Here is a 229,642-nt window from a genome sequence, read left to right as displayed (position 1 = left end):
ACCCAGGACGCTGGAAGCGCAGGGAAGGGGTGGGGTGGAGTCAGTTCACAACTTCTTTTTCTAAGAACTGGCAGTGCAGAGCCAGCTCCTTTGAAAGACATAGGTGTTGCCCTAGCAGGTTTGGCCTGTGGACCAAAGGGTCCTGGGTTCAATTCCGGTCAAGGGCATGTACCTGGGTTGCAGGATCTTCCCTGGCCCTGGTCAGGGTGTGCTTGTGCAGGAGGCAACCAACCGATGTGTTTCTCTCACATTGATGTTTCTCTCTGTCTTTTTCTCTCTCTTCCTCTCTCTCTAAAATCCGTGGGAAAATATTCTCGGGTGAGGATTTAAAAAAAAGAAGAGACATCTGTATGGGTACAGCCATATTCAAAGCAGCACTATTCACAAAAGCGCACAATTTTCACAAAGCAGCACTAGTTACAACAGACAGAAGGCGGAAACAACCCCAGTATCCATCAACATAGAAAGGACAAGAGTCTCGAGGTGCGGACAGTGCTGTCATTTCTTGCTGAATGTTAAAATATGGCACAATATTTTGCAGATGCAGCACTGAACAGGCTGAGCTGACAGGACCTAACTGGGATGAATGCGGAAGAGAAGAAATCAACATGTAATTGACCAAATAGTGTTTATAAAATTACCTTTTGACAACCACCTCTCCTTTTTTAGTAGAGCACCCCCAGTGGAGAACCCCTGGAGCTCAGTAACAAAAAGATGAATGGATAAACAAAACGTGGCACATTATTTTTTTTAAATATATTTTATTGATTTCTTACAGAGAGGAAGAGAGGGGGACAGAGAGCCAGAAACGTCAATGAGAGAGAAACATCAACCAGCTGCCTCCTGCACACCCCCCACCAGGGATGTGCCCACAACCAAGGTACATGCCCTTGACCGGAATCGAACCTGGGACTTTTCAGTCCGCAGCCTGACACTCTATCCACTGAGCCAAACCGGTTTCAGCCGTGGCACATTATTATGCTCCGTGAAATAAGCCAGTCACCAAAAGACAAACATTGCATGATCCCACTCATATGATGTGTCTAGCGTAGCCAAGGTCAGAGAAACAGAAAGTAGAACGGGGGTTACCAGGAACTGAGGGGAGAGGAAATGTGAATTGTTTGATGGGTAGCGCTTCAGTTTTGCAAGATGAAATAGTCCTGGGAATTGGGGTGTAAATGTGTGTAACCCTCACACAGGGCGAAGATGGGTGCTGGCTGGGAAGTCACGAGATTGCTGCAAGAGCCCAGGGAGACAGCGAGGACATTTGTAAACACGGAAAGTGATATTGGGGCAATTGATGTTCACACAAGAGACAGCAGACCCATCTAAACTCCCTAGCTCCGTGGTCGGCAAACTGCGGCTCGAGAGCCACCCGCGGCTCTTTGGCCCCTTGAGTGTGGCTCTTCCACAAAATGCCAGGGCCTGGTGAGTCTATTTTGAAGAAGTGGCGTTAGAAGAAGTTTACGTTCAAAAAAATGTGGCTCTCAAAAGAGATTTCAATCGTTGTCCTGTGGATATTTGGCTCTGTTGACAAATGAGTTTGCCCACCACGGCCCTAGGTGATCAGGGAAGGTACTCACAGCCCAGAGAGTGAAAAGTGAGAGGACTGAAGAATAGGGCAGCCCTCCTGGGATCTTGTCACCCACCTGCCTGTCCTCTGTCTAAGTTTTCCCAAAACCTCACAGCTCAAAGACCAGGGCTTCTGGTCTGAGTGGATTGATGTTTGTAGACTGGTCATCTCTCCTGAGTTCAGCAAGCGGGGTCACACTTGGGTTTGCTATCTTTGTCCCAGACTAAGAGGCCTCTGGTTGTCTCAGCTGTTCCTTCCTCATGCTGGCAGGGCCCACCTGCCACTGTTCCTCTGCGGGGGCTGGCTCTCCGGGTGACCCTGCCAAAAGCTGGCCCTGGGCCCCCTGCTCAGGGCCCTCAGTTCCCGCTCCCTTTTCCAGGCGGCAGTGTTCTGTATGCGGTTGCGGGGAGGGAGAAAGGGCAGTCCCGCTTTTCCTTCGTGCTTCTCCATAAATTATTTTCTCACTCCCACAAACCGCCCCAAACCGGCCCCAACTCTAATGGAAAGCAAACCCATTCCGTCTCAGAGGCTGCTTCTGTTCCTAACACGCCTTCTCCTGAAACAATGCAGCACAGAGCCGCTGCCCCTGGGACTCATTCACTCACATAACGAATGTGTATGGACAGTCAGCTTTGCGACATGAATTATTTGGGGGACCAGCGGGTGCCTTCCTGAACAGAAACACAGAATCCTCTGTCTCCCTTGCGCTTCCATTGGAATGGCAAGGAAGGACCAATGAATAACCAGATGGAACAGTGTGACTCCCGGTGACCAGTACTATGGAAAAACAATACACGGGGCCTGTGGTTTTAAACAGGTGGTCAGGAGAGAGAGGTTTCACCAATCAAAGGGAAAAGGGGAAGTGCAGAGAGAAAAACATGCTTAAGAAATGCTCTTAGTCCCCAAAATAACTTCCTGACTTTGAACATTGCCTGTGGGCCAGGTGTCAGAATGGCTGCATGGCTAAGGAGTTGCACTTAAGGTCCAATGGATTGATATCCTCGTTGGGTCTAAACCCCAGTGCGGTGGAGGGTACCTGCCCATGGCCTTGGGCTCGTTCACGGCCTAGTCCTGCTCTCGCCAGCCTCACCAGCACAAAGCCCACCGCACACTCTCTGCTCTGCCTCCACACCGACCAACCTCAATGTGCACACATCCTGTGACACACACACTCAGCAGGTGCACAATGCTCTCACAGCGTTACTGTCAAGCCAGAGGTGTGTGGGAAAACTGGGCGGTCGGCTGAATGGAGCTGCATGGAAAACATGCAGAAGTCTTAGCCATGAGCGTTCGACTCCAACCTCAAGCTCACTTATAACTGCAGATCTACGGCATGGAAAGGGGCAGGTAGGAGTCATCCAGCCCTGGCTGGTTTGGCTCAGTGGATAAAGTGTTGGCCTGCAGACTGAAGGGTCTCGGGTTGGATTCCAGTCAAGGTCAAGGGCATATGCCTGGTTGAGGGCTCAATCCCCAGAAGGGGGCGTGCAGGAGGCAGCCAACCAATGATTCTCTCTCATTGTTGATGTTTCTCTCTCTCCCTCTCTCCCCCCTCCCTCTCCCTCTCCCTCTCTCCCTTCCTCTCGTGTGTGTGTGTGTGTGTGTGTGTGTGTGTGTGTGTGTGTATGAAGTCATCCATTCCGGAAACCCTTCACAGTGGCCCAGAGAAGGATAGTGGGGTCACACGGCCTTATTGGTACATGGAGGCCAGATATTCTGCAGGAGTAGCGTTTCATGCATGTGGTCTTTTCACGAGACTTCAAGTTCCTCTACCGTGTGCCTGAGAAGGAGAAATGACTGCTTGGATTTCCTGTCCACCAGCTGACCACGAGTGAGCTGAGTGCCCCAGTTAAAGGGCCCCTTGCCCGTTTCTGCCACACTCAGTGCAGCACCCTCTCTCCTGCCTGTGGTCTCGGGGCAGGAGGTGGGGGTTCCGGGTGTGTGCCGGAGGGACAAGCGCTGACTCTCCATTGCTCCTGGGAGAAGCGCTGTCCAAATACAAAACCCTGGACCGGGCGTGGCTGGTGACAGGGAGCCAGGCCAGGGGCGTCTCCGGTGGCTCGGGAAGAACAGGGGCCCTTTCGCACGTTAGGGCTAATTATTAAAACCGCCACACGCCTGAGGAAGTCAGAACTGAGTGTGAAGGTCATCAGATTGTGACCAAGCCAACAAAAACAATCGAATGAATAAAGCTGTGATGCAAATCCTTCCGCCAGAGATGGGGGTTTGGTGAGTGTATGGGAACCTGCGTGTGTGAGGGTCAAATCTTCTTACTCCTACTTCCCAGGAGAGGCGTGACAATTTACACCCAAATCACCAAGTCCCTCCCAGCTCTTGGGGCCCAGATGCCTCAAGAAACCCAGAACCCTCTCCCCGTTGCCTCCGCCCTGCTGAGCATGTCCCGGCAGCGGCAGGCCTCCCTTCCAGACCTCTGTCGCCTTCCCCTGGGACTTCCCCAGGCCGTGACTTCCCTCCAAGCCACACAGCTTTCAGCCTGAGGCTCTCAGACTGTGTGGGAACAGAGCAAGCGGCCCCTCTCCTCTCACAGAATGAACATATTTGCCACTAAATGGCTCCCACTGCCAGGTACGCTGCTGGGAAATTTTATTTATTTATTTATTTATTTATTTATTTATTTATTTATTTATTTATTTATTTATTTAATTTTCAACGAAGTTCTTTTTTTCCCCCCACTGGAAATTTATTACTTCACTGATTAAATCATCAGAGGTTTGCAGCACAAGATTTAACATTTTCTTGACCACTGACGCCTGGGCTCTGGAGCTTGCTCTGCTTCTCCCGTAAAGGGTGTAAGGGAGACGTGGGTAATAGGGACCAAGTCAGATGGTTTCAGGTCGCCCTTTGCCGGCCACAGAGCAGCTGTTCAGAGCAGGAAAGAGACAGCATTTAAGAAAGATCTAACAGAGAACTTGACATCGCATTTTAATACGTTTCTTAGCCATTTGCATTTTATCAGCAGTATTGGTCCAAACTTATTTGCTTCTGATCTAATTTTCTTTTGCAATTTACTTTTTTTTTGTATGTATGTAATTTTTTGTTTTGTTTTGTTAATCCTCACCCTAGAATATTTTTTCTATTGCTTTTTGGAGGGAGTGGAAGAGAAGGATAGAGGGGGAAAGGGGGGGGGAAGAGAGAGAGAGAGAGAGAGACAGAGAGAGAGAGAGAGAGAGAGAGAGAGAGAGAGAGAGAGAGAGAGAAGACACATTGATTGGTTGCCTCCCACACATGCACAACCTATCAACCTGTGCGGGGCATCAAACCTGCAACTTAGGTACATGTTCCTCTTGACCCAGGATCAAACCTGCAACCCTTTGGTGCATGGGTTGACCCTCTAACCTCTGAGCAACACTAGCCAGGACTTTGGTATATAATTGTAAAAAATATATTTTATTGATTTTTTACAGAGAGGAAGGGAGAGGGATAGAGAGCCAGAAACATTGATGAGAAACATCAATCAGCTGCCTCCTGCACACCTCCCACTGGGGATGTGCCCGCAGTCAAGGTACATGCCCCAAACTGGAATCGAACCTGGGACCTTTCAGTCTGCAGGCCGATGCTCTATCCACTGAGCAAAAAACGGTTAGGGCTGTTACGTACGTAATTTTAACAAATAATCCCACTCCCTGTGCAGAAATGAATCAACTCAATGCCAAGGAGAAACCCCTCAAACCGAAATGGCCTCATCTTGCTCTTGGACAGAGCAAGCAGGCTTTTCTGCTCCTCTTCTATGCAAGCATGGAGCAAACTTCCCCCTGAAGTCCGAAGCGTTATTTTTGGCCTTGAAATGCGAAGCTTTTGATGGGCTGATTCAAATCACCTAGAAAAGGGAAACCGTGGAACTACTATGCCGGCAGCCTTCTGAGGGCATTTATTCTTAAAATCAGCTCTTCAGAGTCGTCCATGATTGTGCCCAAAGGCTCTAAGGTCCAAACAACGTCTGCTCATCTATCTCATGAGCCAGACTCAGAGGCGGCATTGGAACTGCCTGGAGCAAGAGCAGCAGCGGTGGCCCCAGAGGTGGGAACTCAGTAACTCCAGGCTGGTCAGTGATCAGGCTGTCCAGCCTGCCTTTTCCTCCACCGACAGTCCATGCTTGGTGCCCCTCTCCATGCTTGAAAGATTTTATTTCAGAACAAAAGCAAGCAGCCTGTTCCCTTGGAAGACAAATGGGTAAATGCCCAGAAGTTTCTGTTGAGGTTCCTTGAAGGAGTCCAAAGTGCCCACTGGCCTTGCTGATGGCAGCCATCTTGGCGATGACTGGCAGATTGTGTATAATAAAGGCGTTCCATTGTTTTGCCAAGTTGTGTGTGTGTGTGTGTTTTTTGTTATTGTTGTTCTTATTAATCCTCACCTGAGGATATTTTCCCACTGATTTTTAGAGTGGAAGGGAGGAGGAGAGACACAGAGAGAGAAACATGGATGTGTCTGAGAGAAAAACACCGATTGGCTGCCTCCTGCAGGGTGCAACAAGGACCTGGGATCAAGGGGAGGAGAAGTCCGTGTCTGTAGAGAGCCAGGCCTCTGTGCCTCCTGTGTCATCCCGACCCTAGCCCTGGCCATGGCAGTGATGCAAGAGTCCATCCCAATGCCCAGACTGGACCGGTTGGGCTGGATTCCACCCTGACCCGCAGGCCAGCCAAGGCGCAGGCCAAAGGGGGGCTGCAGGTCAGTCTCTCCCAGAGTCTGGGGGCCTTCCAGCTTCAGCAGCTTCCTGTCCCAGAAGCCCGCCAGTGGGTCGGCAGCTCCAGAAGGTCAGACCCAGAGACCAGCCACAGAGCCTTCCCGTCTGGCACGGACGGAGGTCCTCTTTATTCTCTGCTCCAGCTAATACCGAGGAATGGTCAGGTTCTTGCCCCAGAAATCGTCCCCAAGCACCGAGGGGATTCAGGGCACCCCATGCGGACCTGGCCTTCCTGGGCGCCGAGAATTTAACACAGAGTCTTCATTTGAGCCTTACAACCCCTACGACATAGATTCTGTTGTGTCCATTTTACTGACCAGGAAACTGAGGCTCAGGTGCCAACATCTGCTGGCTCAGGATTTGAAGCGAGAGAGCTCACACTCTGGGCTCCAGGTGGGCCAGGACTGTTTCTGCTGAGATTTCCCCGAAGAGTCCCCTGCCTCACAGGACGACTGGCAAAGGGTTACTGAACACAGGTATTTTAAAATGAAATACTGTGACAAGCTCCTCATTCCCCAGAAACACTCCCCCCAATGGAAAGATGAAATGGACAGACAACCCACAAACATGAAAATAACAAAACAAAACAAAATAGTGTACTCTCCTAGCAATCAAAGAAATACAAATTAAAATGACCACTGTGCATTGCTTTTGACTAGTCAGATTTATTTTATTTTTTTTAATGGCCACATTCAAAGCCTGGGGAACAATTTCTTTAATTTACTTCTCCTGTGTTGCTACTATGTCCATAGGGTTGACTTTTCCGGTTTTCAACTCAAGTTAAGCTTCACCTGATTGATTACAAGGAGCAATGACCCTTTTACAGTAAAAGAGGACAAATGCGGGAGGCGGCCCGCGGCGCTGGGTACTCCGGCCGCGGCGCCGCTAGGGCTTGGGGGTGAGGGGGGGGGGCGGGCAGGAGGCCTGGGGCTGGGCGGTGATGGGTGCGGGCAGGCAGGTGCGCCCCGGGCCGCGCAGAGCTGGGTGCGCCGTGGGGACTACAACTCCCAGGCGCCCGCGCGCCCGGCTCGCTCCCACCACGTGACCGCCGGGCCCTAGCGGCGATCGCGGCAGCTGCCGGAGGGACTCGGGACGGGGAGTCCGGAGCGGGCGGGTCCGTGCCCGGCGCACAGGCAGCGCGCTCACCATGGAGGTGAGTCCGGGCGCCTCCGGGAGAAGCGGGCGCGGGGGAGGCGGCTGGGGCCGGGCCCCTGGAGCCGTGGTGCCCGGCACCCCGAGGCGCCCGCCGCCCTGGCCGCGGGCTGATGAAGGGGGTGTGTTGGAAGCGCTGTCAACAGCGAGGACCCGGTTGGGGAGGCGCGAGAGGCAGGGCTGGAGGTGGCTTTGGGCGTTTGTGTGCTCCTCCTGCGGGGTGTCAGTCCCACCGAATGGGAGATTGTTGAGCGCTGGCTGCGGGGCAGCTGAGGGTGGGGGCGCAGCGGGTGAGGACCGGCGAGTCCGGGGAGCCCCTGCCCGGGGCGCAGCGCGTGGGGTGACCCAGGGAAGGCTCGCAGGAGGCGGGCAGCCCGGTGCGTTACAGCCTGTGATCGGGGCGCACATTTGGGTCAGGTTCCTGTCTTGGCAAGTTCGTGGTCTGATTTTTGTGAATGTGTGTGTGTGTGTGTGTTGTCGGGGGGGAGGGACACACACACAACAACCAGAACCAGCTCCTTGCCAACCTCCCGACACTTGCAGAAATAGCGTTTCAGACAAACTTTCTCGGTAGAGTTCACCTGGGCTGTAGAGGATGACAGCTTGCAAGACCCTTTGGTCTTTGCGGGGTGGGGTGGGGGAGGGGAACAACACAACAAACAAACAACATCTAGTTTTCTTCCTCCCTGAAGAAGGTCGTAGAATTTAAGATCCAGGAAGGCAACACAGATCATTTAGTCAGAGGCCCTCCCCCACCTCCTGCCGGTTCACTAAAAGGGGAAATAGGTGGGAAGGGCCAGTGGAAAGTTCCCCAGCCAGCCCCAGGCAGGACAGGGACCTCAACGTCCCCCTTAAACTCTTTGGTTTACAAATGAGGGACCTTTTCTCAAAGTGTAGCTAACTCTGGAGTGAGAAAACACAGACCAAAACAACGTCCTCTGATTGCTGTCTTCACCACAGCCTCTCCCTACCCAGGGTGGGGCGCTCAATACGACGCAGATAAAAAAAGTTAAAGCCAGCTGCAGGAGGTTGAGATTCATCCTAAATGGGCAAGGAGATTAGGGCCCTGCCCCTGTGCGTCTGACCGCAGTGCTCTTGAGGGCCCGCGTCATGCTGCTTTGAAACACTTTCTGCAGCGAAAAGGCCACGGTGGGTGAGGCTTTGTCCCTCCTGAGCTCCTCACTCCCAGGTGAGGGAGAACCAGACCCTTGGGTGGGCACTTCCAGGTTGTCTGTCTTCCCCTGACTGCCTCCTGCTCTTCCTGCTTCACAAGATGTCCTAGCCCAGCAGTCGGCAAACTCATTAGTCAGCAGAGCCAAATATCAATAGTACAAAGATTGAAGTTTCTTTTGAGAGCCAATTTTTTTAAACTTAAACTTTTTCTAACGCTACTTCTTCAAAATAGACTCGCCCAGGCCGTGGTATTTTGTGGCAGAGCCACACTCAAGGGGCCAAAGAGCTGCATGTGGCTCTCGAGCCGCAGTTTGCCGACCACGGGTCTAACCACCTGCTTCCCTAGCTGGGTTCGATGTCTCCGGGGTGGGGGTGGGGATGGGGTTTGTCCCCAGCACTCCCCAGAAGGCCTCCCTGATGCCTCTCTCTCGCTGACTCCAGACACCATTGTAACCACCTGTTCACGTCCCTCTGTCCCAATAGACCAATAGCTTCATGAGGGCCAAGGACTTGTCTCACCCATCCCTCTCTCTCCAGTATCTGCACCGCTAGCACTACAAGAGTAAACGTTGGTTGGTTGAATTAATTTCACTGTTTTGTGGGTGTTCCGGTCTAGCCATCTGGGGCACCTGAGAGAGCTGGCCCAGGCCCAAGGATGATAGAAGGAACCCAGATAGGGAACTTCACTGGTTAGCCACTGGGGACATTCCAGTCATGCCAACTCCTAGATCAAGGGAACTCAGAGGGAGGGCCACCTTCTCCCCTCTCTCTCACCCCCCTCTGCAGGGACTATGCCTGGGGCTAGATTGAATGAGTGCATAAATGGAGTTTCACAGGATTATTTGTACCTGTGCGTGTTTGCTTATCTTTTATGAACAGTTTGCCATGTCAACAAATATGCTTTTTGAATTCTTAACAAGGGATATCTCTGCATAGGGCTCAAAATGATTTTTACTTTCGTTTGGCTACTGTTTCAGCTTTTTACATTGAACAAGTACCACTTTCAAATCAGGGGGATAAAAAGCTAGTTTTATTCTTAAGTTCTTCAACCTAATTTTTAAAAACCCGCCTAGGCTTCCATTTCCTTCTGATGAGGTCCTGAATAAGTCCCTCCCCCGCCTGGGACTCACTTTCCCAACTGGAAATGAGATGGGCGTAGCGAGGAGCCAGAGTTGCACCAGATCAGTGTTTTTCAGCAAAGCCCTCTCTCCTCTACATTCTGTGTTTTATATAGTGGAGTTATAAGGAAGATTTTTAAAAATAAATTTTTAGCCGAAACCGGTTTGGCTCAGTGGATAGAGCATCGGCCTGCAGACTGAAGGGTCCCAGGTTCGATTCTGGTCAGGGGCATGACATTAGTTGCGGGCACATCCCCAGTGGGGGTTGTGCAGGAGGTATTTTCTCTCTCATTAGTGTTTCTGACTCTCTGACCTTCTCTCTTCCTCTCTGTAAACAATCAATAAAATATATTTTTTTAAAAAGAAAAAAATACAATACCAACCATTTAAAAAAATAAATAAATAAATAAAGTTTTAAAATGTCTTTGTTGATTTTTAGAGAGGGATAGATAGAACATGGATGAAAAAAATATCATTCATCAGCTGCCTTTTGCAAGCCCCCTTGCTGGGGATTGAGCCCAAAATCTGGGTATGTACTTTGATTGGAAATGGAACTGAGCCAAACCATAAAGAAGATTTTATTTGCCAATGTTCCCTGGGGAGGGGCGGGGTGAAGACAACATTGAAAACCACAGGACTGAAAAAAAAAAAAAAAATCTCTGAAAAAATAAATAAAATAGATTTAAAAGTTCTCATCACAAGGAAAAAAAAATTAACTATGTTGGTGATGAATGTTAACTCTTATATTGTGTTATTTTGTAACACATACATACATTGAATCATTATGTATACCTGAAAATAATATATGTCAGTTACATCTCAGTTTAAAAAAACCTCTCTGTGAACACTTCCTGCTCTGACATTTGAGGGTTCTAATATTTGGCCCTTGTCTTAGAAGGCAAAGGCCCAACTCAGCCAGGATCTCCTTAGCAGGATGAACACTGAATGTGTTTGCGGAGCTTCTGCTTCTGGCTGTGGTCTCACCTGGGGGCTAGACTAGAGGGGAACTTCCCTTCCCTGAGAGGATGAACCTAATTGACCCATCTGGCTTTCATCTTGCCAAACACAGTCATTAAGCCTGGTGTGGCCACGTGGAATCACCATCCAGCTCCCAGCCCATAGCGCAGGCAGCATGGTCACTGGAATCCACCCCGGCTTGGCATCCAACTAGATCGGGCTGGAATCCCAGCTCGGCCAACTTAGTGGGTCTAACTGTGTCTGTCACACAGAAACTGCTGTGAATGAGATAATGTATGAAAAGCCCTATAGATGCCACCCGGAACCGAGGGAGGACTGGGTGCTCTTTGAGAAGAGCATTGAGACAGGCACCTCTGCATGTTCATTGCTGCTACTGTCATTGTTTCTGCACGACTGTGAGCTCCTGGAGGGCAGACCCACTAACCTTTGTCCGTATGCTGGTCATGGAATTGGGCTCAGCACATGTTCAAGGAGCTAGTGAAGAGATGTGGAGTACAGATTGAAGACAGCTGCCTGTTGGCCCCTCCACCACGCACACCAGCGGAGCAGAATGGCGTGGCCCTGGCAGTAAGCAGCAGCAGCTGTTCCTCAGACTAGAGATTCCCATTGGGTTTGGAGGGCCCTGAAGGGACATCTCAGCCTGATCCGAGAGCACTGTGGCCTGGCTGGCCCAGTGAGGATGGACACCCTGTACCTCACTTCTACCTGGTGCAGGGCCAGCTCAGTTATGGCCGTGCTGCTGACCCACTGCAGGACCGTGGGCAAGTCCTTGCCCTGTCTGGCCACAGTTGGCCCTGATGACAAATGGCCCTCCTAGCACTTACATGCAGTGACACCATTTTTTCTGGGTGTTTAGAAGAGAGTGCTGGGGAGTATGAGGGACCACAGTTTCCGTTGCCCTAAGCCCCCTGTGATGCAGACTCCCTTCTCTTTCAGACGCATTTCTTCTTCTCGGATAAGGTGGTGCTTCTGTTTGATTTCTGGGATGTCCAAAGCCCTGCAGGTAAGAGTTGGGAAGCCTTCCAGAGTCAGGCAGTGGAGAACTGGGTTCTCTACTGGTATAAGCCTGACTCCTCTTGCATAACCACTGAGTGGGAACTTTGCATTTCTGATTCTGTTTGCAACCACTGCCTTTCAGATTGCAAAGGGCTCCATTTTCTCACCAATCCTCACAAAGGCCGAGAGAGAGGCCAGGGATGCAGTTTCCCCCTCTATTACAGGGAAGGACTGAAGGTAGATTTAGAGCACACAGAACACAGAATTTATTCTTTTTATTATTTGTTAGTTATTGTACTACTAGAGGCCCGATGCACAAAATTCATGCAAAGGGCTCGGCTCTCACAGTCCCTCGAATCCTCAGCCAGCCCTCTCAGCCTTGGCTTTGTCTGGAAGGTCATCCTGCTGTTCGGTCTAATTAGCATATTAGCTCTTTATTATATAGGATTTTCCATACGAACAACTGAAAACTGACTTTTGCTCCACGCTGTATTTTGTATCCCTAGAAGGCTATTCAGGGTATTGCTAACAGGCTGCTCTGGGGAGAGGAATTGGAGTTTGGGAGCATGAGGGGGGAAGAAGACTTACTTTTCACTGCAAACCCTTTTTGCACCGTTTGAATTTATTACCATGTGTGTAATTACTTGTAATTTTATATTTTAAAAACCTGCCTCTTTTGGAGATGATTTCCTCCTGGGAGCCCAATAAAGTCCTATGGCTGGCCCACTTAGTATCCCTCCTCTGGTACAACAGAAATAGCAATTAGCAATTAATGTTACACAGCAGCTCTAATAAGCACTTAACGTTTTGGTAAAATAATTTATTGGGGTTTTCCCATTACTGTGAAAGGAATACACACAAGTAGAAACTTTGGGAAATTTACTTGAGAATAAGAACCTGCTATACCTGAATTTGCTGAGATAATTATGCTCCTTTGTTGTAAATCTTTCCTTCCGGGCTTCTCTGTGTGCTGCACTTAAACAGGACCTTGCTAAACTGCTCTTCCCTCAACGGGAAGTCCTGAGAGATTTGTGCCGCCTGCTGGGGGAGCAGCTGGGGCAGCGGTGGTATACGGCTTCTTCCCTCTCGGCCCTGGCTTTTTCAGGCCGATACTCTTCCTGATCTCAGAGCCACAGTCCCGTGGGCCAGCCCTGCCAAGAAAGGACTGGAAGGGGAAAGACAGTGCAGAAGCTCTGAGCCTAACGGGGGTGGGGAAGAAGCTGCAAGAAGGGAGATGGAACGGATTGAGAGGGAACGGGTGGAGGAGGTGCTTTCTGCCACCTGACAGGTGCTGGGAAGCAGCGGGAAGGGGAGCAGAGCTTGCCTGGCCAGGTCTCTGTAACTCCGCCTCCTTTGACAGGCATGGCCCTTTCGGTGTTGGTGATCCTGCTCCTGTCTGTGCTGTACGAAAGCATCAAGTTTGGCAAAGCCAAGCTACTCCACCAGAACCTGGTGAGCATGTCCACCTGCACCAGCCAGCAGAACGAAGAGACGGACCAGAGTTCTTCTTCAAGCTCAGAGTTACCCCCGGCCAGCACACCCCGCCTCAGGTAAGGGGCACAGGTGTGGGAAATGGGCAGAATACCCACATTCACCTGATAGGGTGGGCCCGGAAGATATTAACCCCAAGGAGCAGAAAGGAAATGGAGGCCTCAGGAAGGACCAGGACTTGTCAGAGTGCTTATTAATAAGTAGTGAGGTGAACTAGAGCCCAGATCTCCAGCTGCTCAAGCCAGAACTCACTGTATGAACAGCCACTTGGGAGGCTCCGAACTCTGGTATAACAGGGTTGTCCGCCCAGCCGTCCCCTCAATCTCATCAGGCTCCCTCAGGCCACTCAGGCTCACAAACCCAGGATGGGATCGCAGCTGTCCCCATAAATGATAAGAACTGCTGTCAGCAATGTACCCACGTTGGTGGGGGAACAGGCAGCCTCTCTGTACTGTCCTTCCCATCCTAATAGGGCAACCATTTGGGATCCCAATTCTTACCATTGTAATACTGCTCCCTTTTTCAGAGGAGGGAAAAGCCATATTGGTGAAAATGATCTTGTATTATCTCTATCATATAATACATGGTAGATTACATATCTCATTTTCCCTTTTTGCCTGGGATTCCAGAAAGCTCAGAACTAAGTAGAGAAGTGATTGTCCCAAACTCCTTGTACAAATCCCTCTCCAGCAGTGGTTTCTGATATGTCTCTTTAAAAAAACAAAACAAAAAATCTCTCCTGGGTTACGCATACAAATTACAAATAAGCTCCCTACTTCCTGATACTAGCCCCTGGTTTTCAGCTCGTTTACTGACATTAACTTGCTTCTCCTTTCTATCTAGGTGGTTCTTGTGTCACTTTGGCCAGTCTCTAATCCACATCGCTCAGGTGGTCATTGGCTACTTCATAATGCTGGCTGTGATGTCCTACAACACCTGGATTTTCCTTGGCGTGGTCCTGGGCTCGGCTGTGGGCTACTACCTAGCCTACCCGTTACTCAGCATAGGTTAGCTGGCGAGGGCTGCGCAGGCACCGAGGCCTGGAGAAAGCTGGCGTTGTACTTCCAGGCTTAAGCCTCCTTCTGCTTTTGATGGATGGTCCTCACTGCTCCTAGAAACTTCCAGCTGAAGTCAAGACTCGCTCCCTGGAGTTCAGATGCCAGTGCAGCCGCCTCTCCTCAGAGAGCCCAGGCCTGGTCTTTGTGCCTTAGGAGGCTGCTGTGACCAGCGGGGAGATGGAGACAACAGAACCCAGGGGCTTATCTGTGATTCAAAACTTAACAATTTCCAAAGATCTTCAAGACAAGGAGGTAGGTTCTGGGTGAAGGACGTGGAACCCAGGTATCCTTTGCTCTCCTGATTTGTGCCTTACCCAGAGGGGCATCTTCCATCGGACTTCCTGGCCCCCTCTGTCTTTGGGGGACAGAGACCAAGCTGGCTCCTTTTCTCACCCTTCTGCCTTTGGAGCCCGAGAAGATTGTCTCTTCTACGGGCCATGCTGATAGACTAAGATTTCTCACTTTTCCCCACTGAACTCTTGGTTAGCAATTTTGCACAATAATACAATACAAAAAAATTTTAATGAAATGGTTTCATTTTATTCTTGATGGATGGCAGCATCTGCTGGGACCTGCTTCCTGCTGGGGGAGAGTGGCAGTAGATAAAAGTAGAGAGGCAGGACTGCGTTCCAGGCTCCTGTGGATAGAGGGAGCCCCTCCCACCAGGCTGCACTGCCAGCAGCAGGAAGACCGTCAATGGCTTTAAGTGCCTGGGGGCTCCTCATGGTCTTGATGCCCCCTTTTATCCGATCCTTCTTTTATGCAGAACGGATAACTGCTCTGAACAATACTTAATGTTTTTATTTATTATGTATTGATCACCCATAACAAGCACGATTCATTCACTTAAAATACTGAGTAAGCATGGGGGGAAGGGAGATTGACTGAAGATGCAATAAGCAGTCAAACCAAAGCATTGGACTTGTAAAGTGAGATGGGACTCTCCAGATACTGGAACCTGGTACAGAGAAGGAAACAAGACCCTGAGGGAGAGAGAGAGAAGCACTGCTGTGTACTGGAACGTTTATGCTCAGGTGCCCTGTGGGCTAGATGAAAGATGGTCTTAAGCTTTGGGAATTAAAAAAATGCATTTTAATAAATATATATATTTTAAGTAGTGTGTGACTCTTCTTGTTTCTCCCTGTTCAAACAGCACCCGTAATGCTTACAACAGCTGCAGGAGCGGAGTGAGCCAATGGAGCAGGTAGGGCTAAGGACTGAGTGTCCATCTGCTGTGGAGACAACTCTGAGCTCAGGGAAGCCCAGCCCTGAAACACTGGCCCACAGGCAGGCACTCCACAATACCAGCCTGGTCACAGTCATTCTTCTTTTCAGTCCTCACCCAAGGATATGTTTATTGATTTTAGAGAGGAAGGGAAAAAGAGACTTCGATCAGTTGCCTCCAATATGTGCCCCAACCGGGGATCAAATCGGCAACCCAGGTATGTGCCCTGACCAGGAACCAAACCTGCAACCTTTTGGTGTACAGGATGATGCTCCAAACAACTGAGCCACCTGGCCAGGGCAACAGTCATGCTTTTTTGTTTGTGTAACAAATAGAGATCGGGCGCCATGAGAAAAACAGGATGACGTCAGGCCAGGTAAAGTGGAATTCATGTTCCTGTCTTACCAACATTTAAAATCAGGCATTTTTAGTAAAATTATTCTACTTTTTTGAAGACTAGTTACATGGTCTTGGAAAGATCTTTGAAGCAGTAAAGTTATTTTCTCCCGTCTTCTTCATTGCTCTGGGCCCCGAGCTCAGAGGGAATGAATGGAAGCTGCTCTCAAAGTGAAGTCTCTCAGGGGCCTTAAGGGATGGAATGTAGGTCCTCCCATCTTCTCTGCATGACTTCCCGGGTGGGACCAAACACGCAGGAGCGAGTGGATGACAGGACTGGTGCTCAGATAGCCACCAGACCCCGAGCCTTAATGCAGCTGGGATGAGCAGGGACCATGGAGGGTGACATTGTTCTGAAAGCCTCAAGTCCCAGGGTTAGGTACCAAAGGGAATATGTCAGAATGGTTTTATGCACATTAACTGACCCAGATCTGTTACAACTCCTACCCTCAGAGTCCCAGAGAGGAGCACAGACAGCCCTTAGAACCAAATTCAATTTCTCCCCAAGAGCTTGAGTCAAGTTTGATTATACATATTTATTTTTGTTTGGTAAATTTCAAAGATTTAAGGCAGAGAAAGGTAATGTGCCAGGAGTGCAGGCAAGGTTGTTAACTGGGGTTTAGAAGGTGTAACCCACCCTTGGTTCCACCAGGGAGACCGCACCGCGGGTGCCAGGTCTTATTGCTGGGGCACAGCTGAGCGTTGGGAGGCAGATGGGGGCCTCCCCCCAGCAGTCCGAGTTAGTGAAGAGAACAAAAGGCGTGGACGAGGACAGGACTCTTTTAGGTAACTGACTAGAGGGGAGCCAACCAGCCCTTCCTTCAAACGGGACCCCGAGGCAGGACCAGGCCGGCTGCTGACACCCCAGCATTCTGAAGACGGGCTCGCGCTCTCTTCGCCCAGCCAGGGGGGGGCTCAGAACTTGGCTAACTCAGATGATCTGAGGCACTGTCCTCAGAATGCTCGCCTCCACCTCACCCCGTGGCTCACCGAGACCCAGGGCTGGCTGTGCAAAATCGTGCTTAGGGAAGGGTCAGTAGAGAAGCCTTTGTATCAGTGTCCTGGGTCTTCATCCCAGCCAGTCAATGTCATCGTCATCATCATCATCTCCAAAAAGGGGTGTTGGGGGCGGGCGTCCCTTCATGCTCTGACAAAACAGAAAAAAGGAGTCAGTGCTCACGTGTTCCTGCACCGGCCGGGCTTCCTGCCTGTGTGAGGTGAAGTGAGTCAAGAGCTTGTTAGAGGTTTTACTAAAAGGCCCAACCCTGAGGCCAGCAAACCTAGGCTTCCAGGTAAAGCTGAGACAGGCAGGCAGAGAAGGGAGAAAAATCTTTCAACAGAAACGAGAAGACCAACTTTGTTTGGCTAATTTTGTCATTTATTTGTGAAACACAGGTATTGATTTGACAGGTTTCCGCTCATGCAGTAACAATGTATTTCGTGTGGAGAGAGAAGGGTTGAAGGGGAGAGAAGGGAGCAGGAGGAAAAACAGAGCAGAGCAGCCTGAAGGCAGGAGAGGCTGCAGGAGGATGAAGGAAGGTTGGCAAGAATGCAATCACACTTGAAAAAATGACGCTGTGGCCTCAGGTGGCCTGTCTGGCTCTGAACATGGCCCGTCATTCGAGAGTTGAATTTAGAGTTCGGCCATATTACTAAGTGGGGAATCCCAAGTGAGGAAGCAAGCCTAGAACACAGGGCCATGGCCTCCCACTCCCCTGGTCTCACTGGCCCCTCTTTCACGCTCTCTACCAGGTAGGGGGCAAGGAGAAACTCCCCCCACTTTTCATGACTTGAGCTCCAGGCCTTTTCCTTCTGCATTGGCAAGAAACAGGTCGTGCGGGGGTAGCAGGGATTTGATACTGGATTCAGACACACAGTATTCTCTACCAAGGTACTTTCTGCTCCAGTGAGCTACTCTGACCCAGAATCTGTCTTCACTGGGCCAGCCAAAGGGTCAGAGGTCCATCCCCACCACCGACTAATGGACCTTGTCCACCTCTCTGGGAATCAAGTGATCTACAAGCCCTGACAGTACAGAGTTTTAAAATGTGGCTCACTCACGAAAACAAACAAACAAACAAATATTCAATAAATAAAAATGTGGCTCACTGTTTCGGTTTTGTTCCAGCTAAAATTCTGGCTCTATATTTACCAGATATATATCACCCGGAGCCAGCTATATAACCTGGGACATGTTTCTTAATCTCCCTGAACCTCAGTCCTCTTTTCTATAAATGGGATAAAAGTGCAGACCTCATTGGATTAGAAGATTAAATGAGAATGTCTGTGAAGTAGTTTTCAGAATACCCAGAAAAATCAAAGTTAACTTGCCACTAATAGAAGTATTGGTATCAATAATATACTGCTAATAATATAGTTGGGATAATAAAATATTCCAACTATATTTAAGGCAGTCACTTGGAATATTCAATTGGTATTTTGTTTCCTTTTTTTTTTTAAAGGACAGAATTTGTATTCAGGATTCTCAAATGAAAGCTTAATTCTTGGAAAGAAGGGCTAATGGGAGGAACTGGGGCACATTTCCCAAAGGAGCGCAGGCAGGAGGAAAGGGCTGTGGTACGCGGGAGCTGGACCCCAGCTCTGTCACTGCCATTTTCCCAAGGTTCTGGCAAAAGGGAAAACCACCCTTTCTGATACACGAGGGGAGAGAATCTGCCCCCATTTACTGTTCCCGGGACAGACTGAGGCTAAAGCTGACCTGTGCTCCGCACCCACATTTCATTCTAGTAAGTTCCCTCGCAGCAGTCCCAGTGTCCCAGGGACAGGCACGGTGGCCTTAGCAACACAGTGGGGACAGCAGATGCAGGGACCGGGGGCTCTGACCAGGCTCCATCAGCAACTCACCCTCCTGGCCTCTATTCGGGAGCTTTGTAGCTCGAGGCTTCTATGCCTCAGTATTTCAGCCATTTTCTGCTTGGGAATATTGTGAGGACACAACAAGGCAGCGGGCTGAGGAAGCAGAAAATGCTCAAAGTGGTGGTCATAGGAGGGGCTTGAGGGTTTAGTCCTAGCTCTGCCATTAAGTCATAATGTGGCTTTAGGTAAGTAAATCATCTGTCTGAGCCTCAGTCTCTTTGCCTATGAACAAGGATGCCAGACATGACAATCTTCAAAGTCCTCTTCAATTCTTAAATATAAATAATATCCTAGCAGATGTGAGAAAACTTGAGGCGTAGCATTCTAATGCAGGACTAATCAGCCCAACCTTCCTCGCTTACAGTGCAAACCATTCCTGCATGGAGACAGACTGTGGTCCTTGTTCAAGAATAAAGTGGTACCTGACCATCCCCACTATGCTTACAGAGCTGCCCCCTCCCGGCCCCCAGCCCGCTCCCACAGGGCCCTGCACACAGAGCCCAGGGAGCGGGCCACCAACAGACTCCGTTCCTCTTCTCAGGGCCAGTGGGGAAGAGCCCCCGGGTAGTGGTGTGAGGACGCGGCAGTGTGTGGGATCTCCTTACCACCTCATCTTCATCCTCCTCCTCAGACTGTGCTTTGGACTTTGGAACTTTCAGAGTTGCCCCTTTAAATAGTTCATCCTCTTCATCCCCGGAGAGACTGAAAGAAAAATCAGAATCAAGTCACAGAAACTGTCCCTGCGCTAGACCAGTGCCCACGGGCTCTGGGGTAAGAACCCAGCAGCTGCGGTCACCACCCGGGAATTCCGCCCACACGAGCCTCCTAGCACTCTTGACTCCCTCCATAACCTCCAGGCTGAGAGAGCTTTTAAAGCTAATAAGTCAGACCAAGTCATTCTTCTGCTTAAATTCCTTTAACAACTTTACACCGTACTTAAAGTCCAAACTTCTAACAGTGACAAAATCTCCTATGATTTGGCCCCTACCTAGTTTTACAGCATTAGCTTACCAGCCCTCTCCTACTACTGGGCCTTCTTTTAGTTCCTGTGTCACGTCCCCTCCGACTGCAGAGCCTTCGCATGTGCTGTTCTTGCCTTCTGCAATCTCTTCCTCACACTCTTGCATGGAAGTCCCCTTCCCATCCTTCAGATCTGTTTAACTGTTACCTTCTCAAAATCCATCCCTAACCATCCCATCTACAGTAGAATAATTCCCCCTTTATTTCCTATTATACACCCAGTCTCTCTCTCTTTTTTTTTAGTACTTATCATACTTTCATAAACAGTCCCCACTAGACCGCAAGTTCCTCACCTGAGGAACCAAATCTGCTTTGCCTACCACACAATCACAGGGCTTACAGAGACTTTTATGGTAGGCATCACTGAAAACATACATGAATGCATGGATGAATGAAAAAGTGAATCAGTCCATCAGTGAGTCTGAGGGACGAACTGCCAGCTCTGGAAAAACCAGAGAGAACCATGCAGCCACCTGTCCCTCAACCTCTGCTCACAAGGACGTACCTGGAATGCTGAGAGGAGTGTTTGGGTCCAAGCGCTGCCCCTGCAGCTACAGAGCCTGCTTCTGTGCTTGACAGCTCCTTGGAGGGACCAGCAGAGCTAGTGGCATCTTCCTCTTTCTTGAACTCTGGAGGCTGAGGCTCTCCTCCTGGACTTTCAGGCTCCAAGGACAGTGGGTCCACCTTCTTAGGGTCTAGAGTCAGGGACAGTCTTGTGGGGATTTCTTGCTCCCCAACACAGGCATTTTCCAGTGGGCTGGCAGCAAGCGTCTCCTGACACTCAGAGTCCACAGTTACAGGACCCGGAGGCTCAGGGGGAACTGAAGTTGGGGGCTCCAGAGATCTTAGAGGGGGGATGTAAGCCAGTTCAGGTGGGAGCGAATCATCTTGTATCTCTGTGAGCACCTCTGCTTCTGTGGACTTCCCTTGCCTTCTCTGTGCATCCTCCTGGGGGGTGGGGAGGGCCTGAGGAGGCAGTGGGTCAGCTTCCTTGACTACCGGCTCCGTCTGCACCACTGGGGACTCCTGCCTCTCCCTACTCAGGGGTGCTTGAGATGGCTCAGAACTGGCTGAGACCCACTGCTCCTGAGAAAGGCTCCGAGGTTGTTGTTGTTGTTCTTCCTCATCTTCATTGCTGCTCTCTCCCGTCTCTGGCTCATGTTGGTTTAACAGCTGAAGAGTCACCATCTGTTCAAAAGCCAAGGAGATTATCAGTGAGAGGAATGAACACTCCTTGTTCTTCAGACCTTATAGACACAACTGGTCATCTAGTTCAAATGGCTTTGCTTCTTCCTCTCACAGGAGGCAGCCCCTATCTGTCCAGACAAAAGTCATTCCAGGCATCCAAATTGTTGGAGAACCGTCTTGAATCATTGTTTATTCACGACCCCTTAGAAGGTACTTAAGCAACGAGATCCCCATGTCAATGCAACTATCTAAAGCTGGCTGTACCTTGATGGTATTCATGATGGTCCCCAGGATGGTCCTGCCATCGTACGATTCTTCCAGCTCAAACTCTCCCCGCAGTGACTGGAACACCTGGTTCATGATCTTCTTGACCTGAGTGAAGATGTGAGAGGAGGAAACAATACCAAATGTATGCTGCACAAATCTAGGGATGAGGAATGTATATAAATTCCAGAGGGTTTGGAAGGCTAAAATGAAGCTTTCATAAAACTCTACAGCAGGACTCAACTGGTCATGAACTCAGAGACTAAGGCAGTCACTATGCAGAGGGAAATGCCAAACAATGAGCAGCACTGGACAAGAGTTATCAAGGATGGGGAAGCTATGCCAAGACAGCTCACAGACCATCTATTATTTCCTCCCACTGTGACGCCCACTACAGCTCTGTGGGCTCCAGGATTAGTGGCTAGTGGGTGCTGCAATACTCCCTACTCCTCTCCTGTGATTTAGGGGCACTTCCCTATTTGTCAAAAATTCAGGATAGGGCCCTTAGGGTTTACCACAAAAGTGACAGGTTCCAAAGGGTTAACCTGTACTTAAGTCAGATATTAGTAAAGGTGTACCACTAAAGCTAAAATAAAAAAATAAAAAATAAAAAAGTTAACACAGCAAATGGGCCACATTCTTTCTGAATGCTTGGTATGACATAGCAAATTACCAGCTCACCTTCTCTGATGAGTCAGTAGCACCTTCAACCCCAGACATCTGGGACTTATTTTTCTCCATTTCCTTGATGTGCTGTTCATTTTGCTCCGTCAGGGTTGTGACTTGGGCCTGGAGGGCTAAACACTGCAAAAGGAACAGACTGTGCTTGTGGGCTAGGGAACCTGGACTACCAAGATGGGAAAGTCAGGAAACCCAGTAGGAGGACCGTCCTAAGTATCAATAGTCAACCTCAGGTAGATCTGCTGGTGTCCACACCCTCCACCCCCACCCCTTGCCTGCTGACTCAAGCATCTTCTTCCTTATCACTTAATTTCATCTCACAACTTCACCTCCTCTTTCCCAACAAGGTCACTTGCCTTGTTCCTAATCAGGTCAAAAATAAAATTAAAAAAGGAGCTTATAAATTTAGTAACAGACATCAGAAGCAACCTATTCACCTATAAGATTGCCTTCATCATCTTTGAGTCAAAGATTTTCAACTGGATACTTTAAAGAAAGAAAATAATCTCTAGACATGGGGACTTGCATACCATGACCCCTAAGCCACCTCCTATCTTTCTCTCTCTAGCTCTCTCTCCCTCTCATTTTTATGCCAAGATGATTCCACACACCCATGCTCCGTCCTATCTCAGTGCTTTTTCCCAGAATGTTATGCTGCCTCTTCACTTTGCAAAAACTACTTGGCCTTGTTGGCTCTTCTCCCCTGAGCACTTCCTCTGGGCCTCATAGAGCTTAATGCCCACCTTTGTTACTCTATTGTGCCTCTTTCTTTTCTGAGATTCTAGAGGGCAGAGTTCTTGGTAAATCCTTTCCCTACCACAGTGTCTGGAGCACAACTGGTACTCAATAAATACTCGCAAAAGGGTCAAATAATAATGGAAAACATGCTTAGAACACTAAGTGCTGCTTTTTCTTTTAAGTAGGTCACTCATCTGCCATCCCAAATAAATGTGAAATATTACTGTGGAGAGTTGAACAAGTGTGATTTTGTTTTTAAGCTATTAGCATCTCTAGGATCAAAAGAAACAACAAGACTCAGACAACCTGCTTGTCTCATATAACTGGGCTAAGCTGTTTGGCCCCGGGGGAAACGCCTACCTTTTCCTGCAGCTGGAGCAGCTTCTGCTGGCTGGCATCCCTCTGTGCACACACCTCCTGATATTGCTGCAGGTGTTCATCCTTAGCGGAGGCCAAGAGGTGTTCACATTTGGCTTCCCACTGGGTCTGCAGCTCAGCCTGTACTAGAGACAGCTGCCAAGAAAACGTAGTCACTGTATCCTGGGGGTCCAGTTGCATCCAGAGAAGCCCATCTTTTGTAAGGCAAAAGAATAAGCTAATAACCCAGCTTCCTCAGGAAACAACTGTTTGGAAGACCTTGGTTACTTTGAAAGTAAATGTACTTAAAAAAATTTTTTTTTATTGATTTCAGAGAAGGGGAGAGAGAGAAGAGAAAGAGAAACATCAATGATGAGAATCATCAATTGGCTGCCTCCTGCACATGCCCTACAGGGCATGTACCCTGACCAGGACTTGAACAGTGACCTCCTAGTTCATGGGTCAAAGCTTAAACACTGAGCCACGCCAACAGGGCAGTAAATGAACTTTTTATATATAGATAAAGGTGTGATTGTCTAGACAGGTTCCTAGAAGGCAGGACTGGAATGTGCTCATCTTCTCAGGGTCCAGGCCCTAGACTTTATAGGGTCAGAAGAAACTTAATTTTGTCAAAATTCCCAGAGGTATCAATTCACTCTAATTAAATGGGCAAAATAATATAAATTTATGAACTTACAGGGAGAAAGGTCACTGTCAGATGGACTGGAGATCCAGCTGTGGCCTGCCACTATCCCCAGTTTTCCTGGCTGATTACCTAAATAAACCCCCTTGTTTTGAAGGATAATAATGTGTCCGAAAGATGGTATCTGGTGATTGAGGACTTTAACCTTAAATTGTTTGGAATTGTTTATAAAGGCTTTTTTTCATGTTTTACTTATATAATTAAATTTCCACTTAGCTTTAAAACCAGAATGATTGCCTATTCGATTCCTGTCTCTTCTTTATATCCAGGGGTGGGCAAAAGTTTATTCTTGTATTGCTTATTATTATTTGTCTTATTATTATTATTTCATATTCTTACTTATGATTTATCTTTTAGATGATGGCTGGTAATTTAACCTACTTTTGCCCACCCCTATATCTAAATTGCATTCGCCCATCTTTCTCCAAAGTGAGAGCACTGACTATGAGAAACGACATCATAAAGGATAAATAAACTAGAAATTTTTCTGAGCCCTTCATGCCTTCCTTTTATTTCCAACGTGCCGTTTCCTATTACCTGCTCTGAAGCTGCTTGGTCTGTGGACACACGAGTCTTTTTCAAGAGCTGTCGAAGTTTGTCCAATTCCTCTTGGTATGACTTGCGAATTTCATCCATCTCCTCCTCAGCCTGGCAGCGCTCTTGAGCTGACTTCTTTTTCCTTTCTGAGAGGTTCTTAGGAACAAGAGAACCATAATCAGCTCGAGGGTAAATGGAGATGGTGGTGGTGGTGACTGACCTCAATGAGTCCTTACTTCATTTCTGAAAACACTGCATTTTTTAGTTAATTTTCCCTATGTATTTAACATTCTTGGCTATTTGGGGGTTAAGAAAATTGTAACAGGAGGAAAACAAAAGGTTTAACTATAATTCTATTAAGAAGTGGGGAATATCTCAACAGTGGACACTTTCATGCCCAGTTGGGAAAAAAATAAATGGGGATACTCTCTTTAGGTGGTGATTTGGCAGTCTTGTGAAAAGATTTCAAAATATGCACACCCAGGAGTTCCACAAACTGTAATTTATCTTAAGGAAACAATAAATCATGTTCATGAAGACTATGTGTTACAAGGATCTATAACAATGAATACTTTCTGACTTATTTGAATACTATTGTAATCTTTAAAAGGAAAGTAAAAATGTGTATATTAAACATCTAATTCTGGACACTGGGGTTCAACAGAGACAGTTCAGTTGTAAAACTTACCTTTTCCAGAGATTCCTTCTCAGCTCGAAGGTCAGCCAGCTCTTCCTCCAGCGCTGTCACCTTGAGTTCCAGTTGCTTCCGGCTTTGCTTTTCACTTTTGAATCTGGACTGTGCTTGCTCAGAGGATTCTTGGAGCTCTGGGATGTAACAGCAGAGAGACTCAGCTGCAGAACCAGAGCCACAGCATGCTCTACAGCATCTCAGAAGCTTCTTCAAAGCTGCAATCTGTGATCTCCCAATCCTACCACACAGGCATCTTCCCTCGGTCCTTTCAGTTACCCCCTCACTGACCAGCCATAGATTCAACAAGCCATATAGTGACTTCCCCACTAACCCGTACAGTTAGAGGCCACCTTAAAAATATAGCACTCCCACAATTCCATTGCAGTCACTGTCTTAGCACGTTAGACAGATCTGTCTGGTATTGGTCCAGCCCTTTCTCACTGGCTGGGAGAGGTATTTTCAAGTTTCTTGGTAGCTGGGATATTCTACCAAAAGTTTGCTTTCAAAATATGCCTTCTCAAATAAAGCTATTTGAAATATCTCCTTATGATGTAATACATCATTTATTTTGTTTAGAAAATTTTTGAGACCCTATGGAACTCTTGAGGTAATCTGTATGCATTTAAGTCTAAGCCTATCTCTCATGTGCACCCAGGTTATGCTCTAAAAGAAAAGGGATTTATCTTTAAGATGTCTCTGTACCAACTGACATCACTATTTTTATTTTTTTATTTTTTTTAGCTATCAGGCAGTGAAGTTTGCTTCTTGCCCACTCTGCTGCTGCTCCAGCTCTACCCACTGGTCCCATCTGAGTCTTCCACATTTGTTTCCATGCACTGAGGTGGATGCATCAACATGCTGGTCTTCCCAAATCTTCTAAGTCACCACGGCTTCAGCACCACCTTTGTGCCACCTCTGAGCACTGATTAACACTAATTTTTAAGAAAGGCCTGTACAATTATGAGCAGGACACCACCCTTGCCCTCTAGGGGCTTGCATTCTAGAGGGGAAAACATGCATATAAATAGGGCTGATCAAAGGCAACATGTGAGAATGGCTGTAATGATGCATGAGGAAAAAAATTTAAAGAAGATCAAATATTGTAGGGGAAAAACAAGGAAATCTTCTGAAAGAGGCAAATTTGGGGGAAGTGGAGAATGGGAATATTGGCGAGGGTGGGCACACCAAGTCCTGAGAACAACATGGATATAAAGCAAGACAAGAACTACAGATGTGCTGAGGAGTAGAGCCAGGATGAACTGAGCAGCAAAACGGGAAATAAGCCAAGATGGAGGGGCCCTGAGTGCTGGCTAAAGAGCTGCAATCTATTCTCCAGGAAACAGGCAACCAGTACAGGAAGCACCTCTTTCAAAAACTCCCTCTGTCAAGAGTTAGAGCAACTCTAACATCCCAGCCTACGAGGCCAACTGTAAGTCCAAAGATATTGAAGGCCAACACTTGCTCAAACAAAGCGAAACTGTGGCCACTGATCAATTCTACACGCATAGTCATTCTTTTGTTGTCCTTTCATCAAACCATCATGTAGGTTTATACTGGCCCGCCTTAATTTTTGGCTCAGTCTTCACAAACTTCATGAGCATTTTGCCAAAGGTATTGAGAGGAAGGAAATGGTCAGAGTCCCGCCCTCTCTACACAGGGCTTACCTGAGAGCTCGGCCTGCAGTTTGGTGAGCTGGCCCCTGAAGAGGTCTGTCTCCTTCAAGCTTTCGGTCAGCTGCATCTGCAGCTCGGTTTCTTTCTTTTGGTGAGCAGTCATTTTCAGCTGCAGGTGAGAGACCTGTGCAGTGGCTGCTGCTAACTCTTCCGTCACCTTGGCCTAAAGAGTAACAAAGCATGACGTCACTTTAAAAAGGGTGTTCTTTGTCCCTAAGTGACGACCCAGCCTCACATACTCTATGCTGACTGAACTGGTAGAAAGGGAGCTAAGCTAAACCCACCTTTAATCTGGATTGAACTAAAATCAGACCTTCAAACGTACAAAGTGGCTGACTCAGGAATTCCCTTGAAGAAATTTGTCCTTAGGAAATTCTTGAGAAGATTACAAAAATGTTGCTACAATGATGTTTGACGTAGCATTGTATTTAGTTGAAAAAGAATGAAAAAATAAAATGCTCACAAATGGGCTTAAGCAAATTATGATACAACTACTCTGAATGGTGTCCAAGAATATTAATGGCATTGGATACAGTTACAACCTATTGGTAAACATCACCAATCTGATACATGAAAAAAAAAAAAAAAAAAAAAGGTATTCCTACCATTTCCTAACTTTTCTGTTTTTTTTTTACTAAAAAAGGAAATTTAAAAATTTAAACTGAATGTCTTCAATGGCAATCAACTATAATTTCTTCCCTGTAATACTGCACTAACATTAGTCCTACAATGTAAAGATCAGCCCCATGAGAGTTACTGTTTGGGGGGTTCTTAGAAAAACAGAGCTAATAAAAGAAGGGAATGCTTCAACTTTTGACTGCTTGATGTATATTAAATGGTGCTCTGCCCTAGACAAATGGAAGTAAAATAATGGTTGCAAAACCTAATCTGATGATATTCTGTTTATTATAACAGGAAAGGTATTAAGTGATTGCTCTTCTCATGACTAGTCTTGCTTTCTGGACAGCAACGTAGTCATGGGGTCGAACCATCTCTCCTGCACTATTACACTGCTACTACCATTATTGCTCTTATAATTTACATGCATTTTTACAATTGTCTACTTTCTTATCAACAGAATAAATTTAGTTTGCAATAAGCTGTATAATTCATAAATTACTAAGATCAGTGATTGTTTCTGAGTCAACTTATTGCAAAGTATACTACATAACAGATATCTGGATGATGGACATATTAAAATCTACTGGAAGATTTTTTTTAATTTTTTTTAATATATATTTTTTTATTGATTTTGTACAGAGAGGAAGGGAGAGAGATAGAGAGTTAGAAACATTGATGAGAGAGAGTCATCGATCAGTTGCCTCTTGCACACCCCCTACTGGGGATGTGCCCGCAACCAAGGTACATGCCCTTGACCGGAATCGAACCCGGGACCCTTCAGTCCCCAAGCCGACGCTCTATCCATTGAGCCAAACCGGTCCTGGCTACTGGAAGATTTCTAGTTCTCTTCCCAATGATGGCAAAAATTTGTTGAAAAGCAGATTGGTAATTACGTACACGGGACGACTCCTGAGCTCTACACATCCTGCCCTGGCTTTTCTCTCCCCAGTTACTTTACCTTCTCTTGTTCAGCATGCAATACTCTTGCCTGTGTGTTTTCTGTGGCTGATTGAAGTGAGTTGTTCCTCTTCTCCATCATCAGGTTATTCTGCTCAACATACCTATGACATATATAGGGGGGGGGAAAACAACACACATTTATCAAGCATCAAATGTATTCCAGGTGTAACACATTCAGGCCTCACAACATTGCTCTCTACCTTCATAAACAATATAAAAGATTTTTCTTTCCCTTAGAGCTGCAATCAAGTTTGGTGTCAGGAACCTGGGATGGAGGTGAACTGTTTTGAATTTGCATAATGGAGAGAAGAGAAATTAGAAGGGTGTGTGTCGTGGTGAAAGGGGATGAGAAGGCAAAAGAGACTGGAGTAAGAAGGTTGCAAGAGGGAAGAAAAGAAAGCCCCTCCCTGCCCCCCTTCCATGTGAGAGATAAGAGACATGAAGAAAAACATGGGAGAATGATTTTTTAAGTGAAACACTATAGGCTATGACAAATATCCCTGACCCACACTTAAATCTTCAAAAGGATGTAGAAAAGTTACAAAATGCTTGGGAATCTCATTGATTGAAGAGATTCAACCTACACAGAAGAGGAAGAGTTTATACCAGTTTTCTGAGTATTAGCATCACTTTTATGGGAACTAGACCAGTAGGAATAAACACAATACCCAAAGCCAGGTTACAAATGAAGAGAGAGCTGGGTTCAAACACAGGTCTGCCTAACATCACAGCCTACTGAGCACTCTCTACTGAAATGCCTCTCAGAAAACAAGCAATAATTCACATGATAGGCAGGAAACAGAAGTAGAAGAAAGATAAATTGCCTTAAACAAATATGTTTATTTAACTTGGGCATTTACAAATTAAACCCTTTTGTCCATCCTAGCTAGTGCCCCGTATCTGTCATTACCTCTGATTTCGTTCAATTAGTTCACTAATCTTGTCATTCTGTTCTTCTATCCGACTGCTCTTTTCAAGGATCTCTTGCTTCAATCTTTCATTTTCCTGGATTCAAAATGTATGATGTATATCTTAAGTTTTTAAGAGAAAAGTGCCAGATAAAAGGGAATCAACTTGAACAGCGATGTTACATATTTTGAGATAAAAAACATATAATATTTAAGACAACTTATTCCTGAGGGATACAAATCACTATGCCCAATAGATTAAACATATAAATGGCTATAAAGTAAAGCAAAATTCTGAAATATTCTCAAAGAGAAATGTTTCCTCCTGACTATATAGTGATGTCACTTGGAATTAAGCCATCATGGATTTTCCAGAATTTCCCACCTCAATGTGGCATTTATCACATTTTCCAGAATTTCCCACCTCAGTGTGGCATTTATTTGTTTCTGGAGTGGAGGTTTTAAAGGGTAGTAAGTCTTGGGAGAGAACAGGGGCAAGACTCCAGGCTATGCTCTATTTCTGATCACCTTACCTGAATAATTCGCTGGATGTTGCTCATGATCATTTTTGTTTCCATTGTAACTGACATGCTAGGAATGAGCAAGGGATTGCCAGCACTATGCTTCTGTAATTCTTCAACCTACAAAAGGGGTGCCAGAACGACTTAGTGAGAAAGTTTTAAGTGGAGAAATATAACATACCCAAGATAGAATCACTTTTTTGAGGGGGCTGAGTTTCTGAGACAATCTCTAATACAAACTAGAGCTTTCTTCTGCAAACTGGATACCAATAACTATTCTTTAGGGAAATAACTACTATGAATACAGGAAACCAAGAAAGAGTTTACCTACAGCCCTGGTAGAGTTTACCTACAGCCCTGGCTGTTCCCTATTTGTACCCCCTGCTTGTATCCATTTCCAACACAGTCCCCAACCTGACAGGCACCTTGGTCATGAGGTGATCCACTTTATCAGCCACTTTGCTGACTGCCATCCGAATTTCAGTGTTATGCTGTCGGGCTTCAGTCATGAGAAATGAAGCCATGTCACCAGATCCTAAACAGAAATAAGTAAAAGAGAAACTTACAAAACTGGAGGATATTGTATGAGGAAAAGCCAACAGCTCTCTCAGCAGAGGAAAGAAAGAAACATTTCTAAATACCGGAAAATGCTGTACTGACACTTCAGGAGAAGACGTAGAGCAGACAGACCCAAAAGGCTGCTAACAATAACCAGGTTATGCTCCTGCAAAATGCACCAGGGATACAGCCTGGTCCAAGGGCACAAGCATGCTCACTGTGCCTGTAATAGCACTAGCAGCTCAAATTGTTTCTCCATTCATTCAACTGTGTGCCAGGTACCAGGGATACAACCATTAATAAAACATGGTTCCTACCCCAGGCAAGCTCACAGTCTGGTGGACAAAGACTCACATGTAAACAGATAATTACAACAGAATGCATAAAAGGAGCACAAAGAAAAGCAAGATTAACTATTTGGTGACACACAGTCACAATCATGTCTCTTGAAGGAGAGGAGGGAGGGAAGGTAACTATACAGAGGAGATGACAGATTTCATGGTTTCCTGGCCAGAGAAGGGACAGGGCTTCCAGACAAAGGTTGCATCCAGGAAACCATAAATTATGTTGTAGGATATACTTGTCCTTCTAACCAATATCCTAACAGCAAAGATGATTATTACGTAAAAGACAAGCTTCAGAACAAGAAGGTAGTATACCACCCCAGTTCTTTACATTTTATTTTGTTTTGTTTTATACACTAGACAACCATAGTTGTACATGTATACAAGATACCTGAAAAGTTACCTAAGTAACTGTTAATAACAGTTTCCTATGGTCAGGGGGTTTAATGATGGAGGACAGTAATTTTCACTTTTGGGTTATTTGGCCTTTTAATAAAAGTGTATTATTTTCATAATTTAAAAATTTTAATAGATCATCTTTCACCTGAGATATTGTACATCCACAAACAGCTATCATGCTTTCTCCCAATTTCCTCCAATGTTTTGCTATTTTTAATAAATTCTACAGAGCCACACTGACAGAGGAATTAAAAAAGGGCTGGGGGGAAAAATGCAAGAAACAAAACTCAGAAAGTGGGGTGAGGGGTTTTTTTTTTTTGAGAGGGAGAATGATGGAAATGTTCTATAATAAAATTGGATTGTGGTGATGGTTGTACAACTCTATATATTTAGTACTTTAAAAATCATATAATTATACACTTAAAATGAGTGAATTGCATGGTCTGTAAATGATACCTGGAGAAAGCTACTTTCAAAAAGATAAGAAAAAAGGGCAGAGATCTATTGGAGTAAATCTGAAAACCAGATGGGAGGGAGAAAAGCACAGCAAAAAATGACTGGAAACTACCTACCTTGAAAATGGGGAGACTGAGAGAGCGGTGCTGGGTACAAGGGCCGAACGGTCTGCAGTTGGGAGGTGACAGTTGATGCCTGGGGATAAACATAGGCTGGCAAACCTGCATAGGGCTGAGAAAAATGCCAAGTTACAGCTGGTTTAAAAACATTTGTGCCGCTCCTTTTTGTTTAATTTATCTTTGATAGAATCATGTGGACAGCTGGAAGGAGACTCAAACTTATAAAAGCTGGAGATGGATGAGATTGGGGTTTGTTATTAAGAATTGCAGCAGGAGCATTAGCTTTGTAACCCAGTCACTGAAGTCCTACTTAGAAAGGGAGGGAAGGGTGTCAGGTCGCTCCTCAGTCCTCTGGTGATATGATTCGATTAAGTAGGAATTTGTTCCTCAGCCATCAGGCCTATTGGTGGTTTAAGAAATGTTAAAACTAAAGACAACTCTGCTTAGTTTCGATCGAGGTAAAAGGAGAGTTGTCCACTGAGATATCAAACTAACCCCACCAGGTTCCAAAGGATGCCTCTCTCCTGCTACCGTCTGCTTATCTGTGTAACCAAGAGCTCTATTTTCCCTCTGAGTCAACTCAAATATAAAAGGAAAACAGTCACACCACTTCTTAGGGTCTCTGTGTGGACGAAATGTAGTGATACATAGGTAATGTTCCTAACAACTAATAAGTTAAGTGGTTGGCAGATAGTAAATGCTCAACAAACAGAAGCTGTTATTTTAATGATGGTAGTTATTATTCTTTGAATTGAAGAAATGAAGCTCATATAACTTCAGGTATATAATTACATATTAATTATATGTTAAAAAATATTAGTCTATGGGATGACAATTCTCCTTCAGGGAGTGGAGAGAAAGCAAGTGGGACTTTTTCAATTCTGATACACCTTGTCCACCACCACTCCACCCCTCCATTAAGAATCACCAAGGAAGTGAGCCCGTTATCATTGGGAGTATGTCTTATTCATCAAAGGTACAGCAGCAGCAGAAATTGTTCACTATCCTGGCAGTCAGCAGAGGCAGACAGGCTGCTGCCTCTGCCTTCTGTAAAAATAGAAAAAACCTACTTTAAGGAGTCTCTTTTAGAGGACAGAGTCCAGCTGTACTTTCTATGCAGCCTCCACCCTCAACCTACAATTACTGTCCTGAGTACAGCGCAGAATCTTAGCCTATCAGCTGTCTGAAAGAAAAGAACTCAGAAGACGTGTAGCCCTCCGCGAGGCATGTGTGAAAAGGAAACAAACAATGGATCGGGCCTTGACTGTGTGCCAGGCTTTGAACCAGATGCTTTGTCTGTTCTTGCACTTAATCTTTAAAACAACCCATAAGGCATGTAATCCTTGGACTGGTTTAGGGATGAAAAAGTGGTGGTACAGGAAGGGGAAAAACTATAATCTCTGACTGTAGAGAGCTGCTATTGTATGAACGGTACAGGAAGAAGAAAAGAGACTGACTGGGACCATTATAAATTACAGATTATAAATGGCATGGTTCTTAAATGTTATTACCTGAAAGGACTGGGAATTTCCAGATACAGCTGAAGAGTGGGAATCGAGAGATGCAACTTGCATTAAGGCAGCAGAGGGGGCTTGGAGTCCAGAAACAGACGGCTGAGGTACTAAGATAAAGCAAGAAGTTTTCACCATTATCTACCCTTGCTTGTATGAGTCCAAAGGAGCATCTTACAAACCTTTGGGCTTCAGCCTTGACCACTTTCCTCACTGAATCTTTTAAAATCAATTCTACTGGAGTCTCAGCTATGGGCTAGTGGAACGAAAGTGGGTGTTCTCGGGGGCATTTGACTCAAACGGACAATCCCATCAGCTGACAGGAAGTGCAGACTTATACGGAGGGAGATACCTCACTAGCTGAGTGCATAATTCCAAAACTGTCAATGCGACACAGCAAACAGACTCAATACACCACCAGGTCTGAAAATGCCCTACCCAGGGAGGAACTGACAAGTTTTACATTCTAGTCCAGTTCTCAGAACTAAAACGATACAGCCAAACAATATGAAGAATAGCGATGATAACTTTGGTGCTGACCCCATTCAAGGCCAGAGTCACAGAGGGCTTCCTTACCGTGTGTGGTAACCTGTGGTAGCACTGGCTGGGCAGGCTGAAGAGAGGGCTGAATGGATGGAGTCGGCATGGGCTGCCCAGCTCCTCGCAGAGCGTTGACTTCCTGAAACAGGCACCAGCATTTTCGTTATTATGTATGAGTCTTACCAGAGGACTAAGGCTGGCTATCCACCCTAACCTTGCTTACAACACAGAAGAGGAAGGGAAAGCAAGCAGGAAGCAAGAGTTCGAGGTGTGGATTGTGGGGAGAAAGCACTATGTTACATAATAGAGTAAAATCCCTTCTCCCTGTAAATCTTACCAAATAATTGAATATAATTTCCTCAAACATTCTAAGTTGTTCAAGTTTTATTATTGGAGGCAGCTAAACTGACTGATCTCCAGAATGTATTATTTACCAAAATGGCAGTAACCTTAAGGCTGACCTATCTGTTCCCACAGAAGAGGGGTCTCTTGCAAGAAAACCCAGGGAATAATCCAGCCTCTTCATTCCTGCTAAATAATCTCCACAGACCTGAAGGTACTCAGTGAAAACAGATAGACCAGGATTCCCCGCATCTCATTACCATAATGTTTTGGGGATAATATATTTTAGAATGTTTGCCCCCATTCTTTCTGTTCATAAAAATCAAAGCGCTTTGTTCTCTACTGTAACTCTAAACAAAATTATCTTACAAACATCTTCCTTATTTAGAGAAGGCAAAGAAAAGCCTGAGGCACAATGTATAATGACTGACCTGCTTTGCTACACGAGGTCTGAAATCTCATTCTCTTACTTTGATGCTTCCTCTTGTTCTCAACAAACTCAGAAATGTATTATGCATTTCTGGAAAAGTATCCCACTTTTACATCACTATGGCTCTAAATTAACCTAAATGTCTAACAAGAGAGTGAACGGAATTATGACAAATCAATATAATAGAGCACTGGGTTCCCTTTAAAGATAATAATGCTTTGCTTTATTTACCTTATTTATATTATTGATATTAACATAAATGTTTATGACATGACACTAAGTTAAAAAATCAGGTTACACAGAATATATATAGAAGAATGCCCTTTTTATCAAATATGTTTCTTCTTTCTTTATAATTCAAATTATTCTATAATGAATAAGTAACACTAAAATTTTAGTAAGAATATGATCTTGTCCAAATTTCATTTCCAGAGACCAGATAAAAATTAATCCTATAACAATAGAAATCTCTCCTTTAAGTGTTAAATCTATTTATCACTTTTCCAAAAAGAGATTATACAAAGTTATAAAAAATAAAGCTAATTTGGAAAATTTTTCTTAGGAATATGACCTTTTCTATGTTTTACATTAAAAAATAAAAATAGCCAAAACCAGTTTGGCTCAGTGGATAGAGCGTCAACCTACGAACTGAAAGGTCCCGGGTTTGATTCCGGTCAAGGGCACGTATCTTGGTTGTGGGCACATCCCCAGTGGGGCGTGTGCAAGAGGCAGCTGATTGATGATTCTCTCATCAATGTTTCTAACTCTCTATCCCTCTCTCTCCTCTCTGTAAAAAAATCAATAAAATATATTTTTTTTAAATCAATCTCCATTAAGCATTTCAATTGAAAAAGGATGGTCTTGTGTGAAATGTATCATTGGGCATGTGGTGGTATTATTGATATGAGAAAATGCTAAGTAACAGATTTACTATCTGAAAAGGGATTTACTATCGGGGAAAGGGAGGGAGGAAGAGACTGAACATAAACTGTGCACCTATAAATGAGGACAATGGGGGATGGGGAGGGGGCGGAGGGTGGGGTGGGAACCTGGTGGAGGGGGGAAGAAATGAGAAACCTTTGTAACAATATGAACAATAAAGATTGATTAAAAAAAAAAAAAAGAAAAAAGAAAAAAAAGAAAAAGAAAAAGGATGGTCTCATCAATAAAGAACCAACCAATGAGAAAAGAATTAAAATTAGGATATTTCATATTATACAATTTTAAGGTGGGTTAAAATTTTAGATCTAAATGTAAAACAGTAAGTATTTCTTTAAAGCACATATGATTGGGATATCTTTCTAATCATAAAGGGAAAAAGCTGATTTGATTGCAACAAAATTCTTGAACTTCAAAAAATAAAATAAAAAAGCACACCACATACAATGCAAAAGACACAGCAGTGTTATCTTTAGTATAGTTAATATCAGTGGGAAGACCAACATTTCCCAAGAGGACCTGAACATTCAATCAACAAATACAAGTTGAACATCTTCCATGAGTTGGGCATCATGATGCTTACAGAGTGATTTTTACTGGCAATAGTTTCTAGTGGAAGGCTAAATTACCTACTTAAAATGCCCAGTTCTTGTGGCAGATGTATGAAATTGCTTCCATTTCTCAGAGGAACTGCTATCATAATAGAAAACACACGTACCAATAACAACATATATCATTTTGAATACAAACTCTCTAAATAATGATTCTGGGTTAGAGGCAGAAAAAGCAATAATTTCAACCAAAGGAACAGATGATAGCAACTTCTGCACTAATCATTCTAATACAGTCAGGGGAACATACTTCAACTTCTGAATCATTGGAATCCAGCTGTGGTGGAAAGATGGGCAGCATGGGCTGGCCCATTTTAGCCATCCGAGATATCAACTTGGCCTTGACTGTATCAGGATTCTAAAAAGACAGGAAAGTAATAAAAATTCTGTTATCAAGGTTCATTATTTCATGTAAACCTCATAAAAATATCTTGAGAGATTATTGAAGTCATGCTATAAGTAGGCTCTGAGCTTAGTGTTTTACAAACATATCTCTAATCATTAAAAGAACTCTATAAGGAAGCTGTGAGAATTATTTGCATTTTAATAATAAAGAAGCTGAGGATCAGAGAAGCTAGTTAACTTTCTGGAGGCCACATGATTATAAGAATAAAGATTTGAACACAGGTCTGTCTATGCAGAAGGGGAAATGAATAAACTAACCATAGACTTTCAGCTATATTTACAGTTCTTAACATTTTCTTATCTTTATCCATACATGAAAATGTTTTGGGCAAACTGGGGGTGAGGAAAGACAGATTCATATACTCACTGTATTGACTGTAAGCTGTTCACTGAGGGAATTAGATTTGATACGAAGAGCCGGCTCCCTGAAAGCAAGTAGAATATACCCTGAGATGAAAACAAAATCCATAACAACGAGTCCAGATTATATTGATAAACATATTATTTTTTAAAATGTTTGCCAATAGCTTTAAAACAAAAATTTAACTGCTTAATCTCTAAAAGCTAGTGAAGATGAATAATTTTCTATCCAAATGCTTACTTACATTTTTTCCCTTCAATATGTAGTTTGTGATTATGCCTTTTAACCAATTGTATTCCAGGGTTTAGCAGGCATTCTTAAATATCTGAGTTAGTGCTTTTATAGATGATGAGTATTAATCCTTTATCAGAAAAATCTGATACAAGTTATCTTCCCATTTTCCTCATCATATTTTAAAATTATTTAAATGTTTTTGTTTTTTTTAGTTTTCAACTCTACCCCTATTTCTAAACCTCTCTAAGAATGATTTTTATGGACAAACAGAGCTTGATACAAATCCAGTGTCTGACCCTGGCTTGAAAGGCACCGCTGTGGGTGGTGACACAACAGGATCAGCAGGCAGGCTGTCAGCACCAGGTATGGGGGAAGGGCCGGCAGAATCCCGGGAACTAACACTGTGTCCGTCAGAGCCGGAATCTCTTGCAAACTTCACCTAGGAAAGAACCCACATGTGAAACAGGTCACCAAAAAGGCACCCTTTCCCCTCCATCCTCCTTGCATGTTACTTATTCTTCATTACACAAGTCATAATCTATTCATTGTAGACAAATCAGAAAATACAGATAAGCCAAAAAAGGGAGGGGAGTAAGAATAATCTATAACCCAACCACTAAGCAATAACATTGTTAGAATTTTGGATGTAGTATTTCACATTTATTTATCAATGTGCATGTGTGTGGGGGGGAGAGCACGCACGTATGTGTGTTTTACAAACATGGGGCCATACTGTTTTGCAATCTGCTTTGCTCACTTACTGATATATTAACCTACTTCCATGTTACTAAATTAATGATCTACAACATCACTTTTAATTACTGAAGAGTATGTCTAACTTCAAGGGTCATGCCCTTAACTATTATTATGTACAAAAAAAAAATCTCTAAAGAATTTTAGGAAATCATAAATATCTATGGTATTACAAAATATTTTTCACCAATTCCTAGCTGTTGGACATTCAAGTTATTTCCAATTCTTTCTATCACAAACAATACTTCTTTGAATAGCTTTATATCTTTATATTTGCATATATATTAAATATAGGATGTATCACCCAAAAATATACACTTTAAATAATTATAAAGGTAGTGTTTATTAAAATACATTTCATTTTCAAAATTAAGCTATCAGTTGTTAAAGTGTACATACATTTTTGGGGACACCCTGTACTTCCAAAGCATAAATTCCCATAAAATTAAACTGTTGTCTAAAAGGTATGCTAAATTTTTGTTTTTATTGTTAATCCTCACCTGAAGATATTTTTTCCATTGATTTTTAGAGAGTGAAAGGGAGGGAGGGAAGAGGTGGAGGAAGAGGACGAAGAGAAGAAAGAAACAAGAAGGGAGAGAAACATCAATGTGAGAGACATTGATTGGTTACCTCCCCCATGCACCCTGACTGGGACTGGGAATCAAACCTGCAACCAGGTCTTTGCCTTTGACCAAGAATTGAACCTCCGATCTTTTGGTGAGTAGGTGATGCCCCACCACAAGCCACACTAACCAGGGCAAAGTATGCTAATTTAAAATATATATATATTTTATTGATTTTTTACAGAGAGGAAGAGAGAGGGATAGAGTCAGAAACATTGATGAGAGAGAATCATCGATCAGCTGCCTCTTGCACACCCCTTACTGGGGATGCGCCCGCAACTAACGTACATGCTCTTGACCTGAATTGAACCTGGGACCTTTCAGTCTGCAGGTTGACGCTCTATCCACTGAGCCAAACCGGTTTTGGCGAGTATGCTAATTTTTAAGACTTCTGATATATACCATTAAATTTCACATCAGCAAGGGTGAACAACTACTGTATACTCTACACAGAGTGTATAAATTCTTTTCAACACTCTTGTCACACAGGGCATAATCATTCTGTATCAGCCTTGACAATTTAATAAGTATGCCAATTTGAAATTATTAGATTACTGGTAAAAAAAAATTATTTTTATATTTACAAAATGCCAGTCTTTGATGGATACAAATTGGTTTTTTATCTATTATCAGCCATGATTTCCTCAAACTCAAAGGAAAACTGAGAGACTATTAGCAGATGTGGAAAAGGCAGCGGGTAGCCTGTCAGGGAAAGAGGGTTGAAATGACCCCCAGAGATAACAGTGTCCAGTGAGGAAAAAGTCCTTGAGAAGGAAAGCATATCCTTTCTCGGTGGAAGCAGGAATAATGGCTACAATAAAGATGATCATAGTATTTATTTGTTGTTATTTCATAGTTTATGATCACAAACATAATCACATTTGGACCTAACAATCACAGTGTAAAACAAAGATCTATACCCCCTTCCCCCGCCCCGGCGCTTGGGAGGAAGAGAGTAGTGCTAATTTAGTTAACCACAATTTGTTACAAAATTCGTAACAAAAATTAAACAAATTCATGACAAAATTTTTAAATGGTACAAAAGGGTAGAATGTAAAAAAGTAAGACTTTCTGAACTCCATTTCCATTCTCCAGAGAAAATCATGTAGAGTCACTCCTTTAAAAAAAAAATAAAAAATCATCCTACTATTTATTAGTAGGATGTTCTAGAAAACTGTTTTCCAGAGAGAAAAATCATTAAGAGTTAAGTTGTTAACAAAGTCGATGGATACACACACACACACACACACACACACACACACACACGACCATACTATCCATACTGTTTTATAACTTCTTTCTTTCAATTAACAATAGGTTTTGGATATTCTTTAAGAGCTATATAAAAGTCCACTCTGTGAAAGAAAAACATAACTTAACCAGTCTCTTAATAATGGACACTTTGTTGTTTCCAGTTTTTCAGTATTATAAGCAATGTGGCAGAGGGAGGAAACTATGTATCTATTTTTATGTATCTCTCAAAATATAGAGACCTTTACATACTGATGAGAATAAATTGATAGGATAAATTTTTAGCCATGGAATTACTACATGTCTACAAAAAGTATGCACTTTAGGTAGAAATCACTATTTTAAGGACAAAATAAAAAGGTTAGTATACAGAAGTAATTTGCTCAATCACAACTTCTCCTAGACTCTGAATATAAACCTTGGTCTTAAAAAAAAAAAAAGTCTTGAGAATCCGGTTTTCCAAAACATATTTACTCATTTTACTTAACCAGCAAAGATTACCCATCAGCACAGCATAGCACAAATTCACTCACCCGCCTAATCTCCACCTCAAATACCAGGATTGAATCCGTTGACTGAGTCCATCCTATTACCCCTTCAGAGCCTACAGCACAGGTTGGAGGGATAATAAGCAACCGCTTTCCTCCTTTTTTCATGCCCAGCATTCCATCTTCCCAGCCCTTTAAGAAACAGAAAAGGGAAAAGCTCATCAGATACAAAGAAAAAATAAAGTATAGGATCATCAGGTTTCACTCATCCACACATTCAGGTTTGGACCTCTGGACAGCTCAAGTTTAACTAATGTCCCACCTCCCCATTGGTTATAAGAATATCTAGAATAGTGCTTCTAAATTTACTTGTAAAAAGCTGGCATATCCAGAGATGGATGAAATACACTTATCTCAGATGATGAGAGAAATTGGAATAGGATGGCATTAAAAGATAAAAAAGCAATAATTTATTAAATACATTTTTCCATATACTCTGGCAAGTGACTCATTTGCATTATGTTGTTTAATCTTCAAAATAACCTCATAAGGTTAGCAGCATTATCCCCATTTTACAGATGAGAAAATTGAGGCTTACAAAGGTTAAATAATCAGTTCGATATTAGAGTTAGTAATTTGTTAAGCCAAGATTCAATACCAGATCTGTCTAATTTCAAGGGTCAGGCTTTAATTGCTCTGATCTACATGAAAAAGTCTCCAAAAGACTCTGAGAAAAGGAATCATAAACAATGCTGTGGAGACTTTTGCCCGCGGATGAATGAGTCCTTTTCAATGCATTAATATCCTGACACAACAATTCCCCATGTGTGTAAAATGCCCTTTTATGTTATAACACATGAAGAAAAAATTCACAATGTGAACCCAGGTTCTTGGACTCCGACCTCAGTGCTCCTGCTGTGGTACAGTTGCCTCCCACAATAATTGAAAAGTGCTGATTCAAAACATCTCAGACAGATAAGAATCAACCCATATGATAGATACATTTCTAGAAGAAACAGTTCCACTTCATTTCCTATTAGGCTGTAGGAAGGATTTAAAAATCTCCAGAGTTACAGGATGAAAGAGAAAGGGTACGAAATAAAGAAATGTACCCATCTTCAATGCCTGAAACCACAGATAGTACCAAACCCTATATATACTCTACGTTTTGTTCCTATATATACATACCTATGCTAAAGTTTAATTTATATATTAGACACAGTAAGAGATTAACAATAACTAATAAAACATAATGATAGCAATACATTATAATAAAAGTTATGTGAATGGCTTTAGGGCCATTATTAAGTAAAATAAAGTTTACTTGAAAACAAGCACTGCAATACTATGACAGGTAACCAAGAGGGCTACTAAGCAACTACAGGGCAGGCAGTGCTGACCATGTGAATATGCTAGGGCAGGGATGACTTGCACCCAGGCAGGACGGAATGAACTTTCATCACAATTTAAAACATGAATTTTTTATTTCTGGAATTTCCCATTTAATATTTTCAGACTGTGGTTAAACCACAGGAAACTGAAACCATGGAAAGCAAAACCCAGGATAAGGCAGGATTACCAGATATTGTGTCGTAGAAAAATCTCCCAAATATAGACGTTAACACGTTCCCTCCCCCCTTTTAAAAAATATATTTTTACTGATTTAAGAGAGGAAAAGACTGAGAGATAGAAACATCAATGATGAGAATCACTGATCAGATGCCTCCTGCATGCCCTACACTGAGAAATGAGCCTGCAACCCAGGCATGTGTCCTGACTGAGAATCGAACCATGACCTTCTGTGGTTCATAGGTCTACTGTCAACCACTGAGCCACACCAATCGGGCCCTCCCTCTTTTTAACCAAGCTTTCCGAGGCTCTCAGAAGATATCCAGGTTAGAAATTTCCAAAATTAAACCTATTGCAACTGATAAAACCATATAAGAACACAAGCCTTTACCTTGATGACCTTCCCTGATCCTAATCTCAGGCGAAGCAGCTTATCTTTGTTAGCAGTGGAGTCAAAAACCTGCAATTTGATCAAAGTAAATGGTAATTTAAAAAATAATAATAATCATTATGATATGCAACTGACTAAACATACCAGGCACAGTATTTCTAGAATAGGGAATGTCAAATATACTGGAAAATTAATTCCTAAGAGAGCTGAAAAGATTGGACCACTTCATGGCTAAAGAATATTATCACCCAGAATATCTCTAGGCACTGACTTTCCAGATTTAGAAGGGAAAAAAAAGTAACTTCATCTATTAAAAGCATTTTTCATCTATAAAGAACTTTTAAATAAATTATCTCATCTGATGCTGATACCAATCCTGTCATTAACCTCTAACCTCCATCTACCAATGGGGAGAAATAGTTTGAGTTTAAATGACTTAACAAGGTTACATTAGGGTAAAATTGAGACTTGAATCCACTTTTTTTCTCACATACCATACCGTAAGCTTTTGATGGCTTAAAAATAGTAAAAGACAACAAGTCCAACCTATTTATACCGTGTTTCCCCAAAAATAAGACATCCTCCGAAAATAAGACCTAGCGCATGGGAAGATAAGACATCCCCTGAAAATAAGACCTAGCGCAACTTTGGGAGAAAAAATTAATATAAGACACTGTCTTATTTTTGGGGAAACAGGGTAGTATCTACTATCAAAAAGACAGAAACAACTGGAAGGTCTAAAAGTAAGTTTTAAAACCTAATCCCTTAAGAATATAAAGTTTAACACAGCTATAGGAGGATGAGACATACACTTGAACAACTACCAAAAATAATACCTGGGAAGCGGGTTTCCATTTTCTCTAAGTAGAAGTAATGAGTGGCACTGAGCAGATTTTATACATTAGCATTTCATGCCGTGCCCCAAAAGTAGAATTAAAGCAGGGCTCCTAAACCATTTCTATTTACCAACAGCAGCGATTCACCATTATAATACCTTACACCTGAATAGCCCTCATGTTGTTTAAATGACAAAACGACTCCCAGGGGACTTGTTCTTACCTGGCCCAGAGCATGATTCTGAAAGAGCCAGCTGGTATAGGCCACTTCCAAAGAATCTCCAACTTCCACTGCAGGACCCTCTGTTACAATGAGGTCCTGTGACAGCACTGCATCCAAGGAAGGGGTGCTGTTGCACTTGGCAATGCACACCTGGGAGACAAAAATTGTAACAGCATAAGTTTAGTTTAAGCTCAGTTAAGTACTCCATTTTTCCAATGCTCTTTTCCAAATGGTAACGTCCACTAACAAATCAGATTACGTGTTTAGAAGTAAACCACTCCAAGGTCAGTAATGTTGCCGGAATTAAAGTGTCTAAGAATATGGCTTTGCAGTCAGTCTGAGTACAGATCTGGTTAATAGACTACTTATTAACTTGTGATCTTGGCCAAATAACTTAACCTCTGTGAACCTTATTTCATAGGGATTTTGTAAAATGGAGACAAAAATTTTGTATATCTCCTAGGGTAGTTAAGAAGATTGAACTAACACCAGTACTAGGCACAGAGCCTGGAAAGTAACAGTGAATACACATAAATGTTAGCTATCGTTATCATACTGATTTTCAGCTTCAATGTTTGGGAATGTAGGCAAGAAAGGGACCTTCTAAAAAAATACACTGAAAGCATTTTTAAAGACAAAGTAACCATGCAGAAATGCCATTTCTTTAATATGGCCTATTTCCTTTCTTTCCTTTCAATTCACATTGGCCTCATCCAGCACCTTAAATCACCTCTTTCTCCCTTACACATCCACTTCCTTAATCATTAAGCCCTCAAGACAATGAGGCTCTGGTCAGCAGCAAACAATCTTAGGAACAAAGCCTCGGGTCTATTGACCATAGAGTTTTAATGAAACTAAAGATAACATCTAGGCACAGTAGTGTTTCAGCTCCAGAAAAGCAGCAAAGCAAAATGAAGCAATGCCTTGTCTGACACCAGGACCAGATACAATGATCAACAACTACCCTAACACCAATCAGTAGAGACCATAACCCTGACCAGGATCTTAACTCCTTTAGTCCCCTATATAACGGAGGTACATACCCTCAATCAGAACCAAATCTGAGACCTTTTAGTCCACAGGCCAATGCCCTATCCACTGAGCCAAACTGGCTAGGGTACAGAACTGTTTTTAAAGAACTAAGATTACAACATTTAATCTTTTTCCTCTTAAAGTCTCATTTTTAAGCAATTTGAAAATTCCTATTATTTTCCTGAAATACAATAAGCTCATGTGACAAATTCAGTGGTTTTTTTTAATGCTTGTCCACTAACAGCGTATTAGCAGGTTATTATCCTTAAATCAAATCAAATTCATATTTAGTGTTTGGCTTTTCACAGAAAAAATAAGATGGTATTACCTGTTTATTAAACTCTACAGCAGCCTTTTCCGACTCAAACATGATGGACCAGTTTTGTCTCTGGTCATCATAAAAGGTGCTATAGTTATTGGGCCGAACCTGGGGAAAGGAGAAATGTTGGCATAATTCAACCAGACAGCACAGAAGATAAATCTGATTGCCTAAACTCAGACAGAACGGCTGTGACTAAAGTGGACCCAAAGAGAGATACAGGGAACTCTTCTCCCTCCCACCTTCCATATATCATCCCCCAGTCCACATTCCCAGAAGGAAGCCAGGAGTCCTTCCCAAGATGCTCTGGTAAGATATCCAGTCTTATACTCTGGGCTAAAGGAGCAGATCTAATTTCTACCAGGTGTGCACAGACCAATTTCTCTTATAAACCTACTAGAGGCACAGTGCACAACATTCGTGCACTGGGGGAGGGAGATTCCTCAGCCTGGCCTGTGCCCTCTTGCAATCCAGGACCCCTGGGGATGTCCAATTGCCAGCTTAGGCTCACTCTGTGGGGAGTGAGCCTAACCCGGCAGTCGGACATCCCCCAAGGGGTCCTTAGCACTGCCATGGAGGCGGGAGAGGCTCCTGCCACTGCCACTGCACTCGCCAGCTGCCAGCTATGAGCCCAGCTTCTGCCTGAGCGATGCTCCCCATGTGGGAGCACATTGACCACCAGGGGGAAGCAACTACCTTGATCGCCTGCCCCCTGGTAGTCAGTGTGCATCTAAGGACCAGTTGTTCTGCCACTTGGTCAATTTGCATATTAGGTTTTTATTATATAGGATCCCAAGGGAGTTAATGATTCTAATATGGGAAGTCTTACCATTAGTTCAAAGCTCAGATGAATCTTGGCAACAGTAACTGGCTGTTGTTGACTGATATAAAGAAGAATCCTATACTGTATTCAAGCAAAGATGAGCAGAAAAAAAGACAGAAAATAGAAGTTAAAAGACAACATAAAAATTAGCAGTAAGATGTCAGGGGTTGTGTTTCATGGGTACAAAACTCAGTTAATCCCTTAATGCTTGGATTTTAAATTGTATCTTCTCACTACCCATTTTAATCTCTTTTTATTTGGCCTTACTATTTAACTATAATTGCAATGTCTTTATTTTGTTGATGTTTTCATTTCTAGATGGGTGACTAAGAGATAAACAAATGGCCAACCAGTTCATGAAAGGATAATTAATAGTCATTAGGGAAATGCAAATTAAACCACTTCACACCTACTAAGGTATACATAAAAAAAAGGAAACATAATGAGGCGTTGGTAAGGTAATGAAGAAATTGGAACCCATATATTGCTTAGCTATAATACAATAATAAAAGTGCTAATTAGACCAGACATCCTTCCAGACGACTTTCTAGATGAAGCCAGGACTGCGAGGGAAGCCCTGGTCTCAGGTACCTGCTGGCAGCCGGAGGGAAGAGGGGCCTGAGGGAAGCCAGTGCTGGCATCTGGGGGAAGGAAGGCCTATTCTTGCACAAATTTCATGCACTGGGCCTCTAGTAGGAATATAAAATGGTACAGTTGCTGTGGAAACAGTGGGGCAGTTCCTCAAAAAGCTAAATACAGAATTACCTTATGACACAGTAATTTCATTCCTATTATATATATAAAAAAACTGAAAACAGACTTAAACATATACTTGTACACCAATGTTCACTGCACCATTATTTATAATAGCCAAAAGGTGGAACAACCGATTGTCCATCAACTGATGAATGGATAAACAAAATATGTTATATACAGATAATGGAATATTATTCAGCCACAAAAAAAGAATGAAGTTCTGGTACATGCTACAACATGGAAGAAGCTTGAAAACATTATGCTAAGTGAAATAAGCCAGACACAAAGGACAGATATTGTATGATTCCATTTATGTGAAATGTCTAGAAGAGGCAAATTCATAAACACAGATGAAGGTCACCAGGGAATAAGGGAAGGAGGAATGGAGAGTTATTGCTTAATGATTACAGATTTTCTGTTTGGGGTGATGAAAAAGTAGAAATGGATAGTGGTGATAGCTGCTCAATATTTGAATGTAATTAATGCCACTGAATTATACACTTAAATGGTAAAATGGCCAATTTTATATATATTTACTATTCATACACATATAAATCACATAGAGACTCTTTCCCCCTCTCCATGTGGGAGTCTGCTTGTTTCTCAATACATTTCCACCTTTGCTATAAAACACACACACACACACACACACACACACACACACACACACACACAAAACCACAGTTAAACAAATGATAAAATTCAACCCCAGAGGGGAGGATGAGACTCTGAAGGTTCATATACAGTGCATGAGAAAGGTCTTTCCTTTTCCTATGTTAGGCAGATAGGGAAGAGCTGATCACCTCAGTGCAAACCAATGACAGATTAAGCTGGTCAGGGAAGGATCATAGATCAGTTAGTCATTCCATGGGGATGCACCTATTCTCCAGCACTATCTTCCTAGGCTTTTAACTGAAAGTTTAAAAGGTCTCTGACCTCTCAGTCCTGGACATTCTGCCCATCAGCAATTCTGAGCTGAGTTCTTTAGCCTCCTCCCCACAAAATTAAAAATCTAGCAAATGTATTGTCAGGAAGGTTGTCAGATGCTTGTTACAGGTTCCCATCTTGTAATAAGACTTTATCTCCTATGCACCATAAGATTGCAGAAGTTTCCCGCAGCCTTTCTGGCACAGCCCCTGGACTTCCACACCATCCCAGAACTCATATATGTCCTAAGGGGAAAAACAAATCTTGTGTTTATTTATTCCAACGTCTTTTGCCCCCAGCAATCTCAGTGCTTGAGCCATACCTAATGTTCATTCTACTCTGAGGCATCAGCCAAAATTTCAAGAGAAGGAAACAATTGGCTCTTCCCTCTGAAATTTTAGTTCATCTAGTCCTCACCATTTCCACCGCTCTCTAATGAATTTTAAGTGTAGTTTTTGCAACTTATCTCCTTTTTTATAATTGTTACAGTAGGACTGTTATCTGCCACAGTACTGTATCCTATCTAGTAATGAAGGGTGATAAAACCCCAATACCAGATTTTCATGATCCAAATGACAACCACTAACAAATTAATAGGTATAAATAATAACCATTGTGGCTCTAACATAACAAAATAAGGAACAACCAGAATTTATTTATCTCCAGCTGGGAAAATGAAACAGATTTAAGGGATACAGTAACCAAATGCAATATATGAACCTCATTAGATCCTAATTAAAACAAACTATAAAAAGAAAAAGAAAAGAGACAATCAGGGAAACCTGAATACTAGTTTCTAGTGAATGAACATCAAAAAATTACTGTGGGTTTTTTTATTAGGTGTGACAGTAGCATAATAGTTACATTTTTCAAAATCCCTTTCTTTCAGAGATACATACTAAAAAAATTTACAGCTAAAATTGTATGCTGGAAATTTACTCAAAATAATATGAGGGGGGAAGAAGGAAGACTGGCTGGGTTTAAAGTAAAATAAGATTAATAACAGTTAGGGCCTAATAATGAGTTATCTCGGGGTTCATTATTCTAGTTCCACTATTATGTTTCCAAATATCCATAAATTTTTTGTTTGTCTGTTTTTAACAGAAACAAGTGTTGTCTATTATATAAGTTACCCTGGACAGATCATCTTATCTCTCTGTGTCTCAGAGTCTCTGAGGAGTATGGAATCCACATTCTCTGGACCTCTGAAATTCTGTAATTTCTTATGCTTATTTCAACAATATTCAAAACCTTCTGGAGCAGAATTTGAAGCTAGACATAACCCACAAAAGTAAAACAGTGTAAGGGCTTCTAGCCACATCCTCCTCTTCTTCTTTTTTAAAATTAATTTCAGAAAGAGGAAAGGAAAGGGAAAGAGAGGAAGAAACATCAATAATGAGAAAGAATCATCGATCAGCTGCCTTCTGCTCGCCCCCTACTGGAAATCAAGCCCACAACCTGGGCATGTGCCATTTTACTGGGAGTTGAAATGTAACTTCCTGGTTCATAGGTCAATGCTCAATCACTGAGGCACACCGACTGGGCCACATCTTTTGACCCAAACCAATATTTTACTCTGTGACTGATGGTCCATCTCATTAAATTTTGAAAGGATAAATACTAGTCATTAATGCAGGTACAAGGACATACTGTACCCTAAGTGTTGCTCATTGTCTAACAAAGGGATGTCCTTGGTAAATGTTTTCTCTAAAACTCCGAATTCTTAAGCCAGGTCTATATCATAAAAATTAAACTTGAAAATAGTGAGTGGCTGGATTTGTTTAAGCAAAATGTGACTATAAATGTTACTATATACCTAATGTTAAAAATGTACATTCAACACAAACAATCATTTTAATCCTCTAACACATGAGACCCTGGGCAAGCAAGCCCAGAGGGAAACCAGCTCATGAGTAGGATTTGGAACACTTAAATATACATGAGATGTGGGGCAATCTCACCTCTCTGGCTGTGTGATTTCCCAGGACTGCAGCACCAAATTTGCCCTGCTTTACATATTGACCGTTTGTGCTACAGAAGCAAAACAAAAACAATAGGTATTAATACTTCCTTAAACTAAGCAGAACCAGCTTTCTTTTCTGCTATGTAAAAGTGGGAAATCTAGTCATTGAATCTCTAGAAAGGAATAGAGGTGAGCAGTTTATAATTAAAAGCTCTTATCCAATTTCTTTATTCTTTAAATATCTACTATTTATATCTCAATAAAGTATCTTTCTTTGAGCACTTGGAAAGGCAGTTGTTGAGGTATATGTAGTTGAGAGAGGGAAAAGGAGTGGGAAGAGAGAAAGAGAGAGAAGATAATGGCTCCTCAAAGTTTTATGAGATGTTGGAAAACTGAAAAGTTAAAAAGCATTATTGATACTTTTCCTATGGAATGAACAGAGGCTTATTGAGAAGAGAGAGGAGGCTAGCCCACCCCCAACTTCAGAAAGCATTCCTTCTCAGCTACTTACTATCTGTACGCATGGACTGCTGTTGCAACCAATACTGTGGAAGTGCCCGTTGAGGTGGGTGCTGCTTTTGGTGCCGCCTGATTTCCTAAAGATGAGGAAGAAAACAAAGCTGTCATTCATTTCTTACTTGAAACTGATTTTTTTAACCATTAAAACTGCTTAAAATTCTTCTTTAAGCCTTATGGTTAATGTTAAAATGCTTTTATGACCATTATCCTCATTTGATCCATAAAACATGACCTCATCTGGGGATGAGGAAATAGAGGCTTTAAGCACCTGAGGGCCTTACACAATGACAGCAGCAAGCCCAGGCCCACGGCTTCATTTCCATTTTAAACAAGTCTTTGGGCTGGACAAGAAAACAAGGTCATATTCCATCTACTTTCTTTTCCCCTTCCAATATTTTGAGAGCTATAATAAATACAAATAAAGTTATTTCCCCTTCCCTTAGTTTAAAAGCAGAAAATTTACGATACTCAAATTACAGCCATTACTTATCTTGCACAGTGAAAGAAAGTAACTCTAGTGTTTTAAAACAGTATATTTAGAGTAAGTCACATATTTACACTCACAACATGAATGTGCTGGTGGAGGAGTAGTGAGAACATCAGAGTGGACATAACAATTAAGGACTTATTTTCAAAAACATCCTTGTTTGATTTATTTTTATTCTGTATTGATAAAAACAAGGCCACAGGTCCAAAATAAAGTCACTGCTAAGCTCCATGTCAACAAACTGAGTCTTAATTACAGTTTTGGATGTCCCTGAAATGGAAGCTTTAACCAGACAATCAGGAACGGCCTGATCTGCACTAGTTAGGTAATCTGCCTGAAAGACCCACTGTCATTCCCTAAAAGGAAAGTAATCTCGAGACATCAATCTGCATTTTGTCTATTATAACTTCTGTGTTCCTGTTCTTTTCTGCTTATAAAATTCTATCATTCTATACAGCTCCTTGGAGCTCTTTTCAATCTGCTAGATTGGATATTGCCTGATTCAGGAACTACTGAATAAAACCAGTAAGATCTTTTGAGATTTATGGTCAAATTTTGCTCTTTAATTTCATATTGACACAATTTTTTTGTCTGTAGAGTACATGTATACTGCAGAAAACTTAGTAAATATAGAAATATACAAAGAAAAACGAACCTGTAATCTCACCACTCAAAAGTAAGCGTTAATAATTTGATGTATTTATTCCTAGTCCTTTTGGTACACAAACTCGCAGTTTTACCTTTTCCAAACAAAATTAATAGTGTCATTTGACAACCTCCTTTTCTCACTTAATATAGGCATTTCCTTTTATTCTTCAAAATAGTGTCCAAAACAAAGACAAAATAACCCTAAAAATGTTTTTTCATGGCTACATAAAATAATCAAAATGTATCCAATTTCCTATAGTTTGATATTTCTTTGGGCTGCCTACAATTTTTCTCTATTATAAATAATGCTATGGTGAACATCCTTAAAATGCACATGTTTGTGTGTATCTCTAATTACTTTCTTAGGAGAAATTTCTAAAAATGAAAATGTGGAGTGAAAGTGTGTAAACAATTTTAAGATTTTGTTACATCCTGCCCAAATGCCCTTGAGAAATGCCCTATCAGCTTACACTCCCACTAGCAGTTTGAGCCCACCAGCTTTTCGGCCTGCCAATAAGAAGAAATTATCTTTTAAAATCTTAACCAATGGGCCGAAACCGGTTTGGCTCAGTGGAAAGAGCGACGGCCTCCGGAGTGAAAGGTCCCGGGTTTGATTCCGGTTTGATTCCGGTTAGGGGCATGTGCCTTGGTGGCGGGCACATCCCCAGAGGGGATGTGCAGGAGGCGGCTGATCGATGTACCTCTCTCTCACCGATGTTTCTTACTATCTCTCTCTCTTCCTCTTTAAAAAATCAATAAAATATATATTTTTAATAATCTTTACCAATGGGAGGGTAAGGAAAATGTGTTCTCAGTGTTGCTTTCATTTGCATTTATTGATTACAGGGAGGCCAAAATTTAACATTTTCTATAGATGTATACTGACCATTTGCTTTGTTTTGATGAATTGTCTATTTATCCTGGTTGGTTATTTTCCAAGTCTGATGTTCATGTTTTCCTTATTATTTAGTAAAAACCTATACCTAGTTTTTAATTCAATCAGCACTTTCCAGCTATATGTAATACTATAATCTTTCTCCTGATAAGCAGTGTATGACAGACTAAGGCCAGAGTTAGGTTATGAGGATAAGTTGGAAACACTGAGAAAAATTACTGTCTCTCTAAGGTCATCCTAGCATCGCCCTCCAGGATGGTGTAACTTGTCCCAGTACACTCTGATCCCCCTATCTCATGTCCTGGAAATGGAAGGTTGTTTGTGGATTGCTGGAGGAATGAGTCAGATTCTCAGAATCATATGATCTTCTCACTGGCTTTGCATATTTTCCTCTCTGAAATCAGCATTGCACAGATTTTTGAACTGCCAACTCACGAGGACTTTTTTTTAATAGTAGGTGGTTTCAAATCACTTTTTTTTTTTTTCTTGAACAAAGTTTTCTTGTTTTTCTTCCTCTCCCTCCCCATTTGGTAGATCTTTGCTATCGTTAATATTTGTCACTTTCTTTTGAAATCTCAATTTTTTTAAATTAAATTTCCTCCTGTTAACCTTCTATTTCTCTTAAGGCATAATCTGTTAATTCGCATTTATGTTCTCATCTCATGTCTTACATTATTAATGTCAATAAGTGGTCGTAATTTTGATCTGTTCAGGGAGAAACATTCTCACAGAGGAGATCTCACTGCCTGCAGGGATATTACTCTGTTCCTTGCTCTGTTTGTTCTTATAATAACTTTGTATGGAGTTTGAGTTGGAGACTTTTCTATTGCTCATTTTTCTGAACTCTTGGGAGTAGAGCTCCCTCTTCTGTTCTTTTTGTATAAAGTTAAAAAATAGGGTGGCTTGTTCCTGAGACTTTAGTATTCTACTTCTATCTTTACGCTTACCTGAATCTTCTCTCCTTCACTCTAATATCTCTATCCTCCTCAATCTGAATTCCACTCCCAGCAGATTCTTCTCAGTGTGGAGACCTGTCCTGGAAGGTCAGTGGGTGAGTTTCACAAGCTCATAGGAGCAAAAGTACTCCCATTCTTTAGTCCCAATCAACAACCCCTTGTGGGCAAAACAAGAAGAGTGGGTAAAACACTTCCCAGTTTCAGCTTGACCTACCATATTTTCCATGAACACCTACTGGCTATTTTGGGGTTCTCCATTCTCAGACTCGGATATTCTCCCACTGCATCCGTTTGCTCCCACAAATGTTGATACCATGAAAGCCTTGTGGCTGGCAGTGGTTTGTCCATATTTGGGGGGTTCATGAGGATACCACTTCAATTGGTTTTGTTGTAAATATTATCCACAGATTTGTATTTATATCTAGTTGCTATGCTTTTATATTGAAATCTGAAGAGAGTCAAGAGCTATGCTTCAGCCATCTTCCCCACAAAGACTTCTTACATATAAATATCCCTTGAACAGAAGGATCCCCTATATTGCTACTTTGCTTTTTATTTGTAAATGCCTACATAAGATTCTATAAGTAATGTTTAAGTTCAAGTGCCTCTATAATTCTTCTTTGGAAGTATAATTACCTTATAGTTGTTGCCTGATTTCTAAAATCAAGTTACTTCACTGGGTGGGGCCTTAGGTTGTTTCTTTTTATCTACACCCATTAGCTCCACCACTTTAAATTGAGTCAGAAGCACACAGCTGATGAAATGTATAGGCACAGCCTACTAGAAATCTGGCCAGGTTAGGGCTTAGAGAACAGGACCAGAAATCCACAGCACAGCTGCCAAAAGTGACAGGTAAGATTTAGAGCAGGGGTCAGCAAGCATTTTCTGTAAAGGGACACACAGGTAAACATCTTAGACCTTTGGGGCCACATGGCAACTACTACAACTATTCAATTCTAAATATCCTCACAACCTCAGTGCCAGCATTGTGCCTAGCATTAAAAGGAATACAATACTTTCATCTTCACTCAACAAATATTTAATATCTCTCACCAGCCCAGTGCTGGTAGCTCAGGGCTGTTTCTATCAGTCCCTCCTTCCTCTTCAGGTTCTTACACAAAGACAGCAAAGTGTAGGAGGGAAGAAAACCTTTGGAGTGAAATCAGATCAAGGTTCAAATTTCAACTCTGTCATTTATTGCTGTATAACTGAGACCAAATCCCTAAACCTCTTTGAGAATCTAAAATGGTGGTAGTCTCATCTATTTCACAGAATTATGAGAATTAAATAAGAAAATCTACCCAAAGTGGAGTACACTGAAAGGTCAAAGGTTCGATTCCAGGTCAGGGCACATACCCAAGTTGCAGGTTAACTGCCCAGTCGGGTGCATATGGAAAGCAATGTTTTTTTCTCTCAAATCAATAAAAACCTATCACTGAGTGAGGATAAAAAAATCGACGTAAATCACCTGAGGCATAACAGGCATTTTAGAAATATTAGTCTCCCTTCTTTCCTTTCATTCAACAAATGTCACTCAATTTTCTTTTGTGTCCATCACGATGAAAGGTACAGAGGATTCAGCACTGAGCATCACTGTTTAGTTGGGAAAAATTCACTGTCACCATACATCTAACCCAACAAGGAAAAAAGAAGCCCTTCCTTCTCATCCAAACACTGGACAATACCTACCTGGAGTACGGACAGGGTTTCAGAGAGTGATGCCTACATGGAGCAGAAGAGCTTACCTGCGACCTTCCTCCATCGGTTTCAAACAAAGGCACACTATCTACCTGCCAGGCTTCATATCTCAGAGCAGGAGAGGCATGCACCACTAGTAGTGAGGTTGGCCAGACTGACCAAGGATGAACAACCTGGCATATCACTTTCGGAAGGCTGTTTATACTTTCAACTAATGTTATAGAGGCCACTCCTAACCTCTTCACTTACCTGCTGCTGCTGCTGCTCCCTGGCCTTTCTTAGGCTGCTTTGGGGCTGTGTACTGGAAGAATTCATTCCCATGGTCAGCAGCCGCCTGATCCCGTCCAAAAAGAGAGGCCAATCTGGCACTGTGGAAAATGAAAATGACATTTCATCTGGCACATCTCAAACCTGGCATCGTTAGAAATGCTGCTCACCTCCAACCTTGAATAAATACCTCCTTTAACTGTATATCCCACCATTCAATACGGAAGTGGGAGTGAAGAGTATTTGCAAGATTGTATTTCTAATCTGAACAATATCAGCTGACCCTACCCATCAAGGCATTTCTTCTTTCTGGACCTGTTTCTGTAAATTGAGGTGGTTCATCTAGATGCTCTCTATGGTCTGTTCAAACTGTAAATTCTTGCCTTTAGCAAGTCACAGTTTCTCACTTTTTGTTAGTTTTAAAATAAATTGAAATAAAGTAAATTGAACTGTACTATAAAGTTAGTCCATCAAACATGGTCCCATCTGCCATTTTATCTAACAGGCAGAACTATTTTTTCATTATTCCTTGCAATCTAATCTGCCCTAACCATTCCACTAAAACTACTCTTGCTAAGGTCACCAACATCTTTGTTATTAAACATAATTTACCAGTCTTTGTCTAATTTGGCCTTCATGTCGCCTTTTTACACTGTCAACTATTATGTTCTTCAAACAAAATCTTCCCTTCACTTCTGTGGGGAAACCTGTGGGTTGGGAAGAGGGATTAGCCCAAATAAGACCTCAATAAAACTAAAGGGATCCCTTTCTCACCTTCCCCTCTCTCTGGATCCTCACCTAACTTCTCGGACTCTTTCTCCTCTGCGCAACCTTTAAATGACCATGTCCCAAGATTTTATACTCTTCCCCTTGCCAATCTAATTTATTTACCTTGGTATCAAGTGCTATCCAAATGCTGATGATGCTCAAACCTATGTCCTCAGCCCAGAATTTGCTGAGTATCAGACAACACGGTATCCCACAGGCAACACGAATGCAACATAACATGTCCAAACCAGAAGTCATATCTTCCAATCCGCACTGCCCTCGCAAATCCTGTTTTTACTTTTGTGCTTCCTCTCTAGGTCAATGATATTTTGTGTCAGGGTTCCCAACACCACCACCAGGTTCTAGACCAGCATATAGTTTTACTCGTGGCTAAGATCTTTTACGACAAAAGGATACACAGCAACATCAGCAAAAGGAGAAAGAGCACTGGAGCAAAGTTCAGAGGACACCAGGAGCAAGCTTCCATGAGTCCTCTCCGGATGGAGTAACACAGGATGCGTTGAATTATTCCAGCAATGAGTTGTAACAATATGTGTGAATGTGGTCTACCAGGAAACTTACGAGGCTTAATTCCCCGGGCTTCGAGTCTCTAGGGATTGATAAATGGAAACCCTCTGGCATGTGCCAAAATTCTAGAATCCCAGAAGGAAGACAAGGTTCATGAATCATACTGTTCGTGCAAACAGTTTACGCAAGCAGACACGCTTATCATTTATGGGAAACTTTATATCAGGGTGAAGAACTGTTTACCAATAAAATTCCTAGAAGTCAGCCAAGTGCCAACCTTGTAAGCAGGACTTTCTAAGGATAACAATTTCACGCCTACTATTTTGTCTGGCTGGGGAAAAAATCACTGGCTCCATACATGTAACCCAGCAAGGCGAAAGAAGTACAAAGCAGCTCTTCCTTCTCGCCAGACACTTGGGCAGTGCCTACTTAGAGTGCGGGTAGAGTTTTAGAGTGGGGTCCACATGGGACAGAAGTTTACCTGCGACCTTCCTTCATCAGTTTCCAGAAAAGGGCGCCATTACTTACTATTTACTTCTGCAAACGCCCACAACCAAACTGAAAGCTGGGGATCATCCTTGATTCTTTTCCCCCTGGTGTTCATAACCAATTCCAGAGTCCATTTAATTTTACTTGCTAACCTTTCTTGAACCCAGTCACTTCTGCCCATCCTCACCGCCACTTCCCTATTTCAGGTTGTGAAATAAATCACATCTACCCAGCTAGAATTATTACAACTTTCTGACTTATCTCTCAGCCTAGGGCTTACCTGCTTCTTATCCATTCTTTCCTGTGCACCCACAGTAATCTTTCAAATACACAAATTTGACTCTCTTTCCTCGTTAAAATCCTCAAGGACACCTCATTAATACAAAAAATTCAAACTCCACAGGCAACTTTACAAGGCACTTCAAGACCTTACCTTTCCTTATTCCCCCACCTTCCTATCTGGCCATTTCTTCAATCCAACTGTGTGCTACAGCCACATTTTACAATAGTTTCTTAAGTGAGGCAAGATCTTTCTATTGTCCAGCCTTTGGACATGTTGTTCCTTTGGCCTGAAACATTCTTCCCATTGCTCCTTTCTGTAGAGAGCCGCCTGAGAAGGCAACATGGGCATTCTTTTAATTCTTACCAGCTGAGCCCGAGGGCACTGGCAGAATCCTGTTATCAGTACTGATTTCTTAAACCACGTGCTTGGAATGAGGAACAAATAGGACCTTGACTCACCCAGGTCTTGATATGCTAAATCTTGTACCAAAAAATAAGGAGCTTACCCAGATTTTGATGAATAGGGTCTGGGCACACCCGAAACTCTTTCTGACCTTAAACTCCCCTTTGGAAGCCAATAAATATGCTGTGTTTTCTGTGGTGAGTGTGACTGTCTCTCCATCAGAGAGATGGCACCCACCTAGCTCCCAGCTTTATGAATCTATTTCTGCCTCTTGTCTCTTTCTTTTTCTAATTTCTTAATCCCCAGCTCCTCCCTTCAGGAACCTTTTGGAAAAAGGAGAAACACCACACCCTTCCTCCTGGAAGCTGCCCTAATCTCAAAGTCTAGGTTAGGTGGTCTTCCTAAGAGCTCCTATAGAATTCATTCAAGAAATCTGTGCCAGACACTGTACTGAGAGCTGGGTATACACTGGTGAGCAAAACTGGGTTCTGTTTTCAAGGAGCTTATACATTCTTATACAGGGAATATATATATATATATATATAGGGGAATTATTGTACATAATATATAATTGCAAACTACCTATAATAATAAAAGTGTAAAATGCTAATTAGTCTGGACTACCTTCCATATGAACCCGGGGCTGTGAGGGAAGCCTGGGTCCCGGGTGCCAGAGAGAAGCTGGTACGGGCAGCCAAGGGAAGGAAGGCCTACTCTTGCACGAATTTCGTGCACTGGGCCTCTAGTAAAATATATAACAGGTAGCTATTGTATGGAGTTATACTTCACAGAGATTAATGAAAGTTACTTAATCATTTATCATATAACAGGATAACTGATTATTTATTTTAACCACTACTTGACCGTATATTTTCTTTAGCGTCTTGTATGTAACAGGCTCAATAAATGAACTCATAGTCTAGTCTATCTCTGAGCTCCTTTCCTCCAAAATCATCCTTAGTTTAGGTAAAGTAAATATTAAAACTTGTGAAGTAAATATTAAAACTTCCCAACAATTTTAATATATTAAAATATACCAGCAATTTGCAAAGTAAGTGTAATATGATTTGAAACTATTACCTTGTTTTCTCAAGGTAGTATACTATTAGCTTCCTTTCAGTTTCCTATAAATGGGGCCAACAACGCTTACTTAAAAGGACTGAGGTTTAAATGTGATTGTAAGTGTGGTGAGCAGTGCCAGCCTAAATAAGTAACAACAAATGCTAATAAAATTTAGAAGAAACCAAGATTTCTCCTTTTAGCCAGGGCAATCTGGGCAGATTCCCTAAAAGAATAAGGCTCTGAAGGAGCTGGGCAATGCCTTTAACATAGTGAACAATTTACAAAGTTTAGATCCTAGTTAAGATGTAATAGCTTATACATGGGTAGTTAGTTAATAAGAATGCCCTGGTTATCTTCAGTAAACTGTGTATTGGATTTGCTATTTTTATTTTGCAGGAATATTTTTTTCATGAGAAAAAACAAGTGTCATAGGCAAACAATATTTCCACAGAGGTTCTAAAGGCCAGCTAATTAATGATTGCAAAATCAATCCTAGGGCCAGGTCAACCCATTATTTCCCAGGTTAATTCCATTTTCTATTAATATTTTAAAATAAATAATACATAAGTGTCTTATAAATCATTGCATTTTCCTACTTCTAAAGTATTCTCACATGTACATATTTAACTATGTTAGCAAGAATGGGCTTGCTGCCCTAGACAGTTTTGCTCAGCGATTAGAGCATTGGGCCCTGGACTGAAGGGTTGCAGGTTCAATTCCTGGTCAAGGACATGGGCCTTGGTTGCAAGTTCAATCCTGGCCACAGTCCAGGTGTATTTGGGAGGCAACCAGTCGATGTGTGTCTCTCTCTCTCTTTTTTTTAATATATATTTTATTGATTTTTCACAGAGAGGAAGAGAGAGGGATAGAGAGTTAGAAACATCGATGAGAGAGAATCATCGATCAGCTGCCTCTTGCACAACCCCTACTGGGGATGTGCCCACAACCCAGGTACATGCCCTTGACCGGAATAGAACCCGGGACCTTTCAGTCCTCAGGCCGACGCTCTATCCACTAAGCCAAACCAGTCCCGGCGATGTGTCTTTGTTACATCAATGTTTCTCTTCCTCCGTCTCACTCTCTCTAAAAATCAATGGAGCCCTGGCCAGTATGGCTCAGTGATTGAGTGTCAACCCATGAACCAGGAGGTAGGGGGTTTGCTTTCTGGTCAGGGCACATGCCCAGGTTTCAGACTCGATCCCCAATAGGGGGTTTGCTAACTTTGGACTTGAGTCTCTTTGTTTACAATTCATGGGAAAAATCATTACAGTATTAATTACATTTTAAAAAATGTTACCCAGTGCACTTAGTTGTCAAAGTCTTTATCTAACCTTGGTTTTATATTCCTTTTCTTTTCTTATCAAAATAAGTAACACAGGCATTTATGTTACATCTATCGTTTTAATAAATAGGGTTCTTTTTGTTGTTAAAGCACTTCTTTGCTCTTTTACTTTTTAGCTGTGTGGCGTTGGGCAACTTACCTCTCTGATACTTATATGTCCATTTGTAAAATGGTTATAATAGTAAAAACTACCCCATAGAATAGTAGAGAGAAGTAAATATGATAATATAAATGTATTACTTAGAAGGATGTACAGCGTCTGGCATTAAGTACACCATATGTTATTTTATATACATGTGCATACATCCTATTACCTTAAAATGTGGATTCAACTCAGATACTCCTACAGTATCTGAGTTGAATCCACATTTTAAGGTAATAGGCAGTTTATAGTTTCTTCTCCTATAGAGAAGAAACCATGCTCAATCTATGCATAAACTGCCTGCAACTATAAACTGATATTAATAAGAATACAAAACTTTAGAATTGAGAAAGGTCTCAAAGATCATCTGGGGAAAACCCCATTACTTAACAGGTTAGGGTCTGGAGAGCAAGGATGAGAAACGACCTAAGGTCACACTCCTAATTAGGGCAGAATCAGCATTAGAATCTAGGCTTTTCTGTGTCTTTTAAGTTAAAAATACTTCTTGATGATCAGTTCCAAACTTACCTTTTTCTACCTTTATATTGGTGATCATTACTATAATAATCAAATTTCCTTCACATATCTATACTAATAAAAGGGTAATATGCTAATTAGATGGGGAGACCTTCCAGATGTCCTTCTGGACAAAAGCCATTGTGGCAGGGCAGAGGCAATTAGGAGCGATCAGGCCGGCAGGGGGGCAGCTGGGGCCACGAGGGGGGGGGCAGCTGGGGAGGAACAGGCCCTCGGGGGTGGGAGCCATTGAGGATGATCAGTCTCGCAGGGGTGGGCAGTTAGAGGTGATCTTGTCAGAAGGGGGTCAGTTGGGGTTGATTAGGCTGGCAGGCAGAGTGATTAGGGGCAATCAGGCAGGCAGGCAGGTGAGCGGTTAGAAGCCAGCTATTCCAGATTGGAGGAGGGATGTCCCAGGTTGGAAAGGATGCAGGCCGAGCTAAGGGATATCACCCCTCGCATGAATTTCATACACCGGGCCACTAGTCTTTTATATAATCTAAAACATATTTATATACATAAGTAGCCCCTTAGAGTGCTTTGTGATTGCTATTACTGGATTGATTTTACTACTAAACTAGCAGTTTCTTAAAGGGCAAGAACTTTGCCTTATTCCTATCTGCTGTGGAGGCCAAGTACAATATAATTAGCAGGCATTGACATATTTCTTCATTTCAAAGTCACAATGGTGAGGAAAGAGCTAAGCCCTCCAAAAACACAAACTTCCTGATTACTACTTCTAAGTTAACCATGGACTTGAAGAGGCCTGGAAACTTGGAACACATCAATCATCTAGATAGCCATCTTAGACACTAATACTCCCTTTTCTATCAGGCTTGCATATTCTCAATGGAATCAAGTAAGTCATATACTTAAGTCAAGATACTTAAAAATTAATAAGCAAGTATATTCAAGGCATATTCTCAATGGAATCAAGTAAGTCATATACTTAAGTCAAGATACTTAAAAATTAATAAGCAAGTATATTCAAGTTATAAAACAGGAAGTGCTGCTGTCATATGCCCTACTTCCTTAGAGAAACCAAAGATGGAAATAGCTGAATCAGAGAATATTGTTGAAACTTCCTATATCCTCAATCTTAAATCTGATTTGGTTTTTCTGGTTATTACTGGGAACAAAAATAATGTATCTGTATATCTTTGTTTACTAAGCCTTTTACCATTCAATTAGCCGTTGTCTATGTTTAAGAGCACAGCCACATGCCTCGAACTAAAGCGCTCCAGGTCGAATGAGCCTGCTCAGGAAAGCAGCCTCACTGAGCCACTGAGAACTGATCTCAGGGCAGGAATTTGGAAAAGAGCACATGACTGTCGTTTTCAGCCTGCAATTTTCAGACAGCAGTGGACTGCTTGTTGCATGAAAATCAAAAGTTCTAACACTCACTTACAGACATCCCCAAATACTTTCGCCTAGAGAAGAATGTGAATTTAAAATATATTTTGTAAACTTTCACATGGCACAGCCATGTACAAAACAGGTTTGTATGAAAAAAACCACATTAATTCAAAAGGCTTACTGCATAGTCAACAGCAGCTCCCTGGATTGTGTGGACATTTTCATGAATGCTCCAGGTTAAATAGGAAGGGGGGGGGGAGGGGAATGAATCAAAGCACAGCTTGACTCTAAAACAACTGAGAAATGAAAGAACCCAAAGTGGAACTAGAGGACCAAGGCCACCTAAAATGGGGGTAAAGGACTAAGGATAGGTAGTATAGCTAGCTAGTCATCATGTAAGTCAAAAGAAAGGCAGTGTCATTTTGTGTATTGAGTCTCAACCAAGAGTGGAAGCAGCTTGAGGACAGGCTTGATCATCTTTGCAACCTCTTAGCATTCAGTGGAATAAGGGGTATAAGTTGTTGTATTCATCATTCTTCAAATGTTCAAAGAAAAGTTCTGCAAGTATCAGAACTTGTTAGCTCACAACTTTAAAGGAAGCCAAGCTGTCTACTGACACAACACAAGGGAAATGGCTACACTGATTACTGGAGGAGACATTAAGAGCTGCCGCTTGAAAAACTGTACCCCAGACCAGTATGTACAATAATTGGAGACAGGAGCCAAAACCGGTTTGGCTCAATGGATAGAGCGTCGGCCTGTGGACTGAAAGGTCCCGGGTTCGATTCAGGTCAAGGGCATGTACCTTGTTTGCGGGCACATCCCCAGTGGGGGGTGTGCAGGAGGCGGCTGGTCGATGTTTCTCTCTCATCGATGTTTCTAACTCTCCATCCCTCTCTCTTCCTCTCTGTGAAAAATCAATAAAATATATATATTTTAAAATAATTGGAGACAGGGAATAGCGACAGCAGTCGCTCAGGTTGGCTTTAAGCTTTAGAGTGCAATTTCGTAACTATTATTCATTCAACAGGCACTTCCTGAGCACTCACTATGTCCTGTTCTGAGCACAGGGCTCCCTACAGATCTCTGTCCTGTCAGGACTCATAATCCAGTAGGTTCGGTGTGCAAGAACAGAGATAATAATCACGCCTAGCTGTGGGAATAAGGAAGAGAAAGCAATTTTTTTCTTTCTGACTGGGGTGGTAGGAAAAGAGCAAGTACCCAAAAAGGGGACATCCTTGAAGGATGCTGAAGCTGACTCACCAAGGCTAATTCTTAAGTATCACCACCTTGTCTCCCCGCCCCAGAAGAGAAAGTCTCATATTGGCCCCAAGTGACTCCTATAAAAACTCTCGAGGCAGGCAGTCTCATCAGCAATCGCCCGCGTTTCACAGGAGAAGCTGTGACCCAGAAAGCAAAAGGCGAACCCCAGAGTCACACTGCGTGTCGTGGGGAGACGGCAGGCCCAGAATGCAGGGGGACAGACTCAGCGGTTTCGAGCTCTGCCGGAATTCTAAGACCTGTCAGCCGAGCACCGGCATGGGGCACCGGTCTGGACCCGGAAGTTAGGAAGAGGTCTGAAAAGAGAGCGACCCCTCCAACCATGGGCCCGGCTTCCTCAGCCACGCCTTCGGCTCCACGCTTCACTAGTCACTCACACTCACCCGCCGCTAGGCGAGAGGAAGTCGGTGTCGTCTTCGTCGCCCGCACCGAACATCGCGCTGGCTTTCGCCCGACGGCAGGGAGGAAACCGGAGCGTTTCCAAGGCCCTTAGCCGCCGACGTCGTGAAAGGCCGCGGAGGCGTGCTGCTTTACGGCCTGACGGAGGAGGCGGGGCAAAGGACTCGTGGGAGGACCCGGGAGGCACGCGCGCTGCGTGACGTCAGGTTTCTCCATCTTCCGGAGGCTACGAAATCCGCGCGCGTGCCGACGTCCTGCGCAGGGATTGGCCAATGAGGCAGGGGGCGGGGCGGGGGCGGGGATTGGCGGCCTCGGTGGCGATCGGGGACACGTCGAGACGGTCACTAGTGGCGGGGGTTGATGAGGAGTTGTGAGGGGACGACTGGTTAAGGTTCTGAAAGGGAGGCGCCGGTGGCGGGACTCGATCTGGGAAGGTAAGGCCTGCTTCGCCCCTCTCTCCGCCTTGGCACGAGCACAGCCCTTTCCCCTCGGGGACCTGGACTCTCCGCGCCAGTTTGCTCTGCTCGGGCGAAAGAAAAAGGGCCCGGGATCGGCAGTCTGGAGGTCTCCGCTTTCGGCCGGGCACCAGCAGTGACTTTAGCTGGAGTGACCTTGAGGCAAGATGTTCGGTGCCTCAGTTTCCCCTTCTACAAAACGGGCCTGGCGCCCCTACCTTTTGTACCCCGTGGCCGACCTCGCTATTTATTCGACGGACCATTTGTCCAGTGCTTCTGTGTGCCGGCTGGCAAGAAGCTTTTAGACCTCAGAGGTCACCGAATTCCGTCCCATTCTCATCAACCCAGAATGTACAGGTAGGGAAAAGAAGGAACTAAGTACTCGACTAGTCCGAGGTCACCCAGAGTAAAGGGCAGGCTGGGGCTGGATCCCTGGCCTCTGGATGCAGGAGCTAAGGAGCTGATGCAAGTACCTTATCAGCCCTTCAGCACTGTGCGCCCTCCCGGAGTGCTTATTGCTGGCTGTGCTTACCTCTTGGGAAAGATCCCCTCTCTAGAGTCCGCCTGTGCAGGTGAGTGGACAGGAGGGAACGTTAGAAGCTCAAAATCTGCTCCGGCCGCCTGGGTTCTTGCTCAGTCTTCCTGTCCCAGACTTAAGGCTGCATCAGTCCATGCCGACTTCTCTGCCCCCAGTTCCCACCCTCTCTGTTTCTTATATTTCTTTGGTTAATATTTCTTTGGAACAACTTGTAGATAGGCCTTCCTTAGCCAAGGGGTGGAGAAAGCAAGTAATGTCCCACTGAAGCGTCCATTTCCATAGATCTCGCTGGAATTGCACTCCAGCTTCTCTCAATCAGATGAGTACAACAGGTGTCCCCTACCTGGATGTTTTAATCTGTTAGCATGAAATTGAAGTGAAGTGATTGGCATTTCCCTCCCTGAGAACCGAGAACCTCTTGGCACTTCCCTTGTTATGCTTTTTGTTATAATCCGTGTACTTCTAAATTGTAAGCTTCTCAAGGACAGGGATCGTTTTTTATTCATCTTGATGTCTCCTTGTGTCAACAGAGCACTAATGCTTTCTTGCCCATACTGAATTCTTATTAATTCTTTGTTAGGTTAAGTAATGGAATTTATCCTTGTTCCCTTATTCCTTAATTTACTCTCTTAGGGTCTTTTTTCCCCATGGGACCCAGAGAGCCCAGCCATGGCTCTTGCCTTTCATAGGTAGCTTCCAGAGAAAAATAAAAATGCTGTACTATCTGTGAACTGTCAGGGTTGCTTGGTCTTTTGTTAGTTAAAGATGATTTGACTATTGTTTAAAGTTGGGGGGAGGGGAATACGGTAGCTAGAAATATTATATGTAACTAATTTTTGTTGGTAAAGTATTAATTACTCTGTTGAACTAAGGATAGGGCTGTTGTCTACTTCCTGTGTTTACTTTACAGCTGAAGATGGTTAAAGCAGTGATGCAACTGGTATCTAAGCACTAGAACAGGAACCCTTTGCAGTAGCTCTGTTTAGAATGTGAAGTTGCTTACTTCTCAGAAAATGAGAGAATGAACTGCCTAAGTAACATAGCTCTTTTTAACCCCTCTCCTCAGTGCTGGTCATTGTCATTTTAACACTAAAACATCTGCATGATGCTTTTAAAAAACACTGAGGGATCATCTGACTGTTTATCGAGCATTCTTGAGTGGGGTGTTTTTAGATTGGTAGGAATCCTAAAATCTGGACCAGCCTTTTTTGGTGATTGGAACACCACACAAATGCCTGTCCCAGGTCACTGGGAAAACAATAGCTGGCTCTGATGGGCAGTATAAGGAAATGGAAGATAGTGGTGAGGCTTCCGTAGTCTGAACTTCAGGGTTGGGTGCACATAAACATATTTTGCCATTCTTTTAACATTCTAATTTACATATTTTAATATTCTGAATTAGAATATTAAACTAGGAATCGGGAAACTTGCATTCCTACCCCAAGCCTTTCTAACTCACTCTGCGCTTGGGCCAGGCTCCCTAAGCACTTTGTAAGTAAAAGGAGTGGTTTAGATCCAGACATCCATTAAGTACTGCAAAGGTGAGCTAAGGCACACTCTTGGTCTCAAGTTTGAATTAAGAATTTTGTTTGCATACAGCTTTTACATGTTTTGTAAAATATATCGACCCCTTAAAGATTAGCCAGGAAGCAGCAGTTTTAACAATTACTTTCAAAACCAGAAATTTTGCTACGGAGATGACAATTTTTATATACGGCTACACCCATACTAATATGTACTGGTGAATGCATTTTTAAATCAATAGTTTAAAGTTACAACAAAGTTAAGTCATAGGTGTGGTAATAGGTATATGAATTGAATATAGGTTTGAGGGTTTGGTATTGTGCATGTTCTTTCTGTCCAGTCACTAAAAACAAAAGAATGTTAGAACACAATTCAGGAAATATTATCTGAAAACCTGCTATGTGCTGGATATTGCCTAAGATAGGAAAATGAGTTAGTCACTAATAGTTGAGTAGTGGGGATAATGGAAGTATACAAATAGCCATAATAGAAGACATAAAGTAAGTCCCATAGGTAGAAATTAATCATTGAATCTCAAAAGAAGAAATGATCATGTCTAGTTTGGAGGAGGGTGTAGGTTTAGATAATGGGCTTGAAGTTGAGTGGGATTCCAAGTGGAAGTGAGAAAATAATACTTCCAAGATTGAAGGGGTGGCTTTGGCAAAAGCAAGAAGGCAGGAAAGTAGGCAAAAATGTCTTATAAGTTAAGAATTGCCTTTTTATCTGATACAATTAGGGTCAGTAGTTAGTTAACTGAAAAAGTAAGTAAAAGCAGGGAATCATACAGATATTAGTTACACACAGACTTTAAACATTTTACTTAACTTAAAACATAAACATATTTTGCCATTCTTTTAACATAAGCCTTTTCTTGGAATGTAGGTTCAGGGATCTGCAAATTACAGTGTGAGGGCCAAATCTTATCCTAGCCTGCTGCCTGTTTCTGTAAATAAAGTTTTATTGGAACACAGCCAGGCTCATTTCTTTACGTATTATCTATGGCTACTTTCACATACAAGTAAAGTTGAGTGGTTGTGTGTATCATCTTCACCTAGTCTTCCAAAGCTTTCAACTTGGTTTTCATAGAAACAACTACTACTAGATTCTTAAGCTCTGGAGCCAAATTATTTGCTATTTATTAGTTGTATAGGTCTTGGGAAAGTTGCTCAGTTTCCTCCTTTCAAAACAGGAACAATAATAGTATCTAGTTCTTAGGGTTCCTTTGAAGATTATCTGAGTTAATACATAAGCACTTATTGGCAGGTAGTAACTACTCAATTAATTTTAGCTGTTGTTTTTCTCTTCTCATCTATACTTCATTGCTTTACACAATACTTCATTAAATTATATATTTACAATAATTAGCAGACTGGCATAAATTGTTTTTGAACAAACACAACTGATCCCTTTTATTAGCACACAATTCCACTGAGAGGGAGAACTGAAGTGTTGCTCCCATGATATTGGAGAATAGCTTTGCTAGTGTGTGATCAGTTAAGTGGTTAGAGAGTTCTGTGGGATAGTTTGCTAAGAGTATATAAGACAACAGTACCAACAGTACCAACAGTACCAGTAACAATACTTAGGGAAGTAAGGGATTAAAATTGAAAAGGAGCCGAAACCAGTTTGGCTCAGTGGATAGAGCGTCGGCCTGCGGAATGAAAGGTCCCAGGTTCGATTCTGGTCAGGGGCATGTACCTTGGTTGCGGACACATCCCCAGTAGGGGGTGTGCAAGAGGCAGCTGATCGATGATTCTCTCACATTGATGTTTCTAACTCTGTATCCCTCTCTCTTCCTCTCTGTAAAAAAAAATCAATAAATTAAAAAAATAAATAAATAAAATAAAATAAAATTGAAAAGGAGACCAGGACCATATTTGTCAATACCTTGAGGGCCAAGGTGACAAGTTTATACTTAGCTCAGTAGGAAATGGAATTTTTTATTCTAAATGACATAGTGATGTAAAAAAAATTCAAATGGCTTGGGAGTTTATGAAGTAAAAAGTAAAAGTTTTCCCACTCCATGTGAGTAACTACTTCGTTTTTCTAATAATCCTTAGAATGTGGAATTGAATGAGATAAGACATGGTAAACACTATTTGGGACACTGGTATTGATCTGTTAAAAACCTCAATCCAGTTTTGGGGGGTGGGTTGGATTATAGATCAGTTTTTAATTGAGAAAAATAAAGGTTCTAGGCTGACTGTGAATAAAATTCAATGACTGCTCTAAAAGTAACAATTTATACCATACTCTTAAGAGTCCTCTAATCCTTAAGTGTGTTCCTCTCTTGTTCCACTTTGGTTCTGCTGTTGATTCCTCTTTGTACCTTCCTCACCGGAACTGCTACACAAGAGAAAAGGATGATATGATTATCACTGGAAAAGCCAGTGTTTACAGTGACAAAATGACTTCAAGTAGTGGGAGATGGCAAAAAAGTCAGTGGCCAGGTGGCATCAAGATAGCTGCCATCAAAGTTGGCAAGCCAGGCATAACTGGGGAAATAGAAGGGCGGAAAGAGGGCAGGTTGCTGATGCCTCCATTCCCACAAGCAGCTTTTAGCATAAGAAACCCATTTAAAAATCAAAAGTTTTCTGTACTTTGTGACTAAGTGTGAGAACTCGTCAAGAGTGATACTTAATACATTAAAATTAGCAGTGTATGCCAAGAGAAATCTTATAGAAGAGACAGGGCAGGAAATGCTTTTGAAGTTCCACCGCTTTGAGTAATAGTTTATAATTTAGGTAACATCCCCACACAGAGGAGGGGCCCATCCTTAGGAATGCAAAGCCCTGCAGAGAAGGAAAAGGTTGAGAAGGGTCCACCCTACCTCTTTTCCTTTACACAAAGGCCTTAGGCTTTTGTATACAACCTGCTTTTGTAGGCTGAGGACATTATGCAATACAGCATAATGAGATGGAAGCATGCATTGCAAAAGGAAACATGAGGAATGATTTCATAAAGAGAAATCATTTCATAAAGGGAACTCATAAAGAGAGCAAAACTCTAGTAGCCAGTGAAATATTAGAGGAGCTTTTTTAGCCAGGTTGAGTCTTTCCCTAAATAAATAATGGAATTGTTCACCTAGAACATAGTGGTTCAATTATGAAATGAAGGGCAGAGGAATGCTGCTAACTGTGTACCTTCAGTTATGTACCCCATTCCTTTCTCTTCCCTTTCCAGATGGTTTTTTTTTTTTTATCAGCTCCCATGCAACCCTGTGCAGAATTTGTACCTTAGTACATCTTATATTGTCTTTTATTTGTATGTATCTCTCCTCCACCAGACTTTATTTTTTTTTTAAATATACTTTTTACTGATTTCAGAGTGGAAGGAAGAGGGAGAGAGAGATAGAAACATCCTGCATGCCCCACACTGGGAATCAAAATCGCAACCCAGGCATATTCCCTGAACCAGGAACCGAACCGTGATCTCCTGGTTCATAGGTCAGCGCTCAACTACTGAGTTATGCCGGCCAGGCAAGACTGAGTTTATTAAGGATTGGGGTTGATCATAATACATTTATTCAATAGGTACACATAAATTTGAATGAATGAAGAAACTCAGTTCCTTAGGGTCATGCAAATAATAAGCCCCAAGAGCCAGATCTAGAGCTCAGATCATCTATTCCTAGCCCTGTGCTTTTCAGTTTCTGCCTCACACAGTTAATTCCCAGTATTCTTCACAGGCAAACCAACAACATGTGATCTAAGTAGTTGAAATTCTATATAACTAAAGAAAAGTTTGCCTAGTTAGTGTTGCTCAGTGGGTTGAGCATCATCCTGTGCACAGAAAGGTTGCCAGTGTTATTTCCAGTCATGGCACTTACCCACATTGTGGCTCGATCCGGGCATGCAAGAGGAGGCCAGTCCATGTTTCACTCTCACATCAAAGTTTCTCTCTCCCTCTTCCTCTCTCTCTAAAAATCAGTTATAAAATCTTAAAAAAAGAGAAATGTTTAAGGAAGGGTACCTTTGCCTGCCTTTGATTAGAACGAGAAAGCAGTTAAAGCAGTGCTTTGCCAAAATGGTTGCCCCTTGAACAGCATGGCTTGGAACTGCATGGGTCCCCTTACATGTGGATTCCCCCCCCCCCCCCCCCCCATTAAATATATGGTCAGTCCTCTGTATCCTCCAGGTTTAGCATTCCTGAATTCAACCAACTGGTCAAAAACAGTATTTTCCCAGATGCGAAGGGCTGACTCTATGTGTTATTTTACATCATCCGTAATAATGAAAGTGTAATATGCTTCGACCTTCTGGACAAAGCCGGAGCAGCAGCTGTGGGATCAGAGCTGTGGCTGTGGCTGTGAGGGCCTACTCTTGCATGAATTTCGTGCATCAGACCTCTAGTTTTATATAAGAGTCTTGAATGTCCATGGATTTTGGTATCCCAGGGGTTCTTGAAATCAATTCCTTGCAGATATTGAGGAACACTAAAATTTGGGGGGAAACAAAAGTTATAAGTGGATTTTGACTGCACAGGGATTGGTGCTCCTAACCCCTGTGTTGTTCAAGAGTCAAGCTGTATATATGAATCTGACAGCTGGTATTTTTTAAATCAAACTATACAAGGCTGTATACTTTAAGTGACATGAAAGTGAGCCCTCTTTGTGATTTGAGCATTTTTCGGAAATTAATTTTATCAACTAATGAGTAAGTAAGCTAGTATTTATATTTCATACTTATTATACCTTAAGATTAGGAACTATTTTGACATTTTATTTGATCCTTGCAAACCCATGAGGTTGGCAGGGTAGGTATTATTATTTTTTTATTTTATTTTTTATTTAATATTTTATAGATTTTTTACAGAGAGAAAGGGAAAAGGATAGAGAGCTAGAAACATCGATGAGAGAGAAACATCAATCAGCTGCCTCCTGTACACCCCGCACTGGGGACGTGCCGGCAACCAAGGTAGGTGCCCTTGACCGGAATCGAACCGGGGACCTTCCAGTCCACAAGCCAATGCTCTATCCACTGAGCCAAACCGGTTTCGGCAGGGTAGGTATTTTTATATCCATTTTGCAATAAAGGAACTACATAGTACTTGTTGGATTTAGGTAATTGGTTTAATGTCACATGGCTAATAACGGTAAACTTGTGTCTATTGCTCAGTGCCTCTGATACCTAATCCAGTGTTTTCTCCCCTCTATCACACCATTTATAAAACTCTGAAAACTTTACCTAAATCATACTAAAACACTCGTGGTTAATACATTGGAAATGTGTCAAGATTACTGAAGGATCCAGTAAGAGGAGTGTAAAAGGGTACATCTCATGACTGCTTTATTCCAGTATGTGGCTTAGTCAACAACAAAAGAGAAATGGAGTATAGTAGCGGGAAGATATACTCCCCATTGGACTTAGGCCCTTCTATCATTGCATAACTAAAAGACCTTTTCAGTTTGTTTGTTTGACGTATCAAATTTGAGTTGTCCTATTCGGACAAGGCAAATAAAGCTTTTCTAAAGCTTTTGTGAAAATGTAGTTGTACATTTGATCTTCTTTGTACAGAAAGGTGAGAGTAGGCAAGAGAAACAGGAACTTCTATGTTATTTGCTGCTAAAACAGGATATGTAAAGCTCAGAAACCCCTCCTGCTTAGCTGCTTCTTGGTAAAACCTCTGGAGAAATGGGAGATTTGGGGACAGTGTTTAGCGTAGTGTTACAGAGGCCTTATGTGAGAAGCAAATGTTACAGTTCAGTTGACTAAAGAATATAATATAATTATTCAATAACATGCACCCCAGTTTCCCCATCTGTGAAATAAAGGAGTTGGACTTAAAGTGTAATTTTTAAAAATAGTAATTACATTCACGTGGCTCAGAATTCAAAAGCTACACAAGGATGTTTAGTGAAATAAACTACATCTGACCAGTCACTTTATTTTTATTTTTATTAAAGTGTTTTTATTTATTTCAGAAAGAGGAAGGGAGAGGGAGAGAGAGATAGAAGCATCAGTGATGAGAGAAAATCATTGATGGGCTGCCTGCTGCGCTCCCCCTCCTGGAAATCGAGCCTGCAACCCTGGCATGTGCCCGGACCCGGAATCAAATCGTGATTTTCATGCTCATGAGTCAACTCTCAACCACTGAGCCACACTGGCTGGGCTGTTGCCACTTTTCTTGTGCCCCTACCCCCAAAGATAGTGTAGGTGTTTACAAATAACATGCGTATAATTTTTTTCCTTTTTTCTTTTTTACAAACGATAGCATACAGTGCACCTGCTTTGTTCATCTCATAATATACCTTGGAGATCATTCTATAGCAGTATATAAAGAGCTTCCTCATTCTTGTTTATGACAGCAAGGTGTCCTATTTTATAGACATACTAGAGGCCCGATACACGAAATTCATGCAAGAGTAGGCTTTCCTTCTCCTGGCTGCTGGCACCAGCTTCACGCAGCCCTGGCTTCGTCCGGAAGGTCCTCCAGTCTAATTAGCATATTACGCTTTTATTATTATAGATGATCACAGTGCCCTAGCAATGAACATTTAAGTTGTATTTTCATTAGTTTGCTTTTACAGATAGTCCTGAAACAAATAACTTTGTTCCCATAACATTTCACATATGTGTCAATAGATACTTAGAAGTGGAATTGCTGGTTCAAAGGGCATGTGCATCAGACTGGGAATTAATGACTTCTGATGTTCTATGAAATTTTAATTGCAAGTGAACAGTGAAAGAGTTGATAAGGTATATTTTTCTTGAAAATATCTTAATTTTTATTTCTTGTTATTCAGAGACTATAATACATCTTAAATAAAGGCCAAGTATAGGCAGCCTCACCAAAATGATATTGAATTGCAAACTTGACAAAGTCATCTCCATCATGATCCTATATAGATTTTTCTAGTGCTGTTCAGTGTGATATTATTCAGGAGCTAGTTTGCTAACTCAGGACAAAAAAAGAACTGTCTCGCCTGGCTGGTGTGGTTCAGTGGTTGAGCATCTACCTGTAAACCAGGAGATCATGGTTTGAATTTCCATCATGGCACATGCAGGAGGCAGCCAATCAATGATTCACCTTATTGATATTTCTATCTCTCTCCCTCTCCCTTCCTCTCTGAAGTCAATAAAAATATATTTTTAAAAAATAAAAAAGGACTATCTCCCATCTACTTTTACCAGTACTCACACCACATAGAGGATTCAGAAGATTAGCTGATTATTAGAGTCCGTGTAGGGACTAAAAATAGAAAGATAAATAAACCAGAGAGCTAACTAATACCTATCTGTTTACATGAGTATCTTACTGGCTTCTAGTTTTTTTGTGTTTTGTTTTTATTTTGGGGGATGTGATAATTGTGAAATGGGTCATAATAATCACTTACCTTTTGGGGACCTAGGGGCCATAAGCAGATCAGAATTAATATTATCTCCTCTACCCTTTTGACCATACCTGCTAACCTCCTTCCTTCCCTTTCTCACCTCCATCATTTTCTCTCTCTGTGCTTTATGCCATTTATGAAATTGGTTTTACAAATAGCAGGTTTCAGGCAGTACTTCCATCCTCTTCCATTCCAAATTCCCCACTTTGGGATACAAGGTACTTAATAAGTACTTGATGAATTGAGTTTGGGTTGATGTTAGAGTAATATAGCCTCTACTTTGCCACTCTCTCAGGTGACATATTCTTTTCCCTGCCAGCATGCATGGCACACCTTGCACCTACCCCTGTGCACACCTAATTTGATTCAGGAAGGGGCAAAAGGCCAAGTAAATTATCTTGGAGAGGAATGTGTGTTTGTGTATGTTTAAGTAATGGTTAACACATAACTTCCCTTTGCCATTCCTTGTGCTGCAGTTAAAAATTTGGAACCTTGTTTATTTAGCTACACACTCGTGGTAGCTATAGAGCTAGGCATACTTGGTAGGAATTACCTAAGAATATGCAACTAAAATAAACAAATATCCTTTTCCCCCCACAAATCTCATTTTATGTGTATGAAGTCATAAAGATCACAGTGTATCTTAGGTTAATACAAACTCTAGGTTATAAATTAATGAAGTTATACATGTAGAAGAGAAAACTTAGTGTTGACTTTTTTATCTATACTAATAAAAGAGTAGTATGCTGGAGACCTTCCAGACAAAGCCATGGTGGCAGAGCCAAGGCAGAGGCCGTTAGGGGCAACAGACCAGGAGGAGAGGGCAGTTGGGGGTGATCAGGCTGATGGGGGGTGGGGGCAATTGGGATCAAGCAGGCCAGCAAGGGGGAGGGGGCGCGCAGTTGGGGGCAAGCAGGCCAGCAGGCAGAGTGGTTAGGGACGATGAGACAGGTAGACAGGTGAGTGGTTAGGAGCCAGTGGTCCGGATTGCGAGAGGGATGTCCCAGATTGGAAAGGGTGCAGGCTGGGCTGAGGGACACCTCTCACCCCTTTCTCACTACCCTCCCTCCCCCTGCACAAATTTGTGCAACAGGTCACTAGTTTTAGAATAAAGAAACTTGTCTATGGGCCATGCTTTACGCACTCATATACTTTCTGTGTGATAGCTCTGACAAACTGTGGTATATGAAACAGCCAGACCCATTGGTGGACTATAACTTCTATAGTTACAGATGACAGGGTTATAAGACTTAATTAGCATTCAGCTCAGCCAGGGAGGTCCCACCTTTCCAAATATTGGGTCGGCAGGTAAGTAATTGCGGATTTTTTAAAGAAAATCAAAGACAATTTTTTCATGGAACTAAATAACTTTATTCTGTAATGTATTGCCCATTTTGATCAATGACCTTTTGCCATCTTTCAGGCAGCATCATAATCCCACGTTCAAAAAACTTCTGTTTTTTATTAGCAAAAAACTGAATCAGGTACGATTTGACATCATCATCATTATTGAAATTTTTACCATTCAAGGAGTTTTGTAAAGATCGAAACAAAAAGTAATCAGATGGTGCAAGGTCAGGACTATATGGTGGATGTGGCAAAACATCCCAACCAAGCTCCATTAATTTTTGCCGAGTGACCAAAGATGTGTGTGGCCTTGCATTGTCATGATGGAATACAACACCTTTTCGATTTGTCAATTCGGGCCGCTTTCCTTCAACTGCATTGTTTAATTTCATTAGTTGTTCAATGTAGACATCAGAATTGATCGTTCGGTTGGGTGGTAAGAGTTCAAAGTAGACAATTCCTTTGTAATCCCACCAAACTGATAACAAAACCTTCTTTTGATGAATATCAGCTTTTGATGTTGTTTGAGTTGGTTCACCTGGCCTGCTCCACGATCTTTTCCGCTTGATATTGTTGTAAACAACCCATTTTTCATCGCCAGTTATCAGTCGTTTTAAAAATGGATCATTTTCATTACGTTTCTTTAGCAAATCGCAGCTGCTAATGCGTTGCGTTAACTGTGATTCTTTCAGTTCGTGAGGAACCCATGTATCGAGTTTTTGAACATAGCCAAGTTGTTTTAAGTGATTTTCAATGCATGTATGTGATACATGAAGTTTCTCTGCAATCTCACGTGTTGTACTGTGACAGTCCGAATTGATTATTGCTTTGATTAGGGCGTCATCAACTTCAACTGGACAACCAGAGCGTTTTTCATCTTTGAGTGAAAAATCACCAGAACGAAATTTGGCAAACCAATTTTGACACTGCCGTTCTTTTAAGGCTTCGTCACCATAAACAGCACATAACTTTTTATGAGCTTGCGATGCGTTTTTCCCTTTGTGGAAATAAAAAATCAAAATATGACGAAAATGTTCCTTTTTTTTTTTTTTTTTTTTTTTTTTTTTTTTTTTTTTTTTTTTTTTTTTTTTTTTTTTTTTTTTTTTTTTTTTTTTTTGAGGTAAGTCCGCTTTTTATTAACTACTTGAGAGGGATGAAGCGGGAGGAGTGGGTGGCTCCAATGCCAGGCCTGCCGTGCTTCACGGGCTTGTAGGTGATGGAGAACTCACCCAGGTAGTGGCCAATCATCTCAGGCTTGATTTCCACCTGATTGAAGGTCTTGCCATTGTAGACGCCCACCATGCTGCCCACCATCTCTGGCAGGATGATCATGTCCCGCAGGTGTGTCTTCACCACCTCTGGCTTCTCCATGGGCGGGGCCTCCTTTTTGGCCTTGCGCAGGCGCTTCAGAAGCGAATGCTGCTTCCTCCGCAGGCCCCGGTTTAGCCGCCGCCGCTGCCGGGCACTGTACAGCTGCATCAACTGCTCATATGACATGTCAAGCAGTTGATCCAGATCCACGCCGCGGTAGGTGAACTTGCGGAAGGTCCGCTTCTTCTTCTGCTCCACTTCCGCCATCTTGTCTGTTCCCCGGAAAGCGAAAATGTTCCTTTTGATTTTCCATTTTTCAACGAACACCAAACGAAAACTACAAAACAGATCAAAAAACTTTTTTTACTGATTAACAGCTGAATAGCCAACTATCAAATAACAAAATGTGTTTTACATTTTTACTACGTCTGCAAACCTAAAAATTCAACTGAAGCCATATATGTGTGAAACCCGCAATTACTTACTTGCCGACCCAATATAAGCTTATTTAGATGTAAGATTCCCAGAGAAAATACTGCTGAGTAGCTTAAGCTAGATGTGTCACTAGGCTTTTTCTACCTGTTATTTAGGCACCTTATAAAAGGCCCATAAACTTTCTAGAAACTAACCATGAAAAGAATTTCATTTATTATGATTTCAGAAATACCACCAGATGCATGATGCCATGTTATGGCTTAGAACTAAGGAGTAGAATTTTAAGCCGTAGCATTCCAATTCTAAATCCACCTCTTACCTACTCTTAAGAAGCTAAAATATAGACACTATAAGATGGGCAAAAACAATATAATATATTTCCTTTTCATGATGGCATTTTGAGCACATCTCTTTTCCTCTCCAAAATCCTAATGAAATGACTACAGAAATATAAAAATAAAGAGCAGTGTGTTATTTTGAATTATCATTATATATTAATATATATAATTAGTCTTTATCCCATTTCTGTCACAGGGGTTCAAAAACACTTGATATTTCCTAAGTGAAGAGAACAGAAAAGGTGTGTTTTGTTATGTCTTTTTGGGGACCTTACCCTATATATCTCCTCTTTCATCTGTTGATTTGTATACTTTAATATCCATTTTAATAAATTGGCAATCTCGTGAGTAAATGGGTTTTCTGAGTTCTGTGAGCCTCTCTAGCAAATATAACCCAAGGAGAGGGGATTATGGGAACCCCTGATTTATAGTCAGTTAGTCAGAAGCAAGGGTAACAGCTTGGAGTTATGATTGGCATCTGAAGTGGAGGGCAAGCAGTCTTGTATGTCTGAGCCCTCAACCTCTAGAATCTGATTCTATCTACAGGTAGATAAAGTCAGAATTGTATTGAATTGTAGATACCCTGTTGGTGTTGGAGAATTGCTTCATGGTAGGAAAACACCCTCCCCCCATAAAAAGCATCTTTTATCATTAGAAAAGAGGGAGAGAGAAGCCTGAAATTTTGAGACGCTGCAAAGAAAATAGATGCAGATCACCCTAGCCCGTTTGGTTCAGTGGATAGAGCATCAGCCTGCAGACTGAAGGGTCCCAGGTTCGATTCTGGTCAAGGGCACATGCTTGGGTTGTAGGCTTAGTCTCCAGTAGGGGGCATGCAAGAGGCAGCCAATCAATGATTCTTTCTCATCATTGATGTTTCTATCTCTCCCTTCCTCTCTGAAATCAATAAAGATAAAAGAAACTTTTTTTTTTTTTTAAAGAAAATAGATTCAGATTGGAAGCAAATTGCTGACCGCCTGATACAACATAGGTGAAGGGTGTCCTGCCAGTGAAGTTAAGTGGGTAGGATTCACTGGCACACCCTCAAAACTCCCAAATTGGGAACAGCAGAGGTTAGAAAGAAAGGTTAGCTGTGGAGTGATGGCTGAAGGACAAATCAAAGAACTTGGGGAACTATAGTTATGCCAAGTTTAGAAAGAGCAATAGATTACTTAAAAGTAACAAAAATATTATCGAGGGCTTACTGTGCCTAGGCCAGGGGTCTGCAACCTTTAAGACATAAAGAGCCACTTGGACCCGTTTTTGAAGGAAAAAAAAACCTGGGAGCCGCAAAACCATTGTGACATTTAAAACAAATATATGTTTTAAGTTTCTTACCTTAATGCTATGTACCGGATCATGCAGTTAGCTGTCAATCTGAAGAAAAGACTTTTTCACTTAACAATGTAAAATATATTTTTGCAAATTAATAGCTAATTAAAATATTTAATTTACCTGGTTAATGGGATTTTTGCTCCTGAACCTCAGAGCACAGTGTCAGCACATCAGGGCTGTAAGACGTTACCTTCATTTTCACACAGGCTTGCAAGTTGTCGGAGCCGCGGTAAAGCTTCAAGAGAGCCGCATGCGGCTCTGGAGCTGTAGGTTGCCGACACCTGGCCTAGGATGTGTGCTGTGTGTTGAGGTGCACACTGTCATGAGTTAGGTGCTATTTTTATCCCTATTTTAAAGGAAACTAACTTAACCACTATGCCATTACCGAAGTGAACTCCTGGTAATAATCCTTAAAGCAATTCTTTTATTATCCTGATTTTATAACTAAGGCACAGAGATATTAAATAATTTGCCCAAGGGCACACAACCAGTAGGTACAGTTTTACCAGTTAGAGAATGAGTATAGCTCCCTCTATACTGGGAAAGTTGCCATAAAAAAGAAATGGGAAATACCATTTCTGCCCACAGCTTCCTTCTCATGTTTTTCTTTATTTTTGGTGACCTATTTCGGATCTCAAAGTGAACTCCCAATCTCAGAAAGGCAGGAGTTGTTAGGACAGACCCTACAGTGCTAAACTGGGAATAAGTCTTAATTTTATTAATCATGTTAAGAATTAATATCCAACAGTTTCTTCACACAAAGCACTGCATTTCCTACTTGAGGGTTATCTTTTCTGTAGTTCAGCTCCTGTATTTTACAACTAATTTAGAAAAATAAAATTACAGAAAATATATAATTTCCCCTTCATCTGAAACTCAAGAGATTTTACTCACACAGTGAGTGTAAAAACCTCTGCCAAATCCCATAGATGAGCCATTGTCAATTCAGTGTTTCTCCAGAAAGTTCTTTGGTTATTAGGTGTGGTGTGTGTAAACTTTCAAGTGAGACTATGCTAGCTCTGTGTCCGTTTAGAATATCAAAATAAATGTTTAATTTTAGATACTAGTTGAATCTTTACTTTTTTTTTAAGTTCTCACTTATTAAACATTCAATTCTTAAATTCCTAATACTATATACCTATGTTGTATATCTCTATAATTCAGATCTGGGGTTCTCAAATTTTTGAGTGATTTAAGAGTTGCCTAGCCACAGCCGGTTTGGCTCAGTGAATAGAGCATTGGCCTGGGGCTGAGTCTCCCAGGTTCAATCCCGGCCAAGGGCACCCTCCCGGGTTGTGGACTTGATCCCCTGTGTGGTGTATGCAGAAGACAGCCGATCAATTATTCTCTCCCATCATTTATGTTTCTCTCTCTCCCTCTACCTTCCTCTCTCAAGTCAATAAAAATATTTTTAAAAGAACTATTTGAATGTCTACAGCAAATCAACTAATATTCAGATGCATTTAGAAAAGATAAGTATGCAGCCGAAGCCGGTTTGGCTCAGTGGTAGAGCGTCGGTCTGTGGACTGAAAGGTCCCAGATTCAATTCCGGGCAAGGGCATGTACCTTGGTTTCGGGCACATCCCCAGTAGGGGGTATGCAAGAGGCAGCTGGTCGATGTTTCTCTCTCATCTATGTTTCTAGCTCTCTATCTCTTTCCCTTCCTCTCTGTAAAAAATCAATAAAATATATTTTAAAAAAAGAAAAGAAAAAAGATAAGTATGCATTTGTTTCTCACTGAAATATACACACCTAAACTTTTCTCATTGAAATTGGTCCCAAAGATGAATTATTCCATCTCTCTACTGAGGAAACTGTGACCATAAAGATTAAGTTACATAATGTTTTGGGAAAAGTAGGCTAGAATCAAAATTTCCTAATTTCTAGTCTTATGTTCTTTGAAACTATAGTAATAATAAAGGTAAAGGTGGGCTCCCACTCATGTTTCCTTAGAATTATGGAAGACTGTTGAATTCAATGGTTGGGAGTGATGACTCTCTGTGACAACATTCAGCCTTTGAAAGTCCGTTCATATGGAGGCATAATAATCTGGGGGAGATAAGAGATCAACCGAAGGACTTGTATGCATGCATATAAGTACAACCAATGGACACAAAACTCTGGGGAAGGAGGGCATGTATGGGAAGTGGGGGGGAGGGGGCAATAGTAAGATATGTACACAGGTAATAATGTAATAAAATAAAAATCAGAGGTGGTCTGGTAGTTTAAAGGAGTAAAATAAATTATTACATTTTTTATGAGTTATTCTTTAAAAGTTCTGTTTCTGACACTGGAAATATGAAGCAGAATGGCAGTTGAAGCTTTTGTGAATTTTTTTTTCCCTCTGGGACTGTAAGCACCTTATCTCCTTATCTCCTCTATCTCTAGGAAGAATAATGCGGGCAGTTTAAAAAGAGCGGCTAGAGGCCTGGCTAACTTGGAAACAGCTGAGGAGCCTGCTCCCTCCCCTGACATATGGCCTGCCCCTCTAGCTACTAGTATATGGAAGTACATTCTCACTACTTAGAGGCACATTGAGGGGGAGCAGCCAATACTGCAGGGCACAGTTTTAGCACAAATTGTATGCCTTAACATAGTTAAGTTGCAAGACACAACTACTCTGGAGGTAAATAACAACTAGAGTTAGCTCTTCCTGGACAACTTAATGGCAAGGACCTCATACCTGGTAGACTTGATAGGGTGCTTGGATAACATGATATTGATCTAACCCAAAAGTAGGGAATATCCTCTTGTGCTTCCCAATAGAAATAGGTCTAGTATATTTCTTTCTAAGCTTCTCTCAAAACTACAACTCTGTTCCCTTATCTCAGTTTTTGTTGTTGTTGTTGCCCTAGAAGGCAAATAGCTATCTTTGTATTAAGAGACAGGAATGCAAGATGGTTGGATGAAAGTACCATACAAGTAATGGAGCATTGGACTCAAGGATAGAATCTGGATTCTGATTGCACAGTGCTGCTAGACTGACTGCTACATGATTTTAGCTAGTCAATTAATCTTCCATACCTCAGTTTTCCATCTGTGAAATGAATAGTCATTCTTGTTTAATCCAGGCCTGTCTGTCAAGTAAAGGTAGGTGTGGAAACATATTACATTGTTGTAGCTCAGTAGCAAAACATGAAAACATGCCACAAAAGTAAATGAAGTTACTGCTGGACCCAGATTTAGAATCACTCAGCCACCAATATCTATTGAATACCCACCTAAAAAGGCATATTAGACTGCACATAGCCTTAAGCCTTAAAATGCATTCTGTAAACAAGATGTATTTTTCTTCAATCTCATTATTGGGTACTCACAGAAAATAATGATTACAGAGTATTAATAATGCTTTTACATATATCATATGTTCTTTTTTCTCTCTCTCAGTATTTCTTCCCATTCATTATATTATTTGATAATATAATAACTATGAAGGAAAACAAGACAGATATTATCTTCATGTTTCCCTGAGTTTCGGATGAGACTTGGAGATCAAAAGTCGTTCTCAGTGAGGTGAGGTGACTTTTGGCTATGTCCACAGTCATTTTGTATTGTAGTTACAGCTGATATAGTGCTACTGGCATTTAGTGAGTAATAGTCAGGGATACTGTTAGACATCCTATAATGCAGCAAAGAATTATTCAGCCCCAAATGTCAATAATGCCAGAACTGAGAAACCATGACATAACTGTTATATCCAAAAGAATACAAAGTTATGGAGTAGGATAGACCGGAATTTAGATCTTGGATTCAGTTTAGCTTTCTACACTATCCCTAAAACAGGGCATTAAAAAAAGAGTCACATAAAGTCTGGATTTATTACTTATATATGGAGAGGTATGAATGAAAAGTAGGGTTTGTTTATCACGATATACAATCTGTACCATATCACTAATCTGTATATTACAGATTGTATAATCCAATAAAAATCTATTGAGCATTTGCTGTGTATCTTAGTTTGCTGTACATGTTCTGAGGAAGCTTAGTCTACTTTCATCATATTTTTTATTTATTGAGCAACTACCAAAATTGAGTCATTTACCCAAGTGCTATTGAAATCTGGGCACAGCCCTTTTAACAGCCTTTATAATAGTTCTGCCAATCTAAAGTTCCATGGGTCTTTGTAGGAAATGTCACTAGGATATCCAGCTAGAAATTAGCAGAGCCAGGACTTAATACCATCTGACTCCGTACTCTTGTTCTTAACAGTATTCTGTAAGCTTAACTCTCTCCTACAAAGGGTAGTATGTCATTTTAGGAGCCCTTATAAAACTGGATAATTCTTGTAGAATATTCCTCAGTTTTGCCCTTCAAACCATTTTATAACCCAGAAGTTAGGAGGTTCTCCTAATCTCTCTAAAGTTTTAACAGATGTCTTTCTGGATTCTGGCAAAATAAAGTATTACAGCCCATGGTTGTGTAATCCCCCCCCCTCCACACACCCCCCACCCCCCCCCACCCCCCACCCCCGCTTCTGTGAATGCCTCATAGAAAAACTCGAGCAGGAAATATTATTAGGGACAAACAGATAAAGCCAGTTATGCTACACAGCAGCCAAAATACTCTGTTAAAATATAAGCTAATCATATCACTTCCCTGCTTATTACCTGTAAATAGCTTCCAGTTGCCCTTGGAATAAAATTTAATTTCCTGAAGATAATCTTTGAAGCCTTCTTAATTGATACTCGTTCTGCCTCTTCAATCTCATTGGCCTCTCTTCCTTACATGCCCTTGATTCTATTTTTGCCTTAGGATGCTGCTCCCTGCCCTTCTTCGCAACTCCAATAATTTATCTTTCTGTTTAAATGTTACCTCATTAGGACTTCTCTCTTTCTCTCTTTACCTGCCCCACTCCATACAAATTAGTTGTTTTACTGTTATTCTTTACCACTGTACTGCGTTTACTTCGTATCGCTTACCACAATTTAAGTACAGTGTATATATACCTACACATATTTACTTCTCTATATATTTCATGAGTTTCCTCCTCTAGATTAAGCTCCACAAAGGCAAGAATCTTGCATTTTTGCACCTGGCTCCTTTTAAGTAGATATTAAAACCTTGGTGGATTTTATAGGAATTAAATACTTTTTTGAATGAATGAATATTTGTTGAGTGTTCCTCCAGATGTAGTAAGGAGGTAGAAATTAGTTACTTATCCTCCAGGAACTTTATATATATAATTCTTTATCTTGTATTTTAAGAACTAATTCAAAATTTCTATAAGAGAAGATTGCTACAGAAATTCAGAAAAGAGAAATTTCTTCTGTTAAAAATTCAAAGCCCGGCTGGTGTGGCTTAGTGGTTGAGGGTCCACCTATGAAGGAAGAAGTCATGGTTTATTTACTGGTCAGGGCACATGCCCAGGTTTCAGGCTTTATCCCCAGTTGGGAGTGTGCAGGAAGCAGCCAATCAATGATGTTTCTCTAATCATTGACAATTCTGTCTCTCCCTCTCCCTTCTTCTCTGAAATATATATATATTTTTAAGAATTTAAGGAAAACTCATGGAAAAGATAGTATTTTAACCAAGCCTTAAGGAATGATTCAAACTGTAAACTCAAAAGAGCAAGGGCCATGTTTTAACTTTATCTTATTCTGACACATTTTAAGTGCATGATCCATGTTGAGTAATGACAGGATTTGCACATATACACAAAGTAGTGTGGGAGGAGAGGGAAGGAATTACAGGAATGACAAGCCAAAGAGTGTCAAAGTACTAAATTTATTGAGGAAGATCTGTTTCAGTGAAATATTTGAATGTGAAGAGAATTAGATTGAGATAAAGTTGGAAAAGTAAGTCTGTAATGGATAGAAACATAAATGCCAGATAGTAGTATATCAGTATCAGAAGTTAGATGTGAAGGTGATTAGGTTTCTCTTTGCAGACAAATTAGTTTCTGGGAGTATAGCCTAAGAAAATTACAGCTTGAGAAATACATGCAAATGGTATCTGGAGTACAAATACCAGAATAGCTTGGAATACTGGTTCTATTGTCAACATCATCACCATCAAATAGCAAGATTCAGATTCCTATAGTTGGCTTGGCTGGAAAGAGAATGTTTGTTTCCTTATATTTCTGGAAGGGAGCAACATACTAGCCTGACAAATCCCTAGGGGTGTTTGAACAGTTATTATAGAATTTGTATATTACTGAGGAGCTCCATGCAATGACTTTCCAATTCTTAGTGAGATTTGTATGTCCCGCAATAAGAGACAGGGCACTCGGGTTTCCATTTCAAGAGGCTTGCATGTAGATGAAGAAATGGCTCATCCATCTCTTTCGGGCCTAATTATTAGAGCCAGACTTTCTCTCCTTAGCTGGCTCATTAAATGTCTGCAGTTGATGACACTGAGGAGGCATTTTGGAGAAATAACTCCATTCAACTGTTTTTCCAGCTATTTCTCAATACTGTTCTATCAGCATGATGACAGAAATAGGCACAGATTGAAAAGATCATAAAGACATTTCAGGGTATTTTGTGAGACTGGTCCCAGAAGGAGTTTTAGGAAAGGCAAACAGCAATATGAATTTTCAGAGGTCTTAGAACTAGACCTTGGAAGATGGGGAGGGTTTGTTGTATTAGAGATTGAGATTGTAAGGATGGGCATTCCGGAATAAGGAAACAATGTGAGCAAAGATACCAGACAGAGAAGTGTGGAGTATGTCCTAGGAACAGTAGAAACTTTGGCAATTGGACTTATTTGGCTGGAATATAAAGTATATGTAGCCAGAAAGGTAGGTTCAGAACAAGGAGATTAGAAGACAATGGGAAGCTTAGTGGGTATTGGAATTGTTTGAGTAGATAAGTAGAGCCATGCGTTAGGTAGATTAATTTGTTATTGATGTATCATATAGGATGAACAGGACAGGGCCACTGTTAGGCAAATCTATGTTTGTAATAGAGCTGCTGATGGTGAAAACCAAAGGCAGGCTGCTGGGTGAATCTTGTAATTTGGGATTAGGAAAAGTGACCAACATTGTTGCATTTATGGATACAAATTGTCACAGTGGGTTAACAGTAAAGCAGGTTTAATAAAGAATAGGCCCTGGCCGAAACTGGTTTGGCTCAGTGGATAGAGCATTGGCTTGCGGACTGAAGGGTTCCTGGTTCAATTCCGGTAAGGGGCATGTACCTTGATTGCGGGCACATCCCCAGTAGGAGGTGTGCAGGAGGCAGCTGATTGATGTAGCTCTCTCATCGATGTTTCTATTGTAACTCTCTATCCTTCTCCCTTTCTCTCTGTAAAAAATCAGTAAAATATATATATTTTTTAAAAAGAATAGGCCATGGGCCAGGAATGACGATACCTAGGTTCTAGCCAGGATACCTCCACAGCTTTCCAGTATAACATTCAATAGTTTATACTAAGCTTTCTGTGCTAAGAAGGGACACTGTGAGGAAAACATAAGATGATAGAGTTGGATTTATAGGAAGAAAGTGCCATTGTTTCATACTATGTCATTTGTTCAGATTCCGTGTGATTATTCATTTGGTAAATATACAGAATAAAAACATTTTTAGGTTGATCTTAGTTTGCTCTGTTTTCTCCTTTTATGTGGCACGTGTCAAGGTGTAGTGCCCTAGAGACTTAATTTATATAAAGGAGCTCGTTTTGGCATTTCAGACCACTTTAAGGTCAAGACCTGTGTATTCTTTTCCTTTCTCCCAATTTAAAAATATGTATGAGTTTTGTTTACAGTTTCCTCACATTGTCACAAAACAGTTATTTGACAAAAGTATTTATAAAGGCAAATTAGGCCAAAAAGTGTAAATATTAGGTTCTTCCAAGAGCTCTGTGGTTTCATACTCTAGGCTTTTGTGAAGTGAATAGTTAGAACTAGATGAATTTGAATATCCTTACAACATTTTTTTTTTAAGTTCAATGTGTCTATGTTGCTTCTCTAAAACTACATTTTTCTACTTTTTTATATAGAGCTATTGAATAATTTCTAAGCAACTCAATGAAATATTATAAAGCATTTCAGACTTACTAAAGTTTGCCCAATGTGTCATTAGCAGATTGAGGAATTAAATTCTATTTTTATGGCAAACTAGTTCTCTGTCCTTTACATTTTGTTGCTTGTATAGGTAATAGGATGGTCCATTCATGTTTTCCCAGGAGGCATAAGTGATCTAGAAATTGGGCAGTGCACATTTGAAAAATTAAGTGTGTCTTTAGCATGTTTCCTCTTGAAAATGATAGCCCTCAATGGCTGTATAATTCTAGTAATCAGTTCCTCCAGGATCTGTCTTGCCCCAACAGGTTTCTCATATTCTTTGCTCAGCCTGAGCAGCTTAATAAGATGGAAGGGAGAGATGTGCGGAGATGAAATTTATGATAGAATGGGGTGACCTTGAACCAGTATCTGGAAACACAGTGTTGATTAGAATTAAATCACAGGTTTGCTTTCTATCTTCCATAGATAGAAAAATAATATTTTCTGGGCAGCTCCTGAGTATCATCCTTTTTACTAAAGGCATTCTTAACCAAGAATTTCTGAGTAAAAGAGCCACTCCCACTAATTCATAGCTGCTCTTTTATTCTTTTAAAAACGTGTCAGTCCATGCAGCATTTCTTGTTTGCCTAGATCACTGACCTCTCATAAAGGAAGGTTCTCTAAGTTTTGGTGCAAATTGTTTGAAGTAGTTTCTCCCTCTATGTCTCTGATAGTTGGTTACTTTTGATGCAGCCCATTAGTCTGATGATTGAGCAGTTCATCCACTTAGATTCTGCTGAGTCAGCAGACTGTGTATAGTTTGAGTTAATCCATGAAAAGTGCTTTTAGGGAATCCTGTACAGATGACCTGAAGTAGTGGAGCTCATTCTGGTTATGGTGAAGAAAGAGAAAATAATATTGAGATCTGCAAATAATCACTAAATTAATTCCTTACCAGTTCTATCAATGTATTTCTTATCTTAGCCCAACCGTTGCCATGAAGAATTGCAGTGAGAATTTATTGTAGATGATCCCTTGGAGTTATTTTTAATATCAACAAAGGCAAAAAGTTAGAAGGGAAAACAGAAGCCTTTGTTTACTGAAGAATTTTTAAAAGGATAAAATGTAAGCTGTTTGTTGTTGTTGTTGTTGTTGTTGTTGTTGGTTTGCAATTATACTCCTGAGTTCTGACTGTCTTTATAAACCTACAGTTGTAGCAAGTGCCCTAACAGCTTCCATTCCTGCCAGGCTTAACCTGGGAGGAAGTGTGAGAGTGTATGTGTGTGTGTGTACAATTTTAAGGTCTTTTTCCCCCTTTTTTCTTATTGACCTGACCTGTTTTCTCTGTACTTCCACTGCATCATCTCACTTGCTGTTTTAGCCCATTGATGTGGTAGAACTTTCAGAATCCTAAGTTTCTGCCAGTCTGGCAGAGAGCCTGTGTAAATTTTGATTACTAATACCCTTTATGAATGGAATTGGTAAAATTAGTATCCTTATGATCCCTGTACCTCAAGAAGGACCCAGGCCATGGAAAGGCAGCTAAACTAGCCAAAAGGTTACATAATAATACTATATCCACAGAATTTCTACCAGTCACGTTTCTACCAGTCAGTTAATAGGAATGTGAGGCCAGGGTTTAGGGGATACAATTTATCAGATTGTATTTCCTGCTCCCATATACTAGGAGCTACTATGATTTTTCTCAATAGTTCCAGTATATTAGCCTACAATCTCAAGTTATGGAGAGATACCTAAGCCCTTTTTATTGTACTAGAGGCCCGTACACGACATTTGTGCACTAGGGAGGAGGTTCTCCTCAGCCCTGCCTGCATTCTTTAGCAGTCCAGAGCCCTCGGGGAAAGGCAGGAGAGGCTCCTGCCACCATTTACCACCTTCAGCCCAGCTTGTGGCTGAGCGGCACTCCTCCTGTGGGAGCACACTGACCACCAGGGTGCAGCTCCTGTGTTGAGTGTCTGCCCCCTGGCGGTTAGTGTGCATCATAGCGACAGGTTGTTCTGCCATTTGGTCAATTTTCATATAACCATTTTATTATATAGGATTATATAAAGTTTTCCCCTTTAGTCTTACATTTCCTTTACCTCCTCCCTCCCCAAAAGGACAACATAAGTGTGGAATGAAGAAGGCTGTCAAGAGAATTGTAAAGGGCACTTGAAACAAAGCCAGAACCATTTCTCAGAAATCTACTGGTCCCACACAGGTCATCAAAAGGCAGGATTAGTCCATTTAAAGTGATTGCTTGATCATGTGAACATAGTCCATAAGCATGAATCCTTGTTTATGGTAGTTTACTATCTTTGACCTTGAATTTCCCATATCTGAGCTAAAAGTTTATGTCGCCAATCATAAATAATGACTGCACAAAGCAGAAGCCCAACTAGATAGATTTCTTTGTATAATGTTTCTACAAATCTAAAAAGGGATATGACCCTAATCGTTTTAAGAATAAAAACTTTCTTTATCTTCCTTATCGTGGGCATCAGGAAAGACTAGGCAGTCTCCAAAGGAACTGTCTGAAGCTCCAGATTACATCTGTCTGAGGTGGAGAAGAGGGACCATGTGGCAAATATATGACGACATCTGTGTAATCTTTCTGTGCAGTCTAATCTCCATAGTCCCTATGGATTATTGTTTCTTATCCAGCATTGTGCAATACCAGGAAAATAAAAGAGAATTTGAAGTTTAAACTAAACCTATTAGAAGTAAGGTGAGTGATAAGATTCAGAATAAGCATTAGAATTTAGCCTTCTTGCTCATTTCCTAACTTCTGTCCATAAATTCATGTTTATCTTGCTAGAGGAGCTAGGTTTTACAAAGAATCTGGCCCTCCAGTTAAGCTTTCCAATGTGCCTGTGTTGGGGGAGGAGTAGGCAGGAATAAAGGAAACTTCTTTTTTGATGATCCTCAGAAGTAGACTGAGAAAGAATTAGACCCTTGAATACAAGGATGTTTTGAAAACTATTTATATAAATACTACCATACTTATTAAATGGGGGAAAGGGGAAAGCAGAAAGAAATGCAAAGGTGTGTGACATTCAGAGTCAAATGTGCCACTCCATTTCCCATATCTAATAGTATTAAAGGCCATAGAAACAAGCTGGCATATAGCCAAGTTCAAGTACCCAACTGAAAATAAAGTAAATGCCGCCCTTTGATTTTGCTAGAGAAAACTAGGTTGCCTGAATGAGCAGAAATGGAAATGGAAATGCAGCATTCCTACTCTTTCCACCTAGTTATAAAAACTTGGTAAATAAAATATTGTAGATGGATTTTATCATGGATTGAAAGTAAGGAATCTAAAATTTTGTTTTTTAGTTCTATTCTTGAGTTATATATTCAGGATTTCTTTTGTTAGTATTCTATAAAAAAAAATTTTAATTTGATGAAGTAGTAGAATAAGGATAAGAAGAAAAATGAACAGTAGAGGTTTTAAATAAGAACAGGAGCGTTGCCCTGGCACTCAGTTGGTGGTAGTGTTGTCCTGTACACCAATAGGTTCCAGGTTGATTCCTAGTCAGGGCACATACCTACGTTGCAGGTTTGATCCCTGGTCAGGGCATGTATGAGAGGCAACTGATCAATGTTTCTCTTCTCTCTCTCTTTCTCTCTCTCTCTTTCTCTCTCTGACTCTCTCTTCCTTCCCCTCCCTCTCTCTCTTTCTCTTCCTTCTCTCTCTCTAAAATCAAGAAAACATATCCTCTAGTGAAGATTAAACAAAAAGAACAAGAGTGTAAGCCAGGAATTGAGATATACACATAGGTTGACCTAAAACCAGAAATCCAGTGAATCTGTAAAGAAACTTTGCTAAGATTCCACTCATCATTTCTCTTCCACAAGTTCCATTCATTATGATGCTTTACAAATCAAAACATTTGATTGCATGACAATACAGTAGAGCTACTTTGTGGACCTTGACCCCAGTTCTTAGAGACAGTGGGGTGGAGCTAAATTAGAGAATATATAGTTCTTGAGGAGCAAATAGTTAAAGATGGCTGTGGAGTTTAAAAAACTAGACAAAACAGCACAGCTCGTGATTAAACCGTTTTCTTTAGATGAATTTTTTTTCAGGTTACAAATTGAGACAATAAATGATATTGCTGTATTGCTACTCTTTGATTTATTCTTTAGTACCTACCCATTCTTATTCTGGAAAAAAGCTAAGCTTGGATCTTCTTAGAGCTATGGAAGGAAAACAAACACTAACCATCTGCCAGTTTACCTCCTCTAAGTAGAATTTTTCTTCTAAAGAGAATGGTTAGGTATGTTTGATTGCTTTAGGAGATGAGTAACCCAACACCCTGGTCTCCATGAGAAATCTGCAGGCTGAGGGAGGTGGAGACGTGTCATGCCATGCAGACAGAGCAGCTCAATGGGATCAGAGCTGTCCCCGACCGGGCAGAGAGCAGCACCAGGCCCAGGAGTCTGAGATCCTGCTGAACATCAAGGTCAGAGAGGCTGAGATTGCTACCACTGCCTGCTGGAAGAACGGAGGACTTTAATCTTGGTGATGCCCTGAGTAACAGCAATACTAGGCAATCCGTCCAAAAGACCAACATCCCCACGATTGTGAATGGCAAAGTGGTGTCTGAGGTCAATGACACCAAAGTTCTGAGACATTAAGGCAGCAGAAGTGGGGCACCCCTTGGAGGACAGGGGGCCAATAAAAACTTCAGAGATTTTTTTTTTTAAGTGTGCCTTTTCTCTACCTCTTAGTAATGCTGTCGTATTATCCTGTTTATTTCCTTCATAGCACTAATCACACCATGAAATTGTTCTGTTTACTTATTTCTCTCTCAAACAGGTACCTTGTCTGTCTTAGTCACTGTTAAATTACTAGCACTTAGTTTAAAATTTGGCACATAGTAGGAGTTTTATAAATATTTCTTGATTGAATAAATACTGAGAGGCATATTCAGACTCATGAGCGAGACTGCCTATTTGGAATTTCTAATGCACTCTTTCCTCCACCAGCTGGAGTTGCAAACAATTAAAAAGAATCCATCAACACCCTCAAGTTCCAGCTTCCCACTCCCCACCCCCACCTCAGTGGCAGGAGATTTTGCTCCTTGGTTTTTCTCCCAGATGAACTTTTGCAGTAAAGCAGTGATGTGTTAGTAAGATGCAAGGTTGAATATGCCTTTGTCTAGACTTAATTTAATATAGATAGCCAATTTATACCTTGTTTTCAGTGTTCTTAATTCTAATGCCTGGCTAGGGTTGCAATTGTATCTAAATTCTGAGCACACTGCTCGCCTGAGGCAGCAGTAGACCTTTTCTTCAAATTTAAATTAGCTGAAGGCTGGCTGTCCTACATGTAAAATGTGTTCTTAATATCCTGACTGAGCACAGGCTATCCAGTTAAATGAATTATCTGAAGTGCTTGCTTTTTATCTACCAACATGATTAGAAAGCCCAAGAGCAGTGAAATTTCATTAATGGCATCCATTTGTGCATTATTACTTTATTGCATTATTACAAAAATTGTCTGTTTCCTGCAACCCAAAGACACTACATTTCTTCTTATCTCATATTTAAATTTGAACACACATTAAACATATCTATTCAAGGAATGATTCTGCAAAATAAGGGTTAGGTTTCTGAAACTCAAGGGGCAAATTCCTTCTGCCACAATTTCCAAAGATGATCTCTATGAGCACAGTTAGTTCTCTTTATCTCTAGAATTGTGTTTCTCCTTTTTTCCGCATCCCGCACGGAATAAACGACAGGTTCCTGAGGGGAGGAGCTGGGGATTAAGAAATTAGAGAAAGAAAGAGACAAGAGGCAGAAATAGATTCATAAAACTGGGAGCTAGGTGGGTGCCATCTCTCTGATGGAGAGACAGTCACACTCACCACAGACAACACAGCATATTTATTGGCTCCAAAGAGGAGTTTAAGGTCAAAAGGAGTTTCGGGTGTGCCCAGACCCTATTCATCAAAATCTGGGTAAGCTCCTTATTTTTTTATTTTTTAAATATATATTTTATTGATTTTACAGAGAGGAAGGGAGGGAGGGAGGGAGGGAGGGAGAGAGAGAGAGAGAGAGAGAGAGAGAGAGAGAGAGAGAGAGAGAGAGAGAGTTAAGAAACATCGATGAGAGAGATACATTGATCAGCTGCCTCCTGCACACCCCCTACTGGGGTTGTGTGACCGGAATCGAACCCGTGACCTTTCAGTCCACAGGCCAACGCTCTATCCACTGACCCAAACTGGTTTCGGCTCCTTATTTTTTGGTACAAGATTTAGCATATCAAGACCTGGGTGAGTCAAGATCCTATTTGTTCCTCATTCCAAGCACTGGTTTAAGAAATCAGTACTGATAACAGGATTCGGCCAGTGCCCTCGGGCTCAGCTGATAAGAATTAAAAGAATGTCCATGTGCCTTCTCAGGTGGCTCTCTACGAGAACACACACAAAAAAAAATAATTCTGAGTAAAGACGCTAGAAGAGCATTAATTCAATGGATGAAATTCCACATAGACCTAAGTATTTATCAAGAATCAAGATTTTTATATCCTTAAGGTATTATATATTATCCTTTTCCTTAGAATCTTCTGCTGATTCTCAACTTTTCCTGGAAAAATGAGTCATTCCCACCATATGATGACCAACTCTGTGGACCACACCAGTACCATGCCACCTTCTCACCATCACCCGGCCACTGCGGCCTCCCACCTCCACGGAGGGGGAGACGGCAACATGATGATGATGGTGAGTGCCATTGGGAGAGGCAGCCTGGGCCCTTTCCCACACACTTGGGTAGTAGAAATAATTTTATTTCAGGACTGGAAGATTATTATTTAATAATAATTATTATTCTTTAAAGGCCAATTTACCTATCAGGAAAAACGAAGGCAGATCCAGATGAGGCAGGTGATTTGCCCAAGATCATGTGGCAGGTTAATCACAGAGCCACACCAGAAACAATATTTCCAGGTCCTTTCTTTTATATTCCTTTCTTTCAAAATTAGCTCTTTTCTAAATTAAGTTCTGGTCTTTATGTTTAGTGTAGAAAAGAGAAAAAGACAAAAGTCAGTGATGGAGACAAAGGAGTACTTGTGGAGAGTGCTTGTGTAGTAACGCTAAAATGAAGGAGAAAACTTCCTACTGCAGTGAATATTATCTAGATCTACAATTTTTAACTATTCTAAGGTTCTTTACTTGACATTCTCATTCAGAATCTCTAATTTGACTTGTTTTGGTTTTCTGACAGCACATGACCTTCTACTTTGGCTATACGAATGTGGAACTATTGTTTTATGGCTTGGTGATCAATACAGCTGGAGGTGAGTAAGCCACCAGGTGTTGTTTGAAGGAGACAAGGGCTTGAGAAACAGTGATAAGGAATCTGGAAACCCAGCATCTCTTTCTATTGTTTGCTGAATCATTAACTGTTATGAACCTTAACCATCTTGCTTCCTAGGTAAGGGTACACACTCCTTATTTTAGAGTTTCTGAAAAAATAATCTAGATACCAGATAGGAGTCTTTTGTACTCCATTCCCTCTCATCCTTTTCCAGTGTTTCCTGATTGATAAGTTATTGGTCATGGTCTTAAAACTATACAGGCAGTCCTCGGGTTACATTGGACTCGATGTACATCGTTTCGTGGTTATGTTGCCATCTCCCATTTATTTATTAAAAATAAAAAAATCCCATCATTTTGACATATGTACATGTGCTTTTTGTTTTTTATTATTTATTTACCACAAGTAAAGGTCAGAAATTATTACCTTTCTTTTAAATTTTTTTTCACTTCATTACTGTTGTGTATGTGCTCCATGTGAGTGACCTAGGTGCTTATATATTATAGGTGGGTTCTGACTTACAGCGAAAATCGCTTTTCATCATGCCATAGGAATGGATCTCCGACATAACCGGAGAATCTTCTGTAGTCAAGTTAAAATTATGTAAGAAGCACACACACACACACACACACTGAGTAGCCAGATTATTATGCGTTCAGAGATCATAATAACCTGGCCACTCTGTGTATACTGTGTGTGTGTGTTTGTATACACACAAAGTTACTCTAGGTTAAAAGCTATTGACCTACTACATTGCTGCTATTTTACATAAAAGTCAAGCTTCAGATAGTAAAATGCTTAGCCCTAAATCACAGACTTAGTATGTCAGAGCTATAACAGGGACCCAGATTTTCTAGCCCTGCCTAGTCCAGTGTTCTTTCTAGTGTACAAACTGCTCTACGTCATTTCTGATTCTTGACATGGTCCATTTTAGTGTCAGTCCTAGATTTGGGATAACTAATCACCACTTCTTTGTGTCTATAATGTTGAGTTGGTGTGCCTTAAGTTCAAATTGCACAAGCTGACTAGTTAGTTGAACTGCTTTAGTTGAACTAGTTATATCTTTGGAGCTACAAAATCAATTTGTTCTGGGAAAAAGGGGATTATTTAATTCAGGTAGTATGTAAAATCAGAAGTTTGAATACATTCTTAGTATTACCAATGCTTCCCAGTATGAAAGATTTAGAATTGAAATGCCTATTCAAGAAATAGTCAGCACTTACAAATAAGTTATTATATTCCCTTTTGCATAATGTATTCAGAATTAAGAGTAGCATCTTTTCTATGTTGTCTTTCTAGCTTGTGTAGCATGCCAGCTAATGATTTTGCAATGTTTGACAGTACCACCATCTTTTCTTTCCCTGCTTAGAAATGGCTGGAGCTTTTGTGGGAGTGTTTTTATTAGCAATGTTCTATGAAGGACTCAAGATAGCCCGGGAGGGCCTGCTACGCAAGTCACAAGTCAGCATTCGCTACAATTCCATGCCTGTTCCAGGACCAAATGGTACCATTCTTATGGAAACACACAAAACTGTTGGGTAAGATGACTGAACAGATCCAGATAGAAGTTCTGGAGAGCTGGGTTAGCTAAGTAGCAAAGCAACTATTTTATTTGCAACAGCCCCTTCTTGAGTTAGTGATTCTGTATGACCTTGATCAAAACTGTCTTTGGAGGCTTTGGCTGTGGGTCATAAGCAGGCCAAAGGAGAAATGATAGGAACCCTTCTGCAAACATGAACATTTGCTCTAAATTTTAAGTATTGGTCACTTTGGAAAAAGATAAGGAATCCATATTATAAAATATTTGCGTAAATAATAATAAACAAGAAATTCAGGTCAGGGTATAGAAGAATGACAGAATCTATCTGATTCCTTTCTGTAAAAAATTGTAACTACCCAGCTTTAGTCTCAGTTTGTTTATGACTATACAAATGTCTGTATTCCATCTAAGAAAGTATTTGGGATAACTATTGGTTTTCCCCACAGATTGACAAATAATTTTTGAGCTTCAGTCTTAATAGAAATGTAGATCTGAAAACTAAAAATTGGAGTTCAAGCAGTCCTGCAGACCAATATTCTGCTCTCAAATAAACACAGTATTATTAATATCCACTGTACTGGTGAGCTTATTGAGACCAAACAGGTTGTGACTTATATAAGGTGCAGAAATAGTAAATGACAGAGGGGATAAATAGACGGGTCTCTTGTTCCCTAATTAATACTTTCTGTACCTCCCGCACCTCAATTCTATTTCCACTTTTTTAGAATGTGAACTTTGCAAAGGTGGAAGGCCTGAAAATATTCAGGCAAATAAGCATGGAAGGATTTAGGCTTCTACTGTAGGATCCAAGGTGGAGGTAAATCAGGAGTATTAGGCCTCCATCCTCTCCTGAACTTTCACAGAGAGTTCCTCCGACTGACATGTCATCCTAACTAGCTAGTGCTTATAAACCTGACAACCCTATTATGTTTCATTTCCAGGGATTAGTAAACAACAAAAATACACAAAGTATCCATGAGCCCCCAGGGTGGCTATGAGGGAGGCCAGTTCCAGCTTTCATGACAAATGCTCCCCCTTCTCCTGAGGGGCAGAGCTGCCCCGCACTCCCAGCGGTCTTTGACTACTGTTTCTTTTACTCTCCAGGCAGCAGATGCTGAGCTTTCCTCACCTCCTGCAAACAGTGCTGCATATCATCCAGGTGGTCATCAGCTACTTCCTCATGCTCATCTTCATGACCTACAACGGGTACCTCTGCATTGCTGTAGCAGCAGGGGCCGGCACAGGATACTTTCTCTTCAGCTGGAAGAAGGCGGTAGTAGTGGACATCACAGAGCATTGCCATTAACGTCAAACTCCATGGTGCGGCCTTATCGATTACAGTGGGAAGCAGTTCAAGACTGGAAGACATTATTCCTACTCGAATCTCCCCTTCCTGCTCCTTAACTCCTTACACACACACCTTCTCAACAGAGGGTTAGCTTACAGTCTCTGAGTAACCCCCGACTGTTCTTCCTGCGCTGAGATTCCCGTTTCTCTTGAGGTGAAACCACCCCTGAGATGTCTTCTCCTCCGTCATTATCTTAGATCCAAGATACATGTTCTTGTCTAATCCAGGTAGCTGTCTCTTCAGTGTCTTGATCTCCTGCTTTCTTTTTTAGTTTTTAGTTTTAGCAGACAATCTGAATTTGATGGGGTTTTCCTGGGTCAGTGGTGGAAAAGGATTGACTTCAGCTAGGATTCATGGCAGCTGAGGGAAATTCTTGCCCAATAAAACCCAGAATCCAAACTTAACACTAAAAAATAAGTTCTAGTCTTTGGACTCAATGAGAGGGAAATACGTTGTGCCTTTCCCTGGGTGTGATGTGTTGCACCAAAACCTTAGTAGTGCACAGAAGGTGGTTTGAGACTATAAATCTAGAGCTTACAGAAGTGTGCATTTTGGGGTGGCTGACTCATCTGTGGTGTTTCCACTTAACATTTTGATTAGAATGAACTTGCCAATCAAAAAAAAAAAAAAAGATATGACAATCAAGTTGAGAAAATAGACATATTTTAAAATAAAACCATTGACATTTTACTTTGACTTGGTACCTTGGTTTGTCACAACTGAAGCAAAAAGTTTGAATCATTATCTCCCATTATTTTTTATGTGTCTGCCTTAAACCAGTGGTTTTCAAACTTTAGCAGGCATTAAAATCACCTCAAGGGCTTGCTAAAAATACTAGTTGCTGGGCCTCAATCTAGAGCCAAAACAAGTTCCCAGATGATGCTCCTGCAGATGGTCAGGGGACCATACTTTGAGAATCTCTGCTTTAAACCTGGAGGAATGAGCATGGTTATTTGAATTACTGATTGGTATATCTGGTGGTATATCTGGGCTTCACTCATGTATTAAATGCTGCTGGTCGATACTTAATCATTCCACAAACATTTATTCAGCTCTGTGTGTACGTGTGCCCAAGTACACATGCAGGAAGTGCTATAGCCAGAGTAACTTTATCAGCATTATGAAATCACTAGTCCTTATGTGTAAAGATCTTGGAAATAGCTTGAAGGTTGAGAAAGACCTTTGATCTGAAATGCAAGTTAGCCAGTCATGGGCCAGATGGACAAAAATCTAGCCCAAAAGTCTAGTGTTTGGAAAGGCTTAGGGTGTGGTCTGCTGATAGCCAGATATTCCTTACCCCCCAACATCCATGCCCACACCAGGCAGATCCTCATCCTCTACATGACCATCTTTGTTACTCTTGGGGGCTTAATTAGATGACAGGAGGCCAAAATCTCTTCTCATGAAGAACCACATTGGGTTTTTAGTTGTTAATCTATGCTGCAGCTTTGTTCCTAGTCCAAACTACCTCTATAAAGTGGCTCTTCTATGCTGGTCTGTTAAATCCTGCCCTCCTTGGTGCTAGACTCCACTTGTGCCTCAGGGCAAGAGAGAGGACACAGCTATCCAGTTGTGGTTGTAAAGTCTGTACTTTTCTCTGTGGGTACAGTTAAATAGTGGAGCGAGGAATGTGTACTTCTATGGCTTTGAACCAAGAGAGGGGTATGAGCCTACTGGATCGAGATTAAAACCTAAGAACCAACGCTTAGAGTTTTGTGCTTTTCTCTTATTCCAACCCCTTATAGTGCTGATACTTAGCATGAGCAGAGTGAATGGTACTGACAGAGTCCAACATTAAGGTTTAAATAGCCTGTTATTGTCACAGAAGCCAAGGAATAACAAATTTTTAAAAAATAAAATAAGAATGTTTAGTAGTGACCCTGGTGCTCCCTAGAAATCTTGGCACAAGCTGCTATAAAGTAACCTTTTAGGAACAGGACCTTATAATTAAGGTAAAAAAGAAATCAAGGCCAGTTAAGACAAAGTGCTATGAATTTGAAACTGGGATAGGTCTTAAGATAGTCAAGATAGAGACTCCTGAAAAAACCTGAATTCCAGCAATTCTTGGACTAGGTTGCCAAAGCAAGAAGCTAATGAAGAAGAAATATAATAATAAAGTTTAAATTCCTTCTTGAGCTCTTGATTGTGATAATGATCTTGACTTTCATTTCTATATCCCTGTTCATTTGAAATTTTAGTGCCTGACTTCTTTGTTCCTTTTGGATCTAGATTACTCTTTTCCACCTTCCCTGTTCAAATCTTTTAGAAGCCTGTAATCCCTATTTCTTTGGCACCTATGTTGCTCTCCATTTCCTTTTTCTGTCTTTCATAACTAGAAGATAACATCTTTCATCCCATATTTCTAATTTATCAAATCTCCCTTGCCTTCCTGATGTAGAACATTGCCTATGCAATAGATATAGATACCAGCCAGAAGTTGTAAAACTTGGTAGAGACCTGAAGCATGTTTTGAGCAGTTATCCAACTTTATAAAGTTAGGTAAAGGACCATCTGCAATTATAGAATCTTAGTTGTGCTCTCCAGTCTTTGCTGGACACACAGCTCCTCAATGCCCACAAACTCCCTCTGTGTCCATCGGGGAAGTAGAGATTGAGGTTTCTTCACTACTTCTATGGTAGGATAGTCTGGAATTCCCTTTCAGGATGTGGGGCACTGGTCTTGAGTTCTAGCCATAAAGGGTTAGGAACTAGAAGGGGAGGGAGCAGGAGGTACACTTTCATGTCATTTAATTTTGATCCTGCCCTTTCCAGCTGTTGCTTTCAGAAGATACATCTAAAGATACAAAGTCTGCATTTGATGTAATGCCTTAATCACTGGGTCCACAGTTAATGTTGACTGTTTTAGATTGTAAGCTCCTGTAGAGCAGTATTGCTACAGTAGGAATGTTTTAACAGTGTCGTGTACAAAAGAAAATAAATATTTTGATTTTGTGATCCTATGCATGTTTTTTTTACCCAAAGTGATATCAAATATGTGGTCTCGTCATTGTACACACAGTGTCTTGGCCATTACCGCCAGTTTTTAAGATGTCAATTTTAGGTGGCGTGGTCCTTTTTTGTGTGTGTGTGGTTTTTTTTTTGTGTGTGTGTGTGTTTAAATATATCTTATTGATTTTTTTACAGAGAGGAAGAGAGAGGGACAGAGAGTTAGAAACATCGATGAGAGAGAATCATCGATCAGCTGCCTCTTGCATACCCCCTACTGGGAATGTACCCGCAACCAAGGTACATACCTTGACCGGAATCGAACTTGGGACTTTTCAGTCCACAGGCCGACACTCTATCCACTGAGCCAAAATGGTTTTGGTGGTCCCTTTGTTTTCTTATCATTCTCCTCCTACTCTACTCAAAATGACAAGCTAGTCCATTACGCAGCTACATGAACTTTTGCACAGGAGACGAGCTTCCTGAAGCTGCAAATATCTCAGTATACCAAGAATTCTTAAATTTAAAAGCTAACTTGTCCTATCAGAATCTCCTCCCTATATTTATGGTGTCAGGCAAGAGGCTCTGAATTGGGCCTCTAGGAACTTCACTGCTGAGCCTTGAGATGAGCATTGCCCATGCCTACCCTTTGGTAACGTGAGAATTTTGGTGTTATATGCCCTTCCTACTGAAACGCGGATGGCCACTCTGCCATTCAGCACCACTTCCAGTCTTTTCCATGGTACAATATGAGCAGCATGGACTTTGTGGAGTCAAGTGTACCTGGGTTTGGATCCACCACTTTCTAGAAATATAATCTTCAGCAAGTTATTTTAATAATCCCTAAGCCTTGGTTTTCTCAGTTATAAAAAGGCAGTAATAATATTTGTTTGAATTAGGAGCAATATTTATAAAGCCCCAACACATTATACATATATTATTTATATATATATACACACACACACTGTTTATTTTCTGTCAAATCCCATCCAAATATAATCTCCATAAGAGCAGGGATTTTCTTTTTTGTCTATTTTGTTTCTAGAAAATGCCTGGCACCTTGGAGGAGCTCAGTCATATGAGCTTGAAATTGAACTAGATAGAATGAATATACTGCTCAATAAGTTACAGTATCTGCTGTAAGGAACTCACAAAACTAAAAAGATAAAACAGTAATAATAGCAACAATGATAGTTGTTATTTATCCAGCACTAGTTATGATCCAGTCATGATGCTAAACTCATTTCACTGTTTCATTCCATTCCACAGTTGTCCTTTTAGATATAATCCCCATCATATTGGTAAGACAAAGGGTCACAAAATTTAAATCATTGGCTCCAGATAACACAGCAAGAAAGTGATTGTGTTAGAATTTCAGCTCAAGACACTTCACAATCCATGATTTTCAATCTTTTAAATTGGAGAATTTTCCAAACATATACAAAAATAGAAAAAAAAAATGTTATGAATCCCTCTGCACCCATCATTCAGCTTCAATCAACAATAAGTCCACGGCCAACTTGGTTCTCTGAATACCTTGCTATATGATCAAATAAGTGCAACCAAATTTACTCCTTATGAGCAGAAAAGCAGAACTCTACAGACAGGAGTAGTTTGGAAAGCCCTCATGAGGTCTGCTTTGGTTAAACTCTCCTTTCCCTCCTCCCCACCAGCTGACCACCCAGGCTTCATGTGAAACCGCAGGGGATGGGATACTCAATGCCTGCTCTGTCCCTATGCTCAGGATGTGTGAGGCCTGATTCAAAGGAAAACTGCATGCAGGGAACTCAACTTACTAAGTGTGCTTTAATTACAGAAAAGGAAAAGTTTCCACTAAGCCTCCACGAAGTTTGGGGGTCCAGAGGAAAAAGTTCAGAACAGGAGAGCAAATGTACACATAATCACTAAAATCTAATCACAAGGGTAGGGATCTTTGTTGATTTTGTTTACTGATGTTATTAAGAGCCTAGAATGGTACCTAGCACATAGTGGGCACTCAATAAATACTTGCTGAATAAATGAGTTAAATGAAAGCCAGTTAAAAGGATGAAATGGAAGTGTTCTGTGCACAGTGTCTTTATCACAAAGATGGGAAGAATGGCATCACCTCTATAGCTATTACCTTTTAAAGTCTGGGTGTTAATAGTACTATTATACTCATTAAAGATGTCTCATACTTTCCCAAAAATATATTTATTTTTAAAATTGAAAACCAGACAAGTTTTATCGAGTCAAATTCTCCAGAGACAAACCAGAGTTTGGATTTCAGCTTTGAGTGAAAATTAAGCATCAATAATCTCATGTAAAAATATTTCCCTCTGCAGGAGGTAAAACATTCTGCTTGACTACAAACACTCAATTCCCTGAACTGTGTCTGTACTTCTGCCATCATTTTACACCATTCCAAGGCTCTGGCAAGCAAAAAAATCCACCTCTAAAATTCAAAACTTCCAAACTGAGATGAGCGATTGTTGGGCTTGGCTTGGGGTTTATAACCAATTCGATCATTAATCATCTGTTCCCGGTTCTTGGGGTCACTGTTGAGCCCTATGGCACCTTCTCCATCACTGCCTCCTACAACATCCACATCTTCCTTTTGTTTCTTACGAGTCTGAAAGTATAGAAGTTTTAGGATTAAGGCAACATACTTCCCAAGAGCAAATATTTAGCACCCCCATTGTAGGGTAAAGGAGAGGGTTAGGATCTATAGAACAATAAACTGAAATCCTAGGTTTGGATGGTTAGGAACATAAGGGGTATAGCAGTCCCCCCTTACCTACGGTTTTGCTTTCAGAGGTTTCAGTTACCCATGATCGACCAAGGTTGCAAAAAACATTAAATGGGAAATTCCAGAAATCAGTAATTCATAAGTTTTAAACTGCATGCCGATCTGGAACATGAATTATCCCTTTGTCTAGCATCTCCAACCTGTATATGCTACCCACATTTAGTCACTTAGAAGCAGCCTCAATTATCAGAATGACTGTTATAGCATCTCTGTGCATGTGTTCAAATCACCATTACAGTGGTCTAATGCTATGTCACAGTACCTGTCAGTCACCTCACTTCATTTCATCACATAGTCATTGTATCATCTCACATTATCATCATTAAGTACAATAAGATATTTTGAGAGACTACACATAATTCTTACTATAGTATGTTGTTAATCTCTAAATGTGCCTAATTTGTAAATTAAACTTTATCATTAGTCTTTATGTATTGGTTCAGTACTATCCCCAGTTTCAGGCATCCGGGGAGGGAAGGGGGAGTCTTGGAACATATTCCCCTGCAGAGAAGCGAGGACTACCACATGACGATAAAAGACATAACCCATACCCAGAAGGTCACATTCTAAGGAAACAGACAATTACAACATAGGATGATCTAGCCGAGACCGGTTTGGTTCAATGGATAGAGCGTCGGCTTGGGGACTGAAAGATCCCGGGTTCGATTCCGGTCAAGGGAATGTACCTTGGTTGTGGGCATATCCCCAGTAGAGGGTGTGCAAGAGGCAGCTGATCGAAGACTCTCTCTCATCGATGTTTCTGACTCTCTCTCTCCCTTCCTCTCTGTGAAAAATCAAAAAACAAACAAAACAAAAAAAACAACATAGGATGATCTAAGCTATCACAGAGGAAAGCCACATTGCCAAAGACATAAAAAAGAGGTGAGATGTGAGGAGTGAAGGGTCAGACCAGGAAGCTGCAATTAGATAAACAAGAGTTGTCAGAAAAGGGGGAGAAAGAGGTGTTTTAATAAGTGTATTATTCAAGACTAGAGGCCCAGTGCATGAAATTGATGCATGGGTAAGGTCTCTAGTGGCTGCTAACCTGGGCCTCCCTTCCCTCATCCTTCCTTCATTCCACATCGCCCTTTGGTGGTCAGCACATGTCATAGCAAGCAGTCAAACTCCCAGTCAAACTGCCAGTCGGTTGAACTCCAGAGGGGACACTTTGCATATTAGGCTTTTACTGTATATAGATAGAAAAATAATTGACTGAAAAATAAAGTGATTATTAAAACAATAACCACCAGAAATTAACAGCTTGACTGACATAATGAGATTAAATGTAACACAAAACCTGGCCAGCATGGCTCAGTGGTTGAGCATCAACCTATGAACCAGGAGGTCACCAATCAATTCTTGGTCAGGGCACATGCCCAGGTTGCAAGCTCCCCAGTGTGGGGTGTGCAGGAGTCAGCCAATCAATGATTCACTCTCATCATTGATGTTTCTCTCTCTCTCTCCCTTCCTCTCTGAAATCAATATTTTTTTTAAATATATAACACAGAAATAGGTTTTGTGCTATCTTATCAGAAGGCTTGGAGTTTCATTTTGTTTTCAGAGAAAAGGTTTAGCTTTTAAATCGCAAAATTCACAAAATCAATGTCTCAGTTTGACTATTTTAAAAAAGAGATCCCATAAGTACCACTATGTAACTAAATATAATAGATGATGATGCCCTAACCATTTGACTCAGGGGATAGAGCATCCGCCTGTGAACTCAAGGGTCCCAGGTTCGATTCTGATCACAGGCATGTTCCTTGGTTGCGGGCACATCCCCAGCATGTATACAGGAGGCAATTGATCATGTTTCTCTCTCATCAGTTTCTCTCTCTCTTTCTTCCTTCCTCTCTGTAAAAAATCAATAAAATATATATATTTTTAAATAAATGATGATGACTTTGAGAGAATGAACATGTTTTATCTAGAGTTCCTTACTAGAAGAATGGCTCAACTAGTTTAATCACTGGAATTACTTCCATATCTCATCACTTACTGATGAACATTTAAATAATCAAATAAGGTACCACACACACACACACACACACAGAGGGTAAAGCAAAAGTGGGTTTAGAGTTGTATGTGATACACAGTTTATTCTTATATTATTTATTAATTATTGTATTATTTTCCATATGAACAACTGTAAACCTACTTTTGCTCCACCCTGTATAGATAAATATAATGATTTCTCTGAGTTACTCTCTAGTTAGTCTGTCCTATCAATAAGAAACATTAGAAAGTTCTCCCCAAATAACTTTTTGATCACAGTTCTAAAAGGCAAAGGATGTTTTCATTTTAAGCCTGAGACTATCCAAATGGAATGAAATAATTTAAAGGGCTTCCCGGCGTGAACAACTGCTGACTGTTTTGAATCCAGAGTCATCAAATGTAATCAAACTGATTTCAACAACAAATGAAATACTAATTTTCTTCTGGTTTCATTTAGTTAAGAGCAAAACTATCCTTCACACCTAAGTTGCTATAGAACATTTAAAACCCCTTTACTAAAAATAGTGAGCTGACTCTGCAGGGTCAAAGTTCAGTATGCTAGCACTTTATGGCTTAGAGAAACTAAAGTCTCTGGGATGAGGAAAAGGGAAAAGAAATCCAAGTTATCTGTCGTAACAACAGATACAGGCTGGGAGCTGAGCCCCTTGTGATACAGATCAAAGAAGGGCAAAGTCGGAGGAAGCATCTAAGAACAGGCCAATGATCAGCATAACTACCATACCACTGCATGAAATCATCAGAGGCAGTCGATCGATGATTCTCTCTCATCATTGATGTTTCTATCTCTCTCTTCCTCTCCCTTTCTCTATGAATTAAATAAAAGTATATAAACTTTTTTTTAAAAGTAAAGTTTTCTTTTTCTTTTTTTTTTAATGAGTTAGCTCTGCAAAGAAAGGTAAAGGGCACTTCAGAGTGTACATAGGCACTAAGAGTAAAGTTAAAGATAACTCAGCAGTGAAAGATAAAGTAGAGGGATGAGCAAGGGCACTGTATGCCATCCTAAGGAGTCTGGCCTTTATTCTGAAGGCTACTGAAGAATTTACCTTATTAATGCACATCTAATACTATGGGGTAAGGCTACACTTAAAAATACAAACTGAGCCCAAATGGTGTGGGTTCAATTCCCAGGCAGGGCACATGCCCAAAGTTGCTGCTTGATCCCAGTAGTGGACATGCAGGAGACAGGCTATAAATGTTTCTCTCTCACCGATGTTTCTCACTCTCTATCCCACTCCCTTCTTCTATCTCTAAAAATCAAGAAAAACATATTTAAAATATATATATTGAGCTCCAATTATGTACTAGATCCAGAGAACACAACAGTGAAAAAGATAGACATGATTTCTATAATCAAGGTTCCTAATGCAAATAGTCTTACAACAAACAAACAAATCACTGTAAATTATAATAAATGCTACAAAATCAAAGAATAACGTGCTTTGAGAGACCCTAATGAGATGGAGCCAGCATAGCCAGGAAGGACACACCTAAGTTGGACAAGGTCAGAAGAGGCCTCACAGACTGAGGAAGCGTCACTTAAAGAGACATGAAGAAAGGGGGTACACTGGGGCAGAGGGAAATAACATGTGCAAAGGCCATAACTGATAAACAGTTTTGCATGTTCAAGGAAACGTAAGAAAGCCAGTGATTGGGGTACAGAGGGCAAAGGAACAAGTGGCAGGAAGCAAAACCTAAGAGAGGCTAGAACAAATAAAATCTTATAGGCTATAAAGAATTGAGATTTTATTTTCAGTGTAGCAAACTACTGAAGAGTTTTAAGCAGGGGAATGACATGATCTTAACATTTTTAAAAATCATTCTATCTACCTGATGGAGAATAGATTAAAGAGACAAAAATAAAAGTAGAAAAATCACTTAGGATGCTACTGAAACTGTACACAGAGGTGGTTACTTGGAATAGGGTTATAACAGTGGAGATAAAAAGGTATAGGTAGGTTCTAGAAATATTCTGGAGGTAGAATCAAAGGTTTTACCGACAAACTGTATATAAAGGATGGGGAAAAGGGAGAAATCAAAAGTGACTCCTAGGGTTCTGGCTTGAGCAAATACATAGGTACTGAGATTCGGAACACTGAAACTAGCTTGATAAAGATTAGAGGTTTTTTGTTTTGTTTTGTTTTAACATGTTAAGTATAATGGGCTAATAAACCCTAAAGCTATCAGGTCCTAATCCCAGGAATCTATAAATGTTGTCCTACATGGAAAAAGGATCTCTGTAGGTATAATTAAAATTAAGATCTTGAGATGCAGGCATTATCCTGGATTATCTGAGTAGGCCCTAAATGCTATCACAAGTGTCCGTATAAGAGGGCACAGGAAGATTTCACAGACAGGAGAAGGCAGTGTGATCACAGAATCAAGAGATCTGAATGATGCAGCCACAAGTCAAGCAATGCCAATGAGACTAGAAACTGGAAGAGCCAGGAACAGATTCTCCCCTAGAGCCTCTGGAGAGATCACCGTCTTGCTGAAACATTGATTTTGGTAGAGACGGATTTCAGATTTCTGGCCTACAGAACTGTGACAAAGTAAGTTTCTGTTGTCTTAAACCACCAAGTTTATGGCAATTTGTTACAGCGGCCACAGGAAACTATTACACTGGATTGGAGATGTCTGAAAAAGCATACAAATAAGCTGTTGATATGAGAGTCTGGAGTTCAAAAGTCAGAGTTATTGTTTCAAATAATATTCCTAAGGGTTTGAAAGTTGTACACTTACCTCCAAGTCCTTCCGAATGCTTTCAAACTCTTCAATGTCGTCAAGCTTCAGCTCTAGACGGGTTGGTTTTCGTCGCAACATCCTGAAGTCTGCACTAAGGGCCAGACCCAGTTAACTATTAGCTGTTAAAAATGGCAGAAAAGAGGAAAATGTAGGCGATAAATCTCAGCTGGGAATATAAGATCAATTTGTAAGCATGCACACTAAACTGAATGGCAATGCAAAAGACTCATTTGGATTCACACATTTCTAAGTCTCTAGGTGTCTGAACATACATTTTTCTGTTTGTTTGTTTTTAAAAAATCTTTATTGTTGAAAGTATCACATGTCTCCTTATTCCCCACATTGACTCCTTCTAGCCCACCCGCACCTCCTACCCCAGACCTCATCATCCTATTGGCTGTGTCCATGGGTTATGCATATTTGCAAAGAAGTTCTTTGGTTGCTCTCTTCCTACCCACCCCAGCCTTCTGAGATTCGACAGTCTGTTCCATGCTTTTATGCTTTTATGTCTCTGGATCTATTTTATTCATCAGTTTATTTTGTTCATTAGATTCCACATAGGAGTGAAATCAGTGATACTTGTCTTTCTCTAACTGGCTTATTTCGCTTAGTATAATATTCTCCAGCTCCCTCTATTCTGTCTCAACACAGGTTTTTATTATAAGATCGAGACCCACAACTCTGTAATTCCAAAACAATCTTCAGGAACTTAAAATAGCAAGCTGCCTATATAAGAATTCTAGGCAACAGCCACTTTAATCTCATGCTCCAGTTACATTCAAAGGCATTTTCTAGTTAACAGAATAACATTCAAATACCACATCTTAATTCAGCAGTGTTAGTGGGAGAATACACAAGTCATTAAATTTGATCAATTCTACATGAGAATTGTGAGAGGCCTGTGACCACTCCTGAATACTAAAATCAGTTTACTAAATCTCCCTCTAACTCACCAATTCTCAGAGTTATCCTCAGGGTCCAAACAGATCCTAAATAGATAGGTCATTCATTAAACAAACACTTCTAGCTGCAGTTGAAAGGCACAGTCACAGTCTGTGGAGAAAACAAACACGTAAATGGAGGACTTCCTGGAGGAGATGATGTCTTAGTTAACTTGGGAAGGGCAGGCAAAGAACGAGGATTAAGGGCATTCTAAGCAGAGAGAACAAGGACCCTAAAGGCTCAAGAGAACACTCCAGTCTGAAACCCAAGGTAGTGCTTATGCTAACAAAAAAACACTTTTGGAGAAAAAAAATAAAACTCCCCACTGAGTTTAAAATCTATTGATAGCATCACCTTTCTATTTTCCACAGCATCCAATAGGGTGTATCTATAATAATCAGGCAGTAATGTTCTGTTGAATAAACAAGAGATCCAAATAAAGTGAAATGATTTTTCCTTGAGCATTGTGCTTTACTTTTCCATTCTCATTCCTAACATTTTTTGTTTAACACAAAATCCCTGTGATGCTAGCAAAATTATCGCTATTTTACAGATGAAGTTAATGCTGTTAAGTTTGGTAAGCCTCCCATAAAAATCACAGAGGCTACATGGTGAGGATTAAATAAGAATGAGTACATGAAAGCTCCTTTATTTATAAATTGTTATTGCATGTATCTAGTATGTAGCTAATGGCTGTGAAGTATACAAAAAAAAAAATGTTTCCTTCTCCCTCATGAAAACTGGGATACAGGTGATAATCTATAATAATAAAAGCGTAATATGCAAGTCGACTGAATGACTGTACAGCAGAACAACCTTCCGGACAACCATGCTATGACACGCACTGGTGCCAAGGCAGGTGCAATGTGATTGGTCAGGGAGCCCCGCCATTGCCCCACGATTGCCCTGCAGGAGGCCCAGGCCACCAGCCAGTGGGGCAATCAATCCAGGGGGAAGTGGGAGGTGGCAGCGGACCCAGGCCAAGGCAGATGGGGGCAGCCAGAGGGAAGGCCCACCCTTGCACGAATTTCCAGCATCGGACCTCTGGTACCAACATAAAATACTACCACGTCTGATACTAAGTCTAATACTATCTTGATTCCAATGTAGGTAAGTGGTGGAGGGAGCCTAAGCACTGGAGAGAAATGCTTAAAAGGAAAACAATGGCCCCACCAGCGTGGCTCAGAGGTTGAGGTCTCGGTTTGATTCCCAATCAGGGCACATGCCCAGGTTGCTGGCTCAATCCCAGTGTGGGTTGTGCAGGAGGCAGCTGATCAATAATTTCCTCTCATCACTGATGTTTCTATTTCTGTCTCCCTCTCCCTTCCTCTCTGAAATCAATAAAAATATGTGTGTGTTTTTAATTTTAAAAAAAAATTCTTTGCCCTCTTCTCTCTTCTGCAAATTAAAAAGCTTGCCACTAGGGAGCAGTATAGAGTAATGGGTAAGTGTAAGGTAAAAGGGCAGAATGCAGGGTGTTCTAATACCATCCACTGCTTATCTTCAACAATTAGCTTCATCTTTCACTAGGTCTTAATTTCCATATCGGCACTCTGTTATTGTATGGACTGAGTGACGTAATGCAGACTACGTTCCTGGAATATAACTTGTCATTCAGTCAACACTCAATAAATAACAGCCATTGTTGCAGTAACTGTCCTTGTGGAGAGGGGCAGGATACACCCAACGTTTTGAGCATCTCCACCCTCGACAAGAGGCAAAACAAAAGACAAAATAAAACAAAACAACCCTTGTCTTTTTCATCTCCGATGCCCCAGCACGCAGCCGGACACGGGACCATGCGGAGTTGTTTGCATGTACCTGACGCCTCACGCCCATCATCTCACTCTGACCCTGAGGACCAAGACAGGGCTGAAGACAAGGAAAGTAGACCGTGGCTCCTCAACCGGGTTTTCAGTATTTTATTTTAGCGCTAGAGGGCTTTTCGAGTTTAAATCTCTCGCCGCGGCCCAAATTCACCAGCTCAAAGGGAGCCCCTGGGAGAGAACTGCGGACACCAAGAAAGGCTCGCCTGAGGCAGGTCCGGGGCAACTCTCACCCGTCGGGGCAAGGGTTTCCACGGCAACCTGGTCCCCGATCCAGGACCACGTAAAGCCGCTGGCAGAGCCAAGAGGAACGGCCCCCCGGAAGCCCTCGATTCGCTCCGGAGTTCAGCCCGAAGCCCCGCGACTAGACGCGCCTACCTCCTCTCAGGCCTGCTCGGCCCCTTCCCGGAGCCTAGGCGCCCGCCAAGCCTTCCGCTAAGCCGCCCGGGCTGCACGCCCCACACCGCCCTGAGCCAGAGCCTGTCCTCGCAGAACCTCGGCCTCCGCGCACATTTCTCGGACGCTCCACGGCTCCCACCTCGGGACGCGCCCGCAATCCCTCCTCCTTCCCCACTACGACTCCCATCGTGCTCCACGCCGGCCCCGACGCTGCGTCGCTCTCGGCCCACTTCCGGTCTGTGACGCAGTTCCGCTCCGCCGGGCGCGCGGTGGATTGTCTGGAAAGCAGAGCCCGGCTTTCGCTGGGGTTTGGCGTCCCCGGAGCCCGGCATGGCTTCTGCACGAGCTTCCTCCACGGTACAGGTCTCAGCTCACCCTGGCAGGGAGCCCCGAGGGGTTTGGGGGTCCCCGCGGGATGGGGCCTGTAGGGATCGGGCTCAGTCAGTGGCGGGCTGAGGAGGAAGGCTGCGAGGCTCCGTCTGGTCTCAGATCGGGGCTTGGTTTCCCTGATGCCTAAGCGTTTTCATGTGCTTTTAAGCTCATGTGCACCTCTTGTTCCGCCGCGAACGGTAAATACGTCTTCCGACCGGTCCACAGACGGAGCTCTGGGAGGGAGAGCGTCCTGGCCAAGACTTCCTTCTGTGTCAGACTTCTTCACTGTAATGAGGCCTCCTAACTGTGCTGCCTCTGTGCTGCCTCTCGTCTGAGAACATGCCCCCTTGACATCGGGTTGGTTATTTCAGTCTCCCTTTATATTGCCCCTGCGATGAGCAGTAGCCCTGGGAGGTTCCTAAAACCCAAGAAGAGATTGCACTCCAACCAGATGAATTAAACATGTCCCAAAGCAAACCTTGGATAGGAAAATCGCCAAGAGACACTTGGTAGTTTTATCCACCTCTTCCTGCCTGAGATGCTGAACAGCTCCTCCTCCCTCCCCATCAGTGGACACTTTTTTTTTTTTTTTAACTCACCCAAGGACGTTTTTCCCCATTCATTTTTAGAAAGAGTGTACGGGAGGGAGCGAGAGAGAGAAACATCAGTGTGAGAGAGACATCTGGTTGTCTCCCGCACTTGCCTGACTAGGGCCAGAATTTAATCTGCCACCCAGGAATGGGCCCTTGGCGGGGAATCGAAACCCAGACCCTTTGGCAGGCAGACGTCTACCGAAGTGCCCTCCGTGTTCTTTCCTTTAGGGAGGAAATATAACTCAGGATGAGCTTTATTCTTTAGGGAAGCCTAATAAGTGGCTAAGATTAAGCCTTAAATTAACCCGGGCCTTTGATTTAGCAGGCAACCAAAACTAAGGCACCCGATGACTTAGTCGCGCCTGTCGTGAAGAAACCACACATCTATTATGGAAGTTTGGAAGAGAAGGAGAGGGAGCGTCTGGCCAAAGGAGAATCTGGGATTCTAGGAAAAGAAGGACTTAAAGCAGGAATTGAAGCGGGAAATATTAACATAACTTCTGGTAAGATGCGAATTGTGGGTCTCTCTCTATCTTTTAGTGCTCCAATTTTCTTCAATGAATGCCTTCTTAAACTTAGATACCACTTGTTTTTTAGTGTCAACATTTTTCTGTTTTTAAACTGATGCCTTTCTATGTCAGTAACTAGTGGTCCATTATATTTTTAAAATTAATTTGTAATGTTAAATTGTGGAAATGTGTGAAGTGGAAAAATCTTTAATCCTTATTAATTGAGTCTATATCTTTCTAAGAATGTAAAACTACAGCCCAGTGCTGTCTAATATAATACAATGCACCCTCTCTAATCTGGGACATTTTCCCTATTTGAAGAAAATCTGATGATTATGCTGATGTTGCCTGTTCTTTTTATAGGGGAAGTGTTTGAAATTGAAGAGCACATAAGTGAGCGACAGGCCGAAGTGTTAGCCGAGTTTGAGAGAAGGAAGCGAGCCCGGCAAATCAACGTTTCCACAGACGACTCAGAGGTCAAGGCTTGCCTGAGAGCCTTGGGGGAGCCTATCACGCTTTTTGGAGAGGGTCCTGCTGAAAGAAGAGAAAGGTGCCCTTTCTAATTATTTTTTTCTCTTTCAACCACAGGGTTCTACGGTAGTTCCAAATTTCAGTTGTTATTTATAGCAAAAACTTGAATAGAATGTCTCAGTTATTGTTGGTTTTTTTAAACTATATTTTATTGGTTTTTTACAGAGAGGAAGGGAGAGGGATAGAGAGCTAGAAACATCGATGAGAAACATCGACCAGCTGCCTCCTGCACACCCCCTACTGGGGATGTACCTGCAACCAAGGTGCATGCCCTTGACCAGAATCGAACTTGGGACCCTTCAGTCCGCAGAGTGAGGCTCTATCAACTGAGCCAAGCCGGTTTCGGCTCAGTTATTATTAATATTTTAAGTTGTGTTTGCCGAAACCGGTTTGGCTCAATGGATAGAGCGTTGGTCTGCGGACTGAAAGGTCCCAGGTTCGATTCCGGTCAAGGGCATGTACATTGGTTGTGGGCACATCCCCAGTGGGGGGTGTGCAGGAGGCAGCTGGTCGATGTTTCTCTCTCGTCAACGTTTCTAGCTCTCTATCCCTCTGTCTTCCTCTCTGTAAAAAATCAATAAAGTATATATTAAAAAAAAAAAAGAATATTTTAAGTTGTGTTTAGGTAGTTTAACCCATAACCCAAGTCTAAGGCCAATTTTTACTCCACTACTAATTTTTCTTTATAAACTGTGAAGAGAGTGTTAACATGCTGTCTTTTACTCTCCTCTCCTTTCCCCAATGTGGAATTTTGAGTTGGATAAACATTTGTAGTGAAACTTTGAAAATTTAGACAACAAATGCATTCCTTGTCAGTGACATAAAAACAGCAATTTTCAATTTATCTCACAGTGCACAGGTATAGACATAAACTAATTACTAAAATTTAATGGCACATCAAAAAATGTATTTTTTGTCAATCTGACAAAGGAAAGATAGGTATAATTTTGATTCATTCATATTAGACAGCTATTGTTGTGTTGGCTGTTATCATTTTTTTTAAAATACATTTTATTGATATTTTACAGAGAGGAAGGGAGAGAGATAGAGAGCTAGAAATGTCAATGAGAGAGAAACATCAACCAGCTGCCTCTTGCACATCCCCTACCGGGAATGTGCCAGCAACCAAGGTACATGCCCTTGACCGGAATCGAACCTGAGACCTTTCAGTCCGCAGACCGACGCTCTACCACTGAGCCAAACCAGTTTCAGCTATCATTTTTTTATTTGACAATTTAAGAGAAAAGAGGTTAGTGCCCCTGACGAAATATTGAATAGTCAGGTATTGCGTGTTTTAAAAATTCTTGTGGCGCACTGGTTGAAAATTGCTGATATAAAACATAGTAAGTGGGTTTGGGATATTATTGAAAAGGAGCACTGTCCTTAGATAATTCTCTTGTGATTTTCAAGTTGCAAAGTCTCTCAGTGACAGGCTAGCTATGTGGTTAGGGAGTCCTCTTTTTGTCTTTCTATTCACTGTCCTATCTCCCTATCTTTTTTTTTTTCTTGGTTTGCATAGTTTGTGTTTTTAATCACTTTAAAACCTATAACTTTATCTGGGATTCATTAAATATAACAAACAATGCTGGGCCTGTTTGAACTCCAAGGGAATAAAACCACTTTTCTTATAGCCATGCCGAACTGTTTGTGATTGCAAGCTCAGCATGCTTTCCTTACCTCCAGATCTTTACTTTTGTTGAACCCTCTGCTTCAGCAATCCTCTTGCATTCTTGACCAATTGACCTGAATAAATGAAGACTCAGATTAGGTAAATACTTCCTCTATTAAGCCTTCCCTGATCCTTCCTCCAAAGCCTAGGTTAGGTGCCCCTTTGTATATATTGATTTCAGAGAGGAAGTAAGAGAGAGAAGGAAGAGAGAGAAACATCAGTGATGAGAAAGAATCCCTGATCAGCTGCCTCCAGCACGTTCCCCACTGGGGATCAAGCCTGCAACCTAGACAAGCGCCCCCAAACAGAATTGAACCTGGGATCCTCCAGTCTGCAGTCCAACGCCCTATATACCGAGCCAAACCAGCTAGGGTGGTACTTATGTTCCCCCTTAGCATCCTGTAATTACCACTGTATTAATAATTAATACTGTGGCCGTAGCTGGTTTGGCTCAGTGGTAGAGCCAAAAGTCTGGACTGAAAGGTCCCAGGTTCGATTCCCGTCAAGGGCATGTACATTGGTTGCAGGTACATCCCCGGTAGGGGGTGTGCAAGAGGCAGCTGGTCAATGTTTCTCTCTCATTGATGGTTCTAGCTCTCTATCTCCCTTCCTCCTCTCTGTAAAAAATCAATAAAATATATTTTTTTTTAAAAAAGAAATAAATCACGATTTGAAACAAACATAAAAATAATTAATACAGTGTTCTATAGTTCCTGTTACTTTGTCCCCCTCCCACTTCACCCCCAAGACTATGCTACTTGAAATAACAAACTTTTCTTTGTCTTTGTTATATATTTAGCACCTTAGTATCTGGCACATGTGACATTGAATGAGGGTTGGCTGTTTGCACAGACCAGGTGGTAACTGTGGTGGAACTATATAGTTAACTCCAAATTGACTAGGGTAATTACTTATGGTTCATCTTAGGGTATTTTGAAGATTGAGTGAAGGAAACCACACTAGAAATGTAGGCATGACCTCTTGAATCTCAAAGCAGGTTGCTTGAGTTTGAATGGTGAAAGAATGGAAGAAGCTTACTCCCTTCTTAGATATACTTTTTCAAATTTTTATCTCAGTTCTGTTTAAATTTCAATCTCTTGTTACAGGTTAAGAAATATCCTCTCAGTGGTCGGTACCGATGCCTTAAAAAAAACTAAAAAAGATGATGAGAAATCTAAGAAGTCCAAAGAAGAGGTAAAATATGTCTTTCCCTTCGTAATGTAAACATGAAGGAGATGAGGGGAGAGTTTTCTCATGTTAAGTTTTCAGTAGTTTGCTTTGCTAAAATTGGGGGTAGGAGGGTTGAAGACTCCACTTTTCAGGGATAGTTGTTGGCAATAATTTATGGTTTCTGTGTAGATAAAATGGAAATGAGTGAGTTTCTCATTCAGGAAAGAACTATAGCATTCCTGGTGTAACTTTTAACAGGGAACCAGAAGCCATCTAACAAGACCTCACAGAAAGAAACAGTAGAAAGCACATGTCTGATTTCATCCTATTACTGAACTAAGTCACCTTTATTCTGGACAGTTAAAATAGGGAATTGACAGCTACAGTGGGGCAGGAATGCTCAGACTTAATATTTCTTTTCTTAATTTAATTTCCAGTATCACCAAACCTGGTACCATGAAGGACCACACACTCTGAAGGTTGCTAGACTATGGATTGCTAATTATTCACTGCCCAGGTGAGGAGAGCCTCCAAAACAGTGGTTCTCAACCTTCCTAATGCCTCGACCCTTTAATACAGTTCCTCATGTTGTGGTGACTTCCAACCATAAAATTATTTTTGTTGCTACTTCATAACTGTAATTTTGCTACTGTTAATGAATCATAATGTAAATATCTGATATGCAGAATGTCTTAGGTGACCCCTGAAAGGGTCGTTCAAACCCCAAAGGGGTCGTGACCCACAGGTTGAAAACTACTGCTCTAAAAGGAGGAAGATGATGATTCTTGTTTCCTCTCAGGGACGGAGTACCTGCTTTAGAATGACTGGTTGTTAAATGAAATTGAGTGTAAGATACTTGTGTAAACCCCTTGTGTGAAACGCATTTACTCTCTTGATGGTAATGTTTATATCACAGGGCAATGAAACGCTTGGAAGAGGCCCGTCTCCATAAAGAGATTCCTGAAACAACGAGGACCTCCCAGATGCAAGAGCTGCACAAATCTCTCCGGGTACGATGCTGTCAGCAGTTGTTCAATATCTTAAAGCTTCTTAAATTTTTATTAGATTTTCCCTTTTGACCCACCTCTAAGAGGGTAAAGGCAGCTGGATTTATTCCTCCCTGCTAACACTGTTGCCATCTGTTTAGATGGCAGGAACCTACTGTACTTTGTACTTAGCAGAGGCCTGTGATTCTGCTCTTGAATTCTTCCCTATAGGGTGTCAAAATTGTACTGTAGATCTTTCCATGGTTTTCTTCTTTTTATTTAGCTGACAGTAGGGCTAGTGATATTAAGATATAGAAGACCGCCGGAACCGGTTTGGCTCACAGGTGGAGCGTCGGTCTGCGGACTGGGGGGTCCCGGGTTCGATTCCGGTCGGGGGCATGTGCATTGGTTGCAGGCACATCCCCAGTAGGGGGTGTGCAGGAGGCGGCTGGTCGGTGTTTCTCATCGACGTTTCTGGCTCTCTGCCTCTCTCCCTTCCTCTCTGTGAAAAATCAATAAAATATATTTTTTTAAAAAAAAGACAAGTGAGTAAAATTAAATAAATAAAAGATATAGAAGACGATGTGCTGCAGTTTGAGATATGCATTGACGCATTCATTCATCCATATAAGTATCTCCTAACCAAAAATAAAAGTAGTATAAAAGAGTCTTGGGTTATATTAAAACTGTGAAGTTGCTTTGTTATAGTGGAAAAACCAACTCCTGGGTTAGTCTATTAATTAATGATCATTGTATTTTTTTTTTTTTAAGTCTTTGAATAATTTCTGCAGTCAGATTGGGGATGATCGGCCTATCTCCTACTGTCACTTTAGTCCCAATTCCAAAATGCTGGCTACAGCTTGTTGGTAAGTTAAGTTTTACAGTGACTTTTTTTTTTTTTTCCTAAATAAGGAATAGGTTTAGGGAAAAAGTTAGCATGTCTTAGATGTCTATTTCTGTGTTACCCTCTTGCTCTGCTTCTCGTGATCACACCAGACTAGAGATGCTACTGCTCTACCCGTTTGTTACACAGTAAAGACTTTGTGAACAGTTCTTAGTGTTCACAAGGGACCCAGAGATCATGACATGTAGCAGTATGTTCTTGACACTAGTATTTTGGAGCATGTCATGGGGTGAGCTATCTTTATTTTTATTTTCTACTTACTACCATATTTGCATAAAATCTTTAGGATGTGATAACTTGTTTTGTTCTATTTAGTTATTTTTTGTGGGACATGGCCCACTAGATATAAGAGGGGAAACTTCCTTACATTGTATGCACAGGAACTACTTGACTAGGCAGCAGTTAGTTCAGGAGAAAGCCGAGGACCTACACAGATACCTCCAACTCTCCAAGCCTCAGTTACCTTCATTATAAAGCAGAAGTTATCATTCCTATTTTACATACCTCACAGGTCTGTTAATAAGGATCATTTGAGATGATAGAAATAAAAGTAACGGTGGGAAATTTCCTGAAAAGTCTTTTCAAAAAATTTTTTTAAAAGAGGTCTGAAAAAAGTTACGTATTTTATAAGCAGCAAAATGCCATTCATATTTAAGGAGATAGTATCATTATTAATGCTATTATTATTATTGGATAATTTAATTTGTCCTACCTTCCCTCACAAATTGACCCAAAAGTTCAGGAGAATCACAACTTGTATGTATTAATTATAGTCCAGTAGAGGCTTCTAGTTGCATGAGAGCTAAATGAAGCTTTCTTCTATAACACTTCAAATAAAAAGACTTTCATTCTTTTTCTGTCTGCCACTGTAAAGTATATTGGGGGTGAAAAGAGACTGTGATGTTACCAAGGTACCTTTTCTTCCCAGACCAACCCTGGCTGAGATGCTTTCCTTTGTATTTGATAGGAGTGGGCTTTGCAAGCTCTGGTCTGTTCCTGATTGCAACCTCCTTCACACTCTTCGAGGTGAGTTAGAATGTGTTTTTCACATTCTTAAGTCTTTTTTGTGTTTTACTCCTATTAATGTGCTTTAAATATTAGTTTAAATTGAAATAATTTATTTTTAAAATAATTGAATGCTTTAATACTTTATATGTCTTTATTTCCCTTATACCTACATTTTTCATCATAGTCTGTATTTGCACATAATGGGGAAGGAACCCTTTAACTTTCATCTCTTACCCTCCTTCAGGCCATAACACAAATGTAGGAGCAGTTGTGTTCCATCCAAAATCCACTGTTTCCTTGGACCAAAAAGATGTCAATTTGGCCTCTTGTGCTGCTGATGGTTCTGTGAAACTTTGGAGCCTTGACAGGTGACTATTACTGTTTTCTCTATATTGAAATCACTGAAATAAATAGTTGATTGGTTGGCTCTTAGGACCCAAAAATCTGACATTTAACCCCAGAGTACTCTAAGAGTCAAGGAAACTTGTTATGAAAATAGAATAGAGCCCAGCTAGTGTGGCTTAATGGTTGAGCATTGACATATGAACCAGGAAGTCACGGTTCAATTCTCGGTCAGGGCACATGCCTGGGCTGCATGCTCAGTCCTCAGTGTGAGGCATGCAGGAGGCAGCTTATCAGTGATTCTCTCTCGTCATTGACGTTTCTATCTTTTCCTCTCCCTTCTTCTCTGAAATAAAAAATACATTTTTTTAAAAAATAGAGTATTTTTCTTACTCCTTTTCTCATCAGAGTTGTGTCAGGCTTTTTCTTGTCAACTGTAGAACTTGATTTTTGCCTCTAACATAGTGGCCACTTTTTCCTGGCTCCATTACTCTGGAAAGATCATTTTACCTCCTATGCAGTATACTGATACTGAAGAAATGCAGTATTTGGTAGATTGACTAAAGATAACATTCTGACAACATGTTGGTTCTTAGCAAACAGCCACCGGGGAGGGGAAGTGAGGTTCTGTCTGGCAGTATTGCTAAGAAAGTGATGTCTTCCTTCACCTAGACCGTATTTTCCAGTTATAACAGTTGTTTTAAATGTGTTTATGAATATTGTTTTTCAAGGAAATTTTGGGAGCATGTTGTTAGCCAAAAGACATCTGAATCCAATTTCTTAGTTTTCTTTCCTTAGGAAAGTACATAAGGCTTTTGTAAAGAGTTAATTGCTGTCTCCACTTCTTATCAGACAGGCTCTTACGTATGAGCACAGCAGGTTTTAATTGGCTTTGGTAATGCTCAGCAATATCTGTTCCCCTAGGACTTGGATTGCTTCTATGTATGCACACTGACAAAGTTCTCTTTTTAGTTGTCCTCTTAGGGTTCCTGTTTATTTTCTTCACTAGTGTCTCAGATCTTCCTTCTGTAGTTACTGGGTAATAAAATTTAAGGGCCACCCAAAGGAAACTAAGCCTCTATGTATTTAGGAGTTCCTTTTTCTCTGTGGATCCTTGAACAAGCTGAAGTTTGAGATTTGTATGTAATTCATTTGCACCAAAACTGCTTGATTTTTGTAGCCTCACACCTCTATTAAAGTATGTTTTCTTGCCGAAACCGGTTTGGCTCAGTGGATAGAGTGTTGGCCTGGCGACTGAAAGGTCCCAGGTTCGATTCCAATCAAAGGCATGTATCTTGGTTGCGGACACATCCCCAGTAAGGGATGTGCAAGAGGGAACTGATCGATGATTCTCTCTCATTGATGTTTCTAACTCTCTATCCCTCTCTTCCTCTCTGTAAAAAAATCAATAAAATATATTTAAATAAATAAATAAATAAAATAAAGTATGTTTTCTTCCTAGAATCTCAGTATTACCTTGGTGCAGAGAAACTATTTTGCTTATCTTTTATTTTCTTTAATTCTAAGAGATATAGCCTTCAGAGTTTAACAATTCTGAAGGCTATAGTGAATTCAGGTAGAAGGAGTGTTTCTTAATGGTTTAGGCAGTTTTTCCCTGTGGTAGGTGAAGTCCAAAATCTTTTAAAACCTTAAGAAGTGACAAATTCTTGTTAGACCTAAAGTTTTAACAAATTACAAGTGTGTTTACAATTTGGCTTCTCAAATTATACAAAGTTGGAGAATCTGTATGCAACTCTTAATAAATTCAATGAATATTTATTTACATGCATATAGAAGAGTTTACTCACATGTATTTGATTTCTTTTCAGTGATGAACCAGTGGCAGATATTGAAGGCCATACAGTACGTGTGGCCCGTGTAATGTGGCATCCATCAGGACGTTTCTTGGGTACCACCTGGTAAGCTTTCCTATCCTATTGTTCTGTCTGTACTAACGGCCTGGCCTGCACCCTCTCGCAATCTGGGACCCCTCGGGGGATGTCAGAGAGCCAGTTTCTACCTGATCCCTGCAGGCCAGGCTGAGGGATCCCACCGGTGCACGAATCTGTGCATCCCTCTAGTATGCATATAAGATGGTTAATCTCTTCTCTCCCTCCCCACTTCCCTCTGAGATTCATCAGTCTGTTCCATGTTTTTATGCCTGTGGTTTCTGCTCCTGCATTGAGCATCTGCCCCCTGGTGGTCAGTGTGCATCATAGATGCCAGACGGGCTTAGGCTTTTATATATATAGATGGGCTTATCACATCTTATTAATCCTTTATGGTTAACTGCCAAGTACATTTTTAGAACAGAGATCTTAAAGGATTTTATTGGATGTCAGTGAATCAGAATAGAATATATTATGTAGTTAGAGGTAAATGTATTTGCTCTTATATTGCAGCATACTTCTTGTTGCCAGGAAGTAAATTTTAAAGTCACTAGTTGTCCAGAAAACTAAAATTTTCACTTTCTTGACCAACACTAGAGGTGTGTGTATTTTATTTTCTTTATGTTTGTTGTTTTGGGGTGTTGGTTTTGTTTTTTTTGTTTTTTTTTGGGGGGGGGGGGGTTTTGCATTATAACCTCTCTGCTTACAAATTGGTTTCCCTTTCCAGTTCTGTAAGTTTAATGAAGACTGGTACACATTGTTTGTATGTATGAGCAGTTCCTTTTTCTTGCTGAGAAGTAATCAGTTGTATTATTGAGCCATAGCTTATTTATCCATTTTCCTATTGATGGACAGTTAGGCTGTTTCCAGGTTTTGGCTAGTCAGAATAAAGCTGCCATAAACATCTTTGGACAAGACTTTTTGTAGACATGCTTTTCTTTTCTTTTTCTTAAATAAATACCTACAAATGCAAATGCTAGGTCATAGGGTACATGTGTATTTAACTTTTGAAAAACTTTCATGGGGTTTTCTAAAACGGTTGCACCATTTGAAAAACTTTCACGGGGTTTTCTAAAACGGTTGTACCATTTTATATTCCCAGAATTCTGATTGCTTCACCTCCTTGCCAACAGTTGGTTTTGTCAGTCTTGTTGTTCCTCCCAAAATAGCAAATGTATAGTAAAACTTCGTGGTTTTCATTTTTTTACTTTAATGACTATTTGTTATATGCTTACTACCATTTGTATATTCTCCTTAGTGTAGTTTTCAGGTGCTTTATTCCGTTTTTAAAATGTATGGCTTTTTTTCTGTCTTTATTTCCATGTACACAAACAGTTCTACCACTATTTATTGGAGAGACTTTCCTTTCCTTGACACCCCTATTGAAAATCATTTGACCATATATGAGTGGGTCTATTTCTTTTCTTTCTTTTCTACTCCATTGATTTGTCTATGATTGATTTTTGTATCCCCAACATGAACTTAGGGCACAGTAAATAAATCAACACTTGATGAATGAAAGAACATAAAAGTGGAATTGGGGAAGAAGGCAACAGAGTCTTTGCTGAGCCATTCTTAGGGAATTCTGTTCTTAAAATAGCCACTGAAAAAGGTTTATTAGAAGTCAAAATAAGACAGATATGCTTAGTTATTAAGACACTAGAGGCCCAATGCACGAAATTTGTACAAGGGCCTTGGCCCCTGCAACTGCAGCAGCCACTCTGCCTCAGTCCCCACACACAGCCATGGCTGGGGATCTCTGCCACCTCTGCCTGTGCCCCTGTCCTCCGCGGCTTTGTCCAGAAGGAAGGACATCTGGAAGGATGTCTGGTCTAATTAGCATATTATGTTTTTATTATTATAGATTGCTTATATCAGAAAATAATTTGTTTTATAAGTAGTTGCAGAAGCATAACTGAAGCTATAACTAATAATAATACCTTGCACATTGTAGAAAAAAATATATGCTGGCTAAATATTTGTGTGTTGTTTTTTTAGCTATGACCGCTCATGGCGCTTATGGGATTTGGAAGCTCAAGAGGAGATCCTGCATCAGGAAGGCCACAGCATGGGTGTGTATGACATTGCCTTCCATCAAGATGGCTCTTTGGCTGGCACTGGGTAAGGCTTTTTCCACAGGGGCAGGGGCATGGCAGCACAGCAGTCTCATCTCTTATGTATAGCTGCTTCCCCTGAGAACTGGATTCACAATGTTCATTTGTAAATTATTTTATCAGGGGACTGGATGCATTTGGTCGAGTTTGGGACCTGCGTACAGGACGTTGTATCATGTTCCTAGAAGGGCACCTGAAGGAAATCTATGGAATAAATTTCTCCCCCAATGGGTAAAATAAGCTCATTGAATGATGGGGTGCAGAGGGTTCTTGGTCAGGAAGTACTCCTTGTTTCTAACTTTGATGCTGCATCTGATCCACAGCTACCACATTGCAACTGGCAGTGGTGACAACACCTGCAAAGTATGGGACCTTCGACAGCGGCGCTGCATCTATACCATCCCTGCCCATCAAAACTTAGTGACCGGTGTCAAGTTTGAGCGTAAGCTTTCCTCCTGTTTTAGAATAATGAGATGCACTTTCATGGAATTGAGGCCAGGCTGTAGCTTAGCTTGGAGGTGGAACAGGAGAGAATTTGGACTCTGTTGAAGAAGCAAATTATAATTTCCTCCCCTCTACTTTCAGACAGAACTATGGCACAGCATGCTTGTTGCTAGGAAGTAAAAGACTTCATGAGTGCTTTGCTGCATCTTTTTCTCCATGGAAATCCTAAGCGCCAAATCCTTAATTCTGAACAGGCTGTTGAAAGAGCCAAAAATCCTTAATGTTATTTCCCTAATTTTCCCTATAGTTGTGGCTTTTTCCTGGAGACCTGGTAGGAATATAGATCAGTGTTGGGTTTTTTTGAATGTAGAAATACCTTCTTTTTTGAAATAGTATATTCTAGAAGATTTTTGTGCTTTTCTAAAGCTCTTTTGAATACTTACATTCCTAAGCAACTCCCCTTTTTTTCTCTTGTAGCTATCCACGGGAATTTCTTGCTCACCGGTGCCTATGATAACACAGCCAAGATCTGGACCCATCCAGGCTGGTCCCCACTGAAGACTTTGGCTGGCCATGAAGGCAAAGTGATGGGCCTAGACATTTCTTCTGATGGGCAGCTTATAGCCACTTGCTCTTATGACAGGACCTTCAAGCTCTGGATGGCTGAATAGACACCACAGAAAAAGGACACCAACCTCAAGCTCTCCCTTAAGAGCCATTTTGTTCCATCACGTTTGTTGCCACTTACCATGTATAGACCCTCAGTAGATTGGATTTCTATTTTGGCCCCCACCTCAAGCAGACAGCCCAGTTCCTGGGTGCTGGTGAACCCCTTTCATGCTTGAATTTTAATATCATCTTCAAGCCCTGCCAGTAACTATGTAGACAATTGTGTTTATTAATCTTTTGTTTGAATACCCTATTGCCTTCCTCATAGCACTCGGGATTGTGGCTAGCTCCATTTTTAATTCTTGAAAGTTGGCTTTCTATTACATGGTACATGCTTCAGGACTACTTGTGACCCAGGGAGCAAGGTGGCTGGACTGCAGTCTGGGAGCCCTCAGGTAGAGGCACATCTCACCACATACTGGTTAAGTAATGCCTGACAGCGAGAACCTTTCCTCTGCCCTGAAAATGGGAGGTGAAGAGGTCGCCCCATAGCGATGCTCAGAGTAATGCAGTAAAGAAGATTTTACCTCTTCCTTTGATTTCACTTGGAATAGTACCTGCCTCAGGGAGCTTCAGGAAGCTCAGAACTGAACATTTGCCTTGTTGGAAAATGTCTTCTATTTTTCTTTGATGTTTGGCATCCTTCGTGTTACCCCAAAGCCAGACCATTGTGTCAAGATTCAATGAAATGTTTAGAAAGCTAACATGATGTCTCTATTGTGCAAACTCCTTTTTATTGGTTATTTAAAGGATATACCCTTCATAAAGGTAACTCTGGAAAAAATCCCAAAAGGGTATTACTAAACATCAACTTTGACTTTTTTTCTTTATTACATATTTGCTACAGAGTAAAATCCTATTATAAAAACTATACTTCAAATAATTATTTTGCATAGTTAAGTCTTTTCTGAATCTCAGCCTTTGGTCCATCAAAGTCCCTCATTTTTGGTTTGAGATACAACATGTGCTCTCAAATATGATTACTCCAATTTCTCTCCCTTTAGTAAGCACTCTGTTAATCATTTTTAAAAAATAGAGGGCTATTGCATTGTGCGCCAAACTACCAGTGAACTATATAGTATCTGGACTCTCTTACTCATTGGCTATCCAGCTATTGCCTTCACCTTTTTTCACCCCAAATATACAATCACTGAACTCTGAAAGTACACAGTAAATTCATTCAAAAATATAGGAATTTAGAAGATTGTATATAGAGCATTCAAGGAGGGCTTGTATGATGGCTTCTCCTTGAAGTGTTGAACACACTTTACTTGCTATTCCATAGCGGCTTAGTATAGCTTGTCCAACTCTATTCTTCAAGCTGTGATTGTGTGATATGTAGCTAAATATTGTGTTTAATCTGGTTTCAGTTATAATCAAATGTTGCATATCCTGTGTACTTACTTGTTAAGCTTCTGAGTTCTCAACCCTGCTCTCTGTTGGGTACTGCACTATGGTTTAAGTATAAAGGGACACTATTTCCTCCATAATTGGCCATGGAAAAAAAATTATTTTCAATATTATCTTTGTAGTATGTGTAAACTAATAATGAACATTAGTGTATTAGCGTGTAGTTTGGACATAATGTTAAAATTTTAAGTTTTTCAAGTTTAAATTCTGTTCCATTAACCTTGACTTTGGGATTGGGGAGACCAAGGGATTTAGAGGCGGCAATTGAGTGAAACATTTTATCTAAGTCTTTGGCAAAACAAGTGTCTTGTGGAATATACATTTCTTCACTGGAAATGTAAGAAAGGGGTGAGCTGAGGAACATAAACCCAGTGTGGCATTTTGTGATAATGGTGAGATAAATATAGCCACCACTTAACAGGATACTCTCTGGCTAGACATTGCACCAGGCACATTCCAACATCTCATTTAATCCTCAGAATCTTAGGAGTTTTCTTTTTACAAACAAAACTAAGCTCAAAGAAGTTAAGTGACTTGCTCAAGGTTACCCATTTAGTGTTGGACCCCGATCTGTCTCTGTAGGACCTTATGAAGAGACTTCATAAGGTTGTATTGACTGTTGGCAACACGGCCAAAGACCAGTCCAGCCAGCATGGCTTGTGCACAGCTTTAACCATTCCACCTTTTATACTGCCCTTGGACAAATCACTGCGTCTCTTCCTCTGACTTCATGCCAAAGGGAGTAATACTTTCACCACTTCTACCTCCTGAACCTATGAGGAGCCTCTAGTGTTATCCAATAGGAAACTTTGCATGTTAAAATAGGTAATATTTTGTTCTGCAGAACTATCTAGCATTGTAGCATGTCTGACCTCTAGGGTACTAAAAATCAGAAGCACAACCCACTCACTTCATTGGTATATCAGGTAGTCCCAGACATTTTCAGAGGCCCCTTATTGGATGGCATTGCCTCAAGGTTGGAACTACTAAGTGTGGGAATAGGAGACACTAATGTTTCCCTATCTCCCAAAACATGTAAACCAATGTATTACTTGGATGGCCTATAAGCCACCTCAAGAGTATAATTCTTATTTTGACTGAAAGTCCTCCACAACTTACTGGCTGGGTGACCTTGAACAAAGTAGCTAAACATGGAGCCTCGGTTTGGCCTGTGAGTGGGGATGAAGTTTACTTTAGAGCAGTAGGCTGTAGTGCAGAGGCAGGTGTTCCTTCCTGGACTTCTCCATCTCCTCCCCTGTTCCTCTTGGCTCTGAGAACATGCTGAGCTTCTTGCCTGCCACAAGGTTAAGGAGCAAGGAGGTGTCAAGAAGTGAAGGCAGCCGAAACCGGTTTGACTCAATGGATAGAGGGTCGGCTTGGGGAATGAAAGGTCCCAGGTTCAATTCCGGTCAAGGGCATATACCTTGGTTGCGGGCATATCCCCAGTAGGGGGTGTGCAAGAGGCAGCTGATCGATGATTCTCTCATCGATGTTTCTAACTATCTCCCTTCCTCTCTGACAAATTCAATAAAATATATTTTTTAAATAAATAAAAAATTAGTTTAAAAAAAAAAAAGTGAAGGCAGCTGAAACCGGTTTGGCTCAATGGATAGAGCGTCAGCCTGCAGACTGAAAGGTCCCAGATTCGATTCCGGTCAAGGGCATGTACCTTGGTTGTGGGCACATCCTCAGTAGGGGGTGTGCAAGAGGCAGCTGATCGATGATTCTCATCGATGTTTCTAACTCTATCCCTCTTCTTCTCTGTGAAAAATCATAAAATATATTTTAAAAAAAAAAAGTGTAGGCAGTCAAAACCGGTTTGGCTCAGTGGATAGAGTGTCGACCTGCAGACTGAAAGGTCCCGGGTTTGATTCCGGTCAAAGCATGTACATTGGTTGGGAGTATATCCCTGGTGGGGAGTGTGCAGGAGGCAACTGGTCGATGTTTCTCTCTCATCGATGTTTCTGGCTCTCTATCCCTCTCTCTTTCTCTCTGTAAAAAATCAATAAAATATATTTTAAAAAGAAAAAAAAATGAAGGCAGTGGGGAGAGCTTGAGTCCCAGCCTCAGTGTAATCATCTTTGATGGCACAAATGGAGAGGTAGGTACTAGTCCCCTGGCGGGATACATTGGTGACTTTACAATTTTGTAATGGAGAATTTTTTTCCCCTCTTTTTCTTCACACCTTAAGATTTTGGTTTTATTAAATGTGAAATATATGTCTTGGCTATTTTGTAATATCTTGTATATTAAGACCTCAAGAATTTGTAGAAGCTAATTCCATTAAACTAAAAAATGTTAAACTCAAATAAACCAGCTCAATTTCAGGCATCTGAAAGCTTATTTACCAAAAAAAAGTTAAAATGTTCTATTTTCATAATTGTGATGGTGTTTTAACCACTTTGAAGTTGTTTGAGAGCCCTGGGCCACCAGGCAATACAGACACTGGGGAAGCAGAAACCAGGGTTTAGACACTGCAGAAGTGGCGATGTGTAGTTAAGCAGCAGCCCTGGTGCAACTGAGCATAATCCTTACCAGCATGCTGTTCTCAGAGTGTCAAAGAGAAGGGAGATTAAAAATGGCCACAGAGCAAGTGGATGCTACAGACAAGGTGCCAGGACCAAACTGGAATTTCAACTGAATTACAAAAAAATCATCCTAAACCTAGTGCTCAGAAGGTTTCCTGTGCTGAGTCATTCCCTCACACTGCCATCTTAGGTAGACCTTTGCTCTGCAGGCTGTTTTTTCTGGGGGGTGAAGGGGAGACAGTTGTTCAGTCCTATTGGAAAACATCTTGCCCCCACAGTGTGGAGTTTCTGAAGCCTATTAAAAGACTGAGAATGGCAATTAGCCTCCAGGCAGAAACAATTGCCCCACCCTATTGGACAACCTCACCACACCTGAGGATGACTGCAGGCTCCTTAAGAGTTAATTCAATCAGCTGAGACTGGTTTGGCTCAATGGGTACAACGTGGGCTTGGGGACTGAAAGGTCCCGGGTTTGATTCCGGTCGAGGGCATGTACCTTGGTTGTGGGCATTTCCCCAGTGGGGGGTGTGCTAGAGGCAGCTGATCGATGACTCTCTCTCATTGATGTTTCTAACTCTCTATCTCTCTCCCTTCCTCTCTGTACAAAATCAATAAAATATATTTTTAAAAAAGAGTTAATTCAATCAGTGTATAGACCGAGACTGGTCTTATTTGCCTGATCTCATTAGTCAGAAACAGTGTTTGACATTGTCCTGTAGAGATTGAAAGGCGTAGATTTACCTAACACATAGCCACAAACCCTAACAGGCAGCCAAATGGGCAAAAAACAAAACAAAACAAAAAACCACCCTCCATTAAAGAACAAAAGAATTCTCCAGAAGAACAAATAAATTAAATGGAGATAAGTAACTTACCTAATATGGAGTTTAGAATGATGGTAAAAAATGCTCAACATCATGAGAAAAGATATACTGAATGCAGTCCAAAATATAGGCTGATATAGCACTAATAAAGAACACACTGGGAGGATACACAGATTAGGAAAAGCTGAGGATTGGATCAGTATATTAATATTAGAAGATAGGGTGGGGGGAAAAGTCACTCAATGAGAGAACCAAAAATTAAAAAAAAAACAAAAAAAAAAAACCAGAAACAGGGACTGTTTAATGTACAAAAATTCCTTACCAGGGTGCTGTCCTCTAATTGACCACAACAGGGTACTAATGAGCCTAATCTCTTATTAGGAATGCTATTATCAGACTGCTCATAGAGGGCGCTATGGAGCCAAGTCCCTAACTAGGGTGCTGTTCTCAGAATGCCCACAGAGGGCGCCAATGAGCCTACTTACTAACTAGGATTCTGTTCTCTAGAATGACTACAGGTGGGTACTATTGAGCCTAACTCCTTACTAGGGTGCTGTTCTCTAAATGAATTCTACCTGGTTTTCTTTGGTTCCTAGATTCTGTCATGTAAAAGGAAAACCAGGCTGCCCTGCCTCACAGCCTGGGATGGGAGCTAAGGTTTTCACTCTCTCCAGAGTTTCTGCCTTACTTGTTGAGGCCAGAATTTCAGTGCTTATGGAGGGGGTCAGCTCCATCCTGCACCCAGTCTTCTCGTCAGGATCTCCGCACTCACTAGGAGGAATAAAAACTTTTTCCTCCAAACCCCAGATTTCTTTTGAACTGCTTTCACCTTTAAACTTTCAGACTCTTAACACTCCATAAACCACATTCCCACAGGAGTTTGCCTTCCACCAAAAGCAGGTAATGAGTACACCCTCCCTGCTGGACAGTCTCTCTGCCACCCCTGCATAGCCCTACCCTTCTCTTTCTCTAGTTCGGATAGCAGTGGTCTGCAAACCGTGCAGTTTGCCACTGTTGACTCATGAGTTTGCCGACCTCTGCTAGGGAAAAACACTTAGAAGACATTTTAATAATGTACTAATGTCTTTAACATCAAGTCAAAACTTCTGGGTAAGGGCAATACTTTATGCAGTGGTCGGCAAACTCATTAGTCAACAGAGCAGCAAACCACTGCTCAAGAGCCGAAGTTTGCTGACCACTGGGATATAGCATCAGCTAAATAAGTGAATAAATGAATGAATGAATGCAGACCCTTTTTTACTGGGACTGGGGGCAAGATGAAGAGAAAACTGAAAGGAGACATATTTGCTCACAGAATTGAAGCTCATTCTCCTAGTTTTTTAGCAACACAGTAAAGAGAACAATTTAATAATAATAATTTTTAAAAAGATGGATGAGTTCAAAGCAGCTCCAGTGAGAGATGCAGCTTACTCTTTGGGCTGGCCGAGCTCCCAGAGACAGCCGTGCGACCCCTGGGCACAGCCTGCTCTGTAGCTCTGTGATCACAGATCTGCCTCTAGGCCCTTTCCGGGCCCCGTGGTTCACACCCAGCGGTCTCCTCGCCTCTTCTCCCACTCGTTCGTTTTCAGAGGCTCTCATTATAGTGGGACTCTGTTCCCAGAAGCAAACACGTAGCCCGCCGGATCCGTGGGTTATAAACATGAACAATATGACAAAGACATGAGGCTCTGCAGGCCCGGCATCCACAGTGGCTGAGATGGGCTCGGTGCCTTGTCTGGAGCGGATGCTCACCCCACATTCCAAAGGAACTTCTTGGCCCAAGAGATGAAGAATAAGGACAATAGAGCGGCACCGAAGATGGCAAGCATCAGGTAGGCAAGGATCGGGAGCCCGGGGTCCTGCACACACTGCCTCAGAGTGCGGAAGGTGGGGATGCCATGGGACCCACGGGTGGTGGTGGCAGGGGCCACGGCCTGGGGGCCCTCGGTCTGGCTTCCGGGCTCCCTGTCTATGTCTAGCGTACAGACCTGGAGCTGGCGCAGGAAGCAGCGGCTCTCGGGCTGGGCCTTGAGACAGAGCTGGTGGCCCTCCAGGGTGATGGGGAGGGGCTCCAGGCAGAGCAGGGTGAGCATGGCAGTGTCCGTGGGCAAGTCAGTGACAGGCCGCCCGGAGGCCAGCACGGTGGGCTGGCGGCAGATGGGGCACGGCAGCCCGTGCTGGGCGGGAGTCACCAGGCGGAGGTGGGCCAGGCATTCCACGCAGAAGGAGTGGCAGCAGTCCAGCACTTTGGGAGTGTGGAACGTGTTGTTGAAGGGGTTCCAGCAGACAGGGCACTCGGGCTCCCCGGCCTGCAGCTCAGCCATCCTCAGAGCAGATGCCAGGAGCCCTGGCAAGAGACATCCGGGCAGGAAGAGAAAAGGAGAGAAGGAACACACCTTAAGCTCTGCCCCCCTGTGCGTGGTCCTAGTAGGGTAGTGGTCGGCAAATGGCGGCTCCAGAGCCACATGCGGCTCTTTGGCCCCTTGAGTGCGGGCGTGCACATATACCGTGTTTCCCCGAAAATAAGACATTCTCTGAAAAATAAGACCGAGTGCAACTTTGGGAGAAAAAAATTAATATAAGACACTGTCTTATTTTCGGGGAAACAGGGTAGTGCGATTGAAACTTCGTGGCCCATGGGAAGAAGTCGGTTTTTGGCCTGGGCGAGTCTATTTTGAAGAAGTGGCGTTAGAACACACAGGGGGCCTAAGAGCCACATGTGGCTCGCGAGCCACGGTTTGCCAACCACTGTCCCAGGGTAGAAGTGGTCTGTGGATTGTTAAAAGGTATTATTGGAGAACATTATGTTGAGTGAAATAAGTCAGTCAATGAAAGAAAACACCACACGCCCTCACTCACTTATGGATAATAAAGAACATTATAAACTGATGGACAAAAAGATAGACACGGAGACAGTAAAGCAACAAGCAGACTGTCAAATCACAGCGGGAGGGGAGGGAGATCTGGGGGAGCTAAGAGATCAACCGAAGGACTTGTATGCATGCAGATAAGCATAACCAATGGATGCAAAACTCTGGGGAGGGAGGGCATGTTTGGGAGTGGGTGGGGGAGAATTGGTAAGATATGCACACATGTAATACCTTAATAAAAAAATGAAAAATAAATAAAAATTTTAAAAAAGGGATTATCACCCACATTTCACAGATGAAAAAACTTAGGTTCAAAGAGACGAAGCCATCTGTTCCAGATCACCCAGTCCTAACCTATAGTTAGGTCTGGTGCTTCCATAGTGTCCCTTCTATCGGGGCGAAGGCCCGAGCCACCCCATCGTTAATGAGCTGCCACCCGAGGAGAATGCACGCCAGCCTGGGAAATGGATAAAAGTGCCCCTTACGCTCCCTGTGATTGCCCTTGGCTTCTCAGACTCCAGGGAGGAGGGCAGCCGCAGTCAGCCAGCGGTTTGTGCCAGAGATCTACTGCATCCTTCCCTACTCATCCTTCCCTGCCTGCTGCAGCCTGGCCTCCTCTGGGAACAAATGCCAGGCCTCTATCCCTCCTCCCCCTTGGGGTTCAGGGCCAGCGCCCGCTCTTTTTCCCCTTGACCAGGCGGCTTGGGGGCTCCCCTGCACAGGCCCCTAGGTCAGCCTGGCAGAGCCTCCGCCCAACGTGGCCTCCCCTGGCTCCTCCTCCCTCCCTTTGTCCTGGAAAACCCCCAGGGCACCCACCTGGGCTTCAGTGGGTCAGCAGATTACCCTGATGGCCTGAGGCTCCAATCTCTCCTCTCCCGAACCCACAAAGCTTGGGGAGAGCCTTCTCCCCGCCAGCCCTAGGGCCCATCTCCATGGCAGCACACACGCAGCACCAGGACCTGCCAGGTGGCCTGGGCGCAACCTCTTGAGCACACCTGCCTGCGGAGAAGGCCAGAGAGCCGCCCAGTGGAGGTGGGGTGGGGCGGAGGGGACTAGAGTTCCCCTAGGCTAGGGTTTGGCAAACAACCAACCCTGGAAGCCAAGTGCCTTCAAGACCTAGGATCCCGGCCTGGGAAGGCGGGGTGGCAGTTTCCTTGTTCTAGAGTGTGGAGAGGGTACAGGAGCCTCCCAGGCTTCCTCCCTCCTGGGCCCTCATTCTTTTCTAAAATGGCTGACACCTCCTCCCACACAGGCTGCCTGCCCTGCCCTTCAGTTGCTGTGAAATTCACCTGCTTACCCAACCTAAAAACTCTGACATCAGACTCTGCAAGTCCCCTCCGGTCCCCTTACCACTGATTGTGCTCAGGAGGCTGTGGCGGGGACCCAGCCAGCCAGCCTGGCCTGGCTACGTGCCAATGTCTCAGTCCGAGGCTGGCCATCCCACCCCCTGGAGACATAAAAGGGGAGTCAGGAAGGCAGTCTTAGCCCTGCTTCCCCATTTAAACAGTAAACAATGAGCTTTTCTCCTGCTGGTTATTTGAAGACGTTGAAGAAGTGAGCTGCTGAGTAGGAAAAAACCGTTTAAAAACCCCTTTCTGGCCCTAGTCCGTTTGGCAGAGGGGGTAGGGCGTCAGCCTGGGAACTGAAAGGTCCTGGGTTCGATACAGGTCAAGGGCACATGTCTTGGTTGCGGGCTCCATCCCCAGTATGGGGCGTGGAGAAGGCAGCCAATCAATGATTCTCTTGACTGAAATGAAACCTGGGACGACCCTTCAGTCCGCAGGCTGATTCTCTATCCACTGAGCCAAACTGGCTAGGGCTGTATGTTTCTAGTTAAACAATCTTTTCCGGAAACCCCAGCTCTGCTACAGTAAACTTGTACTATTACTCTCCCCCCAAAAGCCGACCTCTACTTCTGAAGGCCCGTGGCCAAGCTGTAACGATCACTGTTCCCTGAACATCCTAGCCCTTCTCTGCCGTGGCGCCCTCAGACATCCACTGCTGTTTCAGAGTCAGCTGGTCAGACTGCAGCCTCTCCAGGAGGACTCTGGCCGAGTGTCCACCCACCACTCACATCCACGCCAGGACATCCCAGCTACATCAAGTCCTAAACATGACCCAGAGGCATCACTTCTGTCTTCGACCAAGTCGGTTTGCCAAATACTAATTGTCTGTAGCATCACACCCCCCCCCCCCCCCCCCCCGTTTTCACCCTCAAGAGAGGGCATTCTTTTTTTAGCACTTCACAGCTTACAAAGAGCCCCATTCCTTGCTAGGACCTAAGTGTAGCGACTCACGTTTAGATGGTATGAATGCCTGCTACAATTTTTTCCCATTGGCGTAAGGCCATTTGGGTCTTTAAAAGCACCAGTGGGAAGAAGGTAGGATAGGAAGGAGAAAGTGCAGATTTTAGAACCAGACTTTTTTGTTATGAGGTCTCGGACTAATGGCCTAACCCTCTGAGCCTATTTTCCTCTGTAAAGTGGGCTAATAATCCCACCTTACAGAGTGGCTGTGAGAAGGGACAATGTCTATAACTTGCCCACCAAGGCACGGCAAGTGCTCAATACACAGTATAATATTTTTTCTAAAAATATGTTTTATTTCAAAGAGGAAGGGAGAGGGAGAGAGAGAGAGATTAAAACATCAGTGATGAGCCAAAACCGGTTTGGCTCAGTGGATAGAGCGTCGGCCTGCGGGCTGAGGGGTCCCAGGTTCGATTCCAGTCAAGGGCATGTATGTTGTTTGCTGGCACATCCCTGGTGGAGGGTGTGCAGGAGGCAGCTGATCATGTTTCCCTCTCATCAATGTTTCTAACTCTCTAACCCTCTCCCTTTCTCTCTGTAAAAAATATAATCGATAAAATATATTTAGAAAAACAAACAAACAAAAATCAATGATGAGAGAGAATCACTGATCAGATGCCTCCTGCACACCCCACACTGGGGATCAAGCCCACAACCAGAGCATGTCCTGACCAGAAATCAAACCATGACCTCCTGGTTCATAGGTTGATGCTCAATTACTGAGCCATGCTGGCTGGGCCATAGTGTGATATTTTATACCCATTTAATAGAGGGAGAAGCCAAGCCACAGAATGATGAAGCGACTTGCCCACCACTAAAAAACGGCTGAGCTTGAAAGATGATCCCTGGAGCCCTGCCTCCCGGCCATTGTTCAGCGGGATTGTGTGCTCAGGACTCCAGGGCACTGTGACCCAGACCTCCACGACCCCCTCTGGCTCCTTACCTGTCCCTCAGAGCCTCCTCCTCCACCTCCTTTCCCCAGTGCAGCTCTGCAGCAGGTCCCGGACTTCTCCTAGGTAGTTTCCAGGCAGTGGTGGGTGGGCCTCAGGCAGCTCCGGGCCAGCTCTCTCTGTTTCAGCTTCCTCTTCCTTCTGATGACTTTGGACTATCTGCTCACAGAGGATCTCCTGGAAGCTTTGATTTTTATCTTCCCCCCAGTGGGCCGTGGACAAAAGGGGCCACATGCTAACCTGACAACTTGAAGGAAGGCCTGCATGGCGGTCTTGCAAAGCCAGAGACCCAAAGGAACCACGAAGGATGCTCTAATATTAAACTTTAACTAAAAGCAGTTCTGGTGGATAGTTACATCCTAGACTGTTATCTTCCCTGGCAAGGTCAACCTTTACCTTAACTGAGCCTATCTGTCTTTTTGCATCTAGGATAACACACCCTTGAAATGTCTAGGTAACTGGTAACTTCCCTTTTTCTGGACCCCTCTGGGCACAACCTGATGTGCCTGGGCTTCAGGACAGATACCACAAATTCCTTCCTTATTATCTGCACCCACCTAAGTAAGTGTCTATCAGTTTACTTTGGATCTATCCAATAATTCCGAGTGCATCTCTGACTGCACTTGTCCTCTATGTGCTGACCAATCGCCTCCAGCCCAACCCCGCCACACACACTTTGCTTTCTCCCCACCTCTCTAGTCTATCACCAATGGATTTCTTGTAACCTACCTTCATCCCCTCCTTTGATTATAATGTATAAAAATAGATTTTAAAAAAACCTTCATTCTCTGGAGCATTATCCCAATCCCTTCAGATTTTGCTTTCTGGCAATTTGTCATCAGTTTGGTTCAAATAAACTCACAAAATTTTTTTTTACAGATTTTAATGTTTTTACAGGCACTTGTAAAACAAAATGTACATGTATGAAGGCCATGAGGTAAAAGTTAAAAGTAGTTATCTCTGGGTGATGAGCTTCCTGGTGGTACCTTTTTTAATCTTTGAATCTGTATTTTCTAAATTTCCATTAATAAATAGGTATTACTTTTGCAATAAGAAAACTCTCTTTTTAAAAAAATATATTTTATTGATTGTTTTACAGAGAGGAAGGGAGAGTTAGAAACATTGATCAGCTATCTCCTTCATGCCCCCTACTGGAGATGTGCCCACAACCAAAGTACATGCCCTTGACCGGAATCAAACCTGGGACCTTTCAGTCCATAGGCCAAGGCTCTATGCACGGAGCCAAACCCGTTAGGGCAAGAAAATTCTCTTGAAAAGTAAATCTGTAGAGCATGGAATCTCAGAGGGAAGACAGGGGAGGGTGGGTGGGTGGGAAGTAATCAATCAAGAACCTTGTATGCATATACTGTATGTATGGCCCTTGGCCCCAGACATGGGGGTGGTGAGTGCCTGGGGGGAAGGGGGGAGGGAGTCAATGGGGGAAATAAGGGGACATATGTAATACTTTCAACAATAAAGAATTAATTTAAAAATTATTTTAAATCAATGCAATACACGGTAAAAACAAAAAAGTAAGTAAACCTGAGTTTTCTGCAAAAGGGAATCTAGAACTTAAAAAGAAAGCAGGGAGAAAGTGTAAGAAATCAGTCAGGCCTGGCAAGCATTGATCAAGGCCCCTTTTCGCATCACTAAGTGAGCAGATGCAGTATCATCCTATCTCTGGGTGGTGGGGGCCAGGGAGAACTTTGCAGACAGTGGGAAATTTTTCTGCGGGGGTGGGGGGCGTGAGAGAGAGAGAAAGTGAAAGTGAAAGAGAGAGAGAGAGAGAGAGAGAGAGAGAGAGAGAGAGAGAGAGAGAGAGAGAGAGAGAGAGGCATCTTAGGAATTTCAGGGTTGAATTAATTTAGTTCCTGCTTGGAGGGTGTGGTCAGCCAGAAAACACCTCATCTAGGCAGTACCTTGGAACCTGGGGAGTGAAGAGTCTTGAGACTTGGTGGAGGCCAGCCAACTCTGGAGTGGAGGTGCTGAGTGGTTGAACCCATCTGGGGTGAAGGAGGCAATGGAAGGGAGTGGAGGATAGAGAAGAGGCAGAGAGGAGTCAGGTGATGTCAGTGTTTTAGCGAGCAGCCCCTCCAAGGTCAGGGGGCACCTCTCCTGGGGAGCCCCACGTTGAAAATTAGGAGACTCAGATGCATATAATAATTACTGACACAGGCACCATTCTAAGGGTTCTACGTGAATTTTATAACTTATCCCTGATGACAACTCAACTGTATGGGTAGATGCAATCATCATCATCATCACCATCATCTCCATTTTATTTTGTTTTGTTTTTGAATCCTCACCCAAGGATATTTTTCCATTGATTTTTAGAGAGAGTGGAAGAGAGAGGGAAAGATAAAGAGAAATACTGAAATGAGAGAAGCACATAGATTGGGCGCCTCCTGCATGAGCCCTGACTAGGGCCTGGGCCAGGGAGGAGCCTGCCACAGAGGTATGTGCCCTTGACTGGAATTAAACCCAGGACCCTTCAGTCTGCAGGCCGACGCTCTATCCACTGAGCCAAACCGGCTAGGACTTCACCTCCATTTTACAGTTAAGGACACTAAGACACAGAAAGATTAAGTCACTTTCCCAGGATCGCAGGGCTAGGAAGTGGCAGCCTGGGATTTGAATCAGGCAGCCTGGTGCCAGAGAAAATCCTACATTGAGAGATAACCACTGACTCATTTGGGAAACAGCTGTCCAGTCTTTTCTTATAAGTGTAGTATTTTAAATATAAATTTTTCATAAATTATTAAAAATATGTCATAGTCTGTGCTGTTTGGTAGCCTTTTCTTCACTTACCTTTTTATATCATAAAATAGTCTTCTATAACCTTTCTTCAAAATGTAAGTTTTCTATGCAGCATACCTGGAACTAATATAATATTGAATGTCAACTATAATTGACACTTCTAAAATGCTTTTTAAATGAAAGTCTTGCCTTTTCATTGTAAAAGGGATCAAGGAAATAAATGTTGCAGTTGCTTGTAAAGCATCTTGGAAAGGATACACGAGGTGCTGGTAACAATGGTTACCTCTGGAGGGAGCCAGATGGAAGGCAGACATGGGTAAGAGGGAGATTTGATTGTATAACCTTTTTTTGTACTTTTGATTGTGACTATGTGAATCATTATCTACCATGCAAGTTTTAAAAAATAAAACATTAATCCTCATTGCAAAAAAAAGAAAAAAATACAGAAATGCATAGAGTAGATAAATTGAACTTTAAAGTTAATACCCAGAGATAACACTGTTAACACTTTTGCTCTATTTCTTCCAGACCTTTACCTATGAATGTATAGATGTACGTGCAGACATATTTTTACCAAAATGGGACGATGCTGCATGGTGCTGTTTTGTCAACTGTGTTTCTCATGCGGAGTGTATTAAGGACAACCTTCTGTGCAGCCTCCTGCTGCAGGGTTACCAGTCACGTGAAGTTGGCCAGTTTGCAAAAGGCTATTTCTGGATGGACTGAGAGTATCCAGCATGTGGGACATGCAGTGCTAGCTGACACCGATCTCCAACCACCCCAAGTCTGGGCTTTTAATGTCATTTTTAACTTTTATTTTTTAGGCCTCACTGGAGGATATGTTTTTATTGATTTGAGAGAGAGAGAGAGGGAGAGAGAAACATCAGTATGAGAGAGAAGCATTGAGCGGTTGCCTTCAGTACATGCTCCAACTGGGGATCGAACCTGCAACCGAGGAATGTGCCCTAACCAGGAATCCAACCAGCAACTTTTTGGTGTATGGGGACGATGCTCCAACCAAATGAGCCACTCGACCAGGGCAAATCTGGGCTTTTTAATTTGTTGCGTAAAGACCTTGACCAAGCAGGATCGTGGGGAGAGAACATCTGGGAATGGAATTAACTTTCCTCCTGTCCGTGATGTTTAACCTACGCCACTTTTTCCACAGCGACAAATACCTCCTAGTCTGATTCCATTCCTAGCTACCCCCTCCCCTCAGCTTTCACATTCACCACTACCCAGACAATGCCATTGGAAGTAGAGGGTTTTGGTGAGAAGAACCAGTCGGCATGTCCAAAGACCTGGGCTCCCATCTGGGCTCTGCCACATGCTGTGAGGTCTTTGACAAGTCACTTCCCTCTGTAGGAGTAATATTCCCCAGGCCGCCTATTTACAGTGTTGTTGTATTGGAAGGCTCAGGTGAAATTGTGGTTGTGGAAGTAGTATTAAACTATAGAGCACTGTGTACCTATGTTTGTATTGTTAAATTCCGCCCATTTAGCCTGAAGTGTCAGGAAGAAAAGATAGACATCAAAACAAATGGGTCTAGCTTCTTTCTAATGTTGGCTCCTGAAGCTAACACTTCATCTTCAGCATCTGTGTGTTCATCTTTAAAGAGTGTTGGCAAAGAGCAATTGAAACTGCTAACTCTCCTGCACAGTGGGTGGAATATGAAGTGGAACAACCTTTTTTGGAAAAGAGGTGGTATCTGCTAAAGCTAATAATGCGTTACACGATAGCCCAGAGTGGCCTCCGCTAATTAAATAATGAACACAAATGCAGGCATGTCTACCAAATGACACATTATTAGAATGTTCACAGCAGCACTGTTTGTTAGAGCCCCAAACCAGAAGGTAGCCCCTCAGTAGCGAAACGGATAAATTACAATATTGTCCCACATTAGAATACTATGCAGCAACGGGAAGGAATAATATTCCACTGTGCCCAACAGTATGCACCAATCTCACAAGCATGTTGATCCAAAGAAGCCTGACCAAGGTCATATGCTTGTTTCACTTGAATCTATTCCTGCGTAACAAGCTACCCGAAAACGCAGTGTCTCAAAACAATGTTTTATTATTTTTCATGATTGTGTGGAATAGCTGTGGTTTTTCTGATGTCATGTAAATTTGGCTGCAGATTTCGTGGGGTTGGAGGGTCCGAGGTGACCTCATTCCCGTATCTGGTGGCGCTTGGTTCTCCTCCACGTGGCCTCGGCCACCTTCCTGACGGATCTGAGAGCAGCGCTCCGAGAGGCTGAAAGTGAAGCTGCAAGGCTTCCGAAGCCGCAGCCGCACAAGCTGCTCAGCGTTCGTTTTCCTGTCAGTCACACCAAGTCAAAGGCCAGTGCAGGTTCGAGGGGTGGGAGATAGGTCCTACCCACTGAGAGATGATCTCACATTGAGAGGGTCAGACACACAGGGATGGGAAAATCTGTGGCCACACTTCCATCCACTACCATACAGTCTGATTCCATTTCTACAAAGTAGAACCAGTTTGCTGTTCCAAATCCCTTATCAGATGGGCCTGGAGGGTGGTAGAGGGAGGCCATGCTTCTTCCTTTAGGTACTGGTTACAAGTGTGTTCCGTTTATAAAAGCTTAAGATGTCTGAAATGGTTTATGAATGTACACTTGAATTAAAAGTTAAAAAAATATATGCAATGGCTTAAAAAGAATAAAGTTAATTTCCAAGTCACAGTCCAGGTGGTCAGGTTGTTGGAGCAGCTCAGCTCCTTGAGGTGATTTGGGGGACCAGCTTCCTTCTTTTGTGCTGGTTCATCATCTTGTCCTCGCCCGAATAGTTGAGCTGTTACTAGCAGTGTGCATTCTAGCTAGTGGACAAATGTGTTTCTTTCACAAATAAGGTAGAAGTTACACACATCTCTTCCACTCACCACCCACTGTCAAGAACTTATTCTCACAGCCACACCTCACTAGGGATGTAGTCTGAGCTGGGCAGCCTGTACCCAAAATGCTAATTTCAGGAAACAACTAGTAGTCTGTGCATTTTTTATGATGAAGCTGTTCTTTAATAATTATATTTTCAAAGGTTACTCAGAAATAGCTAAGCTTCCTTTTCTCAGTGTTAAACAGTTAAAAACACAAGTGATCTGAGTTTTATTCATTTCCTGTGTCTAAATGAAGGCCAATAATAATCACCACTCCTTTCCTTAGATATATAAATATACTTAAATAATAAATATGTAAGCAAAGACACAAATTTATTTAAATACTGACTACAGAACTGGTCAGATTCCAAGAGCTTATATACTTTCCTGGAGAAAGGTCAACTGTCTTTGGAAAATTCCTTACTATGCTTTTCGAGGGGCAGCCTCTGAAATGAAGTGTCTTTGAATGAATGAATACATTTCAGCAGCCTGTATAATAGGTGTTGAGAGTACCTGTTTAGCACATATAACACTGAATTTTTAAAATTAATTACATTTATTAATCTATTTTCTACTTAAAATGCACAGATAAGGAATTTACACATCAAGCACATGTGTAGGGTTTAGGGAAACAATTTTGTTGTTAATAGAACCCTGTTAATCCATCAGAGGCCTACTATTTTCTGATGGGTATGTTCCCTCTCACAGCAGCCCATTCCCCTTCCCTGGGCCCCCCTCCCAACCCACTCCCTTGGGTTTTCTGATTTACTGCTTGTCTTCCTTCTAGAAGAAAGGGTCAACTGTAGCACTGATAGGTGCTCTAGAACTTTCCCTGAGACATGTCTCACTTGCTCCTAGGCATCTCACCAGGAAGATCTCTTGGGAGCCAAAAAGTTAATAACTGGTTTAGAAAGTACACAATGTCATGGTCTGCCCATTTCTAAAGCGAACTTTATGACATCAGGCAAAGGGAAAGGGAAAGATAAAGGAATCTGGCTTTGAGTCAGGCTGACCCAGGTTCAAATTTAAGTTCTTCCTCTTCCTAAGTATGTGCAACCTTAGGCAAAGGACTAGATCTCCCTGAGTCTCAGCTTCCTCGTCTGTGAAATGGGAATAACAATAAGAATCAGAGAGAGAATAAGTCTATAGGTGCTCAATGAAGCAGTTTCCATGCTCACTATCCCTTTTTGTTTCCAGAAGGCCAAGGGCCATAACTTAAGGAATCAAAGGGAAAGCTGAATAATGACTAAAGTCTTAGAAAATAAGATCTAAGGAGAATAGATGACTGGCAAATGTGTGGAAAAGAGAGCATTTAGTCTGGACAGAGGGCAATGAATACCAATGGTTACCATTTATAAGCACCTGGTACCTTTCTTGGCATTAATATAGTTCTACTCAGTTCTCAGAACAGCCCCGTAAGGAACCTATGATTATGGTCCCATATAACAAGTGAAGATTTCATAACTTGCCCAAGATCTAGCTAAATGGAGAATTGGAGAGTCAGATTCAGGCTTGACGCTTTGCAGTAGCTTAAGATTCTCCCGCCCAGGCAGTGGAGACAGCTCGAGGGAGCTGGACTTACAGAGGAGCAGGAGGGAGACAGGAAGATGGCTGTCAGCCATGGGCATCAGGGACCACTGAGCAAATTCAAAATCTTTCTTTCATCAGAAAGGGAATCCCCCTGTGGCAGCTGCCTCAGGCGTGGGCTTACCCGAAGGCGGGAGGAACTCTATTTTCCCTGGAGGAAAGTGGGCTTGTGAGTACCAGGTGGGACTGATCTCCTGGGATCTGAGCACCCTGCCCTCCCTGCTGCGGGGGCTCAGTGGGAGCACACAGTTGAGTCCATGCCTCTACTTTATCCTATATGTCCTATTGTCATTGCAGATATTCCCTTTGCCTCACTCTGGCCATTCTCCGGAAAGAGTTTACATAAAACAATAAAAATATTAAAATGTACAAATAGCCCTAGACGGTTTTGGTCAGTGGATAGAGCATCGGCTTGAGAACTCAAGGTTCCTGGGTTCGATTCTGGTCAAGAGCATGTACCTTGGTTGCGGGCACATCCCCAGTAGGGGGTGTACAAGAGGCAGCTGATTAATGTTTCTCTCGTCAATGTTTCTAACTCTCTTTCCCTCTCCCTTCCTCTCTGTAAAAAATCAATAAAATATGTGTGTATATATATATATATATATATATATATATATATATATATTAAATGTACAAATAAAAATGTTTTAGCGTTAATCTCGCAACCTCTCCATTTTCTTATCCACAGACCCAGCTTGGTAACTACTATAATTCTGACAAGGTTCTTGGGATTGTCGGCCTCTTCAAGCCATCTCAGGTCTGATTTTCATGCAACCTTGCACTGGTCTAGCAGGGATCTGCTAGTTTTAGTAGAAGCCAAGGTTTTTGCTCTCTTGCTGAGGAGCAGTGACTGGAGCTGAGTCTCATGTCTGCAATGTATTTCCTCTCTGGAGCCACACTGTCCTTTCCCGTGTGGATAATTTTGAGGCAAGCAAAGCAGAGTGTTTCTCCCCCTTGCTTTTCTTCCTTTTGTGGAGACATGGAACAGGTCAGTTCAACAGACTGTATCTTGAATCTCACAGAGGCCTATGACAGAGACCTAACAGGTCACCATTTGAGCCATAAATATTTTTTCTGAAGAGCAGTCCCAAGAGCTCGCTAAAACTTGCATTTGGATTTAACACAGATTGAGAACCTTATGTTTAATCCATGTCTCTAAACTCTGTACCTGATTCTGAACCACTGGCTTCAAAATGACTTCTAACACTGACATACCTTCTAAGTGAACTAAACAAAGAACACCAACCCCACTCTGCCCTCCCTGAAGATAACATGGAAAAACAAAGCCACACTGAGAAAGGAGAGGCCATGCTTTGATTTGGTCCAGCAAACTTCTCTCGGCCTCAGAATACTGCCACTTCCCGAAGTTCCAGCCTTGGGCTGTGGTCCACTCGGAGCAAGTGAATTCCTCTGTGGAAACTTGCACATAGCAAGGAGATGGTGTCACCAATGGCCAGGGAAGTCAAAGGTCCTGATCCATCCAGAGACAAGGTGAGCAGGCAGGCTGGGGGAGGAAGAGGGAAACCAGCCACTTAGGCCAAGAGTGCAATATCATGAAATGCAGTGAGTGTCTTTGTAAGAATTCCACGTAATTAAAGCATGTGCTATGTGTCTCCGACCCATACAACAGAGGCAACCCCATGCTTTAGAGCAGAGGTTCTCAACCTTTCTAATGCTGCGCCCTTTAATTCAGTTCCTCGTGTTGTGTTGACCCCCAACCATAAAATTATTGTCGTTGCTACTTCATAACTGTAATTTTGCTACTGTTAATGAATCGTAATGTAAATATCTGTGTTTTCCGATGGTCTTAGGCTCTACAGCAGCGGTTCTCAACCTGTGGGTCGCCTAAGACCATCGGAAAACACAGATATTTACATTGCGATTCATAACAGTAGGTTTATGACAATGAAGCTAAAAAGCTATATCTCCCACTTCCCATATCAAGGTGACCGGAGAAGGCAACTCTAGGGGAGGGGAGGGGGCTGTCCTTACTATGTAAGTTAAGCTTGTGTGCCCTTTGACCCGATCTCACCTCTTTCTCTGAGGGAGCTACCCTACCCTCCTTTGATGAGACCCAAATTTCTGGAAGATTACTGTAAGAGGGACTTGGTTTGAAGTTTTCTAAAGTAATGATATTCTTGTGTTTAGCAGAATCCTGTGTCCAGGACAGAATGGCATGGAGGCAGTAGGGTGGAAGGGAACACAAGCTTTATTCATAACATTTGCCAAATCTTGTGGCATAAATACTCCCACCATGACCATATTAAATATTCCTGAATACTTAACAATAACATTAGGAGCTGGATCAGCACACCACCTCATTGACAACTCCAGGGAGCTGTGTTCCCTAAAACAGCTTTCTCAGGTGCTTTAAAGTGTCATGATAATTTCAAAACCTTAGCTGCAGAGTCAAAACAGGGCACAGCCTTTCTGAGACTATCTTTACTCCACCTCAACCCACCAAGAGCTGAGGCTCTCATTTTAGTCCTTGAAAAATAAATTTTAAATGGCAGTTTCTATTCTCTTTCCAGACATTTTGAGCAATACAAGTTAAAACCTAATGAGGAATTTTAAGTAGTAAGAATATAAGAACCAAATACATCTGAGCTCTTAGGAATGAGTCTGTACAATATGATAGAAACAGCTATGATGGCCTCTAGCGGAGGCTGCACAGAGATTCTGGTATCTGGTGTCATGTCTTAACCACCAGGGGGCGGAACAGTGGCAGGACATGGGTGGTGTGCTGAGAAATGGAAAGAACGTTTTCAGGAAGCCTTTGAGACTTCACATATCTTTAAGAAGCACTAATAGTAGGTCCCTTACCTCCAGTATCTTGGTCCCAAATCTTCACCTTGCAGTCATGTGATGAGGTAGCGATTATAGGCTTCAAGGCCAATGCTCTTGGTAGAAACACACAAGATGCCACAGTCTGGAAATGCCCCTTATATTCACATATTCTGTTCCGCGTCTGTCTTAGGTCCCACAACTGCAAAGTAATGATATAGGCTACCTCAGATATACTATACATTTCCCCAGCTTCATTCATTGATATCTATTTCCTCTCCATCTCATGACCCACCTGTCGTCTCCACTTACCTACTTCTGTAGCTACCCTTACCTTCATCCATCCCATCCACAACACAGCCAACCATTCATCCACACAGTGATTATTTTAAGCACCAACTGTCTCAAACAACCCGGGTTAAGAATGTGCCTGAGGGTTGTTGTGTTCCTCATTAACATACTGGTTAGGAAAGCGAAGCCCCAAGTCCTACAGCATGAGGTTACTGACTTTCTATGACAACTCAAAAGCACCTTATATCAGCCCCTTGGTATCTGTGGGTCTTGTGGGGACCCCACAGTTAGGAGCACCTTCTCATAAGTACATGCAGGCACAGACCTGATTTAATGCATAGTCACTAAACCTTGCCTACAACAGTGAGGCACCAGTTCTGCCAGTCCCATTCTTTGCTGATACAGATCAGACCACACGTGGAGAATAATGTTCCAGGTAAGAGAGCAAACTGAATTGTGTCCAAAAAAGAGTGAGATCACTGGACACCATGTCCTCTGAGGAACAGTTGTAGGAGCTAGAAATGCTTAACTTGAAGAAGAGAGGCTATATCAATAGCCTAGGATTTCAAACCTTGACCTACCACTTTCCAGAGGTGTGGTCTTGTACAACTTGCCATGTCTCTATTTTCTCAACTGTAAAATGGGAATTATACTACTACTTGACCTACGTGGTTGTTCAAGTTAAAAAAAAAATTTTTAATTGATTTCAGACAGGAAGGGAGAGGGAGAGAAAGATAGAAAATCAGTGATGAGAGGAAATTATGATTAGCTACCTCCTGCATGCCCTCAACTGGGATGGAGCCCACACCCCAGGTATGTGTTCTTGTTGGAATCAAATACAGGACCCTTCAGTCACAGGCCAGCATTCTATCCACTGAGTCAAACCAGCTAGGGCTTTCATGGTTGTTTTAAGGATTAAATGGGATCATACATGGATGTGCTCAGCCCAATGCATAGGCTTTGGGCTGAGCACATTCCATGTTTGATATCCATGTTTGATATCAAATAAAAAATGTTTGATAAAATGGGAGCTGTAATTGTTCTATTTAGGTACTAGATGACCCCTTTAACTGGTATTCTACTATTGGGAATCCAAGGTGCTTTGGAAATTAATTGAAAGGAAAGCTATATGGGTAAGGGATGGGGTGGGCCCTTGATCAACCCTGAAACTCCAACTTCCTAAAGAGCTTGAACCTCTTTTACTGTGGCCACAGGTACAATAAAAACACTTAGTTCTTCACACAGTCCTTCTCCTTCCTAAGCTCTGCTGGGAGATGGACATTAGCAGGCCAGTTCTAGGATATAGCCTTCTTGACTCTCATCCCATTTCTCTTTCCCAAACCAATTCAGAAAGCCCTAGGCCAGTGGTCGGCAAACTCATTAGTTGACAGAGCCAAATACCAACAGTACAATGATTAAAATTTCTTTTGAGAGTCAAATTTTTTAAACTTAACTTCTAACACCACTTCTTCAAAATAGGCTCTCCCAGACCATGGTATTTTGTGGAAGAGCCACACTCAAGGGGCCAAAGAGCTGCATGTGGCTCGTGAGCCGCAGTTTGCAGACCATGGCCCTAGGCTAATGGGCATTTCTTGAAAGAAGTATTTGGAATGCAAAGGATCACTTATAGTCTGCACTTGGAATAAGCCTGAGCCATTAGCAGACTTGCTGTGTAGCCCAGGACAGGCATGAGGCCAGAGCAAGTTATTCGGTCATCAACAACCAGACACCTGGACCCAACATGACTGCTCACCGTGGCTTCACAGCCTTCTCCTCCAAAGCCATTGCTGCAGGAGAGACACCTGTGTCCATCCTCACTGACCTCGCAGTAGGTCTGAATGTGTTGCTTTGCAGGAAATATATGAGCCACCTGGAGCCCCCGACTGTCCCATAATCTGAAAGAAATTATAGCAAAAAATGAGTTTATAGTAAATGTGTCTGAAATATACCACAGTCACCTGCAATCATAAAAGTCTTGGCTCTTTGCTGCTTTGGCCAGTCAGAATGGAGTCATAATATATCTAAAAACAGCAGCTTGAACCAGTTCAATCTCGGAGACTCCAAGCTGGCAGGAAATAACAAAATGACATCTGAGTTCTTTCTATTTTGAGATCTAGTTAATAGAAATTTAGACCAAGCATCTTAGTTATATAGGTTAATTTGGTCTTTTGGGATGCTGCCTTCAATGAAAAGAAGGTATTTCTGTCCCTGTGATTTATAATTTTTAAAAAAATATCTTTATTTATTTCAGAGAGGGAGGGTAAGAGAGTGAGATAGAAACATCAATGATGAGAGAGAATCACTGACCAGCTGCCTCCTGCATGCCCCATACTGGGGATCGAGCCTGCAACCTGGGTATGTGCCCTGACCGGGAATCGAACCATGATCTCCTGGCTCATAGGTCAATACTCAATCACTGAGCCACACTAGCTGAGCTATAATTTTGTTAAAAAGATACAGAGGAGCAATCATCTTTCCAGATTCATAAACAAAAGATCTACAGACTTGGACAACCCTGGTTATGGGATTCACTGGGGAGTATTTTATTTACTTCTTGTCTCATTCCTACCATTTTCTAAGTAGAATCTCTTCTGATTGCCAGTTTCAAGTCATGCTCTCTAGTCTAAGAACAGTTTACTTCATTTGATTCCCCTGATGGCGATTCTTACTCTGCTTTCCCTGAGAGGGCTTCGCCTGAGGGCTGGGTGATTGGGAACGTGAGGAATCTGAGCAGGGGGAGCAAATAAAGCCAGGCAGTTTGAAGGGGTAGGAGGAGCAGGTGACTCATCCTGAGGTCAATCTGACTGTTCACACAGCTCACACAGCCAGGGCGGGTGGAATCAGCTGCTTTGGGTTTTTCCTGGCCTGACTAGCATTCACCCTCTATCTAGGGGTGTCGAACTCAATCAGAGAAGGGGCCAAAATCTAAAATCCAGCCTAAATCGCGGGCCGAATGGTTTACTGAACAGTCATAAACTGTCATTGTGATGGAAACGCAGCCGAGTGCAGTGATGACAGAGCTGTGCGGGCCACATTGCAAGGCCTGGCGGGACGGATTTGGCCCACGGGCCTTGTGTTTGACACATGTGCTCTATACAGATGACTCCATGGGGCCAGATGAGAGAGGCCCCAGGACCAGTGAGGGGCAAAGGGGCAGAATGCCCTGGCAAGGGCACAGCAATTCAGAGAAGCAGGGTGGGAATGGAGTCGTGTAAGCGTGGGAGCCACAAATCTTCACCAGAAACACCGTCACTGCTGCTCAGTGAGCCCACCTGATGGTTTTATCTTCAGAAGTCTGCAGAACATATGGTTCTCTGGGGACCCAACACAGGTGAGTGACCTGGAAGAAGCACAATTTTCAAAATGTCTCCATACCAAGTCATTCCTCTGCTGGAAATCCTGTAAACAGTGCAGAATAGCACCTCTGTACCACTTCTCAAGGATGCTGAACTAGGAAATTGGACTTGGAGGAAGGGATTTCATGTTTTGAAGATACCCGCCAGCCATGCTCTCCTTGAATCTCCTTGGCTATCAGCATCAAGAGTAGCAGCTGGGCCAGTTGTGAGTACCCAAATGCATGCAGGCACTCTTAGGATGCCTGAACCCCAGACACCTGTAAGGAGCTAGAGCTGGTCCCCCTGAGGCAGCCAGGGGAGCAGTCCCTGTTCTGAAGCAGAACCACTGAAACCACGGTCTAGGCCGCAGAGCGTTGAGAAAGGGTTTGTGATTTATAATTTTTAAAAAGATATTTTTGCTTTATCTCTGCAGCCCTCTGGTGGGCAGACATGAAAAACTTTTCAAAACAACCCAGGGTAACAGGATTTTCTTTTCCCCCAGGAACCTCCACAAATACACAAGGCATAGGGCAAGCGCATCTTGCCATTGACAGTTTTCTTGCAAACTGGAAAAGATAACTGTGGCTGACATTTGATGGCCACTAAGGGAACATCTACCATGTCGGGTGATAGAATTCTCCCCATTTTATCAATGAAGACACTGAGACTCTAAGTAAGTTTCTTAGGAAAACACAGCTAACAAGTGATGGATTGGTGGTTTGAACTCAGGTCTGACTGACCCCCAAGGTTGTGGAGTTCATATACCAGTCTGAACGCTGATCTTCATAAACAGAGCAGATTACAAAGAAACCAATGTCATTCTTATTTCTCTGCATAATGTTATGGATACAGAACACAGAGCATAAGGTGAGCTCTTGGAGGACAGAGACTTTGTCCATAGTTACTAACCCTGCTCTAAGCTGTGTCCAGCCCACAGAAGAAATAAAATAATTGTGTTTTGAAGGAATAAGTGAGGACACCATTTAAGATTCCAATATAAACTAGTGGAATTGTTCTCTGGAGCAAAAGACCTTAAGAGGTCATCTAATCTGATAACCCTGAGAAGCTGGGGTTTGACAGAGAGGTAGGGGTGGGGAGCAATAAGGACCCAAGTCTCTAACGCCTTGTCTCCTGGTCTCGGTCTCCTGATCTCTCACCCACGTCCTTTCCCTCACCCTATCCTCCCTTCTGCTGCCTGCTCCATAGCAAGTTAGAGTTCGTACCAGGTTCCTGGAGACCGAAGCTCTCTCCACACACTGTCCAGTCCCCACGTCCCACAGGAGTAGGGAGTTGTCCCGAGAGCCAGAGCACAGCTGTGATGAGTCTTTGGAAACAACAGCAAGAAGATGGTCCATGAGACAGACTTGGAGCAGGGCTTTTCAGAAAGTACAAAGGCCCTGGGAAGGGCTCAGCTTTACCTACCAGGACTCACAGCTAACCCAGTGACCACCATGGCGTGGCCCGAGAACTGCTGCCTGGGTTGCGAGGAGCCGTGCAAGTCCCACATCATGACCATCCTGTCCCGAGAGGCGCTGAAGAACTGGTTTGATTTGTGAAGACAGGCTATCTGTTCGAGAAAAAAAGCTTTGGTGTGCTTGTTTGATTGGATTTTAAAGTAGAGAAAGACCTGGGGATAAGAAGGTTACAGCCTGACCTTCTCTCTCAGTCTGGTTCATAATGCACTGTATCTGACAGGAAAACATCCTGTTCCGTGCTATGGGACTGTGGCTGATGCTGAGTTTCATTATGACAGCACCCTAACTTTGGTCCATTCAGATAGAACTTCAGAGAGGAGAGTCATATAAATTGGCATTCTCTGTCATTTTTGCTGGAAATGCACTCTACTCTGTAAAGCTATTAAACAAATTAATTTTTATTTAACTATTGTTGGATTTTTAAAAATTTTTCCAACTAAGTGTAGATATTATGTCATTTTTCTAACTGTAGCAAACATACAGAAAGCCTTCAATGCATGTCCCTGTTGAGTTAGGATCAGCCAGGGAGAGCTACTGTCTTTTTACCACCTGAGCTATTAAGGGCTTAATAACAAGAGGAAAATTGTGTCAAATATCCCTGCACCAATAGCTAAGTGAATGGTTTGCTCTGCTTTTCCTAGAGTAGGACTTCACAGCACCAAATATAAAGCCTTTGCATGTTCCTTTAAGAATATTCAATCACTCTTACCATCTAGAGTGATTAGGTATTCCTTTATTTCGTTCCAAATCCCCTCCATGATAATAACCATTTTACAGTTTTACCTTGGTGATGTCATGTTCATGTCCTCGGAACCTTTTCACCACATTTCCGGTTTTCCAGTTATAGGCCACAACTGTCTGCAGAGAGTCATGGGCACAGTTTAGTTTAATGGAATGTGTGTTTAACTGAAACAACAAACCTTTACTTCAGCCTCTACCTGACTTGTACCTCTCTGTCCAGGGACCTGCATCAAGCGTTAGGGTTCTACTGTGTCCCTCCTCAGGGCCCCTACTTTGAGTTTCTATCTTTCCTCCTGATCTATCCTGTCTCTCCCCAGCTCCTGGGCCACCCCTCTGAGCCTTACTGATGGGTTTGGGATAACACTCCCTAAGGGGAACTGATTCAGATTGAGATTCTGGTTGTAGATACTGAAGAATTCTACATAGGATTAGATCTCTCCCTCCAGCCCACTTGTGTTGTATTATTTAGTTTTTTACATTTATCATCTTCTTAATCATTTGTAGGTATACAGTTCACTAGCATTAAGTATATTTCCATTTATTGCAAAACAGACTGCACTTTTTTAAATTTCAAAAAACCTCATTCGTATCCCTCCTGCCAGAGAGAATCATTGTTAATAATTTCTTTCCATCTTTTTTCCACGCATATACTTTAATATTTTGTTGTAAAACCCCCCCACCCCTAAAATAGGATTTCAAAAGCTTTCTTTGGCCTAGTCTCTGCAGTTCATTGCTAGAGAGTAAAGAGCATGTTAGCGCTTGACCTAAATCTCAGTTTTGTAATCTTCAAAATGGAGATGTTAATCCTTGCACTCAGGTGATGCTCATATCAATAAAAATTTCATGTCTAAGATAATATAGATATTAAGATAAAATGCTGTCAATTATGCTATCAATTTTCAAATGCATACTGATTTCAGAGATGTAAAATGTGTGCATCTGAAAGTCAATGAAATACAGTGTGAGAGTGGAATTTGAAGATTCTGAAAGGCTACTGAAAATAAGAGGCATTATTTACCACAAATGAATCAATATTTTTGCTACCAATATCCTAGCTGTAAGTGCTATGAGAGATCGACCTATGAGGGAGAGAAAGCAACCAGATTCAAAGTGAGCTGGAGGAAGCACAAAGACAGAGAAGGGAGGAATCACAACACACACCAATGTAGAGAGATTTTGGCAAAAGAGCAGTATAAAAGACAAGACTAGAAAGCTCCTTTTGCTGACACATAACTCCTGTGTCTGTGTGTAGGTGTAAAGAAGGATTGGTTGGAATAATAATATTTGTCATTTATAAAAAGCACATGGGTGGCATAGTGCTCAAGATCTTACTATTTACTTCTCACAAAGGTCTTGTGAGGTTGGCGTTATTATCCCCATTTATTAGATAATAGATTGAGGCTCAAGAAAATTAAGACTTGCTCAAAGTAGGAGGAAGTGGCAGAGAAAGGATTTAAACCCAGTTTTTCTGATTCTAAAACCACATTTTACACTACCCGACACTGCTGCCAAAAATGAAAAAAAAAAAACAACAAAAAACAGCGTCTGCTTCCCAAATATCTTCCCTTCTCTGCAATAAGTTGTTCCCCTGGGAAGCACTGCAAATCCCACCTTGTCTTTTCCTCCGGAGACACAGAGGTCTGAGTTCAGAGCAGCAACAACAGAGACGGTGTCCGAGTGAGCTGGGCTATACTCCTGAAAACCTGTAGCTTGAATTCTCTCTTCTATAATTGCATCGGGCCTGCTAAAGAGAGGATGGAGAATGAGAGGCCCAATGGTATGCGAGTGCCCAGTGAGCAAGGGGAAGAAGAGTGTGAGCGGAAGCAGCAATTCAGGCCAGACGGAGGAGAAAGGTGGAAAAGGAGACCCGCTGACATTGCCAGTACGGAGATGCTCAGAGTGACTGAATCTGACAAAGGGGAATCCTGAAGCCAAGAAGCCAGGAATCTTGACTCACTAGAGATTATTCCCAAGATGTTGGGCCCCTCTATGTGTGGGCGTAGACATTAGCTACCAAGCTAGACTGTTTCCCCCTCCCTCCCTCCCTCCTTCCCTCCCTCCTTCCCTTCCTTCCTTTCTTCCCTCCTTCTAAAATATATTTTATTGATTTTTTATAGAGAGAAGGGAGAGGGATAGAAAGTTAGAAGCACTGCTGAGAAAGAAACATTGATCAGCTGCCTCTTGCACACTTCTTATTGGGGATGTGCCTGCAACCAAGGTACAAGCCCTTGACTGGAATCGAACCTGGGACCTTTCAGTCCACAGAATGATGCTCTATCAACTGAGCCAAACTGGTTAGGGCTAGACTGTTTCTTATCCAAAAGAAAACTGAGCAAACCGACAGTCCAGAGAAGGTCATCAATACTTGCTCTGGGCCTTCTCTTTCTTCAGTGGAGAATTGTAACGGGCACGATGAACCCAGGATCCACGGCAGGGCTGCTGTACCTGTATTTATAAGTGCTGTGTTTGAGTTTGCTTTGCAGTTTCCCCATCATGGCGCAGAACCTACACAAAATCTTCTGAGGAGGAGCTCGTTTCAGATGGCACCTGAGGGGCAGCATCCCTTGTGGCTGCTGGAAGTTGGAAGCTGTGTTCCCTGTTCAGTAAAAAGAATAATACACAGTTGATTTTGTTAGGCACAATGATGGCAGTATGGTATAGGGATTCAGAACGAGTACCACAAGATGTGCTTCTGTGGTGTGTGGACTGCTTTGAGCTAAAGGCAATTTTAGCACAAGAAAAACTTCTCTCTGGCTCCCCTCAACGACCTAGAACTTGAATTAGAGGCCTTGCCCATGATAAGGTATTATCAGCAATAACCTTTTTGACCCACCTGTATGTCAGGGAAAACTTATTTAATAAACATCTGTTCTTCTTATCATCTTTCAATGACTCTTTGAAGTCCCCAAGGTGTATTACCTCATCCCTAGCTCAGGATGTCTTTTACATCTGCTCCCCCTTTGTCTCTGAGTCTCTCATGCATGTGGAGTCTCTGACTCTCTCATGTATGTGGGATTCCCATACATATGTATTAAATTTGGTTATTTTCTCTTTCTAATATGCATGATGTCTTTTGATTATGAGACCAGTCACAGAACCTTGAGTGTAGAGGAAAATAACCAAAAAGACAGCAGCTAAAACTCACCAAGTATTCTCAATCATCTCATTACCATTAACAAATAGAGTTTTCCGGAAGAATTTAAACCAACATTTTGAGAAGCTGCTGGAATTGACCTCTTGAAAGGAGTTGGTAAGCAGTACAAAAGCACAACGCAGTGCAGAGAACAGTGTTTGTGGCATCAAGAGCCCTGAGCTCCAGCCCCAGCTCTGCCTCATCTCACTGTGTCCTTGGTTGAGTTCCTCCATTCCCCACTCTATGCCTCAGCCTCCCTATCTATAAAATTCAACTTCAGATTAAATGCTTTTTAGAACACTATCTGCTCCCTAAGAGGAAGGACTCTATCATACTCATCTTTGTACCTTAAGTGACTTGCTCAGTGTGGTAAAACATTTGTGAACTAGTGATTCTATGGTCCCTTCCAGTTCGGAACTTCTAGAGTTCTCTATAATAAGCACAAGATGTGCTGACAGGAACCAAAACACTTGTATGCATGCATATAAACATACCCAATGGACAGAGACAACAGGGGGGCAAGGGCAGGTAAGGGAGTAGGATGGGAGGGCAAAGGGGGATATGGACCCATGTGTAATACTTTAATTTAAAAAATCAGAGAAAAATTCCAGGATACCTTGCAAAAAGCTTGGGATGGTGTATCTTTTGTAGATTGGTAGAGGTTGCAGGGCATCCTATCTGTCAGCCCAACCCATTTTTCAACATTGTCATCAAACTAAGGACAGATGCCATTCAGAGATCTAGGTCACTGGAAACTGCAGGTGCTATAAATGGACTGGCTCTGCTTAAACTGATTAGATTCTTAGCTGGTATCTTCTTATACTTCCCACCTGAAAAATATTCATGGAACATTCTAAGGGGAAAAAAAATAACTTTTACCTTACCCCAAATCAATAGAATCTTCTTGGTGAGCTGTGTGCAGTATCCAATGCTTTGAATGTTTATCCTTTGGAAAATACTACAGGCAGCCACTTCCTAATCTCTGTAAGTAGTGAAAAGATGCTTAAATTAATCTCTTCTCTAAGCATATGTTTGTACTAAAAGGATATTTACAAGGTAAATTAAGGACTTTGTTAACTAAAAAGATTGTGAAGTGTAGTTTTCCCTCACAAGGAAAGAGATAATACAAAATTCCAATATTTGGGGGGAAAGTATACCATAATATTAATTATATATGTTTAAATATGCAAAGTAGCATCTATTTAAATGCACCATTAAACATCTTTATTTTACTCATAGTACTTCTGTTCATCAAAAATCTTCATAGGTGACTGCTTATTTCAGAACTTAAGTGGTTTTTTTGGTGAGAAAGGCAATTTCTCCTGTTTAAAATAATACTTTAATAAGTATGGGTCATAGAAGTTTTGATGAAAGAGCTTTTCAAAATCACATAAAACACTTTATTTAAAGATCTGGAGAATTATTTACTCAAAATTATAACTAGGTATAATTGACTTCTAGTCCAGTAGCCATGTTAGTAACTATCATTTACTCTAGTCCAGAAATTCTAGTCCAGAATTTCCATTATAAAAATCTACAAAGAAGAAACCAGTTTTGCCGAAATCAGTTTGGCTCAGTGGATAGAGCGTCGGTCTGCGGACTGAAAGGTCCCAGGTTCGATTCCGGTCAAGGGCATGTACATTGGTTGCGGGTACATCCCCGGTAGTGGGTGTGCAGGAGGCAGCTGGTCGATGATCGTCTCTCATTGATGTTTCTAGCTCTCTATCCCTCTCCCTTCCTCCCTGTGAAAAATCAATAAAAAATATATTTTAAAAAAGAAAAGAAAAAGAAACCAGTTTTATTGCACTTTAACAACTCCATTCTAAGGATTCAAATAAATAAATTCAAATTATCAATTGACAGTGTCTAATAATTAATAGCAGCACAGGCTAGTCAGAACAACATTTGACTGAGTGCACTGGCATCATTTTTACGAGTAGGTCTGAGCAACTTGTTGAACCTAAGTCTCAGTTTCCTGTGTGTAAAGTGGGATAACTCTACAGTTGGCCTTTTGTGAAGATTAAAAATAGCACTCAGGAGGTGCCACGGACTATTTTAAGTGCTTTATACTTATTAGCTCATTTAATCTATTCCACAAGCCTCTGGAACAGTTACTTTCCTCATTTTGTAGATGAGAAAAGTGAAGCACAGAGATGTTAAATAACTTGCCCAACTTTACAAATAAATTGCAAATGAGTAGCAGAGCTAAAATTTGAATCTGGTAATCTTGCTCGAGAGGCCTCGCTCTTGACAGCATACTATACTGCATCTCTATAACAGGTAGTGCATATAAAGCCCTCAATTCAACCAGGCAAATGGTTGAGAGTAAGTGATGGCCTCTAACATGATTGACAGCATTACTAAAAGTAGCAATTTCACCCTTATTACTACTGCCCTTAGTACACATATATTAAACATACATAAATATACTCAGAGAACAGATACAAATGGATATATGAGTCTGGAGGATTTTAAACTGAAGCCAACTTTGTCCTCTGACCAGAGTGACTGATCACACTAAGGCTAAGAATTTATTACATTATATACCAAGGCAATTTAAAATCTCAAAAACAAAGTGTATGTACTTAGATAATGTCCATGTTGTAAATTTATTGAGTTGACTAACCTAAGAAATTAAAATACTATTCAGTCATCTTCCTGTTTATACTGTGAACATGTAACATACTTGAGAGAAGGGACGGTGCCTTGTTCATTTTTTAAAAATATATTTTATTGATTTTGTACAGAGAGGTAGGGAGAGAGATAGAGAGTTAGAAACATCGATGAGAGAGGGTCATCGATCAGCTGTCTCTTGCACACCCCCTACTGGGGACATGCCCGCAACCAAGGTACATGCCCTTGACCGGAATCGAACCCGGGACCTCTCAGTCCCCAAGCCGACGCTCTATCCATTGAGCCAAACCAGTCTTGGCGATTTTTGTATCTGTGCTTTAAGCATAGCATGGGAGAATGGATGAAGGCAACCATCTGTCCAATAAATGAATGAATGAATGGCATACTAAGGTGAAGAGTCTGTTTGGCAAGAAGCTTTTTAAGTCCAACAATCTAAGGGTTCTTTAAAATTGCCCAACAGCAAATCCTTCAGGAAGCAGTTACTCTGCTTAATTCAATCACAGGCCCGGAAAACATGGCAGAACTTGGGAAAGCTATAAACTCAACATGGCTCTGGATGTCCTTGTTGGCTCTTGATGGACTAAATCTGAATCCCAGCATCCATTTCTGCTCCAATTTGCCTTCCAAAGACCCTGAGATACCCAATGGCCACCCTACATGACTCGGAGAACTCTCTTTTAGCTTTCTAGTGCCATATTCCTTGATATACCGCCGCATATATCCAACTATCGTTTTCCACGAAGAAACTCAGACACAGAGGACTGTGCCTTGCGGGAGCAGAGCTGGGGAACAGAGTCTCATTTCCCTACACTCTTGGTAAATGGTGATTTCCTATCTCCCGCTGTACACATCCAACCTTACACTCTGGGAGACCAAGACATGGAAACCAAAGCTCAAAACACAAAATCACAGTAGAAGCACATGGGAAGAGGTCTGATTCAACCCTCGAAGAGTACAAATAGAGGAAACGGAGGCCCAGAGAATTAGAGGGTCTTGCCCAGACTCACACAAGAAGTCAGTTCTAGGCCAGAATCCCAAGGTTGCCCCAAGCTTTAAGGACAACTGTTGTCCATTTTTTTTTTTTTTTCCTTTCTGGCTATTCAGATCACAAAGGCCTTCATCTAATCTATGTGGACAGCCTAAGCTTTTTTTTTTTTCTTTTTTTCTTTTTTTTAATATATTCTATTGATTTTTTCAAAGAGAGGAAGAGAGAGGGATAGAGAGTTAGAAACATTGGTCAGTAATCTCTTGCACACCCCCCACTGGGGATAATTCTGCATCCAAGGTACATGCCCTTGACCGGAATGGAACCTGGGACCCTTCAGTCAGCAGGCCAACGCTCTATCCACTGAGCCAAACCGGTTTCGGCCTAAGCTTATTTTTGATAAGGGGCCTGGGGACGCCCAAGATGGGAATCCAGAGCCACCCAAAACAAGCCCGGCCTTCGGAATTCTCTCCTCGCTTCCTCCAGGACCTGGAGTCCAGGTGAACCTCTGCAGTTGGGAAAACACGGGCTCCCACTTTTCCGCCCACCCGCTGAGCCCCTTCCTACCCCCCTCGGCCTCCATACCCATCGGCCGGCTGCCCAGCCGGGAGGTGAGGCTGGCGGGGACGCCGAGCCGAGCCTTGAGAGCTTCTGCAACCTCCGAGCTCCAAGGCTGGTGCCCCCGCCCCTAGCAACGAGGCGCGCGTCGCTAGGGTGGGAGTTCAGCCGAAAAGCCTCCGGGCAGCCTCGCCGGCTACTCAACCGTGGTTCCGCTCTCAGTCACATCTCCCAGGAGCCCAGCCGAGAGCACCCCGCCCTGCTTTCTTACCGTAACAATGCGCTGATGAGATTCCTGAGAAGAAGACCGGTGTGCCCAGACCACGCGGCCAGAGAATCTATAAGATACAAGGAAAGCTGGTATCACCATAACCGTAACGGAGGAAACCCTTCATAGATGTCACCTTTTAAATTGTTACTTGCCTAGATAGGGGTATTGCTTTTTTTCTTTGGAGTTTACCATGACTCCTCCCAGGCAGAGAGCCCTCCTTTGGACACTCCCCCAGGTTACTCATTCGCCTATTCCTTTCATCAAACATTTATGGCCCACCACCATAGCAAAGACATCCCTCAGTACCTTCTAGAGATCCAATGAATGGTAAGACCCTTCCGGAAACCAACAGCACCTTCTAGACAAAGTTTTGACAGCTCCAATCGCATTGCTTTCGGATTGGAGTCCATTCATGTCTGTATTCTTAGCGCATAGCACAGGTCTTGATGTACAGTAGTGGTTTGTTGAACGTTTGTTGAATGAATGAATGAATGAATGAATGCAGAGATCTTAACCAACATTTCTTTTACACGGTGGTAGGTGCCTCCTGCGGTGTTGATCTCCCAGCAGAACTGCCTTCAATGAAGATTTGTGAAATTTCTGAAAGTTGATATACTGTGGGAACAGGGTGGTGAGGGAAATTTTCCTTTACAGAATATCAAGGCTGGTGATTGATTGGGTCTGTCTTCCCCAGAGAGAGTCCCTTCTCCTGTATCCCTGATGGGGTTCTTCTAGCCCTGTTGACACTCCCTTGATGATGCATTCATTACTTTCTGAGTCAGTGACTTGCTGTTAGACTTTCTCCTGTCAGGAGCTGGGATCTATCCCATGCTACTTGCAGCACTGATTGTACAATAGTTCAGAGCTGAGGGCTCGCCCTACAAACTTAGTCCCTCTTACCCATGACAACCTGGCAACCAGGAGAGACCAGATTGCTTTGCCCTGGGGCACTGGGCTAGGCTCAGTGTAGCAACAGTTGCCTTACCAGATCCCTGCCCTCCAGATGCTTCAGCTCTTGGGATATAACCCACCCCCCTTCCCAGAATATGCTTTCGGTTCAAGGCACCTGAGACTTCCAAACTGGTATCTCTAGCCAGACTTCTCCTAGACCTGTGTATCCACCTACTTCCTGCCCATCTACACTTGGCTATGTAAAAGGCATCAATCCTTGACAATGAATCACACTGGAAACATTATCTTCCCCCAAAACCTGTTCTTCCTCTTTTCTTTCTACGTGCCGGGCATTACCATTCACCAATCAACCATGGCACGGCTCTAGGACTCATTTGAGACTTCACCCTCTCCTCCTCCCCCAGACTGAATTAGCTATCCTTCCTGAGTGTTTCTAAAGCCCCTCATACTCTGCAACACAGTGTGATTTTTCATTTACTTGGCTCTCTCACTTGCCCGTGAGCTCCCTGTGGACAGTGACTGAGTCTTCTTTACACCTGCATTTATCGCTGGTGTCCAACATAGTGTCTAGCACAGCACTACAATAGAACATTCTATTCTGATGGAACTGTTCTGTATTTCCTCTAAGCTAGCCCCAAGCCACCTGTGGCTACTGGAACACCAGAAATGTGGCTAGTTTGCAACTGAAGAACTGAATTTTAAAATGTATTTCATTTTAACTTTAAATTAAGTAGCCACATGTAGCTAATGGCTATGGCATTAGATAGCACAGGTATAGCATATAGTTGATCCTCAATAAGTAGTTTTGAATAAAGAATGAAAAGGGAAGGTGGCCATAAACAGCCAATTAGGACACAAGGTAGAATGCTATGAATGTAATCAACCTACTTTTTTGTGCCCCCTTCTTTTCCCTCACCTTTCATCCCCTCAACCTAACACTATCAATGTCTCCAGTTCTGTCTTATCTATACTAATAAAAGGGTAATATGCTAATTAGACTGGGAGACCTTCTGGACAAAGCCATGGTGGTGGGGCTGAGGCAGAGGCAGTTAAGGGTGATAAGGCAGATAGGCAGAGAGGTTAGGGTCGATCAGGCAGGCAGGCAGGCAGGCAGACGGGTTAGGAGCAATCAGGTTGGCAGGCAAAGGCAATTAGGGGCAATCAGGCAGGCAGGCAGGCAGGTGAGTGGTTAGGAGCCAGCGGTCACAGATTTCGAGAGAGATGTCCGATAGGAATGGGTGCAGGCTGGGCTGAGGGAACCCCCACCCCTCTTGCACGAATTCTGTGCACCAGACCACTAGTATAAATATAATCCTAGTTCACCGCTCTTTTCTGCCTGAACTGATTTTTTTTTTCCTTCTGGACTTGGCTAGTTTGAGAGGGTCCATCCTCTGAAGTGTACAGGTCCTAAGAGTCCTCTGGAAATAAAATCTGGTCTCATCCAGTCTGGTCTGGTCTGGCAAGAGCAGGAAGGACTCTCTCTCTTCGGGGGCTTGGACTTCATAGGGACTCATGTGGTGTAAGTTTGTCTGCATGGGCAGGCTGCCAAGTTGTTGTTTTTTTGTGTGTGTTTTTTAAAAATATATATTTTATTGATTTTACACAGAGAGGAATTGAGAGGGATAGAGAGTTAGAAACGTTGATGAGAGAAACATCAACCAGCTGCCTCTTGCACACCCCACACTGGGGATGTGCCCGCAACCAAGGTACATGCCCTTCACCGGAATCGAACCCGGGGCCTTTCAGTCCACAGGCCGACGCTCTATCCACTGAGCCAAACCGGTTTCGGCCCAAGTTTTTCTTAAAGGTGGCATTTGATACTGGTTGTGCTGTGAAAACATCACAGGAGAAAAGAAGCAACAGCATTGACAGTTTTCTTGCCGCTGCTGGAAACTGTGCAAACCCCAGTCAGATGACTTCCAGCCCTGACACCAGAGATGCTGGTTGGATCAGGGTTTGAAGGAGAAAGAGGCATGGGAACCGGGTGAGGCAAGGCGGGGCCAGCAATAGACCAGGGCCCAGGCCAGGCAGGCAGACAAGGGCTGGCTCAAGGTTGAAGAGCAGGCCTGAGAGACAGTAAAAGTTGGGAAGGTTCTTTCCAATAAACTTTCCCAAATGCTCACTACCAAAAAAGTTTAAAAAGTGCAAAACCAAACATCATAAATAAGCAAGTGACAAGGCAGGTTGCAGAGCAGAATTTACAAATAATTTCAATTTTATAAAAATAAATATATTACCACCTGAATCATATGATAAAGGACTAAGGAATATTTTATCATGTGTGAGGGTGTGTAAATATACCTGTGGCACCTTTTGCAGAAAGAACTGTGTAAACTGTGCCCCATTGTTCGGTGAGGGGGGAGCAGGGAGCAGAGTTCATGGCAGAGAAAGATATTTTGCCCTTTCTGGCCCCTCAGACTGGAAAACTCCACCCTCAGATATTCTCCAGGTATGCTTGCTGTTTATCTGGGGCACAGACCCAGCACCACACCTGTGAGAGATCTCCTGGATCAGCTGCTCCTGACCAGCACCCCATCCAGCTTCTTCTATTCTGCTTGTCCTTTCCCTAGCTCTTCCCACTTACCGACATTCTGTTACATTTCCATTTGTTTTATTTATCCAGGAGAGTAGACTTTGTTCTTCCTTATGATTGTATTCTCATTCCTTAAATATGACCGGGGACATAGGTAGGTGCTGAATAAATCGACTGAATGACTAAAATGTAACAAAGGTGTCCATTCTTCTCTGTTCCCAGATCAGGGTGTCTTGCCTAGGCAAACTCTAAAGTTCAAGGACAGCTCTCCCCACTCCCAACAGAGCTCCAGAGGTCACCTTAGAGCAGTGGTCGGCAAACTCATTAGTCAACAGAGCCAAATATCAACAGCACAACGATTGAAATTCTTTTGAGAGCCACATTTTTTAAACTTAAACTATATAGGTAGGTACATTGTTATTAACTTAATTAGGCTACTCCTAAGCTGGCCTTGGCTACAAACTCAAGGGGCCAAAGAGCCGCATGTGGCTTGCGAGCTACAGTTTGCCAACCACTGCCTTAGAGCATCAGCTTCCAAATCTTTTTTGATCATGACCCTGAGGAAGAAATACATTCAATCACCAGAGCTCATACATGTATATGTACTATATTGAATTGCAACAAACGAAAAACTCTTACTTCGAACAATATTTTATATTTTTTCCTTTTTTTCCTAATTTGTATGACATTGGTCTCTACCCCTTGAGTTGATTTTGCCACCTACTAAAGGGTGGCCAGTGCCATGTCTGTGGGAATAGTCAGAGGTCTCATTTGGGTCTTAGTTTCAGTATAACTGCTACAAATGCAGATTCCCGGTCCACCCCAGACTTAGTGAATGAGAGAGAGTCTTACTGGAAAGTCTACACGCTTCACAACACCTCACCCCAACCATCCCAGTTGATTCTGAAGCCTGATAAATCTTGAGAGTCACCAGAGTTTATGAGTGTCTCGAGGCCTCTTGTGGGGACATGTGTTGGGCAGAGCCTGATGCACTTTAAGGGAAGGGGCTGATTTTCCAGTTCTGGTTCAACTCAGCCCCTGAATGGTGGAACTGATGATTCCAAAGTTATAAAAGTAAACATATTCCCACACAAGCCCCTTGCACTCTCTAGTCCCTCTGCCTAGAAGAATTTCTGGTGATTTGGCTGTTTTCCCAACTCCAGCCCTCCCAGAGCCACACCAATGAAGAGGCCCCACTTTTCCCCAGAACCTTAACCCCTTCTTCCTCTTCTTTCTCTCCACAGTTTCTTTTCCCATCACACAAAATCACCTTGTGTTTTTTTTTTTTGTGGTTTTTTTGTTTGTTTGTTTGTGTGTGTGTGTGTGTGTGTGTGTGTTTCTTACCATAAGGGTTAACAGCCCTCCCCATCCCAGCTCTTAGAACAAAAAAAATTCTAACCACAGTCCAAATGATGGTGGCCCATTTCCTTCCCCACCCCTGAAGAGGGTAAATGCTGTTATGTCTTCACCCACCCATTGGGATTGCATTAGAAACTTTGATGCCAAGAATGTTGCACCCTCCCACCGAAGAGTGTCACAGAATTTACGTTAGGAAAACCTGCTACAAGTATTTTTTCATTTATTGAAGAGAGAGAGAGAGAGAGAGAGAGAGAGAGAGAGAGAGAGAGAGAGAGATGCCCTGACCATGGATCAAACCCACAACCTTGGCATATTGGGATGATGCTCTAACCAACTGAGCTACCCGGCCAGGACCCAAGTATATTTATTGACTCCCACACCTACAATAAAACATTTATTAGCCCCTAAGTGTATGACATATACCCTAGCTAACAGTTCTTTGTAGACATGATCTCATATAACTCTGAAAGAAGCCCTCAGAAACAGAGTCTATTCTCACCACCATTTTAGCAATGAGGAAACAAGGCATGCTGGATTACATAATCTGACCAAGGTCTCATAAGAGGCATAGCTCTGGAGCTGGAAGCTGCCTTACCCCTAGGCTTCTCTTCCATTTGTGTAGTAGCTGCTAGAGGTGCCTCAGAGTAGAGGTAGGTGCCTGAATCCCAACATGCGCAGAAGGTAGTGATGTTTCTCTTTCCGATTTTGCTCTCAGTTTCCAGTTCTGATGAACTGAGAATGTCCTCTGGCTCCTTCTCCTGTTGAGTTCTCTCCCCAGCCCTCTGCCAAGACCTCCTAAAATGAAGTTTAGGGGTTGGGGAGCAGTGCTTTTCTTGTGTGCCCAGAAGGACTGGACTGGGGCCCCCACAGAGGGTTCAATTTGGGCTCAGAATGATTTATCAGATCCTAAGAAAAAAGCCATGAACAGCTCAGGTTCGTGGGGATGGGTTCTTCATCCACATGCTTATTTGCAGTCTATTTTCTTCAATAAATATGCCTTGATTTTTTTGTCCAATACTAGTTTTCAGCCCTAACTGGTTTGGCTCAGTGGATAGAGTGTCCACCTGTGGACTGAAGGGTCCCAGGTTCGATTCCGGTCAAGGGCATGTACCTTGGCTGCGGGCACATCCTCAGTAGGGGGTGTGCATGAGGCAGCTAATGGATGTTTCTAACCATCTCTTTCCCTTTCTCTCTATAAAATATCAATAAAATATACTTAAAAAATACCAGTTTTCAAATTAAGAAAATTTGGATATAAATACTTTGGGGAAATCAGCCTAGTGAAGATGTTCCTCATTGGATATTAATATGCAATTAAAATTATTAAACATGTTAACCATAAGTCAAACTGCCTGGGTTCCAATCTCACTGCTACCAATTAGTCACTGTGACCCCTGACAAGTTACTCAACCTCCATAGAAATGGGGATCATCATATTGTACTTCCCTGTACTGACAGCAGGTGCTTAGCAGTTGCAGCCTCTGTCTGTGCCCCAAATACCGTGAAGCGTTTTCATTGACTTGATCCTCAGCACTAGCTGGGGATCAGGTGCCCTCCTGATCCCCAGGTTACAGCCCAGGCCCTGGCGGTACTCAGCCAGGAGGTGGCTGTGGGACTTGAGCCCAGTCTGATACCAGAACCTAGTTTTAAGCTAGCACTTACCTAAAGCTACCTCTCAGAAAAGGCTGTTGTATTACACGATAGCCCACTTATAAAGCGCTTAGCAAAAGCCTGGCAACTTATCATTGCTCAATTAAGTTTCCGGCAATTACTTTAATAGTTGGTGTTTCATGTTTGTTGTAAAACAAACACGCATATAACGCAACTTAATTCAGAGGGGGCAGTTGGGGGAGAGACTGCTGAAGCGGGTGGGATCAGGACCCGGGTCCGGTCCAGGGTGCGGGCGGGCGCCTAAGGAGCGGGGAGGAAGCGGGTGGCCGCCGTTGGGACCGGGCGGGACGGGGCGGGGCGGGGCGGGAGGGAGGCCCCGCCCAGCGGCACCTGCAGCAGGTGGAGCGCGCGGCGCCCGCCGGTCTCTCGGCCATGTCCGCGGGGAGCGCGGGGCCGGCGCCGGGACCCGGCCCGGGCCCTGAGCCGGGGCCTCTGTGCCCGGAGCACGGCCAGGCTCTGACGTGGTTCTGCTGCTCCGATCGGCGGCCGGTGTGCGCCGCCTGCACCGAGCCGGGCGGCCGCTGCCGGGGCCACCGCATCCGCCCGGCGGGGGAGCGCGCAGAGGAGCTGCGGGTGAGCGGGGCGGGGCGGGCGCTGGGAGGGAGGCGGGGGCGCGGCGGGAGGGCGCACGGGGGCGGGGACCCGAGGGCCCCGGGCGGGGCTGATCGCGGGGCCCGGCCGACCCCGGCTGACCCCGGCCGACCCCGGCCGACCCCGGCCGACCCCGGCCGACCCCGGCCGACCCCGGCCGTCCGGAGCGCAGCCTCCCCGGGGGCACCGGCCGTAGAACGAGGCGGTTAAAGGGCGTGGCCCCGGAGTCAGGCATACCTGAGCGCGAATGTCACCTCCGTGCGTCCTCCTGGTGAATCTCAGCCCTCCGAGACTCCGTGTCCCCCTCTGTAGCTTGGGGGCAATAAGAGCGCGCACTTACTGGAGTTACTGTGCGGCATCAATAAGGGAATAGGATCCCTGATCCCTGATGCAGAGGTTGGGAATCGGACCTGGCCTTGGGCAATCAATCCAGGGCTCTGCTGCTCCAGCTCCCACCGCCTGATCTGTGATTAAATCCAGCCCCTCCGAGCTCCTCAAGCTCCGAGCTCACAACCCCTCCTCCCTGTGTCCACCGCTCAGGCTTCCTGGGGAGGTGATGTCTTCCCTTTCAGGTTTGGCCTTGACTTTGTCAAGCTGGTTTCACCAGAGCGAAGGGAAGGGGCGGGCAGGTATCAGGAGGTTCCTGCTAGAACCCTTCCCCTAGGTTTCTCCCCACCCCCAGCCTCCGGTTGGCTCCAGGCTGGCCACTTTCCTGTCGCCACCCCTCCCTGAGCTGCTGAGATTGGGGAGTTCAAACTCACCCTGGGGCTTCTTCCCTCCTTCCAGCCTACCTGTGTGGCCCCCTGGGAATTTCCTTACGATTGGATGAAAAGGCTTGATTCTTCCAACCTCTCCCTGGAGTTCTGCCCAGCTATGAGGCTGTGGCCTCTGGTTGGAGACTTGCTTCCTCAGACTGGACTATAAGGAGCACCCCGGACAGGGTGCTGAGGAGAGGGGATTCAGTTATTCAGTGACACCTGAACGCTCCTGGCAGGTCCTACTTGTCACCACTATCCATATCAGTGAGGACGAAAATAAACTCGAGTAGTGTAGTTTAATACACTTCCATAAAGCATAGACACTTGGCAAGTTTCAAAGCACTTCAATACTCACCATCTGATGCCATCCAGACCAAGCCCCTTTGTAGTGGTGGTCCTACCAACGTTTTATAGCTGAGCGGACCGGGGCCCAGAATGGACAGTAACTCCTCCCAGGTTTCGCTGGACTAGGGCGGTCATTGACCAGAGGAAACCACCTCTTTGCTTCAGTGGTTGGAGGGAGGAAGTGACGTTAATGGGAGTGAGAATTTAATGAAAGCCTTTTTTTTTAAGGTTGCCATCAGGCCTGAATTTGAGTGCTGGAAAGAGTGAAGGTTGGGGCAGGGTGGCAGCCTGATGCTTGTTCTGGAACATACTTTGCCTGGGACTCCTTCCCCGAACCCTCCCGAGGCCCTAGGTATATTCAACCTTTGCACTCCGCTGTCCCCTCTCAGGGGACATCGGAATTCTAGCATATCACTCGGATGTCCCCTCTCAGGGGGGACATTGCAGTTTATTAGTGATTACGGGGAATTGAGTTAATTCAACGCACGTGTCCGCCACAAAGCAGCGTCAAGTAGCTGGTAGCCAATGTCCAGAATGGTTCGGAGTGCCAAGGGTTCATTTTCTTTGCCTGAGGGGTGTCTTGCCTTTTCTCCCTCCAATTTTGGTTATATTTTTCTTCTATTCCTCCAGCCAGCAAAGAAATTTCACTCCAGCCGAAACCGGTTTGGCTCAGTGGATAGAGCGTTGGCCTGTGGACTCAAGGGTCCCGGGTTCGATTCTGGTCAAGGGCATATACCTTCTTGCAGGCACATCCCCGGTGGGGGGTGTGCAAGAGGCGGCTGATCGATGTTTCTCTCTCATCGATGTTTCTGACTTTCTATCCCTCTCCCTTCCTCTCTGTGAAAAATCAATAAAATATATTTAAAAATAAATAAATAAATACATAAATAAGAAGAAATTTCACTCCAGGGCAAGATTATCCCTGAACTGGGCAAAAAATACCACCAGTTCAAACAACTTTTCACGTACCTTCTGGGTTCCTGTCCCTGTAGCTTTGCAGAAGCTAGTCTCAGTTTCTTTAGTCCTGTGGGGATGGTGATCACAGCTTCCGCCCAATCAACTCAGTTCTATAGCTTTGCACTTGGTCTGGTGAACTGTAATGCTAACTCCTGATTTGTGTGTGTGGAGGGGCTTCCTAGAAGAGGTGCTAGTAGCTGAGTTCCCTTCTGGAAGATGGAACTGAGGCAATCAATGCTCTTAGGGGAACGAGTGGAAGGGCTGCTGCTTGGAAGGGCTCCCCTCGTTATTTGGAGAAACGGAGAGGGAAAGCACGGGTCTGGCTGAACCTCTTGGGCAAGATCCTTTTCTGTGGGCCACAGATGCATTTATAAAACTCTCCCCCGCTCTCATGGGTGATGCTCACAGCTTAGAAGCTGTAAACTGCTGGACTTCAGTAGCCAAGGAAATGGGTTTCTTTCATTCAACAAATATTTATTCAGGGCCTCCTCTGGGAAGGGACTCTCTTCTAGGCAGTCGGGCATAGAAAATAAGTCAAAGTCCTGGTGCTTACGGTGCCTATTACCTTGGGACTTTCCCAAGGAGATAAGGTCAGTGGTGGGGGAAAACGATACAAAGAAGTTAAACAAACAGTATACAGTCGGAGAACGATAGTACAAAGGAGAAAAGGAAGCAAAGGAAGGGGATGGAGATGTGGATCGTCAGGGAAGGCTTCAGAAAAAATGACATGCCGGGAGCGAGACACAGAGACACAGGGGAGAAGACAGCTAGAGACAGAAGAAAAAACAGGTGCAAAGGCACTGAGGTGAGGACAGATTTGGTGAGTTTGAGGAACAGAAAGAAGGCCAGTGTGGAGAGTGGGAGGAGGGAACATTGGGGAGATTACACAGAGTCACATAAGGTAGGGCCTTGTTGGCTAAGATAAGAAGCTTAATCTCATCTTACTGTGGGTGTACTGGAAAGTCATTGGAGAGTTTTGAGCAGGGACAGTGAGTGACCTGATCTGATTTCCTTATAAAATGTGGCAGTGTTGCCGAAACCGGTTTGGCTCAGTGGATAGAGAGTCAGCCTGCAGACTGAAAGGTCCCGGGTTCGATTCCAGGCAAGGATATGTACCTTGGTTGCGGGCACATCCCCAGTAGGGTGTGTGCAAGAAGCAGCTGATCCATGATTCTCTCTCATCGATGTTTCTAACTCTCTATTCCTCTCTCTTCCTCTCTGTGAAAAATGAATAAAATACAAAACAAAAACAAAAACAAAATGTGGCAGTGTTTAACTTGTGAGTTTAAGAATGGAAGCCCAATTAGAAGGCTCTCACTGTGGTTCCTCTGAGAGATAATGGTGATCAGGAGTAGAGATGACCAGAAGTGGAGAGAGAGAGAGAGAGGGAGAGAGGGAGAGAGACTTTGGAGATGGGCTAGTAGGACTCATTGATGGATTTGATGTGAGGCTGTAGGTTTTTTATTTTTATTTTTTCTGGGTAATGAGGTTGATGGCTGATGGTGCCGTTTAGGAAGTGGGGGTGGGGATACTGCAGTTTGAGAAGCCATGTTCTTCTCCTCAGGTGCATGTGTAAAGTGTCAGGTTTGAGACTGAGATTGTATGCAGGAACGTGATTATAATAACGGGCAGGTGAGATTTCAGGATAAAGAGAGAAGCAAGGCCACAATAAGAGGTGATGGAGCATGAACAGAGGCCAGACTAACGTATTGGCAGCTCCAAACTCAGCTGAAGAAATTGTTGGAATGGAAATTCTAGAGTTAGTGATCTAGAAGGATGGGAAGTGGTAGGCAAAGGATGGAATCTTTGAGATGAAGATTTTGGAGGTGGTATAAGCTTTCCATAATGATGAGATCTGGGATATAACCAGGGGAGGGAGTGGCAGAGGAGGGGTAAAAAGAAAAAAGTCAATGGAATGGAATGAATGGACCAACATGGATCCAGATGTCATGGGTGTTGTTTGTGTTGCAGAACAAGATTGTGGACCAGTGTGAGAGGCTGCAGTTACAGAGTGCTGGCATCACCAAGTACATGGCTGAGGTCCTACCAGGGAAGAACCAGAGAGCAGTGGTAGGTAATTCCTCCCTTCCCCCTCTACCCTGGGCCCTCTCCTAGGATCAGACCCCAGCCTTAGGGGCTTGACCCAGTCTAGGTCCCTTCCTAACCTCGCTAACTCACTGTGCTATAGCACAATGCTCAATGCCCAGGAGGGATGGTTTTTCCTCTCTCTTGAGTCCTGGTTTTTCCATCTGGGCAGAGTTGTGCACTAGTGCAAAGACTGTTTTCAGGGTCAGGGATCAGGAAGGGTAGCATTTTTCTAACATCTAATTATTTTGTGCACAGCCCCACAATTATCAAATAACCTAGGGGCTTGAATGTTGAATATTCTTTATCATAGTCCTATGCAGTAGGTGACAGTAATATCCCTGTTTACAGATGGTCAATTGACTTGACCAGGGTCCCACACCCTCCTGCCAGAGTCAGTTCTATGACCTGGATCTTCTGACTCTGCAGCCAGTGCTCCTTCTGCTGCATCACACTGCTGATCCTTGTGACTCATGGCCACACCTACATCTCTCCTATGCTTTTCAAGGGCAGGGTCTATGAATTTCTTCCTCCCTCATATTCCCCCATAGCAGTACATGAGAATGGACCATTGGATTTAGTAACCTGCACAGTATTGAAGATCCTGACAAGAGGGATTTTGTAGAGTGGTGGGGTGAAAGCCTGATTGGAGTGGATTTCGGAGAGTAATTTGGGATAGTTAACACAGGTAACTCTTGAGCTAGGCTGTAGAGGGGAGCTGACAAATGGGATGATACTGGAGAGATCAATGCAGTTTTTTTGTTTGTTATCTTTTTAAGATGGCAGAAGTTACTTTATGTGTGTATGCTGATGGGAACTTTCCAGTAGAAAGGGGAAAATTAGTGATGCAAGAGAAAGAGGAAAATTGGGTACAGCAAAGGGAGGTGGGATCTAGTAAACAAGTGGAAAGGTTGGTTGTAGGTAAAAGCATGGGCTTTTCATCCACAGAAACAGAGAAGGTGGAGTGAGCACAGGTGCAGGTGGATGGTTAGGTGATGGGCAGACCTTGTGGGAGTTCTCTTCTGCTTGCTTCTATTTTCCATTACTTACCACCTTTCTGTAGGCTCTTAAGGGTGTCATTTGTCAGTTTATAGATATGTTTTATTCTCCATCATCTGTTTATATCACATGTGTCAAACACAAGGCCCTCGGGCCAAATCCGTCCCGCCAGGCCTTGCAATGTGGCCTGCACCACGCTGTCATCACTGCACTCCGCTGCGTTTCCATCACAATGACAGTTTATGACTGTTCAGTAAACCATTCGGCCCGCGATTTAGGCTGGATTTTAGATTTTGGCCCCTTCTCTGACTGAGTTCGACACCCCTAGTTTATATGATAACACATTAATAGAGTTTCTAATGCTAAGCCATCCTTGAATTCCTGGGGAAAACCAACTAAAATTGGTCATAATATATATATTTTTTAACTTTAATTTTGAGATCACTATAGATTCTCATACAATGTTAACATCTTTCCTAACTATGGTAGAATGTCATAACCAGGAAATTGACATTAATACAGCTCACTCTTTCAGATTTTACCAGTTTTACACAAATTCATTTCTGTGTGAGACTTTAATTCTATGCAGTTGTATAGATTCATGTGACTTCCACCACAATTGAGGTACAGAATAATTCCGATATAAGCATCCCTTATATAGCTTTCTAAAAAGCATTTTGCATCTATGCTCAGGAGTGAGTCCAGCCTATGAGTTTCATTTCTTATATTGTCCTTATCAGATTTTCTTATCAAAGTTATATAATCCTTATTCAATGGGTTGGGAAACAGAACTCACTATTTTCACTGCAGGAGTTTGTATAAGATTGGAATTACCTGTGCCTTGAATGTTTGTAAAACTATCAGGGCCTGGTGGTATTTTGTTGGTAGATTTTTAACTACTGATTCATTTTCCATCATAATGACAGGATTTTTCCTGTTCTGTTTTCTTTTTCTTTGGTTTTAGTAAATTCTTTCTGGAAAAATTATCCCTTTCTCTGTTATTGAATTTAAATGCATAAAATTGTTGTTAATATTGATAAAGTTGTCACAGGTTTGTCTATCATGTTAGTCTTCAAAGAACCAACTTTTAGTATTTTAATTCTCTTTTATATTTTTTAAAATATATTATATTGCCCAGCTGGCGTGGCTCAGTGGTTGAGCGGCGACCTAAAAACCAGGAGGTCAGGGTTCATTTCCTGGTCACATGCCCAGGTTTCGGGCTCAATCCTCAGTAGGGGGTGTGCAGGAGATAGCCAATCAATGATTATCTCTCATCTTTGATCTTTCTGTCTCTCTCTCCCTCTCCCTTCCTTTTTGAAATCAATACAAATATGTAAAAAATAAAAATTTATATCCTTCTATCTTTATAATTTTTCCATTTATTATTTATTTTAAAATATATTTTTATTGATTTCAGAGCGGATAGGGAGAGAGAGATAGAAACATCAATGGTGAGAAAAATGTCCCCCACTGGGGATTGAGCCCACAACCGGAGCATTTGCTCTGACCAGGAATCAAAACATGACCTCCTTGCTGAAACTGGTTTGGCTCAGTGTATAGAGCATTGGCCTGAAGCCTAAAGGGTCCCAGGTTTGCTTCAGGTCAAGGGCATGTACCTTGGTTGAAGGTGCATCCCCATTGGGGGGTGTACAGGAGTCAGCTGATCAATGTTTCTAGCTTTCTATCCTTCTTCCTTCCTCTCTGTAAAAAAAAACCAATAAAATATATATTTTTAAAAACGTGACCTGCTGGTTCATAAGTCGATGGTCAACCTCTGAGCCATACCGGCCAGGCTATAATGTTTTTCTTTTAATTTGTTTTTTTACATACTTTGTTTTTTAACTTACTGAGTTGAACAGTCTGTCATTTTTGTTTTTCTTATTTCTTAAGGTGAGTATTTAAACCATATAGTACCTTTTAGGTATTGATAGGTACATCCCAAAACTTGATGTACTTGCATTCAGTTACAAGTATTTTTAAATTTCCACTATGTTTTTTTCTTTCACTATGAGTTATTAGAAATAGATTTTTAAATATCCAAGTATATGGTTTTATTCTTTACATTATCATCATTTTTTTAAATTAATTTCTAACTTAACTGTATTGTAATCTGTATGACATCAATTGTTTGAAATTTGTTGGGACTTGCTTCATGCCCTAAAACATTATCAATTTAGGTGAGCATTTCATATTCACTTGAAAAAATATATAGGGTTCTATATGTGTCTACTAATTAAGCTTATTAATTGGATCAAATCATCTCTGTATTAAATTTTTATCTGTCAGATTTATTGATTACTGGCAAAAGGCATTTATTTACATTTTCATAACATGCTATGGACTTGTCTAGTTTTCTTTATGATTCTGTCAACTATTCTTTTTATATGTTGGTGCTATTTATGAGATATATATTTATGAAATATATACCTAATATTTAATTAGGTATATATTCTTTTTTTAAAAAATATATTTTATTGATTTTGTACAGAGAGGAAAGGAGAGAGATAGAGAGTTAGAAACATCGATGAGAGAGAGTCATCGATCAGCTGCCTCTTGCACACCCCCTACTGGGGATATGCCCGCAACCAAGGTACATGCCCTTGACTGGAATCGAACCCGGGTCCCTTCAGTCCCCAAGCCGATGCTCTATCCATCGATAGAGCATGGTATATATTCTTGGTAAACCATTCCTTTATCACTTTATAGTGACCTTGTATGCCCTTGCATGATGGTTTAGATGAGTATAAAAGTCTAAAGCAAATCACAAGCCCAACCCACGGCAACTGAATCTTCAGCTCCTGATTGCACTGGTTTCCTGTTTCTTTTTTATTTTTGGACTCCAGGTTATTTCATTTAATTAGCTGCCAACGCAGCTTCACTTTTTAAAGGATGCTTTGGGTTATTTTTCCAGCGTTTCTGTGTTGTAGGAGAGTTTTTAGTTTACTCTATCATATCTTCAGAAAGGGAAGCTTTTTTCCTTTGCTATTCATTTTAGGGAATGACTCAAGAAAGGTGTTGGAATTGATTGCCATCTTCTACTCAGGGGGTAACTGATGTCTCTTGGGTCAGGGTCTGTTCTTGATCCTGATCACATGGTATAAGCACAGCTGCACAGACTCAGGGCACTGTGGGCATCAAAGTGGGAAAAGGGAAGAAGGATCACCAATGTTCCTGAGCCCTCAGGTGCCAGCTTTGTTCTATTTGTTTTACATGTGTTAACTCACTTAATCCTTACAACAGCCTTATGCGGTATCATCCTCAGTTGACAGATTAGAAAACTGAGGCATAGGGATGTTAAGTAATGTGATTAAAGTTCCTCATATAATAAGTGGAGCAGCCAAGATTTAAACTTTGGAACTGTCTTCAAAACCTAATTTCCCAACCCCTATGTCACATTGCTTTATGAGAACACTGAAGTGGAATCTGAACTCCCAGATTCACTGGACTGTACATTTAGCCACTCCCTTTTCCCCATTGGGCAAATTATGGGTTTCAGTTTCTTCTGTTAAACAGGCATAATTGTCATCTGCACTGTACAAAGCAGGTCTTCAGGGGCAGGACACATGGAAGCTGTTGGCTATCTCTGACCTTGGCATGGAGACTGTCCTCCTCTCACTTCATGCAGCAGATACCTTTGGGTAGGACTGATTCCCAGATGGCAGTGGTGTAGGGGGATAGTGTTGGACCAAAAGTCAAGAGAACTGCGTTCTAATCCCAGCTCTGTCACTGACTTAGCATGTGACTGCTATCAAGAGATTTTTGACTAAGTTGGGGAAAAATTTCCTATCAGTCATTCCGTAAATATTTGAGTGCCTACTATGTGGCAGACACTGTGCTAGTTGCTGGGAGATACATATTAACTTTATTGGCTGAGAACTGATTTCAGGCCTCCTGTGTGGCAGGAAAGAATTCTACCATGGAAGCAGTTGGAATGGACAATTAGGAAATAAAAACGTTTTTGTTTTCAGACATGGTCAAAAATATCAACTGGACCACTGTTGGTACAGATCCTGTTGATGGGGATGACCTTGTAGGCCCTTCTGTAATTCTATGACCTCTGACCTTGGTCCCTTGGCCTTGGTATTCCCAGCTGTGAAATAGGTAGGTGACTCTAGTTAATCTCTAGGCCCTGCCCATCTCTTCCATTCTGGGAACCTGGTTCTGTGAGATGTAGCCTGGATGTCTGGATTTCACATTTCTTTACCTGAAACCATATTTGGGAACTCTTAGGGTTGGGATGGCTTAAGCATTGTCACTGCCACTATAGTGTCCATGACAGACATTGCCGATCAATTTTGGCACTCCTTTGGGCTGTGCCCAAACCCTCGTAATCTTTTTTTATATATAATATATTTTTTATTGATTTCAGAGATGAAGGGAGAGGAAGAGAAAGATAGATACATCAATGATGAGAGAGAATCAGCTGCCTCCTGCATGCCCTCTACTGAGGATCGAACCTGCAACTTGGGCATGTGCCCTTGACCGGAATTGAACCCAGGACCCTTCAGTCTGCAGGCTGACATACAAGCCAAATCAGCTAGGGCGAAACCCTCCTAATCTTGAATGGGGCTTTGCCAGGATCTGACTCTTCCTTTTTTCCCCCCTTCTAGAGCATGGCCAGTGCAGCGCGGGAACTGGTCATCCAGCGGCTGGGTCTGGTGAGGACTCTATGTGAGACTGAGGAGCAGCGGTTGCTGGAACGGGTGCATGGCGAAGAGGAGCGGGCGCACCAGAGCATCCTGACGCAGCGAGTGCACTGGACTGAGGCTTTGCAGAAGCTCGACACCATCCGCACCAGCCTGGTGGACATGCTCACCCATACGGATGACCTCCAGCTGATTGTAAGTCAGGCAAGGGTGAGCGCCTGACCTATTGGCCAAGAAGTCTGAAAACATGGAGAATGTTTATTGGTTGGAGGTGGGTGGTTAATGGTAATTTGAAGCAGGGATGAGTCAGGAGAATAAAATTATATAGATTTTTAGAAATATATTTTTAATGACATTCCTGGGAGCTAGGGACCCCACAAGCCAAACTTGAGGGGGTCAGGGAAAGCCTCCTGGATCAAGTGACTTAGAAACTAATGCCTGAAAGATAAGAGTTGCAACTGTGTTAAAGGAAGTGGGGAGGTGGAGCGATAACTCCATACCTGAAGAATTGACAAGGAGTCCAATATGAAAACATACAGCTCATCTTTAATCCTGCCATCTAGAAATTACTATGATTAATATTTCGGTACCTATCCTTTCCAAGTAGTGGTATTTTATACAGCTATCCAGATATCTGCAGTTTTAAGGGACATTGTGACATCTGAATAAATATGCCAGGCAGAGGAACGAGAATGTAGAACAACTGAGCTATCTGTCCCACTGCAGTTCAAGTAGGACAGTTTCCATGACTGCCCTAGATTGTGCATTCAGTCAGTCACACAGCTTCCGTAGACAGAGCACATTCTGTCCCAAACACTGGGACAGTCACAAAGAAAGAGTCAGAAAGGGTCCCAGCCATCTCGTTGCTGACAGTCTTGACGGGGGATGAAATGTTGGGTAAATAGGTCCTCAGTTTTCTTCACCTACACCATGGGGCACGGGGGTGGGGGGTGAGGGAGGGGAAGAGTGATTCATTCTGAGAGGGGGGTGGGAGGTATGCGAGGAACCCATGCAGCTTTGTGCTTTGTCTTAAAGAAGGAGTAGAATTTTTTATCCTAGAGTCTCCGTCCCCATGGAGCCCTCCACCACGTCAGTTGAATCTATTCAGATCTTGACTGCCTGCTGGGTTTCTGGTGCCAAGCCTGATCCTGTTTTCTTTTCTCACAGCAGAAGGAGCAGGAGATTTTTGAGAGGTGAGTATGGTCCCTGATTTGCTTGGGCAGCCATGGAAACCATGGCCTTCGGCCTCTGAATAGTTCACCGCCTTCAGGCTCCGCTGCTCCAGGGGAAAGCCCAGGGTGTGTGGCTGTGAGTGCTTCTCTGGAGCCAGGCTCAATGGACGGGGCCTTCCTGCTCCTCGCGTGGAGAACTGCTTTAGACCCATGTGTAAGGGAGTGAAATAATTACTGATTAACCCGGGGCTCGCCACACTCCAACATTATCCCATTAAAAACAGTACAGTCGCCCTGTTGGAGGGCTTTACCAGCCCATCTACACATGCGAATGCCTAGGCTCAGCAAGGGGAAGGGACTTGCCCAAGCTCCAGAGCTGGGACTGGGCCCCACACCTGACACCTGTCGCAGGATTGCCTCCTCAAATTTGCATTTTAATTATGCAATATGAAAAGAATTTCACCAGGCCCTCCCTAGGTACCAAAAGGCTGGGAATCAAGAGCCTGAGGAAATGGCTGAAAGGATGTAAATTGCCAGGCAAAGATATTGAATTCTTAATCTGTGCAAGCTTTCAGAGCGGTACTTGAGGAGCGCCGCCCATTCTTCTTACCTATTTTTGTATTTAAGTTTCAATAGCAATACATATGTATGAGAGACAGAAAAGAAGTCCGCCAATATAAAACTATTCAAATTAAAAATGAGTCATCTCTTCACAACCTCATTTTCTAGAGGTGATCAGTTTTAACAGTTAGTTGTATGTTTTTGGGATTTTCCTGTGTATAATTATAGGAGAATTTTTGCCTCCTTAATAAATATTTAAAAAAAATAAAGATAGGATCATTTTTATACTTGCTGTTCTATTAACTTATCAGGCTAACTTGGAATCTTTCCACGTGAGTACATGTAGATAGATTTACTTCACTTTTCAGAAAGTCTGTGAAGTATTCCACAGTATGGATGCACCACATTCATCTTACTGTCTGTCTCCTTTTGTTTTTTTAAATATATATTTTTATTAAGTATATTTTTAGAGAGAGGGAAAGAGAAGGAGAGATAAAAACATCAAAGATAAGAGAGAATCATTGATTGGCTGCCTCCTGCACGCCCCACACTGGGGATCAAGCCTGCAACCCAGGCATGTGCCTTGACTGGGAATCAAACTGTAACCTCCTGATTCATAGGTTGACACTCAACCACTGAGCCACACTGTCCAGGTTTCTGTCTCCTTTTTTTTGTTTGTAGCAGCTTTTTAAAAATATATATATATATATTTTATTGATTTTTTTTACAGAGATGAAGGGAGAGGGAAGAGAGTCAGAAACATGGATGAGAGAGAAACATGGATCGGCTGCCTCCTGCACACTCACCACTGGGGATGTGCCTACAACCAAGGTACATGCCTTTGATCAGAATCGAACTTGGGACCCTTTAGTCTCCAGGCTGACACTATCCACTGAGCCAAACTGGCCAGGTTTTTGTCTCCTTTTAATGTGTATTTGGCTTGTTCCTACTTTTTCCCTCCTATAATCTTCCCACATTTCTGCTAGTCTTCTCTTTTTTCTCTATCTTTACCGTCTTCCTCTAATACAGTCAGTCTGTCTGCAATATCAAGTTGATGTGATTTTTGAAAAAAATTTTGATCTTTGAATTTTTTGTTTTGACTATTTTTAACTCAGAAAAGTTAGAATAAGTATTATAATGACCTTTGCCTAGAAATACTAATTGTATTAACATTTTGCCATGTTTGCTCTTTCTCACTGTCTCTTTTTTCCTATCTATCAAGATGATTGCTCCTCTGTACTAGCATAGTATCTTTTTTTTAAAAAAATTATAACCCAGCCAGTGTGTCTTCAGCATTTATCTCCAAAGAACAAAGACATTCTCTTATATAACCACAGTATAATTATCAAGTTCAGCAATTTAATGTTGGTATAATACTATAATCTAATACATTAGTACAGTCTATATCCAAATCTACAGCCAATTGTACCAAAAAAAAAGTTCTTAACAGTGTTTAGTGGTTTCTTTTTGTTGGGTCGTCCTCCTCCCCCTCCCACTCCCCTCCACCCCCACCCCTATTCCGTCCCCGTCCATCTGTTCTCTTTTAATCTAGAATTGTTCCTTCATTTTTTCAAAAAAGAAAACATTTTTAATGAGTCTAGGACAGTTGTTTTGTAGAACATTCCTCAATTTGATGGGGATGTTACCTCATGATTGGGTTCAGGTTATGCATTTTTGGCAAGAATATCTCAGAAGTGATGTGTTCTCATTCTGTCAAATCAGAGGGCACATGATGTCACTGTGTCCCATTATCAGGGATGTCAGTTTTGATCACATGGATGAAATGGTGCCTACCAGTTTTCTTCATTATAAAGCTGTATCTTTACTTTTGTAATGAATAAGCAATGTGAGGGGGTGCATTTTGTATAAATAGCCTCTTTACACCTTCAGATATTATCCCATAATTTTAGTTTGCATTGATGCTAAATTCCTGAATTATTCACTTATTTGCTTGTTTGTCCATTCATTTATTTAGTGTAAATATAGACTTGTGAATTTTTTTTTATTCAGTGCATTAATCTGATACTACTACTACTATTACTAATTTTGATCTTCAAACTGTCCTAGATTTGACCAGTTTTAGTTCCTTGGGGCTGGATCCTGGGTCCTTTTGAATAAAGTCCCCATTATTATTATTATTTTTTAAATAAGTATATTTGTATTGATTTCAAAGAGGAAGAGAGAAATAGAAACATCAATGATGAGAGAGAATCATTAATCATCTGCTTACTGCATGCCCCACACTGTGGACCGAGGCCACAACTGGGCATGTGCCCTGACCGGGAATTGAATCATGACCTCCTGGTTCATAGGTGGACACAACTACCGAGTCATGCAGCTCACCCCATCATTCTCTGAGTACTTTCTTGTGTCACAGCACAACACAATGTCCCAGGATCACCTTGTTCTTTTCCTGCCTCAGACCTGGAACCAGCTGTTTCTCCAGGGACTCTCGGTTCCTTGTAGTGGGGAATGGTATTTAAAAACTGAGATCTGGGCAGTAGATGTGCATTGCTGCCGATGCATCATTGCTTCCAGGCCTTCTCAGTAGACAGCAGACAGAGCTGGGAAGTGAGAGTGGTCTTTTTATTCACGAGTTTGTATTACAAACTCTAATTCCAAGGGAACGCCACAGCATTTTTCCTTTGATTTCTCCCATTCTACATTCATATATTTCTTTTTTCACAGTGAGAACCTTGGCACCCAACAACAGCAATATAGCCATTCATTTGTTTGGTCCTATAATACACACAGAGTTTGAGAAGTGCTTAACAAAATACTACTGACAGCCCTCGCCAGTCTGGGTCAGTGGATAGAGCGTCAGCTTGCGGACTGAGGGGTCTCAGGTTTGATTCCTGTCAAGGGCATATGCTGGGTTGTGGGCTTGATCCCGAGTAGGGGGTGTGCAGGAGGCAGCCGATCAATGAGTCTCTATCATTATTGATTTTTCTGCCTCTCTCTCCCTCTTCCTTCCTCTTTGAAATCAATAAAAATATATTTAGAAAAAAAAATACTACTGACAAACCCATTGGTAGAAGTCAAGATTTATTTGTGGTTCCTTGTGCCTTTAGACAGAGAGTGTGGACTCTCAAAGAAAGCATTTTTGTGTTCAAAAGTTGTCAAGCACCTTCTAGCTGGGAACTCACTTGTCTGAGAAATGCCTTTTTTGGATCTAATTTTGTTTCCACATCCCCGGCTGGTTCCGCTGCAGCCTGTCATGGCAACAGGTCCTGCTGCCCAGACCAGGCCTTCTGGTCCCAGCCAAGGCCCTGCTGTGTGCGAACCCCAACTCACTACCACCAATTTTCTCTTCTGTATCAGAAGGCACATGGGCCAGCTGATCTTCTAGATTCTGGTGCCTATGATTGGCCTCAGATTTGCTCTGGGATGATGGCTTAGCAATGCAGACACTGGTCCTCTTTCCTCCCCACCTGACGGCTGGGGTCCCTGAAGACCCAGCCTCACTGCTTTGAGAAGAGGCATCAGGCCCCCTGTTGTCTTGACCACAAAGAGCTTTTGTCACTAGAGCCTGCTCTGAGCTTTCCTAGGGCTCTGCTTACCTCGCTCCTCCCAAGCCAGGATAGTCAGCGACAGTTTTGCAAAGGGCAGGCCTCCATGAGACATGGCCCACCCTCCCCTCTCCTTCATTAATGGGCAGAGCTGGGGATTTGGGGCAGACAGCGTATACTCTCAGAACTGCTGCCTGATCTCAGAACCATCCTCAGGATTAGAGGCAGTGGGCAGTTTTTTTCTCAGAACCCAGTCCAAAAGGCTGCAAAGCTCTTGGCGAATCCCCACTTTGCTCTATACCCTTTGAGACTTCACTTCTGGTCAAGGAGAGAATTATGTTGAATGGTGCCTGCAGGTAGGACTTAAATCAGCTCCCCTTTTTAGCTGAATGTCTTCTCTGTTCTCGCCTGTTAAGTGGGTAACAAGTACCTCCCAGGTGATACCAAAGATGATGAGAGATTCTGTATAGAAAGGAACAAGCCCAGGGCCTTGCTGCTTAATAAGTGGCAACTCTCCTCGTTCCCAAATGCTCTCTCCAACCAAACCCAGTCCCCAGCCCTGAGCGGAGGAGAGGTAGTTACTGGGAGCAAAGTGCTGTGAATAATTTATGATTGGGTAAATAGCTGATAGTCCCTTCCTGTGTGACCCCACAGGGGTGTTGGCATTTTAAGAGCAGAGGAGTTGGCTGTGCCAGCTAATCAAACCGAGGGCAGCATTACGGCTGCAATTGGTTTGGAGGGAGGTGAGACTTTCTCTGGGCGGGAAGGTGGAGCGGGAAGACTGCTGCACTGAGGCCCACGGGGCCCAAGTCCTAACCCCGTCCAGATCCTTGGACGAGTAGCTTCGGCCCAGAGCAGAATAACTCCAAGTTATGACACTGGCGCCAAGCAGTTACCACCCTGTCAATCATCTGCCTTGCATAATTAAGGCTTGGGGGAGTGGAGGGTGCACAGGGGGGAATGTCCACCTTCCCTTTGGCCCCAGCCCCCTTTAGGCAGCTCCTGTCTGGGGCTGGTTGTCAATCTTAGTGTCATCCTTGTAGGAAGAGGATTTTCTGCCACTTCATCCCCCACCATCCAAATCAGATACATTTGACCCAGAAACATTTCCAGAACCTTTCTGAATCTGTTTTGTTTTCTTTCTTACAAGGACCGAGGAAGCAGAGGGCATTTTGGATCCCCAGGAGTCGAAAAAGTTAAACTTTAACGAGACGTGTGCTTGGAGCCCACTTCTGACCCAGCTCTGGGCAACGGCAGCTCTCGGCTCCCTCTCAGGTTAGAAGCTCAAGCCCAGCACCTGTTGGAGCAACGGGCACCTGTCTGTCTGTCTGTCTGTCTGTGGTTTGCTGTGGCCAACACCGGGGACCGGGGACCGGTGCATTCGGGATGGTAGCATAGACAACCAGTGATACCTGGTGCAGGTTTGTCAATGGAGCCAAGGTTCTGGCAAGGCCTGGGGCACCTGGGCCAGGTCTTTTGCAGTTGCAAACCCACCTGCTCTGTAGCTGGGTTTAGGGTCAATCTTGTTCTGGTAAACTACGTCCTCCTCATGCCCTGCCTACTGAGACAGCTCAGAATTATTTCTTGGAAACCTGGTTTCTCTTTAAGAAGATATGTAATTGATGGCCAACTGGGATCAAGAATTGAGCTTCCTGGATTCGTCTCACTTAACAAACATTGACTTAGGCTGACTGTGGACCTGACCTTGCTGCGGCCACGGAGGTGAAGGCGACACGGTCTCCTGCCTCCACAAATTCCCACTTAGTGTGGGGGTTCTCAAAGCAGGCTCCCCCCAAGCCAGACAGAAGTGTCCATTCTCCCAGTTGTGGTAGTTGCACAATTCACAGACTTAGGTTAATTAGTGAATTGACATTTTTCTCCATTTTAACCCTCACCACCTTCCAGTGGCGAGGTTTCCCATTCCCCATTCTCCTTAAAAAGCTAGTACATATTCTCTAGAGTCAGGTGTCAAATATTACCTGATTTGCTGGCAGTCCCATGGAGTTAGTTGTTGGAAACTGCATCCCTGATGCTTCCCAGCTTCCAGGGGCATACTGTTCCCAGGACAGGTCTGATCTGGAAGCTGTAAATTTGCCCAACTGGAACGCAGTATGATCAGTGCTAGATGCTCGATGTAGGAACAACGTGCTGGGTCTTAATTTTGTCCCTGCCACCAACTTTGCGTGTGACCTTGGGCAATTCGCTTCTCTGGGCCTTATTTCTACCAGAGTTTACAAATAGTAATAACTACTGTTATGACCACAATTTATTGAGCACATATTGTTGCTGGGTACTTTCCATGTGTCATCTCGTTTGATCCTTACATCTGTCCTATGGTAAGTCCTATTTTGATCCCCATTTTACAGATGAGGAAACTGAGGCTCAGAGACAGTAAATGGCTTGCCTGAGGTCACACTGCCAGGGAGTGCTAAGGAAGCAGGACCAGGGTAGGGCTGAGGGTGGACCTTGGGTAACTCTGAGATTCTTTCTGGCAGGCACAGAGGATGTGCGCATCGATGAGAGGACCGTCAGCCCCTTCCTGCAACTGTCTGACGATGGAAGGACTCTGACCTTCAACGCCAAGAAGTCCAAGGCCTGCGCAGATGGCCCAGAGCGCTTTGACCACTGGCCCAATGCCCTGGCCGCCACCTCCTTCCAGTCCGGGCTGCACGCGTGGATGGTGAATGTGCAGAACAGTGGTGCCTACAAGGTGGGCGTGGCCTTAGGCCAGCTGCCCCGCAAGGGTTCTGGCAGTGACTCTCGCCTGGGCCACAATGCCTGCTCCTGGGTCTTCTCCCGCTACGACCAAGAGTTCTGCTTCTCGCACGACGGGCAGCACGAGCCCCTGGGGCTGCTGCGCTGCCCCGCCCAGCTGGGCGTGCTGCTGGACCTGCAGGCCCAGGAGCTGCTGTTCTACGATCCGGCCTCGGGCACCGTGCTCCACACCCACCACGCGTCCTTCCCTGGGCCCCTCTTCCCAGTCTTTGCTGTGGCTGACCAGACCATTTCCATTGTCCACTGACCTTCGGCCCTGGGGAGGCTAGATCTGCCTGCCCACCATCCTTTTAGGCCACATTTCTACCCAGTATCCTTTCCCCAAATGCTGCCCATGCCCATCCATGCCCATGCCCACCGGGTAGCTTTAGGAGGGGTAGGATCCACTTCAGATCCGGTACAACCATTAAATGCTGTATCTGTGCGGAACCTGCCACTCCCTTGGCCTTAGTCTCCCAAATTCACCCTCTAAGGGTGTCTTGTTCACCACTTTATCTCTGGCATCCAGCATGGTGCCTGGTGAGCGTGCAATAAATAATTGGCAAGGGAACAGGTGGATGGACGGACGGACGGACGGACAGGTGCATGTGGAAAAGCACTGCCTTTCAGCCCCCTGCCCCCAGCTCTGAGCATGTAGAAGTGGTTTTCTGGCAGAAAAGCCTGTGACTGAAGTCCTTTCATCTCAATTGAGTGCTTCCCATGACATGACACATAAGGAAAATATTTTCCTAGCACACGAGGACAACCTGGAAGGGACCTGGAACTCCTGCCAGCTGCTCCTGGTCAGAGGACTCTGGCCAGACGTCTGTGTCCTAACCAGGGCCTACCTGGCCACTCGGAAGACCGAGGAAATCCTGTCTCCTGGTAACCTGACTGCAACACACCCATCAGCAGCTCTGCCTTGGACCTGGCGGCTGGCCTCCAGCCTGTGCCCACTGCGGTAACTGGGATTAACTTTTCGCCAGCTGCAGCTGATGAGTGCCCCGCCTGATGGCCCCTTCTGACATAATGTGGGGATCTGGGGTGAGAACCTTGAGTCAGAAAGAGCTGAGGGGGTCAGAGGGCCAGCCTTAGAAAACATGTACTTTATTAAAGGTTTTAAAAGATCGACAGTTTTCTTCCGTGTTCTTTTCCTGGTTAATTGGGTAACACCCTACCCCTTCTACTCCCCAAGGGCCAGTTCAAATATTAGAGGTGTGTTTACTGGAAATTTGATGTCTTCCTCATTCATGTTCTCAGCTATAAGCAGGTGGCTGAGGTCAGCATACACACCCTAAAGGGCCTGGAGTTGGTTCTGTGCCCTGCACTGCTGGGACCCAGGGCAAGTCTTTTTCTGATCTTGAAGGTCACATTAGAGCACTAGTCCTCCCATTTTTGTTTCTTGGGGGAACAGTTCAAAGGCTATCTTAACTACAACTTCAGGCTCCTGGGCTCAAAGATGAGGCCAGAGCCCTCCCCACCAAGTTTGCTCAATAATTTACTTGAAACACTGGGTGGATCAAATCCAGTCCACAGACCTATTGGCAACTATTATGACTGCAATGACTTCTGAGACCCTTATGGCTTTGAGACCACAGCTCATGACCCTGTCCTCTCTGCCTGACACTCGGGAAGGTGTCTGAGAAGAGCTTTCCTGCCTCCAAACCTGGGCCAATGCCAGATTCTTGTAGATGACACCCGAAGCCCTTACACCACACTCCCCAAACCACCATTCTAACTCCCCATAGCAGCCCTCAGTCCACAGTTCATGGGCCTGCCACTAGGGATCCCTTATTCTGCCCATCTGAATGCCAGTCCCAGTTCAGAGTCCACTCCAGAGCCCTCTCTGGTTGTTGGCACTAGAACATAACATAATGTGCCCATCTAGGTGCTTTTCTCCTGTGGTATCCCCTGTGCTTGGCACTGGTTAAGGCACAGAGGTGTCCAGTAAATACCAAGTAGAGAGGTGTGTGAAGAGGGAGAGGCAGGAAGAGACATGGGATTTTTAAAACCTTCCATTTCCAGTAATTCTCCCCACATTACTCGCCTGCCACCTTAGGCTCTGGTCCCTGTCCCTGCATAACCCCCTATGACTGCGGTGTCCTTTAAGGACATCCTTTAGGTCACCTCCTCTATTCTTCTAGCATCTCTACTGCACTATGTCTCATGTAACATGAATCCCTTTCTACTTGCAAACTAGTGGTCAAGCCAATGAATGGGCTTTGGAGTTAGGCATACCCAAACTGGCTCCCTGGCTCCCTCATGTACTAGCTGTGACCTCAGGCAGGCTACTTAACCTCTGGATCTAGTGTCAAATGGAAGTCCTACTACTTAAGCCTACTAGGTAGCTTTGAGTGTTCTATATGCACATCATGGACTAGCAGAGTACCTACTACATGGAGGAGGTGTGTGTTTTGGGGGGGTGTGGGTCAAGTTTCCTCTCGACTGTGATTATGGTGTTGTCTAAAATCTGATTAAACTATGTGGTCTTAGAGGACATGTCCTTAAGCACAGCTTAGCACCCTGATTTTCAAAGTAAGCTTCTCTGACCTTAGACTTTGCAGGTGGGGGAAGTTGTAGAGGCTTCAGGGCCTGAATGAGGGGTCCTAGGACCTTCACTTCACCCTTGCAGTGTCTCCTTTTTTTTTTTCCGTTTTGCACATTGGGGTTCCACATAAGATCCCCCACGACAAAAGGACTCTGCTGCTAAAACCAAGTTTCAAGATACCTGATTTTGAAGCTGGCTGGGCCCTTGGTGAATCTTGTTGGAGGTGAGGCAGGTTTGTGGAAAAGGGACATAGGTGTGATGAATGAACCATCTCAGAGACCAGGAGCTGATTAGTGGGCAGGGCTAAAAGCCTCACTCATTGCTTTATAGTCAGAATGCATTATGGCGTCTGCAGGGAAGGGGTAAAGGTCAGATCTTGGGAAGGAAAGGACTTCCTGTCTGTAATGTTTGTTGGGCCCAGCCACTTCCCTCACCAGACTCACAGCCCTCTGGTTGAGTGCTCCAGGCGGTTAAGGGCAGGCAGGAGGTGGGGCAGTGAGGGGAGGATATGTTCTTGGGGTACAGAATCTTTGACCTCATGGTCCAAAGGCCCTGGGCCAACTACTAGAAAGCTGTGCATGCCTGCAGCCCGTGCCCCCTTATAATCATGGTGATAACTGTCCCCGATATGGGCTGCCACTGCTGGTTCTACATGAGCGAGCTGCAAGGCCTCATGGAAAATGCGGGGGTCCGGCTTGCACCAGCCAGTAGCCCCAGAGGTCAGCACAAAGTCAAAATGTTCCCGCAAACCGAGACCCTTCAGGATACCCTCTAGTCGCTCGTCAAAGTTGGAGATCACTGCCAGCCTCAGACCTCGCTCTCGGCACCCCCTCAGGGTGTCCTCAGCTCCCTCCAACAGCTGCCAGTAACCGGGGCTGCTGAAGTCTTTGTACAGCTGCTCAGCGATGGGGGCCACAGCCTGGGCGTCCCGAGCCCCCGCCAGGTGGAAGGTCTGCAGGACCACATCCTGCCACCACTGGCGGCAGGTGAGGCCCTGGCTGAAGCCATAGTTGGGGAAGCTGCGGCTCTGAGCCTTGTACACCTGCCGGAAGGCTTGTTCCAGGGCTGGGGCCTCCACCTTCAGCCCGTGGGCCCGAGCGCTGGAGGCATATTGCTCCCCCACAGGCCGGCGGAGCCTCAACAGCGTGTCCTTCACGTCCCACGTCAGCAGTCGTATCTGTAGCTGGTGAGTCATGGGTCTGCAGGAGGGGCCACGTCTGCTCCAGATCCACCTGAAGCTCCAAGGGCCAAGGGGAAACCGAGCTGGACCTCACACTTCCACAACCTAGTGGTTGTCTCTCTCTAGGCTTCGTGGGTCAGACTTTCTGGTACTTGGGTAATGTCTTCACAGCAGAAGATCCTGGAAGGAGAGGGCAAGTAAAGTGGGAGTTCAGGTTTTAGACTGGATTCAATTTCTGGTGCTGCCAGCTCAGTGGGAGGAGGCCCTGGGAGTCTCACTCTTTGAAGCCCTATCTCCTCCTGGGTAAGAACACAAGGACCCAACCTCACAAGATTATTGGACTAAATGAGATTATCTGTTCGTTGCACAACAAACTTCTGAACATTGATTATGTGCTAGAAGCTGGGAACAGGACAGGGTTCTCATGGCATTTACAGCATTAAATAATAGGGGATACAGATATTAGACAAAGAGCTACACAAACACTTAGGCTTAACGAATGCAGCATGAACCATAAAGTTATAAACCCAAGGACCTTATCTGGTCTTTGTCAGGGAACCTTCTAGGCAAGTGAAGTTTCAGTGGGGGATCTGAAGAATGACTATGCAGGAAAGAGAGGTGGTTAAGTGTTCCTAGCACTGAAAACAGCAAGTGCAAAGGTCCTGAGGCAGGGCAAGGAGTCTGGTGCTTGGGATGGATAGGGGCCAGCTCAGGCAGGGCTGTAGGTCAAGATAAGGAAACAATTATGATTGCTATTCCTATTGTTAGCAATTCCAAAGACAGAAGGGTCCTTGTGGACCATCTGACCAAACCCTTGGCTGTTCAGCAGGGAAGACTGAGCCAGAGAGGGGCAGATATTTACTCATGATCACAGTGAGTCAGAAGCACAGCCAGGACTAGAACCCAAAATTCCAGACTCTTTGGCCAGTGCTTCCTTTCCCTGCTTAGACATAATGAATTAAAACAACAACAACAACAACAACAACAACAAAACTTTTTGGCAAACCTGCATAGCACAGACCAGAGCTGCCTGGTCCTACCTGCCTTTAAACCTCTCTGAGCCCCAGCTTCGTCATTTTTTTTAAATATGTTTTTATTGACTTGAGAGAGGAAGTGAGAGGGAAAGAAACATCAATGAGAGAAACATCAATGGGCTGCCTCTGCACGGGCCCTACTGGGGATTGAGCCAGCAATGCGGGCCTGTGCCCTGTGACCTCCAGGTTCATAGGATGATGCTCAACCACTGAGCCACACAGGCTTCATCTCTAATGGAGGTAATACCACCTGCCTGGGTGGACAGCAGTGAAAGAACCCCTGCCTTAATGCACAGGAAACAGACGCCTCTGCCTGCCGTCCACAGCTGGCTGCAGCTTCTTTCCCCAGAGCTGATTCGGGGTTCCTGCAGGAAATCTAAGGGTCCAGAATCCAGAGTGCAGCCAGCCACGTGTTTGCCGAGGAAGGGACGCGGCTGGTGCACCTAGGACAGGTCTTAGAGGAAATGAGTTTAAGTCTGTTTGGAACTCAGGGGGACCCACCGAACACCCACCCACCCTCGCTTTGCGGGTAGGGAGACGCAGGCCCGGCGCGGGGCGGAACTCGCCCGAAGTCACGCAGGGACACAGGCTCCGGCTCCCGAGCCCCAGGCACGAGCTGCTCACCCCTCCTCCCCACACGGCCCGGTGCTGGCCGATCACAGGCTGCCAGCCGTTAGGGCGAAACCTCCGAGCCGCCGTCCGCGGCGTGACCGGGCGGGAGGTCTTAGGGCCGCAGGCCGGGCTGTCCGGCCGCCTGGGCCCTCCTCCGCTCCGGCGGCAGAGCGCGGCCCCGGGCTCAGCCTCACTCACCTGCTCCCGGGCAGCGGGCCCGAAGGAGGCCGCAGCAGCCGGCGTGCGAGGCGCCGAGCTCAGCCCGGTGCTCCGCCGCCTCCTCGCCCCGCCCCTTCCTGCCCTCCACCCCCTCCGTGATCCTAGGCTCCTTCTCCGCCTCCAGGAAAGGCCCTCCCACTCTCTCGGATCCTCATGCTAAGCCCTGGAGTCCCCAACCCGCGTCTTACCGTCACCTTGCACCCTCCCAGCCTCTGCGTGTCCCTCCGCACCGTCTGCCTCTTTTCCTCTCTCCGGCCCCCCCCCCCCCTCCTTCCAGCCCCTCCGTCTTCCACGGGTTGGGACACTCCTAGGAGGGGCTCTGCTGAGTTGGGCAGAGGGGCTTGGGCCCCACGCTTACTGAGTGCCATGTGGACTTGGGCAAGGCAAAGCTCCTCTGGTCTGGTCCCCTGTCGCCACCAGGAAGAAACTGCTTTCAGTTGGAAACTTATTTAACTCAAGACAATTTGCTGAGGACAGAGTCCTCTGCAGTAACTTAACTGCACCCCTACCCCCCCTTTAATATTCTATTGATTATTTTACAGAGAGGAAGGGAGACGGATAGAAAATCAGAAACTTTGATCAGCTGCTTCCTGCACGCTCCTCACTGCAGGGTCTTGGCACACTTGGTGTTACCCTCACAGCTTCTGGTGTGCTTCCCTCTGCTCGGTAAGGACCCTTCCTTTCCCTTGACCTCGGGGAGGTCCCCCTCCCCCATCTGTTATTCTCTGTCTGGAACCCTTTATTTTCTTCCAAGCACGTTAGAATTTGTAACTGCTTTATTTGTTTTCTTGTGGCCCATCTCTCCCATTCTCTTGGGGTAGTTTCCATGCAGAGAGACAAGCTGAGGGCTGTCTGGTTAGATCCTCAGTACCCAGCACAGTGTCTGGGCGCAGAAAACACACTCTCAAAAAATATCTCTTTAATAAAAAGCCTTTTCGATGGCGGCATCTCCAACCATCAGGAACTTTCTCTTTGCTTCTGAATTTTGATCCCCTGGCAATGCTTCTGCTCGTTAATGAGTAATTCTTGTCGGGGGTTTATGGCTCAGAGTACAGCAGATGGCAGGCAGCCTGGGCAGTCACTGGTCTGCGTGGGAATCGCCTTCCTGTGGAACTGAACTCAGGAATGTCAATCTAGGCCTCAGGCCCAAGGTCCAGCACATGTGGCATGCTGCCAGAGGCCTTGGTCTTTCCACAGCTTCTGAGGATCCATGATCCAACTGTCTTCCTCTTCCCCTAGTGCTCCAAACGCCTCTCCCTTTCAAACGGAAGCGACACCAGAGGAAGGAGCTAGAGCGGCCGCGGTGGCCTCAGGGCTGACACGGGTGGGGGAGAAGCTCGGTGGAGCCCATGACGATGTGGCTGACAGCGGTAAGATTTGGCAGGAAAAGGGCACAAGGGCACAGTTCTGAAAGCAGCATTGACTTTGGTTTTCACTTCTCCGAGGCCCCGGGGCCTCTGTCAAGTTCTAGCTCTTGGGTCGTGCACACTCTCTCCATCACGCCTTCAGCCACTGCAACAGCTGAGGTGTGTAGTAGGTGATGATGATGTCGGCACCTTGGTGGGAGAGAAACAGGGAACAGGGGAGGGGTGGGGCATCAGCTCTGGGCATACCTGCTGGGAAATGAGGGCCAGCGGGGAAGAAGGCTACCATGGAGAGTCACAGTTAGTGGGTTTCACAACATTAAGACTGAGCCCGGTGCTAGTCAATTCTAGCTCTCTGTATTGTGTGATTGTGGACAAGTCATTTTCTCTTTCTAGACCTTAATTTGCCAATGGATAAAATGCACAGTGGGGAAGCAGATAAGCTGTAAGATCCCTTCCCACACGGTGTGCCATACCAATAAAACCAGCTCCCATTTACGCCAATTACACCGATCATCTCATTTAACCCACATGACAGCCACCTACCAGGTATCTTATCTCTACTATGGACAGGACACTGAGGTTCAGGGAAGTGGCAAGACCACGGTCTCACAACCAAAAATAACGGAGAGCTCTCTGCTTTCCTCACTGTTCCATGTTCTGTTCTACAGCCATGTCTTCTCCTCTCAGGCTGTGTCTGTTTTGATCACTGTTACCTCTGGGTCTAAGACTCCAGGCTGTTTCAGGACTTCATTTCCATTTCTGGGCAAACTGCCTATTGGTCTGTGTGTCACAGGTCAAAAGCCCCGCCCCTGCCAGCTTACCAGCTCTGCGGAAGGCAGTCATGACCTCCAGAACAGCGGCCTTGAGATCAAACGCTCCTGCCTGGGCTGCGTGCCACAGCATAGCGAACTCTCCAGAAACGTGGTACACGGCGAGGGGGAGCTCTGGGTGCTGCGGAGAAGCGGCAGTAGGCAGAAGTGGATGGTGGGTGTAACTCCTGGGAGTGTCCCACGTTCCCTGCCCAACCTTGGACCACCTTGAGCCCCATGGCCTGAAGTGCTGTTGCGGATCCAATCTTAAACTGTTAGAGCAGAGCTGTTCAAAGGCCGGTGCCCACTGGCGGCGCCTGGGCAGGGGCAGGGAGGGGAGGATTCCTGTTCAGGGGCAGATGGCTTCCAACTCTGAGATTCTGCAGCCCATCAGTCTAAGGTCCCAGAGCCCGTGGACACGCTCTCTCATGTCCCTGAGCCACTCTTGCCTCTGCTCCGTGCTCACCTTGTTCTTCACCTCCCGCACAATATCCAGGTAGGGCATTCCCGGCTTCACCATGACCATGTCGGCTCCTTCCCGGACATCCCGGTCCTAAGGGATGAGGCAGGGTGTGGGCAGTGCCTGGGATGCGAGGGGAGAAGGGGGCAGGCTGGCTGGCTGGGGCGCAGGCTCTGGTCACTCACCACTGCCCGGAGCGCCAGGCCTCGCGCTCCCGGTGGCAGCTGGTAGCAGCGGCGGTCTCCAAAAGCTGGGCTTGACTGGGCCGCGTCCCTGGGAAGCAGAAACGTCAGGGAGGGCTCCCGCTGTGCGCTAAGGGGTCGGGGCTTTATCAGCAGACCCCAGCCCATGCCTACTCACCGGAAAGGGCCATAGAAGCAGGAAGCGAATTTGGCACTGTAGCTCATCACTGATACCTGCGGAGGGGACGTGGGGATTGAGCTCAGTCAGCCCTTTCCCGGTGTCCCCGGGTCGCGTGCAGGAAAGGGACCTCGGCTGGGAAGCAGAGCGCCTGCGTCCTAGTCCCACTGGAGCCCTGGGCCCCGATTTCCCTAACTCAGGGGCAGAGGTTGAGACAATCCAAAGACCTTGTGCAGTGTGTCTTCAGTTCTGTGATTCTTTTTTTTTTTTTTTTTTTTTTTAATATATTTTATTGATTTTATACAGAGAGGAAGGGAGAGAGATAGAGAGCCAGAAACATCGATGAGAGAGAGTCATCTATCAGCTGCCTCTTGCACACCCCCCACTGGGGATATGCCCGCAACCAAGGTACATGCCCTTGACCGGAATCGAATCCAGGTCCTTTCAGTCCCCAAGCCGACGCTCTATCCATTGAGCCAAACCGGTTTCGGCAGTTCTGTGATTCTTGGCAGGTGTGGGGCAGGGCTCCCTCCTCACCTCCCCACACCCCTCCCCCAGCCTCCCTGCCCCTACCCTGTTGCCAAATCCATGTGCCATCAGAGCCTCCTTGATGGCTTCCACGCGTCCATCCATCATGTCCGACGGGGCTACCACCTGACATCCTGAGGGACAGAGGACGGCCTTCAGAGCTCTGGGACCCGCCCCGCCTACTCTGCCACCTCCCTGACCCCGAGGGTCTCCCCTGCCGGTGGCTTACTCACCTGCCTTGGCATAGGCCAGAGCCACCTCTGCCAGCCGCTGGCGGCTCTCCTTGGCCTGGAAAGCCCCATTCTCACTCAGAAGCCCTGCACGTCAGACAGCTGGGTTTTAGGGAGCACCTGGCCTGTCGCACTGTGGGGAGAACGGGGCAGGGGCAGTGCAGGCGGCAGCGGGGCTGGTGGAAGGAGGGAACTCACCACAGTGGCCGTGGGAGGTGTAGGGGCACAGGCAGACGTCGCAGGCCACCAGCAGGCTGGGGAAGGTCTTGCGCAGCAGACGAACGGCCTCGACGGTCGGGGAGTCCTCCGCGTCCGCTGCAGAGCCCCGCTCATCCTAGCGATAGGGAAAGGACAAAGCAGCGTGGCTGTCACACGGAGCCTCTGGGAGGCACAATGGCCCTCACAGAGTGCAGCCCCCACCCTCTCCTTAAAAAAAAATTAAAAAAAAAATAAAATATATATATATATATATATATATATATATATATATATATTTTATTGACTTTTTACAGAGAGGAAGAGGGAGGGATAGAGAGCTAGAAACATCGATGAGAGAGAAGCATCGATCTGCTGCCTCCTGCACACCCTCTACTGGGGATGTGCCCGCAACCAAGGTACATGCCCTTGACGGGAATCGAACCTGGGACCTTTCAGTTTGCAGGCCGATGCTCTATCCACTGAGGCCAAACCGGTTTTGGCATAACCCTCTTCTTTGATCACCATCTCAGCCTCTGGACGAGGAGGCACAGTGAGGACTCCCCCCATTTTGCAGAGGGGACTTGACTTGCCCGGTCAGGGTGTCACAGTCCTACTTAGCCTCCTGACCTTACATGGGTGCTGTCTTAATAACAGGTGCCACGTCCATTCGCCTGTGGCCCCAGGGCCAGCACAAGGCCTAAGTGAGGGTGTGGTCAGGGTGGAACCTCAGCTCCCCTTCACCCAACCTCCCCTCTACTTCCTCCCCCGACTGCTCACCTTGGGAACTCTACTGGGGACACCAAAGACCAGGACGCAGCGCAGGCCCTCTTCCACCAGGGGCCTCAGCATCTCTTCCAGCCGGTTCACACCATACCTGCGAGGAGCGGCTGCAGTGAGGCGGGCCCCTGGCAAGGTCCTCCCCACCCTGCCGCCCTGTGCCTCTGTGAAGAGCCAAGTGGCACTTGGTACCAGGAGGGCTCAAGCCCCATAGTATAGGGGGTGGGGGCAGGAACGTACCCAACAAACAGATGGGTAAGCTGAGGCACCAAGTGGCAGACTATGGGACTCAGCTGCAAAAGGCCCCTCCCAGGTTCTTTTATTGAACTCCCATTTGAAGGTAAGCTCTCCTCTCCAAGACTCTGCTATGATGCCTCTGGTGATGGCTGCCTCTTCTGTTGTGGAATAACTTTGACCCTGACAAACCCTTCTCTCTACTCAGCTGAAGTTAGACTCTCCGGATCTTCTACCTCCTGGGTCTGCTTCTGCTTCCTGGCACCTCCACCTGTAAAATCTCTCCCTCCACCATCCCCCTGCCCTCCCCACCACATACGTCTCCTACCTGGCTACTCCCGGAAGGCTGGCAACAGGCTGTACATCATCAGGAACATCCCTGCAAGAGTGGGGGTGGGCTATGGATTGGTGGCTGTGGAAAGGGCCAGTGGTGAAGGGGTAACTAGGGGGGATGGTAGGGGAGCCGGGAAGGAATATGGAAGTGGAGATGTTGGGAGGAGGATAGGGTCCAGTGTCTGGTTCCCCTTGCCTGGCCAAGCCCAGGGCCTGAAATAATAATAGGAACAACAAGAATAACAGTGACAGCAAAAGACGAGCAATCATAGGAAGCACTCAAGTGGCTAAGAACGTGGACTCTGAAGTCAGAAGGTCCTCACTTACTATCACAGTCACTTACTAATACTGACTGGGTGACCTTTGGCCAAGTTGTACCATCTCTTTGAGCCTTAGGCCCTTTTTTTATATCCTGGGTGGATTCATTCATTCATTCATTCATTCATTCATTCATACAACAAATATTATTGAGCACTTACTATGTGCCAGGTACTGTTCTAGGCTCGGGCAGTATAACAGTCAACAAAACAGACAAAAATCCCTGCCCTCATGGAGAAAACAATCGAGGGTGGGAGTGGGAACCTTTTTTCTGCCAAGGGCCATGGGGGTATTTATAACATCTTTTGCAGGCCATAAAAAATTATCAACTTAAAAATTAGCCTGCTATATTTGGTTAGACATTTAATTAACTTACCCCTAATGCCCTGGCAGGGCCAGATCAAATGATTTCGTGGGCCTTATAGGCCCATAGGCTGGATGTCCCCCACCCTACCCTTGATCTAGGGGATAATATTCATACTTTACTTATATGGATGCAGTCAAGATGGAAAGATAACAGATGTAGATGCTTAGCATAGTACCTGGTACACAGTGAGTCTTAAATAAATGTCAGCTGCTGCTATTCTATATAATAAAAGGGTAATATGCAAATCGACCAAACAGCGGAACGACTAGTCGCTATGATGCGCACTGACCACCAGGAGGAGTGCTGCTCAGCCAGAAGGCAGCACTAAGGATGTTCAACTGCCAGCTTAGGTCTGCTCCTCACATGAGCCAGGACATTTCCCCAGGGCTTCCGGACTGCAAAAGGGTGCAGGCCAGGCTGAGGGACCTCAGCCGCCCTCCCCTGTGCATGAATGTTATGCACCAGGACTCTAGTTATTAATAACCCTGACTACCACCTCTTACATGTACATAGCACTTTACAATCTACAGAATTATTTCTCAGCTTCTGTCATACTGCAAAAGCTCAGGATGGCAGATGAGTTATTCTTATTTTCCATATAGGAAGATTAAATTCTTCTCAAGGTTTGTTTCATTCTTAAGACAGCTGCTGTCTTTAACCCATACCTTGAACTCCAAGCTGACAGCTCACTTTATCACTCACAAACAGATGCTTGCTCTGGCCACAGATATACCCACCCGCCCACACCCTGCGGATCAGAGACCGGGCTCATTCAGGGGACTCACGTGACAAAGATGGGGTAGATGAAGTTGGAGGCATTGAGCGTGGTGGCGGCTGCCTGCCAGGTCCGAAGCAGCGGGTGGAAGTAGCCGCTGTGGAGAACAGACTGAGGCTGCATGGTGAGCAGTCAGGTATAGGGTAGCCAGCTGGTTGGAACTGAGGGCTCCTGGGGTATCTTCTGGGTGTTCAGCTACGTGGGGGCAACAGGAGGAATGTGGAATGTTAGACATGGTCCCTGTCCCCAGGAGGTGGTCATATACCCCCTGGATTCCTGGATCTCCTGCTGTCTACCTCAGTGTTCCTCTGTGTGTGGTTTACCAGACCTTGCTGGTCTATAAGATGAGTAGAGAAATGAAAGTAGGCCTTAATATTGCATGCCTGAAACTAATTTGTATACCAACTATATTTAAATAACACTAGTAATTGAACACTTATTTTAGAGGGGAAAAAAAAAGAAAAGAAAATAGGCCTTAAGGAACTTTCATCGAAATTTGAACCCAATAATATAAAATTTGGGCTCATACTTATATGGCTTCTCTTTTTCTTTTTAAATAATATTTTTCTAGTAATTCATTTTTATTTTATCAAAAAATCAATCTGTGCCAGATATAAATTAGTATGAGGAACACTGATCTAGCCAACATTTATACTTTGTTTATTCCATGAAAAATGTCCATGTACTTGGCAGAAATTTTAGATAAACTCATGTAAAAAACTTCCTGTAATTCTACCTTTCATACATGGACTTGTCAAGCAGGACACACACTAAGAGGATTAAATAGCAGTCCCCAACACACACACACACACACACACACACACACACTCCCCGTGTAGAATGGCCATTGACGCCGTCTTTCCTAGCCCTCAAACTTCCTGCTACTCCCCAAGCACAAGCACACTTGGCCAGTTCCTAGCTCTGCTCACCCTGTTCCCTTTATCTAGAAGCTTGTGCTCTTGCCACTCCTCCAGCCCCAAATCCTACCTGGCTGTCCACAGGCACTCCTTCCTCCCCTCTCCCACTAAAGCCTCTCTTTTGCCCAGGTCACACTCTCTCTTATATAACAGGTCTTTGTGACTATTTCTTAACTTGTCCCAGTAGACAGATCTTCTGCGGGTTTATAGTAAGTTTATTTTTTTTCTTCTTCCCCACACACTCCACCACATAGTAAGTATTACATGAAATACCAGACAATGTGTCCTAAATGCTAAGTAAAGGATGCAAGATAGAAGGATGCTGGGGGGCAGTGTCATTGGTTTCTTGAGCACCTATTGTGTGCCAGACCACCCTGGGCACTTGCACACATGATTTCTCATTAAGTTGGCACTACAGTCCTGGGAGGTAGGGCCGACTGAATGCATCTCGGAGAGGTGGAACCTCCCTAAAAGAACTATGAGATCCAATGTGAGTTTGGAGGTCAGAAGGCGCTTGTTGAAAGACGATGAGGACTTGAACTGGTTTTGCAGGAGTGGATTCAGCTAGTCAGAGGAAAAGAGGAAAAAAATCCCCCAGTAAGAGAAGAAAGGAGTAAAGGTAGGGAAGAAGGGATGGCTAAGGACTGTTCTTAGGACCAAAGGAGGCAATCAATGGTACCATGTGTGTAAGGGGGGAAGGGAGGGAAGGGGAGGGGAGGGGAGGGGAGGGGAAGGAAATGGGTCAGATTGGGGACAGGAAGGCTTTTGATGGGGGCGGCCTGGTCAGAGCCTGGCTTTAGGAAGAAAATCTTACAGCCTGAGCACAGCAGATTGGAAGCAGAGGAGCACAGAGGATGTGGAGCCAGAGGGGTGGAGAAGGAAGCATTCCGTGTTAGACACTTTCTTTTGGAGGTGTGTACAGATGTTGATGTGAACAAAAGTGACTCCATCTTTGCACCCCTGCTTTTGTTTTTCCATGCCTAGAACTCTGACCTAACCAGTCTCAGCCAGCACCAAAGCCTCACAGTGAATGATTAGCTGTGTCCTATAAGTTCACATAGGGTAACCATAGATTCCTATCAGTAAGTGATCAGAATGGCACAGCAAACAAGATAAATATCAAACTAGGTGTTGGCATTAATTCTAAGCCATTAACCATTGTAAGACCTGGCTCAATGCATTCTTTGTCCCTTAGTCTTGTCAATCATTAGTTCAGCTATACTACAAAAGGTTTATTAGTCTAGCTAATAATCTGCAGAGTCAGATGGGTTGTCTCTTCGGTTCTGATCCAAACTACAATAAGTAAATGACCCCATCATAAATTCTGTTACAGTCAATGAACTTGCCTGCTTTTTGTCGGCCTGAAGGCACCTTTACTGATTGGTGGTGATATACTTCCACTCCACCTTCAGACAAGGTGCCCGTGGGGTCACTCAGTAGCCAAATAGGGAAGGGAAAAAAAAAAAATCAAGAGCCACTCATCTCTCCTGGTGTGAATGGGATCTCCAGGCTCAAAGGCAGGGACTTATCGGAGGTTACACATTCCCTTGGCCGGGGGAGTCCCTTAGTACGCAGATGATGCCTCTCTCCCCAGTCGCCTAGGCCTCTTTTTATCTGACCCACCTTCCTGTCAGGGTTGGGGTTATCAGGAGCCACACAGGGCCCCACCCTACCACCCGACCACTGAGCCAGCCATATCACCTGACACAGGAGCAGGCCAGGCCTCCCCAAAATGTCCCAACTCCCAAATGAGCAATCATTCCGCGGTTACAAAGTCCCGAGTGCCCTTTTGTGCAAGATTCTGCTCTCAGCCCGGCCAGTGTGGCTCAGTTGGTCCTGTGTACCAAGAAGTCAAAGGTTTGATTCCCAGTGCGGGGCGTGCAGGAGGCAGCCTATCAATGATTCTCTCTCATTGCTGTTTCTATCTCCCTCTCCCCTTCCTCTCACTATAAAATCAATAAAACATATTAAAAAGAAAAAGATTTTGCTCCCAGGTCTTCGCCTAGCTCAGAGGTTGTCACTTGCCCAAGACTTCACAGCTAGTTAGTAACAGGCAGAATTTGAATTTGTTCTAGGTGATGAGTGCTGGGTTTTATCTGCTCGTTCTGGTAAACACTAGACTTAGCAGGCACCTCTCGGCCTTGACTATCTTTGCTTTGCTTTGGTGGCTGGAGAGCTGAGAGAACAAGGAAACAAGAATTGTCCTTTTAGAGATAAGGGAATGGAGGCTCCCAGAGGTTAAGTAACTTGCTCAATGTCACTCTGGAGTTAAATCAGATTTTGAAGCTGGGTCTGCACACGTCTCAGATAGCAGCGACCTTTGTGACAGGCTCCCAGCTTCTGGAACCCAAAGCTGCATTCCACTGGCTGCATTCTCGCTTCCACTTTAGCAGGTGGAGGGAGCAGATGAATGCCTTCTGTTTATCAGAAGCAACAGGGCAGGGCTGCCTAGGAGCTTTGCAGGTGGGGGACAAGGGAGGGTGAGAGTGGCGAGGGAGAGGCCTTCCTAGGGCAGTTCCACTTTAATATACGCGTGTTGTTTCGTGTTGTTTGTTGCATTTTAATGTTAGGGTTCAGAGAGATTTGATCTGAGAAATGGTTATCAGTAATAAAGAAATTGAGTTGAACATCACCAATCCTGTTTATCGCTTATATTCTGATGTGGAAATTGCATACAGAGAGGCACCAGGACCTGTCTGACATCACAGAGAGTCAGGTACAGGGCTGGGCTTGAGCACGGGATCTCCTGGCTACTAGTCCAGTGCCATACCCTGCACACCACACATGGTCATTCTGTCACAACAGGTGACGAATCAATATCTGTGGGGTAGAAAAACACCCCTGGGCAACAGAGTTGCATCTCTGTTTGCAGAGCAAAAGCCAGGCTGAGGTTTGGGAGATTTTCATACACGTGGGAGGGCACTTTTTTCAAATCGAGGGAGCTTGCAAGTCATTGCTTTGATCCCGTCCCGCTTCACTGAAGTCAAGAGAAATTCAGCATCCGACCCAGCACCTATGCTCAGCCACATCAGGACAGGTTAGCTTTAACTGGAAGGCAGTATAGGGTGATCCAGAAAAAAAAAAACAAAAAATCTACATTTCAGGGTCCAAGAGCCCCAGGTGGGGTCTGTGCGCAATGTGTGACTCTGAAAGGTTGCTAGCCTTTCAGATTCCTTAAAATGGGAGTTAATCAAACTGGCAAAGCCCCAGAGATGAGAGATATGTGCTTAGTCTCACAGTAAACACGGAGCTAGTACTTTTATATCAGGAACAGAACTGATCTGGAACTAGATCTCCAGGCATGCCACCCCATCTGCACATCTGCCTTCTGCACACGCCCAGAAGGGAGAGCTTTCATTCAAACTGTGTGGGCTCCAAGGTCTCCCAAGACATCCCAGGTGGGGGTGGAGGTGGGGGTGGGATCGCCTCCTTCCAGCAATGTATGGGGAGGGGGGAAGAGGAGAAATAATCACCACACAGATGCTACAACAGAGGGGTGGACCAGGTGCTGTGAGAGATCTGTGTTCTCTGGGAGCCAAGGATGGCTTCAGGGAAGAGGGGACATTGAGGAATAAGCAGCTTTTCAAACTGGTTGTAAAGGCAGATCTCCTTTCTTAGAAGTCAGCTTTCCCAACCTGGGAGTCAGATAAGTTGGGCCCTGAGAGCTGCTACCAGGGGGGACTGAGAAAGAGCTGCCCCCCATGTTGTGCTCAGTGAGGATTCCAGAGGTTATGATCTTGGCCCCGAGGGCTGGGAGCTGCTGCCAGCTCTAGCAGGCTCTGCCACCAGCTGGGGGGAGGGGGAGGCAGTCAGGAGGGCCAGCTAGGTAGAAGGTGGCCAGGGCTGAAAAATAAAAAGCCCCTGAGGGGCCCAGGACAGCAGCTTGTTAGTCAGTTCTGACAAGGGACTGAACTGTTTATTCAACTCACATTTCCTGAGTATCTACTCTAGGCCTGTCCCAGGGCTACACACAGGAATTAAAGAGAAGAATGAGACCTGGGCCCTGACCTAGAGCTTTGAAGAGCGGTTTCCTCTGGGCTGAGCCATTGGGAGCTATGAGGAGCACTAGCCAGGTCCACAGACTCCTAGGACATCAAGACATCTTGGCTAGGAGGATCCTTAAAGCTTGTGAATCTGGGTTCTAGGAAGGACAGACACAGGCCCAAAATCATGCAGGGGGGTCCCAGTGGCAAATTTAGGGCTAGAATTCAGGTCTCCAGCAGCCGGGTTTCCAATGCCCACTATTAATTACCCCTTGACACTTTAAGTACAGATTTCAAAGCCCACAGCAGAGTTGAGCTGTGGAGAACTCTGGGTGAACGGGGTGGGAGAGGGAAGCCAGCAGACCGGTGACTCTGGACCTGGATGCAGCTGGCAGCATGATAATAAAGTGTGTGGATTTTGGAGTCTGTTCTAGCGGTCACTCTCCAGCTGTGTGACTTTAGTTGGCCTCTCTGGTAAACGAGGGCTTAAATCGCCCTCTTTGGGCTGTGTAAAGACTCAATGGGCCAATGCACGGACTTATCAGTCTAGCACGAACCGGCTGATACACAGCCACCATCCTACCCCATCGGCGACGTACCTCGCGCTCTGCACTTACAGAGCCAGCCCCAGCGGTGTCTAAGGCAGTAAACCCCCTCGGCCAGGGTCCCGCGGAGACCCCTACCCCGGCTGCAAACAGGGCCATCTCCCCCTAAGAGCCCAAACACCGGCCCCAAAGGACGGGCCCCCGGCTTCGGGCGCGCAGCACCATCTGGGTCCAGGGACGCGCCGCCACAGCCCCCGCCTGCAGCCCGCCACCTCCCGGGTCCGGCCCCCACTTACCTGGCCCGCTCAGAGCTGCGAGTCGGCGCTCCCGCCACGGCTCCTTCGCACGCGATCGAGTCTCTCCGGGTGCACGGGGGGCGGGCCGCTTCCCGGAAGCAGCGCCCAGCTCACGCCCCGCCCCCAGCCCGCACGCCACACCCCCGGGGCTCCTGGCGGGAGCGCTGACCGATTGGCTAGGCCCGAGGCTCCCGGGCGGGTGAGAGGCGCGGGCCAGGCGGGGCGGGGCCAGGCCCGGGGGCGGGGCCAAGCCCGGGGGCGGGGACCGGGAGGCTGCGGGGCGCCCGGGAGAGGCTCCGCGGTCTGGGCGTGTGCACCTTTCTTTCTCTTAAGCGCTTACAGCCCCTAGGGTCTCTCGACAGCCCTCGTCTTCCCAATGTACAGCCTCCTTGGCGCTGGTTAGTTATTTGTTGAAATAGTGGGACGTCAAGGACGTTAAAACAACACCGTAATGCCCGACACAATTGCTAAGTTCATTTTTTTTTTTGCGGACTGAGCATTTTTAAGATTTTTTAATTTTTAAAATAATAATAATAATTATTATTATTATTTTAAATTTCACACCAGGCTGACTTCCAAGTTTTAAGAGAAAATTTAATCCATCGTAGTTGCCGAGGATCCACTCTGTGTCAAGGTTTGGGGGATGTGGTTTGAATGGCATGGGCATTTTAGGCGTTAGGATGAGTCCAACGGGGCGTGGGGGGGAGTTAGGATACAGTGCGTGCACAGGAGCTGGGAATCCAGTGAGGCTCTGTGGGACCAATACCCCTGCAAAGGAATGCTTTTCTAGAGGCGAATCAGGGATTATAGAAAGGCTAACTGAATCGTGAACATGCCAGTGGATTGTACTATACTTATACTCAAAATTTGTTTCTCATAATCTGTAACCCAAACCTGTTTTATACTTCAAGCTAAGGAGATAGAGAGGCTTGATGCTAAGAAAATAGGACATTGTTTAGTTCCCAGCTACTACAGTTCTGATTTGTGTTCAAATAAGGAAGGTGGTAGAAAGGAATGAGGAAGAGTGAAGAAGTAAAATGGGATCAGTGTGGTCAAGCTGCTAAATTATTTAAAATCAAGTAGGCTGAGTCATAAGGAAATGATTCTATTCTTGCTAACTAGCCTGGGAACTTAAACTTTTCTTTCTTTCTTTTTATTATTAAATTATCATCTGTGTACATATTTTAACATTGCCGCCCCCCTCCCATACAAACCCTCCCTCCCCAGAGTTTTGTGTCTATTGGTTGTACTTAAATGCATGTATACAAGTCCTTCGGTTGATCTCTTATTTCCCCCAGGAACTTAAACTTTTCAGTAGCGCATCCATGCCTGGATATACATGAGCTCCATAGATAACCATCTGAGCAACTCAGTTAATAAACCAGATGTGGAAGATTACTACCTTGGACCTATACAGAGGATAAGAATGCAGGTCTGACTCTTCTTTAAAAAATGTGCTTTTTACTTGAAAAACTCAAGCTTTTTTTTTTTTTTTTTTTTAAAATTGATTTGTAGGGGGTGGGGAAGAGGAAGAGAGAGAGATCCTTTGCAACCGGACTTACTGGAAACCTGGGTATGTGCCCCAGGGCAAAACTCATATAGCGTATAGTTGTATTTCAGGTTTGCAAACCTAGACACTTGAATAAAAATTTATTTTAGCAAAGCCTCCTGCTTCATTTTCGGCCAGCTGACAGGATGTAGTGTGTGTGTGCATTAGAGTCAGAAACAGTACCATACATTTGACATTCACTTATCTGAATGTAAAACAGTTACTATCCTCATTTTACAGATTGGGAAGTTTCCAGGGGGATTAAAAAATTTGCCCCATCACACACAGCTTACTTTGCAATGACTGCTAAACATACTCAACTCACAGGGATAATGACTGCCCCCTCTCCCCTGCCCAACGTTTCTTTCATGACACCTGTTTCATCTCTGAGTTTATTGATAACTAAAAATAGCTAGCACCATCTACCTCTGGGAGCCCAAACAGGGTGAACATTTTAAAATGCTGCTGTTAGTGTAATCTATTTTTCCCATGTGTCTCTTGTTTTTGACTAGAAGAGCTTACTGTTGTAAGTCAGTATAGCTATTACTACTGGGGAGATAAGGATTGACTGGGAGACTAAAGGGGCTTATTTTTTAGGGTGCTGGTCATGTTTATTGATCTAAGTATATTACGTGGATGTATTCAGTTTGTGAAAATTCATCAACCTCTAAATTTATCTGCATCTTTTAGTATGTAGAGATGAGAAAAATTGATAGATTACCTCAAGTATTCTTCCCAGTGCTTACATTCTAGTTTTAAGTCATAGTCCCTACTCTCAGGAAATATGACTTTTCTTAGGTAAAGTTTGGTAAGAACTAAAGCCATGAGGAAGTGAGGTTCTTTTGGGGATTCATTCTTAATTGCGGCCATCTGTTGGAGTAGAAGCAGATTAGAACAGATGGTAAGGCGAGCCTTCTTTAAGCAGGCTATGAAATAACATTTCAGTATGGATTTAATAGGAAACATCAAGCGATTGTAATAGCAATGTCCTGGGAAGAGCCACTTGGCAAGCAGTACACAGGGGAATCTAGGGGAGGCTGAGAGGAGGCAGGAAACGGAACTCACAGGAAGTCACAGGAGTCCAGATGGGACTCGAGGGCTTAGCCAAGTGGTGCTCAGGGGAATTAATAAATGATATTTCTGCTGTGGAGAAGGAAAAAAACACACACACTGGGTCTAATGACTTGTCTCTGTGAAATGTTATTTATAAATTCATGATTTGAGAAAGCTATGTAGATTAGGTAATACAACACCAGACACACAGCACTCAAACGTTTTGGTTTTGGAGTTGGCAAGCATCTGTTATACAATATAAAGCAGTGGTTCCCAAACTTGTTTGGCCATGCCCCACCTAAACATCTCTAAAATCCTGATGCCCTCCCCCTGTGACATATAATTCTTATTCAAAAAGTGAACTCCTATTCATGTGGAGGAAGCCTAAAAGGTCTTTCACTTGGTCTAAACAAGCTTCCAAAGAACATGACATCCGTAAAAGAGAAAAATAAAAGAACGAAAGGACAGTTGAAATACTGTTAATTAAAAAAATAAAATAAAATAGTAACATGAAGTGATATAAAAAATAGCAAATAAAGTTTCAAAACAAATAGAACTGAAATGCATAAATGTCACAATACATATTTATATACTGTATATGAGGCCCCTAGAACCATAAGAAATGCCAAAAAGTCACTGTTAATAAATAACTCATTCTCAAATTGCCCCCTTTAAAAATCAGATCGCCCCCCTGTGGGGCCTGTGCCCCACGTTGGGAACCACTGATGAAAAGGGTGTAGGTCCAGCAGAGCCATGGAAAGCTCTTGCGGTGGCTGAAGAGCAGCTCCCTGGCTGTGAACGAGCAGCATCTGCTGGTCATCCAAGGCAATGAAGCATCCCGTTTACAAAGGTCTGGCCCAGTTCACAGCCCAAACCTGTGTAAGGCACTAGCAGGAGGTATTCCCCCAAAGCATACCACAAACAAGCAGGAGTCATCACATTTAACAAGAATGTTCTTTATTTGTACAAAGCATTAAATCTTCTCAACATTCTTTACTCATTTATCAACAAAATTTTCACTGTTTTAATTTAACAAATTAACAGTGTCAAACTACACTTCACTACCAGCTGCCTTAGAGACAAGCAAAAAAGTGCTTGGAGCACTAAATGAAAAGAGAAAAACTCCCCAAACCTAAGAAAGGTCAACAGAGGAACTTTAGAAGCAGTTAAAAGGCTGGAGGGGGGTGGGGAGGAAGGAGAGGCTGAGGCAGGGGTGGGAGAGGATTAGATTCCTGAGCACCATCAGATTTCCTTTAGATTTCAGAGGTTTACAAAACAATTTTTAAAAGACATGAGATAAAAAAAGAAAACACACACACAAAAATAAAGACAAAAGAAAAGAGAGAAATCAAAGATATGAGATTAGGTTATCCAAGTTTCTGGACTGGCAGAGGGAGAAGAGGGAGAAAATGGGATGGGGAGCAGAGGAGAGGCAGGTAGTGAGACGCGCAGGAGAAAGTTGTGCCTAGAAGGGATACAGTTTGGAACTTGTCGTGAATTGGAAGAACGAAAAGCCATAGTCACAAGCCTGGGAGATGGACTACAAGAAGAGAAAGCTGGGATTTTATACCTCCCAGGAGGTGACAACAGATTCTAAAGTTGTGCAGTGGCAGACAGTGAGGTGCATCGAAGACTAAACCATCTGTTTGGTAAGAGCGAGACATTGGCAAAGTTGCTTGACTAAGTCCCCTCTATACGGAGGACTTAACAAGCCTGTGTGCAGAGTGCAGCCACCTAACAGGTCAAATGCCGACAGGCAATACATTGGGGGGGCCCCAAGCCAAGTGAGTTGGTAGAAACCAAAATAAATGTTACTGTCAAGTGAAGGGACCACAGATTTCATTGTTCTTCCACAGCCTTTTGGCCGTTTCCCAAAACTAAACCACCGTGATCACTGTAATGAGCCAGTATCGCCAAACACTTTACAAACAGCTGACCATGATCTAAGCCCCAATTTTTCCTGAGCCCTGGTGCCTCCTGTGATCTGGAACCCAGGTGGCATGAAGTTACTATTTTTTGGTGAGGGTGGGAGGGAACTGGGAATCAAAAACTGTCTAATCATATACACAAGTAAATGAGATCATATCGGCTAATTAAATGATCAGTTCAGAATCCCTCTTGCCAAAAAAAAAAAAAAAGTCATAGCCTTCAGACTGATTAAGCAAAACAGGACTCTGCTGCTCAGATGCTCTGAGTCTGGGAAGCGCTGGTTTTGCTACTTCTAGCCAGATTTCAGTTTTGATCTTCTTGGCTCTTTTGCCAAAGGCTCTGCCCAGTAGGAAAAGGCGTCACATAAACGCATTTCAGAGCGGTACCTTCCACGGTGCCAGGCTCCTCACCCCGTTCAGTTGTCCACTTCCTCCTCTTCATTCTGTTCTTCTTCTTCCAGCCTCTCCTCATCTTCATCAATTTCCTCATCTCTACTCTTGTCTTGCTCTTCTGAATCTGTTTTTCTGTCTTTGTCCTTCTTCTTCTGCTCCGAGGCTTCCTTTTTGCCTTTCTGCTCCCTCCGATACGCTGTGAAGAGGAAGGAGGGGGTTAGGAGGCAGCTCATTTCACTGGGAACATGTAGCTGGGAAAGCTGGGCCCAGAGGAAACATTAGCTGTAAGCTGTGGGGAATGACAAAACAGACCTCAGGCAGCGCTAACTGATCTGTTTCTCAGTCACATCCCACACTTGCCTCCTGGGCTTAAAGGGACTCAAGCTGAGAAAGATATAGGTGAGCGGGTCACACAGGACAAGCACCTACTTGGCTGAGAAAACAAAAAGGCCATTACCTTCCAGAGCTTCCTTTAACGGGGTAACGAAGCGCTGGAACTCCATTTCCTCCATGGCCGAGAGCACATCACTGGCATTCAGTGTCTTGCGTTTCCCTTTCATCGCGAAGTTGTTGGCACTGAAACATGGAAAGAGGAAGGGTTGGAGGCTGTCAGACCCTCCATTGCCGACTGTGGATGTGGAAAAAGGAGCACCCAGAGGGGAATGGGAATGCCCACATCTTTGATGCACAGATTTTTGCGATAAGGTTAACAGCCCCCTTTATCCCCCGCCCGGTCCCACTTCCCTGTAAAAAAGGGGTTAAAGCAAAGTTATTCTGTTTCATTTGTTTCATAATTTGCAAAAATTGGGTGAGAGTTGTGAGCCTTCCTCCACGAGGTAGGGACACAGTTACTGGGGTTTGTGGGTTCCCAGCCACAAACTCGGAGGGGTCCTCTTAGCGCCTCCCTTATGCCACAGTCCCAGCTAAGTCCGGCTGGCTCTGCCCGCCTTACCAGGATGTGGCGTACAGCACGAAGACGCTGGCGGCGCGGGAGATGGCGCTCCGGGCCTCCTTGGAGATGTTCACTCCGTCCGGGAGCTGTGGGAAGGGCAGGGTCGTGAGCCAAGCTGCCGGCTCAGGTCCGGCTTCCCCCGCCGCCCGCCCGTCCCCGGCCCGCCCGCCAGTCTAGCTGCTCACCGCCTCCTTGATGATCCTGGTAATAACGGCATTGGGCAGGTTCAGGTCCTCGGGCCTCTCCGCCATTGCCGCCACCGGGGCCGGACCTGCGCCTCAGGCCTCCTCTTCAGGCAGCTTCAGCGTCTGGACTTCCCGCGTCGCCCGGGTCTGACCCCCGGAGGCTTCCGTCCCGCCCCACGTTGCCGGTTGTGTCCCATACTGCCTCGCGCGCTACGGCCTCCTTCTCCTCCTCCTTCTCCTCCTCCTCCACCAGCCCCGCCTCCGCCTCCAGTGGCCGGAGCGCCTGTAGTTCCACGCCGCTATCGTGCCTGCCCTCCTAGCTCCCGTTCGGCCCCCACCGACCTCCGGTGTCCTTTCCCAAGCTCATCTGTCTGCTTTACGTCACCGCCATGTTCGGAACTTTCTCGCCAAATTAAGTTCGGCTCCTTGGGGCTTCCGTTTCTTCCCCATAGTGCAGTGCGCTGCTGCCCGGCGAGGCGTGGCGCGTTGCCTGGGGAACGACTGAGGCGGGGAGGCGGGGCCTGGTGGGAGGGGCTTACAGGCCTACGTCTTCCCGGAGGGCGTCAGCCTCCCGGCCGGAGCATCTGCTTGCTTTGCTCGCAACTGCGGGCCCCCCATGGCCGGAACCTCCCACTTCCGATTTTCAGAGCCGTCAGGGGAATCCTTTTTCTACTCTCACCGGAGCTGATGTCTGTCCGTAATAATTACACCCCCTTCCTCCCAACTTGGTAATAATAATATTAAGGAGAACTGTTACCGAGAATTTCCGAACGCAGATTAATGCAAGAATAATGCAATGTCACATTGTCATTAAAAACAAACAAACCCTCTTAAAATTGTATGCTTTTTAGTTCATGAAGTTGTTCGTCGAGCATCTTTCCCAGTCAAAAACATCACCATACCTTTTTAGGTATGTATCATATTACGTTCATAGAGATTATCCTCACTGCCACTCAGTACTAATGCTTCTTGAAACGTCTCATGTTACCCTTTGGTTTTCCTGCTTTTGATAATGAGTACAGAGAAATATTTCTCTATTATGAGAAAAGCTGCAGCAATTTGAGGTTAAAAAGGCAAATGAAATGGCTTCAATGAGAAGCTGTAGGGTCTGGTGGGAAAACTCCACTTGGATAGAACAGACTTGCCTTAAAGATGTCAGGAGATGCTAGGCTTCAGTCAATCGCTGTCCTGTTAGAATTGGGCCCGCATTGTCAGATATTTTAATCTCTAAAATGAGCTAGAAGTCTGGACATTATGGACTATTTCAAAGTACAGGCTAAACAAAACAAATTATAGGCCAGGTGCAATCTTTGGCTAATATTTTGCTATCTTTGGTTTAAAAAGACTTTTAGAATAGGGACTTATTTTGTTATTGTTCTCCATGCTTATAACAGGTTCCCTTACATATTTGGGTGTCAATAAATGTGTTGAGTAAAGGAAAGTACCTCCTTACAAAATTATTATGGACCAAGTGGTAGTGATTGCATAAGACATTTCTAGAGAGAGATGATAATATTCATTAAGCACCTATTATATTACCACATTAAAGTACATTTTCTCATTTAATGCTTCTACAGTCCTACTTAGGGATTTCCTCTCCCCTGTTTTATATGAGGAACAGGCTAAAAGAGGTTAAATCACTTTCCCATGACCATAGAGACAGTAAATGAAAAGCCAATGGCCCCTGATACAAGTTTAAGTTTACTGATTTGCTGCTTGAGCAAACCCATTAATTTTTCATTGCATAGTTTAGCTGCCTGTATGAGAATTGGAGGCGCAAGTCTGGCCCCGGTGGCGGCAATTGAAAAATGAAGCATGCCTTCCAAAGTTTTGAGCCACCTAAAGCACTTCTTATCTACATTTTTAATTTGATAAGGCTTTTTGGAGAAGCCAATATCTTTCCCTAGTGACTAATAAAGGGGAAAAGGGAAGGATGCTGAACTCTCTGCCAGACCTTTTAAAATCCATTAACTAATTTTTGTAATTACTTGTCCTCATTTTGCAGGTGAAGAAATTGAAGCTCAGATTAACCAATCCTTTATTAGTGAACTAATGGCCCGGTGGACGAAATTCATGCATGCAGCCTGTTACCTAAGTCTTATCCTATGACTACCATTTACCTCAGCTCAGCCTATACCCTCTTCAATCTGGGACCCCTCGAGGGATGTCCGAATGCTGGTTTGGGATCGGGCCTAAACTGGCAGTTGGACATCTGCCTTGCAATCTGGGAACCCTGGCTCCTAACTGCTCACTTGCCTGTCTGCCTTATTGTGACTATCCACTCTGCCTGCTGGCCTGCTCCCCCCCAAAATCTCCCCTCACCCCCCACCAGCCTGCTTGTCCCCAACTGCCCTTCCCTGCTGGCCTGATGGCCCCTAACCGCTTCTGCCTCGGCCCCACCACCATGGCTTTGTCCGAAGGATGTCTGGAAGGTCTCCCGGTCTAATTAACATATTACCCTTTTATTAGCATAGATTAGGAGACCTTCTGAAGTCAGTCTGCTCTCAAACTCTTGCTACTTTACTTCACACTATATATTTTTCATACTTATTTGTTACCCAAGTCTTATCCTATGACCACCATCTACCTATAAGAGTTCAGTAGAAATATTTGATGCTTTGAGTCCATATTAAGATCTGGTTAGTATATAATACTCACTAATTATGTGGTTGTTTCTCCAGAGGGCTAGAAAGCTACAAGGTTGACTTCTATCCCAAGCCATTTATAACTATGGACTTGCCAGAGGAGAGCCAGTGGGATGAAACCACTTGCAACTTGGTGGCTTGTCAGCATCCACAGTGCTGGGCTACTGTCCGCCGCATTGAGAGGGGCCACCCTCGAATCCTGGGCTCGTCCTGCAAAACTTCTCTGGATGTTGACGGTGAGTTAGTCAGCCAGTCTCCTCGCTTACAAGATCTTTGAACTATTTCTGTTTGGCTCTCTTTTAACATATCACATGTCTTCATCTTGTTTTCTCAGACAAACTCCCAGTGCTCACCATTGTAAACCTCTCAGACACCTGCTTCAAGGCCAGGAGACGTCCTCACAGTCATTTACGAGGACTTACCTTTCCTAAGCCTCACTATGCATCGTCTCAGAGTTCAAAGTTTGACTTCAAATTTCAAGGCAGGTAAATTATCATGAAGTCCACCTTTAAGAGCTTGCTATCTCAAATTTCTGGTTGATTTCCTTTACCCTTGTTGAAGATTTTGAGAAAGCTGGGTTTAAAATACAACCCCAGTTCAGCTAAAGAAGTGGTAAATAGGCAGTGGGAAACAAAAACAAAGCATTCTTTAATATATATATTTAAATATTTTATTGATTTTTTACAGAGAGGAAAGGAGAGGGATAGAGAGTTAGAAACATCGATGAGAGAGAAACATTGACCAGCTGCCTCTTGCACCCCCCCCCCCCCCACACTGGGGATGTGCCCACAACCAATGTACATGCCCTTGACCAGAATCAAACCTGGGACCCTTCAGCCCACAGACCGATGCTCTACCACTGAGCCAAACCGGTTTCGGCTAATAAACTTTATTAATGGTGTAGTAACTACCTATAGCTGGAGAGAGAGGAGCATAGGCTATGCATTCAGTTTGATCCAACAAATAGTTGTAAAATGTTTGTAATGTTCAATGTCTGTTTGGGAGTGGCTGCAAGGAAAAACAAACAAAACTTAAGGAGATGGTGAGATCCTACGTTCATTCAGTAAGTATTCAATCCAAGGCTTTCTATACCAAAGTAGAAGGCTTTTCCTCATAGTATCAATTTTATCATCCCAAGAAGTCTTTGTGTCTCCGTCTCACGTTCATAAACTCTCACTTTCAGGCCTCACAAGGATTTACCTGACAAAGATTTGATCAACTATCCTAATAGACCTCCCAAAGGAAGTCACAAATTGAAAAAGGTACTTCCTCTGCATCTTCACTAATGAGCCTAAAACATTTCCTTCTTTAGCATTGTTCCTTGGGATGACTGCAATCTGAATAATGATCATGATAACTATCTAACGTTGGGCCCTTACTATATACTAGGCTCTGGGCTAATGGCTTCACATGCTATATTGCTTCCAGAAATTCCAGAGACAGGTGGGTTTGATTTGTGAAGTTTGGCATAGGTGAGAATTTTGTCTTTGTTCTATATAGAATGTGTTTAGCTACTAAGTAAACACTGTCATCTCATAATTCAAGGATATTAGGGTGCCAGAATGGCAAACCTAAATTGGGCCTTATAATCATCTACTCTGATGATTTTCAAACATTTTTAGCTATGACCTATAGTACATTTTACAACAAAAATATGATGGAACAAGTCTTACTTACCCTCGATAAGGGTGATGTACTCTGATATTTTTTGTCCTATTCTATTTCATCTTTAAACAATGTAGGCTGCAATTCACTCAAGTTTGATTAGATGACCTATGAATTAGTTGCAATTACAGTTTGAAGAATATTACTATGGTCTATCTCATATATTTTTTAGTTGAGGAAACTAAGACCCAGATAGGAAGTGATTTGCTAAAGCACATAGCTAGGTAGAGGTAGAACTAAATTAAAGTTTAGGCAGAGAATCCCTTTTACTTATCTACAATAAGAGAAATTTGCTATTCTTTGCAGTCCTACTGATGCCCCCGCCCCCCCTGTTTTTAATGAGATACTTCACTTTTCTTTTTCTTTTTCTTTTACTTTTTTTTTTTTTTTAACTTTTATTGATTTTTCACAGAGAGGAAGAGAGAGGGACAGAGAGTTAGAAACATCAATGAGAGAGAATCATCGATCAGCTGCCTCTTGCACATCCTCTACTGGGGATGTGCCCGCAACCAAGGTACATGCCCTTGACCGGAATCGAACCTGGGACCTTTCGACTAAAAGGTCCGACGCTCTATCCACTGAGCCAAACCAGTCCTGGCGAGATACTTCACTTTTCAGTAGTGGAGAATATAAGGAACTAAGGGGGGAGGATAGGTTTGAATGGATGAATGAACAAAGCACTTACCTCTTTGACCACTTCAGAACAACAGGGTTAGATTAAATTAGTTTTAAATTAATTGTTTGAATAGATAATACATGTATATGGTTCTAAATCCAAAGGGCAGGAAAGGGTTTACAGTACAAAGAAGTGTCCTCTGTTCCCCTGAGCCAATCGGTTGTTTTTCATGGGGACAACCTTGCTTTGAACCACCCCCTTTTTCGTACTAGGAATATGGACTAGATGACTTACAAGGTTTCCTTGAGCATCATCAGTGTTCTAGTATCTTAAGTAGCTAAATGTGAAAAGAGTTAAGACTTTCACTTTTATATAGATGCCTATAATAATAGACAGGCTTTAAAAATATAAAACTTGCCCTGTCCCTGTCAGTTTCTTCCCTGCTCCCACACTGTATTATAATATCTCCAGAGGACCTAAGTCTTTGGGGTGGAATGGCCAGAATGAGTAGTGTTCCTTTAGGTAAGCCCCAAGGTACCCTCCTATGGGATGGGGTTGGGAATTGCCACCCTCATGACACAGGGAAGCAGGGGACACGGTTCACTTATAAATGTGCACTCTTATAGGACCTGCACTGATACCTGGTTTCTTGGAATATTATAAAGATGTTTTTGGGATTGGAGTACTGTATTTATTATCTTGTGAGCCACTGTATTCTTTTGGTTAATATGATAATTTAGTTCTTGGTCTTATCCTGAGTGCCATCAGGAGCTGGTATATTCAAACCATACATAGGCTTTATATTTTTCTCTTAGCTTCCAGTGCTAAATTTGAATGAGACACAAATTCCTTGTCCTCAAGATGTTAGCAATATGATTGTAGTCTGGATCCCAAAAGAATCAGGGGCGAATGTGAGGTGAGTTCTCTAGAACTTAGGGGGTCTTCAACTCTTGTATTCTACCAAGCCCTACTGTTCTCTGCAGGCCTCCTTTCTGTGATCTTTTTAGCAACCTCCATGTAAGTAGCAGGAGGCCAAGCAGAGAAGGTCATCGTCTCTTACATCTGCCTCTTGCTACACTGAAATTCTATTTTAATGCAATTTGAGATTCGTGTCCTGGGATTTTTCTACGTCAAATTCTAGGTGGCAGTAAATAGCATACAAGATAGGATCCAATGTATTTGTGAGGTTTGATTAAGAAACAAACACTTGCCAAAACCGGTTTGGCTCAGTGGATAGAGCTTCGGTTGTGGGCACATCCCCAGTGGGGGGTGTGCAGGAGGCAGCTGATCAACGTTTCTCTCTCATTGATGTTTCTAACTTTCTATTCCTCTCCCTTCCTCTCTGTAAAAATTAATTAAGAAAGAAAGAAAGAAGAAAGAAAACATTTGACCTGGTCAGTGTGACTCAGTTGGTCCCATACACGAAAAGATGAAGGTTTCAGTTCCCAGTCCGGGTCCATACCCAGGTTGCAGGTTTGATTCCAGGTTGGGGCATATGAAAGGCATATACGAAAGGCATCACATCAATGTTTTTCTCTCTCACATCAATGTTTTTCTTCTCCTTCCATCCCCTCTCCTCCACTTCCATTTCCTCCCCTCCTCTCCAAAATCAATGAAAAACATATTGTCAGGTGAGGATTAAAAAAAAGATAGAAATTCTTTATGATTATTAGTTATTCTTAGAGCCATTAGCAACTAGTGAAAAAGTTTCCAGTGAAGCACATGAATCTTTGGTCTCAATTTCAAGGCCCAGCACATAAAGCTTGTGTACAAAGCTGAGCATGGCAAAGATTACTTGGCAAAGGCCTGAAGCCTTGCTAATATTGAAATCTTTGGAAGAAAGTATGTTTTATTTTCGTGACTGTTGAGGCTTTCAGATTCTTGTTAAGTGATTGTTTAAAGATGATAAAACTTAAGAATTTCTTTCTCTTTTTTAAAAATTGATCCTGTAAATGCTTCTTTACATATGCATTCTTTGTGTGTGTATACTAGGATATGGTGTAAACAAACAAAAAACACCTAAGGGCTCAAATTCTTTTATATGAAAGAAGCTCAGATGTAGGTTGGGCCAGGGCTTGTATGTCAGGTCCACGAGGTAATCAGAAACCAGAGTTCCTTCTAGCTTTCTTTTCTTTTCTTTCTTTCTTTCTTTCTTTTTTTTTTTTTAAATATGTTTTATTGATTTTACACAGAGAGGAATTGAGAGGGACAGAGAGTTAGAAACGTCGATGAGAGAGAAACATGGACCAGCTGCCTCTTGCACACCCCCCACTGGGAATGTGCCCGCAACCAAGGTACATGCCCTTGACCAGAATCGAACCTGGGACCCTTCAGTCCACAGGCCGACGCTCTATCCACTGAGCCAAACCAGTCCCGGTTCCTTCTAGTTTTCTGGGTCATCATCCTCATCCATGGCTTCCATCTTCTAAGATGCTGCATGGGGGATTTTAAGGTCTGTGTGATGGCTAGGGATCCAGTTATTATATCCATGGTTCAGGTAAAAAGGAAGAGGAAGACAACAGAACAAAAATACCTGAGCAGTGAGAATTTAGTGGAGAACCAGATAGATTTGCTCCCTGTCCTTCTGCAGTCTTATGGGGTGGGCATTCAGACATAAACATCACCAACTCTAGGCATATAATTGCTAATTGGATTAATGCTGTAAAAGTAAATAACTGAATTGTGAGAGAATGGTGGGGAACCTAATTTAAATGGAGGTATTTTTTTTAGCAGTTGCTGGGCTCCTAATGACCATCTTTGAATACTGAATAGACTATAGAAATCTTTATAGTCATCATTCACAAATATCCTTGGTGCTCTTGTTTAAGATGTCTACAAATACGTTTTGGTTATTCTTATTTCAAGTCCAGCTAAGCAGTATGTTGCTCCAGGCCAGGATGGAAAGAAGAAAAAAAGAAAGATATCTACAGTGGTAAGCTTGACGTTTTGGCTAAAGCTTTAATGATATTACTTTGTAGAGTTCATTTCCTTTCAGATATCTTCTTGCTTCTCTTGTTCTCTGTTTAAATGACTAAAAATTTGTAGAAGAAACCCTCAAGAAATAACTACCAAGTCCTTTTGTATTTAGAGACTCATTTCCCATACCTCCTCCACATAGAAAGGTGGAGAGTACCTTGAAGAGATGTTAGGAGCAACTGCTGGGTATTCCGGGGCCTAGGAATTATAATGGGTCTGTGCTTGCACTTCTTCTTCTTCTTTAAAAAAAAAAAAATATTTTATTGATTTTTTACAGAGAGGAGGGAGAGGGATAGAGAGTTAGAAACTCGATGAGAGAGTAACATCGATCAGCTGCCTCCTGCACACCCCCTACTGGGGATGTACCCGCAACCAAGGTACATGCCCTTGACCAGAATCAAACCCGGGACCCTTGAGTCCACAGGCTGACGCTCTATCCATTGAGCCAAACCGGTTTTGGCCTGCGTTTGCACTTCTGATTCTACCATTTATTAGGTGAAGGTAGCCTTGAAAAGTCACAGAGCAAGAAGGTTGCTATGTGCATGAGAATAATGCCTTGGTCCATTTTGTTCAGTGCTGAATCCGGGCCTAGCCCTGTGCCTCCACATCACATGTGTCAAACACAAGGCCCTCGGGCCAAATCCGTCCCGCCAGGCCTTGCAATGTGGCCTGCACCGCGCTGTCATCACTGCACTCCGCTGCGTTTCCATCACAATGACAGTTTATGACTGTTCAGTAAACCATTCGGCCCGCGATTTAGGCTGGATTTTAGATTTTGGCCCCTTCTCTGATTGAGTTCGACACCCCTACTCCACATAGTTTGCCAATAAATATTTGTTGGGTTTGTTCAGTGAATAAGTGAATAACCATTTTGGGGGAAAAACAAACAAAACAATGAATCCCCAAATGATCTGAATTCAGTAATAGGGTTGGGGAGCCAGAGAGGGAAGAATGCGATGACCCCTAGGTGCAGATTGGGGAGGGGGTTGCTGCTGGACCAGGTCTGCTAACGCGTTTCATGTGCTGGGTTTGTGTTGGGAGGCTGGAAGGTGTGTGGGAAGGGGTGGCACTGACGAGAGTGCTTCAGGGGGTTCTTTCCATTGTCTCTCTTCCAGTCATCTGTGGTTCTCTCTAGAAAGCAGAACAGAAAAGCAAAGTTGAGCACTTCAGGGATAACTGTGCCTCCCCCATCCCCAGAACAACTTTTTGAGCCACCAAATTCAGAATTCGTATCTTTCTTGAACCAATTTGGCACATTACCTCAGGATCTCCTGAAGGAGTAAGTATGATGTAAGCCTGTGGGAGAGCCCGAACACCTGCTTTTCTTGAAGTTGTGAAGGGTCTCAAGCAGTGTGCTCTTTCTGAGTAGGGAGGGGAGAAAACCGTCACCCTACCTGTTCACTGCGTTCTTAGACTGGTATGCAGTGGTGACCATACTCACCACCATTTATCCAGTACTTACCGTTTGCCAGGCCCTGTGCCAAGTAAGCACATCACATATGTTCTCTCATTTAACCCCCCACTGGAAGTAGACCCAATTAAGGCGCATGAGCCTGACAAAGTGTAAACACTTCATCCATATAGTTATAATGATCATAGCTACACCTGAAAGCTGTTATTGAATGAGTACCTGTTGGTACAGACCATTCCAACCCAAAAGTGGACATTTCTTCAAATTTGGAGCCCTTTTCATGTTTCACCTCAGCCACAGTCTCCAAGGAAAGCTGTTGCTGATTGCCTGACTGTCTCTGTGCCCTTCAGTCTTTTGTTAGATGAAGGGGAAAGGTCGCCTTGTCTGGAAACGAAGACACAGTTGGCCATGGGGAAGAGCCGGCCTGAGAGCGCCGTTTCTGGTCAGATGTTTTTATCTGTGCACCGCCTCACCCTGCAAGTAAGAGTTAGGGAGCCTCAGAGCAAGATGTCTATATGCAAATCCAAACTCATCCATCTACAAGGCTGGAAGAGTTGACTTTTGTTTTCTGTTTTCTCTTCTATCCTTCCACTCTGGACCCAAGCCCCAGAGAAGGGCTGGGCTCTATATAGGTGAAAGCAAATGTCTGGGGAGGGGTGTGAGAAGAGCAGTGTTTATTTCTTATGCACTTCGTTTTCTGTACCTTTCTCCTCTCCAGAGCCCCTGGCACAATGCTGCACACACCAGGTTCTCAAAAACTGCATGAGGATTAGACAGATGAATGAATTTGGGGGATCCATTTGGGGAAAGACCTATGCTTTCCTTTTTCTCTGCAGAGACCATCATTGAAATATCCTGAATATTTGAAGAAATTATGTTATAACCGGAAGATAAGAGATAGGCTTTCTAGTGCTGCCAGATATCCAGGTACCATTCCTCCTCAGCCCACAATTCTCATACTTGTTCTCAAGCAAATTCAGTTATGTTTGTGGCCAGTCATACAGGGTCACATGTAGAACTCAGGAAACTGCAATTTCAAGAAGCAGCAGCTACCACCACCACCACCACCACCACCACCACCACCACCACCACTACTACCACCACCAACCACCACTACCCAGGCCTTGGCTTGGCCGACCAGGGAGAGAGAGTCACCATTGTAAAGCAAGGCACAGCAAGCAGCCCAGGGGAAGGGTGGAAGCTCTCAGGGAGGAGAGGATAGAGCTGGTTCTCTGACCTCCAGGTCTTCGGAAGCAGCAGCAGAGCCAGCAGCAGAAGTCGAAGACACCTTCTAAGAAACCGGTAGAGTGGCAGTGAGGGGCCACCTGGGACTTGCTGGGACTGCGATAAGTGGGTGCCGCCTGGAACGGGCAGGGATGTATTAGAGGCAGGCTTCTCCCTGTACTCTGTCTGCTCATAGAACTTTGTAGATACAAAGTTCCTATCTGCTTGTGGATATTAACTTCCTTCTTTTAGACTCTTTTTGAAAAGTTTTCTTCACTTCTAAAAGTTCTAACTCAGTTCTTCCTCATGTGGGTTTCAGGAGGCTAAAAAGAAATCCATGACTGATCCAGGGAGCCAGAGCACTGCGCGTAAATCTTTAGGTACTGTGGGAACCCACGCTATGGTGAGGGGACTATGGGTTGAGAGTGACAGATCCCAGGGAAAAGCTGAATGTGCTTGTCATTTGGGAACCTGCCTTTGGAACTCTTCCATCCAATATTTACTAAGCAAGCTGGGCCAGGTGTCTGCTTCTCATGGGATTTGAGAGAGGACCATGAGCATGAGTCAGAGCCATCACTCAGGTCCTACTTTAGAAAAGGCAGAGTGGTTTGAGGATAATGAGCAAGCCCACATTACTGAAGAGAAGAAGCAGAGATCCGGGGCCCTCACTGAAGCCCCAAGAAAGTTCTAAGGAAGCAGAGTCCAGGGCCCTCTGCTTCCTCTGCCACAAATTAGTCTCTGCAGCCTCAGGTTGAGATCAACATATTATCTAACCCCATCTAGGAGGCAGTTAGCAGATTCTTGACGATCTTTCTCCTCTAGTGTTCATGCTGGTGATAGAATGCATATCTCATCTTTTTTGGATTTTTTATGTCTGAGCTGAAAGATATACTTACCCCCGTCCCTCTGACATTTCTCAGCATGAGTGCAGAATGGGAGGAAAGGAGGGAGAAAGAATCCCCCTAAACCTGGGCACTGCCAACTGTAATGTGAAAATAATTGTTTAACCGATAGTTCACTCTCCAACCCTGGGGCACTGGGAGGGCTCAGGTGAAGTGTTTACTGGAAAGAATCAATGCATTTCAGGACTAGCTGGGGATAAAGCTGATGCAAAAGAATTGTGAAACTAGAGCTTTTTGGGGGGCGTGGTGGTGGTTTCATTTTCAGAAATCAATAAGGGTATATTAGGTATGGTGCAAGAAGGTCAGAGGAGTATTCATAAACTGAAAAGGTAGAGTTAGGGACTTTTTTGTTGATATGCTGTCCAGATAGCTGCCCCTTAGGTTTCTTGAAGGAATCCTGGGTCTTTCAACACTCACTTTACCTTAATCTCTACTTCTGTAATAGATGTGGGCAGTCACAGGTGAACAGAATCACAGATAGAATTCAGGAAGCCTAACTCCCTTTTAGCTGCCTCTAAGGTCCTGTCTTGTCCTGGATGGGGAGTCACTTGTAGACTAGGGGCTCAACTAGAGGCCCAATAATAAGATATGGAATACAGACAAGAAGAGAAATGAGCTGTCGTTGTGGTCACTAGGTCACAGAACTCTATCACTGGGCCGGAAAAGTGACAGCAATCAGCAGCCGCAGATGGAGAATGGCCCCATCTTGAAACAGGTGAGAGTGTCTGAGTGCTCTTCTGCTATGACCTTGTTTCTTTCTTTTAAAAAAATATATATTTTATTGATTTTTCACAGAGAGGAAGGGAGAGAGATAATTAGAAACATCTACCAGCTGCCTCCTGCACACCCCCACTGGGGATATGCCTGTAACCAATGTACATGCCCTTGACCGGAATCAAACCTGGGACCTTCAGTCCATAGGCCAATGCTTTATCCACTGAGCCAAACCAGTTTCGGCTAGGACCCTGTTTCAATTATCTGCTGTTTAACAAACAACTCCAAAGCTGAAACCTTAGTCATTTGTTATTTCTCATGATTCTGTGGGTTGACTGGATAGTCTGTGTAGTCTTGCTTGATGTCACTCATGGAGCCACATTCAGTTGAGTCTGGGCTGGGACTATTGACCAAATTGCCTTGGTTCTCGTAATGAGTTCTCTACATGTAGCTAGTTTGGGCTTCTTGACAGCATAATAATCTCATGCGAGCACTTGCTTAAGGGATGGACCTGGAACTGGATCAGTGTCATACTGCCACATTTTATTGGTCAAAAAAATCACAAGTCTGGCCCCGATTCAAGAGGAGAGGAAATAGACTCCCTCTCTTGATGGAAGGAACAGTATGTGCATACAGGAACGGGAGGAATTGTTGGCAGCCATCTTTGGAGACAATCTACCCTTAGCTTACAACTGGGAATGGGTAAAAGTAGATTCTGGCTTCATCTGGTTATCATGGATGGCAAAGAACACGTGATACAAGCTTCTCTAGTCTCAAGAGGTGGGATTTTTGTCCTCGTCTTAGATGTAAATTTTTCTAAGAAAAGCATCATTTAGAAAAGAAAAAAAAACCCACACCAATAAAACCCACATTTGTTTCCTAAAGTTCCAAGTGTTCTCATACTTACTCCATGAATTTCAGGATTCCACAGAGAGACCACAGACGGGCTCTGCTGAGGACCACCTGGATTCCTTCTCCATTAAGCAGAGTGAGTTACTAGCATGGAGGAACCTTAGGAAGTGTCTGAGGACAGGGAGAGCTGAACCTGTGTTGACCAGGATGGTTCACATCTCTGAAGACACCCAAGTCCTTCCTTTTCTGTCCTCCATTTGTCACAGCTAATTGGGAGAAGGCTACAGATAAGAATTAATGGCTGGGTCCTCTTTTAGGTCCTGAATTATCCAAGACAGAATCCACTATCAAGGACTTTGGTACTCAGATAGAGGAAGTGCCAGTAGCCCAAGAGGAGACTCCCAAGGACCTTTCATCCAGTATATCTAGAGCAAGTATGATAAAAATACTGAGGATTTTCCAGTCTGCTGATGATGCGGCTGAGGAGAAGAAACTCTCTGGGTTACAGAGTAAAGAGTCTCCAGAGACATAGGTAGAAGGCGTCACTGGGGCAGACTTATTCTACAGCAGGATGCTTAGAAATCCAAGGACTGTGACCTTGGACATAGGGCTAAAAGGAGTGGGGACTTCTCCTTGGGACCTTTACCAGGGCCTGAACTTAGGGATTCTGTGTTCTTCATTTACCTTTACTTGCCTCTAAAATAAGTGAGGAGGAAAGAGCTTCACTCCTTTTAAACTTGGATTGTTTCTCTTAGATTAGGACCAGAATAATTGCATAATTAAACATAGCTGCTGCTTAATCAAAAGACTCATTCTCTGTTTCTGGGATGGGGAGAAATAATTCTTGGTACTTTATCTTCTCTCTGAAGTCCTAAAAGATTTCCAGTTGTACGAAGAGTTTGACCTGCTCCTAGTTTTTCCTGTCATTCTCTGGAAATGGTTTCTTTTGAAGATGGCACCCACAAAATTACCCAATGATATTTGTTGTGTTATGTTTAATATTCCAATGTATGAGTACAGGACTCATTCATTAATCAGAAAGAGTCTGAAAGCTCCAGTTTCTGAGTTATTGAATCTGCAGGAACATTTCTCTGATACTCATAAAAACTCAAGAATGTCAGAGTTTTCTTGAACTTGAACTTGATTTTTGCAAAGAGGTTTTTCATATTTTTGTCTTTAAACTTTTTAGTATGGAAACATTTCTAGGAGTCTGAAATGCCTTTGAAGGCAGGTGTTGCAATAGCGCACTCCTGTGGACATTCTGAGAACAGCACCCTAAGTATCAAGGCACCTTATTTCAATGCCTCCATTTTTTTTTTTTTTTTTTTTTTTTTTCTGTCTGGGTCTCATTGCATAAATCTTGGACAATTCTCCAACAGAGGTTCTTAAAAGGAGAGGGGTTTTAAGACACCGATTTGCTGAAGGCTATCTCTACAGGTGAACAATCTAATTTCTTTTCATGTCCTTCTCTATTAAACATATAAATGCCCTCCCTACTCTAGAATCTTCATTTTCTGCCTCCGTTGGGTAAGAAGAATCCTCTGACTTTGGCTCCTAGAAGAACATATTTTCTGAAATTCCCAATTGTGCTCTACCTTCCAGGAGGGAAGAGGATCGGGATGAGTGGGTAGGATGCATGGGGGAAGCCTGCTTATAAAATGGCTTTGGAAACTGGACCTGCTCTGACCTGTGTCTAAATTGGTTCCAAGAAACATTCAAATCCCTGAGCTGTTTGCAGGACATTCCTATGTAATCACAAACACATCCATGTGGGCATGCAAACATGTGCAGTCTCAAGCTGATCTCTGCAAATACATGGGCACTAGCAATCAAATATGGAAATGTGGACCCAGTACATTCATTCACCCCTAAGTAAGCAGACAGCATAACCATAGACCCACACACCCAGATCACGCACATAATCAGATGGTCAACTGCGAACACAAAATACCCCAGAGGTCAGAGGGTGACGATCATTCACATACCCCTGTTCAAGGAAGCTCACAGCACCATGACAGCTACTGCAACCTGTCATGCACATTCATGCTTTCAGTGATCACTTAGACTGTTAAACACTCTCCCCACGATGATTCATGCATACTAGTGATGCCCAAATCCCCACACTGGTCACAAAATCACATCTTTGTGCAAAGCCTCGGGGGCCCACAGCCTTGCACCTTCACTCACATGGCTACCCTCATATAGGCTCATGATGGATCACAACAGAGAAGTGCCACCTAGAGGGAGGCACAGCTGTATGCACACAGTCCTATTCCCTCAAAGGCATCACTGTGATGGTATTACACAATCGCAGCCTCACACAAACAGCACACGCTCTCACACTCACACGTATGACTCCTGCTCTCAGCCAGAAGAGGGAGACAGATCAGCCTGGCCCCTGGCTCCAAGTGTATTCAATGGCCTTTCCACATCACAGGAGGTGACAGCAGCAGGCGGCAGGTGTAGCCTGTTGCTGGAGGGTCCAAGGAGGGGGTTATTGGCCACACTTATGGGTTCGAGGACCTGGGGACACCTTAACTTCAGGGCAGAGGCAACATCCCCCTTCCTCTGGCTTCGCCCCAACGGCAGGAGGCAGCTGGGTTGTTCTCTGGGGCCCAATTTGATGGGGGAGAGGGTGGTTGGTGCTGCTTACAACTCAGAAATTTGTAAGCAGCACATTTAAGAGACCAATGCATGATGAGGCTGAGGCTCCTCAAGCCTTGTGAAGTCGAGAGAGAGAATATCAGACTGACTCTTTGTGAAGTCCAGAGTGAGTGTTAGGCTTAACCCTAGTCACTAGTTCCTGACTTTTTTTTGGCCAATCCCCCCCCCCCCCCCCCGCCAGCATCTCTAAAATTCTAATGCCCCCTCCACCCCCGTGACATATAATTCTTATTATTCAGAAAGTGAACTGTTCACATAGAGGAAGCCTAAAAAGACATTCACTGGGTCTAGACAAGCTTCCAAAGAAAATGGCATCCATGAAAGGGAAAAATAAAAGAACAAGAGGACAGTTGAAGTATTGAGAAAGAAATCACTAAGAAGTTGTTAAAAAATAATGTCAAGTGATATGAAAAGTTAGCAAATAAAGTTTCAAAACATATAATAGAGAATTGAAATGCATAAATATCACAATATACAGTATGCTTATATACTGTATCTGAGGCCCCTATAACCATAAGAAATTAAAAAATTCACTGTTAATAACTCATTCTCAAATTGCCCCCCTTAAAAATCAAATTGCCCGCCATAGGGGGCTTGTGACCCCTGTTGGGAACCACCGCCCTAAGTAGAGGGATTGGAGACCAGGGGCTATAGCAGTAGCTTCTGGGGCCAACCCTCCTCCTGTCCCTCAGCTTTTGCTGACTTATAGGAAGTGTAGGAATGTGGGCAGGATTGTGCCTCTGGTGACAGTGGCAATGTGTATGACTGTGGCTGAGTGTGTGTGTGTGACTGTTACTGTGTCTATGACTGTGCATGCAACTGTAAAATTGTATACTTGGTGTAGAGAGAGTGATCATGTCACTACAACCAAATACATCCATGAGCTTGAGCAAGTGTCTAGGTGTGCAGCTGTGTCTGTGTGGGTGGCTGTCCCTCTGAGAGCATTTCTCTGTGCACGAGTGTTTCTGACAGGGGTCTGTGTCTGTGTTGGCGGGGTGTTGCTGTGTATGCACTGTGGCATAAGGGAAAGTGTCTGTGTGTAGCATTGTGAGTGGGAATGGCTTTGCCTGACAGTGTCAGAACAAGCGTGAAGGCTGATTTTGAACATATGAACTTCCTTTTATTTTTTTTATTGATTAAGATATCACATATGTGTCTTTATCCCCCCCATTGCTCCCCCACCCCACTCATGCCCTCACTCCCCTGGTATCTGTGTCCACTGTTTAGGCTTATATGCATACATACAAGTCCTTTGGTTAGTCTCTCCTCCTTGCCCCCACCCTCCCATACCTTCCCTCTGAGGTTGGACGGTCTGATTGATGCTTCTCTGTCTCTGGGTCTGTTTTTGTTAATCAATTTATGTTGTTTATTATAGTCCACAAATGAGTGAGATCATGTGATATTTATCTTTCTCTGACTGGTTTATTTTGCTTAGCATAATGCTCTCCAGTTCCATCCATGCTGTTGTAAATGGTAAGAAAAATGGAACTCCCATTTGACCCAGTGATCCCACTTCTAAGAATGTATCCCAAGAAAATAGAATCACCAATCAGGAAGGATATATGTAAGTACCCCTATGTTCACAGCAGCACAGTTTACCATAGCTAAGATTTGGAAACAGCCTAAGTACCCATCAGCAGATGAGTGAATTAAAAACCTGTGGTACATTTGTATAGATGGAGTACTACGTTGCAGTAAAAAAAAGAGAAGGAATTCTTACCATATGAACTTTCCACGGTTCCCTATTGCCTCTTGAATAAACTCCAAAATCCACTACTTGATATCCAACCCATGTGCTGTACTCCCATTCCCAGATGCTCCATCCTCAAACTTCCTTCCCCTTCTTTCCCTCTCAGGGCAGTTAAGTGGTTTCCCTAGTCTGCTGCACAGCTCATCTCACCTCCATGCCCTTGTGTGTGTTGTTCTTCACCCATGGAATGCCTCTTCCCTAAAGCCCACCCCAGGGGAAGTACTCCCATCTTCCCCACCCAAACTGCTTTTGTCTTTATGGCCTGTCTTAGTAAGTGGTGTTCAAGGAGATTTAAATGGGAAGTCCTTATCAGAATTAGCCTCATCTCAGTTACAATCTGGAGAACTGAACAGCGGACCAGGCAGGAGCTGACATCTGTCTCTGGCCATGCTCCGTGTCCCCTTGGAAATGCCTTCTGTAACTCCGGGGTCCATCCTGTCCCACATGGAAGGGCTTCCCAGGCAGAATGCAGGGCCTGGAGCCCATTTGCATGTAACTGACTCAGAAAGACAATCTGTCCAAATTGTGAACTCGGGGGTGGGGGGTGGGGGAATGAAAGGTGCAAGAGCAGTGGGTCTGAAAGGTCCAGTGTGGCCTCAGGCTTGGGGCACTGTGGTTATCTTCGCCCAAGAAGTCAGTGTTGTGGCATTTCTTCTCCCAACCCCATCTCTGCCTCTGGATGTTGTCATCCTCATACATGCAGTTTACTCTACCTGAGCACATGTTCATAATGCTGAAACTGAAACCCACTGGGAGCCTAAGCTTGAAGAAACATGAACCATTATTTATAATTGTACATAATTCTTGAGTTAAGACTCCAAACATGTCAATTTGACACTTAAAGTGCTTCTTGTATGCCCAACTCTCATCTAGTTCCGAATTGGGTGACCATCATAATAACTAGACTCTGATTTAAATTTATCATAAACATTACCCACATGCCAACTTAACATAAACTTAATAGAACTAAACTCTAACTGAAATTTAATCTAGCAATAAAACTAAAAACAAAAACAAAACACAAAACCCTGAACTCCAATCTTAGTCTTGCACTCTAGCACTAACCATAATATATTTCTAATAGGAGCTCAGGTTTATCTAAACTGTGACTCCTAAATGTACCTCAAATCTACTATGAATTAAAATCAACCCAAATCCTAACGTTTTTACAATTTAAATCCAATCCTAAATTTTTCCAATTGCTTTTAAATTCTAAACCAACCTTAGCTCCATTCTAACCCCAACCCTAGTCATAGCCATAACCTCAACCCTGAATCCTAACCCTATTCTATCTATACCCATAATTCTGATCCTGTCCTGAACTCTGTATTAGGCATGAACTAATCTAACCTTGGCCAAATCCTAAACCAACTGTTGGGATTTTAGGATCTCTCATTTCCCTGAGAGATGCAAGACAGGGAGGGATGTCTGTCTTATCAGAGTCAGTCCCATTCTTTGGCAAGTGAGTTCTGGAGATGTTTTCTTGGAGTCAAAGGGAGCAGGGGCAGACTCACTTGGTCATGAAGAACCTTAAAAGAACAAAGATCTAGATACACCTGCCGCCAACCCAGCTCTTACCTGGTATTTCTTGGAACCAGACACAGTGGCAAACCCATTTCTGCACCTGGCCACATCTGGGAGCCTTTGAACACCGAGGAACCCGAGGCAGCTCATTAGCAGCATGGACATGATGTTGGTCCTGGCCCTCCGTCTAGCCCTAGGATCACCCCCAGGTTCCTGCCTCCCTTCTGCAAGCTTCCTTTTCTTCCCCCTTATCAGTCCCTCAAATAACGACCAGGGACCACTGAAGCCAGAGGACCATCCATCTCCCTTTACTCACAGTGACAGGGGCGAGAAAGGGTCCTCTTCCTCCTCTCTCCACAGTCCATCCCAAACAGCCTCCTCCTGGGGCCTGTCACCGGGGACCCCACTGGGGATGGCAGAACCGGGCCCAGGTCCTTCCGAGGGCCCCCCGGACCTCCTTGTTTCGGAGGCTGTAAATGAGCGGGTTGAGGGCTGGGATGACGAGGGTGTAGAACACAGAGGCCATCTTGTCGGTGTCCAGGGCGTAGCTGGAGCTGGGGCGCAGGTACATGAACGCAAGCGTCCCGTACAGCATGGCCACGGCCGCCAGGTGGGAGCCGCAGGTGGAGGCCGCCCGCCCGCGGCCCTGGGCCGAGCGCACGCGGATCACAGCCCCGGCGATGAACCCGTAAGACACGCCGATGGCCAGCCCCGTGGCTGTCTGGATGAAGCCGCAGACTGCGAAGAGCAGGAGCTGGTTGAGGCTGGTGTCGTCGCAGGAGATGGCCAGCAGCGGGGGGATGTCGCAGAAGAAGCTGTTGACCTCCCTGGAGCCGCAGAAGCTCAGGCGGAAGGTGAAGGTGGTGTGGACCAAGGCGCTCACTGCGCCTCCGAGGCCTGATGCTCCCAACAGGCTCAGGCACAGACGCCGAGACATGGCCCTTGTGTAGAGAAGAGGGTTTCCCACCGCCACGTAGCGGTCATAGGCCATGGCCGCCAGCAGGCAGCACTCGGCATCAGCCAGCCCGGCGAACACAAACATCTGGAGGGCGCAGGCTGCGTAAGGGATGGTGGCGCGAGGCCGCATCAGGTCAGCGAGCATCTTGGGGCCGATGGCAGAGGAATAGCAGGCATCCAGCAGGGAGAGGCTGGCCAGGAAGAAGTACATGGGCGTGTGGAGCCGGGCATCCACGCGGATCAGCAGCACCATGCCCATGTTGCCCAGCAGGCTCATCAGGTAGATGGGCAGGAAGACCAGGAAGAGGGTCAGGCGCAGGTCCCAGCGATCCGTGATGCCCAGGAGGATGAATTCGGCAGGGACCACCCTGGCCCAGGTGGCATTCTCTGGAGTCATCCTGCTGGACAGGGACGGGAGAGAGGCAAAGCAAGAGGGAAAAGGAGGGAAAGGTCGTGATCATCTTGGAGGAGAAAGCACTTTGTTTGCCGGGAGTCAGCTACACTTGCGTTTCAGTCTTAATTGTGCAACAAAATCGCTGTGTGACCTTGGACAAGCGGTATCGCCTCTTAAAACTGTAGTTTCTAATGCCGAGCCATCACACAGCTTGACCTTCATAGGCACAGGAACCTTGTTTGTCTGCTTTACTTTTAAAGCATTCAAAAGGGAATTAGTTCGGAGGACACTGCCTAGCACATAGTAGGTGTTAAATGAATGAAGTGTTTGTGTCTCTCACCGCATCGAACATTTTGGGCCAAGCCTAATTCTTTCCTCTAGACTTGCAGGGAGTGGGGGGTCCCTGGTGGAGTTCAGACAACCTTTAGGGGAAGAGAAAACTTTGGGGTCCCAGCTCCACCCAACTACATATTCTCCATGAGTGATGTCAGCTGGCTGACTGGAATTCTGCATCTAGAAGTCAGTTGGTGGCAAACCCCTGTGTGTTTCTGTCTGTCCACATGGAAAACAAACACTACTCACCTTCACAAAGTGATGAGTGGAGCTGTTTTGAGCACCTCTCCATTTCCCCTTCTGCAAAAACAAAACAAAACAAAAAACAAAAACAAAAACAAAACAGACTTCAGGGCCAAGGATCTCCAAACTTCAGTTAAGTAGCTATTACGAAGTGTGTGTGTGTGTGTATATACTCACAAAATATATAGAGTTAATTCTCCATTAATTTATCTGTTTCCTTATTGCCCAGGAGGAGCAAGTCTGACAATCTAGGGTATCTTTCCCTGAAGGTAAAAAACCCAAGTTCCAAAGAAGGAAGGAGACTTGTCCCAAGATATACAGCAATGAAAGGGTAGAATTAGGTCTTGAGCTCAGATGTTGCTCCAAATCGAACTCCTTTTGTCTCTAAGCAAAATCCCTATTTTAGGTCTCTTAATAGAGACCAAGTTTGTTGTTGCCACTGTCTTGCCTCAGTCCTCTCATCTTTAGATTGATAAAAACACACCAGATCAGTGGTTCCCAGTCTACTCTGAGGACTTCTGTTGTGAGAATTACCTGTGGAGCTTTATTAAAAAAAAGTGCCCAGGGTCCTGAAATTTTTATTCAGTTGATCTACAGCAGGGCTCAGGAATCTGTACTTGAAAAAAATATTCCGGGTGATTCTTTAAAAACAAAACAAAACAAAACACATAGACACATTTTTTTTTTATTGTTGATAGTATTACAGATATCGCCCATCCCTCCCCCAGATGATTCTGATATGCATTTTGACTTGAGACCCCCAGCAGCAGAGCTTCCCAATCTTCAATGTGCATAGAAATCACCTGGGACTCTTGTTACATGCAGATTCTGTCTCCAAAGGACTGGAGAGGGGCCTGAGTTTCTGCATTTCTAGCAAACTCCCAGGTGATGCTGCTGCTGTTGGTCTGAGCACAACAGATTGAGTACCAACACTTCAGGTTATTTTGGACAGCATTTCCAGCTCTGACATCTTAGGATGCTAGCTTTCTAGGGGGTTCTCTTAGGCTCTTGGCCTTCCTCTCTGCTGAAATCTGGGTTGGAGTGATCCTTTCTCTCCAGGCTCCACTATACTCATGAGCACATTTAAGTCTGGTGAGGCTGACCTGGTATTTTTCAATCTGTGGCTTGCCCATTTCCTGTCAAGTTTGAGTTCTTAGCTCATTCTTCTCTAGCACACAGACATTTGATATGTCTTGGTCCAGACATCAGCTGCTGTCACCATGATGGTGTGGTTATTGGGTTGGTAGGACATACCTAGAAGATGGAGGTGGGTGGGGACTTCTTCTGGCAGAGCAGCTCCAGACCAGCTTTTCGGGTGAGCATGGCAAGGGGAGATAACGGAACATGAACCATCCCAGAGGTAGAAACCGGGGGTCTTATACTCTCCTTGGCCCCCAAGGAAACGGCCTCTTGCTATTTTCCTTCTGACTCCTCCTTCCCTCTCCTCTGTTCTTTGGATGCCGTGGAGACTCTCTACCCACATCCTTTGGGGACAGCTAGTGGCAGGGGAATGCCAGGGATGACTCACTCTTTAGTGCTTGGAGAGGCTGGGAAGTTTGGGCTGAGTGGGTCCCCAGGCTCTGGGTGGGGAAGACAGTCATGCTACTTGATGAGGAATCCCTTTGGCTCACTTTCTCCACCCATTCTTTGGGAATCAATATATTTATTATGCATTACGATCTACACAAACACAAATTCTTCTGGTGGTTCTTCTAATCCTTTACTTAGTTCCTCCCACCTAAAATGTCCAGCCTCTTCCTTGCCTGGAAAACTCTTGCTGTTTGTTGCAGAATCAGCTCAAATACCACCTTCAGCTTGAAGACTTCCTGCCTCTATGGCAGAGCCACTCTTTTCCTCTGTGCATCTTGGAGATGCATATACATATAGACAAGAAGACATGATTGTTGGAATATGTCCCATCCACCCATTTCTGCCATGGTTCAGACTCCCACCACTTGGTTGGAAACAGGAATGAAGGTACCAGTCTGATGCTGCAGGAGACTGGAGGAAACCTGAGGCCAGGGCCAGCGAGGAGGTTAGCACTCAGGAAATTAAATCAGAACCCTTGGGGGATGGCATCAGGCAGAGGTAAATTTTTAAAGCTCCCAGGATTGAGAACCCCTTAGGATGTCCATCTAGGATTGAGAACCACTCCCCAAAAGATGGGAATGAGGCTGAGCCTGAGGTTAGGGCTGAGTGGCTTAGCCTCTGGGTAGTAGATGGTTATGGAGTGGGAAGCTGCAACCTGAAATCCCCTCATTTCTATGTGTGTTTTATAGCTAACCTGTCATTCATGTTAGCAGAATGTTCATTAGTTGACATAACTAATGTTTATTGCACTCTACCATGTTCTGGGTTTAAATTTAATGATGAAACAAATAGCCATGGTCTCTATTTTCCCCATGGTTCTTATAGGGAGAAAGAGGAAAAATCTACACTAATAAAAGAGAAAGATGCAAATTAACAATTCATTTGCCACACCCATCGGCCAATCAGGAGTGAGTATGCTAATTAACCCAAATAAAGATGGTGGGTTAATTTGCATACACAGTTGCCAAGGAGTTTGGGGCAGGGTGGGACACAGGTGTTCTGTATCACCCCGGCAGCTTTGGGCTTCTGGGCAGTGTGGGAAGGCAGAAAGGCAGTTCTGGGTCAGAGCAAAGGCAGAAAGGCGGCTCTGAGCTGGAGCAAAGTTGGTGCTGGCAACCAGGGTAAGGAAGGCCCATTCTTGCATGAATCTTCATGCATCAGGCCTCTAGTTAACTAAATAAAAACACAGATAGCTCTAGCTGCTGTGGCAAAGTGGCTAGAGTGTTGGCCTACTGAAGGATCCCAGGTCTGATTTAGGTTAATGGCATGTACCTTGGTTGTAGGCTCCTGGTTGGGGGCATGTGGGAAGCAACCAATTGATATGTCTCTCTCACATTCATATTTCTCTCTGTCTCTCCCTCTTCCTTTCTCTAAAAATCAATGAAAAAA

General features: G+C 43.7%; 14 protein-coding genes and 3 long non-coding RNA genes across 45 annotated transcripts; 7 read left to right on the top strand and 10 right to left on the bottom strand.

Moving 5' to 3' along the window:
• Positions 1–7,275: 7,275 nt before the first annotated feature.
• On the top strand, positions 7,276–14,767 carry SLC31A2 (solute carrier family 31 member 2). 3 transcript variants are annotated; one of them, XM_036432972.2, is made up of 4 exons: positions 7,276–7,425; positions 11,630–11,696; positions 13,050–13,239; positions 14,024–14,767. In XM_036432972.2, the coding sequence occupies exons 1-4, from the start codon at positions 7,420–7,422 to the stop codon at positions 14,190–14,192; spliced, it is 432 nt and encodes a 143-aa protein (XP_036288865.1). In that variant the 5' UTR covers positions 7,276–7,419; the 3' UTR covers positions 14,193–14,767. The 3 variants fall into 3 exon arrangements, with proteins under 3 accessions (XP_036288865.1, XP_036288867.1, XP_036288866.1); XM_036432973.2 differs by lacking the exon at positions 7,276–7,425 and adding an exon at positions 7,442–7,598; XM_036432974.2 differs by lacking the exon at positions 11,630–11,696 and having other exon boundaries at positions 7,280–7,425.
• Positions 14,768–15,037: 270 nt separating this feature from the next.
• FKBP15 (FKBP prolyl isomerase family member 15) lies at positions 15,038–62,979 on the bottom strand. 6 transcript variants are annotated; one of them, XM_036432931.2, is made up of 28 exons: positions 62,824–62,979; positions 54,254–54,372; positions 49,313–49,397; positions 48,800–48,869; positions 45,162–45,236; positions 44,342–44,440; positions 42,982–43,131; positions 41,923–41,991; positions 40,008–40,154; positions 37,144–37,286; positions 36,620–36,677; positions 36,098–36,205; positions 33,562–33,664; positions 32,986–33,095; positions 31,472–31,586; positions 30,024–30,133; positions 29,611–29,718; positions 29,080–29,174; positions 28,168–28,270; positions 26,580–26,751; positions 24,913–25,049; positions 24,225–24,380; positions 22,988–23,140; positions 21,890–22,012; positions 21,209–21,316; positions 20,262–20,944; positions 19,342–19,438; positions 15,038–17,006 (listed from the first exon to the last, which is right to left on the bottom strand). In XM_036432931.2, the coding sequence occupies exons 1-28, from the start codon at positions 62,874–62,876 to the stop codon at positions 16,929–16,931; spliced, it is 3,627 nt and encodes a 1,208-aa protein (XP_036288824.1). In that variant the 5' UTR covers positions 62,877–62,979; the 3' UTR covers positions 15,038–16,928. The 6 variants fall into 6 exon arrangements, with proteins under 6 accessions (XP_036288824.1, XP_036288826.1, XP_036288825.1 ...); XM_036432933.2 differs by having other exon boundaries at positions 28,198–28,270; XM_036432932.2 differs by having other exon boundaries at positions 37,150–37,286.
• Positions 21,984–24,790, top strand: LOC118716160. The gene is made up of 2 exons (XR_006741219.1): positions 21,984–22,122; positions 24,045–24,790. It is a non-coding gene; the product is annotated as an uncharacterized LOC118716160 (long non-coding RNA).
• Positions 62,980–63,121: 142 nt separating the features above from the next.
• Positions 63,122–98,562, top strand: SLC31A1 (solute carrier family 31 member 1). 3 transcript variants are annotated; one of them, XM_036432970.2, is made up of 5 exons: positions 63,122–63,273; positions 91,963–92,125; positions 92,628–92,700; positions 94,090–94,258; positions 95,365–98,562. In XM_036432970.2, exons 2-5 carry the CDS (start codon positions 91,997–91,999, stop codon positions 95,564–95,566), a joined length of 573 nt encoding a protein of 190 aa, XP_036288863.1. In that variant the 5' UTR covers positions 63,122–63,273; positions 91,963–91,996; the 3' UTR covers positions 95,567–98,562. The 3 variants fall into 3 exon arrangements, with proteins under 3 accessions (XP_036288863.1, XP_036288860.1, XP_036288862.1); XM_036432967.2 differs by lacking the exon at positions 63,122–63,273 and adding an exon at positions 63,298–63,456 and having other exon boundaries at positions 91,963–92,127; positions 92,627–92,700; XM_036432969.2 differs by lacking the exon at positions 63,122–63,273 and adding an exon at positions 90,380–90,529 and having other exon boundaries at positions 91,963–92,127; positions 92,627–92,700.
• LOC118716157 (40S ribosomal protein S15) lies at positions 75,155–75,636 on the bottom strand. Its single transcript, XM_036432976.2, has one exon. The coding sequence runs from the start codon at positions 75,612–75,614 to the stop codon at positions 75,177–75,179; it is 438 nt and encodes a 145-aa protein (XP_036288869.1). The 5' UTR covers positions 75,615–75,636; the 3' UTR covers positions 75,155–75,176.
• A 2,165-nt stretch (positions 98,563–100,727) lies between the features above and the next one.
• Positions 100,728–109,424, bottom strand: CDC26 (cell division cycle 26). Of its 3 annotated transcripts, none has more exons than XM_036432978.2 (4): positions 109,098–109,424; positions 107,050–107,149; positions 106,094–106,187; positions 100,728–101,164 (listed from the first exon to the last, which is right to left on the bottom strand). In XM_036432978.2, exons 2-4 carry the CDS (start codon positions 107,100–107,102, stop codon positions 100,988–100,990), a joined length of 324 nt encoding a protein of 107 aa, XP_036288871.1. In that variant the 5' UTR covers positions 107,103–107,149; positions 109,098–109,424; the 3' UTR covers positions 100,728–100,987. The 3 variants fall into 3 exon arrangements, with proteins under 3 accessions (XP_036288871.1, XP_045435856.1, XP_036288872.1); XM_045579900.1 differs by having other exon boundaries at positions 109,243–109,424; XM_036432979.2 differs by having other exon boundaries at positions 106,094–106,215; positions 109,098–109,419.
• Positions 109,425–109,478: 54 nt separating this feature from the next.
• On the top strand, positions 109,479–124,901 carry PRPF4 (pre-mRNA processing factor 4). 4 transcript variants are annotated; one of them, XM_036432940.1, is made up of 14 exons: positions 109,479–109,620; positions 110,554–110,731; positions 111,101–111,287; positions 114,044–114,131; positions 114,545–114,624; positions 115,024–115,117; positions 115,865–115,959; positions 116,965–117,023; positions 117,250–117,373; positions 119,177–119,266; positions 121,235–121,357; positions 121,474–121,581; positions 121,674–121,792; positions 122,272–124,901. In XM_036432940.1, the coding sequence occupies exons 1-14, from the start codon at positions 109,594–109,596 to the stop codon at positions 122,463–122,465; spliced, it is 1,566 nt and encodes a 521-aa protein (XP_036288833.1). In that variant the 5' UTR covers positions 109,479–109,593; the 3' UTR covers positions 122,466–124,901. The 4 variants fall into 4 exon arrangements, with proteins under 4 accessions (XP_036288833.1, XP_036288832.1, XP_045435847.1 ...); XM_036432939.1 differs by having other exon boundaries at positions 109,489–109,620; positions 110,551–110,731; XM_045579891.1 differs by having other exon boundaries at positions 109,507–109,626.
• A 3,913-nt stretch (positions 124,902–128,814) lies between these two features.
• RNF183 (ring finger protein 183) lies at positions 128,815–129,944 on the bottom strand. Its single transcript, XM_036434237.2, has 2 exons — positions 129,925–129,944; positions 128,815–129,649 (listed from the first exon to the last, which is right to left on the bottom strand). The coding sequence occupies exons 1-2, from the start codon at positions 129,942–129,944 to the stop codon at positions 128,974–128,976; spliced, it is 696 nt and encodes a 231-aa protein (XP_036290130.1). The 3' UTR covers positions 128,815–128,973.
• An 11,267-nt stretch (positions 129,945–141,211) lies between these two features.
• Positions 141,212–157,318, bottom strand: WDR31 (WD repeat domain 31). Of its 5 annotated transcripts, XM_045579897.1 has the most exons (12): positions 157,098–157,318; positions 156,792–156,858; positions 153,228–153,325; positions 151,656–151,806; positions 150,822–150,954; positions 149,253–149,327; positions 148,417–148,561; positions 148,218–148,318; positions 146,932–146,999; positions 145,413–145,554; positions 143,408–143,570; positions 141,212–142,088 (listed from the first exon to the last, which is right to left on the bottom strand). In XM_045579897.1, exons 4-12 carry the CDS (start codon positions 151,769–151,771, stop codon positions 141,928–141,930), a joined length of 1,104 nt encoding a protein of 367 aa, XP_045435853.1. In that variant the 5' UTR covers positions 151,772–151,806; positions 153,228–153,325; positions 156,792–156,858; positions 157,098–157,318; the 3' UTR covers positions 141,212–141,927. The 5 variants fall into 5 exon arrangements, with proteins under 5 accessions (XP_045435853.1, XP_036288855.1, XP_045435854.1 ...); XM_036432962.2 differs by lacking the exons at positions 156,792–156,858; positions 157,098–157,318 and adding an exon at positions 156,548–156,668; XM_045579898.1 differs by lacking the exons at positions 156,792–156,858; positions 157,098–157,318 and adding an exon at positions 156,548–156,668 and having other exon boundaries at positions 150,822–150,951.
• Positions 157,319–163,582: 6,264 nt separating this feature from the next.
• BSPRY (B-box and SPRY domain containing) lies at positions 163,583–182,776 on the top strand. Of its 4 annotated transcripts, none has more exons than XM_036432958.2 (6): positions 163,586–163,839; positions 167,889–167,987; positions 173,612–173,842; positions 174,818–174,840; positions 180,040–180,164; positions 181,385–182,776. In XM_036432958.2, exons 1-6 carry the CDS (start codon positions 163,639–163,641, stop codon positions 181,909–181,911), a joined length of 1,206 nt encoding a protein of 401 aa, XP_036288851.1. In that variant the 5' UTR covers positions 163,586–163,638; the 3' UTR covers positions 181,912–182,776. The 4 variants fall into 4 exon arrangements, with proteins under 4 accessions (XP_045435852.1, XP_045435851.1, XP_036288851.1 ...); XM_036432957.2 differs by having other exon boundaries at positions 163,587–163,839; positions 174,815–174,840; XM_045579896.1 differs by lacking the exon at positions 180,040–180,164 and having other exon boundaries at positions 163,583–163,839; positions 174,815–174,840; positions 181,385–181,553.
• On the top strand, positions 175,951–176,636 carry LOC118716161. The gene is made up of 2 exons (XR_004987066.2): positions 175,951–176,033; positions 176,291–176,636. It is a non-coding gene; the product is annotated as an uncharacterized LOC118716161 (long non-coding RNA).
• A 1,694-nt stretch (positions 182,777–184,470) lies between the features above and the next one.
• On the bottom strand, positions 184,471–187,308 carry HDHD3 (haloacid dehalogenase like hydrolase domain containing 3). The gene is made up of 2 exons (XM_045579899.1): positions 187,216–187,308; positions 184,471–185,551 (listed from the first exon to the last, which is right to left on the bottom strand). Exon 2 carries the CDS (start codon positions 185,384–185,386, stop codon positions 184,631–184,633), a length of 756 nt encoding a protein of 251 aa, XP_045435855.1. The 5' UTR covers positions 185,387–185,551; positions 187,216–187,308; the 3' UTR covers positions 184,471–184,630.
• A 686-nt stretch (positions 187,309–187,994) lies between these two features.
• ALAD (aminolevulinate dehydratase) lies at positions 187,995–199,893 on the bottom strand. 8 transcript variants are annotated; one of them, XM_036432949.2, is made up of 12 exons: positions 199,734–199,892; positions 194,003–194,187; positions 192,528–192,578; positions 191,966–192,062; positions 191,189–191,324; positions 190,994–191,077; positions 190,806–190,894; positions 190,233–190,288; positions 190,058–190,145; positions 189,879–189,965; positions 189,425–189,554; positions 187,995–188,792 (listed from the first exon to the last, which is right to left on the bottom strand). In XM_036432949.2, exons 2-12 carry the CDS (start codon positions 194,113–194,115, stop codon positions 188,734–188,736), a joined length of 990 nt encoding a protein of 329 aa, XP_036288842.1. In that variant the 5' UTR covers positions 194,116–194,187; positions 199,734–199,892; the 3' UTR covers positions 187,995–188,733. The 8 variants fall into 8 exon arrangements, with proteins under 8 accessions (XP_036288842.1, XP_036288846.1, XP_036288835.1 ...); XM_036432953.2 differs by having other exon boundaries at positions 199,739–199,763; XM_036432942.2 differs by lacking the exon at positions 199,734–199,892 and adding an exon at positions 197,210–198,200 and having other exon boundaries at positions 192,528–192,745.
• A 716-nt stretch (positions 199,894–200,609) lies between these two features.
• LOC118716159 lies at positions 200,610–201,245 on the bottom strand. The gene is made up of 2 exons (XR_004987064.2): positions 201,042–201,245; positions 200,610–200,874 (listed from the first exon to the last, which is right to left on the bottom strand). It is a non-coding gene; the product is annotated as an uncharacterized LOC118716159 (long non-coding RNA).
• A 2,025-nt stretch (positions 201,246–203,270) lies between these two features.
• Positions 203,271–206,009, bottom strand: POLE3 (DNA polymerase epsilon 3, accessory subunit). Its single transcript, XM_036432975.2, has 4 exons — positions 205,794–206,009; positions 205,609–205,694; positions 205,114–205,232; positions 203,271–204,852 (listed from the first exon to the last, which is right to left on the bottom strand). Exons 1-4 carry the CDS (start codon positions 205,857–205,859, stop codon positions 204,680–204,682), a joined length of 444 nt encoding a protein of 147 aa, XP_036288868.1. The 5' UTR covers positions 205,860–206,009; the 3' UTR covers positions 203,271–204,679.
• A 2,218-nt stretch (positions 206,010–208,227) lies between these two features.
• On the top strand, positions 208,228–219,598 carry CUNH9orf43 (chromosome unknown C9orf43 homolog). The gene is made up of 13 exons (XM_036432941.2): positions 208,228–208,674; positions 208,773–208,923; positions 209,622–209,700; positions 211,535–211,635; positions 213,585–213,651; positions 214,811–214,974; positions 215,457–215,586; positions 215,943–216,033; positions 216,350–216,408; positions 216,650–216,710; positions 217,868–217,947; positions 218,868–218,934; positions 219,116–219,598. Exons 1-13 carry the CDS (start codon positions 208,524–208,526, stop codon positions 219,328–219,330), a joined length of 1,416 nt encoding a protein of 471 aa, XP_036288834.1. The 5' UTR covers positions 208,228–208,523; the 3' UTR covers positions 219,331–219,598.
• A 5,529-nt stretch (positions 219,599–225,127) lies between these two features.
• LOC118716676 (olfactory receptor 5C1) lies at positions 225,128–226,157 on the bottom strand. Its single transcript, XM_036434236.1, has one exon. The coding sequence runs from the start codon at positions 226,088–226,090 to the stop codon at positions 225,128–225,130; it is 963 nt and encodes a 320-aa protein (XP_036290129.1). The 5' UTR covers positions 226,091–226,157.
• Positions 226,158–229,642: the final 3,485 nt, after the last annotated feature.

The sequence above is a fragment of the Pipistrellus kuhlii genome, unplaced genomic scaffold, assembly GCF_014108245.1.
Source record: "Pipistrellus kuhlii isolate mPipKuh1 unplaced genomic scaffold, mPipKuh1.p scaffold_m20_p_12, whole genome shotgun sequence".
Taxonomy (NCBI): domain Eukaryota; kingdom Metazoa; phylum Chordata; class Mammalia; order Chiroptera; family Vespertilionidae; genus Pipistrellus; species Pipistrellus kuhlii.
Note: the sequence above shows the minus strand (reverse complement) of the source record. Positions and strands in the feature narration are given on the sequence as shown.

Coding starts and splice junctions, on each gene's coding strand:
- SLC31A2 (XM_036432972.2), top strand. Junction 11,697..13,049: donor GGATGTCCAAAGCCCTGCAG/GTAAGAGTTGGG, acceptor CTCCTTTGACAG/GCATGGCCCTTTCGGTGTTG. Junction 13,240..14,023: donor GCCAGCACACCCCGCCTCAG/GTAAGGGGCACA, acceptor CTTTCTATCTAG/GTGGTTCTTGTGTCACTTTG.
- FKBP15 (XM_036432931.2), bottom strand. CDS start 62,876: ATGTTCGGTGCGGGCGACGAAGACGACACCGACTTCCTCTCGCCTAGC. Junction 41,992..42,981: donor AGAATCATGCTCTGGGCCAG/GTAAGAACAAGT, acceptor ATCAAATTGCAG/GTTTTTGACTCCACTGCTAA. Junction 26,752..28,167: donor TGCATGCTGAACAAGAGAAG/GTAAAGTAACTG, acceptor GTTACTCTTTAG/GCCAAGGTGACGGAAGAGTT.
- LOC118716157 (XM_036432976.2), bottom strand. CDS start 75,614: ATGGCGGAAGTGGAGCAGAAGAAGAAGCGGACCTTCCGCAAGTTCACC.
- SLC31A1 (XM_036432967.2), top strand. CDS start 91,997: ATGAGTCATTCCCACCATATGATGACCAACTCTGTGGACCACACCAGT. Junction 92,128..92,626: donor GGCAACATGATGATGATGGT/GAGTGCCATTGG, acceptor GGTTTTCTGACA/GCACATGACCTTCTACTTTG. Junction 92,701..94,089: donor GGTGATCAATACAGCTGGAG/GTGAGTAAGCCA, acceptor TTCCCTGCTTAG/AAATGGCTGGAGCTTTTGTG.
- CDC26 (XM_036432978.2), bottom strand. CDS start 107,102: ATGACCTATCTATTTAGGATCTGTTTGGACCCTGAGGATAACTCTGAG. Junction 106,188..107,049: donor GAGGATAACTCTGAGAATTG/GTGAGTTAGAGG, acceptor TCTGGCCCTTAG/TGCAGACTTCAGGATGTTGC. Junction 101,165..106,093: donor GCATTCGGAAGGACTTGGAG/GTAAGTGTACAA, acceptor CTATACTTTCAG/ACTCGTAAGAAACAAAAGGA.
- PRPF4 (XM_045579891.1), top strand. CDS start 109,594: ATGGCTTCTGCACGAGCTTCCTCCACGGTACAG. Junction 117,374..119,176: donor AAACTTTGGAGCCTTGACAG/GTGACTATTACT, acceptor ATTTCTTTTCAG/TGATGAACCAGTGGCAGATA. Junction 121,358..121,473: donor GGCTCTTTGGCTGGCACTGG/GTAAGGCTTTTT, acceptor TTATTTTATCAG/GGGACTGGATGCATTTGGTC.
- RNF183 (XM_036434237.2), bottom strand. CDS start 129,944: ATGTGGCTCTTAGGCCCCCT. Junction 129,650..129,924: donor ATGTGGCTCTTAGGCCCCCT/GTGTGTTCTAAC, acceptor CTACCCTACTAG/GACCACGCACAGGGGGGCAG.
- WDR31 (XM_045579897.1), bottom strand. CDS start 151,771: ATGCTGCCCCTCAGGTGCCATCTGAAACGAGCTCCTCCTCAGAAGATT. Junction 148,319..148,416: donor TGGGTTAGCTGTGAGTCCTG/GTAGGTAAAGCT, acceptor TTGTTTCCAAAG/ACTCATCACAGCTGTGCTCT. Junction 147,000..148,217: donor CTTCGGTCTCCAGGAACCTG/GTACGAACTCTA, acceptor TGCTTCTTCCAG/GTCACTCACCTGTGTTGGGT.
- BSPRY (XM_036432957.2), top strand. CDS start 163,639: ATGTCCGCGGGGAGCGCGGGGCCGGCGCCGGGACCCGGCCCGGGCCCT. Junction 173,843..174,814: donor CGGATGACCTCCAGCTGATT/GTAAGTCAGGCA, acceptor CTTTTCTCACAG/CAGAAGGAGCAGGAGATTTT. Junction 174,841..180,039: donor GAGCAGGAGATTTTTGAGAG/GTGAGTATGGTC, acceptor CTTTCTTACAAG/GACCGAGGAAGCAGAGGGCA.
- HDHD3 (XM_045579899.1), bottom strand. CDS start 185,386: ATGACTCACCAGCTACAGATACGACTGCTGACGTGGGACGTGAAGGAC.
- ALAD (XM_036432942.2), bottom strand. CDS start 197,282: ATGCAGCCAGTGGAATGCAGCTTTGGGTTCCAGAAGCTGGGAGCCTGT. Junction 190,895..190,993: donor TCTGGCCTATGCCAAGGCAG/GTGAGTAAGCCA, acceptor TCTGTCCCTCAG/GATGTCAGGTGGTAGCCCCG. Junction 189,966..190,057: donor GCCTGGCGCTCCGGGCAGTG/GTGAGTGACCAG, acceptor CTCATCCCTTAG/GACCGGGATGTCCGGGAAGG.
- POLE3 (XM_036432975.2), bottom strand. CDS start 205,859: ATGGCGGAGAGGCCCGAGGACCTGAACCTGCCCAATGCCGTTATTACC. Junction 205,695..205,793: donor CCAGGATCATCAAGGAGGCG/GTGAGCAGCTAG, acceptor CCCTTCCCACAG/CTCCCGGACGGAGTGAACAT. Junction 204,853..205,113: donor GTTAAAGGAAGCTCTGGAAG/GTAATGGCCTTT, acceptor TCCTCTTCACAG/CGTATCGGAGGGAGCAGAAA.
- CUNH9orf43 (XM_036432941.2), top strand. CDS start 208,524: ATGGACTTGCCAGAGGAGAGCCAGTGGGATGAAACCACTTGCAACTTG. Junction 208,924..209,621: donor GACTTCAAATTTCAAGGCAG/GTAAATTATCAT, acceptor TCTCACTTTCAG/GCCTCACAAGGATTTACCTG. Junction 211,636..213,584: donor GAATCAGGGGCGAATGTGAG/GTGAGTTCTCTA, acceptor TCTTATTTCAAG/TCCAGCTAAGCAGTATGTTG.
- LOC118716676 (XM_036434236.1), bottom strand. CDS start 226,090: ATGACTCCAGAGAATGCCACCTGGGCCAGGGTGGTCCCTGCCGAATTC.